The sequence below is a fragment of the Asterias amurensis genome, chromosome 1 (assembly GCF_032118995.1).
Source record: "Asterias amurensis chromosome 1, ASM3211899v1".
In the NCBI taxonomy this organism is placed as follows: Eukaryota; Metazoa; Echinodermata; class Asteroidea; order Forcipulatida; family Asteriidae; genus Asterias; species Asterias amurensis.
Window position 1 is genome coordinate 32374738 of NC_092648.1, and position 229849 is coordinate 32604586.

General features: G+C 38.2%; 16 protein-coding genes and 1 long non-coding RNA gene across 21 annotated transcripts; 6 read left to right on the plus strand and 11 right to left on the minus strand.

Moving 5' to 3' along the window:
- Positions 1-454: 454 nt before the first annotated feature.
- LOC139937120 (serine/threonine/tyrosine-interacting protein-like) lies at positions 455-12226 on the plus strand. Its single transcript, XM_071932128.1, has 10 exons — positions 455-603; positions 1099-1131; positions 1511-1564; positions 3205-3302; positions 5189-5249; positions 5543-5619; positions 7574-7624; positions 7946-8018; positions 8840-8903; positions 11284-12226. Exons 1-10 carry the CDS (start codon positions 541-543, stop codon positions 11334-11336), a joined length of 627 nt encoding a protein of 208 aa, XP_071788229.1. The 5' UTR covers positions 455-540; the 3' UTR covers positions 11337-12226.
- On the minus strand, positions 11715-33419 carry LOC139937131 (DBH-like monooxygenase protein 1). The gene is made up of 14 exons (XM_071932139.1): positions 33012-33419; positions 25382-25528; positions 23571-23750; positions 22249-22335; positions 21273-21449; positions 19839-19941; positions 18995-19161; positions 17969-18026; positions 17671-17756; positions 16836-16874; positions 16391-16450; positions 15675-15805; positions 14498-14651; positions 11715-14213 (listed from the first exon to the last, which is right to left on the minus strand). Exons 1-14 carry the CDS (start codon positions 33342-33344, stop codon positions 14148-14150), a joined length of 1788 nt encoding a protein of 595 aa, XP_071788240.1. The 5' UTR covers positions 33345-33419; the 3' UTR covers positions 11715-14147.
- Positions 33420-37436: 4017 nt separating this feature from the next.
- LOC139943290 (homeobox protein unc-42-like) lies at positions 37437-41790 on the minus strand (the record flags this gene model as incomplete). Its single annotated transcript, XM_071940147.1, has 2 exons — positions 37437-37817; positions 41614-41790. Coding segments are annotated over 2 exons (558 nt in total), but the record flags the coding sequence as incomplete, so codon positions are not given.
- Positions 41791-46323: 4533 nt separating this feature from the next.
- LOC139937149 (multiple coagulation factor deficiency protein 2 homolog) lies at positions 46324-51798 on the plus strand. Its single transcript, XM_071932179.1, has 3 exons — positions 46324-46368; positions 48211-48461; positions 49648-51798. Exons 2-3 carry the CDS (start codon positions 48253-48255, stop codon positions 49937-49939), a joined length of 501 nt encoding a protein of 166 aa, XP_071788280.1. The 5' UTR covers positions 46324-46368; positions 48211-48252; the 3' UTR covers positions 49940-51798.
- Positions 51799-54379: 2581 nt separating this feature from the next.
- Positions 54380-67772, minus strand: LOC139937146 (acyl-coenzyme A amino acid N-acyltransferase 1-like). Its single transcript, XM_071932165.1, has 10 exons — positions 67604-67772; positions 65845-66035; positions 65288-65412; positions 64569-64826; positions 63462-63631; positions 61790-61906; positions 60523-60608; positions 59366-59468; positions 58559-58766; positions 54380-55630 (listed from the first exon to the last, which is right to left on the minus strand). Exons 2-10 carry the CDS (start codon positions 65982-65984, stop codon positions 55512-55514), a joined length of 1326 nt encoding a protein of 441 aa, XP_071788266.1. The 5' UTR covers positions 65985-66035; positions 67604-67772; the 3' UTR covers positions 54380-55511.
- Positions 67773-69966: 2194 nt separating this feature from the next.
- On the minus strand, positions 69967-75413 carry LOC139940981 (uncharacterized). The gene is made up of 5 exons (XR_011786516.1): positions 75022-75413; positions 74424-74503; positions 73354-73769; positions 72289-72487; positions 69967-71696 (listed from the first exon to the last, which is right to left on the minus strand). It is a non-coding gene; the product is annotated as an uncharacterized lncRNA (long non-coding RNA).
- Positions 75414-82104: 6691 nt separating this feature from the next.
- Positions 82105-94999, minus strand: LOC139937138 (acyl-coenzyme A amino acid N-acyltransferase 1-like). The gene is made up of 10 exons (XM_071932150.1): positions 94870-94999; positions 92964-93143; positions 92170-92294; positions 91823-92080; positions 90480-90649; positions 90056-90172; positions 88267-88352; positions 87074-87179; positions 86693-86900; positions 82105-85757 (listed from the first exon to the last, which is right to left on the minus strand). Exons 2-10 carry the CDS (start codon positions 93101-93103, stop codon positions 85639-85641), a joined length of 1329 nt encoding a protein of 442 aa, XP_071788251.1. The 5' UTR covers positions 93104-93143; positions 94870-94999; the 3' UTR covers positions 82105-85638.
- A 1720-nt stretch (positions 95000-96719) lies between these two features.
- On the minus strand, positions 96720-155221 carry LOC139937155 (kinesin-like protein KIF16B). Of its 2 annotated transcripts, XM_071932192.1 has the most exons (31): positions 154949-155221; positions 151784-151853; positions 141420-141542; positions 134666-134782; positions 132464-132496; positions 132220-132281; positions 131425-131528; positions 130733-130802; positions 129614-129686; positions 128526-128593; positions 127786-127886; positions 127451-127594; positions 126535-126632; positions 126140-126211; positions 125510-125560; positions 124148-124207; positions 123311-123430; positions 122608-122659; positions 121710-121847; positions 120866-121025; positions 119532-119585; positions 118007-118568; positions 116488-117573; positions 111692-111793; positions 107386-107531; positions 106197-106373; positions 105316-105388; positions 104555-104668; positions 103957-104046; positions 103370-103453; positions 96720-102763 (listed from the first exon to the last, which is right to left on the minus strand). In XM_071932192.1, the coding sequence occupies exons 1-31, from the start codon at positions 154993-154995 to the stop codon at positions 102608-102610; spliced, it is 4407 nt and encodes a 1468-aa protein (XP_071788293.1). In that variant the 5' UTR covers positions 154996-155221; the 3' UTR covers positions 96720-102607. The 2 variants fall into 2 exon arrangements, with proteins under 2 accessions (XP_071788293.1, XP_071788303.1); XM_071932202.1 differs by lacking the exon at positions 111692-111793 and having other exon boundaries at positions 96721-102763.
- A 4599-nt stretch (positions 155222-159820) lies between these two features.
- LOC139940989 (monocarboxylate transporter 13-like) lies at positions 159821-168574 on the minus strand. The gene is made up of 4 exons (XM_071937397.1): positions 168252-168574; positions 163789-163929; positions 161921-163066; positions 159821-160479 (listed from the first exon to the last, which is right to left on the minus strand). Exons 1-4 carry the CDS (start codon positions 168475-168477, stop codon positions 160355-160357), a joined length of 1638 nt encoding a protein of 545 aa, XP_071793498.1. The 5' UTR covers positions 168478-168574; the 3' UTR covers positions 159821-160354.
- Positions 168575-171025: 2451 nt separating this feature from the next.
- On the minus strand, positions 171026-174216 carry LOC139940998 (dynein light chain LC6, flagellar outer arm-like). Its single transcript, XM_071937409.1, has 2 exons — positions 174101-174216; positions 171026-172620 (listed from the first exon to the last, which is right to left on the minus strand). Exon 2 carries the CDS (start codon positions 172616-172618, stop codon positions 172256-172258), a length of 363 nt encoding a protein of 120 aa, XP_071793510.1. The 5' UTR covers positions 172619-172620; positions 174101-174216; the 3' UTR covers positions 171026-172255.
- A 2027-nt stretch (positions 174217-176243) lies between these two features.
- Positions 176244-179209, plus strand: LOC139941004 (dynein light chain LC6, flagellar outer arm-like). The gene is made up of 2 exons (XM_071937420.1): positions 176244-176371; positions 178124-179209. The coding sequence occupies exon 2, from the start codon at positions 178135-178137 to the stop codon at positions 178408-178410; it is 276 nt and encodes a 91-aa protein (XP_071793521.1). The 5' UTR covers positions 176244-176371; positions 178124-178134; the 3' UTR covers positions 178411-179209.
- Positions 179210-184341: 5132 nt separating this feature from the next.
- LOC139941013 (dynein light chain 1, cytoplasmic-like) lies at positions 184342-187141 on the plus strand. The gene is made up of 2 exons (XM_071937432.1): positions 184342-184482; positions 185994-187141. Exon 2 carries the CDS (start codon positions 186007-186009, stop codon positions 186298-186300), a length of 294 nt encoding a protein of 97 aa, XP_071793533.1. The 5' UTR covers positions 184342-184482; positions 185994-186006; the 3' UTR covers positions 186301-187141.
- Positions 187142-188953: 1812 nt separating this feature from the next.
- Positions 188954-195599, plus strand: LOC139937274 (ergosterol biosynthetic protein 28 homolog). Of its 2 annotated transcripts, none has more exons than XM_071932378.1 (5): positions 188954-189067; positions 190214-190404; positions 191143-191233; positions 192355-192473; positions 193601-195599. In XM_071932378.1, exons 2-5 carry the CDS (start codon positions 190281-190283, stop codon positions 193675-193677), a joined length of 411 nt encoding a protein of 136 aa, XP_071788479.1. In that variant the 5' UTR covers positions 188954-189067; positions 190214-190280; the 3' UTR covers positions 193678-195599. The 2 variants fall into 2 exon arrangements, with proteins under 2 accessions (XP_071788479.1, XP_071788487.1); XM_071932386.1 differs by having other exon boundaries at positions 188992-189067; positions 190244-190404.
- On the minus strand, positions 195112-201814 carry LOC139937266 (peptidyl-prolyl cis-trans isomerase FKBP2-like). Its single transcript, XM_071932368.1, has 5 exons — positions 201677-201814; positions 199640-199835; positions 198149-198261; positions 196570-196652; positions 195112-196063 (listed from the first exon to the last, which is right to left on the minus strand). The coding sequence occupies exons 2-5, from the start codon at positions 199814-199816 to the stop codon at positions 196002-196004; spliced, it is 435 nt and encodes a 144-aa protein (XP_071788469.1). The 5' UTR covers positions 199817-199835; positions 201677-201814; the 3' UTR covers positions 195112-196001.
- A 2233-nt stretch (positions 201815-204047) lies between these two features.
- LOC139937252 (peptidyl-prolyl cis-trans isomerase FKBP2-like) lies at positions 204048-214453 on the minus strand. Of its 2 annotated transcripts, none has more exons than XM_071932358.1 (5): positions 212660-212680; positions 208538-208748; positions 207764-207876; positions 205888-205970; positions 204048-204762 (listed from the first exon to the last, which is right to left on the minus strand). In XM_071932358.1, exons 2-5 carry the CDS (start codon positions 208727-208729, stop codon positions 204692-204694), a joined length of 459 nt encoding a protein of 152 aa, XP_071788459.1. In that variant the 5' UTR covers positions 208730-208748; positions 212660-212680; the 3' UTR covers positions 204048-204691. The 2 variants fall into 2 exon arrangements, with proteins under 2 accessions (XP_071788459.1, XP_071788451.1); XM_071932350.1 differs by lacking the exon at positions 212660-212680 and adding an exon at positions 214376-214453 and having other exon boundaries at positions 204051-204762.
- Positions 214454-214665: 212 nt separating this feature from the next.
- LOC139941024 (small nuclear ribonucleoprotein Sm D2) lies at positions 214666-217517 on the plus strand. Its single transcript, XM_071937442.1, has 3 exons — positions 214666-214793; positions 215272-215448; positions 216408-217517. Exons 1-3 carry the CDS (start codon positions 214789-214791, stop codon positions 216583-216585), a joined length of 360 nt encoding a protein of 119 aa, XP_071793543.1. The 5' UTR covers positions 214666-214788; the 3' UTR covers positions 216586-217517.
- A 1377-nt stretch (positions 217518-218894) lies between these two features.
- LOC139937166 (serine/arginine-rich splicing factor 6-like) lies at positions 218895-228802 on the minus strand. Of its 2 annotated transcripts, XM_071932214.1 has the most exons (9): positions 228694-228802; positions 226831-226954; positions 226179-226249; positions 225921-226040; positions 224566-224604; positions 224109-224178; positions 221629-221702; positions 220937-221047; positions 218895-220360 (listed from the first exon to the last, which is right to left on the minus strand). In XM_071932214.1, exons 2-9 carry the CDS (start codon positions 226948-226950, stop codon positions 220033-220035), a joined length of 933 nt encoding a protein of 310 aa, XP_071788315.1. In that variant the 5' UTR covers positions 226951-226954; positions 228694-228802; the 3' UTR covers positions 218895-220032. The 2 variants fall into 2 exon arrangements, with proteins under 2 accessions (XP_071788315.1, XP_071788325.1); XM_071932224.1 differs by lacking the exon at positions 224566-224604.
- Positions 228803-229849: the final 1047 nt, after the last annotated feature.

The window sequence follows — 229849 nt, forward strand, 5'->3', positions numbered from 1 at the left end:
AAGCCACCGTACGCGCCTTACAGGCAGCTCAGGGCTGTATACTCCCACGGGAGCAGAGAAACATTACAGGGATGTTATTGGCCCCATGACCACGGCACTTATGTAAAGAGCATTGATACGGTTATTGTGAAATGCGCTATATAAGAATTTGTTATTATTATTATTCAGGAGCATGAGGGGTGCCAAGTTTTGGCCCGAAACGGGTAAGGGGTTAGATAGCGAGGGAAGGAGACAAATTTCTCGCCGCGAACATTGTCATGTAAATTGCGCCCTCTCCTGGAAAGTTATTTTTAAATAATAATAGTATTATTTGTTTTCTATTCTTAGCACAAGAGGGCGCCCTTTAAAAATCCAGCTTCTGGACGTCTCAAGCGTAATTGGAAGGGAAAAAAGCAAAGAAAGTAATAGACCCTGGTTATTGTCAAACACACTGAACACAAATAAAAACATTTCCGAGAGAAGGCGTGAGACATGTGAAAAGTGTCCCTGTAAACATTTCAATTTCTTTATAGTTTTTCCACTGCTGTAAAAACTGCGAACATGGAAAGCTATCTAGATTTGAAGTTTCCTGAGATTCCAATGATAAATGCAGAAGAAACGCCGGTAAGGACTTTAGTAAATGTTTTTTTTCCCTTCTTAATCTTATTTCTAAATTTTCTTACAATTATTTAGAAATCATAATGTTATAATAAACTGTGACATGAGCACTGACTTGCAGTTCAAACGATAAATGCAATCGTTTGGATAACTTTCCGTATGGCGCCACTACTTTTTCACTCATTTTTACAAAAAGGGATATCTCATTGAGGTAAATAAGATACTTTATTATTTCATATCGAATGAAAAAGTGGTGGCGCCATACGGAAACTTTTCCGAACTTTTAAGTTTACTTTTAGGGTTTGATAAGATATGAGCGAGAAACTTTTCTGTGTGGGTTTGAATTCCCAATCGGCTGTGACTGTTGACTGGACTTTGATTGTGGCCTTCCTCTTGAGATAGACACTACTATTTATAATTGTTTTAACACTCACACTAACAGTGTTCAACTTGATTCCAATATTTAGTATTAACAACTATTATTATTTGTTTATTACACAGGACTGGGTTTACAGTGCCAGAAGGGAGATGCAGGTTAGTAGTATTAGTAGCCTCCAAAAAACTTTCAAGTTGTTCAGGAAAATGTTTTGTTTTACAGAAGCATAAAGCTGCCACATAAAAATAAACACAAACTTTGGAAGTACGAGATAGGTCGAGAAATGATTGATAGCCACGATAAGTGTAAAATATATGTAAGTTTCTAAAAGATACATGTGATGGCCTATCTAGTATGTAAGACTTTTTTCCGTATTTCATAGCCAATTTGCAGGTCTTGGCTTCTTTCGATTTTAGTTTTGGTTGATTTTTACATCAACTTAAGATTTTCTTTAAACTTTTACAAAATAATTTAAGTGTTTTCTTTAACTTTGAAAAAAAATTGGATCTATTTCTTTGACTCTTTTTTCATTTTCAGGAAATAGTGCCAGGCTTGTTTCTTGGACCATATGCAGCAGCAATGAAATGCAAAGTGAGTTTTTACAGAAGTTTTGCTCTCCCTCAGTTCAAATGGTAATTGAACACAGCCTTTGTTTATTTGAAGCTCTCCTCCTTACTCTAGTCACAGCTAAAATGTAACAACATTATTGTTGTATTTTTCAGTATCATTATCATTGGTCATATTTGCTCTTTTCTTGTAGGTTCCTGCTATTATTGTTTATCCAAATGATTCTGTCTTTTATTTGTGAGTACGGTCGTTCTCTTCTCTACAGTCTTCCTAACAACCAGATCTCCCGACTTCAACGCCTCCAAAATACTGCTGCCCGCATTGTGACACTGTCTAGAAAATCCTGTTCTATCAACCCCATTCTGAAACAATTACACTGGCTCCCTATCTCTCAACGAATCATCTTCAAGCTGATGCTCACTGTCCACAAAGCTCTTAATGGCAAGGCTCCCCACTATTGCTTCAAGTTTACACTTCATTATGGAATCTTCTATCAAGTTCCATGCTTCTCCTCATTGAACCCAAGTCTTGACACTCATGGGGTGACATATCTTTTTCTTCAGCTGCGCCACGCATCTGGAACTCTACTACTCAAGCAAATCTTAGATCTTGTCTTTGTACCACAACATTCAAATCTCTTCTCAAAACTTATCTTATGTCACAAGTTTTCAAGGACTAATTTGGTTGTGTCTGTTTTTCTTTGTTTTGTTTTTGTTTTGTTTTTAGTTTTTACTGTGCTTTGACCACCCAGCAAGGTGGATATGTGCGCATTACACGTATTATTAGTAGTAGTAGTAGTAGATGTTGCATTTTATTTGTAATAAGCTGAACAAAAGCAAACTTCATAAATCAGAGTTGAGTTGGTTTATGGGTAGCTAGCAACTATCTCCACCCCGTGCTTTTCAGACCAACACTTCATCCCATGAGAAACTCAAAAGTAGGGGTATCGATTGATTATGTTCCTGGAAATTTAATGCTGATATTTTTAAAGAAAGAAACACTAAAAGTCCCATTTAAAAGTTTCAGCTGATTTTGTATTTTCCATAGCTTTATTCTTGTACTGTGTCATGTTTTGTTGCTGACACTTTTGTTGTTCTGAATAAATATGACTAAATTCAGATCAAGAAATCATATCTTTTATTGTGGATAATATTTCTTTTTGTTCCTCGAACGCTTTTTTTTTAAAGGCAGTGGACACTATTGGTAATTACTCAAAATAATTATTAGCATAAAACCTTTCTTGGTGACGAGTAATGTGGAGAGGTTGATGGTTTAAAACATTGTGAGAAACGGCTCCCTCTGAAGTGCCATAGTTTTCGAGAAAGAAGAAATTTTCCACGAATTTGATTTCGAGACCTCAGATTTAGAACTTGAGGTCTCGAAATCAACCATCTAAACGCACACAACTTCATGTGACAAGGGTGTTTTTTTGCTTTCGTTATTATCTCGCAAGTTCGATGACCGATTGACCTCAAATTTTCACAGGTTTGTTATTTTATGCATATGTCGAGATACACCAAGTGTGAAGGCTAGTCTTTGACAGTTACTAATAGTGTCCACTGCCTTTAAACCAGCTTTGTTTAATCTCTTGAATGAACAAACCATACCGATCTGGTTACTGATTTTGTACAATCCACATGATTTCTATTGTCTTTTTTCTTTAGCTGCAAGTGTTGTTGGATCACGGTATCACGCACATTGTCTGCATTCGGCAAGATATCGAAGCTCAGTTCATCAAGCCTAACTTTCCAGAGAACTTTGAGTAAGTTTGTGTGAGATATCGGGGTGTGGAGTACCCACTGGACGTCTGTTCAGAGTCCAGTAATGTTAACACTGGGCCAGTAACCCACATGGCTTGAAATACACAGTGGGTCACTAGCCCGACTCCAGTTATGTTAGCACTTACTTGATCATTGGCCAGAGTCCAATAAGGTTAACACAGGGCCAGTAATCCACAGGGCTTGAAATACACAGTGGACCATTGGCCAGAGTCCAATAAGGTTAACACAGGGCCAGTAACCCACAGGGCTTGAAATACACAGTGGACCATTGGCCAGAGTCTGAAGTCCACAGCGCCAAAATTACCAAATGGACCACAGGCCAGAGTCCAGTTATGTGAGCTCTGGGCCAGCAATTCACAGAGCTAAAAATGCCAACTGGACCTCAAGTCTGAGTCCGGTTGTGTTAGCACTGGTCAGTAACCTACAGTGCTTGAAATACCCTCTTGACGATCCAGTTATGTTATTACTCGGCCAGTTATCCACAGGGCTTGAAATACCCACTGGACCATTGGCCAGAGTCCAATAAGGTTAACACGGGGCCAGTAACCCACAGGGTTTGAAATACACAGTGGACCATTGGCCAGAGACCAATAAGGTTAACGCAGGAACAGTAACCCACAGGGCTTGAAATACACAGTCGTCCATTGGCCAGAGTCCAATAAGGTTAACACAGGGCCAGTAACCAATATACAATTGTTGCACGCTATGACGGGGTCCATGGCGTTTTGTACACCCGAGGGTGAAAATGGCACCTCGAGGGCTTGAAATACACAGTGGACCATTGGCCAGAGTCTGAAATCCACAGCGCCAAAATTACAAAATGGACCAGAGGCCAGAGTCCAGTTATGTGAGCTCTGAGCCAGCAATCCACAGAGCTAAAAATGCCAACTGGACCTCAAGCCTGAGTCTGGTTGTGTTAGCACTGGTCAGTAACCTACAGTGCTTGAAATACCCTCTTGACCGTCCAGTTATGTTAGTACTTGGCCAGTAATCCAAAGGGTTTGAACTAACCACTGGACCACTGTCTGAAACGCACAAAGCTAAAAATACCAACTGGACCACTAGCCTCTGTCTAGTTATGTTAGTACTTGGTCAGTAATCCACAGGGTTTGAAATAACCACTGGACCACTGTCTGAAACCTACAAAGCTAAAAATACCAACTGGACCACTAGCCTCTGTCTAGTTATGTTAGTACTTGGTCAGTAATCCACAGGGTTTGAAATAACCACTGGACCACTGTCTGAAACCCACAAAGCTAAAACTACCAACTGGACCACTAGCCTTGGTCCAGTTGTGCCATTTTGGGGTCAGTAATCCAGAGGGTTTGAACTAACCACTGAACCACTGACCAAAGTCAAGTAATTTTAGCACTGGTCAGTCACCTACAGGGCTGGAAATACCAATATCAAGCTACATGTATGTTAGCTCTGGGACAATAAATCACAGGACCTTATATACGCTCTGGACCACTGACAATAAACCTGCCATAGCCCGGTTGGCACAATGACTGAGCTACATGACCAGTGACCTGTAGTCTAGTTGAGTTGACCCTAAAGAAACTTGCTCAATTTGTTCAGAATGAGGATTCCAAGTAAATGAGTCAAATGGCAGGGAGTTCATGCATTGTTGTTCTTCTCCATATTTCTTGTTTAATTTCTGTACATCCATCCATCATTCATGATTTTTTTCCTATGCAGAATGAACAAGCAGTAACTAATGTCACAAGAGATGCTGTTTATTGAGATGCTGACATCTAGTTAATTTGTCAATACTTATAAGTCTTGAGAAACATGTCAATTTGTTTTCCAAATTGAAATAAAGAAAGGCACTCAATGATTGTACAATTCTTACTTTCTTTCTCTACAGGTATTTGGTTTTGAATGTTGCAGACAGCACAAGTGAAAACATAATCGCACATTTTCCAAAGGTACCGTTTAAATTTGCTATTTCTAACTCAGTTGTAACTGCTGCATTTTGTTGTAGGAAGTAACAAGCTTTTCAACTCCCAGTTTACAGTTTGTTTTACTCGTTGTACAGTAAAACATAGGAACTTAGGTTCAAACATAATAATAATATCATAAAATGTATAAGGCGCACAGTATCTGGAATTGTACCATTCAACATGCCCTCACATCAGTGCCTCACATTGTTAGAAATACTGCAGAGCTATCTTTCGTGTTACCAATCATTTTGAAGAGCATTTGTTTGTGTCTACTGAAGGTTAAGGAGTTCATTGATAAGTGTTCTCTCTTTGGAGGGAAAACATTGGTCCATGGAAATGCCGGAATGTCAAGAAGGTAGGTCTCATCAATATTCAGTATTTTATTTTATAATCTTTCCATTGGTAACAATTTATATATATATATGTATTGTTGCCTTTTTGTTAAATGTATTAGTTTTTTTATAGTTTTTTTTTTTAATTTAATGAACATTTTTGTAACTTTGAAATAACTCCCTAAAATGGAGTTAAATTAAACAAAACTGTTGTTTTCTACCTTGTTTTGTTTGTATTCCATTTTTTGCGTTTGTGTAAAAGTTAGTTGTGTGTTTCTTTTAATCATAAACTAATTTAAAGTCACCTGGAAATAGAATTTTTTTTCTTTCAAACATAAGAGTATATATGCTTACGAACAATAAAACAATTTTTTTAGTAATTGTTTGTCACGATTTATATGTTTAAAAAATATATAAAGTTGTTTGGGGGGCTGACTTCGCCTACCCCTTTTGTGACATCATTCAAGGCAGACTTTGCCTGCAATGCGTATAGTAAACACACGTGCAAAGTACATGTACGTCCAAGTCGTGAGTTGGTACATTTCAAAAAGTGTTTTTCTGCATTCAGCAGCAAAACACCTTGTCGGCATTGCCGGAAAAAACATTTTTTTTTTTTTTGAAACGTACAAACTCACGACTTGGTCCGTACATGTACTTTGCAATTGTGTTTACTCTACGCATTACAGGCAAAGTCTGCCTCGATTGACGTCACGAACAGCGCCCTCTCCGGTCGGGGTCTACTCTTAAATTTGTAAATAACATAAGAACTGATTTTTTAAAACCTTAGTTAACTGTTTATTCACATTCAACTCATCAAAACACATATATTAGTGACAAAAGCTTTATTTTGAAAAAATACCACTTCCAGGTGACTTTAATGTCCACTTTTGTAGTTTTTAAATAAGTTCTAAAATTGTACAATACGTTTTAGATTCTACCTTGTCTTTATTCTGCATTTGTCAACAATTGTACTCGCCAATCACATTCCACATTTTATCCTTTCCCATCTACCCATAATATTCCATGTGTGTGATATATTTTCTTATAATCCTCAGTCTCTTTTTCAAGTTTGCCTGTTTTTTATTGATTAAAAAACTGCATTTTCCATGAAAATGTATTTAGCATGAGCCCAATATTTGTGGAACTGCTAAAGCAAAAACTTGCCCTAACCTTCTTTAGTCCTGTATGCCTCATTTTGAAAGGGCAAGGGCACCAAGGCTTTTTCTCCTTGGTTAAGGGCACACTATTTGAAAACTGTAAATATATACTGAGAGCATTTCAAGTGCAAGTTTCAGGCCTGCTTTTTCTGCTATTAAGCAAATACTAGCAGAGAAGATGCGGCCATAGCAAGGTGTTGATTGTTTGTTGTATTGCGTATGATTATTAACAGTCTAAAATAAAATGCATTGGGTTTTTTTGTGGTAGCATTTTTAATAGGCCTAGTACCTAAATGGACCATTTGTATACTCTTAACCCTCCTACTGGTGGTGCTATTAAGCTGTTCAACTACATTTGAAATCACTTAACTAATTTTAATGCATTGTTTCTTTTGTGGTAGCATTTGTAGATAGGCCTATTACCAAAATGGACCATTTGTATACTTTTAACCCTCCTACTCTTGGTGCCATTAAGTTTCCCAACCATTTGAAACCATTCAACTAAATATAATGCCTTGCATATTTTTGTTAAGCATTTGTATATATAGCCATATTGCATAACACACCATTTGTATAACCCTCCTACTCTTGGTACCAGCATGTTGACCAACCAAAACCACAGTGGATGATATTCAATGGTCACATAGTAGGAGGGTTAATCCCATTTTTAAAGTGACATTTTTATGTTATTTTAGGATTTTCAATCAAAGAGCTTATTCATCCCACAATTAATGTCTTGGGTTTTTGTAGGTGAAAATTGTAGCTGTACTATTCAATAATTGTTTACATGCTAATTCGCAATTAATTTATTTTCCCACAGTGCGGCTCTTGTCATTGCTTACATCATGGAAACCTTTGGGTTGTCATTCAAGTAAGTCAAGATCCTTGTGTCAGTGGGTGCATTTGAGTTTACTTGGGTTTGAGTCACACAAATGAGTCAAGGCAAGGGATAAACAAACAACCACTCGCATGATTGTGTGAGGAGCTTGGGACAGTGGAAACTAGTTTCTGGAGATTTATCTTAAATAGTTTAGATGAAAGGTAGTAGTCCCGACTCGACTAAGCAATCAATAGTTGCGATTTTGACACTAGTCGCACTAGTCGCCCAGGCTTAACTATGCCCCTAACACATTCAGCAATGTATGAATTTCTATTTTAATACATCTTGTTCTTCTATGTTTGATTGATTCAGGGATGCTGTTCGATACGTACAGCAGAAGAGGTTTTGTATCAGTCCTAATGAAGGATTTATGAGGCAGCTAGCTGTAAGTTTTGTATATAAGGTGTTTCCGTACAAAAATTTGTCTTTTTAGTATGCCTCCATTTCACCTCTTTATTTTTCATTGTGTCCCCTTTAATTATTATTCTAGCAGTTCTGTACACCTCTTTGTTCAATAGACCATCTTTATAATACTGTGTATGTTCATTTTGCAATTATATGTAAATAAATATTGAGTTTCAATATTTTAATATGCTCCATCCCTTTTCACACTACAGAGCCAATTTCTGGAAATAAATCCCCAGGAAATTCCTGGTGAAATTTAACCCAATTGCCAACCCATACTTAATTCAAACTTTATGCATTTTTTTCTTTTAAAAAGAAATGAACACTCGGTTTGGTAACCCGGAGGTACTCATGCTTAATACTACAACTATGTAGGCCTAGCTATTAACTGCTTAACAAATTTCTCTGCTAAGCAAAAATTGAGTTGGGCACCAGTCACAACATTGTAGACTTAATTTCATTTTGGCTGGTAACTTGTATCTGTAAAGCAAAACTTTTCTGTGCTTAGCAAGTTTTTGTGCTTACAGGCTTTATGAAATTGGGCCCTGGCTGTTGGCGGAGTCAGCAGTTTAATTTTGTTTTGGAATTTCCAAGGAACTGGCAACTCCACATGTATTTTATACTGTGTTCATGAAGCTTGCCTATTCCTAAACCCCTGTTTTAATCAGGAGTTATTTCAAAATCAAACAAAAATACTCCACTCTGTGGGTAACTCAATTGCGGATTCCGATTCTGATAAGACTGGACTGTGCCAAGTAATCGGTTCTTAAACATATCAAATAATTGTGTTTTCCTTTCAAGGAATATGAGCCGATATTTACAGCTAGGTTGCAGATTCCATTACAAGACAGGCCACAAACGTCAGGTGAGCTTTCATCATTCCAAATCCTGACCAGTCTTATTGGATGGAAAAACAATAGTCAAGAGACGAATATTTATTGTTTACCTTTTTGGGGGAGGGGGAGGAGGGCTATCATAAGATGTATATTATTTTGGTTTGATTATGCTGTTTGGCTTTGGGGAGGGAGTGGTATCAAATATAAAGACACTGGACACTATTGGTAATTGTCAAAGACTACTCTTCAAAGTGGGTGTATCTATACATATGCATAAAATAGCAAAGCTGTGAAAATTTGAACTCAATCGGTCATCGAGGTTGCGAGAAAATAATGAAAGAAAAAACACCCTTGTCACACGAAGTTGTGTGCTTTCAGATGCTTGATTTCGAGACCTCAAAATCTAATTGTGAGGTCTCGAAATCAAATTTGTGGAAAATTACTTCTTTCTCGAAAACTACATTGATGGAGCGGTTTCTCACAATGTTTTATACTATCAACCACTCCCCATTACTAGTAATCAAGTAAGGTTTCATGATAATAATTATTATTGAGTAATTACCAATAGTGTCCATTGCCTTTAATGCACATTGACACTAAGACTTTTAATTATTTTATTTTTTGGGGGATGTTTTTATAAATTAACTCTGTAGAACCTCCAAAATATTGAAAACATAGGTAGGATTTGAATCGCCTTGTCACTTGGGCAATTTGTACGGCAACTTTAGGGCATCCAACTGTGCAGCATGACATATGACATTTTTTCCCAACAGTGTCAAATAATCTCCAACATTTTGTGAGAAGTGAAATGTTTTTCACTTCTTGGAGACTGCCTGGAGCTGGTTGCCTATAAATTGCCTCGTGTGGACACGGCCCTTAATTGATGCCAACGTATGAACATTTCTCTAAAACGTTGCCATACGCTGAACTATCGATGGATTTTATAAATTTTTAGCGTATTCAAAGCGTATTCATAACGAGTTGGCAAATGCATACCAAAATTAGTAACTTACATAGAACGTTTACACAGCGAATGCTTAGCGTGTTGACGGCGTTCACAACTTATGTTCTATGATAGTCTAACTGCTGCATAGCGCGGCAGCGTATTGCCAACGATCACATGTAGTAGCCTACAAAGAGGGTGCCTCTCGACGATTGAAATAATAACTGCACTTGACATCGTAGTATCCTCCTGCGAACCCAATTTGTATTATACCGATTCCCATAAATGCTGCCATTAGGCCATTATACGTTAGCTGTAAGTTAGAAACACGTTCAGTAAGTTCTGTGGTCGTCTGGAACATGTCAAATACGTTTGACATTAACTTACAAGTAACGTGTGAACGTGTGTCATCGATCGTATAACTTACCTACAACTTATGCGGATCTTATGAGCCACACGCTGACATACGTCGAGAATTTGTGAGTATGCACAAAAGTTCTCGACGACCTCGCCTTACAAAGACGTATATCAGTGTGTTTCAGCGTGCTCTTAACTTATCCAAATATTACCCATAACTTATTCGACGTACGCCAGGGTATTCGCTAAAATTTGCATACGTCGGCATACAGGGGCCTAAACGTCAAGGTGTGACAGGGCCTTAAGGTTTGTGTAAGCAGTCGAAAGATGAGCTTAAAGGCCATGTCACCGAGGCAATTTATAGGCAACCAGTTTCAGGCAATTTCCAAGAAGGAAATACAGTCACATTTCAATGTTCACATATTTTTCCTATGTATTGTAAGACAATGTTCGAAAAAATAACTTGAAGGCTACCAAAGTGGTCCTGTAGTATGCACTGCAGTTGGTTGCCTCCAAGTTGCCTGCAAAAGTTGCCTCATGTGACAAGGCCCTTAGAGACAAACTCAGGTTAGAGTCAACTCAAACAGTTTTCAGGTTAAACTTGAAATGGTTTTCCTCTTTCATAAGAACTTTACCTCATTAGAAAATGGGTGCACCACAAACTCTTTTGACATTAGGGGTGCCTTTTTAAAGGCAGTGGACACTATTGGTAATTACTCAAAATAATTATCAGCATAAAACCACACTTGGTAACAAGTAATGGGGAGAGGTTGATAGTATAAAACATTGTGAGAAACGGCTCCCTCTGAAGTGATGTAGTTTTCGAGAAAGAAGTAATTTTTTCACAGATTTGATTTAGAGACCTCAAGTTTAGAATTTGAGGTCTCGAAATCGATCATCTTAAAGCACACAACTTCGTGTGACAAGGGTGTTTTTCTTTCATTCTCATCTCGCAACTTCGACGCCCAAGTGAGCTCAAATTTTCACAGGTTTGTTATTTTATGCATATGTTTAGATACACCAAGTGAGAAGACTGGTCTTTGACAATTACCAATAGTGTCTACTGTCTTCAAGGTGAACGTCAGTTTTTATTTTTGGTTTGTCCATAGGAATGAAAAGAACGCATGAAGATGTCGACTGTGAAATGACAGAACAGAGATGATGGAAGAGATTATTGGCTCCAAAAAGATTACCGTATTCAATCCATTTTTTCTCGTTCATATTAATACCTACTAAAGCCAATGAAACTTTGTTGGTTGTCAGGTAGCGCTATTGTCAGGGTTTTAGTCAGTAGTCCATGATGATGAGGTGCCCGAACGTAAGATAAGGCGCTGTATCCAAATGAAGAACAGGGTTTCTTACAAAGCTTAGAGACACCTCTCTCTCTAACATTCATGCTGGTTTCTATGATGAAGGAATTTCAATACTCATTGTTGTCGACCATTTTCAAAATGTTTTTCAGTGTGACATTTTGATGCCTTACATGTGCGACTTCGAGAAATACAAAGTTTTGAAATGTTCAGTCAAAGGTTCGATGTGGAAGCTGACATGAACTAAGCTAAAGATTTCGCCAGTAGTGTACGTGCTCAGACCTACGCATACAAGACTGAGCATGTGTGTGCACGCTCAGAGCCGCAGAGAGGGACCGATACATGTATGTCTCTTGCCGCCAGCGTCTCAAAAGTCTCCCATTGCCATGGCTTCAGTAGTTTTTAGACATGTCATTCTGTTTCAATGTACAATAGACTTTGTAACCTAAAGTGCATTTGGACTTTCTAAATGTGTTTCCACAGGGGCCAAACTATCATTTTGCAATAATCGTTTAAGCTTTACACTACGCTTAAATCATGTACATGTACTTAGGTAAGTTACTTCGATTGTAAATAGATGTAATTGAATTGTATTTATTATTTCGTTTTTAAGTCTGAGAGAGAAATTGAATGTAAATAAATTAATGCAAATTAGCAGTACACAATGAATGTACCTCTCTAGTGAGTGAAATGTTAAAGGAACACGTTGCCTTGGATCGGTCGAGTTAGTCTTTGAAAAGCGTTCCTAACCGTTTGTTATAAAATGCGTATGGTTAGAAAGATGATTAAAAAGTAGAATACAATGATCCACACACATTTGCCTCGAAATTGCGTGATTTTCCTTATACTAACATGGTCGGCCATTTATGGGAGTCAAACATTTGACTTCCATAAATGGCCAACCGTGTTTGTCGAGGAGGTAAAATGAAAACCACGCAACTTTGAGTGATACTTGTGTGGATCATTATATTCTACTATTAAAATATCTTTCTAATCATATGCATTCTATAACAAACGGTTACATACGCTTTTCAAAGACCAACTCGACCGATCCAAGGCAACGTGTTCCTTGAAAAAGAAAACAGAATTAGCTGTTGCAAACTGCTCACCAACCAAAAGGACGAAATGGTATAAATACGAAAAAATAGGTAATGGTGGCCTGATTTTTGGACTCTAGCAGTGTCTTTCTCGAAGACTAACCCTGCTAGAGGGTCATAACGTCAGGCATTTAACTTTTTTTAGACCGCTAAGAATTAACCAGAAATACAGATTTATAAGTTGGAATCGAACCACCAGCCCCTGGAATAAGTTAAGATGCTAGTATTTTACCAACCTTCTTGTTGCCCTTGGCCAAGTTTCTAGAACTGCAGATATTCGGGCTAGGCTGGGCCTAGACTTGACCCAATCCCGTGCCATCCCCAGAAAACTACTGTTTTGTGATGCTCTGCATTCACAAACCTGGTCCGCAAGTGCAGAGTAAGAAACGACCTCGTCAAGTCCCATTCTCTGGACCACATTTTGACGGCGAGTGCGCATTGTACTGTATGCTCTGGGTTGTTTGATAGTAAGTTGGCGTGATATGCTTAGGGGCCTCTCACTCGAGAATGGGACTTGAATCAAGTCTAGGCTCGGCCATAAAGGCTGAGCCAAAACGTGAGACTCGTGAATGCTGATAAAGACAGGGGTCCAGTGTCATAAAGCTGTTGAAGCAGAAAGTACTGCTGTCAGCTGAGCAAGTTCTTTGCTAAGCGAAACAAATGAGTGGTGCACCAGTTGCAACAATGTAAACTTTATGGAACTTTAGCTGGTACTCCAGTTTCTGTTGAGCAAAAACTGTCTGTGCTTAGCAATTTTGTATGCTTACAGGCTTTATGAAATTGGGGTAGGGTATCATGCCAGTCTATTAGGACGAGCCACAGACGGCAGCGGAGGACAAAAGATGACACCTCACCAAAACCTCACGTTTTTGAAGTATCCAATTTGTTGATACAATTTTTAGGGAAGCTATTTTCAAATTACTCTTTGAAAGGCTAGATGATTAAAATATTGATGAATTATTCATGTAACAGAAACATTAATATCCTTTCTTGTCTTTGAATTGAGTAAAATCGTGTGAAACAAATTAACTGAAACATTAACTGATACATTAGCTATTCACGCCCCCCCCCCCCGAACCTGCGTACTCCTCCCTAAAGGAAATTTGTAAAACTACAGAATTCTCAACGTGAAACAGAATGAATATAGGTTCTTAGGTTGTGCTCTTTGTTACATCAAACAAATAAATGATCCCAGATTTACCAACAGCCTATTATTATAAAGGTGGACATTTTTCCTTGCAATGTTTTTGCCTGTACAGTGATTACACGAGTCAAAAATCTGATGATTACAAAAGACAGCGGGTTTTTTTTTCCACAGTTTTCTGGCGACTCAGACTCCCGAGTCGAAACGAGCTTATAACGTTCACATGGTGTTTATTTAATGTGTATGTTGGGTTATACAAACAGCTCTTATAGGCATATACGGGTATTCAGGTACCATTGTTTTCCGCTTTATGTTTTAACCAACAGTGGTAACCAATAAATTAAAAACCTGAGAATTATGAGGAGGATGAGCCAAAAGGCTTGTATAGAAAACGGCAAATGCCCGTTTTTACAAAGTCACTATTAACAAGTAGTGTCTTCGTCGTCGGAGTAGTCATACTGTGGTACCTTCCAGTCGGCAAAAGGATCCTGAAAGATTCAAAGAAAAAACACCACTTTATATTTTTACTTAGTATAAACAGACCGATAGTTGCAGTAAAATGGTTAAGGGTATTTAAGCTTGTCCTCATTGTTTTCGCTTTCAAAGTTGGAGTTGTAACGTAAAGCATAATCAGAGAGATTTACTTGAGATTGTCTGCCAAGGGTATTGAGAAAGTTTGAGGAATGTTCAAAGCACATGCCTTATGAGCAGAGACCGCTCATTGATCTAGCAACGGCCTATTTAGTGTGCCTATAACCAGCATTATACCCACCAATTGTTCTAATCTTGTTTGGTTATCACATCTGAAGTACAAGCTCACGTCATTCAAAGCTTGTGTGTATTCTGAGATGAAGTTTGGATCCTTCCAGTTGAAGGTTTCAAAGGCGTTGACGGTGGTGGCTTGATCCATCTCGAGTGGTAGATCACTGTAATGGGAAGAAATGAAGCAACCGTTTTTGGATGTACTATTGTTTGTTTGTATCAGCAGTCGTGTATGAATGTCGATCGTTTTTGTGAGAAAATATAATTAGCTGTATTTAACTGCTATACCAACCATAAGGACCTGCCGTCGATTTCACCAAACTCTTCCTAAGTTAGGATTAATCTTAGGACTAAGGACGAGTTAAGTTCCCTATCCGAAGACGTAGGACCCAAGTTAATAGGATTAATCCTAGCGTTTCGTGAAATCAGCTGCAGGTGTAATACAACTGAAGTCCACCCTATATCAGAGTCTTTCTTATAGGCTAAAATGGCAACACTCACACATAACACATTAAACTGAGATTCTTCAAAATGGTACCGATGCTGACTACTTTTGTTACACCTATTAGTTAACTTGTTTGTGTTACGGTTGTGCTGTTAAGACTCTCCTGAGGTCGAATCGTCAGGCAATTAGCTATATTTTGCAATCATTTTTTGATTTGGTCTCAGCTTACAACACTTCATGTTGATGATTGTATAATTACCACATAATCACGATCTGTCAATATCGTTTAAAACATAATGTTTTCTTATTTTCTTAAGAAGAAAACAACACACAAACAAAATTATTAGCAATGTCTCTATAGATCCAGAGGCGGTTGACACACAAGTGTCGATCCTCTTGATTTGTACACAAGTGTCGATCTTCTTCATTTGTACACAAGTGTCGATCCTCTTCATTTGTACACAAGTGTCGATCCTCTTCATTTGTACACAAGTGTCGATCCTCTTCATTTGTACACAAGTGTCGATCCTCTTCATTTGTGCAAAAGTGTTTTATTTTGTGTACTCAAACTTATTTCCAATTTGAAAGTCAGAAGTACAATAGTGCCATATGGAAAGGTTTGCGGTAACACCATGTAACGACTATCTCTAATAGAGGTTCTGAAAAGAACCGTTGGTTTCAACTCTAGGTTTCGATCAGTACGCTCTGATCGTCTTCTGAGTGCCCGTAACTTTCTAAGTACCTTGTGTTATATCCAAGACGTTGCAGCATTGCAAGAGGCTGAGCGACGGAAAAACAGTCGCCGAAGTTGTCGATTTTTGGGTAGTAGTAGACGATACTAAAACACATTTCATCTGTTCTCCCGTATCCACCCTTTTGAAAGATAAGACGGGGAAGTACACACAGTAAAGTCAGTGGTTGGTGCAGGCAGTTTTAGGTGGGAGGGAACGGTTTGGGAGGAAGTGGTCTCAGCCAATTGGTCTCGTTCAGTGATGGTGTTTGGTGCTGACAGTTGGGGGGGGGGGAACGGTTTGGGATGGAGTGGTCACAGCCAATTAGTCTCGCAGAAAGAGGATTAATTTTTCTGTCATTATTCTTCCGTAGGTGTTCTGATGGTTCTAAATGTTTGTTGGTTATTATGATGTATATCGCCAAAACATGGAACTTAATATGAAGAACTGGAGTAAACTCCATCCAAGTTTTGTTTTTATAGGCCATCGACACATGCTCTGTCACTAAATATAATAGGCTATTATCTCACATTTTAAATCTGCAAAATGACTTTGAATAAACCATTCTCAACTTACCCTGTTAAATCGTCAAAGAATCATCGTTTTCTAATTTGTGTCATTGTAAAACCAAGGTTATTTAGTGTTTTTTCTAGGAAAGATTCGTCGTCACCGTTTTCAAAATGGCGGTCTTAATTGGAAGTTGTTGTAGAAAGAATATAAGACTTACGTATGTAACATTTTCCCTGTCTGCGGTGTTAAATGTGCATTCCGTGTGAAGAGTGTCACCCTACAAAATGAAAAGAAAACGGCCAATATTTTTATTTCATTTGAGAGGATAAAACCAACGACCGAGGTGGGCGGCACTTATAACAATACAGAGCGTGCACAAAACTTTACTTCAAAATTTATTTTTTAGAACACATAATTTAGAGAGATTTATGTTGATGGTCCCTGCAAACCCAGGATTGTATCTCCATCATGCAAAGTTTCAAATCCCGGGGTTAGGGTTAGGTTTGTTTGATGAGGAAAATAACCTTAAACGGTAGTTTCATTTTGGCCTTTTTCCAAAGTATTCTTATAATTTTCCATAAAATATTCTGAGAAAGTACAAAATAAATGCTTGTGATTTAATATACGCTGCCTAAAGTACCTTTTATTAACCACATACTTACTGGCATGATTGTCTTCTCTGTTTTCAAATGTCGTATTGCCTGTTTGAAAAAAAAGAATTCAACCAAGGGAAAGTGAAGAATTTTCAGTTTATACCCTGTTCTTTAACAAAAGTGAACATTATCCCTCTTAATGTAAAAGAGTGAACAAATTACTCTCTTGTCCGAGTGGTGTCAGTTTCGCTCTTTTGGGAGTGAAAGTCAATCCAAGTAATTCTTTCTGAGTGAAAGTGTAATCGAGTTGAAAGTACCCGTCTTTCACCCAAAAAGAGTTGTCCGCCATTTGTCTCTTAGCAAGAGTGGTATGGCGAACAAAAGAGAGATACGTTCAGTCATTAAGTTGCAATCAATCAAAACTGAGCCTCGGAGAACAAAAAAGTGTCTTGCGTCTCTTCTTGAAAATGTCTTATTTGGGGAAGTTTTGATGTCATTGTGGGAGGTCATTCCATAAACCTGAAAACACGGCAGCCATGTGAATTAAAATTCCATTTTGGAATACTGACCGTAAGTTGCGAGAAGATAACTGAAGTTGTATATGAGATCGGTTATGTATTGTGGAACACTTATAAACAATTTCTGATAATTAATATACCACACTGGACAGGAAACTTGTGCAGGGCTCGATTTTGATTTTCAAAAAGGCAATAAAATCAATCGTTATAGACAAGTCTGTGTCGCCATAATGATTTGTATTTTGACATTACACTTAGTAAGCAACTACGATCGCCGATTTGCAGTTGAGATCAATCTCAGCACTTTGTGAAATGGGCCCCAGACTGCAAAACTGGAGCAAGTGATCGAACGTTTAATTTAAATGTAAACACAACAATTGACTTACTTGGAAATCGCAATCAAAGTGCACATCGTTGATAAAGTTCTCTAAGTGTGTCCCATTCCGGAAATGACGAAATCTAACCGCTTGACCTTGTAGTGACAACGAGAGCCATAACAAAATGCGAAAATATAAGGGATAAAGAGAAAATAACTATTTTTTAACTTCCAGTCTCGGTTTTGGACAGCAATTTTAATGAGAGGAAAAATAATGATTAAGGCTGTATATATGCCCTATACACCATAATGTGCAAACAGTGGCTGTATAACTTTCTTTTCATTGGGGAAACAAACTGTTGTCTTACCACTGGCATGGGTGTGTGCGAAAGTAGAAAACATGTTAATGCCGTCAGATGGAAAATACTGCAAAGATTTAAACAAAACAAAACAACCTTATCAATAATCATTAAAACAATGAATCAACGGCCCATCTCAGAATGATGGACACGCCCACCAAGTCTTGGTGGAGATGCTTTGTCATAAGCCATTTTGTGGCACACCGTTGCTTAAAGGCACTGGACACTATTGGTAATTGTCAAAGACCAGTCTTATCACTTGGTGTATCTCAACATATGCATAAAATAACAAACCTGTGAAAATTTCAACTCAATTAGTCGTCGAACTTGCGAGAGAATAATGGAAGGAAAAAACACCCTTGTTGCACAAGTTGTGTGTTTCAAGATGCTTGAGTTCAAGACCTCCGCTGAGGTCTCTAACTCAATAAATCTAATGAGGAATTACTTCTTTCTCAAAAACTACGTTACTTCAGAGGGAGCCGTTTCTCACAATAGAGCCTTGTTGGTTTTTGTAAATCTGTCTGTATGCATCCAATCCAAACAGTGCACACTTATATCGTCCACCATACCTCAAAACAGGTCAATAGGGAAGGGCTGGGGAAGGACTTGGGAAGCTCAAGTTAAATACAAAAATAATAAAATGCTGATTTACATAACTGCAAATTGTTGATGTTTTTTATCCCAAAAAAAACACGATTATTTGGCAGTTTACGTTTCGTCGGTGGTTCTGTGCACAATCGATACCTCTGTTGCGGCAATCGAATTAAGTTTTGGTAATTTGGCGGGTCATTCATTCTGGGTCGTTTGGTCACTTGGAGTATTTTATGTAGCGTGATCTTGACAATATTTTAAACAAAAGTATTTTGTGTGAAGTATTGGTATTCGTGTCAACTTGAAACCGATGAGCTTATTGACTTAATAAATACTGTTTCCAGCCATATAAATACTGCAGGCCTACAATGATGTTCAAACATATTCTTTTATTAACAATTTACAAAAAAAAGACAAACAAAAAAGGTAGGGACAATAATTTACCAATTGTGTGCATTCCTTGAGACACCATCCTCTAGATTTAAATTTCTCTTGCCGTGGTGGTATGATGTGCCACCACATCGGGAACATGCCCACCGGGAACGCCCCTCCATTATGTTGTCTTAAGTTGGGCGTGTAGTAAAAACGAAACCCAGAGCTGTCCTTGAAGTCTGCCAGTAAAGAGATTAAAGTTTGATGTCAATACAAGTGATGGTAATGATAATAATAACACAGATACTTCACACGAGGCAAAGAAGGCGAATGCCCAATGCCCCCTGGTCATTGCCTTGGTGCCCTTGAAATGCTCATAGAAGAAATCTAGACAGTTTCCTTTATACCAAGGAGAAAATGCCTTGATGCCCGTATACCCTTTCACAAACGAAGCATATACCAGGTAAAAACTAAAAGGTTCTTATACTGCGCATAATAAGAGATCAAGGCGCTTTACAATATTCTTATCCAGGTTCATCAGGCATAATTTAAACCATTCCTCAAACTTGGTCACCCCCCCCCCCCCCCCACATGTGAGCATTCGACCCCAAGCCATCATCGGACTCAAAACTTGAGTCCGATGCACCATAGGCATACACCATTTGGAAAAGTCACGCCTTAAATATTGTTCAATATGGAACACCGCAAGCATGAGCTGGCTCTAACACGTGTATTGCAGTATTTTTCACGATTTTCTGTGCTGTATAATGTTTTGAATCTGTTTAAATAAAATGAACACTTCATGAAAACTAAATTTCACACGTGATACGGATTTAGATAAAATGGAATAGTGAAGAAAAGAAACGGTATGCCGTATCTTATTCAAGACAAAAAAATAAGAACAATTCAAATTTACCAGCCGGTAATCTGGGATTGTCATAATGTACTTCCAGACGTAAGAAGAGTGGATCCCCTTTACCACCGATAGAGTAACCAACATGATCAGGAAAATCAAACGCCTGAAAAATAAAGTTAAAATAAAATAAAATAAAAATGGCAAAATAAATGATTGTTGAAGGGAAGAAAAGTTCTTATTTTGATTTTGTAAAGCTGTTTTGTTTACACACAACAACAATCCCAAACAATGAGAGAAGGCAACGGTCTGCTTGCACTTCAACTGATTAAAACCCACACAAGTTGCAATATTAAAGAACTGCTTAACGAAAATGTCAACTCGTGAACTCTGCTGATCTTACGTCATAGTTAGGAGCTCCAATTTGTATAGCCGCTTTGTTGCAGCTTGGATGTATCAAAGCAAACTCCCAAGCATGACGTCAAAGCATAGACCTTTTCGCAAATACTGGGGCGCGCGCGTAAAGCTTGGAATTAGATGCATTGTGGTCTAGCTGGTAGCAAAATTTGATTCATATATATCCCACAATGCACCTCATTCAACAGTCTGCGCTTGCGCATTGGTATTTGCGATAAGGTCTATTGTCATTTTGACGCGCGCCGTCAACGGTAACTCCCAAGCATGACGTCAAAGCATTGTCATTTTGACGCGCGCCGTCAACAGTAGAAGTGTTTTTAGTTTTTCAAAACCTTGAGGTTGGAGCCTGACTTTTAACAGTTAATTAAGTGTATAAATATCAAAATTATACATTTAAATTGTGAACATACGCATTATAAACAAAATTGTTAAAATAGTGTTTTCGTTAAAAACATTCCGCTCAAGTAGCTGTTTAAGTTTTACAGGCCTGTGATAAAGAGGTACTATTGAATTGAAGATGACCCAATTTCGGATGCAGTTGTTAAAGAAGTACCTTGACATTTAACAATTACTTTAATTGTTTCGTTTTGTTACATAATCTCACCTTTAGAATCCCATAGCCTTTTGAGATAATGGCGAACACCATTCGTTAGGTTCGGTGTGTAGTTAACACAAAATTACCCCAACCATATCAGTGACATTAGATTACGCCACTCACCCATATCTAAATGACTAATTGATTGCAATGGATTGAGAAGGTAATTTTTTGCATACATAATTAAAAAGGCCTAATACGCTGATATCACACAATGAAACACTCTGTAGCTAACTATGCCTCTGACAAAAAAAAACACACCTCATAATGTAGGCCCAGTTTCATAGAGCTGCTAAGCACTTGCAACAACTTTGCTTCAATTTGTGGCATACTGCGCGTTACTGGTATTCAGCAATTGCTTGCTTATCCTGAAAATCACGTGGAAATTTGGTTGGTAATCCTATTTTTATCAAGGAAGACAGTTCATGCTAAGCAAATTGTGGTGCTTAGCAGCTTTATGGAATTGGACCCTGATTGACCTCTACCTCGCCTCCCACTGCCCATGAGAACATGACGGAGAAACAGTTTTGTATATCTTTAGGGAGCTTGAGGCAGATATCTGAGAAACTGTAGAGACTTTCGTCTTGGAGTGGTGAGTAACATCCGAAGAGAAGCATATGGTGGATATGCCCAACGCTGCTTGGTTCAACTGCTGGCTCAAACTGTGGGGGGAAGTAGTGAGGAGAAAACTTGGATTGTGGTATTTAGGGAAAGGTATACAATATTGCTTGGATCGATTGCTGGCTCAAACTTCGAGGGGAAATGGTGAGGAGAACACTTAAGTTGTGGTAGCGTGACCGAAGGAAAGGTACTTCTCTGGTTTTGTTTTACCGTTTGAGTGTTTTAATCTATTACAACTAAAGATATATCATTGTATATAAATTCAATCAATCAATCAATCAATCAATCAATCAATCAATCAATCAATCACTCAATCAATCAATCAACCAATAACATTTACTTCCAAACAATGAAATGGGCCTACATCAAAACAAACAATTCGATTTATAACAGAGACTTAAACTGTATGGAAGCATGCCCCATTAAAAGCATAATCCTGTAGGCTGGAATGCCTTAATACAAAGTATTTATAAAATATAACATTGACATTATAAAACAATGGATATTAACATCATGTCACATTAACCCGTGAACATGTCATTTCAAAATGTGGTTGCCTTTTATGAGATATCGTTGAAAAATTAGAGCGGTTATACACGCAGGAAAAATAATCCGTAATTGGAATATGAAATGCATTCACTAGCGAAAGCTGCTCTTGTAAGTTTGTATTGTCACTTAAGTCAAGATATCATTAAATTCCCTCAGTAGGGTCGGCAGAGGATTAAATGTTACGGCAAATGCCAACAAATTAATAAGCTTTAGAATCCAGATGATATCTTGTGGATGTTCATTGTTTTTATAACAATTTATAACTATCTAGTAAATATTTTTATTTCATACCCGTATTATGTGATGTCTTTTTTGTAGTTTCGGGAACTGGAATAATGTACACCAATATAACGTCTGTTGCTGTCGTTCCGGACGCACCTACAAGAAACAAACACGACACCAACGCAAACAAAAAACATAAATAAAAGCATTTACAAGCAAACATTGAGCGAAGCAGCATTTAATAATTCCGACGATTTTTATGTAACGGTTTCGATTTGTTTTAAAGTTACCTTTGTACGGTAGATCGCCAGATTCAATGAAGAATTCTCGTTAGGGACGATTTCATTTATTTTTAATTATTGTGTATCATGGCCTACAACATGTTCAACATCGTTTGTCACTTCCTGTAGATCATGAGGCCCCATATTATTATTTCTTAGATAAAGACACATCAAATATCCTTATAAAGGCAGTGGACGCTATTGGTAATTGTCAAAGACTAGCCTTCACAGTTGGTGTATCTCAACATATGCATAAAATAACTAACCTGTGAAAATTTGAGCTCAATCGGTGATCGAAGTTGCGAGATAATAATTAAAGAACAAAAAACACCCTTGTATAACACGAAGTTGTGTGCTTTCAGATGCTTGATTTCGAGACCTTTTAAAGTCTCGAAATCAAATTCGTGGAAAATGTCTTTCTCGAAAACTATGGCACCTCAGAGGGAGCCGTTTCTCACAATGATTTACACCATCAACCTCTCCCCATTACTCGTCACCAAGAAAGGTTTTATGCTAATAATTATTTTCAGAATTACCAATAGTGTCCACTGCCTTTAAGTGTCTTGCACTGTAAGCCTGAGCTTGAAGATACCAGACGATTTAGAAATGTAAGCTGTGTTAGGATTTGTGAGTGAAAAACCACATCAGATTACCCTGCAATATTATTATATGAAGACTGACAACCAAGTACATAAGCAGAGCCCAAATGTTTGAAACGGGATCCACAAAGGTGAAACACTATTGCAACCAGACCGCCCGCCCCCCCCCCCCCACCCCACCCACCCCCGTTTGTTTGGGGAGATTGTGGCTCATATAGATGATGCAAGCAAGCATGTATTTGGGCACGCAGTTGATATTATGAGAAAGATATTAATTTGACAGATAAGAATTTTGAACAAACTTCAGTAGAAGTAGAACAACCTTCAATTTTCAAAATGGCTGCCATTGATTGTGATTACTACACATAATTTATTTCCACTGAAAGCCAAATCTGCGCTGACCCCTTTTGCCAATAATCTTTCTCATGACATACATCTTTCTCATGTTTGTATCACCAAACCCATCACTGCTATGTCTTGTTTATGACAATAGAATTAGAAGTTCACTTACATTGTTGTTACAAAATTCATACTTTTTGGCATCAGCGGGAACCTGTGTTTTTGAATGGTCAGAGTCGAGTAATATGATTGATTTGGTGCCTCTATGATCGGGGCCGTGGTATGTTGGTCCCCCGTTGTCGACGTCTGGGTCCTTGTCACTGTATGACCAAATCAGGCGAATGGTCTCGGACTAAAAAGAAATAACGTTAACACATCATTAATCAGAGCTTTACGATTTAAATCGATAATGAAATAAAATCAACCATTGCAAATATTAAAAGATCAGCAATGAACAGAAATCGCAAAATGAGGGAAACATACACTTTTTTTGTTTGGGCGAAGTCGTGACGCCTATACGCGTTTGTGCGTCTGCAGCCTCCTGCAAAAGTAAGTGACCGATTTTCGAATCCACGGCTTCGGCTTTGGATTCGAATCCAGGCTCCGTTCGCTCGTCTGAAGTCATGAGCACGTACGTAAAACACGCGCAAAATGTCAAAACAACCGCGGGCCAAGCTAGCCTGAGCCGAATCTGATCGAAAGGGTCTACCAATAACCTTTACTGTCTGTACGCATGCGTGATTGTAATCAGCATATTTCTTGGGAAGGGTTCATTTATGTTTCAACAGAGAATTCGGTCGCTTCAATCAAACTAGGAAAGCGACTGGAAATTGTCTTGAAAACCTTTTTCTCAACCGTTGAGAAATCAGACGTGAATAATTCTCTGAAGGGGTTGTATCAGTGAGATTTTCAAATTGAAACTTTTTATATTTTACCAAAAACACAATGATACCTTGGTGATAACTATAGTGTAAGCGTCCCTATCTAACAATGGGCTAATTTAATTTTCTATACGGTTGGTTGCCACACAAAGAACCCCATGCATTAGTATTCGCATCAGTGCGACCATTGTTTACTGTACCCATCGTGTCAGTGTGCAATAACTATTGATCATTATTACGTACGTATATCGTGCGTTTTGTTTAGTGTGTGAAAAAAACAAGAAATTTATTGACCAGAGTATGAAAATAATAAAAGTTCCTTCCTGTTCCACGGTATCATTCAATCCAGTACATATTTTTCATCAATAAATACCGGTATTGTTTTTACACCTTAAAGCAATCGCACAATATCGGTAAACAGTATTGTCCAAAGGCCCACACTTCGTGTATCACAACTTATATATAAAATAACAAACCTGTGAAAATTTAGGCTCAATCGGTCATCGTAAAGTCGGGAGAAAATAACAGGAAAACCCACCCTTGTTTCTGCACGTTTCGCCGTGTCATGACAATTGTGTTTAAAGACAGTAGACACTATTTGTAATTGTCAAAGACCAGTCTTCTCACTTGGTGTATCTCAACATATACATAAAATAACCAACCTGTAAAAATTTGAGCTCAATCGGTCGTCGAAGTTGCGAGATAATAATGAAAGAAAAAACACCTTTGTCACACGAAGTTGTGTGCTTTCAGATGCTTGATTTCGAGACCTCAAATTCTGAACTTGAGGTCTCGAAATCAAATTCGTGGAAAATTACTTCTTTCTCGAAAACTACGTCACTTCAGAGGGAGCCGTTTCTCACAATGTTTTACACTATCAACCTCTCCCCATTACTCGTTACCAAGAAAGGTTTTATGCTAATAAATATTTTGAGTAATTACCAATAGTGTCCACTGCCTTTAAAATAAATCCGTTATTCTCGATATCGAGAATTGATAAATGTTTTAATGTTTTCTCAAAAAGTAAAGCATTTCATGGAATAATATTTCAAGGGAAAAAGTCTTTCACCACATTTTTCCTGCATGTTTTTTCTATACTTACATTCAGAACTACATCCTCGCAGTCTGAGGTATTAAGTTTCCTTTGGAACACTAATATTGTTTTATTGTCTTCCTCAACACCGCTGAGAAGTTGGTAATCTTGTTTCGTATCGAGGGCTGGCTGCTGATTACCCACGGCGAAGCGATCCTAGCAAAGTCAAGATACAAAATGTTTTAATGATGCAGACCGTTGTTTCGTCGAAATGCATGCAACATTCCAATTTGTTGCAGAAAGGTTTGCGGTAACACCATGTAATGATAATCTGTAAATAAAATGGAGTGGTTCTTAAAAGAACCGTTGGTTTAAACTCGACGTTTCGATCAGTATGCAGACAGTGTTGTGAAGCCGCCAGTACACTGGGGGCGTTTTCCTAACCTCAGCTTTATGTGTGCACCGGCTCGACTGGGCTTCATCTTGCAGAGCAGACATTTAGGGGAAAAGGGCTGTCATAATCAAACAGTAATTGGAAGAAACAAATTTAAATAAAAAATTGAGGAAAAAATCTATAAAATACATCTTTTAGTAGGCCTACATTTTGTTTTGTGAGGGTAGAGACGACTGTCGTGTATTAAGAGACCTGCGTACACAGAGTTTGCACCACCTTTTCGTACTTGTTGGTCATGCTTTCTATAGCCTATGCTAATTATTAGGTGTTCGGGCCAACAGCCCGGAACACCTCTTATTTTTGTTCGGTTTTTTCTTTTAGGTGTTCGGGCAACAGCCCGAACAACTCTTTGTTCGGGTTTTTTTTAGGTGTTCGTGCAACAGCGCGAACAACTCATTGTTTTTGTTCGGTTTTTTTTTTTTTTCTTTTTTTTTTATAGGTGTTCGTGCAACAGCGCGAACAGTTCATTGTTTTTGTTCGGTTTTTAGAGGTGTTCGTACAACAGCGCGAGCAACTCATTGTTTTTGTTCGGTTTTTTTTTAAGTGTTCGGGCAACAGCCCGAACAACTCTTTGATTTTGTTCGGTTTTTTTTGTAGGTGTTCGGGCAACAGCCCGAACAACTCTTTGATTTTGTTCGGTTTTTTTTTTTAGGTGTTCGGGCAACAGCCCGAACAACTCTTTGATTTTGTTCGGTTTTTGTTTTTTAGGTGTTCGGGCAACAGCCCGAACAACTCATTGATTTTGTTCGGTTTTTTTTTTTAGCTGTTCCGACCGTCCGTCGGAACAGGTATTGTTTTCGTCTAGATTTTTATTGTTTTTATTACTATTCTTTGTTTCTCCCCTAAATCCCGTACACGTTTTTGTGGCAGCCTAATCTCCTAAACCATAATACGAAAGAGTGAGTTTATTATACCAAATTGAAGCTTAGAACATAAGCTTAATTCTTATCGTAAAAAAGTTAATTAATAAGCCGTAATTAAGCTTATGAATATTTAATTAGCAAACCTAATTAACACCATATCTTAAAAAGTAGACCGCCAATCCTGAAACTTTTTTCAGCTATACACTAATCAGGTCCTGTTAATGTGATTTCCGACATAAAATTCTGGACGACGTCACCATGACGTCATGTATTGCACGTTTTGTGTCTGTGCACAAACACATTGGCTCTTGAAGTGTAAACAAACCCAGCTTTCCGAAACATAATTTATTCGATTAAAATTAAATTACATGTTGTACACTTCCTAAAACTGCTCTAGATTAAGATATATTTTATTGATGGTCATTTTAAAAGCATCAGAACTTATAGAAACAGTGTAATTATTTTTAAAAACCTGTATTTCCGGGGAAGTTTTGTCAAAGATCATGGGTACGGCGTAAAACTTGATTTGAATAGTCAAAATTGTAAATTGTTAACTTGACCAAGTCCTTATCCCATTTTCGACCGGTGTTATTGCGGTTTTTTGTTCAATATACAAATATTTCTTACGGTTACCGACTAGCACAAGTCTACACTTGTTCCCAAAATTTGACAAGCCTGAGCATGGTGCGTCGTGGACCGGGTTCATTTCAGGCGACGAGCGTGGACGACGAAAATAGACCGCCCGGGATTTGGAATTATTTACGGGTAAAGGCACCTTGTTCGCGCCGGGGACCAGTTGCCTAAACTAATTCCAGTATTTCGCGTTACGTTCGGAAATTAGACCATGACAAACAAAAACTCTTTGACAGGATTACAAAAGCAGAGATTTTATTATGGTGACGTTTCTCTGGTGGTTGAGTGGCTCAGTTTTATAGAGCTGCTTATAATAAACAGGGAAAACATTTTGCTATACAAAAAGTGCAGAAATTGAGCAGAACATCTGGATTCACAACTCGAACATGAGGCATGGTTAAGCTGCTTTTATGTTTAAAAAGCTATTATGTAGTTTGATCCTAGGCCAATGGCTTTTAAAGGAAAGAATCGCAGCGCTTACGTAATCAGGGAATAGTGCTTACGCTAAGCGTATTTTACAGCTTAGCAGCATATTGTTCTTCACGTCACAATTCGCATCCAAAAATTTGCTACAGTTGACTAATTGTGCTCAACTCCAGCGAAACTTTCACTGCGAAAACAGTGACTTAGAAATTTGATTTGGTTCGCAGGAAAAACCGTGCTTTACTTGAGACAAAAGTAGGCAGGGGCGACTAGTGTGCTATAGTGTTAAAGTCGCGACTACAAATTCTTATTTGAGTCGCGACTACTAATTTTCTCTACTACGTTATAATCGTGTCCACACATCGACTACAAAATTTGTCCCGACTACCTGTTTGGTGAACCAGTTGTGTTGCTTAAATTAATATTGCCCTTGCGGCATAGCGGCACAAATCTTGAGAATCCGTACTATATCACGACAAGTGTCGTAGTCAGGTTTGAGGTGCGACTAGTCGAGTAGTAAAATTCACTAGTCACACCCATTCGCAACATAATTAAAGGAACACGTTGCCTTGGATCGGTCGAGTTGGTTTTTGTAAAGCGTTTGTAACCGTTTTTCATAAAATGCATATGGGTAGAAAGATGTTGTAAAAGTAGAATACAATGATCCACACAAACATGCCTCAAAATTGCGTGGTTTTCCTCTACCTCGTCGACTAACACGTCGGCCATTTATGGGGGTCAAAATTTTGACTCCCATAAATGGCCGACCGTGTTGGTTCGCACAGTAGAAGGAAAACCATGCAATTTCGAGGCAAACTTGTGTGGATCATTGTATTCTACTTTTAAAACGTCTTTCCAACCATATGCATTATATAAAAAACGGTTACAAACGCTTTTGTTTTGACCAACTCGTCCGATCCAAGGCAACGTGTTCCTTTAATATTGCCTTTGCGGCACATAGCGGCACAAATCTTGACAATCCGTATTTTATCTCTACAAGTGTCGTAGTCAGGTTTGAGGTGCGACTAGTCGAGTAGTAAAATTCACTAGTCACACCCATTCGCAACATAATTAATATTGCCTTTGCGGCACATAGCGGCACAAATCTTGAGAATCTGTATTTTATCTCGACAAGTGTCGTAGTTAGGTTTGAGGTGCGACTAGTCGAGTCATGATGGGAACTTGCTTATATGAAAAAGATTCAGTGCTCTGCAGAAGAATTGAATTGAAATAGACTGCTTATAGCAGGGATTTCTTTTGTTTGTGTGCTTTTCTAAGCTCGCATATTTCACAGCTTAGCAGGGATATTTTTTCTTGTGCGTGGGGAAACTTATCGTAAGTAATCTTTGCTTTGAACTAATTGCACAGATATTTCAGCGCCTGCACAGTAAGCGGAGAATGGTGGTTGTATAATATCTGGGCAGAGTTTGGTTGAAGTAGACAGAGCCATAAAACTGGGCCGTGTTCTATAGGGGAAATTATAGCTTGACATTTTATGACAGTTTTGGGCTCTGCGACGTACACATACAAATACAGAGTCAGATAGAGACATTACCGTGCAGAAATCGTGCAATTGAAATGTCTCATAAGAGCGCCCCCTATCGGCAGGAGTAGGAAAATAAAGGAGTATCCTTCAAATTAATTATGTGTTTTTAAACACGTAAAATAATATCAAATGGAAGCTTTAGGATGTTTAGCTTAATTCCTATCATAAAACATATTAAAATTCTTTATTAATTAACCACCAGTGACCCTCATTTGCATACTAACTAGGAAATCTTTGCAGCATCATAGCTCAAGAACTTCACGGCCGACATTTCAACTGTTTGTTCTTAAAGACTGCTTGGGGGTTGGAGATTAATTTGAAAAAACTGTGACCTCAAGTTGGCCTCTACTTCCGCGTCAACCGGAAGTGTCACCATATCTCAAGAACTATACTGCAGATTTTCAAAATATTTTCAGTTATAAACTCCTTAGGCATAAAATATTAACTTTAAAAACCGTGACCTCAAGATGACCCCTACTTTCTGGTCAACCGGAAGTGGGACCATATCTCAAGAACTATACCACAGATTATCAGTTTTTGTTCAGTTATAGACTCCTTGGGTATTCACGATTAGTTTGAAACAACTTTGACCCCATGTTGACCTTTACTTCCAGGTCAACCGGAAGTGAGCCCATATCTAAAAGAGTAAAAAGCTAATGTTCAAACTTCAGTTATAGACTCTAAGGCAATAAATAATAGCTTTGGAAAACTGTGACCCCAAGTTGACATCAACTTCTGGGTCAACCTGAAGTGGGACTATATATCAAGATCTACACAACCGATTTTATAGAATCCTTGGCATTGCAGATTAATCTTTGGTAGCTGTAGGCCCATGTTGACCTTTACTTACGTGCCAACCGGGAAGTAAGACTTTATAACAAGAGCTACACAACTTTTTTTTAAACCTCTTTTTCAGTTATTTATTCCTTGGGCAACGAAGCACATAATCCAAGCAAAACAACACGGAACAGCTTCGTGTTTGTTCACAAACACTTAATGTCTAGTTTTTTTTTTTTTTTTTTTTTTGGGGGGGGGGGGGGTTTCTTATTCTTCTCGCTGTCGATTGTCCGCAAGAAAAAGCATAGTTGCGAAGCTTGCATTAAGTTGAAATTTTGCACACAAGTAGACAATAACCAGTAGATGATACAAAAGTTGTTACGTCACGATGATGTCATCAGTTGACGAGATACACTAATTCAAAATTTTGATCTACATGAGGGATTTTTACAATCAATACATCATCGGAAAGGGCATTAGAAACTCCGTAAATACCTCACAGACATGACCCCATTTTGATTTTGTCTTCCGGCTCAAAAGAGAGGTTGAAAATTTCAAAATTCATGTATAAAGAACTACAAAATTCCCCCATTGATTGCGCGTAAAGATTTTACGATTACATGTACATGTACTTTGTCACCACGTGTAAATATGCGGTGCATTGCGGTCACCACGTGTAAGTATGCGGTGCATTGAGGAGCATAGTCACGCTGTGCACCACGTGTTGATCGTGTTTTAGTCTGCGTTCGAGGCGTTCTCAACATAATGTCAGTTTTCTTCAAAAGTAATTAATTAGTTTTATCTACGACCATACTGCGTTGATAGCACTGGTTCTCGTCCGGTCACTGAGGTTAAGCAACATCGGGCCCAGTCAGTATTTCGATTGGAGACCACGTGGCGACCAAAATTTGTACTATTTATTTTTGTATTTAATTTTTTTTTCTCCTATAAATAGCCTCGTTTTTAGTCTGTTTTCAAGGCGTTTTCAACAAACATTTCCTTTCCGGTTAGTTAGTCTCTTCTCCAGTCGTCATTATGCATAGTTCCTATGTCCTAAACCACAAAAGCTATTTTGACAATCTGTACATGATATGAAAGGGCTCTACGTACGTAGTCTGTTTTCAAGGCTTTTCAACAAACATTTCCCTTCCGGTTAGTTAGTCTCTTCTCAGTCGTCATTATTCATCAGTTCAGATTTTCTCAACCACAAAAGCTATTTTGACAATCTATACATCATATGAAAAGGCTTTACGTACGTAGTCTGTTTTCAAGGCGTTTTCAACAAACATTTCCCTTCTGGTTAGTTAGTCTCTTCTTTAGTCGTCATTATTCATCAGTTTACGTTTCCTCAAACACAAAAGCTATTTTGACAATCTATACATCATATATGAAAGGGCCTCACGTATTCCACAAAAATGGGTATGTTGGTGACCTTCTGTTGACTTTTTGACCTTTTTAAACAGGAAGAGCCTGTAAAATGCTTTGAAAAGGCATTATTTAAAGGCTTTTAGGTTGAAATGTACACTTTTTGATGCTTTTCCATAAAATTATTACACATCAAGAAAACTGTTTGGTTTTGATTTCTTTGTAATTTGACGGGATACTTACAATACTCGTTTCATTTATTCAAACACTGACCCAACAATAGCCGAACACCTAGTGTTTGTTTTTACAAACACTATATCTAGTTTTTATTGATACTTCTTCTTCTTCTTCTTCTTCTTCTGTACGTCCCTTGTCCCCTAACAGAAACATCTTTTCAAACATCGTATGAACTTAAAACTTCACACATAGTTAGATATTTATTAGGAGAAGAACCCGTGTGAGTTACGTTATGATGACGTCATCAATTCTTGAGTTATGAATATTCAAAGTTTGTTAATTAAAAAATCATAACTTTTGATCTACATGAGGGATTCTTACAATCGAAACATCATCGAAATCGTCATTGAAAACTCCGTAAACGCCCCACAGACATGACCCCATTTCGATGTTGTCTTCCGGCTCAAAAAAGAGGTTGAAAATTTAAAAATTCACCTCTAAAGAACAACGAAATCCCCATTGGTATGTGCATAAACATTGCACGTAGGCATACACACAACGTGTAGTGTATTAGCGGTGCAGCAGAGTCACGCTCCAGTGATCATCCATAGAGCGCGAAAAAGCTTAATGGAGAATAGTCTTCGTTCAAGGCGGTTAAAACATACATGCCCCTAACAGTCTTTTCTACAGTCGTCAATATTTCCCAAGTTCATGTTTCCTAAACTACATAAGCTATTTTGACAATCTATACATCATATGAAAGGGCTTTACGTACTTTACAGAAATGGTTATGTTGGTGAGCTTTCGTTGACATTTTGACCTGTTTAAACCGGAAGTGACTGTGAAATGATTTGAAAGGGCGTTGTTTATTGCCTTTTAGGTTGAAATATACATCCTTTGATGCTATTACCATCACAGCATACAAGTCTGGCAAGGGTCTGGTTTAAAACAAATAGTACATATGACGTCACCAAACATACACTTTTACTAGATGACGTAATCATGTTGTTTTGACAGTTTTTGCAATTTGAATCTTTTATTACAAATCTTGAGAACAAAGCAAGGTGTAATATTTGTTTTTTAATCCAGGCTTTTACTCCCGGAAACCGAACAGCTTGAGTTTGTTCACAAACTCTCAATCTCTAGTTGTTCATTCAACTTTACGTTGATGATTGAACTTGTTATAAAATGTCATGTAAGAAGTCGTGAATGCCTAGCCTATACTAGGCCTACCATATTATTTTAATACCCATCAGATATTGTGAGCATGTTGCCATTTTTAGCTAGTTGTACCATCATCATCTTACAATAGTTTGTAATTGACTAGAATGGTTATTTGATTAGTTTTGACCCACAAAACAGTGATGAATGGAAATAAAACGAACAAACGAACGAACGAACGAACGAACAAACAAACAAACAAACAAACATACAAACATACAAACAAACAAACATACTTACTGTCAAGAAAGCCTTTCCGTTGTCCACCCATCCAATCACAACATCTGCTCCCTCCATACCTCCTCTAGGAGAGAAACCAAGCCCCACCCATCCTGAAGTCTCCACGCTTACTCGAAACACAACATCGTCGTCGGTGTACCGCCACTCTACCGTGTACTCGCCGTTCTTCCCCAGTAACAGACGGCGTGGATACGTCTCTGGTTCCCGCTCTTTCTTCACGTCCCCGGACTTTGTGCTGCTTTCAGCTCCATTTGGAGTCCCACAGTGGCACAACAACGTGCCCAATAGCAACAAAATGGCTAGGTTTTGAACAAGCTTCTGATGAGCACACATTACTGGTTTCTGAATGATAGTACGGACAGTCCAAGTAAAATTGAATGGTATCTTTTACATGTAACTGAACAACAAAATCACGGCTCCCGCCTCACGGTTTGTCTAATTGACCAAATAAAACAAAATAACGGATATCATAACCTGAACCTCGACACGTTTTGCCTGAATAGAATATCGATTACAATTGAAGTTGTATAGCTCAATAAATCAGTGTGATTGTTATGCAAATGACGCCATTATGCAATGACGCCATGATGCAGTTCTTGTTCTCATAAGCTTCACGGGGGGGGGGGGGGGGGATAGGACTCAACGTTGGTGCTTTTTATTAAAACGTGCCACATTACCTTAATATGATCTAATATGAGAGAGTTCATGTTGCGAACAAAATACATTTGGTCAATATGTAATAATTGTGCGCCTTGAACCTGTTGTGTCACTATTTGATACTTATTGGCAATTTCTGAAACAATACAATTTGCAAAAAATAGTTAATGGCCTGATGTTTCGACCCTAGCAGAGTCTTTCTCGAAGGCTAAATGACAACACAACCAACATGAACAGGTAACTAAGTGAAACAAAAGCAGTGAAGTGGAAATACATGAATGGGGTTAGAAAGCATGCATGAAGAAGCAGGGGATAAACAATTTGGTAACAGGGCCCAATTTCATGGCTCTGCTTACCGACGAAGCGTAGAATGCCTAGTAACGTGAAGTACGCACGCGGAGAAGCCCAAATTCGCCGCCAACCCGTGAAATACGCTTGCCGTAAGCACAGAGTTCCCTGCTTCCGTAAGCCCCGATTTTGTGCTACGGTAAGCAGAGCCATGAAATTGGGCCCTGTCTTCTCACATGGTGTATCTCAATATATGCATAACATAACAAACCTGTCACTTTGAGCTCGATTGGTCGGCGAAGTTGCGAGATAACTAACTATGAAAGAAAAATACCCCTGTCACACGAAGTTGTGTGCTCTCAGATGGTTGATCTCGAGACCTCAAATTCTAAATCTGAGGTCTCGAAATCAATTCGTTGAAGATTACTTCTTTCTCGAAAACTACTTCACTTCAGAGGGAGCCGTTTCTCACAATGTTTTATACTAACAACCTCTCCCCATTACTCGTTACCAAGTGAGGTTTTATGCTAATAAATATTTTGAGTAATAACCAATAGTGTCCACTGCCTTTAATAAACCATTTTGTAATTGAATACGTGTAATTAATATTTGGAGTAGTTACCAATCTATGACCCTACCGTTAACAGGAGGAATAGAGATTCGCAAATCAATAAAACTTCTATTCGTTGGAAAATTATTACAAAACTTAATTACACCTGAGTCCCTCTTTAATGACCTGCATAAAAAGACCTTCCTGTGATGGGATTATTTTAAGTTTGATGTAATTCGTTAATCTATGTTGTTCTAAAGATCAGGTTCAATATTAAAGCGACAATGGTGAAACATTTCCAATGGAATGACACGATAACAAATACACCTTTACTAATTGTGTTGTACATTGAACTTGACAGTATTTTATTTCATCGAATGTGCTTTATGTTTTGCAGCTATCTGCTTAACCTTATTCACTCTTCATTTTCATACATTATAAAACAGGTTGTGAGAATCTCGTTATAAAGTGTAACATTTTAGAAGGGAAAACCCACTAGTTAAAATAACAGTGCATATATTAATGATCAAGTTATAAAACACAAGGAAAACTGACTATTTAAGTATAATATTAAATCTATTTTGAGTAGAGAACAAAAAAAAAAACAGAACATGATTTGAAACCGGCTTGATTTTACCATGGAGGAAGCAAATTGTCTTCCTCCGTGATTTTACTATGCCATAAGACTCATCTTAAATGCGAGTCAATCTTAATTTCTAAGCAAAGTGTTACTCATCTTAATGGGTGTTAAATTTGCACTGGGGATAAAGACTATTGTTTTACCTTTAGAACGATGTGTGTTAGCACTGAAATACTCACTATACTCGGGTCAGATTCGAACCCACGACCTTTGTAATTCTGGAGCAGATGTCTTACCAACAACTAGACCACCGAGTTGCTCGGTAGCCATCTAGTAGCTATCTATGTAGATATACCGGGTAATCTCGGTCTATTTGGTAAGACATCTGCTCTAGATATGCAAAGGGCGTGGGTTCGAATAATACGCCTGTGCACAGCTGTGGGTTTTTTTCACATAACTCGGCAACATTAACATACATCGGGGTAAGGTTAAAACCTAAATTAAAACTCATCTTTAGATGAAATTTGTGCATTCTGAAATCGGCTCGTAGGTCCTACTCCGGCTTGTACATGCTGTAGTGTTTGTCAAATGGTGATACCATATATGTATTTCATGTGGTAGAGGTCGCAGATTAAAATCCCGTTTTAGTCAAGTTCCCTGAAGGAAACATGCGTCTAAGGCCAAATATAAAGGCCCATATACACACGAGTTTATCTCTCGTGTGTCCCAGTTTTTTTTCCTGAATCAAGATAACTAAGATTGGCCGCTTGTGTTTGTTCCATACAGGTCTATAATGCTTGAAATTTGTTTCAAAATTTTAGTTTTTTGTTTTGTCATATACAGTCATATACATACAAGAATTCTTAACATACAAAGTGAAAGTCAAACATTACAAAATGGCGCGGGCTTAGTGGAGCGTGACGGGCCAACTGTGTGAACACAAATCAACGTGTTCTATGAATGAACGAAGTGCAACAAGAGTAAATTCTATTAAATAAATCTTATTATGATTCTCAATATTAGCTGAGCTACTCTTGTAAAACAATACGATACAACATGAGACATAGTCCGTTAAAATGTTCATTTTTGACTCAAAAAGATTTGTCAACGCCGGAACTATAGTCAACAATAATTGTTTGGATTTGGTGTGTTATCATTTTTTTTCTAAAACGAGTAAAACTTTAGATATCAACAATCACTTCATGCTCATTACAAAATGTTTGCAACGATCGAAGGTTTGTTGATTGCCTATAAGCAAAGTGTGCTGCGCATGTTCGAACGTTTCCCAAACGTTAAATAATGGAGATCGATCATATCGCTGGACCATTTGCAAAGACGTCATCAACCCGCCGTAATAAAACAATGGAAAACGCACAAAACTGTAGTGCGCGCGGCGTGCAGGATAGGCCAGAGCAACCTTCTTCTATCCGAGGGCGCCCCACTCAAATAACACACCAGACTTGCTTGCTGGGTGGGTGAAGCTTCAGGCGGTATTTCAAACGAAACAAGATTATAAAATTGTGAACCATGGTGGCTTTATGAAAAACATACTTATAAGTATTTTTGTTCACCATCATTCAAAACCAATCGTATCCCATAATTTTAAAACAATAACCATAATAGGTCTATGTTGTTTAACTGTACTTTTACAGTATTGGACAACCCCTTTATATCACATACCATGCAATGAGTGATGGGTTATTTGACATTTGGGTTATTTGAGTAATAAATTATTTATATTTTTGCTTTCATTTTTTTTTAACTTGGAACATTTAGAATTAAAGGCCTAAGGGTAAACACAAGTCTGCCATCATTTATCATAAGAGATAATGAGAGAAGTCGGGGCCGTGCGGGTTAAAAACATTGTCCATAAACAGTCGTTGTAGTAGACGGGATTCGAACCTTCAATACCGAAACGTATTCGTACAATAATGTTTTCCGTAAAGGCAGTGGACACTATCGGTTATTGTCAAAGACTAGCCTTCACAGTTGGTGTATCTCAACATGTGCATACAATAACAAGCCTGTGAAAATTTGAGCTCAATCGGTCATCGAAGTTGCGAGATAACAATGAAAGAAAAATAACCCTTGTCACACGAAGATGGTTGATTTCGAGACCTCAAGTTCTAAATCTGAGGTCTCGAAATCAAATTCGTGGAAAATTACTTCTTTCTCGAAAACTACGTTACTTAAGAGGGAGCTGTTTCTCACAATGTTTTATACCATTAACCTCTCCCCATTACTCGTCACCAAGAAAGGTTTTATGCCAATAATTATTTTGAGTAATTACCAATAGTGTCCACTGCCTTTAACGGATATAGGAATGGCAATTGACATGATGAGTATTCTTTTACGCTTGGTACAATCGTGACATCGCACTGTGACTGTGCGTGTGAGAGTTGTGCAAGAAAGACTGACTTCCGAACCAGTCGTCATCTCTCGAAGCAACTACCGCCGTTGATCGCTCCCGATCCCCGGCGTCCGGAGCAGCCAAACACGCGCTCGGTGAATACTGCCGGACTGCTTGGTGGTGTGGATCATATCCCGCTGCTGAGTGGGGATAGTACCGTGGTCCTACGGTGTGGTAAGGATACCCAGAATGTGTTGGTGGGTAGACTAGCCCACCGTACGTGGATGAGCCGGGTAGCAGGCTGATGGCCGATGAGGGGGTCCTCTTTGTGAGTTGACGCTCTTGCTTGCGAAACTTTGCCCGTCGGTTTTGAAACCACACCTATATAACGACAAATCAATCTCGGTTATCATCGGGTAGAAAGAGTATAGGATAACAAGAGGAAAAGATAAAGATATAATCAAAGCCGAGTAATTCCAATCTTACCAAGGGAGCAGGAGTCAACTGCCCTCCTGATTGGGTGAAGAGCGGGGTTGGGGAGAATTTAGAGAAAAAACGAAGGAAACAAAAAACTGACAAAAGAGGAAAAATTTATTTGTTTCCCCGGTGTTTCAAAATAATGTCCGGCAACTCAGCCCTTCTGCCCCTCACTTATCCAATAGCCCCCCCCCCCCAAAAAAAAAAAAAAAAATAATAATAATAATAATAAAATAATAATAATACGTCCTTGCTTTCTCTCGAGTGCCAATCCATTATTACTATAATGTTCATTTGTGTAGTTTTTGTTTTGTTTTTTTGTTAAACAAGGGGACTTGAATGACTTTACATTTCGGACAATGTACCATCCCTTAAAGGCATTTCTCAGTGTACGGTTTGTCAAACCTTACTGTTCCTTAATCGGTGCAACAAAATGAAAAAGAAACAAAACTTGCGTTCAGCAATGTATAAAAGCTCGATTAAAAAAAACAAGTCTTCAGCCGGAAGCAGACCAATACCAATAAGCTCTGAGATTTAAACCACCAATTAAAAAAAATAGTAAAAACATGAGGAAAAAAACAAGAAAGGAGGCAAACTGCCACGTCGTTAATCTCAAATCAGATCCTTCTTCGATGATGGCCACAGATGAGCAAAGAGGCGGTGGAAATGCAAAAGAATAAAAGATTCCCCTTCTAATCCTATTTGTAGCTCGTTAGTGACAATCGAGATGTCATTGCTTCTGGACGTTCGCGGTCCCCCCGGGATCGCTCGATTTACCCCGGCTTGGTTAATTAAGAGACCGGTCGCTCTGACAGCAGACGGGAACTGACCATCGAGATGGAGGGAGAAGAGCTGAACTCAGCTGCTTGGGTTTGGTGATACAATTAGGACATTAGTGTCCTCGGTTCGTTAGGAGATCAACCGCTGAGGTACATAAAGGGCGGGAAAATCTCTGTCAAGTTGTCCGACCGCCCACAAGATTAGTACACAATGTCAGTCACATGTGTGTGTGTGTTTACAGCTTATGTCCATGGTAATAATATTTGGGAACTTTTTAAGTCTTGATTTTATTTCAGTTAAAGTTTTTGAAAGCAAATGCAAGTGGTATTCTGGTACAAATGCTGTTGAAAAACAAGTCCCATCTAAAGATCTGGATTTGTTTTGTTTCAAGGTACGCTTGTTAGTAATAAAGTACCCGATATATTTTTGAATGGGTCTAGGTTTCTTTGAGATTTATTTTATATAGGCCCGTATGTATTTATTGCATTTCACATAATTGTTCAGCAAAGACTCAAGTTTATGTAAAGAATTGTTATATTTTTGACGTAAGATTGACTTTAAACAACGAAATATTGCTTTTTGAAAATATACATGCAAACCCAGACGTCTCTTGCAAACTTTGGATTCAGAGTAAAAGTAGTGAACTTCTTGAGTACAGCCCATAACACATTATGGAGTTGTCTGTTTCTTTTTTTGGAATGTATGTATTTATTGGTCATGACAGCTAAAGCGTTGCCATTAGATAATATTTTGTTAAAGACACTACTTTTAACAAAAGGGTTTCTAGATTGAAGCTCATAGATGACTCGGTGAATAATAGTGTACAATATCTTTCTATCTATTTCAAAATAAGCAACACAATAAAAATTATGTGAAATTTGAAAGATGTTTATTTATTTTATGGGTTAATTTCGAACCGATTTTAAATTTCAAAATTTAATTTTGCGCCCTTGCTTCTTCGAACCATGCTCGCGGTGTCAGTAGATGCTGTCCTAACTCTTTATGAAATCGACCCCAGGAACTTAAGGTTAAAAAGGCAGTGGACACTATTGGTAATTACTCAAAATAACTAGTAGCATAAAAACTTTCTTGGTGACGAGTAAGAGAAACGGCTCACTCTGAAGTGGCATAGTTTTCGAGAAAGAAGTAATTATTCACGAATTTGATTTCGAGACTTCAGATTTACTACATGAGGTCTCGAAATCAACCATCTAAATGTACACAACTTCGTGTGACAAGGGTGTTTTTTTTCTTTCATTATTTTCTCGCAAGTTCGATGACCGATTGAGCTCAAGTTTTTTCCAGGTTTGTTATTTTATGCATATATTGAGATGAAGGCTAGTCTTTGACAATTGCCAATAGTGTCCACTGCCTTTAGACAGCCATTATGTCTCATTCTTTTTGGTCGCTCATTATCTACTGTGTGTTTAAACCGTTTAACCTTTTAGCTCTTTTTACATAAATTTGTATACTGTACACGTTCTAGTGCAAAACAACCATATCGGTTGTCATACTGTTCATTTCTTTGCCATGTTTTGTATGAAATAAACCATTAAATATAATATGCAGGTACGAGTAGCGATAAAAGCCATTGGACACTTTCGGTAAACAGTATTACCCAAGGCCCGCATTTCGTGTATCACAACTTATATATAAAAATAACAAACCTGTGAAAATGTAGGCTCAATCGGTCATCGGATTCGGGAGAAACGGGAAAACCCACCCTTGTTTCCGCACGTTTCACCGTGTCAGAATAAATCCGTAATTCTCGATATCGAGAATTGATATTGTTTTAATGTTTTCTCAAAAAGTAAAGCATTTCATGGAATAATATTTCAAGACAAGTCTTTCACCATCACCTTCTGTAAACCCTGTAAGTTATTTGTAAATCTGTGACTTTTTTTGTCTGTTCCGATAGTGTCCAATGGCTTTAAAATGGGGTACTCGAGTAGTACTCGGGTATATGCAAGTACCAAGGACAAGTGCGTTATCATTCTGCATTCGTCGTTTAGTGGTAATTCATTCCGTCCCCGGGCTAACTCTTCCCGCCCGTATAGGCACCCCCCTGTCCCACCAACCCCGCCCATAATAATTTTAACCCCACTCCCTATAAACACCACCAACCGTACCTGTAATCTTGCTTTTTTTCCAGTCCCGTCTCTCTAGTTAATACCTCCTCCGACATGTAGACAACCCTCTGGGATTCCCCCGACCCCACCCATTTGTTTAGCCCCCCATTCCCGTAATAAATACCACCAACATGTATCATTCTTCGTGTAGTCCCGTGTCTCTGTGAGCTCCTCTCATCTGTCCACACAACCCCCGTCCCAACAACCCTACCATAATTTAGCCCCACTCCCATGCAGTTAGTAACAGAGCACCAACCTGCATGCTTGCTCCGTTCAGTCCCTATACTCTCTGGCTAGCTACTCACGTCATTAGACAACCCCCTGCAACAAACCCACCCATATTTTAGTTAGTAAACACTTCCACAGTGCACCAACCTGTTTTCTTGCTTCGTTTAAATAGTCATTGTCTCCGTGGACATCCCCCTGTCCCACCAGCCCAACCCAGCCCATTAGCCCCACTTCCTATGAACACTAAACCTGTATTTAGCCCTATAGACAACCCCGTGACCCATATTTTAGCTCCCACCCCAGTAAACACCACCACAGTCCATCGGTTCCTTCTCTATGTCTTACTCCTTCTATTATTACACTCCCCCTGCCCCATCATAGAGTACGGTCCCACCAACCGCATCCACATTTTTAGCCCGACTCCTGTAAACACCACTAACCTTACCTGTATTCTTGCTTCGTTCAGTCCCGTCTCTCTGGCTAACTTCTCCCGCCCGTAGGTAACCCCCTGTCCCACCAACCCCACCCATATTTTAGCCCCCTGTAAACACTACCAACCTTACCTGTATTCTTGCTTCGTTCAGTCCCGTCTCTCTGGCTAGCTCCTCCCGTCCGTAAATATCCGGGTAGTGATTCTTGGCAAACGAATCCTCGAGAGCAAGGAGTTGCTCCTGTGTGAACGTGGTGCGATGCCGTCGACGCGGTCCGGTTGGCGGCGGTCCGTGGTCGCTGCTGATGTGGTGGGAGTAGTGTGTCTTCCTGCTTTCTTCTGGGGATGTTTTGGTATCTTGTTGCTGATGGCTGCAATCTTCGGCGGGAGTTCCCAACTTCGAACAGTCTTCAATTCCACGTGGACTTACTGAAAGTGGAAACAATTTTGTAACTTTGTGTACTTTTGTGATACGTTTTGTACAATTTTGATCGATATAGTGCAAAAAAAGCTTTTCGTCTGCATGGCAACTAATTTTCACTTTACACAGCTCGACAATAGCTCGGCAACTCATTCACGTGTCACATTCCACCCCGAAGTTTCCTTAAGTCTGGCCATAATGTCTTATGGATCATCAGAATGTTCGACCCATCTTGAATACCAAATATTATATTTAGATATAGAGCCCCATGTTAAAGTTGTGCAAAATGCCGTTTTATGTGACAATCTTTTGGAGCGAAACTTGAAACATGACGTCATCGGACGCCAAAAACGAATGGGGTAGTATTCCAAAGATGAGTCTTTGCAACAGTCAAACATTTTAAAGCGAATTCACACCGTTTTGTATGGATATCGTTAAAATTATAGGAATGAAATGAAAATGTACAGACCAATATTTGAATCATGAAGTCAACAAACACAAGTACTATTTTAAACCAATTTAACGTGAGGTTATACTTGTAATTTATCCCCCTTTTCACAAGGACTCTGTTGATGGAGAAAGAATGGATCACAAAACTTCATTGGACCCATGGAGCCTCTCTATATAAACTGCCGTAGAATCTTTGTTTGGTTTTAAAGACCCTGAACACTATTGGTAATTGTCAAAGACCAGTCTTCTCACTTGGTGTATCTCAACATATTCATAAAATAACAAACCTGTGAAAATTGAGCTCAATTGGTCCTCAAAGTTGCGAGATAATAATGAAAGAAAAACACCCTTGTCGCACGAAGTTGTGTGCTTTCAGATGCTTGATTTCGAGACCTCAGATTCTAAATCTGAGGTCTCGAAATCAAATTCGCGGAAAATTATTTCTTTCTCGAAAACTACGTCACTTCAGAGGGAGCTGTTTCTCACAATGTTTTATACTATCAACCTCTCCACATTACTTGTTACCAAGTAAGGATTTATGCCAATAATTATTTTGAGCAATTACCAAAAGTGTCCACTGCAGTCTCCACTGCCTTTAAGAGCATAATATTAGTTCATGGTTTAGAGGCATAATAGTATCGAACCCACAGACCAATACAATAATATTGTAAACTGTGAAATTTTGTTACGTTGTTAGTGAAAAGGCAGCAACAAGATGTTATGATATATATATTTTTTTTTTTTGCTTTTCACACACTCGTGTATTTGGCTAATGTTTCTAATGCAGCAGAAGTTGTGGTGTTGGATGTTTTCAAAAGCGATTTTGTCCATTTCGACAGTATTGCAGACACACATTTCTCTGGAGAATTGTTTAGAACTTTATAAATAGAGATGTGTTATAACACAGATTGAAAACATAATTCTGTACTCATGTCTGAATTTGTTTGCAGAACTCTTCACATGGTTCAAACTTATGCATTTTATTTCGTCATGTACCCTCGCCGTGATAGCACACCACCTTTGTAGTGTTCAAAATACGTATCAGAACCCAGAGTGCATGCCTTACCTACGTGGTGTTTTTCTTCCTCTGAGGAACTCGGACATTACCGATCAAATATTGTTTTTTTTCTTCTTTTCCACATATCACAATAATTAATCATAAAACATACAAGACAAAAAGAACAAAGGATGATAAGAGGAGGGCACCAGGAAAAAACCTAGGCTTGTACAGAGCCTGCAGCCGATTTCACGAAGCGCTAAGAATTTATCCTAACTCGAGTTAGGACAAGTGACCCGTCCTAACTTAGGATGGGTTCAATGCGTCCTACGTATTTGGATACGGAACTGAACCCGTCCTATAATCCTAAGATGAATCCTAAGTTAGCAAGAGTTTGGTGAAATCGACGGCCTGGACCCTTTGAAATAACTCACATTGATGATGGCTAACTTACTGGGTTTTCTCATAGTGACTGCAAGTGATAAAAAGAACAAACTGACTTACCTTCATTGCTTAGAACACTGCCCAGACACAAGTTGGGGTTCGGCGAGTGATAGAAGGAAGAAAATGCTTTGCAGTTCATTGTCTCATTTATCTCAGCGGAAGCGCCAAAAACATCCGTCATTTTGGATTTTATTTATATAATATCTTTGTTTTTAAATAACTATTGATTTCTCTTATCGTATCAAAATTATGTCTGTGCTAGCAAGAAAAAAGTTGCGTTAGAATGGTCAATTTCCGATAAATAAATACATCGGGCAACTGCTTTTCTGTCATGTACAACTCAGTCCTCTCTTCAATGGAAACTCAATTGAGAGATGTGCAGTTCCTTTTATAGGTCAGTTGCTTCGATCTGGTTTTCTTTTGACCAATGAGAAGACGTCGTCAGTCTTCGTGAAAGATGGACGCGTCCAGTTGTGGCATTGTAACTCAATCTACTAATTCCATTAAAATCGTAAAGAGCAGACTCCCGTTGGAAAGTGACGGGCGGTGTTTTGTAAGTGAGGATGTCTCCTTGGCTACTCTTGCAAGGCACGGATGCAGGGGCCCTGTTGTTGTCTCCGCCCTCCTCAAGGCACTCAAGGTACCGCCTTGGTCCCAGGCTCTTCCTTCCTCCATGGTCCCAGTAACAAGGTGTCTAAACAACAACAATGGAATTAATGTATATGGCATAACCAGCTGATACAAATAACTGATAACATTTGGGCCTATTGAATAAAATAAATTTCATTTTTTAGTGCATTATTCACATAACTTTCTTGAAAAGGACTTCTGTATGATTGTAAAACAACGGAATAAAATCAGCAAACGCAATATACTTGTTTCAATGACTTATACATGGCAATTAGAATGATCAAAGTTTTACGCTCAGTTGAATAAAAACTTGCGCATAAGAAAATGCTTACGAGCATCTATTAAAGATGGAGCATGCTATAAAGCTGAACGCAAAGCTTTTTACGGCCTGATGGGGTCCGGCCCGGCCCGGAATATTTTGCATTCTAGATGCTCTGTTGTGCAATCTAATTCCAATAAGAGGAATCGAATGGAACATAACATACATTTTAAAATGTGAGCAGCAGTTTTGAACCTTTTGGGTTAACAACATCTTCAGTTGCGCATCTATGACACAAGTTTTAGTAGGGGCACATCTGTCTCCTCAAAGAGGAAGAGCGAGCACGCGCGCAAGTGTGAAACCTTTACGGCATGGGTCCGGGCCCGCTTAAAGGCCCGGCAATTTTTTTGCACTCTAGATGCTCTGTGGTGCAATCTTAGGCCATTTAGAGGCCCAATGGCAAACGAAACAGAGCAATAGCCTTCAAAATTTGATCAGTAGAATTTGGGCTCTTTTGGATTTTGGAAATACACTGACATAGGGCATAATAAGTTCAAAAGAACTAAAAATGCACGTACGTGCCCTTAAGACACACGGAAAAAAAATGGGGACCAATGCCCCCCCCCCCCCCCACCCCCCCCCCCCCCCCCCCCCCCAGGATTGATGCCAATAACGGGCAGCACTGATAACGGGACACATGGTTTGGGGGGACATATTTTGATACCGTGTGTCCCCCACCCTCCCTAAAGACTGGAGACATCTCCCCCCCCCCCCCCCCCCCCACCCTGATTGGCGCCCATGCTTGAGTTAACTAATAACACAAACATTTTAATTCACGCACGAAAACCATGGAGGTAGAATTAAGCAAGCCGGGGTGCGGAGTTTTGTATTATTTTACCATTCGCGTGCATCCGTCCTCCATGTGCAAACCGCCCATCCCCATTGAATTCGAACGTACCCCAAACCATGCCAACCTCCTCCATGCGACACCTGTCAGATGCACTTGTGTTCGCCATGCAATACTGTCCGCCCGGACACTTTTGCATATTAAGCAATTGTGTCCGGGGCTATGCAAAAACCGTCCGCTGGACATGTACATCGACTGTACTTGTGCGCGCGTAAGCGGGCGTGCATCCATGCACTGAACCTACGTATGCAGCATGAATACTCACACGTATTTATGATTGCAGCGAATACCCAACAGCCGAACATTTCCCATGTCATTCATGACATGCAGGTAGCTTGTATGAAAAAATGGAGAACGTGTTCCGTCGACCCATGGTCGACCAAGGGCGTTTAATTTACTGCAATGACGGTTTTGCATGGGGCGGACACAACTGCATATGCAAATGTGTCCGGGCGGACATAATTGCATTATGCAGCAGCGTCCGGGCGGACACGATTGCATATGCAAAACTGTCCGGCGGACATTATTGCATATGCAATAATGTGCTCCGGACAGTATTGCATAGAGGACATAATTGCATGCGACACCCCCAACAGATAGAGCAAGGAACAGACTTGGTCAAGTTTAAAGTCTGGTTCTAGAGCCTGTAACAAAATGCAGTACATATTAGTCTGGAACCCTGCCGTGCCACTTTTGTTAATGCAACGTGTTACAAACACAACAATCATTTCTTGCAGACAGCGCTAGCAGCAGCTGGTCAGTCAACTGTGGCGGAAACAGGTAAGTCGAGTTTTATTTTGTGAGGTGGTCCTCCGAAAAAAGGCATTGTTTTAATGAGAGTGTGAACTAGCTTCTTCTGCTGGTTATTAATGCTCTGTTTATGCAATTGCGTTGTTTTAACTAAATTGCGTGTGGGTCGGTATTCGCTCATAAAATGTACTGAATTGTGTGTGCGGATCGGATACTCGTGAGCTGTGCAGGCTGTGGTTGGATGGATGGGGATCTAAACAAAAGAGCACAATATGGTCCCAGGTCCGGTCCGGTTGGGTTAAAGGGAAAGGTTTCCGTATGGTGCCACCACTTTTTCATTCGATATGAAATAATATAATAATACCTTATTTACCTCAATGAGATATCCACATAAAAATGAATGAACAAGTGGTGGCGCCATACGGAAAGTTATCCAATTCGAAGATTGAAAGGAGGGTCACAGATGTTTACTTACACACTTGGGTTAGGGAGGTCGTTGGAAAGGCCTCAATCGTGATTTGTATCTGTTTGTACACGAAAAGTGCTTGTGAAAACTCACCCAAAAGACATCACTTAAGTGCGAAGTTTGATGACATTTCCTTTCACAATTAAGCAGTTTTTTCTCGATTGATTGGAATTTTAAATGAAAAACGCAGAGTTGAAAATAAGAAAGTTAGCGCGTAACAGAGAGCCCATTTTTGGTCGCGGGAAAACTCAGTCGATTTTGTGTCGAAAATGTTTTATTTTAAGTGAGCCCTCTTGTGGACTCGATAGCCTAAGGTCACGTGGGATATGTTTATATTTGTGTAGAGGAAGGTCTGAGGAATTGAGGTACCAAGTTTGATAGAATTTGATTGATATTTTAAACTGTTTGTTATCGTTCATTTTGTTTTGTTATCAAAAGTTGAGGTTTTACACATAAATTTACATCAAAAATCTTCAATTTCTCACATATGGAAACTGTAAAACCTATACAAAACTCATATTTTCTGAAAGCTTATACCTTCGTGATCATGTGCATATCTTTGTTTCTTTGCTAGGTGGCTGCGCATAGCTGCGCATTTAAGATTTAGAGGAGGGGGTCCTGACAGATTTTTTTTGCAGCCATACGTGTATTGAAGCTGTCCACACGGGGACATTTGTTTGACAATTTACATGGTTTTTTTCGTAAACAAATTGGAAAACCCGTCGACCTCCCTACTTGGGTTACTTGTGTGACTGTGTATTATTGCTCTATATATTGTGTGAGTGAGTGTAATTTTGATGTTAAATATAATCATTTTCATTGATTGTAGTTGTAATTGTATTGACTATAATTAATATTAGGACTTTTATTGTTACATTGTTGGATGAAAAAAAAAATATTAAGCTTAAAACTTATCCTATGCTAAAATTTTGGTGGCGAGGTGCAGAAAATTTGCCATCATGGATAATGCTTTAGATGATCTATATATATATTATAATGCAAAGTGCAGTGAAAAGAAAACCAGAAACCATGCAACCTTTACTGCTGTGTACATGAGTTATTACATGTACATTATGTAGCCAGGGAACACAACCTTATTTGTAGTGGTTGATATTACTATTAAGATAGTGGTATTAGAAAAAATCTTGAAATCAATAAACTGCCTCTAGCTACAGACAATCTGCTCGGTGGTCTAGTTCTCAAGACACTGCTCTAGAATAGCAAAGGTCGTTGGTTCGCATCCCACCCAACTATTAATATGCCTGTGATTAATTTGTTCACTGAGCTCGGTTAAGTTCAGAGTATTTATTGCTAACACACTTTGGTGTATATGGGTAAAACCAAAAATTAATATTGTTTATCCTCGAGCAATATTCCATCTATTAAATTTCTTTGTTGTATTACAGACATTCTACAATTTGTGTGAATCCATTGAGAGCTGATCGAAGATGAAGGCAAGCCTTTGTAGTAGTATCCTTCTCCTTCTTCACTTATTCCTCGTTGTCAGAAGTCAACAAGGAAGTGAAAATGCAGCAGGGGGTCATCAACAGCAGCAACTTCCTCCTCTAAATGGTCAGCCCTCGGCTGGTCAGCCAGGCCAAGTCAACCGTATGAATCAGGGCGGTAACCCAAGCATTATTAAAACGCAGGACAGAGAGTAAGTTAGAATAAAATTAATGACATCGATTTACAAATTTGTGTGTGTAAACCAGCTTATTGTATTCTCAAGGAGCATTCGATTGATTTCACCTAGGAACTATTGAAACTTTAGGCTAGTCCTAAGTTAGGACGAGTAACTCGTCCAAATCGAGATAAGACTTGTCTTAACTCTTTGTGAAACCCACCCCAGATCAATTTGTGTCATTGAGACAGGCCTGATACTTCTCTTGTTATTGCCTTGGTGCCCTTGAAATGCTAGAGTAGAAATTTACAATTTCCTCATAAGGTGCCCTTTGCCAAAGAGAAATTGCCTTGGTGCCCTTGCCCTTTCAAAAACGAAGCATTGAATAACCTCAAAAAAGCTGTGATTTCTTGCTCTGTAGTTTGCTATTCATTTGATAGTTTTAAGTTGATGAAAACTTGTGATTATGCCCCCTGAATTTTTTTTTAATAATGTACAATGAATTAGAGTAAAGTGTGCACATTGTAGCAGTAAAAATTAACAATGTGTGATGGATACACCATGGTAAAATGTCAGAGGCTCGGAGGTTGTCCTGATATTTCCTGATATCATGATCAAAGATCTTCTGCTGCCCTGAACATTTTCTGTAGGTGCGGAGTTGTGTCTAAGCGTCCAATTCATATTGACATATTGACAAGAGTATGTAACTCCGTCACTGGAAAAACCTGCGAATGCAAAGCAAGTTTTGATGTCACATGGCTATTTTTGCATCAAATATTTCGCAGTAGTTATGAGCACAAGTCAACCGATGCAAATTATTCGTTGCGCATTTGTAGCGTAAAATTTCGTATCGCATTCAATTTTGCAGGAAGTATTCAGCAGGATTTGTCACCAGACCAAACTGAGACTGTGACTCATTATAAAATATGTTAATTATTTTTTAGAGGCACACTGATACATGTATGTGTAAAAGCATAAACCTTTATCAATGTGTAAATAAGGTTCAAATTGATGTTTGTTCCTTTAGTTTAACAGGATTCATTTTTGGTTTTTAGTGAGCCATTAAAAATTAGAAAAACATTACAAAATCTTGTTGTCCTGGCACTGTCCTTTTTTCTTTTTTTTTTTTTTAGCTGCATGCTTGAGTCACCTTAATTACATAATTCATTTTTAATCAAAGTTTTCAGGATTGCAATTTTAACTTTAATCATCTTTTTCGCAGACATATCATGCACCATCTTGAAGAAGAAATTGAGAAATCCGAAACTGAAATGACCCAAGAGGAATTGACGTTACACTACTTCAGAATGCACGACTACGATAAAAACAACAAGCTGGACGGCAATGAACTGGTGCAAGCGATGACGCATTACCATGACGACCACGGAAACGACGAGAAGACGATCACCGAGAAGGAACTTGAAGAGATGATTGACCCCATCTTGCAAAATGAGGACAAAAACTCAGATGGATACATTGATTTTCTAGAATATGCAAAAGGACAACAAGTTTAGTGTTGATTTTAACTTGGGTTTTACCCACAACACCGATGTGTAGCACCATACAGTGCTAACACACATCGGTGGTTATGGGTACAACATAAATTAATATTCTTCATCCCCGGTGCAAATATCTATCTTTACAAAAAGTTAAAGGAACACGTTGCCTTTGATCGGTCGAGTTGGTCTGAAATTGTTATGAAATCGATATGGTTAGAAAGAAGTTGTAAAAGTAGAATACAATGATCTATACGAATATGCCTTGAAATTGCGTGGTTTTCTTTTTACCTAGTCGACTAACACGGTCGGCCATTTATGGGAGTCAAATCTTTGACTCCCATAAATGGCCGACGGTGTTAGTTCGCAACTTAAAATGAAAACCGTGCAATTTTGAGTGATACTTGTGTGGATCATTAAATTCTACATGTAAAACATCTTTCTAATCAGATGCATTTCATAACAAACGGTTTCAAACGCTTTTTAAAGACCAACTCGTCCGATCCAAGGCAACATGTTCCTTTAAGTAGTGATTTTAATTTCATTTGCTGAAATGGTGCGTCTCATTGTTTTAGTATCATGCATTTAAAAACAAATTATTACTTGGGTTGGTTGGGAAAGGGTGGGTTGTCGGTGCTGAAGGAAGCAGAGACTGGCAGAGCTATGTAATGAGTAATGAAGGAGTTGTTTCAAGCCAGTTTTATTTGGTCATGTGTTTGCTGGATGCCATTTTTTGGTCCAAATGCTTGGTATCCCAATTTCAAGTGTGGCCACATGCATTATATGGATAAAAATTGCTTCTAATCGCAAGTTGTTGCAACTCTGTAAAATACACAGCTCACGAAGGGGGCACACATTTGGTAAACTCAAATGTATCCAGAGTATGCGACACAGTGTACAATTTACAAAACATATTGCCTTATTGTATCTGGTTCCTGCGATTTGGACTCTGTTTATTTGATGTTCAGTTTTCCGATTGGAAATTTAGGTGCTCTTTTTTTTTTGTCCTGGAAATAGAAATCTAGGTTTGAGTATGGTGGATATGTAGACTTCTCTTGTGCGGTATGCGTATAGAGATCAGGTTATCTACTGTCAGCTGGAAGATGGATTTATTGTATTGTTTTTCTTTTCTTTGGTGATTTTGGGGTTCTTGGGGCATATTTATTTTTGTTCATCCTCCGAAAAATGATACAGGTAATATCTTAGTATTTACTGGTTGGAAGCTGTTATGGTAAAATCAGCACACAAAAAACCTGTGTCATTTACGGGTTGGATATTTTTCCTTTTTGCTTCGGGACGTGTGTTTATGAGTGTAGAAGTGAAGTTTAAAAAATGTTCCTTTTTGAAGTGTTGGACAACTCCTTACCCTGGTTCGTGGTTTTGAATGAGATGTGCACTATGCCAGCACATGAAATTCTTTCGGGTGAATGGATCTAACATTCACAATTTTTACCGGTACACAGATGTGTATGAAAAGCCCTGTATACTCGGCACTTTCTGTGGGATTCGAACTCATGACCTAGAGCTGTGCCAAATTTCATAAAGCAAATTTTTGTGCTGACAGGCTTTATGAAATTGGGCCCTGGTGTTTTACCACTAGACTGGTTCCAAATGATTGGTACTCAACTCTTTGGTAATGTTATCCAAACTAGGAAGGTGATGGTATTGTTAATGTACAGTTCAGTTCGGTGTCATGGGAGTTAAGTATATTTATATTTATTTTTAAGTTTTAAATTTGATAACGGAAGTCAAGCTTTGCAAAGGTGCCAAATGATTGAACTGTTGAACTTCATCTAAAGATCAATAATCGATAAACTTTGAACCAGTCAAACTTTGCTATCCTTGTGTAAATTTACATTGACAAATATAGCTCCATTGTTAACTCTCTCCTGATTGGAAACTATTGTACAATTGGTATCAAGCCTTATGTGCATATATATGAGGATACTACATCTTGGAACTGAATTATGACAAAAAAACACAATCAGTACAAAGTCACATTAAAAGTTTTTCAAATGGTTGTTTTTCCCATGAGCTGAAAGCATTCAAAAGTGTTTCAACATGTAAATGGACATACATGCGTTGACTGAAAATAATTTATATCTGATTGGTATTTTTCTTAATTAATATCAAATGTCAATCACAAAATTGATGGAAAGGCCAGCCCCCGATTTCACGAAGCACTGTGACGCGTCGCAAGTGCAAGTTGCGACCGGTTACTTGTCGTAAGTTGCGAACTCGTCGCAGCTGCGATGTGTCTTATAGGTCTGCGATGCATCACAAACCCTACGATGCGTCGCTACTTGCGATGAGCTTCGTGAAATCGGGGGCAGGTAACATAAATAGTTTGAGGGTTTAATTCATAGAAAAATGTGGAGAATTTTTGTTTTTAAGCCAACAAGTGAATCAGCTTAATTGTATTATTATTAGCCTGCATGCCCACTCTAATGATGAAACACTTTTAGGGTAGGGTTGTTTTAGGTACTTAAATCTCCTTTCCGGCCTCATGTCGACCTACGATTTTCTTGCGCCCGCAACAAACCGTCGGCAATGCGCAGATAAAATATGCTCAGGTCACAACAACTGAGAAATCATGCGCCTGCGATTGGTTCCCAACCGTCAGGATCACTCTGTACAAGTTGAAATGTTGTACTCTTGCGACTGTTAATTTTTTTGAGCGGCGACTGTTTCAGATTGTCTTAAAAAATCATCGCAGTTACGCTCAGGTCGTAAATAATAGCCGACTGAAAAGTTCCCAATGGTCTTAGCTCAGGCGCAGTGTGATCCTGAAAAGTCGGTCGCCGATTTTGTTGTTGTTGACGCAAGGTCGACCTGAGGCCAGTGTAATTATTTGATGAATACAAAGTTCGCTTTGTTGTCTTCATGCAAGTTCTGAATGATGGTGTCATTACTACAATTTGATTACAGAGTACTGCTGTTATCACTATTACACACATACATGTTTTTCAAAAGAAAGAAAACAAACAACACTTACAAGACAAACAAATAAACAAACAAGCAGTATTACAAATGAAAGAATTTTTATATTGGTACAAAACTGCTGCATAAATGTATCATCCTGAACATTTTAATCCCATTAGGATGTACACATATTAATTAATGTTTATTGCTATATTTATCTACATTGCTATCTTCAAGCAAACTTGAGTCCTCAATTTTTGATCGATCATTCCATGAAAATATTGTGATATTGCACGGTCTATGTCACGTGTAGGCTGCATCAGCCATGTACCCCCTCCCCACACACATTCGATAGATTGGCTATCACACAAGATGTTAATCCACAAGCATGACAAGAGGGTGCAATTTCAGGCAATGCTGTATGGCCATCATCTGGTCAGTCTCTAGATGGCTGGGGTGGATTTCACAAAGAGTTAAGACAAGTCTTATATCAAGTTAGGACGAGTTACTCTTCCTAACTTAGGACTGTACATACGTTTTTAATATCTCCTAGGACTTGTCCTACGTTAGGACTAGTTCTAACTCTTTGTGAAATCGACCCCAGGAGCCCTAGCCAAATCTGTACTTTTGAATTGTGCTGTTCTATAACTCTATCTGACCTGGGCCCAAATTCATGGCTCTGCTTACCGTAAGCATAGAATCGGCGCTTACGGAAGCAAAAATTCTGTGCTTAAGGCAAGCGTTTTTCACGTGTTAGCGGCGAATTTTGGCTTCTGCCCGTGCATTCTCTGCGTGCGTTCTCCGCTTTACTTGGCATTCTACGCTTACAAGGCTAGCGGGGAATCGTGATCGTAAGCGCAGAATTCGGCGGATGCAGAGCCATGAAATTGGGCCCAGGTGGTCACCATTTGGGAGTCAAAATTGACACAAGTGAATTGACCATTGATCTTCATTAGTAATGGAGATCAAATTGACCCCTAAAAAGGGAGGAAATGGTTGACCCACGGTGTGTTCCGCATCTGAAATAGATCAGTTGGGCTTTTTTAAGGAACGCGAAGGTCTTCGATCTCAATACAATCTGGTGGTACCTCGATCCTCAAGGAAGTTTGGAGACCGTGCATTCTCCATCGCTGGTCCCCGCAACTGGAACTCACTCCCAACAAACATCCGGAACGCTTCTTCTGTAGAACAGTTTAAAGGACTTTTAAAAACACATCTGTTTAATCGTTCCATCTAATGTGTTTTTGATTCTAGTCATTCTCTCTTTTGGGTTTTGGTTGCATTATCCCTAGCGCTTTGCATCCTTTGGAAAAGGCGCTTTATAAATTCGGTTATTATTATTAGTTGGCTTGAAGATAAATTTGTTATCAAACTTGCGCTCTTGGAAAACGGAAAAATGTTGTGCATCTGTGTAGAGTATCCAGCTTGGTATTTGATTTAATGGGATGTAGAAGTCATATTTGTCCTGTATTCCACTTGCGCTTGTTTGATAACTAATGTATCTGTTTTATGTTTTTTCCTCAATATGCATTCTACTTGTCTTCTTTTCTCATTCTTTCCGATTGCCATATTTAGTTCTGAAGAAGTTTAATGAACTTCCCCATTTTAAAGCTTTTTTTAGGGGGGGGGGCTGCTCATTGAAAATTAATACTCTTAACTTTAACAAAAATTATGCTGGCGTCTTTTTTTAATTCAAGAACAAGACAGTTAGTGCACCAGAACTTTTGGGGAGCGAGCAATTAGTTTGCAAAACCAATGGAGACGTTGCTAAGAAACTGAAGTCCAACAAATGGGTGAACAACGAGGAATCTTTGATTTATAGGGCCGGGTTCAATGATTATTGATTTTGTTTGTGTTACATCTTGTGCCATAATCACAGTTGGGTATACCGGCTTGATACCTCATGGAGGTAATGGACTCAAATTGGCTCCATGACGCCCCCCCCCCTTCCAACTGATGTCATCGTTGCATCAATTACATTATATTTTATTGTATATTTTCCTTTGCGATTTTCATTCCTATGTGAAAACTATAGAGAGACAGTATTTTCATTAAAGTTCACAATTGAATATATTGATTCAAACTTGCTTTATTTGTCTTTGGTTCATTTCCTGCTTGCTCCATATTCTGATGCTTTAAACTACTTGGCCATGACACTCTACAATGTTCTGAAAAAGCTAAAAATACAATGATCAAGTCATTACAGAAAAATACAATGATCGAGTCATTACAGAACATTTCGTTTAATCAATTTTAAACCGTAGTAAAAAATTCTAAATTTTGAAATAGGAAATTGATTAGTACAATTTATTTTTACAAACAATACGAAAATAGGGGTTCAAAATATACAAGAGAAGAGTCAAACATTACATGAAAACTATTGTGAATACAAACTTCTCGTTGTTTTTCCAAATGCATCATCTGAAAATAACACTATCAATAATTTTGAGCAATAAATATTTGACCAAATGTAGTTTGTCAAAGAACAAAATTTGGGGAAATTAGTTTAAGTCGGAGAATAGACTCTTAAGTGTAGATTTGTTCTTTGGCTTGAACATTCTATCCACAAATCTACACTTTCTCGATCATTCTCCTTAACTTAGCTTTGGTTTTACCCTTACACCGTGTTGGCACTGTTTATTTTCTCCCCTGATCTATTAAATAGGTTTTATAACTTTGAATTGCCAAGACCAATATGTCTCCGTAAGAATCTTATCATCTTTGGCCAGCTGTCCTCCATTGCTCTGGTGTTTCCAACAGGTGTTCCTCCATGTTCAACTACACCATCTGTATAAACAGTGAATAACAAAATAAACCAGAAATAGGCGTGTGAGTACAGCTCAAAATACAGTGAAAAAAAGAAACTTGAAATGTGTTTGAACCAGGTTCTCTTGAACAACTTTCATGGCTTTTGCGTTTCATGGCTGAGTTGACAAGAGCACCAAACTCAAGCTCTGGTGTTTCTGTTCAGCAGGTGGTGGGTTCGAGTCCCAGTCATGACACATAACTATAATTGCTTCTCTCCACCCAGGGGTGAATAGGCACCTGTGAGGGCAGAGATGGTTCTTGTGATTGATTTTGCTTAGTAGCGCATATTTGTTGCGCAGTCTATATAAGAGGGAGCTGAGATGGTTTAAGGAATGAATTAAATGGTCCAGTGACCAGGGGTAATAATGTTGGGACACCCTTCGGTTGTGTAAAGCGCTTAACAAAAACTGATTGTTATTATTTCTAAAAAACAGTGAACAAGAGCTTGAAATGGGTTTGAACCAGGCTCTCCTAACACGGGGGTTGCTCTTAATCCCTACCAAGTCCGAGAGGCATACATAGTTTGTTTTTTTCCTGCAGGACTCTTTAGGTGTTCGGGCCAACAGCCCAGAACACCTCTTAATTTTTATTTTTTTTAAGGTGTTCGGGCCAACAGCCCGGAACACCTCTTAATTTTTATTTTTTTTAAGGTGTTCGGGCCAACAGCCCGGAACACCTCTTATTTTTGTTCGTTTTTTAGGTGTTCGGGCCAACAGCCCGGAACACCTCTGATTTTGTTCGTATTTTTTCCCTTCTTTTTCTTCATACTTCTTCTGTTCGTCCCTTGTCCGCTAACAAAATAACCTTTCCGAAACTCGTATGAACTTGAAACTTCACACATAGTTATATATTCATTAGAAGAAAAATGTGTAAGTTACGTCATGATGACGTCATTAATTCTTGAGTTATGAAAGTTCAAAGTTTATTATTTCAAAAAATCATAACTTTTGATCTACATGATGGATTCATACAATCGATACATCATCGGAAAGGTCGTTAAAAACTCTGTAAACGCTTTGCAGACATGACCCCATTTTGATCTTGTCTTCGGGTTCAAAATCGAGGATTAAAATTCAAAAATTCACGCATAAAGAACTACGAAATTCCCCCATTGATTGCGCGTAAAGATTTCACACGTAGGCGTTTCACATGTAAATTGTACACCACGTGTAAGTACGCGGTGCATTGCGGTGCATAGTCACGCTCTGCGCCACGTGTTGTTCGCTTTAGTCTGTGTTCGAGGCGTTTTCAACATACATGTATATATGTACATTGGTTAAGTTCATATTTCCTCAACCACATCAGCCATTTTAACAATCTTTACATCATATAAAATGGCTTTACGTACTTTACAAAAATAGACATGTTGAGGAACTTTTCTTGACCTTTTGACATGTTTAAACCGGAAGTTACTGTAAAATGATTTGAAAAGGCCAAAGCGATTGCTTGCTTGCTTGATTGGTACTTGTTTTATTGTGACTAGTAAAGTGTACACACTTGTCAAACAACCCCTTTCACACATCCGTTCCCCAACACCTAGAGTTTGTTTTACAAACTCTTAATTTCTAGTTATAACTACTGTTATTATTATATAGGATTTGAGGCATTGCATGTCTTTCTTTATTCTACTACCGCGATGTTCAGGAGACTTCTCAGTTTAAAAAAAAACTGTACTGCTTTTTAAGAACTACACGGGAGGAAGGTATAGAAAATTGGCTGGGACTACTACTTTAGCTTAAAGGATCGTACTTAACTGCACTACCGCGGAGTCAGTTCTTGAATTAGCTTCGACTAGCTTGCTCTATAGTCATCGTCAGGAGACTTATTATTATTAAGGGAATCAATGTGTGGTGAAGAGGTTTTCAACTAGTGGTTTAATCCCAACGAGGCCTGGTTCTTGATAATTTTACCAAGACGAAGACGAGGTAAATTATAAAGAACCAGGCCTCGGCGGGTCTAAACCACTAGTTGAAAACCGATTCAACACACTTTGATTCCCATTCATAAATACCTTTTCGGTCAAAAACATCATCACTTTTTGGTCAAAAAGTAAAATAAATGCAAAAACTATAATTGTTAAATGATTTCTTTCAACACAACGCCCCTCCAGCTATGAAATGGTAAAGCCCTCCGCCGCCCTCGGGTAAACAACTCCTTATAAGGGAATGTGTGCGCGTATAGCGTGATGTGGCACAACTGTTTCAGCTGTTGCTCTCGACCAATAGGAATGAAGAAACTGTCTTATAAGAACAGGTGCAAGGTCGCGTGTCACGCCCATGAATTAACACTTTTTACTGGTCATAGACAAAGGTTTATACACACCCACGTGATGCGCTCTCCACCAATAGGAATAGCGAAACTGTCTGAGGTATTTATGAATATAAATTTTCTGATGGTGAAACCAAAGGACCCCAAAAAGTGACTAGCACCGTAGGCCAGAAGAAACATGTGTAGAGACTATGAAGAAGAAATCTCAGGGACGAAAAACACAAATGGGGAAAAGCCACGCGGTCAGGTTGGGACTGAATATCGGACTCGCATCCTTTGTCTTGGATTAGAACTGGGGTCACAGATTTGAAAGGCAGGGAATAAAGCACTGAACCAATTGAATGCCCCTCTCAGTAGCACAGTGCTTTTCATATAGCGGTAGTTGTAAGTGTATGGCGGAAACTGAATACCATTGTTTATTTCATCAGTTAATGTTTACTTATGGAGCAACAAAAATGGTGCCGAGAGGAGACTTTTGAGACGCTGGCGGCAGCAGACATAACGGTCTGTTTTTGCGGCTCTGAGCGTGCGCGCCGCGTAGGTCTGAGCACATGCACTACTGTGAAAAAGGACCATCTTAAAAGTCTCTCATTAGACCTTTAAAGAGATGACCAGAATTTCGGCTTTAAATTTTCTTACTTATTGCCGGTGACCAACATCTGCTGCCAGCAGGTGCCCATGGTATCTCTAGAAGATGACCAGCTCCGGGGTAGCTCAGAAGCTGATAGTTACTGCATCCGTATCGTTTCAGTCGCTCAATGCTCTTCTTGGCATAGAAGCAGCTGTCCCAATTTCGCTCAGCCTCACCCGTGACAAAGAGGTACTTGCACTTTGGGTTGTTCTCCACCTGTGTGGAAACAAGAATAAATCAGAATCAAAAAAAGTTGTCGAATGATTTAAGATGGAGTACATGTATTGATATAACCTACAAACCTTTTCCAATTATAAATTTGGTGGAGTTTGCTCGGCGACATCTTACTACGAGGCATACCCTATTCTTACAACAGAGATAGTTCTCGAGAGAACTTTTCTCCCGCCCAAACCCACACCAAGGTTCTTGTTTTTGTTTGTGAAATTCAACTAATCACACATAAATGTTCACAAAATCACAGACAAAACGTAAATCACTTGTTGTGTATGAAAAAGGACTACACATATATAATGGATGACGTAGATATTAAATTTGTTATGCTGAAAATCACCTAAAAGACATGTTTCCGTATTTCCAAGCCTAATTTAACCTTCCATAATGAACTACGAATGACAGAAAACTTTAACCAACATTCATTCTAAATTTTTCCTAAAATAACACAATTTTGACAATTCAATTGCTTATTGTACAATTCTATGTTTTCTACCTCTAATATTAGCTTGTTAAATGAGGTCTTGCATATAATTAGACTAGAGGACGGATAACTATACTCTTTCAAAAACCTTAAATTTTACCTTTATAAATGCACTATCTTCGTCGTGCAGGTCATACAAGTTTTTCCCGGTGTCGAATATATCATACACGCCTGACACTGGTTCTGGTATCACACCATCGAAGCTGAAAGGAACCACACAGGACAATTAGTTTACTTTAAGCTGGAATGGAATGGTAAGGCACGGTTGATATGGAGGAGTGTGTTCTTGAATGTTCTTGATTTGTGTGTCAGTCGAGCTGGAATGTAGGGTAGGATGAGGTTGATATGGAGGAGTGTGTTCTTGAATGTTCTTCATTTGTGTGTCAGTCGAGCTGGAATGTAGGGTGGGATGAGGTTGATATGGAGGAGTGTGTTCTTGAATGGGGTGTGGAATGGAATGGTTGAATGATTTGTGTGTCAGTCGGGCTGGAACGGAGGATAGGATGAGGTGGATGAAGGTGTTCTTTGAGATAGTAAGGTGTGGAATTCCTTGAGGCAGTGGGGTGGGGAAAGATTGACGCATTTCTTTATCAGTAGAACTGGAATGGAATGAAGAATATGAAGAGGTTCATGTAGATTAGGCCTTGGCGACACGACTGCTTTGTCGAGTTGCGACTACCATTTTTCAACTACTCGGCTAATTGTGCTGCCACGACTACACTACAAAAATAGTCATGACTTCCTGCTTGGTGAACCAATTGTGTCGCTTACGACTGTTCATGACAATATAATTTACTTACGAAACACACTCGGACGTCAGTGACACAATCCTGCAAGCCTTTCAGCACAAGTTTTACTATAGCGCCTGCAGGACACAATTTGCCGGAATGCATCTTGAGAATTAAAAAATTAGTCACGACTAGTGTCAAAGTCGCAACAATTTTAGGCCCGACTAGTCCAGTAGTAAATTTCGCTAGTCGATGAAGTTATTCTTTGAGATAGTGATGTGTAGAATGGTTGAGAGTTTCGTGTGTCAGTAAGTTTTTCACTTATGCAATTGGAGACATCGGGTAAATAATAAGATTGATGTAAGATGCATTTAATCAGATTTTGGACTGATGGAGGAAGGCTCCAAATCTTCTTCTACAAATAGGATCTTTATAACAACACATCACATTGATCATAGGAGTGTTTTGAGCGTGGGGGCGCAACACCATGAGATCAAATTGACGAGACTGGTCAGTCGGGAATACTTACGGAACATATGGCAACTCCTCTCCATTCAGAGTCATTGGGTGAACAGGGAAAACATGACTTCCATTAATACTGATCACTGCACTGACCTACAAGAAAATAAGATGAAGAAAATAATAAAGGTATATGATGTGCTGGTAAACAATAGGAAATCTAAGCCTTCATCAAAGGGCAAGAGCAACACTGGTAAGGTTGACCGATATTTGAAGCATTGTATGAAGTAAGTATTACTTGTTAAAGGCAGTGGACACTATTGGTAACTACTCAAAATAATTGTTAGCATAAAAACTTACTTGGTAACAAGCAATGGAGAGCTGATGATGATAGTATGAAACATTGTGAGAAACGGCGCCCTCTGAAGTAACGTACGTTTTGAGAAAGAGGTAATTTTCCACAAATTTGATTTTGAGACCTCAGAATTAGATTTTGTGGTCCTAAAATCAAGCATCTGCAAAGCACACAACTTCGTGTGACAAGGGTGTTTTTCTTTCATTATTATCTTGATCCATACTTGGTAACGAGTAATGGGGAGAGGTTGTTAGTATAAAACATTGTGAGAAACAGCTCCCTCTGAAGTGACGTAGTTTTCGAGAAAGAAATAATTTTCCGCGAATTTGATTTCGAGACCTCAGATTTAGAATCTGAGGTCTCAAAATCAAGCATCTGAAAGCACACAACTTCGTGTGACAAGGATGTTTTTTCTTCCATTACTATCTTGCAACTTCGACTATTGACTGAGTTCAAATTTTCACAGCTAGGTTTGTTATTTTGTGCATATGTTGGGATACATCAAGTGAGAAAACTGGTCATTGACAATTACCAATAGTGTCCAGTACCTTAAATTTGCAGGTCCAACCATGTATAAATATCTTTTGGGAGGACTGTTGGCTATGAGAAGAGCTACTGTGGTCTAGCTTCATAATAGTGTAGAACAGTTTAACTCCGCTCAACTTGAAGGGTCAGACTCAAAGTTAAGGCCCAATCCCGTTAGAACTAGGTTGTTTCGTTTAATTTTTCCCCCTTAAAGAACAAAAGAGTTAAAAGTCTATGCTTGACCTAAGAAAGATAGAGCAAAGAGAGAAGGACACTTAGAAACGAGATAACAAAAACATAATGATCTTAAAATAGGTGTGGAAGAATGTGAAAAGACTATGAAAATCAGTCGTATATTATTAACATCCCTTTTTTCATTAATTTTGTTCTGAAGAAACAAAAAGAGTTATGAATTGTGTAGAAGAATGTACAGTGCCATAAAATCTTTAACTTTTACCTTTTCTGGAAAAAGTGCAGAGGTCTGTAGCGCTAGAGTTGCCCCAAAAGACACGCCCACTATTCCTACTCCTCCTGGTTTCACATATGGCTGGTCACATAACCAGTCTACTGTATCCTGAAGAAGAAAAAAAATGTTTAAGCGTTTTACAACCCAGCGTACTACACTATGCACCATTGATCACTGTCATCTTGGGCTAAGACTAGTAAAGATGCTGTCTATCCAACATCAATACCATGGGCAGCGGTGTGTCAATACTAATCTCCATCTCAGTGGTGTAGGATCTTGCTGAGCCATTTTACCACAAGGGCCTTGCTTGATTGACCCCGGGAAAGGGGACCTTCAAATATCCAAATATATTGGAAAACTTAATTAGTCCTGTGGTTGATCTACTCTGGATGTGCGCTCAAAATGGTAGCCCACAATTCCCCACAATTCCCAACAAAAGAGGCATACAGTATTATTTCGAGATCTGGTGCTTGATCAAGTGTTCGAGTCTCAGTTGTGGCACTTGGTTCTTAAGCAAGACACTTAACCATGATTGCTTTGGCAAGTTGGGGAGGTACTGCTTTCTGCTGTACCAGCCAGATGGATGAAACCCCAAGCCTAGATAAGTATGAACTGTAAAGGGGGTAACCCTGTTTCAGCCCCGGGGCAACAACCCCTGGAAAAAATTGTTTATTTTAGCCCACACCTTGCCTAAAAAAAAAGTGGTTTTTTTTAAGTCAGAGCAACTGGACCTGTCTCAATGTGGTACCATCTTGTGACATGTCCACTTCAAATGAAAATAAACAGTTTTTACACAGTCACACTATAAACTGCATACAATTAGCCGGTCACAAGATCAAAGAATGAAAGGGGACGAGTTTCTCTACTGCAACAGTTTTTGTTTACTTTTTAAAGTTTACATTTTGTTTAGCACCATGGGATCGATTCTGCATAAAGATGTTTTATAAATAAAATAATTGCACAATGTTTATGTGAAGGCCTACACCAGATAAATTTTACTGTGTTTTGTAGAAATTATTTAGTTGACAATATACACTGTTTAATTACACAGAGTCAAATGATACAGTTGCGCTTCCACCGATGAAACCTCAGTCGGAATCATAGCCTCATGAAACTTTCGAACGCTATGGCAACAATACCAAAACCAATTAACAAATTCCATTGGTGTATATAATTATTAAAGGTTGTTAAATAAACGCCCAAAACGGGGAAAATGGCTGTCTGAACCCTCCAATTATGCCATTGCAGCAAAACAGCCACCATAAAATAGTGCCAAATAACCGGTGGAGTAAGTGGGATGGTGGTGGGAAAATTAAAAACATCTATTCCAAACGAATGACTGTGACAAAGTGAGTAGATAAAGTTAACAAGCCCGCCAAAACAAAACTTCTGGCGCTTTGATTGGTTGAAACAAAAACAATGTAATACATCGATTTGCTACCTAAATGTAATACAGCATGACCCAGAAACACAGCAATGAGTTTGGAACTCTGCACTATGCAGCACAGGGGAAACAACAACTTAATGCTTGCAATATATATATATATATATGCCCTGTGTGTAAAGCTGGGAACATGCCAAGTACGATGAAGGTTGCGCTGAGTATAAGGCCTTTTATCCTTTATGGTGATAAAAGGAAATGTTTATGTCATTGCCTCCATACCCTAAAATATTCAGCTTCTAAGTTCTGCAGACCTTTTGGCAGATCCTTGTAGGCAAAATAGGGTAGAGCATAGGAGGCGAATTCATGAGATGCCAAAGCAGCAGCACGAATCTCAATCAATCCACCAGCAGTACCAAACATATCAATCACACCAGGAAAAGGTCCAGGTCCTGAGGAAACAAGAAAAAAAGAAAGATATTCTTTATCCCTGATGCAAATCTAACATCTATTATGTCATTGCGGTACCCGCTGCCAACACATAGCATTCGAACTGCCTCTAGCTACTTGGCACTCTCAGTAGTCTAGTTGGTAAGACACTGCTCTAAAGTTGCAAAGGTCGTGGGTTCGAATCCCACCCAAGTAATACGCCTGTGAAGTTTTTTCACAGGACTCAGGAAAAGTATACAGGAAAGTATACCATGCTAACAAACATCGGGGCAAGGGTTATGCCAGCTGATCTTTTGTCTGCAGTTCTCAGGAAAGCCCCCAAATATACAATGGCCTCTGTTTACCATGAATGCTTGGAGGTGACCTGTCATGTTGACATGCAAAAAAAACATGCATTCATGCAATTCTTCCAGAACTTCTTCCAGAACTTATACAGTAGTGTTCCATCAAGTTTGGCTCACTAATTATTAAAAGGTTGTTTCGGCTAGCCAGTGTCAGGCTGTTTATCAATCATGTTGCCCACAGGTGGGATCCCCGGCGGCATCTCCAAAAACTCTGTTGTGCTCTCTCCTCAAGACACCAACTTAGCTCATATGTATCAGTCTCTATCTTCCCCTCAGCTTCAGCCTGTGAGAGTCGGTTCCAGTAGGCAGCTCAGGGTGCGTGCAGCATCGCCTACCATCGCCTGCAGTCCTTCTGATTTGAAAATCACAGGCGTGTGGAAAAAAACCCACCTGGATTTTCCCGAGGGGTGTGATTTTAGTTGCGCCAAAACAGATTACGCCAAAACTGAATGCCAAGGCGTGTATTTTAGAGGGATCAGGCGTGTGATTATTCACACTCCTGGGTAAGCTTTTAGGCGTGCGATGGCGTGCGGGTGCGATCGCACACCTCAAATCAGAAGGACTGCGCCTGTATGCTATCTTTTATAGTACATACCTTTGGGTTTAAATAAAGCTCCCCTCAGCCGTCCATGTTCCACTTCAATCCTCTCTACGTCCTTGCCCATGTACCATCTCTCTGCAACAGCAGTAGCTTCTGGTTCCTTGGTCTGTAGTGCCGCTGTATCCAGTAGGCCCTCGTACAATGAAAGCTGAACTACCATAGGCTTTGTTGCATCCCTTAGGGCAAACCGAGCTCCGAGCCGCTCCCCTGGTGATGGCACCATGCTCCAGAACAGACCCATGGGTTCAATCCCTGAGATAAATTAAAGACAGTGGACACTATTGGTAATTACTATAAAAAAAATTACTAGCATACAATCTTTCTTGGTAACGAGTAATGGGGAAAGATTGATAGTATAAAACATTGTGAGAAACGGCTCCCTCTGAAGTAGTGTAGTTTTCGAGAATAAGGTAATTTTCCACGATTTTGATTTCGAGACCTCAGATTTAGAATTTGAGGTCTCGAAATCAAGCATGTGAAAGCACACAACTTCGTGTGACAAGGGTGTTTATTTCTTTCATTATTATCTTGCAACTTCGACGACCGATTGAAATCAAATTTTCACAGGTTTGTTATTTTATGCAAGTGAGAAGACTTGTCTTTGACAGTTACCAAAAGCGTACAGTGTCTTTAAACCACATAAGAAGTTGAAAAGTAAGTCAACTTAAAATCAGAATAAATAATGCTTTCTAAATTTTTCCCTTTTTTCTTACCAGTATATAATCCACCCAAAGCAGCCTGATCAGGCACAGAAACTTCTCCATTGTCTCCAGCTTTGTAATGAGCGTGACTCTCAAATCTTTCTATAATTTCATCTGTTTTCTTCTCGGCAACAGACCTTGGAGTTAAGAATAATCGATTTCTCTTTAGATTGGGTGTTAACATATAAAATTTTAAAAAGCTGCTGGCCTGTAGATATTTTCAGAACAGGACTAGGGAAAATACTCAGAAAGAGTAGGCCTACTCACTTTTAACACACATTGGTGAATGGGAAAAACACAAATCATTTAGAAAAACAATTTTCATTGCAAAACACATCCCACCTTTGTATCTGCAAGCCATGAAAATGAGTATGGAATGTCTAAATTACAACCAATTGCAAAATATGGTTTGTATAAAATGACATGCTTCTAGACTATAAAATCAGTCATCAACTTTCTCTTTATTACATGAACACACCAATAATGCCCCTCGCCGACATGATTTTAAAATAGAAGATACAATGTGTAGAGCAATAGTTCTGAACATAAGTTTTGATCTGTATATGTACCTGATAGTGACATGGCTGTTAGCCTTCATTCCAGTCGCTTTTATTGCTACTTGTTGATCAATCATAGAAGTGGAAGGTGTAACTGAAAGAAGCCATTTTTTAGCCAACTTGCTCAGGTTGCGTACATGTTGGTTAGTCATCGTTTCTGTGGACTTGGCTGTTGCGTGACCATTTACCTTGTAACCTTGAGGCTGTCAACGAAAAAGTTATATGAAAGTTACACAAACCATTTTGGATATCAATATAAACCACAAGGGAAACTGACTGGGTAAATTTTTAAATGATTTTTGGGGTTCGAACAAAGAATTGACTAAAGCGGGATTCGAACCAACGACCTCCGGATTAACGTGACGGCGCTCTTCCCTTGTGGGTTAAATTGATATCTGAAACAAAAAGGCGCATCCCCTTAAGGTGATCCCCTGGCTGCCGCTTCCCAGGTTGTATCGTAATTTGGGTGTGATCCCTGGCTACACGGCAGTTAACGATTGTATGGCTTAACTGGCATCCCCGAACAAAGATATTGACACAATAGGGACACCGCCAATATAGGGCTAGATAGCTCAGTTGGTAGAGCGCCGGCACGTTAATCCGGAGGTCGTTGGTTAGAATCCCACTCTAGTCAATTCTTTGTTCAACCCCCAAAATCACACACCATTTTGCTTACAACGTACACTTCAGGCCTGGATTTAATCTTTGTGAGAGAAGGTCCAGTGAAGTAGTAATTGACATCTTTGCGCGAATACCCCCGAACCGCTATACAATCAAAGATGCTCAACATAAATTTGCCTGATTAGATTTCTAGCCGAAGACACAATATTTCTTACCATCTCACAAATTTGACTTGTTCGTACAATTAGTCATATTTCTATTATAATCATAATAGTTTTTCACTATTTTCTTGTGACCCAGATGGCCGATCGATCTCAAACTTCTATTTAGTTGCGATCACGTAACCCTCCTCCCGTCGACAAAGCCGGAGGGTTACGTTCTCGGAACTAACTTCTATTATACGCGGTAACCCTTCTTCTCAGGTAAGAAACAAACTCAGTGGAATTGGAGTTAATTAAGGGCGGATAAATTGATGGGCGACGTGCAGAAAATTATCCCTGCCAGCAACTGATTTGTAATTAAACAACAAATCTGCAATGTAAACTAGACACACGTTCAATACATAGGCTGCCTTGCTCTACATATTATGATCTATGTTGAAATCTTTGAAATTTGAAAGAGTTTCGGTTCGCTTGCACCTTATTAAAAAAAATGTCAATAAAGAGTTAATTATGCACTTGACGCAGTTAGTTGCACACTGAAATGCAGGCTTCTCGTATACTCTGCTGCAATAATTCGTCTAAAGTAAAAAGATGTAGTGTTGTCATAGACCCAGCAACTGGGGCGCTAGATTCCTTTTTTCGAATTTTGACATAATATCGGTCATCTATGATCTAGTCGAATCATGGTGGTAGATTTCTACCTCCATGGTCGAATTTTGACATTAACGGTCATCGATCTAGACAGCTAGATGACCGATAATGTCAAAATTCGAAAATAGGAATCTAGCTAGCGCCCCAGTCATTGCACTGGGTCTACGTCATGAGTTACAAAGAGCCTTGGGTTGGGGCCGGCGCTTAGTAGATGACCGATAATGTCAAAATTTCGAAAAAAGGAATCTAGCGCCCCAGTTATTGGGTCTAGATCTATGGTCTAATGTTGTCAGCACTGTCGCTGGTGGTAAGTGGGACCATAGATTTCTTTAACGTACCTAAGCCTCTAATGCCGGACTCTCTCACAGTCACACTGCGTGCAGTACACAGATTAATAACAGTGTATCGATCCTCCCAGCTGCTCTACTGCGCCCACAGCTGTGAGATATAGGTCGGGTCAAGGGTCAAGGTTGTGTTTGTTTTGGGACGTTTGTACACCTGTTCGTTCGTTTGTTTGTTTGTTTGAAGTTGAATTATCTCCTCCAATTAAGTTGTCGGTGCCCAAAATGCACAAAATCGATGGTCTATTAATTATGGTTTCATGCCAAGTTCATGCATCAAGCGAACAATCAAAATAAAGTGTTAAAATAATAAAACTACCTGTAGTTACCTGTTTTCGTTCACGGGCTCTAAGAAGACGACCGTTTTTATGCAACTTAGCCCCGCCCCCTACTACCCCTTGTGATTTTCGGCTCAACTCAAGTTTGATAAAAACTTTTTGACTTTTCCCCTTGTGATTTTTTAGCTTTGCCAAATTTTGCCAAAATTTGATTAAATTGCTGGAGTTAACCCTTGTGTTTTTTGGGTTTTTTTTCAATGTTTTGCCCAAAATGGGTAAAACCGCATGCTGGACTTAGGCTACCCCTTGTGATTTTTAAATTTTGCCAAAATTTTATTAAATTGCTGGAGTTAACCCCTTGTTTTTGTTTTTTACTTTTTGCCCAACATGGGTAAAACTGCTGATTTTTAAGTTTTGCAAAAATTTGATTAAATTGCTATAGTTACCCCCTTGTGATTTATTACATTTAAGACAACTGCTGGAGTTAGACCACCCCTTGTGATTTTTCAATTTGTTGACCAAAACAGGATAAAACTTAATATGATTTTTTCAATTTTTTGCCCAAAATTGATAAAACTGCTGGACTTACCTATTGTGATTCTTAATGCTGGAGTTATCCCCTCTGATTTGTTTAATTTTTTAACCCTTGTAATTTTCATTTTAGGCCCAAATTTGATAAAAATGTTATAAAAAATGTTATTTGCCCAAAATGGATCAAACTGCTTGACTTACCCCTTGTGTGATATTTTCAAATTTGTGCCCAAATTTGATAAAAAAATGCTGGTGAAAACACTTGGCCCAAAAGGGATAGAACTGCTGGACTTCTACCCCCTTGTGATTTTTTACATTTTCGGCTCAAAATGGATAAAACTGCTGGACTTACCCCTTATAATATTTATAACTGTTGGTTCAAAAAGGGAAAAAAATGCTGGACTTACCCCCTTGTGATTTATTTTTAAAAAGTGTCCTTGTGATATTTTCATTTTTTTGCCCCAAAAGGATAAATCGGCTGGACCTTGACGCTACCCCTTGTGAATTTCCAATTTGTTGGCCAAAAAAAGAAAAAACTTATTATTTCTTCAATTTTTTGCCAAAAATTGATAAAACTGCAGGACTTACCCCTAGAGATAATTTTAATTTTTAGACCAAAAACTCATTGAAATGCTGGACTTACCCCTTGTGATTTTTATCAATTTTATACCCAAATTTGATGAAAATGCTGGACTACCCCTTGTGTGATTTCTTCAACTTGAGGCCCAAATTTGCTTTAAAAAAAAATGTCGGACTTACCCCTTGTGATTTTTTTCAATTTGTTTGGTCAAATATGATAAAACTCAAGGACTTGCCCCATGTGAATTTTTTTAATTCTTGGCCCAAAAAGGATAAACTTTTGGACTTTTCCCTTTTGATATTTTCAGTTTTTGGTCAAAAGCTAATAAAACTGCTGGACCTTGTGATTTTCAGGCCTAAATTTGAAGAAAAAAAAAAACCTGTGATTTTTATCAATTTTAGGCCCAAATTTGATGAAAATGCTGGACTACCCCTTGTGTGATTTCTTCAACTTGAGGCCCAAATTTGATTTAAAAAAATGCTAGTTACCCCTTGTGATATTTTCAACTTTTGGCCCAAAAAGGTTTAAAACTGCTGGACTTACCAGTTATGTTTATTTTTAATTTGTTTGTATAATAAGATAAAACCTATGGACTTACCCCTTGTGATTTTTATCAATTTTAGGCTCACATTTGATGAAAACGCTGGACTACCCCCTGTGTGATTTCTTCAACTTGAGACCCAAAATTGATTAAAAAAAATGCTGGACTTGCCCCCCTATGATATTTTCTGTTTTTGGAAAAAAACTGATAAAACTGCCGGACTTACCCCTTGCGAGTTTTTTAATTCTAGGCCCAAATTTGATAAAAATGCTGGACTTACCCCTTGTGATTTTTTTCAATTACGTGACTCAAATTTGATGACCCCCCCCCCCCCCACACACATTCTTTCCATTATTACGGGGTGATATTTTAATTAATATTAAAACAAAAACTCACACATAACAGCAAACAAACACTTGGGTTGGCCAATTCCCATGAACACGTGGGTATTGTGCACGCTAACCATTTTATTACTCTATTCTGTTCGACTTTATTGTCATTTATTTATTATTCTCATAGTTATAAAGAACTCATAATTGAAATTAAATTATTTCAAGCAATACCTCAAGCAATAGGCCTAAGTTTATGCATTTTTAGTAAAGACTTAATAATTTGAAGCAAGAATATTCCACTGGCAAAATTATTACATTTATTTTCAGATTGCCTAAATTAAGTCTTGAGATGTTATGCGCAGGGTAATATGCAATTAGAATACACAATCCGAGAAGCGTTACAGCTGTTACGCTTCTCATATTTTGTGTGAAACCCAGCCCTGGTGTTGTGATTGTTGCCATGATTTGTGATCACATTGCAACAGAGTCCTGCTCGTATTTACTATACAACATGCATTTGGTCTACTTTGCGCTCACTTACACTTTGAAATTTCCCACCCATCTTTGAATCTAATCAGACAATGTATCAAGTTTACACACTAGTATAGATAAAGGATCTATATACATACAGAAATTAAATTGAACAGATTTAATCTAACAAAATAAATTTATTACCTCAAAATACTGGTACAAAATAACCTTGCAATTTTGTCCGTTTTTCTACCTTCACCAAATAAATTATTTTCAAAGCAGTGTACCATAAGGACAACGGCTAAACCCAAGCTTGTCTTTGAAAGATGTCCAACATATCAAATAAATTTGTGACTTTAGTTTGGAAATTTGTTCAAATATTCCCTGTAACCCTATTTTAATTGTTCCTGGCATTTCCACTCGTTTGTAGTTAAAAGGTTTTGGCTAACAAGTTTAAATGCAGGGCTCATATAGTTGAGTTGCTTGCTTTCTGACATTTGTGGCAATCGCATTTGATTGTTTGTTTCTTAACTGCATCAATCTTTAGACTTGCATTTCTAACTTCTTTGACTCCATCAAAATCCAAAGCAAATTGTAGGCCTGCTTGGTTTAAATATTTTAATTTGATTTCCCATTATGGTTCAACAATGCTCGTCACGAGGCCAGGCGTGCCAGTGTTATCAAATCAACTCATGCGAGTAACTGAGCTACATGTACAATATGGGATTTTGATGGATTCAAAAAAGACCTATGAATGAGTAAACATCAATAAGGCTGTATCTTAATGAATGGCTGTGGATGTGGCTTGATCATCACATGAACATGTTTTAAGTATGCGTCCCTTAGCAACAGCTGCAGCCATAGCCGCAGCCAACATTCAGAAACACCCAAAGCTCCCACCGAGTGTCATCATACATGGCGCCATCATCATGGTCCAGCTTATTTCAGTTCATGTGGGTATATCATCTGGCTAAACTCGACAGTCTTTCTTCAGTCGGTGACAGTCCAAAAAGCATTGAAGCTTTGCATGGTGTGGAAAATAAGAAATAATAGTCAACTTGCAGGAACAACTATGTGTAAAATCACCTTTGGAAGGATCGAGAGTTGGCTCTGAAAAGTGTTATCATGTCTTGTCCCTTTGACCCTTGAACTATGCCCCGGATCTTCAGCTGTCCAGTCCAAATCATTGTGGTTATAACCTCACATCGTCGCTTCATTGATTGAACTTGTAGCAGAGACTCATCGAGCTTGAAATGGTGCTGACTGGTACAGTCCTTCAGCTGGTGGCATTCAGAACAAAAAGTGTTGATTAGCCTCAATGTTGGGTGTATGTCATCTCCAAGACCATAAACTCAATCTGCGGTAGAAAATGAATGATTTTCTAAGGTTAATTTTGATAAACTATTTCATTACAAGTATCACTTGTTTTAATGAAAAGTTATGGCTTGCTAAGAAAATTCTCCTCCAGCTCCAATTAAAGCCCTATTTCATTAGGCTGTTTAGCAGAAAAATACTGCTCAGCAAATTTCTTTGCAAAGAAAAGAAGGAGTGGGACACCAAATAAATATTGAATTGTGACTGGTAACCAGTTTCTGTTAAGCAAGAATTTTCAGTGCTTAATAAGGTTTTACCGTTGCAGACTTTATGAAGTTGAGCACATGTTCTTCATCTCATTGAACGTGAACGCACAACATGTCTCAACATTATAGGTTCTGTTGAACTTTTTGCATTTTTTGAAAATCTTTTTCTGACAAACTTGCCCTCCAATTAAAAAAAAAAAAAAAAAAGTTTTCCACCTGTTAGTTGAATTGTGTGTTTATTGCAAATAAAATGATTCGAATTAGTGTATACTTTCCAATCGAATTGAAACCTTTAATTTATTTGAATTTTTTGTGGGATGCACCTTTTCTTCAAAAAGAATGCTTTAGAAAGAGTTTTTTTAAACTTACAAAGTTGTCTGTTGTTTACTTTTTACTCCTGTCCAAAAAGTGTTGGTTAGCATTAGCACTGGATACATCACTTGAACAGTTGAACGTGTAGTGGAGTCATCTATTCTGGCCAGACTTGTCACAGTCCTTCAGCTAGTGGTCAGCCCAAAAAATGTAAATTAGCATCCGTAGAGGTCATCTTCAAGGTCATCATCTCAACCTGTGGTTGAAAGTTTCAAAGATTATTTTGATAAACTCTTTGAAATTAAGTATCAGTTGTTCCGAGGACTATAGACAAGTCTAAATGCTTATAACTCTTCTCAAGCTCCAATCACTTCTTAAAGGCAGTGGACACTATTGGTAATTACTCAAAATAATTATTAGCATAAAACCTTAGTTTGTAACAAGTAATGGGGAGAGGTTGATGGTACAAAACATTGTGAGAAACAGCTCCCTCTGAAGTGGAGTAGTTTTCGAGAAAGAAGTAATTTTCCACGAATTTGATTTCGAGACCAAGTTTAGAATTTGAGGTCTCGAAATCAAGCATATGAAAGCACACAACTTCGTGTGACAAGGGTGATTTTTTTCTTTCATAGTTATCTCGCAACTCCGACGACCAATCGAGCTCAAATTTTCACAGGTTTGTTATTTTATGCATATGTTGAGATACAGAAAGTAAGAAGGCTGGTCTTTGACAATTACCAACAGTGTCCACTGACTTTAAACTCAATGAAGATGCAAACAGTAGGGCTATAATGACACAACTTTCCAGATTTTTTATTAATTTGGGTTTTTACCCTAACACTGATGTACGTTGTGACTATATAATCAGTAGTTAAGCAAAACACTCGCATATAACTAGGGTTGGGATTCGAACCCATAACCTTTCCAGATTTTGTTGAACTTCATGTGTTAAAAAAAAAAAACTGGCAAACTTGACCTCGGATTAATGAAGTTTTTCCACCAGTTTGTTTGTGAATTAATGTATTCTTATAAATCAATGATTTTAAACATTCAAAGCTTTTTGTTCTGAAACACTAGTTCCTTTACCCAAGTTATGCACCTTTGATTCATTAAAAAACTTACCTATGTTGTTGTCTTTTTGTACCAACAAGTGTTGGTTAGCCTCAGCATCGCTACGTCACTTGAATAGTTGAATGTGTAGTGGAGTCATCAGGGCCCAATTTCATAGAGCTGCTAAGCACAAAAATGTGCTAAGCATGAAATTTCTTCCTAGATAAAAACAGGATAACCAGCCAAATTTCTACGTGATTTTCAGGATAAGCAAACAACAGCTGAATACCAGTAACAAGCAATATGCAACAAATGGAAATTTAGTCGATAATCCTGTTTTTATGAAGGAAGAAATTTCATGCTAAGCAAATTTTGGTGCTTAGCAGCTCTATGAAATTGGGCCCTGGCTAGAGTTGACACAGTCCTTCAGCTGGTGGTACACAGTCCAAACAGTGTCGAGAGGTCATCTTCAAGGTCATCATCTCAACCTGTGATGGTTGAAAGTTTCAAAGATTAAAGCAAGATCAATTATTATTATGAGGACAAGTCAAGTCCGAATGTAGGATCTTTGAAGAATCTCAAATAAAACAAGTATTTTGACTGCTGGTTACAAATAATTATTGGAGAGGTTCAAAATATTTTTTTTTTTTTTTTGCATGTTTCGATTTTTCTTCAAAAGTTATCTATATGAAGATTTGTTTGTGATCTTCTAAATTTCTTGGTTGAGTTGTCCCACATTTATACGGGAATGCTCCAATAAAGAAAGAGGCTAAAAAGACACATCCTTTTTGTCTGGCAACTAACATCTGTTATCTCCATGTAATTGTTCGTGATCTTCCAAATTTGTTGGTTTGATTGTCCCACTGGTTCTTCTGCATGACTCCAGTCTCTGATGAGAGCAGATCATGTTTTCATTTTTAAGTTGATGAAGTAGTTTGTGTGCTGAAATTGTCACTGTGAAGCCTATATAGGCATCACTTCCAGAACATTGACAATTTCAGCACACAAATTACTTTAAAATCTTCAAAATAAAAACATGATATGCTCTTGAAAGGATTTTTCCCCAGAAGGTTACCACATGTCACTTCAATTAGCCAAAGTCAGGTTTACCATCCACACCTGAGATAACCCACATACTTTACCAAACCGATATCATCTACGGTGTCCCAGGGCTGACATGTTGCTTGCCAAAACTTCCTCTTAAGCAATAACAGGTTTCAGGCTGTGGAAATCAAAAACAAGATATATGGGATTATAGGCATTACATGGTGAGGTATCAAGGTAGATTATGTTCTGTAGAGAACTTGTCTTGCTTTTCTACTACCACGAAGCAGTTTTTCGTAATTCTGACGACTTCTCTCCTACCGCAGAGTAGATTTTTGAAATTCGGGAGACTTCTCAGTTCTGAAAAGAACTGTCTGGGTGGACCATACTTTCGCCTCTTTTTTTTTCTTTTTTTTTTTTTTTCTTCTTCTTTCTTTAAAGTGCTGCTTCAAAAAATTTACATTACCGCACTGCAGCTGGGCGCACGCGTGAAACCATGAAACCGTAAGCCAATCAGGTGCAAAATATACATGGTGCAAGCAAAAACTGAATTAAATTGACTTCACTTGATGTTATAATATTGGTAACAGCTAGCCTGTTGAGGGAAACGCTCAGAGAAAATAAAAGTAAGAAACTAAGTGGAGAGAATGGTACTTTACTTTTTCACAATTACTTTCATCTTACTTAATACTTCACCCGATACTTATATCCTTTTGCAGGATTGTTTTGTCTGCTCAATTTGCGAGTTTCAAAGCACATCATCTGCCACAACACCGACTTCAAGAGGAACATGTTCAGACTGTGGAAAACAAGCAAAAAAGAAGTAAACGTTACATACAAAATCTGTGAAAATAAAGGTTAGATCCCAAATCTGTGGAGAAAAGCATTTAACCCCAAATCAGTGGACAAAAGGTTAGGCTGTGGAGGAAACTTTGGTTATTTTTCCTCCCCACTTACCCAATACTTATACCTGATAATTTGCTCCAACCTCGGCTCAAATTTGTCGACCTCAACGACCTTTAGTCACTGAGGGACACCACTTGGAGAGTCTTCATCTTCTACTCGAGTACTGCGTTTACTGTGACAGCGTAGTTCTTAGTTTTGGTTCAAGACATTATCTTGTATTTTGTTTAGGATCTTGTTTCTGGTGTCTTTGTGTGAGTTGCATCACCGCAATCAAAAATGATATTGGGCTTCTTTGAAACAAGACTAAGTACTACGCCAGTCACACATTATACTTAACCTTTCTCCACAGTAAACCTGATGAAAGAGTAGAGAGTTAGTCTTATCTCTAGGCCAACACTGATACTCTAGGCCTTACTATCTTACCATTCATACTTACCTAGGCACCACTGACGTCTTATACACATGGCTGCGTTTTTCACCCACCCTTTCTTCTCTTGATCTTGCCAACCTCTGGGTTTGTATTCGTTGAAGCTTTAAAGGAGCTCAGTGTTTGTGCAGCGCTTAATTCCGGTGCTTTGAAGTATTTTTTGCAGAAGAGCCAATTCAATTTTAAGATTTGCTATAATAGATTTCTCCATACCCCCCCCCCCAATCTGTTAAATTATTTTGAAAACTATTTTATGAGCAAGTGTTACAGCTTTGTTATTTTTTTTTATTTTGTACTTTACTTTAACTAGTTGAAAATGTCTACATTTAGGAATGATGTAATGCTGATATTAGAAATAAGTAAATATTCATTTAGCAGGGCTAAATTCTCTATTTACAACTAACTCCTAAATCAGACATTAATCATCAATTGTGCTTTGTTGTTTATCTATTTTAATTATTTTAACAACGTTTTAAAGATTTTTTTTATTTGGAAATCTCTATACATTCAGAATTGATCTCATGCTGATATTAGGAATATGACAATTTTAATTTAGCTAGACTAAATTATCTATTTACTACTCTCAAATCAAACATTAATCATAAAATGAATGTTGATTTAGAACAGAGTACTTGGAATGCATAATGATTACATTGAAATAACTTTTGACTTAGCACTTAGTAGTCAACAATTATTTTGAAATGGGTAAATTTGGATTTTGTTACATATTGTTTGAAACCTTATATCATGACAATTGTAAATAAACATGACAACTGACGACTTGAAGTATCAACCCTGACAGAAATTTCCAGTAAGACTAGTCTCCTAATTAAAAAGCATCATTGGCTTCGACCAATATGCACATCAAGAAATGCCAAGAAACTCTAAAGTCACCATGGAAAGCTACACAAGCAAGGACAACATCAACAAGGTCGCCAAATATCATTGGGGGAGGGGTGGTACGAGGGGTGGGACTCTGTAAGAGAACGGGTTAGATCTCTCTTACACTTCGAAGTCTTCGCCTTGTCTTGATCTTGATTTAGGTTAACTTGCGTTATCCGACCTCCACTATTGCGCTTAGGTGATGCATTTTTTAGAGAACTTTATTTTCTTTTCTTTTGAGAACCATCAGAACTCATAAGAGAAAGTTTTATGCACATTCAATTCAATTGTTTATTAATAATGTGAACAACTCATTAATGTTGTTTTTCGATGCACAAGTCTATCAACTTAAACATTGAAAAATAAAATTGGCAATGCGTCTCCATTATTCTTACTAGACTGTGTTTGCTGCCATTTGAGAGACAAAAAGCAATGAAGGCTTTTAGAAGGACAAAGGGCAGCATTTATGTTCAAAAGTGAACTTAAAAAGTGGAGGTCGGATGGTGCCAAGTTTTTCTCACCTGAATCCGGCGATGACTCCGGCGACGACTCCAATGTACGTCCACAAACCACACATCCATAGATCTTCAACTCCATCTGGCACATTCTCTTGAGAGTTGTTGGCACAAAGATGGGAGCACCTGAAAACGAAAATAAAGTAACAAATTATCAGAATTATTTTATTAGTTAGCAAAACCCTGACTGGTCTAGAATTGCAAGGTAAGGTATTATTTGCAACCACATACGGTTAGATTCGTTATTACAAAAACTAAAACTTACAAAATACATCATTAAAAAAAAATTAAAATTATTAATCTATACATGTATTTAGAAGATGAAGGTTCAAAAAGTAAATGTTAAGTATGAAAGAATGGCCATTAAAAAAATATTACAATATATAGAAAGAGAAATAAACAATAACATTATTTAACAATATTGGTATTAACATTAGATAACTTTCCGTCTGGCGCCACCACTTTTTCATTCGATATGAAATAATATAGTATCTAATTTACCTCAATGAGATATCACCTTTTGTAAAAATTGGTGAAAAAGTGGTGGCGCCATACGGAAACTTTTCCGTCGTGGGTTCTAATCCCAACCACTCGAGTAATGTGCCTGAGATTTTGACATCAATGTCAATGGGTAAGAAAAATACTTAGTATTTCAATTCAATTCGGACACATTGTTTCCCATTTCTATTTCACTGGTTTACAACAAAAAGGTGTACAAATAAATAATAAATCAAGTAATAAAAGTAGGGAAATGGAGGTGCTTGGGTTGTGTCAGGGGAGCCTCTTTAAAACAAGAGATTGTAAAACAAACGGACATGACAAAAATGGACAAGAAACAAAAACACGGATAAAAACAATAATAAAAGTCAAAAACGAAAGAGTAGAATCAGACTCATTTTCAGTTTGTTATATTACCTGTCCCAGCATCAAACAGTGCCATTGATGCCTCTTGAAGCTTGGCTGGCCGGTAGCTTGCTGCAGGGGCTGGGTGTTGGTAGCTCGCAGCTGGCTGCTGGCTGCTGGCTGCTGGGTCGGCCCGTCTTGCTCCACCTCTCACAGCTGCCAGGCCCTCAGTAGTATTCTCTGTCTCAATCAATGCTACATTTCAAGTAAAAAAGTGGAAAATTAATCGAACACCTAAAAAACAACGAATACCTAATTGTTTTTGGTACTGTTTGATTGTTTTAATCCTATATAAATGCAGATGTGTTTAACCAACATGTGGACACTGAACCGAACAAAATAAATGAAATTAAAATGAATAAATACAATTCTCAATAATAAAAAAAAAACATTTTGAAATCCATCCGATACATCCTTAAAAATAAACAAGTAGACAGGGACAGCAACAAGGACTTTTAAAGTTGAATTAGAAATGTGTGGCCTTATTTTCTGTATTAAAAAAAACAAAAAATAAAATCTCACGATAATGAAGAAGACAACAAAAAGAAGACAAGGAAAACAAAAACAACTATTTATGGAGTAATAGAAATTGGATGGCCTTCTTTTTTTAATTAACTTACTTAATTAACTTAAATACATTTAACCAAAGAGACCCATCCACATGTGGTATATCGTCATTTCACTTGTTCATGAACTAAGGCATTTCTTATGTACGAAACACTCAAAATTGATGGTAAGTGTCCCAAAGCCTTACCTTATTTTGTATGGCTCGATGTGTTTCTGCTTCGGCCATGAAGTTGTATTTGTACACCTCAAACTACGCAACTCAGGGGAGCTCTTTCAAACCACCCAAGCTCAACACCGAAGTTTATTTTGGTTTAAAAAAGTCTGTAGTCAGAGCAAGAGAACTTCGTGGATTACTGATAATAATGTAGAAGGGCCCAACAATGAATTATGTGTTGAGACACTGCAGTTTTTGGTAAAACTTTTCAGCCATATGACAACAGCAAACACACACCATGCATACTTCGTCCTGTGTACAGTTGTAGGCCTCGACTTCAAAAAGTCTTTTAGAAAATCACCATTTGAAACGTGCAAATAGTTTTGACAAAATAGTCACCCCTGGTGAGAATTTCGACAAATTTACAATTAAAGTTCGTCAGAAATTTTGACAATTTCGACAAATTTATGACTAAAGTTCATCAGTAAACGCGACGTCCAAGACCCTAAGTTGAGCCGAGAGATACGGCTATCCTCCAGCGCGACACATCCAGTAATGGCCGTGCTGTCGTCGGCCTCATAACGAAGGCTTCGAAACCCGTGCCAAGATCTCCTTATTTGCATAACAAGAAGTCTTTCATGAAGTGGCATACCACAATCTCCACCTGTTCTCAGTTTCTTTTTCTTTTCTTATTAAGTGAATGTCTACCCATTAGCGTTATATAATAGAGTTCTTCAAAACCAGAAACTGCATAATACACACACGTAGCGGGATAGGTTAGAATCCCCATTGGTCCGCTTACAAATTTCCCCTATGAAAAAATATAGGCTAATTGGTGCGGATGACCTGTGTTTATGATGGGTCAGCGTCATTTTCCCAATGGTTAACAATTACTCCTTGTCAAGCCATCTAAAATGGTTCTGTTATTTTATGATACAGGGTTATATAACTTTGTTTGTAATGGGTCGATTTGATTGGTAACGGAGTGTTTTCCTCAATCAAAGAAAATAAGTTGACTTAAAAAATAGTCAAATTTTGAAACAATGAAATGGAGTAAGCTTGAAAGAGAAAACACTTATACTTTCCTACACGTACATTGGGAGTTATTTTGTTCAAGGGCGGATCCCGCTCTAAAAAATATATTAGTCAAAACATTTGTCATGTGAGGCATGATTTGACTAATTTTACATCAAAATCATGTCTCATATATGACAAGCATAGTGTTGTTTTGACTAATATATTTTTGGCATATTTCTTGAACTGATTCTGATTTATGTCATGTAATGGCAATTCATAAATACCGCTGGGTATAAATACGGATGATATAACACCAGTAAAAAGTGTTGAAACATAGACCTTATCGCAAATACCAATGCGCAAGCGCAGACTGTTGAATGAGGTGCTTTGTGGGATAGATATGAATCAAGTTTTGCTACCAGCTAGACCACAATGCATCTAATTCCAAGCTTTACGCGCGCGCCCCAGTATTTGCGAAAAGGTCTATGGGCGTGACACGCGAGCTTGCACCTGTGCTTATAAGACAGTTTCTTCATTCCTATTGGTCGAGAGCAATGGCTGGAACAGTTGTGCCACATCACGCGATACGCGCGACGCGCACAGCAATCTCCCTTTAAGGAGTTGTTCCCGGGGGCCTTACCATTTTATAGCTGGAGGGGTGTTGTGTTGAAAGAAATCATTGAACAATTGTATTTTTTGCATTTATTTTACTTTTTGACCAAAAAAGTTTGAGGTTTTTTGACCAAAAAGGTATTTATGAATGGGAATCAAAGTGTGTTAAATCGGTTTTCAACTAGTGGTTCTTGATAATTTATTATCAAGAACCAGGCCTCGGCGGGTTTAAACCACTAGTTGAAAACCTCTTCACCACACATTGATTTCATTATTAATTGCCAAAAGCCAAAAGCCCCACATTCTACAGCTCAAATAACTGTAGCTTTGTGTTCTGTTTCCTTCATCAACAATATGCCAACTTGGATTGCATCAAGCATCTTTAATTTGCCTGGACAAATTTATAGTGTCCCCCCCCCCCCCCCCTAAAAATAGTTTAGGACTAATAAAATATTGACAGGGTTAGCGGTAAAAATGTGCACAACGCTTGAAGTTTCGTGTATTACAAGTCTACAGAAGCGTAGTGAATGGGCCGCGGGAATTTCGTCTGCCAACATGACATGCTTGACACTATTATTTTGGAAGCCTGTTCCAGCGAGTCACCATGACCATATAAGGACATTTATTATGTCAGTATGCAGATGAGCGAACGACTAACCAATCAAAAGCGTTGCCAACGCTTGACCGATGGATGGTGTGACCAACATTGTTTTCCTTAATTTTGTAAAAGTGTCCCCATTAAATGACCGACACTACTGCATAGTACATCAAAATAGTCCGCAAAGTATCTTCATTTAAAACTTTGTTAGATAATTAACACTGGTTGGATTGTTTTGATATTACTTAAACTAACAACTTATTATCTCGTATTTCGGTGAATGTCATCGCTCCAAGTTACCGCAGAAGACAATTTGAAGCGCGGCGGAACAATACGTTAAGAAGTACTTGTAATAAACCGCATCACCCAGTTTAATGCTCTTTGCACTTTATAATGCATAACGGGTGGTGTATGGGAACAATTATCGCTGCCCGGTCGTAAGTTCGACTGCTATGTTTCAGCAGCGGGCACCACAACGACATAAAACATGTTTAATTTACTCGTAGATACGACTTTTGTTTGGTTTTACCCTTACACCGATGTGTGTAAGCACTGTATGCTCGGTTCGTTTACCGATTTCTGTGAAAGACAAACGGGTATTTTTAAAGTGAACACTATTAGTAAATACTCAAAATATTTATTAGCATACACTTACTTGGTAAAAAGCAATGGAGAGCTGATGTTAGTATAAAACATTTTGAGAAACGGCTCCCTCTATCTGAAGTAACGTAGTTTTTGAGAAGGAAGTAATTTTCCACAAATTTGATTTCGTGACCTCAGAATTAGATTTTGAGCTCAAATTTTCACAGATTTGTTATTTTATGCATATGTTGAGATACACCAAGTGAGAGACTGGCCTTTGACAATTACCAATAGTGTCAATTGTCTTTATTGTGTACGGGTGGAATGACCAAGTTACTTGCTGTTACTTGCTCTCTGTTCTGCCATTGGATAGAACAACCGCGTATACTTACAAGTGCGACAACGCACTAGTTTGCAAGTGAGAAAGTTTTAAACTTATTAAACGTCGTATATAAAAACGTCAGATTTCAATTTGCTTGAGTGGAAAGTTTCAAGCATTGTCTACAAAATGAAGAATACCAAACAGGTCAAAATATAAATTTTCTATTTTTTATTATAATTTATTCTTTACAAAGTTCAAACTTTATAAACCAATGAAAAATATATTTAGGGTTCTTTAAAAAATGTGTACACTATTTGCCAAAACAATGCATAGCCTGAAAATTACATTATTAGTCATTGTGAGGTATAAAACAAGTTTTGCAGAAAAAATTCATTACATAATTGTTGTAAAGTTTCTTATTAAACAAAGATAAATATATATCTATATAAAAATCATGTGTCACAGCCAATAATTCACTGATAGTTTAAGCTACAAATGTCTATAAAAAGAAAATAATACCTAAACCAAAATAGACAGCTTGCATAGAGTAGTTTTAAATACTGGTTTTGTGTTATTTACAATTACTCTTATTGTACTTCTTGTTTTCTCATAAATGAAGTAACTTGATATGTAAACTGTTTAGTACAGATATCCGAGCATTGCCTTAGTATGGGTCTTAACTACATGTTGTTGTCACCTCCATCATGACTGAACATAGGCCTGAACATCTCCAACGACCTGTGAAGAATAAGAGTCTGAAGTCTGTCCCCTGGCCAATACGGCTCATCTTCAGGCCGTTTTTTTTTTATATCGGGTTTCCTTGGCATTGAATTACGAATGAGAATATTCCTATTCCACCTGGGACCAATTTCATAAAGTCCGCAAGCACAAAAACCTGGTAAGCCCATGAAAATCTTGCTTAGCGCAAACAGGTTACCAGCCAACATTCCAAAAATGTTTATACTCATTTTGTGCTTAGCAGCTACATTTGTCAAGCATTTTTTTCTGATAATCAGCTTTATATATAGAAACTAGGCCCAGGACAGGATGTCAGTCCATCGCAGGTTACTCCCCATCCCTTTACCGTTACCCATTTGTAACTGGGTGGAGAGAAGCAATTATCATAAAGTGCCTTGCTCAAGAAGACAAGTGTTGCGGCTGAACGGGCCAGGATTCGAACCCACATTCTGTAAATTACAGAACTTGAGTCCATCGCCCTTGGCCACTCGGCCATGACACCCCTTGAGAGTAGGCTGCCTGTAACTGAGATTGTCAAGGCAAATAAAAATAGAATATATTTTTAGATCTAAAATATAATTAAATTCTTACGCCATAATTGATGGGGTCACCAGATACTAGTTTCATCTTCGCAGGAAGACACAGTCTGAGTTTCTAAAAATAATTTGTTTTTGAACCCATCTCTCTAAAACCTCATTCCTCTGAAGGGAATTGTTTCTCAACATGTTATAAATACATTATCAACAGCTGCATTGCTTTGTACCACTTAAGTTAGATGGTAAATCATTTGTGCGGTAATTATCAAAGGTATACCCTTCTTAAAAAGTATTTGTTCAAAGACACCCAAGTTGCATTAGTTGCGACTGAAGGTAACTGAATATCCGTTCCGAATAAAACTTTGAATATATTAGATTTAATTAAACTTAAAAACTCACATGTTTCTCAAAAAAGGTTAATGGTAAATAATTGTTCAGGTATTTACCCAAGGTATACCCTTTCTTTAAGTACTGTAAATAGTATTGATTCATGTAATTGAATAATCATTCCAAAAATAATTTTGAATTTAGTAGATTTAATTAAACTTCACAAACCCACATGTTTCTCAGAAGAGGTTACTTCTCTTAATTAGTTATGACTGAAACAATGATTGAAGTTTCTGGTTCGTTGTAACCATTATTAAGGCAGTGTACACTATTGGTAATTACTCAAAACAATTATCAGCATAGAACCTTACTTGGTAACGAGTAATGGAGGGAGGTTGCTAGTATAAAACATTGTGAGAAACGGCTCCTTCTGAAGTGACAGAGTTTTCGAGAAAGAAGTAATTTTCCATGAATTTGATTTCGAGACCTCAAGTTTAGAATTTGAGGTCTCACAATCAAGCATCTGAAAGCACACAACATCGTGTGACAAGGTTGTTGTTTTTTTCTCGACCAATCGAGCTCAAATGTTCACAGGTTTGTTATTTTATGCATATGTTGAGATACACCAAGTGAGAAAACTGGTCTTTGACAATTACCAATAGTGTCCAGTGTCTTTAAGCACTGATTTTATAAAGAACAGTTAGAGACGGTGAAGGGTTTGACCTCACTTCAATTTGTTCTGATGATAAAATGAATAATACTAATAAATAAAACAAAAATGTCTAAGGCAGTGTCGGTATTAGCAGCTCCAGCTAAGGCTATGGCTGGATTGCAGCGTGATCATGCATTGAAGTACAGGACATCCTTAGCAATGCCCTTAACAACAGTCGTAGCCGAAGTCAATTACGCCAAATAGGAGAGGCCTAAGAAATTGGAAAAGTCTTTGGTATTGTTTATATATTTAAAATCATGAATCCTTTTTATTAAATTCAGAACCCACTAATGCAGCAGTTCAAGTATACAGTGCCTTCAAGACAACTTATCTATTAAAGGCAGTGGACACTATTGGTAGTTACTCAAAATAATTATTGGCATAAACCTTTACTAGGTGACGAGTAATGGGTAGAGGTTGATGGTATAAAACATTGTGAGAAACGGCTCCCTCTGAAGTGCCATAGTCTTCGAGAAAGAAGTAATTTTCCATGAATTTGATTTCGAGACCTCAAGTTTAGAATTTGAGGTCTCACAATCAAGCATCTGAAAGCACACAACATCGTGTGACAAGGTTGTTGTTTTTTTCTCGACCAATCGAGCTCAAATGTTCACAGGTTTGTTATTTTATGCATATGTTGAGATACACCAAGTGAGAAAACTGGTCTTTGACAATTACCAATAGTGTCCAGTGTCTTTAAGCACTGATTTTATAAAGAACAGTTAGAGACGGTGAAGGGTTTGACCTCACTTCAATTTGTTCTGATGATAAAATGAATAATACTAATAAATAAAACAAAAATGTCTAAGGCAGTGTCGGTATTAGCAGCTCCAGCTAAGGCTATGGCTGGATTGCAGCGTGATCATGCATTGAAGTACAGGACATCATTAGCAATGCCCTTAACAACAGTCGTAGCCGAAGTCAAATACGCCAAATAGGAGAGGCCTAAGAAATTGGAAAAGTCTTTGGTATTGTTTATATATTTAAAATCATGAATCCTTTTTATTAAATTCAGAACCCACTAATGCAGCAGTTCAAGTATACAGTGCCTTCACGACAACTTATCTATTAAAGGCAGTGGACACTATTGGTAGTTACTCAAAATAATTATTGGCATAAACCTTTACTAGGTGACGAGTAATGGGGAGAGGTTGATGGTATAAAACATTGTGAGAAACGGCTCCCTCTGAAGTGCCATAGTCTTCGAGAAAGAAGTAAGTTTTCCACAAATTTGATTTTGAGACCTCAGAATTAGATTTTGAGGTCTCGAATTCAACCGTTCTAAACGCACACAACTTTGTGCGACAAGGGTGTTTCTTCTTTCATTACTTTCTTGCAACTTTGACGTCCAATTGAGCTAAAATTTTCACAGGTTTGTTATTTTATTCTTATGTTGAGATACACCAAGTGAGAAGACTAGTTTTTGACAATTACCAATAGTGTCCAGTGTCTTTAAACAAACAACAAGCAACCCCAACATAGAAACATCGTACAATGTCACACAGGTCACAGGTTTTATAACTTTGAATTGCAATGACCACAATGTCTCCGTAAGAATCTTATCATCTTTGGCCAGCTGTCCTCCATTGCTCTGATATTTCCAACAGGTGTTCCTCCATGTTCAACTACACCATCTGTATAAAGAGTGGATTCAAAAACACCATGTCATTTATTTTAGTGGTCAAAAAACAAAAGGCTTCTAGTGGATAACCCATGACATGAAAAAAACAAGCTTTGAGTTGACATGCCAAGTCCTTCTTGAGTTTTCACTTTGACAATGATTGCACACAGGCACCACACACCAACTCTTACCGATCTGGAATGTAGGGTCCTGCTGTTCTTGTTCTAATATTCCCTTATCTGATTTATCTGATTTTCTGTGGGGTACCACTATAACAAAGAAAACCTTGTGGGGATAGCTGTAAAAGCAACCCCTTAAGCAGCTTGTGTCAGGGCACATACAAGCAGACACACCCAGACTCGCAAACACCTACACGCCCCTTTGGCTTTGCCAGCGGGGCATAAAAGGCTGGAAATATTTTTGAACCAGGCTCTCATCATAAACATACAGAATATCCTTTTTGTTGGTATTATATATTTCTGGTCATAAAACCTATGCACCCTCAAAAGTGACTACCACTTTGATCTATAGGTCAAAAGATGTCTGAAGAAGATGAAGAAATCATCTCAGTTTTAGATGTGGGTTGAAAAACCAAAAATAATGGTGAAAACTCTCGCAGGGCCTGAAAACCAAATCCACATGCAAGGTTTTGGTCTGAGATTCGAACTGGGGTCACCGAGGTGAAAGGCAAGGAACAAACCACTAAACCAACCTGAATGCCCCTCTTAGTAGCTTATCATACAGTGGAAATTGTAAGTGTAGGGCAGAAACCAAATTTTGTTTATACCAAAATGCAGTAATTTTATCAATTCTTATGGCAAAAACAAAAATGTTGCCTTTTGGATCTTTAAAGATGTGACCAGAATTTTTGAAGAAAAAATTAACCCCCATCTGTGCCATTCTCCCAAAAGAAACTTCACCAATCAATATGACAATAAATTCTCTTACTTATTGCCGGTGACCAAAATCTGCTGCCAACGGGTGCCCATGGTATCTCTAGAAGATGACCAGCTTCAGGGTAGCTCAGGAGCTGATAGTTACTGCATCCATGTCGTTTCAGTCGCTTCATGCTGATCTTGGCATTCTGGACGCTGTCCCATTGTCTTTCAGCCTCACCTGCCAGAAAGAGGTACTGGCACTTCGGATTTTTCTCCAGCTGTGTGGACATAAGATTAAATCAGCATCAGCCGGTTCTTTTATTACATCGAACATGTTATTATAACATCAATAATTATGTATTCATAAATAGCTCAGACAGTTTCAGAAAAAACAAAATAAAAAAATCAGAGTGCATGAGGTTTTTATTAATAACTTTTACATATATTTTACCTTTATAATGGCACCATCTTCATCTTGTAATTCATACAATTTATGCCAACAGTCATAAATATCGTATACGTCTTTCACTGGTTCTTTTAGTAGCACACCTTCAAAGCTGAAAGGAACCACACAGGACATCAAGGTTACTAAATATTAACTGGGAAAGACATGGTTGATATAGAGGAGCGTGTAGGATTTGAAACTTTGCATGGTGGAAATACAATATGAAAAGGTTTTCGGTAACACCATGTAATGACTATCTCTAAATGAGATGGGGTGATTCAGAAAAGAACCGTTGGTTTCAACTTGACATTTCGATCAGTATGCTCTGATCGTCTTCTGGAGCGACAAAACAAAAACGAAAAAAAAACAAAAAAAAACGCTCAGAGCATACTGATTGAAATGTCAAGTTGAAACCAACAGTTCTTTTCAGAACCACCCCAACTCATTTAGAGATAGTCATTACATGGTGTTACCGGAAACCTTTTCATATAGAGGGGTGTGTTCTTGTATGGGTGTGGTCGGGTGGTATGGAATGGTTGAATGATTTGTATGTCAGTCGAGCTGGAATGGAGGGTACAAAGAGGTTAGTATGATCATGGAGGAAGGAAGAGAAGGAGCTCGAACGACCCGCAAAACCGCAGAGTAACAAAAGAATACCCTGACAGATAGGAGACCTCCAGCTGGACGAGCAGGATTAGATCTCTTTGTACAGAACGTACCGTACAGCCGCTCTGCACCGTTGCCTTCGTGTAAAGTTGAATCTTTGGAGACAAGAATGAAAGAGTTCTTTGAGGTAGTGAGCTTGTCACACGCAGCGACTGTGCCATGCTCACCATTTTGGTGGTCAATAGGTTTACGTGTAAACGCTGCATCGCCTTAAATGCGCACTTCACTGAATATCGCAGTGGCTTTGCCCACCAAAATGGTGCATCCAAGATTATTCTGATGACGTCAGGTGAATTGGGTCAACCCAGGGGTTCAGATTGATGCCCTTTAAACTAAAGCGTTTTATAAATGTTGAACGGAAGTAAATATTGATAAAAGATGGACTAAGAAAAGTTAAGCCCAGGAAAACCGTATGTGACAACAACAAAAAGCACAAATGGAATGTTTAAGACAGCACATTGCATTGATACCATAGGAAAGCGGGGCACCACACCTTGAAATAACTAGCCAAGGCGGGTCAGTGGAATACTTACGTAACATATGGCAACTCCTCTCCATTCAGGTTCAATGGGTACGAAGCAAAAGCATGGGATCCATTAATACTAATCACTGCACTGACCTAAAAGAATATCAAATGAAAAACATGGTTTAAGACATGTGCTCCTGTGTTTAACTGTTTACTGCGCCGACTGGGTTTAAATCTCTTCAAAAAAAGAGTTGTAAAACGAAAAGTAAAGTTCGCATGACCACACAGTTTTTATACTGGAAAAGAGGACTGCTATGTGTGCAATGTGTTTTGGGTGTGGCCATTTGAAAAAAACATAGGTCAACAATTAAAGTGTCCATGTGATTGTTAGGTTGTCACGGTCAAGTGGTTTGGAGTTTGGAGCATCAAATTAAAGTTCTGGTGGTTATGTAATCAGAGTGTGGGTTTGAATCCCGGTCATGACACTTGTGTCCTTGAGCAAGATGCTTTACTACATGTATAATTGCTTCTCTTCACCCAGGGGTATAAATGGGAACCTGAGAGGGTAGAGGTTGATATTGTGTTTGTTTAATTCAAAGGCCAAAAGAGGTTTATTATCCCATGGAGGAATAAATTCCTCCATGATTATCCCTACAACAAATTGAACTGTGATCTCCCTTCACCATTAAACCCCAGCAAACACAAACATTTTGGAACATGTTTAACATGGGATGCCACTGTGTAATTGCTTCTCTTCACCCAGGGGGTATAAATGGGAACCTGAGAGGGTAGAGGTTGGTATTGTGTTTGTTTAATTCAAAGGCCAAAAGAGGTTTATTATCCCATGGAGGAATAAATTCCTCCATGATTATCCCTACAACAAATTGAACTGTGATCTCCCTACACCATTAAACCCCAGCAAACACAAACATTTTGGAACATGTTAAACATGGGATGCCACTGTGAACTGTGCAAAGGGACAATTAGATGTAGGTCAACCTTGGGTTATGTGTTAAACAATCCTAAACATTTCATTGTGTAACATTTACTTTAACCTGTTAAGCTGTATTTGCCCAGTGAATAGAGGAACAAAGGCTACAAATCGCTCTTTTGCATAATCTCTAATTCAAGACCTTTGATCTTTTGTTATACAAATTAGGATTAAGATATCAATAAGTGGCCACACTTGTTCACCATTGTATACTCTATGATAAAAGCATGGGTCAATTACTGGCTGCTTTTGTGGCCAAGGAGTTCCACTGATTCACAGTAAATCAGAACCACATTTTTACATCTACAAAATCTTCATTTTGGGTTGGACAAAAAAAATATGACTGGGTGGGACTTAAACCTGTGACCTCCAGGTTGACATGTAGGTGCTCTACCCACGGTTCATACCGGGTTTTAAATTTAAGCCCCATATATCAGAATACTGAGGACTTAGAAAATGACAAGCTAACTGGACCCGCAAGGACAAACCAAAATATTGGTCAAGTGTCTCGCTAAAGGTAAAAGAAATATGACTCCTCAACAGCAGGGCCAATGAGGACTCACAGTCCAATCCTGTTAGAATTTACAACACACTGCTTTATTTTATGTTTTTCTAAAGAAACAAAACCGTGAAAATGGTTAAGAAAAGTGTAGAAGATTGTACAATGCTATTGACTCTTTTAAGCCTGGTTCATACTTCCAGCGATTGCAATACAAATATTAACATCAGAGGGCAGTTTTCGCAGCGAATGTTTCACAGGAGTTGAGCATAAGTCATCTGATGGGAATTATTCGTTGCAAGCTTGTGATGGCAAAATTTGTATTGCATTCGCAGGAAGTATGTACCCGGCTTAAATTTCAAATACCTTTTCAGGAAACAGTGCAGATATTTGTAGGGCAAGAGTTGCCCCAGCAGACACGCCCACTATTCCTACTCCGCCAGGTTGCACATATGGCTGGTCACATAACCAGTCAATTGCATCCTGAAAGGTAAATAGCGAAAAAAGATTAATATGGACTGTTGTATATTGCAATCTTTTGTACTCAATTATTGAAAACTAATTTTAATTCATTATTGGTGTGTAAAAGGAAATATTTACTAGGATGGAAAATTTTGACAAAGAAAGGAGAACTATTTATTATGGAATGACGCTGCAAACGTCCCATCATTATCCACTAGTGTCGCGGCAGTACACATTAATATTTTCCCTGGGGAGAATGGAGGGTTAATGGGAGAGGAAGGTTATAACTATCACAACTCTACATTAATATGTTATATTGCCTTCATACCCTAAAATATTCAGCGTCTCTGTTCCAAAGAAAAGTAGGCAGATCCTTGTAGGCAAAGTAGGGTAGAGCATAGGAGGCGAATCCATGAGATGCCAAAGCAGCAGCACGAATCTCAATCAATCCACCAGCAGTACCAAACATATCAATCACACCAGGAAAAGGTCCAGGTCCTGAGGAAACAAGAACAAACAAAGATCAAGAAAAATCACATGTAAATGTTGAACATATTCACCTTGGTTTGGGGGTCTCCATTCCATCCAAGTATCCGGTGACAAGTGTAGTATAAGCTTGTAGATTCTTCTTTCAAAAGTACACACAGCAGTTGAAGGATTTGGGTACTTTTTATAACACAAAACACAATGTCCACAGATTTACATTAAACTTACACCGTTTGAAGATAATGATAGTAGAAAGCGTACCTTAAAATATTAGTTGCTGAGGTGCTGTAGTTTTTGAGAAATGAGTAAAACAATGTCATGAAAATACAATGTTACATGCTAAAATAATTTCCGTCTCATGATTACCGAGACGAAAATTATTGTCATGACATTGTTTTACTCATTTCTCAAAAACTACAGCACCTCAGTAAGTAATATTTTCAGGGAAGCTTTCTACTATCATAATCTTCAAACTGTGTGAGTTTAGTGTAAATCTGTGGACATTGTGTTTTTTGTCCTACAAAAGTAACATAGACCCTTTAAGAGTAATACCAATATAATATTCTGTATCCCCAGATGCAGTTATTACATCACTTCTTTGGAGCAGAAATGGTGAACAAACGTAGCTTACTATTGCTGTTAGGCTCAATGACATACATGGCAAAACTATTTTCAATATGCCTTAGGGCTTATACTTATTAGAAGAGTATTGATATAGGAAGGTGACATCACTTAAAGGCAGTGGACACTATTGGTCATGTTGGTAATTACTCAAAATAAATATTTGCATAAAACTTAAAGGCAGTGCTCTTAAAGGCAGTGGACACTATTGGTATAAAACCTTACTTGGTAACGAGTAATGGAGAGCTGTTGATAGTATAAAACATTGTGAGAAACGGCTCCCTGTGAAGTAACATAGTTTTTGAGAAAGAAGAAATTTTACACAAATTTGATTTTGAGACCTCAGATCTCGAAATCAAGCATCTGAAAGCACACAACTTGGTGTGACAAGGGTGTTTTTTTTCTTTCATTATTATCTCGCAACTTCGATGACCAATTGAGCTTAAATTTTCACAGGTTTGTTATTTTATGCATATGTTGAGATACACCAAGTGGGAAGACTGGTCTTTGACAATTACCAATTGTGTCCAGTGTCTTTAATGAGGCTGTTTTTATAGTACGTACCTTTGGGTTTAAATAAAGCTCCCCTCAGCCGTCCATGTTCCACTTCAATCCTCTCTACGTCCTTGCCCATGTACCATCTCTCCGCAACAGCAGTAGCTTTTGGTTCCGTGGTCTGTAGTGCCGCTGTATCCAGTTGGCCCTCGTACAATGAAAGCTGAACTACCATAGGCTTTGCTGCATCCCTTAGGATAAACCGAGCTCCGAGCCGCTCCCCTGGTGATGGCACCATGCTCCAGAACAGACCCATGGGTTCAATCCCTAAAATAATTATCACCACATTTGATTCATTATGAAGTTAAGAATTTAACCTTAAAATCAATTTACATTTAATTTGATTTTGGTCTTACCAGTATATGATCCACCGAAACAAGCCTGATCAGCCACAGAAACTTCTCCGTTTTCATCCGCTTTGTAATGAGCATAACTCTCAAATCTTTCAATCAGTTTCCCGGTTTTCTTCTTGGCAACAGCCCTGGGAGAAAAAAAAACAATACATTCCGTGAATTATTAACTATCATGGTATTTTCATTAGTTAAGTAGTCCTCAAATGTCAAGAACACACTGAATTTTAAGAAAAGCACTTTGCGTAAACTTTGTAGAACTGCAAGTCAAGCAGTGTATGGAAAAACTAAGTTATAGCCTTATTTACTACCTCGACTTTGTCTCGGTAAAATTATCAAGAACCAGGCCTCGGCGCAGGTTTAAACCACTAGTTAAAATCCTCTTCACCACACATTGATTCCATTAGTGTAAAATAAGCCATCAACTTAGGGTACTCTGTAGTTAATACCAATTTTGCCTGAAGCTGATGTAACGTCACTGTGGTCAAGTGGTTAGACTGCAGAACCTTCAATCACAAGGCTGAGGGTTCTAATTCTACTACCAAGCTACCCGCTGATTTCACAATGACTAAAATAAATATGGTTGTCTAGTTACTGAGTCACAATTTCTTGTGTTGTGCAATTCATATTATCATAGATGTTTGTATGAGAGAGAACGGCTGTTTCCAGCTTGGCATGACTGTTTGTCCCCTTGTGTGGGAGTTTGCAGAGTTCCCTTGACAAGTTGACATTCTGGTAAAATAGACAAAATACGTATACAACAATACAATGTGAACAGTTCTGAATCCAAGTCTGTATACCTTATAGTAACATAGCTGTTAGCCTTCATTCCAGTCGCTTTTATTGCTACTTGTTGATCAATCATAGAAGTGGAAGGTGTAACTGAAAGAAGCAATGTTTGAGCCAACTTGCTCGGGTGTCTTTCCTGTAGGTTAGCCATCGTTTCTGTGGGCTGGATTGTGTGACCGTTGAGCTCTAGGCTGACAACATGAAAAATAAATTTAATGTAAAAGTTATGAAGAACCAATGCTTACTGTAAACTTTGCCTGCATTTTCCTTTTTGAGAAGGTAAGGCCATGTGAATGTGGTGTGTCTTTAGCTGAATTCCGAAGATTGCTCTAAGAAAACATATCAAAAATACTCTCTGTCCTTACTCTATTCTCAAACTTGACTTGATTTCTACTTGTAGGTGCTTGGGAGAATACATTTAATAAAATGAATACAAACTTGGCAATTAGTGGTTTAGCAGCATTATGAAAAGGTTATATTTATTAGTAAACATTGAAAGATTTACACAGTGCTATTTAAAATTAAAACAATTATTCATAAATACCCCAGACAGTTTCTCTACTCCTATTGGTGGAGAGCGCCTCACGTGGGGGTGTTTAAACGGTTGATAATGACCAGTGTTTATAACCGGCTGGCTTTCTGCGTGTTAGGCGTGCAAGATTATCACGCACAACAGACTCTTCAACAAAGTTTTTGAAAAAATACTTCAAACCTCAAATTTTCAACTGTCAAAGTGTCTGTAATTGTATTTTCTTTACATTTCGAAACAAAAGGGCATTTATGAATGGGAATAAAAGAGTAGTGACTCGTTCTTAAACGTCCGTTTAAAACCTTGCAGGGTCGTTGCCATGCGCTAAAGGCCCTCGCCCGAGCCTCGGGCCTTCGTCGGCTCGGGTCTCTATCACACGGCAATTTGACCCTGCCGGCTTTAAACGACCGTGTAAGAACTCGTCGCTACCCTTTTATTCCCTTATTAAAAAACATCATTAAATGAAGAAATAAATATATTAACAGGAAATGGGTCAGCATAAAAAGCGATCCATAAATAACATTTTAGTTAACCAAAATGAAGAACATTTATAAACCAACCATGGAGGTAGAAATAGACCTACCTCCATGTTCCCACCCAGCCGAGTTATCATCAATACTACCTATCAATACGTGAGCTCACCTCATCACAACGGGGGCTGGTCATCTCGCCACCTAGCAAGCTCGCCACCAACAAAGTCACCCCCTGCAAAGTCGCCCCCTAACCGGCTCGCCCCGAGTTGTTACAAAGTCGCCCCCTGACAATGTCGCCCCCAAACAATGTCACCCCCTAGCAAAGTCGCCCCCTGACAATGTCGCCCCCAGCCAATGTCGCCCCCTAGCAAAGTCGCCCCCAGAAAGTAGTTAAGGGTTTATAATAGGGTTAGGGTTAGGGTTAGGGTTAGACCTTCCACAAGCACATTACTTCATACGGATTTTTTTCTGAAAATGTTTTAACTATATTTGTTTACCATAATTGCTGTAGCCTTAATTATTTTCCGAACAACATCTGGGGGCGACATTGGCTGGGGGCGACATTGTCAGAGGGGGCAACTTTGCTAGGAGGCGACATTGTTTGGGGGCGACATTGCCAGGGGGCCACCTTGTTTCAACCCGGGGCGAGCCAGGTAGGGGGCGACTTTGCAGGGGGCGACTTTGTTGAGGGCGAGCTTGTCAGGTGGCGAGATGACCAGCATTCATCACAACTAACAGTAACACTAACAGTCAACATGTAACAACTGCAAATACTTTAGCTTGGGCTTGGCACTAATTTTAACACCGTCATTATCACAAAAGTTGTCTTCATGTAAAGATAGAGACAGCATCAATCTTATTTAAATATCAAAACAATGCTGAGTAGAGTGTAAGAAAAGAGACAAACCTACATACCCAGATTTCCCACCCTGCCAGTCGGTGTCTGCTCGGAGCGTCTGCTTCTTGGTCTGCAGCTAAAACAGCTATCTTGCAAGCAAGCTCATTGATTTGAATGGCCAACCATTCTGCGCTTGTGTGTGATGATGTAATCGGTTAGTCGGGAGTCGTCGGGGTGACGCGGTACAAGACCAACTCATTGATCATCGATTGCACCACGTGTGCGTTTGTTTACACACGGTTCCGCACACGTGTTTCCTTGATCATGAGACCATGATCAGACCATAGAGTAAGGATCAGACAATGGCTAGACCTCCAAGGTTCAAGGGCAAAATGAGAAAGGGATATAGTTATAGTTAGACCTCACAAATCCCTTCATCTGTGCCAGAAATCAGCTCCCGTCTCCTATGTCTTCCAGTAAAATTAAACACATCCGTTTAAGTATTTTGTTTTTTGCGCCTTAAAACACAGTTTTTACCGATGAGATTAGCCTTGCTCAAGGCAGTCGAATTATTCACTCCGAAAAAAGACCGCCGCTGTATAAACCCCACCCGTATTCACTGTGCGTAACATCACACGCCACGATGCCCCCGTACACTATTATATGGGTGCAGGGACGGTCTACCAGTTCTACCGACCATCACCGGTGGTCCATCAACACTGCCCTAGACCTGCCGCCCAGGTGTACCGGTGGTTAAAAAGCAGGACAATTCTTTCTTGAACAGTTCTTTCTTAAACTGAGAAGATTCATGAATTCCAGAAATCTACGCGGAAGTAGAACATAAAGCAACAAGTTCTCAAAAAGAACCTGACTTGCCTAGCAAGTAGATACAAACATGATTGATACCTCACCGTGCAATGCCTCATCTCCCCCCCCCCCAAAAAAAAAAAACCCAACCCACAAATCAATGGACTTGTCCTCAGTGCTTTTTGAATGGCGACTTGGAATGAAGGCAGGGTGTATACCTATTTAGAAAAGATACTGGAGAGCTATTGATTGACACCAAGTGCGGATAACCAAAATTACACCCTGCCCTTTAGAACCAGATATTGAATTGGTAATGACATTCAAATGGCAAAACAAGATCAGTTTTATTATGTGCCTAAAAGAAAAACATCTTCACAAAATAAAATATGACCCAAAACACATTTTTTTTTATTTGATAGGTCAGGAAAAAAAGGTCTGTCACATTTTATTTCAGTATAACTTTAAAATGAGCATTTTTGAAAAATTCATTTAGCAACATTGCTCTTCCCAATAGACTACAAAAATTAATAGTCTGTGGCCTATTTCTTAAAGCCATTAAAGCATAAAGAAATACTGCATAGAGGAAATAGGTAACCAGGCAAAACTATCAAAATACAGGTAGTCATTGGGACTAGCTGGGCCTAATTTCATAAAGCATTTAAGCACACAAACTTGCTAGGCTCACAAAAGTATTGCTTAACAGATACAGGTTACTAGCCATAATAATATTAAGTTTACAGTGTTGTGGCTGGTGCCCCACTCAACTACTGCTAAGCAAAGAAATTTGTCAAGCAGTATTTTCTGCTTAAAGGAACACGTTGCCTTGGATCGGACGAGTTGGTCTATAAAAAGCGTTTGAAACCGTTTGTTATGAAATGCATATGGTTAGAAAGATGTTATAAAAGTAGAATACAATGATCTACACAAGTATCACTCAAAATTGCACGGTTTTCCTTTTACGTCGCGAACTATCACGGTCGGCCATTTATGGGAGTCAAAATTTTGACACCCATAAAAGGCCGCCGTGTTAGTGTACAAGGTAAAAAGAAAACCACGCAATTTGGAGGCATATTTGTGTAGATCATTGTATTCTACTTTTACAACATCTTTCTACCCATGTGCATTTTATAACAAACGGTTACAGAACGCTTTTCAAAGACCAACTCGACCGATCCAAGGCAACGTGTTCCTTTAAGCAGATCTAAGAAATTTGTCCTATTATTCTGTGTTATACATGTTTAAAAAAAAAGTAACTTTGTATCTGCTTTCACCTAGTGTTTCCAAATGGTCCTGGCTTGCACCCTCAAACAGGCAGAAAGTTTTTGCATATTAAACTAAGAAATCTGCACAACTCCCTTCATGCCCAAATCATAGTCAATCTTATTATGAAATAGTCATATTATTTCCCCGCAATTGTTTACCAGTAAGCAAATGTCTCAATGAGTAAGCAAAAGAAAAGACAAATGAAGTTTAAGTTTTTAAAAGCATGCATGAGTGTTGAACTTGAGCAGTGTTGATGTGCAACTCAAATTTTGCTCACAGTAAATTAGAAATTGAACGTAACATAATGATTATCACAGACATTGACAGAAATTCTGCATTTCAATTTATCATTGATTTTTTAATAAACTTTAATTTTTCACATGTTCAATGTACAATTTGTTCTGTTAAACTGACGACATGTTAATACTCAGCAGAAATAAAGCAGTAAACAATAAATAACTTTTTTGAAAATTTAAAAGTTAGTCAAGAGCTTCTTTAAAACATTAATTTCTAGTTTGTTAATTGTTCATGCATCAATCCCCAGTCACTTTGACTATTTTTCTGTATTTTCAAAGAAAGTCGACAAGAAAAATGGAAAAGAAAAAAATCTATCTAAATGCAAGTCACCACTTCTTGATAAGATACAGCACAGATCTTCTTAAAAAATGTAGTCAACTTTCATTTACCTCATAACGATTCAAAGAAAAGAAGCAAACAAGATGGAAAAAGTAGAAAAAAGCAAACAAGATGGAGAAGTATTTCAAACCTAAACCAACGATGTACCTTATCCTGGTTCAAAGAGTGTAATCAAAGCAGAAATTCTTCCCCAACTAAATGTTGTACCTTGTTTGATTTGGACAAATCAAGCCAACCAGTGGCAGCAACTGCGACCAACAATTCCTGACATTGTGCCTTAATTTAGGTTTTCCCAACGGTTAACCAATTTCAGCAAAATCAAGTCAATTTCACTTAAACCCATGCATCCACATTCATGCATTTTCCCAAATTCAGTTGAACTAAGGTTTCTTTTTAGCAACTACATGTACTGCGACGCGATTTTGTTTGATTTCATTTTAGTCATTCTCACTTTATGGGCATTCAAGACTACATTTTGATCACTTCTCAGTGGATTATCAAATGCACAGGTGACTGCTCTATATTCAGACACCCCATGTTTGACAACCCTGTGTTAAAGACACCGCACACTATTGGTAATTGTCAAAGACTAGCCTTCACAGTTGATGTTTCTCAACATATGCATAAAATAACTAACCTGTGAAAATTTGAGCTCAATCGGTCATCGAAGTTGCAAGATAATAATGAAAGAAAAAACGCCCTTGTCACACGAAGTTGTGTGCGTTATAGATGGTTGATTTCGAGACCTCAAGTTCTAAATCTGAGGTCTGGAAATCAAACTCGTGGAAAATTACTTCTTTCTCAAAAACTATGCCACTTCAGAGGGAGCCGTTTCTCACAATGTTTTATACCATCAACCTCTCCCCATTGCTCGTCACCAAGTAAGGTTTTATGCTAATAATTATTTTGAGTAATTACCAATAGTGTCCACTGCCTTTCAAAAAAACTATTGATTTACACACTAGAGTTAGGGTTATGGTTAGTGTAAGAGCTATACGGAAATACAAGAGGGGACGGAACTTGGGTGTCGAAACATAGGGATGTTGGAACATAGGGGGTGTAATCATTGCATGTACATGTACCTATTTAGAGTTGATAAAACTGAATGGTTGAGCAGCCTCTTGCTGCTAAATTGTCTGTAACTTATTGAACTACCAGAGAAAGCTAACACATTTTATGAAGTAAGCTTACTAGTAGAAGCAATTTTGCAAACACAAAACCAGTGCTAAATCTTGTCTATAATTACACCTGAATAAAAATGATGCTACTTTAACAAAAGAACATTGCACACAAAAAAAACAAATAAAATGCTATTGGTTAATCAAAAGGCAAGAGTAACGATACATTAAAGATACGCACAATGTAATAAAAAACAACTTACAATAAATATCAGAATTTGTTTTCAAAATTCATACACGTGGTTGGTTTTGATTCACAATTTAAATTAGTTTTTTAAAGTCGCTTAAGTTAGCAGCCTAATCTGTCAAAATCAGAGTAAAATTAAATTTCACCGCAACGGTTTAAATGTATTTCTGAATTCAGCATATGATATTAAGCCACGGCCAAATTTCGTAGAGCTCCATTTAAAAACAAAAATGAGCCAAGTACAACACAATAGTGCCCACTGTAAAGAGGTTATCAGTTACATTAGTACATGATCTTAGCCAGGGTTTCAAAATGGGCTCAAGGCTCATAAAGAAATATAGTCTGGTCCCGTCCTGTTTCATACAAAATTTGATGTGCTGAATAGCAGGAACAAAATTACAGTCTGTATGCTTTTCCTTGCCTTGTACAAAAGCCAGTCTTCAAATATTCAACAAGGCACTTCTTATAATAAGCCACATGTTATATTTCAAGTTGTTTAATTAGTTTACCCTGATTAAAAACAAATTAGTGATGTTATTTTTTTCCGCTTTAAAATAAATTAAAATAAACATTAATAATTTTAAGCATTCATTTGCATGCTTTTACAATATTATTGATAAGTAAAATGGACAAATTAATTTAGTCACAGTACCCTAGATTGAGTTGTTGATATATTTGGAATAAAAAAACATTTAACAGGTATTATTACACAAGAAACGCTGAGACGTTTTTTTTCTTCAAATTTCTACATGACAACAAAAAATAGTTTTACAGTGTACTATTCTAAGATAAAAGTCAAAGGGCTTCTCAACCACATTTAGTCAAGTTTTCTTTGTTCAACCCAGAAGTACTTTAAAACAAACATAATATGGAAGTTGTTTTCACTTGAACTATAGACAAAATTATTCTGTCTGAGTGAGCAAAGCATGAAACCTCCAACTACACACACACAACATTTTGACACAATTTACAAAAATTCCCTTAAAGTACCTTTTCATTAAAAATTTTGAATTTCTGACCAAAACAAACGGGTCAATAAATTGCAGCATACCACTTTAAACCTAGACTTATATTGTGTTCATAATTGTTTGATTTTAATGTTTGACTCAAAAATTTGAGATAAAAATAAATATTAAAAAAAACAGGAAAATATGTCACAAAATGATGGGTGATTTTCACAAAGTTGCCATTTTGTCAAAACGGAAGCATCCAAAACAAACTGGGCACAATTTCATGGCACTGCTCACCCCCAAAACAATGCTCTTATAAAGATTAAAGTAAGATGGAAAAAAACAAACTGATGCTTTCCATTAAATGGAAAAATTGTCATCCCTTATCATCCCCAAAACAAACATTAATGACAAAAACAGTAATTAATATAATAATAATAATATTATTAAACAAGTAAACAACAAAATTATAACAATAATTATTTGTAGTAGGACCTCCCAAGCGACTACCAACATTTCACAATACCTGGAATAGTGACAGAATTGTCAACTGGGCAACACCAACACTTTTTGCTGAGGAATGCCCATTTGCAAATTATGTCCTCATAATTGCGGAGTCTTCGATCCAACTTTCAAGCCATACTTATATGATTGGAACCAATAATAAAAATTAAAAAACTTTTCTCTTGAAATTTGACCACCAAAATGAAGAACACGGAAGGTAACACTCATTCTCAAATGAAGGACGGTCTACCAGCCTTGACACTTGTGACCTTAAGCAAGACACTTAACCATTCCTTCGCCCTTCAGATGGGATGTAAAGCCGTTGGTCCCACAAGTTGTGTAGCGCATGTAAAAGAACCCAGTGCATGCACTTATCGAAAAGAGAAGGGGTTCGCCCTGGTGTTCCTGACTGTGGCTGCTGTATGCGCCGTAGCATCTTGTAAACCATTACATGGTGTGGTAAGGATTAGATCTCATTATTTCAAAACTTTGTCCCACTTGATCCCCTTGCAGTAAAAATCATTGGCGCTTTGTATCCTTTGAAAAAGGCGCCAATTATATATAAATATAAATACAAAGTTTATTACTATTATTATTGTTATTATTATTATTATTATTATTATTATTATTATTATTATTATTATTATTATTATTATTGTTATTACCAAGTCAACCAGGTTCCCTTAAATGAAAAACCTAAACCAATTATAGTTCTAATTATCACACACCATAGATTAAGAAACACATGTGGTAAAATATCATTAACTTGTTGTTCAGTGTATGCGCCACACTGCAGTTGCAATCTACCTAAATGTCATTATGTAAAACAATCATTTTATCTTTGATCCGTTCCCTCTCCAAGTCTTTTGGCTGTCGGTTAAAAAGATCATTAACCACAGCACATGCTTCGTCAAACTTAATAATAAGTTTGTTACTAATTTAATGGAAGACATTTTTATTTCTTCCACTGAAACTTGCAATAAAAATATCAATCAAATTCTCAAACTCAATCTCTTAATTTGCAGTTTAATCCTTAAACAAAATTAGTTAGTGGCCTGACGTTTTGACTCAACCAGAGTCTGTCCCGATATTAGTTTCCGAGACAAACTCTGCTAGGGTCAAATCGTCAGGCCAGCAACTTTTTCTTTGCATTTATACCATAGGTCCTTTTGGTTGTTTAGCAATTTGCAACAGCTAGTTATATTTTTCCTTTAAAAAAACTCAAACAATGGACCAAATGAAGACTTAGACATGGAAGATCTTTAATTTCATTACCACTTTACTGCCCTAAAATAAAGTACTGTAACTGACTTTAAAAAAAAACATTTTGATGATCACACCTGATCTTTCATTTCAATAAGGGACAGATATCTGTCTCAAAATTTGGGGCGGGGGGACACCTCAAATTCAAGATAATTCTTACTTTCTTTCTTTGTTCACTTTTCCAGAAAATAGTAAAAATGACCGCAGTTTAATTTACAATACCATGATTTCGTTCATCATGATATAATTTCATTGGTACCAACCCCTTAAGTTTGTGATTAACTTGTTTATATTGCACTCAATTATTCCATAAATGACCTTTTTAAACATGAAGGGTCTGTAAAGGAGGTTCATGTACTCTTTATCTACACATGCAAGACTGAGTCTCACTTCTTGATCCATGCTCAAGGATAGATAAAACGCGTTAGTGCAGATAGATACAGTATCCCTGAGCATGGCCTTATAGCTATACATGTATGTATATTTCACAGGATTAAAATGCGACAGTCCTTGTAAACCTAATGTGACAATAGTTTGGCAGTCTGCAAATGGAGTCTTGACCAAGGGTAGAAGGCCTCTTTGTTTGTGAATGTCATCAACGAAAGCACATCCAACCAAAGACGACATACTCTAAGACTGCCAATGGTGATGAACCGTATCTTATCCTGTAGTACACACCCTGGTATGAGATTCTCGGCACAGCAGCAGCCTGCTTTATCACTGTCTTCACTTCACATGTATGGAAAGCTTGACAAAGAATGGAACACCTGTTTTTACCAAACGATTTTACCAAACTCTTCCCAACTTAGGATTAATCTTTAGGACTAAGGATGAGTTAAATCTGTATCCGAAGACGTTGGGACGCATTGAATCCACCCTAAGTTGGGACGGGTGAGTCATCCAAACTCGAGACAGGATTAATCCTAGCGTTTTGTGAAATCGGCTGCTGGCCTTTGGGAAACCTTTGGCCTGAAAGCTAACCAAAGAAGTTAACTACTTTCTTTCACTACACATTAACAATGTACGATCATCCAGTGCCGTATTTAGTAGTCTCAAAGGCCCCTTTGCGGAAGAATGTAGCGAAGTCACACAATGTTTGTTTTGATAAGACTCTATCTGGACCAGGAGAGATTGGACAACTAGGCACCTGTAAGCATACCCTGATGAAATTCCTCAGGTACACCTGAAATAGAGAACAAGAGAAGTTAAACGTTTGATGAATTTCACGATGAAACCTTTCCATTAATATTTCTATGCCCTTTTTAGAATGATCACAAGTCCTAAAGAGATGAATCCGAGGTGGTGATGCCATAATCTAAAGATCAGTTTTTTTCCTAGCCCCCAACCTATTAAAAAAAAAAAAATGATTTGGGTGGGTGGTGGGATGTGGGTGGTGCGAGGCAAGTGAGCAGCAAAGTGATTGTTTTTGAGAATCTTATTTATTTATTTATTTTTTATTTAGTTATTTATTTATCTATCTATTTATATAAAAAAAAAAATTGGGGGGGGGGGGGCAAATGAATATCTGTTATTTCAAATGTTGCTGCAAGAGTAGTTAAAAAACACATCATTTGTAGCATGGAGAGCATTTTGTTGTATTTCAAAACAAGACAATGATACATTGGGATAACTGTGAGCACAGAGCCAATGTTCAGCCCCTTTAAACCAATTGGGGGGGGGGGGGGGGGGGAAGGTGTCAAATACAAATTTGCCCTTTGTCCCCCTTCCCCAATTTCACCCCTCCTGTAGGTCACCACTGCTTAACACACTCTATAGAGCCACTTCTTACCTCTAGATCTGCACGTCGTTTTGCAATGACTCTTTCTGACCAGTTAGTGAAGAGTTTCTTAGGGGGAAAACTCAGAAGACCAATCTGAAACAAAGCAAGTTGGATATTAAACATGATACTAAAAAAATGATGGTATAAGTCCAACAAAAGGCACATTTGTCTTGTAAAGCTAGGCAGGAACAATGAGATAAAATAGCACATTATACACTGGACTGCATTGCCAAAGGCCAGTGTCTTTATCCCCGCGCCAGTAAACTCAAGACCGGACAAGTCCGCAATCTTGTGTTTGTTTTAAACGTTGACTTTCAGTCTGGTATATTGATTCTGTTGACTATTAGAGAATACTTACCCACAAAATAATTAGATCAATTTTAGGCATTTTTTCTTCTCATTTCAATTCTGTTCTTGCACACAAAATTCTAGTCCAGTAAACATTTTGAGCTAAAAGCCCTGCGTTCTTGTGTATTTCACCCATATTCGAGCGCTAGATATAGAACCCAAGGTTATAGACTTTTAAAATCAACACATATTCTATAGTGCTACATTACATGTTATAATGGCACTGTTCACATCAGCTCTTCTCTTACCTGGGGGTATTTTTTCCTCATGTACTCATGTAGCTCTCTGAATTTAGAATAGCGTCGATATATCTGCCATCTGTCATCAAGAACCTCGATCTGTTGACGAAATAGAAGGAAAATTATATAATCAAATTTTGACTGGGAATCTTTGAACCTTTGTTATGGTCGCACAAATGTAAGCCTGATTCTTACATCCTATGAATGTGAATGCGATAAGAATTTTGACGTCACAAATTCGCAACGATTATTTCGCATCAGCTGATTTGTGCTCAACTCCTGCAAAAAACATTCTCTGAGAAAACAGCCCTGTGACATCAAAATTTGATCGCATTCGCATTCGCAGGAAGTATGAACCAAGCTTCATAGGACATGATCAATAAACAGGGTTTCTAAATATGGGAATCCTTGTCCAAGGTTCAATGAATTTTTATTCAATGTTGATTTTAACAAGTTATTCGTATTTTATAAAATTGCTACATGTATTTTTTGTTATCAAGAACATTGCCTAAGCTTGAGTTCCTTTTTTTTTTTAATACACATGAGACTTGCACACTCTATGGTGGGACATTATTTATACATCATGACACAGACTATGAGCTGGTACCTGTACTTCAAACACGTAGTGTGCATCCCAGCCGTGACCTCGTAGCATATATCTAGGAATAACAACACTGATGGGATCGTCCAAGGTGTCTGTATGTGGCGTGATGGCTGACGACTACAACACAAAGGAAACAGAAAAAACGATGACACACAAGCAACGATCTTTTAAGAAAAGATCTTTTTTTAAAAACCTAGTTCCTTGTGACTGTGAAAATGAGGTAAAAATAGTTTTGAATTTGTAACCTTTGCTGTGTTCCAGGCCAATTAAACCAGTGTAATTATCAGACTATGTTTCCGTAGGGATTTTTATATGGTATATGTACTGGTTATAACACACTGAATAGTCTTACAAATAACTTTTGTAAAAGTTTAAGTTGTGGTCAAAATAAAGTTTTGGATCTAAGACTTGGAACTAAGAACCATATGCCTTCACTGCATTCATAGTTTAAAAAAAAATAAAAAATAGTTTTGAAAGTTGTGATGTACAGCTTTAAAACATAAAATTTACAACTTTATGACGGATGACATGTGTTTCTACAAATTTCGTGGACAGGCTATTACGGTGAATGGTTTATACAGAGGAATATGTGAAATGATCACGTATTAGTTGATCAAAGTGAAGCGGTAAGCCGTTTGGGAATTAGCGCCTGTTACTAGTTCCCAGAATTAATATGCAATGAAGCACAGGATGCCCTCAGCAACAACCTTAGCAACAGCCACAGCCATTAATTCGGACACAGCCAGACTAAAAGTTTCACTCACGGAGTAGGTCCTTCTCAGAGGCGTCTTCAACTGACCATTCCCCTGCAGTGACGTCCCACCAAAAGAGTCTCGCCTGAAAAAAAAAAAAAACATTCACACAATTGATTACAAAAAGAGGAAAACAATGGAAACATAGTCACGTAGTAGTGTAACCCACTCCAGATGGCATGGATATAATATCGAAGTCTTATATAGCACACGTGTCTACCAAACAAGGTACTCAAGGCGCTGAATATATACAAACTTTCAGAAAGATAGGTTTTTGCAGTGATGGATTCTGAGACCCAATTATGTAGCACTAATAAGGGTTCACAAGGTACTACCTGATATAAAGAAGCTTTCTCCTTCATCCCTCTAGTATGTCTTCATCCCGTATCTCCATCACTGCACTGTTTCATGAGGCCAACATGACAACTTGCCCCTTCCCAAAATTCCCTCAACCCCAAATTCTTCCACATCCATTTTCCAAAGAATTTGTTCCTTACCAAGGCTCTTTCTTCCCTCCCCACAAAACCCCTCCTCCGTGTTCTCTCTTCCTGTTCTGTGTGTCTTATTCATTACCCTCTTTCTTATTCATCTCTCCAACATCTTCTCCCTCCGGCATTCCTCATACCGATTTCCCCCTACAAAAACTTTCCCCGTTCCTATTCTTCTACATCCCCCATCTCCGTCTTATGAACCACCTCATTCATATCGTCAAGTTTACTATTTCCACTCTGACTTCCTCTTTGATTTCCTCTTTCCTCCTCTCTTTGGCCCTTTTCGAATCCACAGCTTTGGCTTTGGATTCAGCTTCAGGCTCCGTTCACTGGTCTGAATCCCGTAAAGTTTTTAAAAAAATGATGGGCCTAGCTAGCCTGAGCCAAATCTGAGTCTCTTACCGTCTCATCTGTATCCTGAGACTCTCCAGCTCTTCAATATGAGCCTTCTTGAGTTCTTCCAACTGGAGATCTCGTTCTAGCCTCTCCTTCTCCTGGTCTTCGTGGAACTGTTTGTCTCTCTCGTTGATCTCCTCCTGTAAGCGCTCTTTCACCGTTTCCTCAACCAGTTTACTGATCCTGTAAAAACAAATTGAAGAAAATTCCCAGACCAGGAGACAAAACACAATGTCCCAAGATTTACAATAAACTCACAGTTTGAAGATAATGATGGTAGAAAGCTTCCCTTAAAATATTACTTGCTGAGGTGCTGTAGTTTTTGAGAAATGAGTAAAACAATGTCAAGACAATCTGTTTTACATGCTTAAATAATTTTGTGACTTGGTTTACTCGAAAACTACAGCACCTCAGCAAGTAATATTTTAAGGGAAGCTTTCCACTATCATTATCCTGAAACCATGTAAGTTTAATGTAAATCTGTGAACACTGTGTTTTGTGTCCTACAAAAAGTACCCCGACCCTTTAAGCAGAAAATACTAAGCAAAGTGTCTTTGCTAAGCAAACAGTTAAATATAGAACTTGTCCCAAGTGCACAATTATCTCACAACACGATGTTTCAGTCCTAAAATCACAGGAAAACCTCCTTGCAGTGATGATTTACAGAACCTGAGCAGTGTCATATATTGCTAAAAACCATTCATCTTAATACCATCCTAATTTTCTGCATGGTTGTGAACAATTAAAGGCAGTGGACACTATTGGTAATTACTCAAAATAATCATTGCCATAAAACCTTTCTTGGTGACGAGTAATGGGGAGAGGTTGATGGTATAAAACATTGTGAGAAACGGCTCCCTCTGAAGTGCCATAGTTTTCGAGAAAGAAGTAATTTTCCACGAATTTGATTTTGAGACCTCAGATTTAGAACTTGAGGTCTCGAAATCAACCATCTAACCGCACACAACTTCGTGTTACAAGGGTTATTTTTCTTTCATTATTATCTCGCAACTTCGATGACCGATTGAGCTCAAATTTTCACAGGTTTGTTATTTTATGCATATGTTGAGATACACCAACTGTGAAGGCTAGTCTTTGACAATTACCAATAGTGTCCACTGCCTTTAACTTTCCATTATTAGTCAAGAAAAAGTCAACGTTTTTTCATTTGTGGAAGCAAAGCGTCCGAACCTACCTCTCTTTGTTCTCAAGTTCTTGAAGTTTTGACCTCTCGGCTTCGATCAACTCTCGCTCAGCAAGTCTCTCGGTCTCAAACTCCTCTCTTTGTCTGGTTAGATCTAACTCCTTCTTCCTAGTCTCCTCCTCAAGGTGCTTCAGATTCTACAACAAGAAGCAACCAGGCAAACATGAAAGACGCTGAAATTTTCTTCAAGAAAGTAAAAACTACTTGATTCAAATACAGCATTATGAACGAGGCCAACCTATTAGGTTATGTGTGAGTCATTTAATGTCTTCAAAAAAACATCTGATCAGATTCCAGGCATGTAACTGCCGTTTGTCAGAGAAAAAAAAGGGGAAAGTGCCTGGGGCAAAAATACATGTTGTACTGTGTTTTTCAATTTTCAATGGCACAGCTGGGAAACGCAAAAAAAAATGAAATCACCTGACCAACTTAAATTGCTATGCCTAAGATTCAGAGGGCAACAATCTAAAATCAAATTAAAAATCAAATTGAGCCAGGTAATCTGACTTTTGTTCACAAATCATACAAGAATTCCAGTAACAATCGTTTTGAAGTTATCAGCAAAATTGCTTTTTGGCATTTCAAGCATGATTTGTAGCTTTCGGTTTAGAAGAGACTCACAGCAGACCATGATGAATACCTTGTTAGATTCTTTAATGGATGGACCACACTTTTTTTGCATTTAGCGTCAATTTCATAGCATTAATTTGTATGGTTGGGGGAAAAGAATGTGTGATGGTCTTCACTTTAAAGCTGGTTCAACTTTCCAAAGACTGGTACCTTTAACCAAACATACAGTTCTTGTCAAACTTAACTGCTTAACATTTCTTTTAACCTTAGCAGTTTCCCAGACTGATTTTTCTAGGCCCAATTTTCGGACTGCATATTGGAGGGGCGGATTAAATCAGCTTTAATGGTTGGAACATATCACCTGACCTTAAAATGAACTTATGAAAGTTTATGCTTTGACCAAAGTAAGTTTTGGGAACTCGTCTTTAAACTTGTGTATGCCTTGAACTTGAAATTACTGCAGTCAGTGTGTTTATGCTATTTGCAATTTCTGAAAAAAATTGCAACTTCTGAAAAAATTGCAATTTATAGAGGCACTGCTAGGGTTATGGCAGATTGTAAATTGACAACTTTCATGGGGAAGAAAATGCAGTGAAATATGTAACGAACAAAGGACAAATTAGTGTCCAGAATGGTTATAAAGCCTTCAACATGTATATTAGGGGACTGTTAGAAGTTAGTTTAGCCCTGATGAACCAAGTTGCTGATGTTAACTGGCTGTTAGTTCAGGATGTGCATGTATATGCTTCAAAACAAAGTATACCTCTAGTTTTTGGAATCCGTTGATTGTTTTTTTTTCTTTTCTTTTTCTATATAAATGTAGATAATATATCAAACGAAACTGTGAAAATTTCATTTCAAAAGGTGGTAGCGTTTGTGAGATATTATCAACAAAAATCTGGAGCAGTTTTGTCCACCCAGTCTGTAATTGGAAGACACAATCTGAGAAAAGTTTTATGCAAAAAAGTTTCTCTGAAAGGATTGTTTGTTAATCACTCTCTCACAAACCACATTCATTTGAAGGGTATTGTATTGTTATACATTTACAACAGCTGCAGTGCTTCTTGGCAAGTTTTTTTTATCATTATTTTTTACAGTCATTGATTTTGGGTTAATTACCAAAGGTATACTTTCCCTTTATCGTCATCCTAAGTTAATTCATGAGTGATTCAGCCGTCAGCTGCGATTCATGCTGCGTTAATAAACCATTATGAAATGAAATGAAATCTTTCTGAGAAAACAGGCAATTGGTTTGTAATACAAGATGGCTACCCTCAGAGACAATGAGGAGCAAATCGTATGATGGGTTTTCAAAATATGCATGCAAAATGTACATGTAAGTTTGATGAAAATGTGAAGGTTAAAATCACAGGTCTTTATTAACTGAAGGGACCACTACATCTAGTTTGTTATTAACCAAGATTTACAGGCTCTAACATAGGCAGTGAACATACAAATTCCTGTATTGTACATGCACAACTGTCTGCATATTAACTCAAAAGGATGTATGCAGTAATGATTGAAATTGGGTTTATGATTAATGATTGCAGACATGCTCAACAGTGAAAAATGAAACCTGCAAATAAAAACAAACCAGTAACTCCTGTAAGACAAAGTAACAGGTTAATATCAACATTTAACTAAAAACAGGCGGGGAGGGGGGGGGACATTTGAAAAACTCTTTTTAGGTTGGCTACTTTCTACTCTTAAAGTACGCTAATTGAAGTAATATAATTCTTTCAGCTGTGACTAACAGCACTACTGTAAAAAAATGTATTTTTGAAAACATCTGCCTTTTCTGAGGGAAGATATAACATTGAAGAAAAACTTATAAACATTATTGTGAAGAAAAGAGTAAACCGGTAGGACAAGCATAACTGTGCATGCAAATTGTGAATGCTGTGCTATGTGGTAAAAAAAAAACATTTAGTTAGAGGGGGGTGAGATAAAGAGATGCATTATGTCAAGAACAATCAGTGATTGAAGCTGTAAGCATGGAGTGTGGTACAAAGGCAAGACCGAAGGCAACAATGAAAGCATCACTGATTAGACACAGACAGACACACAGACAGGCAGATAACTGACAAACAAACAGAATAATCAACAAACTGCAGTGTAAGAACTCCATAATAAACGGTATCTTTTGAGACCCAAAGCTTTTATGCAGAAAATGGTGCTTAGTAAATTCAATTTTAAAATAAAGCTGGGCACCAGCTGCCAAGATTATCATTGCATTTTGCCATGTGACACGTTTCTTCTAAGTAATATACTTCTTTTGCTTACCAGCTTTAAGAAAATTTGTCTGCAGCTGATTTCATAAAACTTAAAGGAACACGTTGCCTTGGATTGGTCGAGTTGGTCTTTTATGGGAGTCAAAAATTTGACTCCCATAAATGGCCGACCGTGTTAGTTCCAGACGTAAAATATGAAACCGCGCAATTTTGAGTGATACTTATGTGGATCATTATATTCTACTTTTTAAACATCTTTCTAACTATATCGATTTCATAAAAAAACAGTTTCAAACGCTTTTTGTAGACCAACTCAACTCGTCCGATCAAAGGCAACGTGTTCCTTCAACACATTTGCACAAGTCCACTTGCATAAATTTATTTTAATGTATTTAATTTAATCACATCCAACACAAAACAGAGCAGGCGCCAATTAAAAGACTGATACAAGGTTTAACCATATGAAAATACAAATAATAAAAATACATAAAAAGCACACACACTGGTACAATGCAAAGAGACAAACTAAAACCGGACAAAGTAACTGTTTATACTTGGTTCGTGAAATCTGCAGCTAGTGCATCAATGCTGGTGCAAACAGTGACCTCTGACAACATGAGGTCAGATTGGGTGAGAAAAGTGTTAGTGGCCCGTCACCTCCACAAATAAGCTACAATGTTAAATGTAACGTTGCAAATGGGTGGCCCAAGCATTTAGGCCGGGATTGTGTTAGCTGTTAATGATATCGAAACCAATGGTCCAGCAGAAGTAGACCCCAAAAATGAATCACAGCCAGTATCTTCTCATCCATCTTAAATCAACTGATATCTCCCCACGTCGGTCCCAAAATAATCGCCAATGTTGTTCATATAAAAGATTAGTTCTTCTCAAAAAATTGGTTGTACCATCAAAGAACAACATGTCTTAAAGGATTTTGGTACTTTTTGTAACACAAAACACAATGTCCACAAATTTACATTAAACTTACACCATTTGAAGATAATGATAGTAGAAAGCGTTCCTTAAAATATGAGTTGCTGAGTTGCTGTAGTTTTTGAGAAATGAGTAAAACAATGTCATGAAAATACGTTTTAAATAATTTTCATCTCATCATCACTGAGACGAAAATTATTTTCATAACATTGTTTTACTCATTTCTCAAAATCTACAGCACCTCAGCAAGTAATATTTCCAGGGAAGCTTTCTAACTATCGTTATCTTCAAACTGTGCAAATTTAGTGTTAACCTGTAGACATTGTGTTTTTTGTCCTTCAAAAAATACATAGACCCTTTCACCAAACAAGTTCACAATCATCTTTTACAAACATGTACCGTTTTCATTCCTTCTTCTTGACATTATTTTCAAAGATTTCTTGCAGTTGATAAAGATGAATTTAAGATAAAATGAAAGTGCAAGACCTTGCTCTGTGGCAACAACAAACAAAGAACAAGAAAAAGTTGATAAAAATGTGTGTTTTTCATTTTACAAGTCTTACATCCAAGATACAACGGAGTAGAGAAAATCCTAAGATAAGGGCTACACTTGCAAGCGTGTTCATACCCGAGACAAATACACACCATAGGGTCCACGACAAAATCTGCATAGTGGTGCAAGAAAACATGGGTGAAAGCATCCAAAATACACACAATGTAAAAGGACAGGTTAGAATTATTACCTCTTCACACAAAATGAGAGTAATGATTAAAGGGTGGCTGCAGTGTTTTTTTTTATTCATTTAAACGATTAAACATGACTTTTTAAACCTGCAATATTTTTTTTAATTTTTTTTTTAAATGCGCAAGTATTTTAAAAATGGTTTTCAAGAGATTAAACGTTTACATAAACGTGACGTCATGTCAATAACCCGAGCCGTCGGGCCCCCTGGCTGTGTGCATATAGAGACGTGTGCACTGTGTGGCCTGGTACCTAGGCGCGTGTAGTTAGGGACCAGACTCTTTTTGCCGACGATATGTAGGGGCGGTAACAATCCACAAAAGGGTCATTACGCAAGTCAGATATGTCGGGAATAAACAAAACACTTAATTGATGTTCAATACATTTATCAGAAATAAATGACAGCAAAATTAACTGTTTTATTTTAATTCACTGCAACATCCCTTTAATAATAATTAGCTGTGACCGTACACCGATGTGGTAGAAGCACTGAATACAGGGCTCTCCCCCAGGTTTGTTTCAAAACTATGGGGCATTCTGGTCTTAAACTTGGGAAGTTTGGCCAAAGCATGCTGAGTTGAAACAAGGTCTTTGGAGTTTTTTCAACTTGGTGTTTATCTTGGTTTTTAAAGCCCCACTGTGCAATTATGAGCTTTCTATTTTCATGATATTTTTCTTTTTTGAAATAACAAATATTGTTGGCGCGTATTGGCACTCAAATCACCCAGTTCAGCCTGTTCAGCTAAGTTGTGCGTTGGGAGAACCCTAGTGTATTCAGCACTTTCCCCAAAGTCCTACGGGGAAAAACCACGGGTATAACTCAGATGGGATATGAACCCCCCCCCCCCCGCTGCATTCTAGAGGCGATATTTGAACCACTAGACCACAAAGTATCCCTTGTGATTGAGAGGCAAGTTCGGATTCTGTAAAACAGCTGTATACAACTTGAGTGGGATTCTTTAGAACTTTGTCTTTAAATCAACATTACGTTGACAAAAAAAAGTCTATACCCCTACTTTTAAGTCGGGCACTTTTCGTTCTGAACTCAAATATTATAAAACTTCACAAAAATGACATCTCATTGCGGGAAAAGATCAAATGGTTTGGAAATGATGCTTGACTGGTAATTTTAAAGAGTTCAAGTGTAATGCAAATGCCTTCCTGTGGGTGGAAACATGTTCTTTCTGCCTCTGTAACTTTCTAAGACGGGGTCCAATTTAAAAGATGCTTGAAAAGGCAAATGTTGCTTAGCAGAAACAGTTTATAAGAATAACCACATAATGTCTATCTTTTTTGACTGGTTCCTTGCAACTTTTGCTTAGCAGGAAAGTCTGCTGAGCACCACTTATTGCTGAACAGCTTTCTGAAACTTAGCCCAGTTCATATTAGCCTGGTCCCCTGTCCTTATCCGCAATGATGTGAAAAATAAGAGCAAAGCAAATATGATATCTGATGCTTGCAGGAAAGGATGTGCCACAGCTCAACATTTTGATTGGTATTTTTGTGCAGTGTAGAAAACATAGTAAAAATTTGCTTCAAAGTCACGTTTTGTTTGTGTATGCTTTTTATTGTGCTAATCAAAGCAGTGTGTGATTCAGAAATTACATCCAGAACCTTGGGGAAACTCTACCAAGGGAACAATAGACCTTTATGGGGGGCATCCATCTTGAATTTCTCCCGTTTGTATCAGTGTAACCAAAACGAGGTTGGCAGGTGAAATATTCTGGGCCATTTCTGGTGTCGATTTAAATCAGTAAACTTTATTAACATTGTGTTCTGGTGACTTGACAATGATGTTGTCAGTATGATAAAGGTCTACTGACCAATACAGGGTTTTTTCTTTGAAAGTACTATCTTACAAATTCTTTCAGTAGAAGTATCTGAAACTGAAAGTTGTAAGTTACTAGAGTTGCCTGTGGAAATTGCCTCACAACAAAACTCAAATGAATTAAAGTGTATCATGTAGCATTTTTATGAACGATAAAACCAAATGTTATCAAATGAAGATTGATTTGATGAGTTATGGGGAAGTTTGGTTTGTGGGTGTTATTTCTTATTAGGGCTTGAATTTAAATGTTAGGTGATTCAAATGTGAGTGACCAGAATGTCCAGTTGCCAATGCTGTTTTTGTTGTTATGTCCAGACCTGGGCCCAATTTCATAGAGCTACTTAGCGGCAGATTTTGTACTTACTTAGCGCTGCCTACTGCATGCACAAGAAAAGGCGTTCTAACCTTCCTGTGCTTACTGCACGAGAATAAACGATGTCACAATGCAAATCCATGGTGAACGCGCAATATGGCCGCCTAATTTTTCTGCTAACCTGTGAAATACACTTGCACCATAACAAAGTTTTCTGCTACAGCAAGCACAAAAATGTGCTTACCGTTAGCGCTATGAAATTGGGCGCTGATACTTTGTTCTTGGGGGAAAGGTAATTGTTCCTTAGTAGAGGTCACCTCAGCCAGGAAGTTGGAACATTACTGTTGGAACATTACAAGGTCCACCAAGAAATTGGCATGAAAATGATCTCAGAATTTCATTTCTATCCTTGTTATTAAAAGAGGAAGTTATAACCAAAAACTGGCAGCTAAATCTTTAAGACCAAAGAAGAGTCTTTCTGTTTAGCATTTTAGATAAATAAGTGAGGGTCAGAAATATAAGTCAAAAACTGCTAAAAGGTATTTTAAGTCAATAAAATTCATTAAAAAAAACTGAATAAAATGTATAGAGTACTGATGAAATTGATCCGATGTAATCCAGAAAATGAATTTCAGAAAATGAAATGCTGACTGTTTGATAACCCTTTTCAGTGGCATGTCGTACTGTCACTGTCAGGGCAAAGCAGTTAAGCGCACTGGACTAAAGCTCTAGTGATTCTTGGCAGAGTGTGGGCTTGGGTCCAGGGCCCAATTTCATAGAGCTGCTCTAACCACACAAATTTGCTTAGCATGAAATTTCTTCCGTGATAAAAACATGATTAACAACCAAATTTCAATGTGATTTTAGGATAAGCAAACAACAGCTGAATATCATTAACAAGGAATATGCAACAAATTGAAATTTGGTAGGTAATCCTGTTTTTACCAAGGAAGAAATGTTATGCTTAGCAAGTTTGTGTGCTTAGCAGCTCTATGAAATTGGGCCCTGGTCTTGACACTTGTGTCCTTAACCATTATTGCCTCACACCTCAGATGGGACATCAAGCTGTAGGTCCCGTGTGTTGTACAAATATGATCGTAAAAATAACCCAGACTTATCATTTAGAGAAGGGGTTCCCCCCCCCCCAGTGTTGACTGGTATGGTTGGCTGCAGATTGCAACACATGGTGTTATATAAATAATTGGAACATAGCTCTGCATACCTTTCAGAAAAAATAATGAGCGCTTTGAGATGCCCTTTATTGTGATAAAGTGCTATAAGAACTGAGTATTATTTTTATTTTTAAAAATGAAAGCAGGGTGCAGTGTGTGTAAGAGAGCCTGCCAAGTCACGACGGCGCATGGATGCTGATCACTTGGATTTGTCTATAGGATTGCTTTGAGTTAGGATCAACAAAAACTAATATCATGCCCCATCATTTATGACCAGAGGGCCTAACTTCATGATGCTGCGTACTACAGAAATTTGTTTTATACAACACGCTCTAAAGTGCTTGATTCTAATGGCCATAAAAGGGACACGTTGCCTTGGATCGGTTGACTTGGTCTATAAAAAGCATTTGTGACCAGTTGTTATAAAATGCACATGGTTAGAAAGATGTTTGAAAGCAGAGTATAATGATCCGCACAAATATGCCACGAAATTACACGGTTATCCTTTTACTTTGCAAACTAACAAGGTCAGCCATTTCATGGAGTCAAAAACTTGACTCCATAAAATGGCATTTTGTGTTAGTTCACGCGATGTATAAGGAAAACCATGCAATTTTGGGGCATATTTGTGTGAAACATTATATTCTACTTTTTAAAAATCTTTCTAACCTTCATATCAAACGCTTTTCATGGAGCAACTCGACTGATCCAAGGCAATGTGTCCCTTTAAGTGCGCATTTCTACCCAAAAGTAAATTGGATCACAATACAAGTTTAAATGCCAATGTTTGACAGCTGTATGAACACTTTTTTCTTTCTACCATAAACAAGCAATGCACAGAGATACATGAATAATGGATGCTTTTTAGTCGTCAATATAATACAACGAGCAGTTACTGTACAAAAATCTAGCTGCAAAATGCATTTTGAAATCTTGCTATATTTACATGCAAATAGGGCGAGTTGGTCAGTACACACATCTAAGATTCCCTTTTTCCATAATGTAAAAACTAAAACATAGACTACATTGCATTCTACTAAATAAATGCACAGCCTAAATATATCACACTAAAACTTCTGTTTGTCTATAAACCTTATGCTCATGACGCCCTCAGCAAGAGGCCAAAAGAAGGAACAGTAGATCATTGGCTGATGCTGTGCTCCGTGCGGACAAAGATGTGCACCCAAACCTCTAAGATGACAGGGCCCGATAACGTCAATGCATAAGTTCCATTCAAGACCAATCACACCGATGCAAAGATGTATTTCAAACTGTTTTTTCAATTAGACTAACTTGATACATACCTTCATCTTCTCATTCAGTTTCCTTTGCTCGTCTTTGAATCTACACTCGCTGAAGCTCTCTGTCTGCAAGAGTTCCTCCATTCGCCGGTTCTCCTGGAGAATCTCCTCCAAAAGTTTATTTAGTCTCTCTGTCTCCAACTTCAGCTCCTCCTCAGACTGTTCTAAAATAGTCTTTGATGCCTCCGCATCTTCCACTTTCTTTCTCTGTCTTTGCACTTCTTCACTCTTCTGAGTCGTATCCGTCAACTCTGCCCGTCTCTCCTCCAGCTTACACAGCTTCTCCTGGATGCCGCACTCCTTTATCTGGAGCTGTTCTTGAAGCCCTTTCTTCTCATCTGGGATGTTATCACACTTCTCTTTGAGTGACGTCAGGGTGTTACTTCGTTTGAGGTTAAACAGACTAAGATGTTCATCATTGATGGCTAACTTCTTCTTCTGGTTATCGATAGCTGTTTTCCGATTTGAGAGCTCCTCTTCCACATAGTGTAAGTTTGCGGCCTCGATCTGTAAGAGTTTTGTCCACTCCGCTTCCAAGTTGTCCTCATCTCGCCGTTTCTGTTTCTCCAGTTCAACAAACTCAGCTTCAATGTCCTTTTCAACGTTGGCCTCTCGAGCTTCAAGTGAAGCCTCTTCCTCAGATATCCTAGTCTCATCTGCCTCAATCCTGATTGCCTCTTGCCTTAACTCCATCCTCTCCTCCTCACTCTTGGCAATCTCAATGGACTTCTGATTCTCAATTTTCCTAATCTTGAGCTCCTCCTTCTCACTGTCTAGCCTCGTCCTGCTCTGCCACATCTCCGCCACAAGATTCTCAGCTTTTGATTGAATGCTCTTTTCGGCTTCCTCGATCTTGTCCAGTTGTCCCTGTTTCAACTTATCAAAGTCCTCCCACACTTTGGCCACTTCTTTGTCCTCCATGGCCAGTTGCTCTTTTAACGACGGGTCCATTGTTTTGGCAAGTTTACGGGCCACTTCATGCTTGGCTTTAAGAGCTTCCAGTTTTTCTCGCTCAATTTCCAAAAAGTGATGCTCTTCATCCCTTTCATGTTGAACTTTCGCTTGCTTTTTCAGAAGATCCTGTTTAGCCTGCGATAAATGGTAAATAATTATTTTCAAAAAAGGTAAACAAAAACTGATATGAACCATACACCTTCCATTGAGCAAAACATTATACTGAAAATACTTCAACATTCCCATGTACATGTATGATGTCACTTCCACATCCCCATCAGTACATCCAGTTGAAAGCACTTTGAGTTTACCTGTTTTTGTCTCCCAAGTTCCTTTCAAGCACAAAATGAAAATAAAGATTTTAATTCATGCAATTTACAAAAACTATCACTAATTTTAGTCAATGATAACAATGAGGGTTTTTCAGGTTTGGGGTTAAAAAATGTGGTATTATGTGAAAGCAAAGAAAAGCCAACTCTTCTCTAGTTATTGGCTCATCACTTATACTGAAAGAACAACAACTCAAGCTCTACTCTAGCTATATCTAATTTTCTTATGTTTGGAGTACCTGCTTCAAGGCTTCATTCATCTTCCCTTCTTTCTCCTCGAGTTCCCTCAATCCAACCTGGAACTTCTCTCTCTCCTCCCTAAGTAAGTCTTCAAGCCTGACTCTCTCCTCTGCAATCTCTTCCTCTTTCTCCGACCTCTGTTTCTTTAGTTTCATCTCTGTCTCCTCGAGATGCTTCCTCTCCTCTTGGACTCGTTCCTCAACCTGGTTCCTCTCTAGTTCCAAGGAGGCAGCCATCTGTTGACACTTCTCCTCGCTGTCCTCCCGTTGCCTTTCAAGAAGCTCCAATCTCTGTTGAAGCTCCTTGCATTTGTGCTCTTTCTCTCTGTTGTAGTCCTCCAGTTGCTTCAAGACCTCTCGGCTCTTGCGGCGACGCTTCTTCTTCTCTTCCTCCACAGCGTGCTGTGCCTCCGTTGTAAGATGCTGGGCTTGCTTCTGCTGCTGTCTCAGCATCTCAACCTGCTGCTGCTTGGATTCCAGATCACATTCGCCCTTCCTTTGGTTTTTCTGTCGCTGAATTTCAGCTAACTTAAACTTCTCTTCAAGATTATGAACCTCGATTCTGGGTGAAAAAAAGGAGGAACAACATAAAATAATATTAATAATAATAATAAACACTTGGTATGCACTCATCAAAAAACAAAAACCCAAAACAGACACAACTAAACAATTGGCAGAGTGAAAATGACCGAAATCCTACAATAGACCCTTACATATGACATTACATGCCCAAACAGTGCACTCAGTGAGGTCAATGTAGACATTTCATTGGTTGAGAGTTGTGCTCAGCGCATACACGTTTCTATTGTTCTGCTTCAGCTATGGCGATAAATGCAAGGGGTCTCATACTCGGAGTTTGAGTTGTTTTGTTTCTATAAAAATATTTAGTAACAGTCCATTATAATATTCTCTCCTGAAAAAGGTTATTCTTAGAAAACGCGAAAAATAGTTAATGGCCTGACGTTTCGACCCTAGCAGAGTCTTTCTCGAAGGCTAAATGACAACACAACAAACATGAACAGGTAACTAAGTGAAACATAAGCAGTGAAGTGAAAATACATGAACGGGGTTAGAAAGCATGCCTAAAAAAGCAAGGGGTAAACAACTAATAGGGGGACAAAAGGGGCATTACAAACGTCAAAGCCCAACATAAACAATTGTTAGCTAATAATGCTGGAACTAAATTTGAAACTAGCAAAAGTTGTTTGCCTGGTCATCACATTGACCCGTGTGTTATGTATTGCATGTTAAAGAATCCAGTACACTTATCATTAAGAAAAGGGGTTCGCCCAGTTTTTTTTTTATGGTTAGTTAGAGATTGCTCCACAGCACCTACATGGTGCTTCGTAATTAATTAGTCTCATCTTTCCAACTTAGTCTACATACTTTTGATGAAAAATAAAGAGCGCTTTGAGACGCCTACAAGTGTGAAAAAATGTTATACATACAAACTGCGTACTATAATTGCATATTGTTCTTCATTTGAAGACAAGATAAGCAGCCAAGCAGCCAAAGCCACGCCTACCTTTTTTCTTCAAGCTCTTTCCATTCGTCTCTGTGTTTCTTTTCTATTCCCATCCTACACACAGAACAGATCAAAGCAGCATATATAAAGCACATCAATCCAGATGAATGGGCGTCTCCCGAGCCCAATTTCATATAGCTGACAAAAGCTACTGAGCAGTTTTGTTTTCTGCACAAATTTGCACAAAACCAGTCACAAACAGTATTTAGTACATTGTATTTTGGCTAGGAACCTGTTTCTGCTGAGCGAGATTTGTCTTTTCTGAGTAACTTTTTGTACTTAACAGCTTTATGAAAATTTGCCCTGGATGTATGCCTTCCTTGAAGATAATACAACCCCCCCCCCCATACAAAGATTCGGAACCCAGAAAAGCATAAATCTAATGGGGCAGCAAAAAAGACATCTATAAGAAACTATATCGTGTACAACAGCATGGCAACAGAATGAAAGCTAACATTTTCTTTTGTGGCCATTCTAGAGCTGAGCACCAGTCACTTTGAAAAAGTTGGAAGTCGACCAGTAAATCTGTCCACAGTAAAAGTTAAGTGTTTTCCCACCCTCTTGAAATTGCGGTCTTGCCAAAAGAAAAAAACATCATTACGGTTCAAGCAGTCACTTTTTAAAAATCTCTTTAAAAAAATGACAAGAACAAAACATTTCTAAGTTTACAAGTTGATGGCACACACTGAGAAAAGATAGATCATCTACAAGGTGTAATTGCATCTACTGTACATCTGGTCCCAATTTCATAGCGCAGCTTACTGTAGCAGAACATTTTGCTAAGGTGTAAGCGTATTTCACAGGTTAGCAAGAAAGTTAGGCGGCCATCTTGCGTGTTCACCACAGATTTGTGCATGCGTCATTTATTCATTTCAGGTAAGCAATGGAATGTTAGGATGCCTTTTTGTGTGCTTACGATAAGCAGCGTGATGAAATGGAAATCACTCAGTAAACACAAATCAGCCGTTAAAGGGTCTATGTAACTTTTGTAGGACAAAAAACACAATGTCCACAGATTTACACTAAACTTACACAGTTTGAAGATAATGATAGTTGAAAGCTTCCCTGAAAATATTACGTGCTGAGGTGCTGTAGTTTTTGGGAAATGAGTAAAACAATGTCATGAAGACATGAAGAGAATGTCATGAAAATAATTTGCGTCTCATGAGACGAAAAATTATTTTAATCATTTACAAACATGTTTTCATGCCAAGGACATTTTGAAAAAGAACCCAAATACTTCAAGCAGCGCTATGAAATTGGGGGGCCCTGTTGATCTAAGAAAACTTTGCAAAGATGTGCGTCAACTTGCATGAGGCTGTGCAGCATCTTACCCACTGGAATGACGTAGTGTGGCTGCTAGTAGATTTTCTGTCGACCGATACATACTCAGATCATTGCAGGATTTTGATTTTAGTTCGTGGCGCAGCCGCTTTGCCTCCTCAGGATGGTTGAAACGTAGGAGGTTGGTCTCTCCGATGCCAACAACACAACCTGCGAGAAACAAAACAAGTGTTGGGTATTTATCAAAGGCACTGGACACCCTGGGTAAATTGTAAATGATCAGTATTCTCACTTGGTGTGTTGAAGTTGAACCGAAAAGTAATTGAAGTGTATGAGCAAATATTTCTAGCGAAACTGTACAACAGTTGAAGTTGGCAAATAAACCGTGCTTTATCGGTAACACTCATGATTGATTTTCTTATGTAAATAAACTTAATTGTTGTTGTGCTGTAAAACTGTGTCACGTTTGCAAATCATTTTGTCATGTTTGTTTTGGGAATCTTAGTCACCACATAGTTTTGACAGCCGCATTAAAAGGGGGGTGATACCAACATATGATATGCATTAAATAACGAATCTGTGAAAATTTGGACTCAGTTGGTCATCGAACATGCAAGAGAATAATGGAAGAAAATCACCCTCAAAAACGGCTTCAGGTCCGAGGTATTTTTCATCATATTCAAATACTTTATTTGAGTGAGAAATTACTTCTTTCCCAAAAACTATGTTACTTCAGAGGGAGCTGTTTCTCACTCTGTTTTATACTATTAACAGCTCTCCGTTGCTCAACATTACCAATTATTTTGAGCAACTACAAATAGTGTCCAGTGCCACTTTGTTTGTAAAAAAAAACTAAATAGAAAGAAAGGACTGTGAATCCTGTTTATGAACTACCTTGAGTGAGTTGAACCGGTTCACTGACTTGGTTACCATTGACGAAGCATACAGCATCTTTCATTGGATGAAGCATAACAATGCCTCCTTTGTTCCTCAGCCAACAATGCTCATCAAGGACATCTGCACCAATGAGAACTATGCAAAAATTCAGGAGAAAAAAAATCACAGAAGATTCAAAATTTCAGCATCGAAATTCCTTTTATTTATTAGTGGTTAGATATTATCTTTAGGCAGTTCTAATGAACGTCCTTTGACTAGGACGTAGTAGCTAGATCAAGGCGCTTACAACATCCTTATCTAATAGAGTTTAAATTTGCATCAGGGATAAAGGATATTAATTTTGGTTTTACCCCTACACAGATGTGTCAGGGTAAAACCAAACTTAATATTCTTTAAAATATCCCCGATGTAAATCGTTGCAGAACATGCTACTAAAACACAGGATTCAAACTGCATCCAGCTAGTAGGCAATCTCATCAGTGGTAATGATTCATTGACGGAGTGTTAACTTGAAGTAACAATTATAATAATAACCCGTTTTTATATAGCGCTTTTCACACCCGGAGGGCGTCCCAAAGCGCTTCACATTATTACCCCTGGTCACTGGGCCTTAATTCACTCCTTAAACCATCTCAGCTTTCTGGTGGGGAGTATACAGCCTTATGCAACATTAATATGCGCTTCTCGGCTAACTCAATCACAAGAACCATCTCTGCCCTCATAGGTACCCATTTACCCCTGGGTGGAGAGAAGCAATTATAGTTAAGTGTCTTGCTCAGGGACACAAGTGTTACCGCCCGGAAGTAGTTCTGAGATACACTTGTTAGTACATTTTGCATTATTGAAATAAGAGTGGAGATGAATTAGATTGTATTCAAATTGAATTTGTACTCACCTAGATCACAAGGCTCCTCAGCATCCTGATTCCCAATAAAGGTGTCTCCTTCCTACAAAACACAAACATGTCCAAATAGTCAAACATGTCCAAAAGTCGCACTTGTGTGATAATTTATAATAGACCTCACCATACTTGTCATGGCTTGGCAGATACTGGGGCGTAAACAGGAAGTACTCATAATATTTCTTTAATTATTATTATTTCTGAATCTATGGGGGAAAATCTACAGCTTTACACCACTGAAATAACATCATTCAAAGTAATTTAACTGGTTCATACTGTCGCATCAGTGGAAAGATGTTGTATCTCACTTTTGTACATATCTCAAATGAAAAATGCTCAAAGCACAAAATTGCATCTCAGCACATACTTGTTTTGTGTCTACATCTGGGTTATTTTAAGGAGCCAATCACAATTATCAACATTTCAACAAGCGTACAAACCGTATGCTGGGAGGGGGGTTAATGGCCGCTATGCGCTTATTTTCTGAAAAAAATGTTGACCAACAAAAACATTTTTTTTGCACCGTCACAAAACTGTTTGACCTTTTGAAAGTCAGATAAGCTTGTGAAAAGTTGATAGTTGTAAACGACCCCTAAGGGAGATACAACGTTTTGACAATTTCAAACAGACACAATGATATAAAAAGGCTGAAGCATGCTGCAGAGGTACAAATAGTGACAAAGGGTGAATATCTTACCACAATATGATAGAGTTTCAGTCCTGTGCTAAGCAGATCGTCATCCACGCCTATCAAATGAGGCAGGGCAGAGTCCAGGACCACACCCATCCCATCTGACCTTAGGGCTAGCGTACGATCCTGTGGAAACAACCAGAGTTGGACTTACTTATTTATTGAAAACAATTGCCACATTAACGACCAGCTTTAAAAGATTTCAATATGTAGATGTGTAGATCGGGTGATTGCATTTTAAACTAAAAACACAGGATCAGACACATAGCTCTGTGATTACCATGGGGATATTCTTCTTCGTTATGTGCACTTAAAAAACTAAAATGTGTTCTTCAGCATAGGTGAAAACACTATGTGGACATGCTTTAGTCCACATATAGTGTTTCAAGCCCCAGTGCGGACATGCTTTAGTCCACATAGTGCTTCAAACCCCAGTGTGGACATGCTTTAGTCCACATAGTGTTTCAAACCCCAGTGTGGACATGCTTTAGTCCACATAGTGTTTCAAGCCCCAGTGTGGACATGCTTTAGTCCACATAGTGCTTCAAACCCCAGTGTGGACATGCTTTAGTCCACATAGTGTTTCAAGCCCCAACAGTGTGAGTGGATATCTTATTCTCATGTCCATAGCTTTATTCTCCGCATAATACCAACCTGTCACAGACTAGCGTTAAAAAGCAAGTCAAAGCAAAGTCTCAGTCTCTCACTTTGACTGTATACTGTGAAAATTCATTAACCAAATATTGCAGGATGGTATTATATAACTATCTTTCAAAACCATAGTCGATGGTATTGAATGATCAGTTAGTAGAGACTTAAATATAAAATCCACTTTTCACCTACCTTCATTATTTTCTGAGTTTCCTTCCACTTGGTGGCCCACTCCTCAGTCAGTTTTTGTACCTGAAACAAATCATAAAATAAATAAAGCCGTTGTAAAAGACAAAAAAATTTAGACTCTTGTATGTATGGTGGCAGCAGACATACCATGACAATAAACACATGCATGAAACAACACATGGGACCAATGGCTTTACGTCCCATCCGAAGGACGAAGCAATAGTTTAAGTGTCTTGCTTAAGAACACAAGTGTCACGGCTTGGGATTCGAACCCACACTCTGCTGACCAGAAACACCAGAGTTTGAATTTGGTGCTCTTAACCACTCGGCCACAACAATACACCGATCCATTAAGCTAGGCCCAATTATCATTGACCAATCACAACCACGAAATCTGATCACCATTTGAACCGTTTGGTGATCTTTGCACTAATGGTGATCGATTTCGCCGCTGTGATTGGTCAACTGGTAAGGAGGCGGGGCGTAATGTATCGGTCTATTCCTACAATGATAACATCCGAGTCTTAATAAGCCAGTGAACGATTTCCCTTGCATAGCAGAGCAAAATCCTACACAAAATATTACAATTGCTACTAAAAAATCAGTATTTGCTACTTACATGTAGTATCAACATTCAGTGTGCACAAAATAAGTCAGTCTAATTTCTTTCTATGCAAACTTCCAAAGAATGATTGGTGTGCTTCAAACATTATTAACTCTAATCACTAGGACATCTATTTCATTTCTTGAACTATATCTATGCTACCTCAGAAGTATAAAGCCCTCTGCTGCCAAGTATGTAGCACACTATTAAGCTAAATCAGTCACAAGAACCATCTTTGCCCTCACAGGTACCCATTTACCCCCTGGGTCAAGAGAAGCATTATAAGTGTCGCGCTCAAGGACACAAGTTTCAAACCCACACCCCGATGACTCAGCAACCAGAACTTGTCCGCCATGACACGCCAGGCAGTTTTCCCATAGTAGTGTAGTTTATGAGCACATTGCTGGGAACAGGGGATTATCCTGAAAGGTCAACTCCTATGTTGTGTCTCTAAATATCGCCCATAAAAGACACTTCCTCAGTTTACATACAGGATAACATAGTCCTAATAGCATTCCGCACTACGCAAAAAATAGAAGCTCCGTACCTAGATCTTGGACAAGAGTGTCAAATTTCACTATCATGCGCATATGTCCAAATTGAATGTTTAATTGCAACTAACTACACTACTAGTGCAGCTTGGCACGCCGATGACGCAGTGACCGTGTAAATGGTGTGGCATGTTTGTCTGACAGCTGACTATTTCAACAACAGTGCCGTCATTAGTGCGAGTTGCTATTAAATCATGTACGAGTACTTACCATAGCTTCACTTTCATGCAGTTTGTCCACCGTTGGGAGATCAGTGACATCCTACATAGGGAAATTACAAAAAAAGCAACTGATATATATGTATAGGATTGTTTGTTTGTTTGTTTGTTTGTTTGTTTGTTTGTTTGTTGTAGTAAGAAGACACTCAAGTTGAACGGTTGTTAAAGGCTGGATTTCATTCAAGCAAATGATGATTGCAAGATATCATGAGTGCGTTTTGGCGACCCAACCAGAAACATTGATTATCGGTTGAGCGTTTTCGCGTGTTCGGTTGAGCGCGGTGACGATGCTGTTCAGACCAACCAGTAACCGACTTGTTGAGTTGGTTGGGCTTTTGTTGGGGTCGCCAAAATGCACTCCATATATACAAGTCTCCTTGCTATGGCCATTAGAGTTACACTCTATGCTTAACCATGCACTTCCTGCCAGAACTCAAAACCGAGGCTATTTAGTCATCAAACAGATGAGATCAATAGCAATCAAATAACCAATAAATCAGTAAATCAGAATGATGTGGCATTTTGGCCTGTAGCCTGCTTGTGCTGAGCAAGATTATTGTAAGCTATGTAAAAAAAAATTGTTTTGTGTCCTTCATTAGTCATGTTAGTCCCTGGTTCTTACCATTCCAGTCAGGCAAGCCTTTAACCTCGCAATCTCAGCCCTCAGCTGTCTTATCAGCCTGACGTTTGGATCCTGAAACAAAGTATTCACAAAAGAATCCTGGGTGAGCATCCTAACGTTGTGATTGTTGTTATTTGTCTATTATTGTTACTCAATAAATGTGTTTACCATACATACTAAAAAAATAACCTCATTGTACACCAAACTGTAAGGAAAAGTGGCTGGTCATTGTCTGACCTTCCAAACATGATGAGGGATAAACACCTCTGGTGTGAGGTTGTGCATGGAATCTCGGTAAATGATGATGATGGTGTTGTACTTAACCTATATATTACCCCTCCCCCATTACTTCTAAAAGGGAGTATTAGTCCCTCAAAGGAAAACGACAGAGTTACCTCATTAATAGTTGGCTTGTTGATGATATTCTTGGCTCTGTTGGCGTATCTCAAGGTGCTTAGAGTCTCCCCGTAATTCACATCAGCAGGAGAAATGGCTGAGGGGAAGGAAGGGAAAAAGTACTCATTATTAAATCAAGTAGCAGGGTTTAATGTGCGCACAGACACTTGCTATGCACAGAATAATCTTGCTAAGTAGATATAGGTTACCAGCCAAAATACAATACAGTTTACATTGTTGCGACTGGTACCCTACACAATTCTTGCTTAGAAAAGAAATTTGTTAAGCAGAATTTTTTCGGCTTGGAACAATTTTAAGAAATTGGGCCCAGACGAAGACAGGAAGGCTGTGTGCAAAAGCGTGTCTGCCAGTGTTAAAGAATAGGCAAACACGAGAGATATAGCAGTAGCTGTAGCCAGAGTCACTGTTTCGAAATGAACTATGTCTCTGTTCATTGATCTGGCCGTAGCCAACTCAAAGCCATCAATTCGGACCTGGTCTAAAAACCAACTCAGTTTTTTTTTCGGAAAATATCATGTGTACTTTTCGTTTTCAAGTTTAGCTGGAAGACAGGGCATATTTACTTCTGATTTTTCTGTTTCATTTTCAAAGATGAAAACTGCTCAGACAGTGGTGAGGGTAACGCTTTTTGCAACCACGGCTTGTAACACAAACAAGGCACACTATAATGACGTGATACAGAACCGAAGAGTAAAGAGTTGAGGACTTCAGTGATGTTTGAAGCTTGAATGGTTTAGAACGGTATACTCTGCATGTCTTCGGGAGAAGACGAGCAAAGTATACCGTCCCAACCGTCAAGACTAAACTCTCAAATTATCACATGGTTGTACCCGCAAGTTTACAATTATCAATGGTTCATTCTTAGTTATAAGGACCTACTGTCCCAATACTTACTAGCAACCATGATGGTCTTGGAGTTTCCACCAAGACTGTCTTTAAGGAGCCATGTTAACACAGAGTCCCTGTATGGTATGAAGACGATGGATTTACGCTTGTTGGCTGTGGTCATAGGACTCCCTACCATGGACGACATATCAGCTGGAAAAAAAAGAAAAATTAATTCTGTGCTAAAAACAGTCTGTACTTTATGGCCAAAACAAAGATTCTAAGTTGACATGGGAAACAATGTAAAATACGAATTCAGTCAAACTGTAGTACAAATCCAATCCTTTTTTTTACCCCATTGTTTGAGTGAAAGTTGAAATGGGCCCAGTTTAGAGAATTCCTACCTAGTGCTGAGATGACATTGCCAAGGGTAACCAGTGATTTGTTGATGTTTGCTCCTTCTTTTAATCGGTCCCCTGTGGCCCCAGTGGCATCTGCTCTCTCACTGTCAAAAAAAAAAAGAGGACAGATTTTTCATTCAGCTTTGATGATTGGTCAAGTACTTTTTTGGTTTCAGTTGAGTATAACTCAACTAATTTTGGATATTAGTTCTTCAAAAATGATTTATAATTGAACGTAAAATCCAATGATTCATATTGAGGCATTTCACGATGTGCAGCCCACAATGCATGACCTGACCACCACTTAGGGAGTCAAAATATCCACTGAAGAATATTTGTTGTCTGTCGTGGTCAAGCACTGAACTCAAGCTCTGGTGTTTACGATTGGCAGAGTGTGGGCTTGAGTCCCCGTCTTGAAACAAGTGTCAACTAGTATGTAGTTTATGATATAAACGATGTCGAGGAAGATGTTCTCCACAGTTTAACAAAGTTATTAGGGTTGAGGTAGTTGGTGCCTAAGGTTACTCCGTCGATGACTCAAAAGTCCGATCGGTGAGCCACATACTGTCAAGCAGATGTCACAGGTTGTAGTTAAAGGTAGGGTTGGACCAAGGAGAAGTCTTTCTCGTTTCCTCTCCTTTCTCAGCTATTGCTTAATGGTTGCCTGAGCTAGACAATTTGTTTCGAAGATAAGTCATCTATGGAGAGGCTAGAAGGCAAAATGAATTGAAGATCTGACATACCTTCCAGCGAGATCCACAAGGTTGATTTTACTCACAGTCTCAATCGGCATATCATCATTAAATTTAGCCTGATAAAAGAGAAATAAACATGAATGAATGTACTGCAAACCCATCATTGAGGTGCTACTCTACACACACAACTGTAGATATTTCTACTGATAATAATAATACACTTTTACAGTGCTTAATGGTTATACGAGGGCTTCTCAAATCGGTCATAATTTGCGGACAAAATTTTGTGTCTAAAGGCCGAGTCACACTGCAGCGAATAACGAGAACGATAGCGATCACGACACACAGAGAACGCATTGTATTGGTTGAACTGCTCCACGCAGAATACGCACTGCTCATTCAACCAATAGAATGCGTTCTCTTTGCGCCGTTATCGTTATCGTTCTCGTTATCGCTGCAATGGGACCGGGCCTTAAGAGAAGATGTTTTATGTGGTTATAAGCGTGCAGTTAATGATAACTGTAAGTGCTATACAGATATGAGTAATTGCCTGTTACATGTATTGCTTAGCTCTGCCTTCTGCCAAATTCTGTGGTTGTGATCATTATTCTTTCCCTACAGGGCAAGCAACAAATTTCAGCGATAGTGTGTATAGCGGCAAATGCCCAGTAATGTGGAGTACAGAGGCGCACAACCAAAATTCCCTGCTAAGCTGTGTAATAAGCTTTACGTAAGTACAGAATACCCTGCTTCATAAGCGCCGATTCTTTGCTTACGGAAGCAGAGCCATGAAATTGGGCCCCAGTTTGGTAGACTTTGGAAGCCATCAACTACCAGGGCCAAATTTCATAGAGCTGCTTAACGATATTTTTGTGCTTACTGTAGCAGAAAAATTTGCTAAGGTGCAAGCATATTTCACAGGTTAGCAGAAAAATTGGGCGCCTTATATTGGCGTTTACCATGGATTTGCATTGTGACATCTCTCATTTTTCATGCGGTAAGCACCGGAAGGTTAGCATGCCTTTTTGTGTGCTTACGGTTAGCAGCGCTATGAAATTTGGCCCTGGCTCCGTGATGTCCGGCTATCCAAATTGTGAACCATTCTGTACATTGTCTCATTAATACTTTGAGCTTACCTGAGTAAATGTAATGGTGAAGATTGCATGTGACCTGCTACTAGTGTCATTCATATTGGTGGATGCAGTCGTCCTGTATTAGTAAGAGAAAATAGATCAATGAAAGTACGAAAAGAAATTATTTTCAATTTTGATTCCAACACACTAATATATATAATTTTTAATATAAGGACATGGCACACTAGAGGATTGACCATATTTTCAACCGCATTAACGCACTTTCAATGGCAAACTTTCTTCCATCACAACACAGTATACTTTATTTTGGCTGCTTGGATGTAGACTCGTTTTCTTAAAACCGCCGAGGCCTGGTCCTTAAATAATTTTACAGAGACGTAGTCGAGGTCAATTGTCAAGAACCAGGCCTCGGCGGGTTTAAACCACTAGTTGAAAACCGATTCAACACACTTTGATTCCCATTCTATAAATACCTTTTCGTTCAAAAAACATCAACACTTTTTGGTCAATAAGTAAAATAAATGCAAAAATTGTAATTGTTCAATGATTTCTTTCAACGCAACACCTCTCCAGCTAAGAAATGGTTAGGCCCTCGGGTAAACCACTCCTTATAAGGGGATTGCTGTGCGCGTCGCACAACTGTTCCAGCCGTTGCTTTAGACCAATAGGAATGAAGAAACTGTCTTATAAGCACAGGTGCAAGCTCGCGTGTCACGCCCATGTTTCAACACTTTTTACTGGTGTTATATCATCCATTCAAACAACCCCTCCTGATGCCCTCTCGACCAATCAGAAACTGTCTTAGGTATTTACGAATGAAAGTTCCAGCTCGTTTTACTTGTTTTGCTTCATTTTGCACTTTACTAAACTTTGATCATCTCCAAGTTGCCTGCAGAAATTGCTTCCAGTTCCCAGCAAAGTTCAAATTCAAATATCTGACCTACAAGATGGCGTCTGTGCGCGCATGCATGTGCCGTAGAAATCAAACTGGTAATGTTGCGTGCTGCGAGCTTCGATGATGTACGCGTTTGGACGCGCATACAGTTTGGCCTACAAGATGGCGACTTTTCTTAGCAAAAAGTGGTTATTCAATACGGTCTATACCCACGACTAACAATGAACTCAATTGAGAGACATCTCTCAGAAAGTATAATGTAGTACCTTTGAATGTTTCCCCTGTCCATGAGTGTTTTGACATCCTGGTAGTCAGATACAAGATGTTTGGATAAATCTGCAAAGAAAAGATCAAATCAGCCGTGCATTATGTGTGAGTGCTGATAAGCAGTCCTGTTTCATTTGTTATACACCACAAGGGAAACTGCCTGGGTAAACTTTTAAGGATTTAGATTTAAACAAAGAACTTACTGGAGCGGGATTTGAACCAACAAGCTCTGGTTTAATATGGCCGCGCTACCAACTGAGCTATCTAGCCCTACATGGAAAAGGCTAACGTACTAGTGAAACCATAAGCTAACTGGTCCTGCTGGGGGCAAACCCCCAAATTGCCTGACCTCTGTTCCCTTCTCTGCTAGCATATTTTGTTTAGGACAAATGCTTTGGCAAACTTTTAACAAAAACATTTGCTTGCGGTAACACGATGTATGTGTCTACTTGCTAGGTAGATTTTGTTTTAAAGAGAACTTTTATGCAATTTACTCTACTTTCGCAGAGTATATTTTTGGATTTTGAGAGACTTCTCAGTTCTGAAAAGAATTGCCCTGCTTTTAAGCTACTACCTGGGCAGAAGGTAGAAAATTGGCTGGGACTAATACTTAAGCTCATAGCGCATCAGTATTAACTTCACTTCACTGGAGAGATTTCTTAATTGAAACATTACTGAATGCAACACTGACCTTCCACATAAGGTCCATCCCTCGGATGTTCCCGTACTCTTAGTGTATGCTGTGTGCTCGGTCGCAGTAGGTCTCGTACTCTTTCACAATAAATCTCAAGATAGCTGGAAGGGAAACAAAAAACGAAGTGAAACATTGGCATTACTCTTTTTAACATGTTATGAAACAAGCTGAAGAAATGTATCACAATACTGCGATTGGGCAGATTATAATCTTATAGATATAGGATTTGAGGCATTGCATGGTGGGGTATCAATATATATTTGGTTTGCGGTAACACCATGTGTTTATCTACTTGCCAGGTAGAGTTGTTCTTAGGGAACTGTCTTGCTTTATTCTACTGCCGTGGAGTAGATAATCGGAGGTTCGAGAGACTTCTCAGTTCTGAAAAGAACTGTCCTGCTTTTATAACTATTACCAGGGCGGATGGTATAGAAATTAGACTGGACTACTACTTTAGCTTATAGGATCGTAATAACTGTACTGCCGCGGAGTCAGTTCTGAATTGGTCTCAACGTTTCGACTAGCTTGCTCTAGTCATCGTCATCTTATAGATGTTAGTTTTGCATCAAGGATAAAGTATATTATAAGTTATCACACAAGCGCGAGTGGAATACGGAAAAATATAGCGCTTTTGTGTCCCATATCCAACAAGGCTGAAGGACAAAGCAAAGTTTGGTTTTTATTGAATGGTCTTAGAAGGGATTCTGAAACTCTAAAACTCTGCAATTTCTCCTAAGTTTTCCTAATTTTTAGAATGTTGAATTAGTATCGTTTCTATTCCTGTACATTTACCTGACTTCAGTTCGGAAGGAAGCACCATAATCATCATCTTTCTTGATCCTACTGAAGAGCCCCTGAAGAAAAGAGAAAAAAACACAAATAAAAAAATGTTTTATTTTTTTCAACCCACAACAATCTGAGAATGTGTCGTTTTGCACTATTACAAACAAAAATTCTAGTTAAATGCAGTTAAAAATTTATTTAAACTATTGAATTTTCTGTGGAGATATTGACTGTTCTTGTAATATTTACTTACTTCACAAATCCTTGGTATTAGCCCTGGGGAATCCTTCAAAAAGAAAAAGAAAAGAAAATTGTAACAAAAGTGAGAAACACAAAAAGGGTACCGCTTCAATAATGGACAAGAAAGTTACCTAAATTTGTCTTTTATTGAAATTTGAGGGTTTTAAAATACTAAATACTACTAATCAACTCAAACTGTTGTCGGTAATAAACTATTTGTCTGTTCACAGATTGGAAACAAATACACAACCATTTGGACAAACTGCTAACATGATAGATGCTGAGTGGTTCTTGGCTTAAAGTAAAACATTGATTTAACAAAGATCATATAACACCCAAGCAGATCCTTGCCATTTGATTGGAGGATTGTCTGTCATGTGATAGCAAACAAAAGTGCTCTTGCACGCTTCGTCACTCACCATGCATTTTTCGTTCAATTCACCGTGCATTTTTTGTTCCATCCGAAAAGTACTATTGCACGCTGAGTAAAAACATCACTACGCAGCAGTGTTACTGCAAGGCACACATACTACATTTGGCGTTTGCGTGTCTCAAAATAGCTGTACAGAACGCACATTGTCATTGATGAAACCAACAGGCCGAACCAAAAGAAACGGGTGTAATTTCACAATTGGAAATTGTAGGGGTCTGCTTTGTTTGTTTTGAAAGTTGTATCTCCAACCAAAATGACAAAGATCCACTTGAATGTTATATAAAACAAATAATGAATATTTATGAGTGCAATGGTGCGAATATGTTCATGAGTTGAAAGATGGAATGTTCTATTTCAAGGAGGCGGCATTCTATCTTTCAACTCATGAACATATTCGCACCATTGCACTCATAAACATTCATTATTTGTATAATAATGGTGTTAGCACTGTTTTAGACAAGTTGTTTATAAACTCATTTATTGGGTTATTCTATATGCACAGATTTCCTAATCCTACACAAAGAAGCCTCGTTATTAGTCTAAAAATAAATATGGTAAATCAATGACCACAGACCAATTGGATAGTTCAAGGTTTCTTTGATCTGTTTAACATTAGAAAACCATTATCGGGGAAAAAACAACAACTGCTGTCTGGGGTATGCAATCTGTGGAAGCTATCATGAAAACCAAGTGATTTTCCTACAGTCACATTTTTTTAGACTAATAACAGGGGTTTCTTTGTGTAGGATTAGGAAATCTGTGCATATAGAATAACAAAATAAATGAATAAACAACTTATCTAAAACATTGCTTATACCAATAGTATTTGCTTTTGTTTGTTATGATTGTTTTTAAATGTCAAGAAACACAACTTTGCATACATCATGTGGGCAGTTTTTCCAATGGTTGTATATTTTGTTTTACCCACCAAAAAGTGGATTTTTTTCAGTAGGCCTAGAAAATTCAAACCCACAAACATCTATGTCTATATAGCCCAGCTGGTAATATACTCTTTATCAACCAAGTCAGGGGTTGTTAATTTTTTTCAGAGGAGGGGGGAGGTGAAATTCAATCACATCAGGCTGGTTCATGGAAGCATGTAATAAATAATACCCTCCCCTAAGAAAAGTCACATGCTTTTAAAATGATTTACTCTTTTTTTTCAGCTGGAGTGACAGTTCTTAAAATCGAGAAAATAGACCTATTTACATTATAAAACTGTGTGTTTTTTTTCAGTAGACCTAGAAGATTCAAACCCACAAACATCTATGTCAATTTAGCCCAGCTGGTAATACACTCTATATCAACCAAGTCAGGGGTTGTTAATTTTTACGGAGGGGGGGGGGGGATGTGAAATTCAATCACATCAGGCTGGTTCATGGAACCATGTAAAAAATAATACCCTCCCCAAAGACAAGTCACATGCTTTATGGTTTACTTTTTTTTTCCAGCTGGAGTGGCAGTTCTTTTATCGAGAAAATAGACCTGTTTATATTCTAAAATTGTGTGGGGGGTACATATTGTGGCCACATAGCATTTCAGTTTGTACGCATTTTCATACCTTTGGCCGGTCAATATTTACTATCAACAGTGTGAGAAACCATCTTCATCTGTTAATTTGTGTGAATAAGTGTTAACATCCAATATGAAACCACAAGGTAAATTGACAGGGTAAATTTTAAATGATTTCAGGTTGAACTATTTGCTACAGAGGCTGTGCGGCTAAAAAGCATCTGACTTTGACCAATCATCGAGGGATTCACTTCAGACAGTTTGCTTTACCTGTGCCCCCATCATTGTGTAGGACTTTCCTGATCCTGTCTGGCCGTAGGCAAAGATACAAGCATTGTAACCCTCAAAGGCCGACTTGAGAACATCTTCACCAAGATCATTGAAAACCTGTGGAGATTAATACAACAAATTCAGATATATATATATATATATATATATGTACATGACGCCCAATGCCCAAATCAGACACTAATTATCAGGAAATAGTGACATTTCATTTTTAATATCGAACCAATACACCAGTCAAGATAACTGTGTGATGTCTCAAACATTGTGCTTTATTTAATGTCCTGGGTTCGAAATCCATCCGAGTGATTTCCTTGCATGGTATTTCTTTTTCCCAAAAAAACCTATAATTATTATATTCTATAAGCATTTCTATGCCAGAATTACATCGTTATTTTCATTGTGCAAATTAAGTTCTAGAACCAAATGACTACAGTTAAGGCATACACAAGGTCAAAATTTGGCTTCCAAAACTTTATTTTGATCACAATTGAAACTTTCACAAAGATAATAATAGGGTCACTGTGATGTGTTGTGACCTATTTTTATTGTAAAAAAAAAAAAACAGTCCAAGAACTGCGCGAACACAACCAGTTCAAAACAGTTTTTAATTTATAACCCTTTTTTCAGTAAGTATGCAGGACTGTCCTTTCCAGAACTACTTCTTCCTGAATTACTACTTTTCCATGTTTAAAGGCAGTGGACACTAATGGTAATTACTCAAAATAATTGTTAGCATAAAACCACACTTGGTGACGAGTAATGGGGAGAGGTTGATAGTATAAAACATTGTGAGAAACGGCTCCCTCTGAAGTAACATAGTTTTCGAGAAAGAACTAATTTTCCACGAGTTGGATTTCGAGACCTCAGATTTAGAGATTGAGGTCTCAAATCAACCATCTAAAAGCACACAACTTCGTGTTACAAAGGTGTTTATTCTTTCATTATTATCTCGCAACTTCAACGACCAATTGAGCTCAAATTTGCACAGGTTTGTTATTTTATGCATGTTGAGATACACCAAGTGAGAGGACTGGTCTTTGATATTTACTATTAGTGTCCAGTGTCTTTAAAGTTGCATGTCTCTGCATTACATGCAAATGTTGTACACAGTTTATTAAAGGGAAGGTACACGTTTGGTAATTGTCAAAGACCAGCGTCCGCACTTGGTGTATCCCACTATAAGCATAAAATAACAAGCCTGTGAAAGTTTGAGCTCAGTTGGTCATTGGAGTTGCAAGAAAATGATGAAAGAAAAAACACCCTTCTTGGACGAATTTGTGTGCTTTCAGATAGGAACAAAAGACTTCTAGCTAGAAGTCTTTTATTATTTTAGTGAGAAATAACCTCTTTCTCAAAAACTACGTTACTTCAGAGGGAGCCGTTTCTCACAATGTTTTATACTACCAACAGCTCCCCAATGCTCGTTACCAGGTCATTTTTTAAGTTAATATTTGTTTTGAGTAATTACCAAACGTGTACCTTCCCTTTAACAGGGTAAAAATCATTCAAGCACACTTTTCAATAAGGTACTGTACTACAGTTAAGGTATTGTACTGCAACATTATGTTGACAATTCCCTCAAATGCCCATGATGGCCATTCTGATTTTGTAGAACTCATTAAATTGATTTCTTTCTGTTTTCAACATTAATAATGGAGCCTAAAGCCAGAGCCTATTATGTAAATAGGACCCAAGGGTCTCCATACCATCTCCTGTGGTATTCATGGAAAGAGCCAGTTGAGCGTGAGAGTACCAACGACTGTTGTTTTTTGTGTATGTGTTCATGTTCTGATTAATGTAACATGTATCTGATATAGAACTAGTGTAGCAGCAAGGTATGAATAAATTATCCTGCGAACGCCCTCATTAACACATTCTTTGCCAAATTCCAGGTTGATCAAATTACACGCGTCGTCGGTAACTAATTACAACAATCTCAGACACGACACTAGAATGTATTTAGAAGAAATGCCTGTAATTACATCTCATCGCGGAGGTGGATATATCTGTGTGATCTGATCATAGAAAATTTTGAGGTCAATACATGCACATTGTTGGGTTTTTTTTTTTAAGGAGTAATGTCCTTTCCATTTTCTAGGTTTCAAAAAATGTAATAAACAAACCATCCGACTGGCCTACATGTAGGATGGAAGATCGAATTAAAGAGTGATTTTGGGGGTTGAACAAAGAAAAATTGACTAGAGTGGTGTTCGAACCAACGACCTCAGGATTAATGTGCTGGCGCTCTACCAACTGAGCTTTCTAGCCCTATGTTGGCAGTCTCCCTATTTTGTTGATATCTTTGTTCGGGGGTGCCAGTCAGAAGCCATACAACCGTTAACTGTCGTGTAGCCAGGGATCACACCCAAATTACGATACAACCTGGGAAGCGGCAGCCAGGGGATTATCTTTAGGGGATGTGGTTTTTTTTCTTCAGATATCAATATAAACCACAAGGGAAACTTTCCGAGATATGGTGCACACGACTCAAAATGGCTTATTGCATTCTGTTTGTCTCATTTACAAATTACATGTAGAAGGTGTACTAAGCAATATTTTACACATTAAACGTTAAATGTTTAGCTCAAAATGGGTCTCTGACATGTCTGATACTGCATTATGGAAAACAGTTATACAAAGAAATCGGCCATAATCAAGTTTGAAAATAGGATGTCTTCAAAACAACAAACAAGATCACAACTACTACTAGACAGATAACCAAGATATGTTATTTGGTTCATGGAAAACAAGTGGGACAATTTTATCAAATGTATGGTGTGGACTATACTCAGATTTGTCAGGCTATTTAATCCCAATTTTTCAGAAATCAGAAGGATATGATTGCCAGATAACTTCAGGGAGACAACAATTTTAATATTATGTAACTTGCAATTATTGCAAGGCCATTTGATCTGGAGGGGCGTCTGATGTTTGTTGTCAGAGTCCTCAACCTTCCACTTAGGGCTACTCCTACTAACTTCATGTATTGTCCCATCAGCAAGCACGCTAAGCAATATTCAAGGTCTGTCTTCACACAATGTGAGTTACAATCCAAGCCTGGGAAGTTGTGATACTTGGATCCTTGAGCAAGACACTTTGCTCTGTCCTTTTGTTTTTCAGGAACTCTTTAAAAGTATTGCGCAGCCCAGAACATCTGCCAATGCATAGGAGAAGTTTACCTTTGCAGTGTTTCTGGTTCAATGCAAGCTTTCTTAAATCATTAAGAAGTTTCCCTCAAGTTTTTGATCTGCATTTTAAAACATTGCATTTGAGGCATCCTCAGTGGGTATGTTCAGACATGGGGTTAAACTAATCCTTAATCCGAGCACCGCGGGTGTCCAAAAGATAAACATGACTTAGTCCAAAATTGGCTTGCGTTCACACAGTGAGTTTATTCTGGTCAAACTAGCCCCCGATGTTGATTATTGGATCATGCATCGGCGAACCTTACCATTGCTGGTTCCGGTTTGTTACATTGTCCATGCGTTTTCCACAGGGTTTCGATCCGCTATCGTCTCTACAAACCTCATGGTCATCATGTATTCCATCTTTAAAGACGGCAAAATCACTTGCTTGGCCCCAGCACAAACGCAATTCTATTGTGCCCGCTGAAGTTTCCGTTCCGCACTGCCCTCGATGAACGAAACATTTACACGTTGTTGTTGAAAGCTTCAAAATATTTTTGAGTGTGAACTTTTGTAAATGGGTCATTCCGTGTCAAATCACCCAATGGGTTAAACCCTACCCTCTTCAAATTTGCTCAAATTTGGTTTATGGGGTAATCGTGGCTCACATGATCCACAAGGTCAAATTCAAGGTCAAAGTAGAGGTCAAAAGGTTATCATACCTAAACATGTCCCTACAAAAGAAATAAAGACATTTTTGGAAAGCTTACACAATTTCCTTTCCAAAGACACCAATTTCAACCAATTTGACCCAAAGGTTACCGATTTATGGTCAGTTGAATGTCAGAGGTCAGACGCATTTTGACCGAAATCAACAAAAAAGAGCATGCCGTAGCGCGAAAACCGTTTATCGGATGGAGCTGAAATTTAAAATTTGAGCTTGTTGAGCCACGATTACCCCATAAACCAAATATGAGCAAATTTGAAGAGGGTAGGGTTTAAAATTGCCTTTTTTTGGGGGGTGATTTGACACGGAATGACCCAAATATATCACAACTTAGTCATTGAGAAGTCGTAGCCTACACCCATTCTCATGTTACATTAAAAATTGTTTTTCAATTCAACATTAGTCTGGTACTCGTATAACTGTTACGTAAAGTTGTTGAGGGCAGGAACCAGATACAACCTAGTTTTCGAACCCAAACTTTGGTCTTAATTGTCGGTCCCGTGTGTGTAGCTTAGCTGTGATTAGATGCCACTTTCTTCAAAGCAAAACCGGTTCGTTATCATAAAGTAGAGTTGCGCACAGAAGAAGTGAATTTAAAAACTAAATAGTGCTACTAAAAATGAGATCTTGTTTTCGTGCGACGTCCATTTCAAACATTTTCGGCGAAGGGGAATACCGGGGCCCCAACACTTAATGGTAACATAAAGGGAAGGCAGCGGAGAGACGCAAGGAGATATTATAGTATAGCTCCATGGATTCATTTAGACACCACCCAATACTCGCTGCCGATCCATCCATACACATGGAATGACGTCACCTTTGTTGCCGCGGTCATTTGGGTTAAAATAGACCGGAAGTAGCAGGTCAGTTGCGTTCCAACGATGGTTTACTGGGCCTCGCAGCGGGGGGTTGGTCGTAAAACCTGGGGCTAAGTTAGGCTAGTCCACCAATTTTTTTGGTTTAGTTTAGCCCAGCTCAGTGGGTCAAATTAACCCTCGCGGACCAGAATATTGCGTTCCCACGCAGGGTTAGTTTAGCACTTTTGGATTAAGGACTTGTTTAACCCCACGTCTGAACGTACCCAGTATTCCCAGAAATAGATAAAGATATAAATCGTTATGCCAGATAACAAAGCAAGTGGCCAATAAGGACTGGCTAGGAACATATCCACCAATCAAAACGACTGAAACTACATGAATACATGTATTCATTAGACCCCATGTGGCAACCCCACCTATCTGCAGTGATTACATCTAAATTATTACGTATAAATGATCCAATCATGTTTGAATTGTCCCAAAGGCTAGACATAGCATTAATTAGCTTTAATATCAGAACAACCTTTGTACTTTGATGCTTCTGAAACTGTTATCGAGCCATTTATTTTGTACTACTGTTTGCACTAAGTACACAAACCAATTCAAATATTCAATACATCTGATAATTCCAAAACTGTACACTCCAAAACCTTGTTTTTTGAAAATGTGTTGAGTGATTAGTACTGAAGAGTGAAAATATTTGCATATTTGTCCAAGCTCCAAGCTTCAAACCCCTTATTTAAAACCTCCAAGAGCTAATTCCAAATTCCAAAATGTGTTTTGTTTTGTTTTGTTTTCAGCTTAGCCTGTAATATTACATGACTTAGGCTTTCGCTTTAATTTTTGTTATTGTATATATTTTTAATGTTATTGTTTGTATTTAAGTGCCATGAGCACTTTTATGGATTTGTGCGCTTTATAAGTTTTCATTGTTATTTATTTTATTATTATGACTGAAGAAAAAAGAAATTAAATAAGGGAATAAGAGTAAGCGCCAAGGTCTTTTAAACTGCCATTAAAGGAACACGTTGCCTTGGATCGGACGAGTTGGTCTATGAAAAGCGTTTAAAACCGTTTGTTATGAAATGCATATGGATAGAAAGGTGTTTTAAATGTAGATGATAATGATCCACACAAGTATCACTCAAAATTGCACGGTTTTCATTTTACGTCGCAAACTTACACTGCCGGCCATTTATGGGGGTCAAATTTTTGACCCCCATAAATGGCCGACCGTGTTTGTCGACAGGGTAAAACGAAAACCACGCAATTTTGAGGCATATTTGTGTAGATCATTGTATTCTACTTTTACAACATCTTTCTAACCATAACGATTTTATAACAAACGGTTACATAGCGCTTTTCAAAGACCAACTCGACCGATCCAAGGCAACGTGTTCCTTTAATAACCTGCAGAGTTGTGGCCATGCGATAAAGGACCTTGCCTTCGGCTCCGTCCTTTATCGCATTGCCACTTTGTTTTTGTAAAAGGTAAGCACAACATTGGTATGATTGAACAAATAAGTATTCATAGAGTTGCACTTCACTTACATCGTTTAAAGATTGTCATGGTGGAAAACTTCTCATGAAATATTTAAGCATGAACTGCTGTTGTTTTTGATAACTGAGCCAAACAATTGGTTTCAAAGAACAGTGAAAATATAAGATGTTATTTCCTTCAGTATTTTCTCATGACTCAAATTACAGACTGGGCTTAAACTTCCTTATAGTTTAGTTATTTCATGTGTTATTGGGTTATATCATACGTTTTCAAGAAAAATTAAAATATGTTTGCAAAGTCAAAAATCAATTGCACAAAGTGTAAACTGTGAAATTTGTGTAAGCAATTGTGAACTTATCTTCTGTAGAGTAAGCATAATTCTACTGTAAAAAAAAAAATTCTAACCACCATCAATCAACATACCAGCAATCAAATAAGCTGAATGCAAAAGTTTGTAGCTAGTAGACCTACACTGTTCAATTTATGAGTAAGGAGGGAAAATGGTATGAGCGACTATGCCTAAAACCCTTTACACTGTTTGTAACTTCTCAAACTGGTTACTCACTCTTTCTTGAGATGCAAATTGTGGCTCTGACGGGTTAACGGACCAATAGGAGTAATCGTAGGTGAAGGTTTTCACTCGCTCTCTTCCTAAAACAGTCTCTCCCTCAGCTGCATGCGCTGGAATCTATGGAACATGAAGGCATAAAATGTCAATATTTTCAATATCACTGGGGAGGGGGAGGAGGCTACCTCCCCCTCCCACACCTGGGGCCAATTTCATATAGATGCTTAAGCAGAAGACAATGCTTCGTTTTTTCTGCTAAGCAGAAATGAGCATGATATATGAGCATTGATATGAGCATGATATATGAGCATGAGTGTGTGCGCAACACCTTAAATGACAGCTTGTCATTAAAGTTTCTCAACTCAATATTACTAGCTATTCATACTTTATAGGAACATTACAGAATTGGTTTTGCTAACAAAACAGTTGCTGGTAGTGTATGCACTATATAAAACACCATATACATTAACTGACAAACCGGGTCACGAGAAAATAGTGAAAAACACCATATACATTAACTGACAAACCGGGTCACAAGAAAATAGTGAAAAACCGTTAACACATTTTGCATTGCTTCGATGACAAAACAAAAATGAATAAAACGCTCACTGAGTGATAAACTCCAAACGCGAAATTTCAGACAGAAACATTTCAAGGGATGTTTTCTGCTATCATCATCATTAGACCGTGTAAGTTTGAAGTAAATCTGTGATCTTCATGATTTTTGTTTCTTACCAATTCTGAAACGTTTTTTGAAAGGTACATTTTGGGGTCAAATCTGCCTGTCAAAAACCAGACCTAACAACTAGCAACTGGCAAACTAGGAATTGTTTCCCACAATCCCAAATCAAATTACAATTTTTTGGTGTAGTTTTACGATATATTACAGAGGTTGTTGGTTCAAATCCCGCTCTAGTAATTTTTTCTTTGTCAAACCTGAATCATTTTAAAATTAAGCCACTCTCAGCTCCCAATAAAATATAACAGTGTTATGTAGCTGATGGGGGGGGAGTCCAGATTAAGAAACAAGTTTATATTTCTGAACCACTTCCTGCTTTCACATTAAAAGGAAAGTCTTTGAAATGCTATGAACACAAGTCTTCAACTTCCTGACATAAATTCATTGTCAACAAGGAACTGTTTATTTCCCCTCTGACTTTTAGTCTTACTTACAGAACATTGGAAATCTCACACAGAGACAATGTCCATGTACTTTGTTGATGTACATGACTGTACAATTTTTTACACACCTATGTCTCGGCAACTCTATGTTCCGACACCAATATGTTCTGACACCCCCAGAGTATTTTCCTAAACATTCCTAACCCTCACCCTAGCAATATGTCAATTCTGAGGTTTCTTTCGGAATGAGTCGGAACATTGGGGTTTTATAATATAGAGCAGTCAATGTCTGGATACAGGCATGACACTTCACTAAGGCATCAGAGGCAAATTGCCTCCATGCCCCCTGGGTATTGCCTTGGTGTCCCTTGGAATGTTTCAGCCAAAAATTGCATTTAAATACCCAAAATAATTCCTTTCATTCCTTTCATGGAAGAAAAATGCCATGCCCTTCCGAGAACAAAGTACCCTGCCTGCAAAATGTATGTACACTGGCTGTACCAGTTTTTTTATTCACATAAATATAAGCAATGGAGAAATGGATGTCCTCTTATCTCTTATCAACCATTACTTTTCACTTCAAACCCAGCGATGAACTGCCACACAAATTGAATATTTCAAGAATGCATCCCGAACTTTCGCCTGAATGAGTGAATGCTGTTAAATCTTGTCTAGTTTTAACTGTCAATATGCACAGTGCTTTGTGCAAGAATGGAGGTCGAAAGTAAAGAACTCTCACTTGTTGTAGTAGAGATCTACAGACTGTCTGGCCAACAAATAACAAAGAAAATGGGCGAGTTTTTGCAATGGGATTTTAAAGCCCAGTCAGGAAGATTAAATGCTTGGAAAGTAAACTCAGCTAGTTTGAAGTACTTCTATTGAAAACTCTCAATATACAAGGAGTTCACTGGCTGATTCGACAGCCTGCAGTCTACCATGGATAGAATATCGTGTTTATGTGTTGTACCCAGGTTCACAATAATAATACTATGTACAGTCAACAACACATGACGCAAGTTTGACATAAAGACTTTATCGCAGACAGATTAGAATTTAACATAACCTTATCACCCTCAAACCCACACTAATCCACTGCCTGATCTATCCACCTAGATTATAGCTTTTGGCACTGTTGAGTTTATATACCATTTATTAAATGATTTTGATTGATCTATAAAGCAGTTTCTGTCCATTTCAAAAAGTGAACAAAAATGGAGCCAAAATAAAATGTCCCCCCCCCCCCCCCCCCCGAAAGAAAACCCAGAGAAATTTTGTTAGGGGTTCACTACATAATGGAACAATGGTTCTTTGAAAAAGAAAGTGACTGCTTTTAGTTTTGGAAAGCACAAAAACGTGTCACACAAGGTAATTTACAGGGAATAAGTTCTCTCGCTGTAATTAAAAGCTCAGGGTTCACACCAAACTACTTCTTGAAATGTCTGAACCCGTCCTAAAAAAAAATCGTAAAAAAGCTTTGGCTGGAAAAAGTATGTAAGGTCTCCAAGTCCCTTAAATTCTGGTAATGAAACGCATGTCTGTGAACGAGATGAACGTGCTACAAATGGACCAAATATGTGTGCATGAGTATATATCCAAAAGACGCCCGACACCCGACCCACCGTACCACATCTACATGTAGCACATCCATAGTACGATCTAAGTAAAGCAGTTCAGTTTGTAGTCCTTCTCAATTGATCAGGTTGGCTAAGTGATTTTTCCCCAGCTTTTCACCCCTGTGTAGATCCTGGTTCAAATCCTGTCTCAGACATGAGCCTTGCATAATCCCTATAATGCTGTGGTGTTTTACCCCTTTGTAATTTCCTCCCACATCTTGTTATCTCATGGTGATCCTGTTTATTGGTGTTCGTGTTATTAAATGGATAGTGTAAAAAAAAATAACGTTTATTCTCAGAATCAGCCAGCCAGCTCAGTACATGTTGACCTACTTAGTGTTTTTGACCTACTTAGTGTTTTTGTTTACCTTTGTACAGTTGTTCACCCTTTAAAGCCATTATACACTTTCGGTAAACAGTATTGTCCAAGTTCCACACTTCGTACGTATCACAACTTATATATAAAATAATAAACCTGCTCAATCGGTCATCGAAGTCGGGAGAAAATAACGGGAAACCCACTCTTCTTTCCGCACGTTTCGCCGTGTCATGACATGTGTTTAAAATAAACCCATAATTCTAGCTACGAGAATTGAATTGTTTTAATGTTTTCTCAAAAAGCAAAGCATTTAATGGACTAATAATATTTCAGGAGAAGTCTTTCACCATTACCTTCTGTAAACCCTGTAAATCTTTTGTAAATCTGTGAACTTTTTTATCTTTTTTCTGTACCGAAAGTGTACAAGGGCTTTAAAAGTTGTTTCAATGGGTGTCCTTTCTTATTGTTTAATTTTATTGTGTGCCTCTACTCTCTGCCTATGCCGGGACAAATGGGAGACCAGTTGAAACAAGATTTTTTTTTTTTTTTTTATCAATAAATTAATTCATTCATTAATTAGCAAATCTAATGTAGTTTCTTTATAAGGTTTCCTCCTACAATCAAAACTGACATTTTTTCTTCATCATCTCCTCAGAGAATCTTCGCCAGAACTACATGTCACAAAGCTAGTTGCCTTTGAAAATCCCCCGCTTTCATCAAGATCATCAATTTATTCATGATGAAACTACAAAGTAAAAGCTGTTGGTTTAAAGGCAGTGGACACTATTGGTAGTTACTCAAAATAATTATTAGCATAAAACCTTTCTTGGTGACTAGTAATCGGGAGAGGTTGATGGTATAAAACATTGTGAGAAACGGCTCCCTCTGAAGTGCCATAGTTTTCGAGAAAGAAGTAATTTTCCACGAATTTGATTTCAAGACCTCAAGTTTAGAACTTGAGGTCTCGAAATCAAGCATCTAAACGCACACAACTTCGTGTGACAAGGGTGTTTTTTTCTTTCATTATTATCTCACAAGTTCGATGACCCATTGAGCTCAAATTTTCACAGGGTTGTTATTATACATGCATGTGTTGAGATACACCAACTCTGAAGGCTAGTCTTTGACAATTACCAATAGTGTCCACTGCCTTTAAAAGCCAGGCAAAGCCATTGAAAAGTACTGATGTTAGTGAGGCATTGATCTAAACTATTTTGAGGCATTTGAGGCATTACTTTGTTCTTCAATGAATATTTGTGAAGGTAATGTATTAAAATTTCAATTTGGGGTGGTGGGTGGGTCAAAACAATTCACAGCCAAGAAATTTGTTCAAAAAATAAACAATGGGTACGTTTAGATGTGGGGTTAAACTAGTCCTTAATCCAAAAGTGCTAAACTAACCCTGCATAGGAACGCAATATTCTGGTCCGCGAGGGTTAATTTGACCCACTGAGCTGGGCTAAACTAAACCCCAAAAATTGGTGGACTAGCCTAACTTAGCCCAGGTTTTACAACCAACCCCCCGCTGGGAACCGCTGCGAGGCCCAGTAAACCATCGTTGGAACGCAACTGGCCTGCTACTTCCAGTCTATTTTAGCCCAAATGACCGCGGCAACAAAGGTGACGCCATTCCACGTGTATGGATGGATCGGCAGCGAGTATTGGGTGGTGTCTGCATGAATCCATGGAGCTATACTATAATATCTCCTTGCGTCTCTCCGCTGCCTTCCCTTTATGTTACCATTAAGTGTTTGGGGCCCCGGTATTCCCCTTCGCCGAAAATGTTTGAAATGGACGTCGCACGAAAACAAGTTCTCATTTTTAGTAGCACTATTTAGTTTTTAAATTCACTTCTTCTGTGCGCAACGCTACTTTATGCTTTGAAGAAAGTGGCATCTAATCACAGCTAAGCTACACACACGGGATCGACAATTAAGACCAAAGTTTGGGTTCGAAAACTAGGTTGTATCTGGTTCCTGTCCTCAACAACTTTACGTAACAGTTATACGAGTACCAGACTAATGTTGAATTGAAAAACAATTTTTAACGTAACATGAGAATGTGTGTAGGCTACGACTTCTCAATGACTAAGTTGTGATATACACTCGAAAATAATTTGAAGCTTTCAACAACAACGTGTAAATGTTTCGTTCATCGAGGAACGGAAACTTCAGCGGGCACAATAGAATTGCGTTTGTGCTGGGGCCAAGCAAGGATATGAAGTGATTTTGCCATCTTTAAAGATGGAATACATGATGACCATGAGGTTTGTAGAGACGATAGCGGATCGAAACCCTGTGGAAAACGCATGGACAATGTAACAAACCGGAACCAGCAATGGTAAGGTTCGCCGATGCATGATCCAATAATCAACATCGTGGGCTAGTTTAGTCCGCTTGACCAGAATAAACTCACTGTGTGGACGCAAGCCAATTTTGGACTAAGTCATGTTTATCTTTTGGACACCCGCGGTCCGCGGATTAAGGACTAGTTTAACCCCACGTCTGAACATACCCAATGACTAAAGGGATTAACACTTGTAGGCCTACAAAGTTTGTGGTATGCCCATCCTGCTTGTCAATGTCATGAACATTTCTATGCGGTGATGAGTAGACAATACAAAAGATTGTTTATTATAACAACAATCAAATAATTGTGCTAGGTGGATTCTAAGTTCAACTTCAACCCGCCCTTTCTCCATGGTTCAATCATATGGTCCAACCACAAAACACGGGAGAAAATGGAGAATATTAAACAGAGAGAGTCCAGCCATTACTTGTGGCTTCTAGCACCTTCAAGATCATTCAACAATGAACAAACAAAACACTTCCTGTATTTCCTTCAGAAGTGTCTCTGTTGTATTTAGTGGGGGGAGGGCCTTGGCCAGGACTGACCTCCTAACTACACTACTTCTTCTAGAGACTACAAATTTTCACACTATGCAGTGCACAAAGAATGTCATTGATTCAGCCTTGTAGGATTTCAAAGCATACAAGGACACATGTGACTATTATTAAATTCAGTCTGAAACATAATGGAAAATAATTTTCAGAATGTATCTCAACCTCACATGATTTCTTATAAGTTAACAATAATCACTGGGCATCATTAAGTTTACAAATTATCTATTTCTTCCTCCATGATAAAAAAAAACACTCTTCACGCATAGAGAACATTTTACATTTTCAAAAAGTTTTTTTTTTTGCGGTTTGTGTCTTTTGGAAAAAATCGTTAACAAATAATCATCTTTTTTTTACAAAAAATCCTTATCAGATTTATTATGCAAGTTTGCCTGCAACGACTGAAATCACACATCTTTAAAATTCTCCATTTTTTTTAAAAACAGTGTGTTTGTTTACTTAAAACTCTCCTAAACTCTGCTAAAAAAAGCAATCAAAATTAATAATAAAAGACAACAACCAGTTGACATCATCACAAAACCATCCTCAAAACCGTCCATCAAAAATGATTTGTATCCACTGACCATAGCATCATTATGAAGGTAAAAAGGGCATTGAAAGTTTCCAATTTCACTAACAAGCCTTCCTGAAATAATAACCCAGACTCAAATCAGACAACAGATATAATATAACACCAACACTGGAATATTTGTAACACCAGAAAGTGCAAGTCCAGATGGTCCGGTAGTCTTCTACAGAATGTACAATGTATGCACGTTGTGCTTGATACTACCGACAGTATTACGATTCAGTGTTCACCATGCCATAATGTACAGTTCGCTTGGGTTCAATTGTTGACACGACAGACAAAAAAAAAGACTGTTTGGTTTTCTATTTGCGCCTTGCGTTACAATACAATCCCAGGTACATTGTATTGTGGTAACCCGGTATATATTTCTAAGGGCCCGGTAAATCAAGTGTACTTGTATCCAGAAACACTCCCTTTTTGAGCTGTTATTTCCCATGTTGTTGTGTGGGCAGTAAACATGGAAAAGGATTATCCAAAATCAACATTAGGTTTAAAAATAACAATCCCTGGAAAGCAAACCACGTCGCAGGCAAATCGTCCTGGGAAAAGTTGGGTCGCAAAACAGATGTCACATGAACACACCACTAAAAAATAATCATGGAGGCAAAGTATCACCACAGCTTTATGGATGTTAACTGGGAAGCATGCAAACAGACTGTTGTGTGATAGCCACTGACGTACACATGTACGCTATGTTCATGTTTAATCATCATGCATGTGTGATGTGTGATGTGTTTTACATTTCTGAAATTTTTCGACAAACCTTGTTTTACAGTACACTCAGTTTTCTAATCCAACTTTCCTTATTGATCTGTTTTTAACTATGTTCACCTTTTACTGTTTGTTTAATTGTTTGTTAGTTTTTTTGTATAAATGGCACTTATTAGTTGGGGATATTTTGTAACAAGGAATATTTTGTAACAAGTAAGGCTACATGTATCCCATCTAAATATATTAATTAATTAATTTACTTCTTTGTAAGGTTCAGCTGTAACCTACATGAAATACTTATTATACGCTAAATTTTGATTTTTTGTTTTGTTTTGTTACCAATTATATTTCGCACATTAGGCCTAATGCAAAAGTGCCTGAGTGTATTAGTGTTATTAATGTAGCTTTCCAAGCCTTTGTCTCCATACCTACATGTACATGCTACATGCTGAGGTCCAGGGTCCTGAAAGGAAGTGTTTTTTTTTTAGGCTTACAAGAAGATTACAGCGTGGGGCAAAGTTCATCAACACAACAGTGAAAACATGATATTAGCACAAAAGCAGATTTGTGTGTGCAGAATCAGTCAGTAGCCCCGGAAAATGCAACTGTTTGCTGACATTGTGAAAAGTTCCCTTCCCTGACAATTTTAGCCAACTTAAGAAAAAAAAAGGGAAAAAATAAAACATTTGTTTATTAAATACTTTCAGCTTTGAATCTCTTTACAATTGGATTGTCATGGTTTGCGAAGGATGTTGCTCCATATAAATGTACAGTTCATTTCAAACATACCAGTTGCTAATGGTTGAATAAATGTAGGTCTATGATTTAAATGTACCAGTAGGTCTAAATTGTCTTTATTGTGTTCAAATTGTGAGTAAGTTTGCCAGTTGCTGAAACTGTAACATCATAGAATAGCACGCTGCAGTCTGCACCGATGTTAAAACTACCTAGGTAGGTACCCAGATCTCAGACAGCATTTCAATTAAGCTTAATTTCAATCACAATTGTTTTTCTCGCATGACTGTACTAAAACACTTGGTAAAAAAAAAGGAACAAGCTCCATGCTCAATCCCAACCTGGTTTCCTATGCAGGGCTCTACATGTACATATTCTTTAAACACCAAGTGTTTTTTCCCACGCAAACTACATGTTTTTAGGCAGTCACTGACAGCAGCCAGATTTGTTTTAATGTTTATAAATGGTTTAAAGTTCAACGAGAATAATTTTTTAATTTAGCAAATGAATTTGGTTTCTAAAGCACAAGAAAACAATTGAACCTTGTACTTTACACTAAACAAACAAAAACAAAAATTTTGAAAACAACTGTAATTACCAAACCCAAGTTCACTTTGACCTGCAATGTGTAGTGTACGTGTTAAAATTAAAATAAAAACAAACAAAAGCAGGCTAGGTCCGGGTTTAGGTTTAGGCACTGTATTCGATGCTGAAAAAATACAATTCTTTACAGAGAAGGCTTCAACAGATCTATGCAGACCTTTCATGTAAACTTACTTCTGGCCATATCTCGTTGGGCCCCAAAATATTTATTTTAGCATCTTTCTCTCTCCAAGACCATGTTTAACTTTTCAGGTTTGTTTGTATTTTGTTTTTTTTGTTTGTTTTTTTAAATCAAATATTAAATAAACAGCAGAGAAGTGACATCTGTATACATTGTATTGTTACTGGCAATTGGTTACTGGTGGTGGTACGATTGTCTAAATTGATGAGTAGGTAGCAGTAGTTTGTAAGACGTGTCACCGTGTTTGAAAGAAAACTCTTATATAAATTCTGATTCTGGATTTAAATGCACAGCCTAATCATTGTGTGTCATGTTATGCTTGCGTAGTTCATACCAGGCCTAGTTCATGCATAAACAAGCACCCAATTTTATTACTTTGTTTACAATATGTTCACGCAAGAGTGGCCAGTCACAATTTGATTAATTATTTTCTATAAAAAAAGGACTACTGAGTAAAACTTGAAGCTTTGTATGATGTTAAAAGTGTGAAACTCACCCAACAGTGGTCAGTCCCAATTTATTTATTATTTTGTTTGAAATAAAGGAAAACTGAGTAAAACTTGAAGCTTTGTGTGATGTTAAAAGTGTATTCTTCTTGGGTGGAAGCATGGTTTAAGAAGAAATAGTTTTACTTAAAAATGACATCAACACATGACAGTTCACTTTGCTCTACCTTTTTAAAACAAACAGTTTACTCAATAACATTCAGGCCTTGAATTTCATCTTTGTGAGGGCAAGACCATGTTCACCTTGCAAGGCAATTCCATTGCATGCATTGGAATTTATCTCAAAGCATATGGTAAGCAATTAGGTTAGCAAGGGCAATAGCCTGCAGTTCATCACAGAATACAGTCAATAGTCTCTCCTGAGGGGTCTTGTAACAAATTCCTTTTAGTGAAATACATCAACAATGAGCCACAATAATCTTTAACCCATCCCATTAGCAGGCCTGTTTGCTTCGTTTTTGAAAGGGCAAAGGCACCAAGGCATTTTCTCCTTGGGAAAATTGCATCTAATGAGGAAATAAGGTACACCAAGCCTGGATTGACACGGAAGCCACGGCCTCCGTTGTCTTGCCCCTTCAAAAAATCCCTTAGACTTAAATATTCCCTCATGGAAGTGCCTTAGACCCTATAAAAGACCAGGCAAGGACACCAACAAGGCAATTACTAGGGGGCATGGAGGCAATCCCCTTCTTTGCCTCCATGAAGTATCTGCATGTGTTAGAGTACTGGGCAGTAAGTGGACACTCTCATACTGCTCACAACCGGACTTTCTCATTTGTTGCTCCGCGGATATGGAACAACCTCCCAGTATGCATCAGAAATTTAAACTCTTTGACATTGTTAAAATCTATCATCACTCACTTGTATCAGATGTAAAGTTTGACCATTGTATTTACAGTTCCATTGGTTTTGCTCTTTTCAGCGCTTTGATCTTGACGTAAATAGGCGCTTTACAAATATTTAGTTGTACGTATTGTATGTGGGGCATGGGGGAGGAGCTGGAATAATTATGGTTGGGACACTTGTCTTGAGTTGTTGGGAGAAGTTCTGACACACTTTTGAAAAAAAGACAACCAACTTACTTTTAGGTTTGTGATGCTCGTCTTTCTACCTTCTGTTGATATAATACAAGTGGAACCCAAGCTGATTTCCCTGAAAGAATCAAAATAATGACATTTAAAGAGCAGACATAAATTTAAAAAGTTTGAGAAAAGTAAACAAAAACACAACCAATAGGCCTATCTCTGAAATTTGTTAACAGACTAGGCTAGGCCTAGACCTTGATGAGGCAGTTTGGCTAGAGTGGAGTGGGCCCAAGTCCTTCCGTGTTCCTCTTCTCCTATGTTACTCCACACCTTTGGATGAGAGTGGAGTGCCTAACCCTGTGGTAAGCATTGGTACATGCATGGACTGCCTGCCACCCTTATTGCTCAATTCTAAATCCATCACCTGGGTAGTTGGACGGACTGAGGCAGAATTAGGGGCGGTTATAAATAATGCATGCACTCAAAGAACTTCATTGAGTGTTTATATTAGCTGAAGCAAGAGTCATGGCTGATAAAAAGGTCTGAAATTGGGATTACGGAAAAATTTAAACTTTTTTTGTACATAGAGTTGAAACTTTAATGCACTGTAAGCCTGAGATTTCTGCAAAAAAAATTATGTTTAAACCTTCCTTACCTACAAATGTTAATATGATGGCGATGTGATTGTAAAATAAATGTTGAATTCACCTTATTTATTTAAAATGTAGCTTTACAATGTAATACGCAATGTGCTTACATTATGCAAAAATGTCATATATACAAATTTTTGGGAATGTGTAAAAAGAATTACGCATTGTAAGTTATAAAATACTTTCCCGAATATGTGTGATGTCGTGAAATTACTTACAAACATTTTTTGCATGATGGAATGCAAATTTTGTTGCATGGTTTGTCCCATACTTTCTGAGATGTAGTAGTTACGACAACTTTGTTAGTGACCTACGGACCTAGCGTGCCATGCTACATGGCATGTGCACTATAGCTACTTGTAGTTAGTTGCAATGATCATAACCGGCCCTCCATCCTCCTGTTGGTCGGGAGGATGGAGGAATACAATCTGTCTTCACAGAAGAACCATGCTCCAACATCCCTAACAGAGGACAATCACCATATCCATCCATACCACAGCTCACCATAGGCATTGCAGGAGTGGAGAAACAACTAGCATCTCTGAATCCAGCTAAAGCTTGTGGTTCTGATGAGTTGCCACCCAAGCTCCTGAAGACAGTCGCACATGAACTGGCACCTGCACTTGCATTTCTTTTTCATCAATCCTACACATCGGGAACTGTACCAACTCAGTCGAAGCAAGCTCTTGTAACCAGCATTTATAAAAAAGGTCCTAAATCTGACCCAGCAAACTATCGTCCAATTTCCCTCACCTGCGTCTGCTGTAAAGTGATAGAACATATTGTGCTTAGCCACGTTGCCAAACATCTGAGTGCACACAACATACTTCTAGACTCCCAACATGGGTTCAGGGAAAAGCTCTCAACTGTAACTCAACTAATATCATCATGCCAAGACTGGGCGCATACTCTCCAAACTCGTGGACAAGTTGACGTAGTACTTCTAGACTACAGCACACTACGACAAAGTGCCCCACCAACGACTATCCGCCAAGCTAGGTTACTACGGCATTCAAGGTCCAACCCTGGATTGGATTAACTCTTTCTTGCATAGCAGAGTACAGGCAGTTTCTGTCAATGGTTCACACTCCTCGTGGGAAAATGTCTCATCGGGTGTTCCTCAGGGCTCGGTCCTCGGCCCCGCCTTATTCCTACTATACATAAATGACATCCAAGATAACATCCAGTCAAGCATGCGGTTGTTCGCCGACGATAGTATTGTTTACAGGGAGATAGAGAACCAAAATGATCACCTTATCCTTCAGAGAGATCTTGAAGCCCTCGCAGATTGGTCCTCAACCTGGTTGATGCACTTCAACGTTAAAAAGTGTGCCATCCTTTCTATAACGAAGAAGCGCAACCCAAGTACCTTCCATTACAACATCTTTGGACAGACGCTCGAGCGAGTTGACCAACACGAGTATCTCGGAGTCACCATATCTCACGATCTTCGATGGGACGACCACTGTAACAAAATCACACAGAAGGCCAGTTGCACCCTTGGATTACTCCGTCGTACTCTGTCTCCCTGTACCAAGGAAGTCAAGGCAAGAGCATACCAGGCCCCATTAGAATATGCTTCGGAAGCCTGGAACCCGTACACAATCAACACAGTAAACCGCCTTGAACAAGTCCAACAAGTTCAGTTAAAGTTCACCATACCAGTCACATCCATAGATCCGTACAAATGCTCCTTCTACCCTCGATCCATCCGACTATGGAACCAGCTCCCAGCAGCCTGTGTAATGTCTCCTTCAATAGCAGCCTTCAAGGAAACTGCCCTACCAGCTATTAGAGGGATGAGGCTACCAGTGGGCTCACATCTCCTCTAAATCATCCGTCAGTTTTTACGCACCCTAAGTTATCGTCTTTTGTTATCAGTCTTTTTGTCTTGTCGACACATTAACTTCACCTTATTTCTTATGCACTTTGCCTGTGACGTCACTTCTGCACCATCCTAGTATAGCTATAGATAGCTGAATAAGGATTCCACCATTGAAGATTGAAGATCGCATCTAGCCTATGTGGATGAGTTTGAAGTTTGGGATCTCGACTGGACGGAAACTCCTCAGACCTAGATTCTAGAAATCTTTTTCAAAGGTACCATGACCCCAGTATGCCAAAACATTCATAGTAGTATTGCATCATCAAATACATTAATATATGCAAATATTTGCAAAATAATTTGTATGTGATTATACACCGTATACAATGTGCACACATTCATGAAACAAAACAGTTGCGATGATGATCAGAACCCTCCACATCATCCATGGAGAGTTCTGAACATCGCAACTAGAAACATTACGTTCCAACTCATTCATAAAGAAGATATGTCCCTTCAACTCCATGCTTCAACCATGGAGGTAGAAATAGCCTCCGTCCATGGTCAGATGAAATTGTCTCTCGTCGATGATTTGGATCATGATAAATTAAATAGTGTTGGTCGAAACGTTCCATGCATTGATCGATGTACTCTGTATGACATGTATGATGAGATGAAAACATCACCATCATTTGAGTTTTGACGTTAAAATCGTATAGTTATTATAGAGAGCAATGGTGTACATACCTCTCGTTGATCGGACGAACACGAACGGCAACTTTGACAGAAGCCATGATGATGTTTTTTGTCGGCACTGAATAATTATCAAACTTAATCACAATATAATATGGTGCTAATAATATCCTTTCCTCCTATCCTGGCCACATTTTTTCTCAGATTCAGACGTTTTTTGACACAATCTGTCAAAAATAATCACAATCTTGGACAAACCCCACACACACAGCATCATCGTCCACTGTGCACTGTACGTTAAGGATCACACGTTGTTTTGTTCATGTGATCGTGATTTGTCATCAGCAGCAGTGTTGACCTTGTGATTTCAAGGCTAAAGAGGGCGCTGTTCGTAATTTAGAAACAGAACCCGTTCTATTTCTGTGTTAAAAACACATCCCATGTTTAATATTAATTTCACTGAGGAGTGTACTGCCGAGCAGTGTTGGCGATGTCAGCTAATGCTCTCTCTTAGCTAGTTCTGGGTGCACAACACACTCAATAAACTTCCATAGTGAAAAACTTCCCTATCCATGGATCTGTTAGCTTGCATTACAATAAGTAAACCCCTATATGAGTAAAGATTACAAATCTCAATTTTTTTTTCCTGAGCCCATGGGCGTCAATCCGTCTTAAAAGATGGGGGGGGGCTGATTTGTTTCGGCCGTAGATGCTCTCTGGTGCAATCTAGGGAGTCTGAGGGGTGACGTACCCTCTCAGATGTTGGAATTAGTGCTTATTTCAGGCTATGATGCACATATTTTTGCAATCATGGTTATTGTACCCCCCCCCCCCCCCCCCCCTAAAAAAAAAAAAAAAAAGAAATAATCAAAATAATTTATAGCTTCGTAATATCCATAATTATTGTTTCTGAATTTAAATGCTCTGACGGCGTTTCATCCCTATCGTCACCAGCATCGTCAAGGGTGGATCAAGACAAGAAATGTCAGGGGAGGGCAGGAGTGGTCGGTGTGGCACATCTATTGAAGATGGGGCCTACCATAAAGCGGAAGGCGAAGCCCTTTACGGCCGGTCCGGGCCCGCCTAAGGGCCTGGGAAAATCGCTTGGTCGGCATTGGTCTTGCGTCAGTAATCGGAGTGACAGCGAGTCAGAAGCATTTTTTTTACGTAGAAGCAGTATTTAAAGTTGGGCGGAGTCTTCAATTTGCCAAATTGCTGTATTTAGACGGCGATCATACCCCGAGACTTGAGATCGGGATGATTTATGTTATACTCTCACACTGAGGCGAATATGAATATTTGAAATTCGCGATGAATTCGCCAAAAAAGTGCGATTGGATAGTGAATAATGTTCTCGGTCGTCCTTAAACGCAGTGGACACTATTGGTAATTACTCAAAATAATTATTAGCATAAAACCTCACTTGGTAACGAGTAATGGGGAGGGGTTGGTAGCATACAACATTGTGAGAAACGGCTCCCTCTGAAGCAATGTAGCTTTTTTTAAGAAATAGTTTTCCGCGAATTTGATTTTGTGACCTCAGATTTAGAATTTGAGGTCTCAAAATCAAGCGTCTGAAAGCACACAACTTCGTGTGACAAGGATGTTTTTTCTTTCATTATTATCTTGCAACTTCGACGACCAATTGAGCTCAAATTTTCACAGGTTTGTTATTTTATGCATATTTTATGTTGATATACAACAAGTGAGAAGACTGGTCTTTGACAATTACCAATAGTGTCCAGTGTCTTTAAAGCCATCATACACTTTCGGTAAACAGTATTGTCCAAGTCCCACACTTCGTGTATCACAACTTATACATAAAACAACAAACCTGTGAAAATTTAGGCTCAATCGGTCATCGGAGTTGGGAGAAAATAACGGGAAAACCCACTCTTGTTTCCGCGCGTTTCGCCGTGTGAGCGGCACAATAATGTAGCCCGAGCCCTAAATGTAGCCCCAAACATGAACCTAAATGTAGCCCGGACCTAAATGTAGCCTCAAACATGAACCTAAATGTAGCCCCAAACATGTACCTAAATGTAGCCCGGACCTAAATGTAGCCCCAAACATGTACCTAAATGTAGCCCAGACCTAAATGTAGCCCCAAACATGTATCTAAATGTAGCCCGGACCTAAATGTAGCCTCAAACATGTACCTTAAAGGAACACGTTGCCTTGGATCGGTCGAGTTGGTCTTTGAAAAGCGTTTGTAACCGTTGTTTATAAAATGCATATGGGTAGAAAGATGTTGTAAAAGTAGAATACAATGATCCACACAAACATGCCTCGAAATTGCGTGGTTTTCCTTTTACCTTGTCGACTAACACGTCGGCCATTTATGGGGGTCAAAATTTTGACTCCCATAAATGGCCGACCGTGTTAGTTCGCACAGTAGAAGGAAAACCACGCAATTTGGAGGCAAACTTGTGTGGATCATTGTATTCTACTTTAAAAACATCTTTCCAACCATATGCATTTTATAAAAAACGGTTACAAACGCTTTTGTTTTGACCAACTCGTCCGATCCAAGGCAACGTGTTCCTTTAATGTAGCCCGGAACGACATGAACATTTAATTAGCCGATCTTTAGACAATCTTTGCAGCACCATATCTCAAGAAGTATAAGGCCGATTTTTAGACTGTTTGTAGTTACAGACTCCTTGGAGATGGAGGTTAATTTTGAAAAACAGCAACTACAAATCTCTAAACTCACGTTAAAATGGTTTGAATAAGGTCAACATCCTTCCAGTTTTTAATACCCGAGAAAAAAAGGGCACATACACAATGTACATTGGGTGTTTTGGGTGTTGACATTTTGTTAAGTGGCCCGGAATAATTATTATTATTATTATTATTGTTATTATTATTATTATTATTATTATTATTATTATTATTATTATTATTATTATTATTATTATTATTATTATTATTATTATTATTATTATTATTATTATTATTATTATTATTATTATTATTATTATTATTATTATTATTATTATTATTATTATTATTATTATTATTATTATTATTATTATTATTATTATTATTATTATTATTATTATTATTATTATTATTATTATTATTATTATTAGTATTATTAGTATTATTAGTATTATTAGTATTATTAGTATTATTAGTATTATTATTATTATTATTATTATTATTATTATTATTATTATTATTATTATTATTATTATTATTATTATTATTATTATTATTATTATTATTATTATTATTATTATTATTATTATTATTATTATTATTATTATTATTATTATTATTATTATTATTATTATTATTATTATTATTATTATTATTATTATTATTATTATTATTATTATTATTATTATTATTATTATTATTATTATTATTATTATTATTATTATTATTATTATTGTTGTTGTTGTTGTTGTTGTTGTTGTTGTTGTTGTTGTTGTTGTTGTTGTTGTTGTTATTATTATTATTATTATTATTATTATTATTATTATTATTATTATTATTATTATTATTATTATTATTATTATTATTATTATTATTATTATTATTATTATTATTATTATTATTATTATTATTATTATTATTATTATTATTATTATTATTATTATTATTATTATTATTATTATTATTATTATTATTATTATTATTATTATTATTATTATTATTATTATTATTATTATTATTATTATTATTATTATTATTATTATTTATTCGGCATAAAAACACAAACAAAGTACAAACATACACAGTACAAAACAAAAGCCAGGGACATACGCCTGGAATTAAAAAAGTTTACCTAAAAACTGTAGCCCGAAGGCCTTCAATTCCAATATCCCTGGCCATGTATTAAAAATCTATAATTATTTACAAAAAACTATAAAGACATGAAGAACATTAAGACAAAAGCAGAAAGATAATTAAAAGCAAGAACGCAGAGAGAGTAAAATTGCAAAATAGCCCCACCCCCTCCCATCAGGCCAAAAATAAACTTAACCAGCAAAAAAAAAAAAAAATTGTAAAATTGGCAAGAGACACAAAGGTTTAAAAACGAATCCTCGCTCAGTTTAAAAAGAGTTATATACAACTAGAAAAATAAATGAAACAAATAAAAAGAATGTCGACAAAAAAGATAATAACTAAACAATAAATAAATAGATAAATAAAAGCTGGTGTGTTTCTCGCCATGTAAGTTCTTTTTGAAATTAGTTTAGAGAAATAACCAAGCGTATATAAGGCCTACGACCCGTTAATGCTTTATTTTATTATGCTCAGCAATACTATTCAAGATCATTGTTTTTCGAATCTTCCATTAAAAAGAAAGGTCGAATGTCAGAATAGGAATTGAAAAGTGGTCTAGTTTTTGCTTCGTTTTTGTGGGCGCAGCTAGTTACTGAAGTTGTTTGCCCGAAACCAACCATATTATATTGTTTAACAGTTGTTTAACAACCTTCTTTGCTTGTAAATAGAGTTGCTTCACTGCAGAAATAAAAATTTTGAAGGAAAGTTATAACTTTTAACTGTATCAATACTCAATGTGGTGTTTGTTCCCTTACCTCTCAACCTGCGTTAACAAAAACATTTGTGTGAAAGCAATGACACTACACGTTCCAATAGCATGACATCTAAACTGCTCACAAAAAGTAAGGAAACTTTTTTCAATCCGGTATATTTGTTATTATTTAATACTCTTTTTGTTTATGGTATGTATCATTGCAAAGCTGAACTCTTCCTCTTTAAAATGATACCACAATTGCAATGATTTCATGTTGCTGGACTTGACCAAATGTGGTATCATTTTAAAATGTGGTATCATTTTAAAGAGGAACAGTTCAGCTTTGCATTGATATATACCATATACAAAGAGAGTATTAAATAATAACAAATATACTGGATTGAAAAAAGTTTCCTTATTTTTTGTGAGCAGTTTTTAACAGTTAGCCTTTATATTTCTGCACCTAAACAACACAACAACTGACGGGGTGCAAGTCTCCCATCACTTGCAGTGGCTGCGCCCATCGCCTTGTTTTGGGTTAGCATTGTGACATACCTCATGCATAAAATAATGTTAAGAGAGGGGCGCGTTCCACGACCGTCAAGCACATGGTAAATGCGCATGACAAGTAGACTAATGCCCGGGCTGCCCGGTAGGCACTTTTTTCTGTAGGCCTACATTAGAATTGCCATCCTCAAAAATGTCCATGAGTTTTTATTTCTACAAGGTTTCCCTCTTTAATCCATTTAGAAAACAAATATACCCCATTGAAAAGCACTACGACGATGTAGGTGTAGGGCCGACAGAAAAAAAAGTTGTGCGCGGGAGTCATGTGCATTTACCATGTGAAATTAATACTCGCGTGCGCGATGAATGGACCAGTGAGAACTCTACTCTCGGTCATGAATATGTATGAGTAAAGTAAAAGTGCATTGTCTGTTCGTGACTGACTGGAAGAAGGACGTTTTTCATTCAATCTGCCGCCTTTTCTTGCAGACTGCTACAATGACAGGTAGTATAGACGCTGCAAAAAACGTGGCACCAGCAGTAAGGAAAGTAGCGACGTAATTTCCTGTAACATCAAAAATCTTTCCTGGAAGACAAAGAAAAGGAGATGAGTATTTTTATGTTTTTAACTTCTTTCAATGCAAAACAGTGGTACGTCATTATAGTCAAATAAGAAGATTTAGTAGACATAGAGTTAGTAGTTCCTTGGATTTCGATCCCTCGGATATTAACGGAACACTGTTTTGAAATATGAAATTATTTCGAGACCACGACATGATTTTGAGGGGCCGGGTTAAAGTAATGTTTCAATGTGGAAAGAAATTAGTACTTTGATGTTATGACAAGAATTCGAAGGAACAATCTTTGTTTGAGTGGGAATAAACCACCTTTATCCCCTTACTTGTCTCTTTTTCAAGATATATAATGAATAGGGTAGATGGCCTTAGCTTTCGATCCAATCCGGACCTTCTTCAGAGGCATAAAACAAGTACAAACAAATACATATCCATTTATAGAAAAAGAGAGGGGAAAGGGATTAAGGAAAGGATCCAGAAAGAAGCGGGAAAATAACAGCCAATCAAAGTTTCTATTTCAGAGACAATATTGGTGGCTATGAACCAATAGGAGTGAAGTGGCGAGGACAAAGGATGTTTAGAATGAAAGGATGGGTTACTGGACCAAAAAAGTGGTAAATGTATTGTTCGACAACAATGCAGGGAGACATGAAAGGGTAGGATTAGAGAGCAAGTTGCACCATGATGCAACTAACAATGGTCAATTAATACGAATAGCAAGATCAAAGGTATGATGATTTTAAAAATAGGTATGAGGGACCTGTGGAAAAAAAGGGGGGGGGGTTACTTACATCAGATAGTTACAGTGATGAATTTATAAAAACAACTTTAAACAAGATTAATTTATACTTTATGTACAGAATATATACAACATATAAGTTCTTAGGCCGAAGTGAAGTGGAGGGTAATGAGAAGTTATTTGATACCAGTGTTTATGTTAAGTCCAAAGGGTTTGACTGTCTTAAGTTGGTGAATCCAGTGTGATTCTCTACTCTTGCGGTGTGTGTCATCACCATTGCAAGCTTCAATCACCAGAACTTCAACATCACTGACACTATGATTGGGGCTGTTGAAGTGGATAGAGACTGGGTACGGTTTCTTAGTCTTTATGGAAGAGACATGATTCGCAAAGCGAAGACTAAGTTTGGTCTTAGTCTCTCCCACATATTGTAGCCCACATCTCTTACATGATATGACATAGACTACATTAGACGTGCTACATTCAGAGTCGGTCTTGATGTTGTATGAAGAGCCTGTGGTATGACTCTTCACCTTAAGTGAGGGCTTAATGTGCAGACACGTTCTGCATTTGAAACGGGTACATTTGTGACAGCCCAGTATATCTGTCGGGGGTTGTGTTTGGACTGTACCTGGGGGAAGTTTTTTCAAGATATATACATATATATATATATATATATATATATTATATATATTATATATATTTTTTTTTACCTGCAATGACTGATCCGGTACCGCTGAACAGGAACAGAGCGCATAAAACCAAGCCCATAGCACTCGGTGCTTGTGACGGACGGGCAACACTCCTCGCAGTGAATATTGTCAGAGGCGCTGCGATACCCACAAATCCACCCAGAATTACACCGTATCCAATCAAGAATATATAACTATCAGAGACTGAATTCATGCAACTGACAACTGCACATCCGAACAAGACAATCGCCAGCAGCTTGAGGGCACCGATGTAGTTCTTATCCACGAACCAACCATGAGTTGCACGGGTTACTATAGAAACTATAGCATATATTGTTAGAACCAACGCACCCTGGTCTTCTGACCAGCCTGCCTCTTTGACTCTAGCTGGAAGATGTGTCGCATTTGTACTCAACCCAATGGCAAAGAAACAACTTTCCAAAACAATCAACATAACCAGGGAATTGGAGAAGACGTCCAAAAATCCAAAATAGTCTCGGAATGTTCTTCTTCCACTGTTTTCCTTGGGACCATGGTCAAGATTGTTTATGTTGACATCTTGGCGAGAAACATCGCAAATCGGCTCTTCGTTTTCAGGACTAATGTGTTTTTCTCGTTGTGTCTGAACGGATCCCTGTGAGTGAAGCTTTACATTTAACTGTTGATCTGAGACAACTGCTTTGATCGGAATACTGTCTAAAGATTTCGTGTAATCTAATTCCTTCGTTTCTGACTTTCTTTCTGATAGTTCGTTGAGGTTGTCTTTTTCTGTGTTCGTTGTTTTTCTTTTTTGATCAGGAGTCTGCGTTTCCTGTGAAGTATTCCGTGACGTGCCACTGGGAGTAGTTCCCATGTCCATGTCGATCGCCCCTTTATTATCCAATCCCTCCAATCGTCTTCCTACACGCTTAACTTTGTCCGAACTTGATGACCTGAGTGGTCGAAAGAGGGCGCAAGCTGCCACACTATTCATCTGGATAGCTCCTCCAATCATCATGGCTCCCCTCCAGCCGTAGTTTACAATCAAGAGACGAAACAAAAGTGGGAAGACAGACTGACCTGTGCTGATTCCCACAACGACTAGCCCGATGGCCAGAGCGAATCTTTTCCTGAAGTATTGAGACAGTATTACCAATGATGGAGAAACTATCAACATAAGTCCTATGCCTGGATAAAAAGAAAACAGAGATTTGGCTCGGGCTTTGCGGTTATAGCTCACACAATGAAGTAGTTGTTAAAATATTCCCCTTTTCCAAAGGGTTCTCTTGTGTGGACCAAGTAAAAGACCTGGAACGAAAGATCTTTGCTAAAATTCATTTCAAATGTTTTCAATCAATAAGGAAACTGAATTCACTTGGGATTACACAGACTAATTTTGATTGTGTCAAAAACAATCGTTTTGGAGACCCTTCCCCGGTACTTTTCAGAAAGATTCGCGAAAAGCCCTAGTGTTCCGTCATCACTCATGATAATACGTTATTGGGAGCTCCGTTTTGCATTGCAGCATGGAGGATTTAAAACGAAGCAAACTCCCGCGCGTGACGCCCAAGTATTTTCATTTTGACGCACGCCGTCAAAGGTAAGTTTTAACTGTTCCCAGTTTTTCCCAAACCTTGAGCTAGGGATGTAAGAGACACGTTTCCCTGGATCGGGCAAGTTGGTCTAAGAGTTTGAAACCGTTTCTTATGAATGTATGGTTAGAACGAAGTTTTAAAAGTAGAATATAATGATCCACACAAATATACCACGTAATGGCGCGGTTTGTCTTTTATTTTGCGTAACACGGTCGTCCATTTTGTGGAGTCAAAAATGGCGTGCCATAATAGTACATGACGTATACAGGTGTATAGGGAAATCGTGCAATTTCTCAGGATTGTATTAACGCTTACCTGACATTGCACCGCTGAGGTAGAGTTGCCAGACATTGATAGAAAATGATGCCAGTATGCTGGCGAGTCCACTCACAACAGATCCTAACATCGAGACACGACGTATACCGAGCCTCAGAGCTACGTCACCCATGAACAAACCTGTCATTACACACAATGTTGACGCAAGTCCATAAAACGATTGACTCGGTATTTGTACATATAAACTTAAAATATATTTATTGTCTATAAGTGTGTCACTTCAACCACATTCAGCATTATTGTATGATTGATTAAAATGCACGTGTCATGCGTTTGGACGATTCACTCAAAGGGTATATTCTATGCATCTATCAATGACCCTTTTCAAAAGGGCTTTGGCTTTGGATTCGGCTTCAGGCTCCGTCCTCTGTTCCGAAGCCACGAGAGCACGTACACAATGCACGTACGCAAAGCACGCGCAAAATAGAAAAGTTTAGCTGCAAGTTACGCCAGCTAATACGTGAACGTGAACGTCAGAAAATTTTAGCGCGTGAAGTTACCATGTTCGTATACCCGACTAGCCCTGGCGGCCTTACACTTTCGGATTATACTACAGTGGCATCATACGAAAGTGTAGTGCCGCCAGGGTTAGTCGGGTACATGCGTGCAGACGTCGGGTACATGCGTGCAGACGTCATACGTGAGCATCCCAAAATGGTGCACCGCTACAAAACCAGCATTGGCCCATTAAAGGTTCATCATTTTGCCGAAATGGTGTGCCGCACAAAACCAATATTGGCCAAGACAGGCAAACCTCCGACTTGGTCGACCTTTCCCATGTGCAGCAGTATAGCCATTTCTCTCTTGCAAAAAGCCAGCACCGATCCCTAAAGTTGACCGATTGCAAAAAGCCATCACCGATCCCTGAAGTTGACTGATTGCAAAAAGCCATCACCGATCCCTGAAGTTGACCGATTGCAAAAAGCCACCACCGATCACTAAAGTTGAACGATTGCAAAAAGCCACCATCGATCACTAAAGTTGACCACCGATTGCAAAAAGCCATCAACGGTCGTGAATATGCATGACCGTTCGCTATATACCATCACCGATCATGAATATGCATGACCGATCGCTAAAATGGACCACCGATTGTGTTTTATCACCGCTCGCTAAAGTTGATCACCGATTGCATAGGACCACCACCGGTGACAAATTTGATCACCGGTTGCAAAAGACCATCACCGATGATTAAATGCCTCTTTGGCGTTCCATAGTAATAAGCCCAAAAAGTGGTGAGGTCTCCCCGACACAACATAATTTTCTGACGTTCACTTTTACGTTTTTGCTCGCGTAGCGTACGTGCAGCTATTACCTCCAAACAACCGCAGGGCCAAGCTAGCCTGAGCCGAATCTTGGGCCGAAGCCGTGGTTTCATAAAAGGGAAAGGGACTATGATGACCAGGGTCGGTTTCCCTCCTGTGTGAAATCGACCCCTGATGACAATATTCTTTTATTTATTGCTCAACCGTACACAAGTACGACAATCAGCTAAGTTAGAAGGGATACAACGTAGGGCAAGCAGAATGTGTTTGAAGCAACGGCGAGGTGACATGCCTTATGAGGAACGGTTAAAATCATTCAACTGGATGAGCCTTCATTACAGGAGACAGCAGCACATCATTGTTTTCATCATTAAGTCTTTGTTTTGACTTATTGACTGTGATGCCATAAAGTGTAACACTAAAATCAACACCCGCCATTTAGACTTGACCACATTTCACCATCCCTATGCCAGAACTCAAGCTCTTAAGTACACGCCAATTCATTCATTTCCTCGGTTATGGAGCAACTTGCCTTCATATTTAAAAGACTCACTTATCCTGGATACTTTGAATGTTTTTTGTAACAAATTATCTGCTTACTATCATGACCTTCAATCCCAACAAACCTACTAGTTTTTGTTTCTTTTTGTTTTGTTTTTGTTTTGTCTTTAGATCCGTTTATTTTCCTTTCATCTTGTTTATATATATTTTGTTTTATTTGTTTATTTATTTATTTAATTATTACTTTATTTATTAATTGATTGTTTGATATATTTATCTATTTGTATTTATTTGATTATATTTATTAATCCATTATTTTTTTTTTGATATATTTATGTTGGAATGGAGCTTTTTTCTTTAACATTTCCGTTGCGTGTGTTGTTATTTTATTTATTGTTATTTACTCATTTACTGATTTACCTATTTGTTTAGCCATATACTGAATTTCGTTGTTTTTGTTGTTGTTGTTGGTTGGATTTCTTTTTTCATATTTAGTCATCTGTTTATTAATGTAAGAGTTTAAATGGAAAAGGTGATTGCTTGATTAACGTTTTCGTTGATTGACCTATTTTTTGTTAAATCCATCCCTTTATTGAACTATTCTAATTATTTATTCATACATTTGTTAATAATTTTTATTTATTTGTTTGAATTAACTATTTATTTGTTTATTTATTTATTTGCTATTTGCTTTTCTAATTTCTGGTTTTGGTTTTGTTATTTTAAATTGTGCTTTGTGTATACAGATTATTTATATTGATATTTATTTCAAATTATTATTTTCCAAAGAGAGTATTTTTATAGTGTGTTTGCTTCCCTATGTGACTGGATTAACATGCTTTCGAGCTACAGTGTTTAATTATACTTTTGTTGATCCTGGCCATCACATTAGGGTTGTTTTATAATTTCCTGTGCCCTTACTGTTTTTCTTGCTTTGTATTTACTTTTGTACATGTACTTATATGTACTTATCTATTTGACATACTGTCTGCTTGTATTTGTAATTGTTTATTGGCCAAATAAAGAATAAGAATAAGAATGTCCTGAGTATACCTTCTTTTATCGTTGGTGGCGTACTCTGTCCATAGTCATTCAAAGTTTTAACGGAGACGGAGAAGCACAATTAATTACATTTTCGTCCGTCTTCTTAATGTATTTTCAGTTTCAGAACTAAACAATACATGTTCTTACTTCAAAACCATTGCGTCAACTTTTCTAATTATTTTAAGCTATTACTCTTTTCCTAAAAAAATTAATGTAGTTATTTGATGAGAAAAATGTGTATAGATGTACTAATCGAATCACTTGTGTGCCATTCCACTCACGATATTTTCAAGCGTGAGATTTAGACGAAGTTCTTTGGGTTGTTTACCTTCAAGTAACCCACCAACCAAAATGAACCTTTATTGTGCCACATAAAAATGGAATCCGATAAACCAAGGACTCGTTCGTGTTGAAATGGTCTTTAGAATAATTTGGCATCAAGGTCAGTATTTGTTCAGTGAGACTCAATAAAGACCACATTGAAAAGCCTCTGCAGGTAAATGTTAAAATGGGCTAAGTATTGTTCATACAGGCACACTCAGGGTTTTAGCCTTTATGCATCATTGATTTAGTTTTTTTTCTCTCACTTTGAAGAATGGTTACATATAGAGAGTAATCACCATTTTGATTTGATAAAAAGCAACATGAAATGGTAACTGCCGCGACAGTGTGAAGCGATTGACACTCTTGACTATACCCTGTTTCCTTATTGCTTCGTTGTTGAATCACTTATTACTCGTTAACAGTGCACACATCTCCCTCAAAACTTGAAAGTGGTTGTGTGTTTCCTTTAACTGGTGTATTTATTTATATGTTGCTCAACGGTTTCATGGGAAAATGTTCTTCCAAAATAAACAAGATTTTCGGTAATTTCTTCGTTCTAAATAACTCGAAAGCGGACTATGGGGTTATGTCAAGTCCATTCGTAATATAGAGTGCGACCGGCAAATAACTCTCAGAAAGAATGGTAGACCTACTATATAGTCCTGGTAACTTTCACGGCAATTTCACCATTCAACAGGTATTTATAATTGTCCGTATAAAATAAACCATGTTTATCTGATTTTATACCATTTCTTTTCTGTAAAAAAAATTCGGCTCTTAAATGGATTGGCTTGGGCCTGAGTGTAGGAAATGCGGAGTAAAACATTCAATTCTAATTCTAAATTTAACGACGGTGAAAATAAAAAACAGAGAGAGAGATGGAGTAATCTGTAAAGACTCAAAGGCAGTGGACACTATTGGTAATTACTCAAAATAATTATTAGCATAACACCTTACTTGGTAACGAGTAATGGGGATAGGTTGATGGTATAAAACATTGTTAGAAACGGCTCCCTCTGAAGTGCCATAGTTTTTGAGAAAGAAGTAATTTTCCACGAATTTGATTTCGAGACCTCAGATTTAGAACTTGAGGTCTCGAAATCAACCATCTAAACGCACACAACTTCGTGTGACAAGGGTGGTTTTTTCTTTCATTATTATCTCGCAAGTTCGATGACCGATTGAGCACAAATTTTCACAGGTTTGTTATTTTATGCATATGTTGAGATATACCAACTGTGAAGGCTAGTCTTTGACAATTACCAATAGTGTCCACTGTCTTTAAATCAACTGTTGCACTATACTCACTTCCGAAACTTCCAACCAATAGCGGCATACCAACCACCCAACTTGAAGATGTAGCAGACAATTCAAACTGTTCTTTCCATTCGATAAAGAAGACACCAAGTGACGTAGCATACCCGATGGTTAATGCGGTACAGAAATGGCCTGCAAAGCAAACCACCCAGGCCCAACCTCTGTCCACTTGTGCAGACGATTTGCGTGAAATTTCTGCCTCCATTATTTTTGTCATGTACTCGATCGAAGAGCTTTCAGAATATAAATGATGAAATAAGCCCCAATCAAGGCAAAGATTTAGTTACAACCTCCACACACACATGCACAACGCTCACTGCTTTGACCCACGCACTGTTTATCACGTATGAACAGAAAATAGTGTTAGCGACAACTCGATCGTCCTGACGAACTCTACACGCGGGCCACGTTCGGCGTAGATCTAGTTCGTGGCTTGGACAGCTTCACAGAGCCGCTATCCCCTAGTCGCTTTGGATCACGGCTCCACAAAGGCCTTGACAAAAGGCTACACGTATGCGTAAGCTCGCGTGTTGGAATGTGGATAACATTAGTTTCAGTTGTGGCAGAGAGACTATTATACGGAGCACCTGAAGGGACATTTAAAAAACAATATTTTAACTATCTTGTGCGCACGACTTGTATTTTCTCGTGCGCACGACATAAGTATCTCGTGCGCACAACATATTATCTCGTGCGCCCGACATAATCGGGATCTAGAAGCAGCCCTTCTCATCGCAGCGCCGCCATTATTGTTACACGCCGTGAAATATACTGTTAAAATGCATCGTTTAAAAGCCATTGGACACTTTCGGTAAACAGTATTGTCCAAGGCCCACACTTCATGTATCACAACTTTTATATAACATAATAAACCTGTGAAAATTTAGGCTCAATCGGTCATCGGAGGAGTCGGAAGAAAATAACGGGAAAACCCATCCTTGTTTCCGCACGGTTCGCCGTGTCATGACATGTGTTTTGAAATTCTCGATATCGAGAATTGATATTGTTTTAATGTTTTCTCAAAAAGTAATGCAAATGGTGTCCGCCCAGACACATTTGCATATGCAGTTATGTCCGCCCCGTGAAAAACCGTCCTTGCAGTAAAATAAACGCCCTTGGTCGACGGAACACGTTCGCCATTTTGTTTACAAGCTAAGTGCATTTCATGAATGACATGGGAAATGTTCGGCCGTTGGGTATTCGCTGCATAAAATACGTGAATATTCATGATGCATACTACGTATGTTTAGTGCATGCACGTTCGCTTACGCGCGCACATACATGTACAGTCATGTACGTACATGTCCACCGGACGGTTTTTGCATAGCCCCAGGCAGGATAGAATATGCAAAAGTGTCCAGAGCAGACAGTATTGCATGGCGGACACAATTGCACCTGACACCGGTATCCCAGGGAATACTGTACCCCGGAGATTCGGTCCCCCATATGGCAAACTGTGTACAAACTTCTGATAGTAGCGCCCTCTTTTGAACCATCCTCCTCCAGCCCATGTCAAATTTCTCATAAGGGGAACAGAATCTCCGACGGACATAACTCCATATGGGACAAACCGACACCGGCAAAAACGAAGGTCTCTATCTAAACAAAGCAACATCACGACACTTCAATCCCATCAACATGCAGTTCCCATCAGGAAGAAATGCCCACAGAAAGCCGAGTTGCCCCTAGCGGCCCGTCACGCTCTCGATTGTCGCCACCACGTAAGAACTGTCCAAAGTTGCCGGAAACACAGCTTCATAAGCACGAAACTTTGGAACACCATGGAAACTCTGATAAATTTAGTGACATTATCAAGGTTTCTTGTAATTATTATCAGCATTAGTCTTTAAGAGGAGGTTAATATCGCAAATTGAATTTTTGCGCCGAATTGGGGCACAGGGCATGCTCTTTCCCATTAAATCAATGAAGGTTACAACATTTGGTTTATCCATTATCCACCGCCTATGTTCTTCCATAGTAATGTTTCTGCCTTTGAGTCAAATCTTGTTAATCAACAATGGATTCTATTTTTTTTTTGAAGAGTCGACAGAGGGCGCAGTTCAACACTAAAAGCCGGGGCTATACTTTGTTTTGATGGATGAACGATGAAGCAGAGTGCTATTAATCAAAAACACTTTTAACATGCTTAGAAGTCTCACAGCTTATAACAATTAAGAGAAAATTATCATTGACTCTAGTAAACTTTATTCTCCGCTGAATTTGATATGGGAAGTCCCAATGCAGGTCGAGTTGTTCCCCCTCCAAATACAAACACACCCACCCCCGTTTTAAATTTCCTATTATAGAAGTGTTATTTTTCAAACGTCCGAGAATCAATCTTTAAAAGTCAAATAACACCATTTTGCCAGGGCCCATGTCATCCCAAATACCTCAAGTTGGAAGTCAACAACCCAGGTCACAATTTGGGCACTGCACCCCCACAAGTTGTCTTTGGCGACGAGGTTGCCCATCGCCATTTTTCGTCCAAACTGTGGGAGGGGGGGGGTAATGAAAATTGCCTCTAATCGCAAGTTGTGGGTCACTCTCTCAATACGTGACATCTCTGCAAAAAAGACGACTTCTAAAAGAACGAACATTAACATAAACCCACACGAAAATTAATCTCAACGCACTGGATTTGTCCAGTGTAAAAGTCAAAATGCTTGTGAGTGTAGATCGAATGCATCAGCTGTAAAACCTTACTATTATAAACAGCCTAAGTCAATCTCTCAACCACAATTCAGGAGTTAAACCGAGCATGCGCTTAATTTTTTATTTCAATCTTTGAGATTCACTTTTTTAGCTCCTTCATTATACACTTTGAAAATAAATAAGAACCTTATTCTGTTAGTCAATTGAAAATTTTAAAAGATTATTTTAATATTAAAGAGGGCAACTGCTTTAAACTTTCAAGTGTACCGTGGACCAATGAGAGCCTTGGGTTGGTAACACGTGGCTATACCAAAAGAAAAGTGAAAGTTACGGGCAAAATATGTGGTAAACGGGGTCCTTGACACAGAAACGGGGGAAGCAAGTGGAATAGGAATATAATTGTTGTAAATCTAAATAATACAAAATAATTAAAAAAAACAAGAACAATATGTTTAAGGATGTTTTACAAATATACAAATTGAATTCGTTGTGATTTTTGAAGATGTTTGCTCTTATCCTGCATCAAATATTGTTTCTTTGCGAAGGCCTATCGACGTGGCAATGTTTGCATGCTTAAATGTAGGGTCATAATTATTTTTGTATTTAATTTTTTTTTTAACATAATGCTGGGTCGTGGGTTCGAATCCCACCCGAGTAACATGCCTGTGATATTTATTTACTGAACTCGGGAAAGTACTGAGTATGCAATGCTAACACACATCGGTGTATGGGTAAAAACCAAAATTTAATATTCTTTATCCCCGATGCAAATTTAACATCTATTATAACATAATGCTGATTTATAGGCTATAAAAAAATGTTAAATAATTCAATACAGATCACCTTTGAAAGTTTCAGCTGAAAGGAGAGCAATCAAAACAATGTCACCAAGTTTTCATCAAGAATGTACTAACAAGTTTAGCGAGGTGGCAGCAGGCATAGTACCAACCGAAAATCTGGCAGCAGCATTCACAAACGGCCGCCACTGAAATTTGCAAACTCGAATACTCGCCTTGCTCATTTAAAAGGTGCCTATATATATCAACGGGGAGCAGTTCAAACGAAATCATAAAACTGTGCGTGATTACCACCATTCAAATATTTCAAAGAAGCTAGCTTTAAGATCGATATTATACCAGGGTTTTTTTCTGGGTCATTACAAAAGTATGACCCTACTTTTAAGAGTTTGAAATACTGGTTGAAATATTTGAACGGTCCATAAAAAAAATCAAAAGAATTACTTTTCGATCATTGTTGCTTGTCTGTTCTCCTCTGACATCGAGGCTTTCAATTCTGCCTACATTTATATTGTTAAAGTCAGACCAACGCTAATGTCCAGAGTTTTAACCAGATTTGAAGAGCAGAAATGCCGTCTGGCCAATGTAAAAATAAATGAAGCTCTTGGTTTCATGCGTGACGTAGCTTCCAAAATTCTTGCCCACGATGCAGTGCCAAGTCGGGTTGTAGGCCTTGTCGAACTCCTTCTTGATGTAGGCTGCAATGTCCTTCTCGACGTTGAACTTCTCAAGTGACGCCCTTGCGATGTCCGTGGCGTAGTCTTGAATCTCTTGATCCATGTCTACATTCTTGATGACTACCTCTTTCTGGGAGCTGTCGCCGCCGGCGCCTCCCGAGAACATTCGGCTGGACGTACTCGTCGTCGTGCGGTTCATCGAACTGCGGTTCGAGCTGCGGTTCGTCGACATGTCTGTTGAGGATGAAGAAAAAAACAAAAGTTGGTAAGACACTGCTCTGGAATTGCAAAGGTCGTGGGTTCGAACCCCAACCCGACTAACATGCATGTTATTTTTTTTTTCACAGAGCTCGGGAAAGTAATCGGTGCTAACACACATCGGTGTATAAAATGGGTAAAAAGTATTCTTTATCCCCGATGCAAATTTCTATCTTAAAGTACATTGTTTTAAATCAAACAAATTACTCTATAAATCAAAGATATCGTTTATTAAAATGTTTCGCTAAAACGTTTTACAAAGGGCTCCCGCGGTACTTTGATGAAAGTGTTCCGAGGTTTTTTATTGGTAATCAATGTCCTATATTATTACAACAAAATTAATTAAATAATCAACTAATCATTTAATTAACACTTCTATTGTCTCGGTGATGGATGAATCAAAGATAATTTCAGTTTTATCAACAAATCTTTTGTGTGCAATCGGTTTATAAATTAAACCATGCCTTAAATAAACTATTCAATGTAGGTAAATTTAATTGATATCAGAATAAAGTCACCTGGAAATTGATTTTTTTTTCTTTCAAACATAAGAGTATATGCTTACGAACAATAAAACATTTTTTTTAGTAATTGTTTGTCACGATTTATATGTTTAAAAAATATGTAAAGTTGTTTGGGGGCTGACTCCGCCTACCCCTTTTGTGACGTCAATCGAGGCAGACTTTGCCTGCAATGCGTACAGTAAACACACGTGCAAAGTACATGTACGTCCAAGTCGTGAGTTGGTACATTTCAAAAAGTGTTTTTCTGCATTCAGCAGCAATACACCTCAGCAATGTTTTTGAAACGTACAAACTCACGACTTGGTCCGTACATGTACTTTGCAATTGTGTTTACTCTACGCATTACAGGCAAAGTCTGCCTCGATTGACGTCACGAACAGCGCCCTCTCGGGTCGGGGTCTACTCTTAAATCTTGTAAATAACATAAGAACTGGTTTTTTTTTAACCTTAGTTAACTGTTTATTCACATTCCACTCATCAAAACACATATATTAGTGACAAAAGCTTTATTTTGAAAAAATACCACTTCCAGGTGACTTTAAGATCATTGCATTTGGAAAAGGGGGTAGCTTTTAAGTTTTAAAGCGGCTACACTGAATGACTTGCCAATTGCAAACTTTTGTTGCTAAGTACACTACAGTGTTAGTTAGTATCTAAATCGCATTCATCTAACCTTTTTACAGTGTAAGACGGGTACTTTCAACTCGATTTTGAGGGAAGTTTGTTCCAATTTCACAACAGAGTGACACAGAATGACTTTCACTCTCAAAAGAGTGAAACTGACACCACTCGGACAAGAGAGTGAATTTTTCACTACATTAACAGAGCAAACTATACCTTATCAACAACTTGTCGTTTTAATTGACTTAAAATTAAAGTTAGTTTGTAGGAAATATAGATTATAAAATTATTCACAATAGGGGTGTGTCTACCTGTATTCTGTAATATCCCTCACTCGGCTGTTTGACGCTCCTCTCGTTCCCCTTGGTCTCTCGGAAGATGTAGAACAAGATCGATTTATCTGGACAGACTTTCTTGAGAAGCTTTAATATTTGTGTTCAACCTACTCAACTATTCTGCCATTAAATACCCACGCTGAAGGATAAAGGGGCGTGAATCAAGTCGAAAGCATCACCTTCGTACAACGTGAGTTTCCGTGAAAACAGACACAATCTAATTGGTCAAAAGCTTGTTTATAGTTCAGTCATACCGTTGCCATTGTTCTCAGAGCAAACTGGCTGGGTGCAATGTGCCGTTCCAGTCTTCGGTAGCTTGTTCGCATTCGCGGAGTGAATTCTTGTTCAACACCTCTCATCTAAAAGACAAAGGAATCAAGTGAAGCACTGTTGTCAGTTGAGCCCAACGCGGGCGTGGGAAACTTTGTGAAGTAGGGAGTTCCACAAACCAGGGCAAAATGTACCAGAGGTTACGAAGATACGGGTGGGGGCTGGGGCTACCAAAAAGCATCGAGTCCCCAGGGGTGGGGATTCCTGCCGCACGGTTAATTCACCATCCCAATCACTCCAAAACAAAACAGGATTTTGCTTCATACTTCCAATGTTGTCAGAGAACAGCAGCCGATTTCACGAAACTCTAGGATTAATCCTAACTAATTAATAACCCGTCCTAACTTAGGATGGGTTCAATGCGTCCTACGTATTTGGATACGGAACTCAACTCGGGCCCAAGTCCTAAGATTAATCCTAAGTTAGAAAGAGTTTGGTGAAATCGACGGCAGATATATTACGAAGTCATGGTGCAATGGTTGAAGGGTGTGGTCACGGAAAGGTGACACTCCATCAATCCACAAAAATCACCCAAATCATCAAACTCTGTCATAAACGCCAAAACGCATCCCCCATGAAAATATCTATAACATCCCGGGAACTTGAGTGAGTCGCAGTCGATCCAACCGTCCCCCTTGTGCTATTCATGATCAAGGCCGCGTTTTGTTTTTTTTAAGTTTTAACCTGTCAATAGCACAAGTGAATTTATTTGCGTAGATTTGATTTGATTTGTTCGAAAGAGACGCAGTGCTGGATGTGGGATAACAGCCAGTCTTGGTAAGGGGTTACACGAGGAAACATTTTAGATAAAAATAAACCATAGGAACTGAAGGTGGGAATTTATATTCCTCTTAAAAACTGTCTAGATTAAAGGGGATTGAACACCTCGAAGGAGTTGGAAAGAGACGTTGTGCTGATATGTGGAATGCTATACTGTTGGAGTGGCAATTTGTTCTACACATCACAAAAAACCAAGAGTATGTGGTTGACATTTGACAAAACGACATGAAGAAACATTTTATATGAAAATAATCTCAAATGAGCTGAGGGTGGTAGTTTCTTGAAAAGTCTAATTAAAGGGGGATGAAACATGCATCTTGACGCAGTGATGGATGTGGGATATAACAGCCATTCTTAGTAAGGGGTTACAAGAGGAAACATTTAAGATGAAAATAACTCATAGGGCCCTATAGGTAGACGAAACATGCACCTTGCAAGAAGTTCAAAAGAGACGCGATGCCGTTGTGTGGAATACAAAGCTGTTATCGCAGGAAGGAAAACGTATGATGTTGACAAAACGAAGAGAAAACAAACCCGATATAGCGATACAAAAAAATTAACACTGAATTCATTTGTCACTCCTTGACTGTTGTTTTTAAACTACCGTTCTCAAGAGAGTTGTTTTTACAAAGCTAAGGTTTACGGCCTTGGCGCGAACGAAACAAGCTACCGGGTTCAGGATTTATACGTTCCCAGCCAATCAAAAGTCATTCTTCTCCATGGTGACCAATCACAGTCACTAACCGTCCCATTGGAATGTAGGCGTTATTGTAGTCGCTTCGTAGGATGACACTTCAGTCATCTGAGCACACCTCTGGAAATCGAACGAAAGAGAGATGTTTTTTCTAGGGATAGTCCTGAAGCCAGCGTCCTTCAGACGTAGGCTACCGCATCAATTCTGAGTCAGCAACCAATCAACAGACAGAGTCGAACTTTTTAAGCCAATCACGGCTGAGGAAAAGTTTTCTGATACCAATGGCGATCACACTGCAGCCTTCGATTCAGAGTACTTAAGGGGATAATTTTACTCCCGGTTGTCCAAAACTTCTCTACTCGAATCTTCAGCGGCAAGACTATTTTGCTGTATCGTGTGGTGTTGTCCAGATAAAGAGTGGTAACCCAACAAAGGGATCAAAGGTAGGAGCATAGATTGTCTTTTTGTCTTTTTGATTTATTGGCAAAGTTATCAAAAAGATACTTATTCGAAGTTACTATTTTTTTAAAGTTATACAAAATATATTTTTAAGGTCACAAGTAAAATTTCGAGCTGAATACAGTGTCTGTTTTTCTAAAGTTGACTTATTTTCGAAAAGCTATCTTTTTACCTTTTTATATTTTTTTGTACACAAATAAAGTTAAAAATATACACGATAATCAAAGTGAAGAAACTTTTTTCATGAGCACTAGAAATCTTAGTGTTCGGGGGTTTCGGTTCCCCTTAAAGATACTGGACAAAGTTGTCTGGTAAATTGTCAAAGACCAGTCTTCTCACTTGGTGTATCTCAACATATGCATAAAACAACAAACCTGTAAAACTCAGAGCTCAATTGGTCGTCAAAGTTGCGAGATAACTATTTTGTGTTGTTCTGGTCGAATAAATAACAATAATAATAATTTTAAAAAGAAAAAAAATACCCTTGTCACACGAAGTTGTGTGCTTTCAGATGCTTGATTTCGGGACCTCAAATCTATTCTGAGGTCTCGAAATCAAATTCAAATATTTAGTGTAAAATTACTTCTTTCACGAAAACTACGTTACTTCAGAGGGAGCTGTTTCACAGCTTCCCATTGCTTGTTACCAAGTAAGTTTTTATGCTATCAATTATTTTGAGTAATTACCAATAGTGTCCCCTGCCTTTAATTAACTAAACTCAGTTGTGGAGGATTGTAAGAGTATACTCTATTAGGCCGTTGGAGTTCTTTCTCAAGACACGGGGTTGTATACCTTATTTTGTTTGGCAAAACAGTATTTGCCAAAAGATTTGAATGATATCTCTTTTTTAGACAATAGTTATAAGCACTGGACACTATTGGTAATTGTCAAAGACCATTCTTCTCACTTGGTGTATCTCAACATATGCATAAAATAACAAACCTGTGACAATTTGAGCTCAATTTGGTCATCGAACTGTGCGAGATAATAATGAAAGAAAAAACCCCCTTGTCATACGAAGTTGTGTGCTTCCAGATGCTTGATTTCGAGACCTCAAATTCTCAACTTGAGGTCTCTAAATCAAATTCGTGGAAAATTACTTCTTTCTCGAAAACTACACTACTTAACTTTATATTATCAACCCCCCTCCCCATCACTCGTTACCAAGTGAGGTTTTATGCTAATAATTATTTCGAGTAAATACCAAAAGTGTCCACTGCCTTTAAGGCAGTGTACCTTTTGGTAGCTCCACTAATTAATGACCATAGACAATCACTTGGTAAGAAGCACTGCAGTTGTTGATATTTAGAAATGTGGTTTTAGAGAAGGATTCAAAAAATATTTCAATCTGAGAAACGTTTCTGTGCATGAAATAATGATCATAGACTGTGTGTTCTAATGATGGATTGTTCCTCCTTCGTGGATAAATAAATTGTCTGCAATATTATCTCAAAAACGTTACCACATTTTGAAATATAATAATTTCACAATTAAGTTTGTTGTATGTGTTGTCGGTTTGAGTCCCGCTTCAGTCCATTTATCTTTCGTTCGAAGCCAAACTATTTAAAATAGTACCCAGTCAGTTTCCCTTGTGGTTTATTACTTGAAGTGTAGTATACTACATTCAAATAGGATTAAAACAACTGTACGTATCAACAAAACAAATCAAAGGTTACATTTGCCTATTTGGAGAGAAGTTGAAATAATATAAATGAACGTCTTATTTTATTTTGTAGGTCAGGTCAAGATGAGTCAAACGGATCCCAAGGCGGTGATCAAGAACACTGACATGGACGAGGACATGCAAGACTACTCCATCAGCCAGGCCAACAAAGCCTTAGAAAAATTCTCCGTTGAGAAAGACATCGCTGCGTACCTGAAGAAAGAATTCGACAAAACCTACTCGCCATCGTGGCACTGCATTGTGGGGAAGAACTTTGGCAGCTACGTCACCCACGAGACCAAAAGTTTCATCTATTTCTATTTGGGACAACTTGCAGTCTTGCTGTATAAATCAGGATAGGCGACAGAGGGCAGTCTTCCCGAGAGCTGATAGACTAATAGCAGGCTTAAAGGCCGATGTTGTTTTTGTTACTCATCAGATGGTGTTAAAACTGTATTTCACCAAGTCAACGATCTTTTAATGTGAACGGTACAAAAATGGACAGGTTAATATAAACTTTAGCAAGCCTAAAGTATCTCAATATTTAAGTGAAAGAAATTGAGGCTTTTTCTACATACCCCAATCGACAATCTACGATTTGCTATAGGGACCAGACCAGCAAATGTACATTCATTGTCTCTCTGTGTATTGTCTGTCGATGCGAAATCTAGCCAAGTAACTCATAGGTACGGGACACGGGGGGTGGGGCATTCCACCCCCACCCCCAATCGAAATCTGCCTCTCTTGAATTCTGAAGTTTTTATGTTATTACCAGAATGTATAGCGGTCATGTAGTAATTTTATTGTGTTAAAATATTTTCTATTTACACGCAGATAATATAATCTGCTTTTACCACGTAAGATTATCTAGTATAACAATTAGTGAACAGCATCACAAGAGCCTGAAAAGCCCGGTCATGTTTTAAGGAAAGATGCAAAGGGACAGTTGCATTTTTAATTGACCAGAAGTATGGCATTGAACAGTTACACTGCCATGTTTTTGCGTCGATTTTCTTTTTGAAACGCGGCGACTTTTTTTCGTGGGAGTTTGTTGTTGGCGGCGACTATTTTTTATTTGGAGGCACCTTTTTTTACTCGGAAACTTTTAGGCGATGCCTTTTTTTTTTGGCAGTGACTTTTTTTTGGCAGCGACTTTTTTTTTGGCAGCGGCATTTATTTTTGGCGGCGCCTTTTTTTAACGCGTCGCCTTTTTTGGTTGTATTTGTGTTGGGGAATTCCCATCCCCTTCCCCCTTCCCCCTTCCCCCTTCCCGTCCCCCTTCCCGTCCCCTTCCCGTACCCCTTCCCGTCCCCCTCCCCCACCCCTTTCCAATCCCCATACACACAAACATAACCCGGAGGGTGACACGTACAAAAAAACGCAGCCCGAAAAGAAAGTCGCCGCCAAAACGAAAGTTGCCGCCAAAAAAAAGTCGTCGCTAAAAGGAGAGGTATCGCTTAAAAAAAAGTGGCCGCGTTCCATTGAAGGCGCCACCAAAAAGAAATAGTGGCCTACCAAAAATAAAGTTTCCACTAAAAATGGCGCCGCGTTAAAAAATAATGACAGGTTAAAAAAGTAACCGTGTTAATATCCATTATAAAAAATAAGCGGCCCCTAGAAACTAATGGTGCACACCTTGTGGCCCCCACCCCCTACAATGTTGGCATAGTTTTGCCTCTGGCGAAACCCAGTATTTATTTAGTCCTGATAAAGGATGTTTCCAAAAGTTTGAAAGTGTTAACCAAAACAAGATTTGAAACATTGCATTTGTTATCACCTTTATTCTTTGTAACATGATATTGTGTACCATATACACACACCACACTAAACCCTTGTCGATGACTCTCTACTAAAAGTTTGGTGCTTTGAAATAAATACTTTTATGTAAAGTTGTCAATATTCATGTTATGTTTATAATACTATGATTGAAAATGCGTTTATTCTTGAATCCTTGAATTGTCTGTACAGTTTTTTTAAGAGTATATATAGGATCTGGATGAGATAAATGCTTCTTGGCAAGAATGTGATCTCAACCCCCCCCCCTCCCCCACTCCTCCACCCCCCCCTCCACCACCCCCGCACACAGATGTACTGAACTTTGTCTCCTGTTGTTTTACTGCACCCCCCCCCCCCTGAACTTTCCGATGAACAGGCTCGTCTGGGATGAAAAGGCGGGGCGCCCCCCAAAAAAAAAGAAAAAGAAAAAAGAAAGTTCCCCACACTCCCCTTCCACCCAACTTCTCTATCATATCCCCCATCACCTCCCCACCCCTACTTGTAAATAACAATTCGGCATAGATTGGTAGACTTGCCCAGTCCCTCCGAGCCAGTCGATGTTGCGTCCTCTTCCGCAAAGCGTCGCTAACCAAGACTACACCGCCCGCCCCCACCTTGCCCCGCCCTGCCACACCCACCATCCAAGTTGAGGTCATGTTATACGACGAACGCCTATTGAATACGATGGTAAAAGAAAACAATTGGGAACGTATGGACAAGTTTTTAGAGACAAGTGCCCGATGTAGTCTAGTCAATCTAAGCTAAACTATGGCTTCACCTAGACAAAATTGCAACAGAAATGATGTTTTTGTAAGTGTCTCCTGAAACCCTCTAAAACAACATCCAAATAGTAGAAACATGTAAGCAGGGGAAAAATGCATAGGCAGTGGACACTATTGGTAATTACTCAAAATAATTGTTATCAAAAAACCTTTCTAGATTACGAGTAATGGGGAGAGGTTGATAGTTTACAACATTATGAGAAACAGCTCCCTCTGAAGTGACGTAGTTTTTCGAGAAAGAAGTAATTTTCCACGAATTTGATTTCGAGACCTCACATTAATTTAGAATTAGAGGTCTCGAAATCAAGCGACTGAAAGCACACAACTTCGTGTGGTCATCGTGCGACAAGTGTTTTTTTTTCCCCATTAATATATTGCAACTTCGACGACCGATTGAGGTCAAATTTTCACCGGTTTGTTGTTTTATGCATATGTTGATAAATTATACACCAACTGTGAAGACTAGTCTTTGACAATTACCAATAGTGTCCAGTGTCTTTTATATGTATAAATTAAAAATTGCCGTTTCCCCTTAAAATACGCATACGTATACGTATGATTATTGTGAGTGCCGGTATTTTTTTCTCAATAATTATGCCAAAGACCCCCATGGTTATGTGCTGAGATACAGCTTTGTTGGTTGGTGCCTGAATAATTTCTAGTTAGTGCTTTTTACTGTGTGTAAACCGGATGCTCTCAACAATTGGTCCTTTTATGGTCGCTAGGTTTTTTAAATTTTATATGATAGGGCAACTTTTCCTAAATAAAAAAATGAGCGCATTTATGGAGGGGTGCTATGGACAACTGCCATACAAATTGATTGTTAAGCTTTGAAGTCACTTAAAGTCACCTGGAAGTGGTATTTTTTCAAAATAAAGCTTTTGTCACTAATATATGTGTTTTGATGAGTGGAATGTGAATGAACAGTTAACTAAGGTTTTAAAAAATGAGTTCCTGTGTTATTTACAAATTTAAGAGTAGACCCCGACCCGAGAGGGCGCTGTTCGTGACGTCAATCGAGGCAGACTTTGCCTGTAATGCGTAGAGTAAACACAATTGCAAAGTACATGTACGGACCAAGTCGTGAGTTTGAACGTTTCCAAAAAAGATTTTTTGTTTTTTTTTCCGGCAATGCCGACCAGGTGTATTGCTGCTGAATTCAGAAAAACACTTTTTGAAACGTACCAACTCACGACTTGGACGTACATGTCCTTTGCACGTGTGTTTACTATACGCATCGCAGGCAAAGTCTGCCTCGATTGACGTCACAAAAGGGGTAGGCGGAGTCAGCCCCAAACAACTTTATATATTTTTTAAACATATAAATCGTGGCAAACAATTACTAAAAAAATTGTTTTATTGTTCGTAAGCATATACTCTTATGTTTGAAATTTTTTTTTATTTTATTTCCAGGTGACTTTAAGTTATAACGATACTGAATTGAGCCGGGTGCACTCTCGTCTTAAAAAAGGTCTGGCACAGCGCCCCCCCCCCCCCCCCCCCCACCCCCACCCCCAACAGTCTGGCTGATTCAACAAAGTAATTTCGTATTTTATTTTAATGTTTTCTACTTTTCATCCTAACATCTTTATCCTGCATGCTGTCCGCATAATTATAACAAAGAATGCTTTCCTTTGAAATTAACCCAAGAAGCCCAATGGCTACCAAGTGACTTCCAACGGTCTATATATGTATTCATAAAGAAACATCTAAGAGTACATTAATTTATATCGTATAGCATTCAAGAAACAGGGGCCAATTTCATAGAGCTGCTTAAGCAAAAAATTTGCTTAAGCACGAAAATAGCTCGCTTATTTTTCACATGTTACCGAAAAGAATTTCATGCCATATACATTGCTTGTGACTGGTATTTAGCTGTGGTTTACTTAGCATAACAATTGAGTGGACCCTTGGCCGGTAATCTGATTTTACTAAGCAAGGATTTTTTTGCTTAAGCAAAGTTTTGTGCTTAAGCAGCTCTATGAAATTGGGCCCAGATCACAACTTGTGAAAGTTGCAGTATTCGGACGGTCACATTTTTCGTGAAAACAGTGACGGGCATCAGGTGGGTATTTTCAGTTATTGTTTGCTTAGAATGCTTCAACATCGAATCATTTGAGAGACAATCTGCCTTTAGTGAGCAGTGAGTAGTGACAACATTTTAGTTTTCGTCGATTTACACTGGTATATAGGGCCTGTTGTAGAAGTTTGATTTAAAATTTGATTGATTAAAATTTCCCATCACTTTATTTTAAAAGGAATACTTGCCCTTATCTTTCATCTCGAGTATTCCCCTTTGAGTGAAACCCTTTCATGGTTTTGTTTTCTTGTTAAGTTTCTCCCACTGATTACGTGGGATTTTCCAATCAGATTTTCGCTCCCATCTTAAGCTGAATATGAACACGTCTTCCCAATGGTACATTCAGGCATCTGGGTTTACAGGGCATCAATGATACAGTTACAACTTTTGTTTAGATGCATGACGTCATAATTTTTACCCAAAATGAGGCTATAGGCGCACGTTCCCCGTCACTTGCAGTGGCTGCGCCCATCGCCTCGTTTTGAGTTCGCATTGTGACGAACCTCATGCATAAATATTAAGAGAGGCGTATACAAAAGCTTTCGATAACATTTCACTAGGAGGCAGAGGCGCAGTTAAAAGGAAGTCAGTTTTTATGACACCAAATTTGAATCTGATGAGCGCTATCGTCAGTAATGGCTCGCAGATTGTCTGTTCCTAGTAGGAATAATTCGGCAATATCTAACAATGCGACCACCATTTGAAAAATAAATCACGGGTTAGTTTTATTGTATTATACAGGACTGAAATAATCGCACGGTTAAAAAAAAAATGTACACCGTGAGGATCACACAGCATTTGATTGTATTGTACAACAGAATGATTTAAAGGCAGTGGACACTATTGGTAATTACTCAAAATAATTATTAACATAAAAACCTACTTGGTTACGAGGAATGGAGAGCTGTTGATGGTATAAAACATTGTGAGAAATGGCTCCCTCTGAAGTGACGTAGTTTGCGAGAAATAAAGAATTTTCATTGAATTTGATTTCGAGACCTCAGATTTAGAATTTGTGTCTTTAAGATAAAATTCATCATTATTAGATAGAATACTGTCAGCCCTTCCGATGTCAATGTTAGTTAGGTTTTGTTTTTTTGGTTGACTAAAAGTAAAACCCTGGGCCAGAATATTGACGGTATTAAAAAAAAAAAAAAAATAAACTAAAAAAAAAAAATAAACTGAAAGCGATTGAACCCCGAAAAGGGAAATATTTTCGTTTAGTAAAAGTTGCCTTCTCTACCGGGGGCAGCAACTGTCATGTGTCACACATCCCCCCCCCCCCCTTATACAATCCTCGGCAGTTTGAGCAACAACCTTGAGACTTATGCTTACTCAACCACACCACACCATACAGCAAACATGGTCATTGTCATGGTAAACTCTGCCGACGACTTAAAAATATTCCCAGCAACTCCAAGGGCAACACTCGGAATGTTTTCAGGGACCAGATATTGTTCCCTACGCAGCGACAAGAGGTGTTAAAGAAATCAGTCTGATTGAAAGCGAGCAAGTTGCCGGAGAGAGGGTGCCGAGTGTAGCCACCGAAACACCGTGGGAACTTGGACCCAAAGAGATGTGACTGTTTCTCGTGGAATTTCATGTTATGTTTATAAAAGGTTGGAAGAGATTTCAGGCCCAGTCAGCGTTTCTGAAGTTCGACACAAACTTCACAGGTCTTTACAGAAGTCAGTCACGTTCCGGTACCTCCTCTTCCTCCGTCAGATAAAGAGGGAGATAATACTATACCAGTCGAGTGTTCATTTTCTGGTCCTGTCACCTACAACCAACCCGGTGAGTAGGACAGTCAATTTTGTGAACTTGTTATGTTAATTGTTTTAGAACAACAACATAATATAAGGACAACAACACAATTCTATTAGCCATATGCTAAGGTGTTCCAGTGTTTGTTTTCGATTTAACTGCTCGCACTATTTGTAATTACTCAAAATAATTATTAGTATAAAACCTTACTTGGTAACGAGTAATGGGGAGAGGTTGATGGTGTAAAACATTGTGAGAAACGGCTCCCTCTGAAGTGCCATAGTTTTCGAGAAAGAAGTATATTTCCACGAATTTGATTTCGAGACCTCAGATTTAAGAACTTGAGGTCTCGAAATCAACCATAAAACGCACACAACTTCGTGTGACAAGGGTGTTTTTTCTTTCATTATTATCTCGCGAGTTCGATGACCGTTTGAGCTCAAATTTTCACAGGTTTGTTATTGTATGCCTATGTTGAGAAACACCAACTGTGAAAGTTATAGTCTTTGACAAATACCAATCGTGTCCACGGTCTTTAACTTGTCAAAATATTAAAATTAAAGGAAAGGTATACGTTTGGTAATGACTCCTATTGCAACAGAAATTTTTGGCTGGATGAGGAAGGTTACAGCAGCTTTTGATATAGTATAAGGCATTTAGAGAAACATTTCACTTCGAAGTAATGCATGGTTATGTAAAAGGATAACAGATTGTATGCCCACAAATTTGAATGCGAGAAGCCCATCAACCGTGTAACCCTGGGTATTACTGGTCAAAAGAATAAGCTCAGGACATACCGTAGTTTCAAAACCCAGTTTGAATTTGAGTTATATTTACAATGTGTTAACAAGCCTTCTTATCGCCATTCTTTGGCCCGTTTCAGATGCTCTTTCACACAAGCTACTTATTGAAATGGGAAGGCATATCAGGTTAGAGTCAAGCCACTGAATTTGCCTGCATTGTCACCTTGATGTTGAAACAGAAATTCATTTTCTTCTTGATTGCCCCTTATACAACGACCTTAGGAATATTATGTTGGTTTATACTATTGATCATTACAAAGGCTTTGAAACTCTTGGCAGGGAAGACAGGTTTAAGTTTTTGATGGACACTCCCGATGAAGCTATTATTATTTGCGTTGCCAAGTACATCTTTTTATTTACTGTTTTAAAAGAAAATCAAACTGTGTGATTATTTGTTTTTGTTCTAAGTTAAATTCCTTTCCGTATGACTTATTCCATCACTGTATTTTGTTTTTATAATATTGTTACCCTCCCCAGGGTTATGGGGTGTGTTCCAGTTTGGAATAAAACATAATTCAATACAATACAATACAACTATTCTTCCCGCTGCACTGTTCGATCCGGATTTTAGGCGATATCTAAAAATTGCGACCACTCTTTAGAAATGAAATAATTCAAGATGTTAGTTTTGAAGAGTAACCTACAGCTACGATGAAGATTGGAAATAAGTTCAAAAATATTTTACTTTTATTTATTTACTTTTATTTGAATGTTTACTTGTTATTTATTTCTCGATAGATCTTCAATCAAGATGAACCGCTCCAGGGGAATCAGCGATGATAAACAACCCGCTGTCATAAAAAATGTGGACATGGACCAGGAGCTACAAGATCACGCCACCGAACTCGCGGATCGTGCTCTTGAAAAGTTCAACGTCGAGAAGGACATCGCAGCCTACATCAAGAAAGAGTTTGATAAAGATCACAGCCCGACTTGGCACTGTATCGTAGGCAAGAGTTTCGGAAGCTACGTTACGCATGAAACCAAGAACTTCATCTATTTTTACATCCGCCAGTATGCATTTCTGCTCTTCAAATCTGGTTAAAAAGTTCATCAATGTTGTGTGACGCATGACTCTAAAAAGAAATGTAGGGGCCTACCGTGAAGACACTCACAGCGGACTGATCGAAACGTCGTTGTTTTAAACCTTAAACCACCCCTTGTCCTGAACTGAGAAGGTTCCCGAATTCCGAAAATCTACTCCGCGGTAGTAGAATATAAAGCAGGACAACTTTCTCTACCTGGCAAAGAATACACAATGGTGTGACCGCAATCTGCAAATCAAATAATGTGTATTGATTAGTATTACTCGCCATGTAATGCCTCAAATCTCATAAGATAAACTGTCTACGTCTTACTCAATAATTGTTTGGTGTTTTCTTCTCTAGGGAGGAGTTATACTTCTCCCATATATGACTTTTTTTCACCCTTACTATTACATTTGTTTTATATTTATTTTGTTGTATATGAAATCACATTTTCAATGTTCACATAAATTTCTTTGGGGCAGTATAGTACACTTTTTGAAAAGAATGTCTCTTGTGTTCCTGCTGCTATACTCACACACACACGCAAACCCATACTGGGATCGAGGATGGGTGTACCGTCCCCGTGACCACACCGCGCTTTTAAGCAAATTATCGACTTGATTTCAAGACTATCCTGATGCATGCAGTGCATGAATAAAGTTTGCGTGTAAAATACACTGCAAAACTATCAGCAGAATTTCAGGATGAGTGCCATCATTCCGTATAACTATTATTGCTATCACACTCTCAAAATGATTTACTGTTTTTTCGTATTGTTTGTTACTGTTTATTTGTATTTGTCTGTCGCATGGTACATTATTTTTTCCATTATATGTAGTAACTGTTTTTAAAAATATTTGTGGGTAGATAGTATTTTGTTATGTTTTTTTTTTTTTTTTTTTGTTTGTTTGTTTGTTTGTTTGTTTGTTTGTTTGCTTGTTTGTTTGTTTGTTTGTTTGTTTGTTTGTTTGTTTGTTTGTTTGTTTGTTTGTTTGTTTGTTTGTTTGTTTGTTTATTTGTTTGTTTGTTTGTTTGTTTGTTTGTTTGTTTGTTTGTTTGTTTGTTTGTTTGTTTGGGTGGGTGTTTGTTGGAGTGTAGGGATGTTTGTTGGTTTTGTGGGGGGGGGGGGGGTGGGGGTAGCAGACGTTGCTTCATTTGTGTCTTGTGCACATTACTATTCTTGACTGTGTTTATAGCTATCCTGATGATCTAAATGACTCGATGTACGCCATGATGCAATTCAGCACAAGGCTGCCATATTATTGGTAATGAATAAACGAACCTGTAATGAATCGATAAATGAACGAATGACCGTCTCTGTTAAACCCCATAAATTAGTATGTATGTTGATTGCAAACCATTTTAGTAGGCCCAATAGGTAATATTGAGTACGTAGTGTACTCTCCTTTGCTCTCAGCCCCCCCCCCCCCTCCTCGCTGGTCTGACCAGATTGCGCAGATTAATGCAGTCACAAATTAATTCGTGAATAACTATTTTTAAGACTAAAAAATACACTTCGAGAGGAATTATAGCAACTATTAAAGACACTGGACACTATTGGTAATTGTCAAAGACCAGTCTTCTCACTTGGTGTGTCTCAACCTGGGGCCTATGCATACAAAAACAAACCTGTGAAAATTTGAGCTCATTTGTAGTCGAAGTTGCGAGATAATAATGAAAGAAAAAACAGCCTTGTCACACAAAGTAAGTGTGCTTTTAGATGGTTGATTTCGAGACCTCAAATTCTAAGTCTGAGGTCTCGAAATCAAATTCGTGGAAAATTACTTCTTTCTCGAAAACTATGTCACTTCCGAGGGAGCCGTTCTTCACAATGTTTTATACTGTCAACCTCTCCCCATTACTCGTTACCAAGTGAGGTTTTACGCTAATTGATATTTTGAGTAATTACCAATAGTGTCCACTGCCTATAAACGATGGAAAGAGCAAAATGGATTTTTGTTTACAACATGATGGACTTTTGTTTCCCCGTTCCAATGGAGTAACAGACTTTGTTAAGGTTTTGGGTGTCCGGGGAATTATGTCCTCCAGAGATTCTGCCCCCCCCCCTATATTGTGAAATTATTATGGGCTGGATGAGGATGGTTCAACAGAAGTAGTTTGTACACAGTACGCCTTATGGGGATGGGGGCAGAAAATCCGGGCAGGTGGGGGGGGGGCGGACTCAAAATCTCCTGCCACATGCAAGATCTGAAAGAAAGTAAGTTTGGGTTAAAATGAATATCTGACTTCAAAGTACATACACGTGTATTTGTATTGGGGTGTGGTTGGGCGCGTGTCAATCGGTACGGTGTTTTAAAAAATAATATTAAATCTGAGGGCGGAGCCGTTTCCAAGTGCAAGCCAACCAACCAAATACCTTATCCCGTCGTTGGTGGCGCCAGCCATGCAACTCAACTCAGACTCTGCGCACGTGTGAGAGGGAGCATGTAAACAAGAGCCCGACTAGGCTTGGTTCAAGACGCTATTGTTTTTTATTATCTTAACTCCTGCGGTTAAGTTCCATCGCTGTTGTTTTTTGTGATATAGCATCACTTATATTTTTGAAAATTATGTGTATAAGTTATGTTTATATACGGCTCTGAGCGGTCTGTTCAGAGCCGTGTTACAGTGAGAGCGCCCTCAAATAGTGGCAATAATAGACCGGGTATAAATAATGGGAGGGTGTTGAACCAAGACTAAAGCCGGCTCCGGACACACCCCCAAATTTACAGGCGCACTAGACGATTGAAGTACCCTGGGACAGGACCACCAGCCACCGAAAAAGTAAGTAGGCCAACACTTTGTCAGTTGTCAGCCCTGTTTTGGGGAGTTTTGGGGTCGGTATGTTGGGTAGTACACGCAGCTTGGACCCTACATTGAGAAACTTGCCCCATGCCATGCATAGACCTTTAATTATTATAGACGATGAACATGCAATGCATTGCATCGTGTTCACCTCAGCCCAAAGTCAGAATCAAATGGTATTTAATTACCAAGTAACCATGGAGAGCTCCATGGTATTAATTACAGTGCAAGGATTCCCAGTAAAATATAACTTGAGTAGGGTGTGGTGGATGGACCGTGCCAAATCAGAATATTGTCACCCTGTTCACAGTTATTGTTACCACCAATCAAACCATGGAGGTAGGATTTCTACCTTAAGTTGGCTTGATGATAATTTATTAAATCTTGCTTGTTTGTGTACAGTACTTTTGATGCTTATGAGTCAACTCGGTCCCAGTCAACTCGGTCCCAAGTCAGCTCAGTCCCAAGTCAACTCGGTCCCAAGTCAACTCGGTCCCAAGTCAACTCGGTCCCAAGTTAACTCGGTCCCAAGTTAACTCGGTCCCAAGTCAACTTGGTCCCAAGTCAACTCGGTCCCAAGTCAACTCGGTCCCAAGTCAACTCGGTCCCAAGTCAACTCGGTCCCAAGTCAACTCGGTCCCAGTCAACTTGGTGCAAGCTTCCCTGTCTTGGGACCGAGTTGACTTGGGACCGAGTTGACTTGGGACCGAGTTGACCGGTACCCCTTTTGATATGTTACCAAATAACAATGCTGGCACCAATGCAATATACTAATTATTGAGACTCAAACTTGTATAGACTTGCTTGCTCTTCTAGTTCTACCTCCATGCTCTCTAACGGGCTATGATAGATGCTAAATAGTTTGATATGATTTGTGTTACAAAAAACACAGCCCAATCATGCTGGTACCTAGCCAGAGGTTCGCCGTCGGGAGGAGGGTTAAGTTAGCGCAACTAGCTGGTACCATGGAGGTGCTGTATCGCTTTATCCAACCACCAGCAACTTTAAACTAGTAAATGGGCGACAGTGTGCATGATATGTAGTTTCAATTTATTGGGCATTTTGATTTACTAGTTTAGTACTGAGCTAATTGTTACTAGAAATATTAATCTTACTCTAAAACAGGTTTTGTGCTTGAAAAACCTTCTACTGTAGTGTTAGTCTAAACTTTGACTCCTCGCCATTGTTGAAGATGAAGAGCCTTGTTCGTGTTTGGGTCGGCATTGTGGGTCTCACAGCCATAGTCACATCATTGCAAAGCTTCATTGATAGCTCCTTCCTAGCAGAAAGAATTTACACTTTGGACAAGGACTCAGGTAAAAACAATGGACGGTTAAGGCCACTTGCTAACAAAAATGCTTAATCTGCTGTGTAATGACTCTTCCTTCACTGGGTTGCTGGCTGGCCGCTGTTAATGGACTGAGTTGAAAATGAGGTACATTAACAGCGGTCAGTCACCACAGGGCTGGTGGCTGGCCGCTGTTATTGGACCGATCCGAAAATGAGGTCCATTATTCAGCGGCCTGTCATCAATGAGCCGGTCTTCAATGAGTGGTAATGACAGGGCTGGTGGCTGGCCGCTGTTATCGGACCGATCCAAAATGAGGTCCATTATTCAGCGGCCTGTCATCAATGAGCCGGTCTTCAATGAGTGGTAATGACAGGGCTGGTGGCTGGCCGCTGTTATCGGACCGATCCAAAATGAGGTCCATTATTCAGTGACCAGCAATGACCTGGTCTTCACTGAGTGGTAATGATGCCTAACAGGTTGGTGGCTGGCAGCTGTTAATGGACCGGGCCCAACCAGCCACAAGCAAGATCATTACCACACAGTGAAGACCAGGTTACACTCTTGTCGTCATTAAATAAAACAACGTCAAATAACGAAAAAAAATCACTATTTCATAGAGCCGTCTTTCTTTCTAACCCAATAGAATATCTTCTTACAAGGGGTCACAATACTAGAGAATTTAATAGAGAACTAAATGTACAAAATTTAGAAAATATTTTTTGGTATTTAATTGTAATGTTATTTTTGAAATGTGTTAATCCAGTGACTCCAGCCCTTGGTAGACTGTTTGGAACTTGGACTTGTCTGGCCGGTGTAGTGAGGATTCTCTGTGCTGTGTTTATCACCAGTAAACCGTAAGTTTAATATAGTGTGTTATGTTGCAAAAAAATGGGCTTGACGATTTCGACTCTAGCAGAGGATCTCTGGAACAGGTGTAAGCAGAAACAGTCAAAGTGGAAATACATATAGAGAGGGAAGGAGGGAGGAAAGTACACAGAAAAACAAGGGGTAGACAATGAATAGGGAGACAAAGGGGGTGGAGCTGGTTATTGTTATGCTATGTTAATACAGAAAACTCTTTGTTACTTTGGTGTAATTCTTTTTACATTTTTAAGTTAACAGACTTTTGCACGACTAAAGGTGTCGACTCAAAAGGTTTGAAACGGCCTATAACTGCTTCCTTGACTAGCTACTGTAGGCCTAGCCTTGTCCAAGGCTCTTTACGCAAGCACCAGCCACTGCTCTCTCTGAATTCACGAACTGCATAGAAACTATACTACACGGTACATAACAGTACTTGATACCATGGGGTCAAAGCATAGTTTTTCGAGGTTGTTGTACCTCGTATAACGAGTTTGCTTAGACCTCGTTGTAACCTCGTTGATACCTCAGAAAGCCATGCTTCGACCCCACCGTATCAAGTGCTGTTGTGTTCCGTGCAGTATAGTATCTATGCAGTTTGTGAATTCAGAGCAGGCCGGTGCTTGTGTAAAGAGCCTTGGACAAGGCTATTGTAGGCCAGGATATTCACCAATTTGAGCTCTGTGGTGTCGCACATGACTTTTGTAACTTGTCAACCAAAACACTGAAGTATTCTGTTCCGTGGTTGTTGCAAAATGATTGTTAGGGTCATATGTCACATGAGGCAATTTACAGGCAACCGGTTCCAGGCAATTTTCAAGAAGAAAGAAAGGCCATTCACATTTCATTGTTCACCTATTTTTCTTGTGGATGAAAAGACAATGTGCAAAAAGGACTCATTTGCTACCAAAGTAGTTTTGTATCATGCACTGTAGTTGGTTGCCTCCAAGTTGCCTGCAAAAGTTGCCTCCTTTGACAAGGAGTGTCATTGTATCTTTTGATCCCTCTAATTCTGAATTTGGACAAACTATTTTTTATCTGCCTTTTTCATTTCTTATACATTTACATGTACTTTAGATTAATACTGTATGATCTCCTACCATCCTACTCACAGGTTGTACATTGCCACAACGTATTCCTTCGTGCTAGCCTTCGCTTATTTTGCTTCAGAGTTATTGATATTCAAAACAGTAGAACTTTCAGCTGGAGTCATATCCCCACTTATTGTGGCAGGTATGTAATTTTGAGTTTCAGGAAACAGCTCGTCATCAAGTATTCAATCAATCTTTGTTTGGTGAAGCCCTTCTCTAGCAGTTTTCATTCTCTTCTTTCTCTTGTCAATCTATGTTGAGGCACTGGGAAGAGGCCGGCCCTTTGAAAAGGTTGAACATTCACTAAAATGTTACAGCTAAGCCCATACAATGATATCTTAAGTATTAAATTGATCTCCCGCACCGTGCGTGGGCCAGTGGTTAGACTGCAGGATTTGCAGCCGCAAGGCTGTGTGTTCGAATCCTACCAAGCTAATCACTGTGACTGAAACAAGTTTTGTTGTCTAGTTACTGAATCACAATTTCTTGATTTGTACCAATTGGTACAAATCAAGAAATTGTTTTCCGGCCACCATCAAGGACTGGAATGCTTGACCCGGTGTGGCGGTTTCAACTTTCCGCCGTGTTCAGTTTTCCGAATGACAAAATACGGTAACATTACGTCATGCGACGCCTGCGCACAGCAAGCGAAAGCAGTCAATTGTTATATGCTGTACTGAGTCCCGGAACACTGAACACGGCGGAAGACTGAAACCGCCACACCGGTAGTATGATTACTAGCAACTCATTAGATATCTTCAAGGACACTCTCACAAAGCACTTCAAAAATTAAACCATCCCATCCACACAATGCGCAAAGCTGGTGTGATGTGTCTTTAGAAATTTTTTTGCCGGCTCAACTATACAGATACAGATAATCATAGATGGTTAACCAATGTTTATATTAGAGAGACTGGCTGTTGCCAGCTTGGTGTTTAGGCATGTATCCGTTGTGGGAGTTTGCGGAGTTTCATTGATGGGAGATCATAAGACAAAGGCAGACAGACAGACAGACAGACAGACAGACAGAATTGATTTAATAGCACTCATGACAAATAGCACAACACAGTTAGGCTGTGTTCAAATTGGTAGCTACAGATATCGCTTCAGACTAAAGACACCGCTGAATTTTAAATTTCTCCCCACACTTTCCCCCCAAAACATTGAATACCCCATATGGAAGTTTGAGATCAGATTTTGTAATTTCATTCTCAAAGAGTGACAATTAATGAACTTCTCTGCCTTTGCTCCCATGATGTTTTTTCTCAGGGGGTTCGACAGTTCTGATGCTCATAGCGTATCGAGGGATAATGGCTCAACAAAATCTGCAAACGAAGAAACATTAGGAGAAGCAGTTTGTTATTGGCTGATGAATTGAGAAAAGTGACAACAAAAGGATGATTGACTGGAGTGGGACTCAACCAAGGAGAGAATAAATGAACTAAATTGCCAGCACTGGAGTGCAGCTGTGCACTCAGCCGGTATGTGTCACATGCCAGTGTGTGCCGAGTTCATCTGCACATCCAAGTTTTCTGCTCTCTTTTTTTACACGTCATCATGTACATTATGTACATTAAGTTTAATGTGAAAAGATTGCTATTCATGAACTCAAAGTAAACTTTTTTCAAGGAAACACCAAAAAAACAAATTTATGTTGCGAAAAGGATTTTTTTTCATTCATGTACCTGCATCGACAGTCATAATGAACAACGGTGATTTGGGGGCACTTCAATCCACTGCCGTTACTCGACTTTGACAGTGGTTCAAATGGAAATTGTGTGTGGGATTGGTAATCAAAGGGGGCCTTCAGTATGAAACCAACAATTTGTTTCTGGTTAATTGCCAGACCTTTTATGTTGTAGGGTTTACATAGCGCGTTAGCGCAGAGATTAAAAACCTGTTTGTTTGAACCTTTTTATTTTGGGTTTATAGAGATTAAATCCCATAGAAATTACCCCTACCCAGCCTAAAACATTTGTGCGAGAGTATATATAATGAATAGGGTAGATGGCCTTAGCTTTCGATCCAATCCGGACCTTCTTCAGAGGCATAAAACAAGTACAAACAAATACGTATCCATTTATAGAAAAAAAGAGGGGGAAAGGGATTAAGGAAAGGATCCAGAAAGAAGCGGGAAAATAACAGCCAATCAAAGTTTCTATTTCAGAGACAATATTGGTGGCTATGAACCAATAGGAGTGAAGTGGCGAGGACAAAGGATGTTTAGAATGAATGTTTAGAATGAAAGGATGGGTTACTGGACCAATAGTAAAGAGTATATATATATATATTTTGTGGTTTTTATAATTACATAAAAACAATGAAGGTTTCAGATGATCAAAATAAATATTTTACACAATCGGAAACTGTTATCCATGTTTTAGAGGCAGTGACATTTTCAAGTTTTTGTCGACCTATTCCTTAGAATTGGACAGCAGCGTAGCTAGGGTAACAGGGGCACACAAGGGGTGCACCATTTTTGTCTAGTGGGCACTTCTGGCAAGGTTTGTGCTTAACCTTTTCTTCAAAATAAGCCAACGACCTAATCGGGGTGCCCCCTAAAAAAAAATCAATCAGAAGGGAATTAATTTGAGAAAATCTGGAATCCAACAGGCCTTTTACCATTCTGGTTTCTTTCTATTGGCCTTCATTTTTTTTTACGAAAAAAGGTAGTAGTTTTAATACTCTTTTATCAAACTTGAGAATCGTTGATGAATATAAATCAATAATATTAAAAGTGAGACAATACAAACAATTCGCATCGTAGAGAAAGACAGAACTCAAGTCTAAAGATCTAAGACCAAATCAATTTAGTCTCTTCCAATATTTATTCAATACAAAGACTGATCTCATAATAATATTATTGCTACAATTGGACAATATCCTTGATGCATTACCAATAATGAATGCAGAATGTAAACCGTTGTTGAGCTGTAACTGCTTCCAATCGAGATAAGGTGACAAAAATAATGTAAAACAGAACCCTTTTGTTTCTTCTCTCCTTATAAAGAACTCCATCTAATATCAATGTCTTTGTTTATCTCTTAATGAAACTGCCTCATTGTGAGACTGTTGGAGTCACAAATAGAACCTAATTTACTAAACAATTCCATTATTCCAAAAAATAGTGTGCAAAATGAATTTGTACCTCTGCTATATAGCATCTGAAAGTCATTGACTGAGCATCAGTGCTTTCCCTTCACCCCTTGCATCAACATTACACTCTGCTTCTGTCTGCCATGCTCACCATTTTGGGAGTTAAATTGCATGTCAAAATATAGCGTGTGAGTTAAGAGTTGTATCGCCTAAAATGTACACTACACCATTATAACACACGGTTACAATGACTCTCAAATAAGGCACAACCAAGTTTTGAGTTGATGTTGAGAGTATGAGAACAAATCCGTGTCTGTCGGCTTACTTCAGACATGCAACTTTCTAATTGCAAAAAAAAAGAGAGAGGAAATGGTCGATCACAATTAACCTTTTTAGTGTTTTCTATGGCACTTTTTTTGAATGAAAAGGTGCATGCCTGTTACTTGCAGATGATACAGGAAGCAAGAGGAATCAAATAGAAAAACCCTTTCGAATCATTACACTAATGCTATCAATGCTTCTAGTTTTGAGTATTAAGAAATAAGGCCTGATTTTAAGCTCAGCTGGGGACTGGTTATAGCTCCTTCTTCCTGTCAATTTTCATCAGCTCTACTTCGAAGACAAGAGTAGCACCCCCTTGAAAAAATAATACAGGATAGTATTTTTATTAACTTTACACAAAGTAAACATTCATGTGAAAGGCACTGGACACGTTTGGTAATTACTCAAAATAAGTATAAGCCTAAAAACTTACTATCGAGCAACTGAGAGCTGTTGGCAGTATAATACATTGTGAGAAAAGGCTCCTTCTGAAGTATCATAGTTTTTGAGAGAAAGGTAATTTCTCACTAAAATATTTGAATCTGAGGAAAACTTCAGGCCTGAAGCTTTTTAAGGCATCTGAAAGCACAAAAACTTGGGCAACAAGAGTATTTTTTCTTTTTAATACTCTCTTGTAACTTTGATGACCAATTGGGCCCAATTTTCACAGCTTACTTAATGCATATGTTGGGATACACCACGTGAGAATGCTGGTCTTTGACAATTACCAAACATGTCCAGTGCCTTTAAAAGAAAATCATAAATATGTTTGTCTAGTTAACCTCAAAACAGATTAAGGGGGGGGGGGGAGGGGCACTCACCTGGGATTTTGGGAGGTGATCCCCGGTCTCCATATCCTAGATCAGATGGGATAACTAGTTTTCTCTTTTCTCCAACACACATGCTGAAAATTATGTAATGAACAAGTATAATAGTCATAGTGTGAATACAATGAATACAGTGAATTCCTTAGCCTTGCTCAAGGCAGTCGCATTATTCGCTCCGAAAAGACGCCGCTGTAAACCCACCCGTATACCCTGTGCGTGCGATCACACCGCATGACCCACCCGTATACACACTGTCACATCGTACGACTACTGTGCACATAAGTCATCCGCTCTCGTACCACTAACCGCACGCGGAGGCCGTCAGGCCGACAGCCTTGTCGGGTCTGTATTTTCCGGGTTTAATGTGTTGGATTGAAAAGTTTCCACAAGTGGAAAAAAATGGGGGGGCTCTCGGATATGCTAGTATGCAGCCATGAATATGTATATCTTTCGTCAGACCTATCAGACAACACAGGATGTGAGGCAAATGAATTATTCATTTTGACGTCCAATCACGCACTTCCCTTATCACGACCTTTGGACCCTATCATGCGTCCGTGGTGGTGGTGTGTGATGTAAACATGTCTCATCTTTCGCAGGCATTATGGTAATGAGCTGACCGTGGGAACTCTTCGCTTATTATAGTAATGAGGTCAGTGGCTTCAACACAGACCCTACAAGGCTGTCGGCCTGACGGCCGACGCATGCGGATAGTGTACGGGGGCATCGTGTCGTGCGATGTTAAGCACAGTGAATACGGGTGGGTTTTTATACAGCGGCGGTCTTTTGAATTCTATAGGCTATGAATTCCTATGATGCTGTGATAAACAAACGTTCTCAAAAGGTTTCACAAACCAGGAGACCCTTTTCAAATTGATCAAATCTTTGACCACCCACACGTGGGTGCTTTCATTGGCTAAGTTTCTTGCATACCCAATTATAATAACAGTTTGATGTTATTTTTACTGCATGTTGTTCTTTTGTTTCACTGGCCAAATACATAATAATAATTTTAAAAAACAATGGAAGAACCACAACATCCTGATTTAAAATACTGTGAGTTGCGGCGAACGTTTATATACAACTGTGAGAGGGCTGATTCTGTGCTGATGTTAAGCAACACTGTGAATAGAAGTACAGTACCTTTTACAAATAAGACACTGATGCACTTTCTTATTACCAAGGAAAATAAATTGAAGTACCTTGCCAACAGGTGTCACCGTGTCACCAAACCAATTAACCATTTAGAGACCACTCATTTCTGTATAATCATCACCATATGCCCAGCCCAGACATTGCTAATCTTGTTAATATTTTGCACCGTTACTTTCAGGAAAAATGTCAAGAAAATTCAAAAGAATCAGAAATACATGGTTTTGTTTTAGCATTGTAGATTATGTGTTTACACAGGAAACAATGGAAACTGTCAATTCGGTCCAATACCTTTTTGTTGACCCTCTTATTTGTGCAAAATTTCTTCAAATTTTGCGGCTGTTTGCAGCCTCTCTGGGCATTTTGGTTGAAGCCGCTTGCAGCCACTATGGTCTAAGACCTAAAGCTACTGAATACTCACTTGAGTAGGCCCTGGTCCCAGCCTTTGATCACCTGGCCTGCGCCAAGAGTAAAAACAAATGGACTTCCCCTTGGAATGCTGCTGTCAAACTCGGTACCATCTTGTAGTGTGCCCTGGAATGAAACAAAGAACAATATATTTGAAACCCCGCAAAACAAAGAAAGTCAAGATCAATTAGAAAACAAAGTAGGGCTGATGGCTTCGTAATTACTCAAAATAAACCTCAAACATCAGAACCTGAAAAACTTCCAACTGGATTTTACAAGTTCAGCTGAGAAACACCAACGAGTCCAAATCTCTACAGCACCCATATGATGTCAACGCAAAATACAAAACAAGCCACCGGTGCTGTAGCTAGACCAGTTTTAATGGTGGGCTCTAAATCAACTTAAGTCCACCAAGGGTGAATGGTTCAGCTCATAATAGTCAAAACCTCAGATGCATATGTATCAATGTGGTGTATCAGCAGGACCTTTCTATAAAACAATGTTTTGAATTTATATTGTACTCTCTCCAGCAACAGTCTGTTCAAGGGCACATTACAGTAACTAAAAATGGCATATTAGAAATTACAAAAGAAAAGTATAAGAAAAGTACACCAGTTATAGACACTGGACACTATCGGTAATTGTCAAAGACTAGCCTTCACAGTTGGTGTATCTCAACATATGCATAAAATAACAAACCTGTGAAAATTTGAGCTCAATCGGTCGTCAAAGTTGCGAGATAATAATGAAAGAAAAAACACACTTGTCACACGAATATGTGTGCTTTTAGATGCTTGATTTCGAGACCTCAAATTCTCAACTTGAGGTCTCAAAATCAAGTTTGTGGAAAATTACTTTTCTCGAAAACTACGTCACTTCAGAGGGAGCCGTTTCTCACAATGTTTTATACTAACAACCTCTCCATAGTACTCATAATCAAGTAAGGTTTTATGATAATAATTATTTTGAGTAATTACCAATAGTGTCCACTACTAGGGCTATCCACTACCTTTAAATTTAAAAAGCAAAATTGAAATAAAAACCTTATATAGACAAAAAAGGTGCATGATTACCATAAGTGGGATATTCATCCACAAGTTAAAGGAACACGTTGCCTTGGATCGGTCGAGTTGGTCTTTGAAAAGCGTTTGTTATAATATGCATATGGGTAGAAAGATGCTGTAAAAGTAGAATACAGTGATCCACACAAACATGCCTCGAAATTGCACGGTTTTCCTTTTACCTCGTCGACTAACACGGTCGGCCATTTATGGGAGTCAAATTTTGACTCCCATAAATTGCCGACCGTGTTTGTTCGCACAGTAAAAGGAAAACCATTTCGAGGCAAACTTGTGTGGATCATTGTATTCTACTTTTAAATTATCTTTCTACCCATATGCATTTCATAACAAACGGTTACAAATGCTTTTTTATAGACCAACTCGTCCGATGCAAGGCAACGTGTTCCTTTAAGATCTAGATGATGATTTTGTTTCTTTCTTACTGTGTAATGCATATGCAAGGAATCACCAGCTTTGGATCTCCGGTCACAGTTCTCCACCTTCTTCTTGACGCCGATCTGGAGCTTCTTGGGCTTGTCACCAGCCTCAACAACAACAAGGCAGGAGATGAGGATGAACGAAAGCATCCCAGCACTCAGCACCATTTTTAAAGATGCCATCTTTGAAATTGCTCTTCAACTAAAAAAAAACCAGATAATTTTATTGTATTTAGAAATGTCAAAATGAATGATCCTAAGACCTAATAATAAATTTGGACCTTTACTTGGTGTGATAATCATTAGTTTTACCCTCAAGATTAAAAGGAACGTGACCAAGAGCTATTATTCCAGATTCCCAGTATAGACATTTACCAGGGCCCAATTTCATAGAGCTGCTTGATCAGTGGTCGATTTCGTGATTACTGTGCGATTTCCATTTTATAGCGATGCTAATTATAAGCACACAAAAGGGCTTACTGCATAAAAATAAATGACGCCACAATGCAAATCCATAGAGAATCCATTGTAAACACGCAATATGGCCGCCTAGTTTTTCTGCTAACCTGTGAATAATATTAATAGTAAATAATAGATCGTTTTTATTTAGCACTTTTCACGCCCGAGGGGTGTCTCAAAGCACTTCCGCCATTATTACCACTGGGCCTTAAATCATTCCTTAAACCATCTCTGCTCCCTGGGGAGTATACAGCCTGTGCGCAATATATGTGCTACTCGGCTAAACCAATCACAAGAACCATCTCTGCCCTCACAGGTACCCATTTACCCCTTGGTGGAGAAAATGCTTGCACCTTAGCAAATTTTTCTGCTACAGTAAAAGTGTTTATAAAACACATTTGCAGTACTTTAATTATTTTATTAGGTTAGGGCCCTATATGATATGAATAATAAATACTATTAGTTTAAATTATTATGCGCCAATTTCAGACAACGCTGTTCAAAGGTGCATGACACTGACAATAAAAAAGTAAACCATGAAAATTAAAAAACCACATTACAAATTATTATGACCGATAATGTCAAAATTATGAAAAAAGGAAGGATATCTACTACACTAAATAGTACTACTACTACTAGCGCCCCGTAACTGGGTCTTATTTAAATTAGGGCATAATTACACACAGAACACTAAATACTAAAGCAAACCTATCATGCTATGAATTATGAAGTAACAATAACAAAATACAACACAATGGTCAATGTTTAAAATTATATAAGAACATTCAAGAAATAGACAACCTGCTGAACATGCTGAGGGGAGATGAGAAAGGAGAATTAAGTTCAAGTGGCAATAAAAAATAACTTAAAGGAACACGTTGCCTTGGATCGGTCGAGTTGGTCTTTGAAAAGCGTTTTGTGACCGTTTTAATTGTTATAAAATGCATATGGTTGGAAAGATGTTTAAAAAGTAGAGTACAATAATCTACACACATTTGCCTCGAAATTGCGTGGTTTTCTTTTTACCTCGTCCAATAACACGGTCATCCATTTATGGGAGTCAAAATGTTGACTCCCATAAAATAATTTTTTTATAAATGGCCGACCGTGATAGTTCGCAACGTAAAAAGAAAACCGTGCAATTTTGAGTGATACTTGTGTGGATCATTATATTCTACTTTTAAAACATCTTTCTAACCACATACATTTCATAACAAACGGTTTCAAACGCTTTTTATAGACCAACTCGTCCGATCCAAGGCAACGTGTTCCTTTAAACATAATAAACAATGCTTATTAAAAATTCTGAGAACCACCACTACCACTAGACCCAGTAACTGGGGCGCTGTACTCCTTTTCAACAATTTTTGACTTTATCTGTCGTACGACAGATAAAGTCAAAAATTGTTGAAAAGGAGTACAGCGCCCCAGTTACTGGGTCTACACTACCACCAAGAACATTAGAAAAAGAGACGACCTAAATAAAAAGCAGTTAGGCAACAAACATAGGAACAAAGGGGGAAATGCTAATGTTTTTTAACTTGATAAATTGCCTCAAAATAATATAACCATGGAGGCCCTTACCTTCCGCAGTTTTGAGTTAGTTCTCCCGGCGGCCGGCTCAGCACAAAAACAAAAGAGCTCCAAGTAAAATTACACGTAGCGGTACGGTTTTGGGCCCGAAATTGCCAGCCGCGTATTCCCGGAAAAACCAGCCGCGTATTCGGGAAATAGAACACATACAGTACAGGGAGGTGACAAAAGATTTCGCATTTTGCTCGATTCAAAATTGGAATCCGTTATTTTAATCGAACGAATTTTGCAATATAAGCAATAACACACAATTTTTTAATAGATAATATATTTATTTATTAACTATTTATTATTTTTAAGCAAAACATTATATTGAACTAATGAAAATAAAAATAAAAAAATGGGCCGCAAATACCGAGCCAAATCCGAGTCAGTCATGTAATAAAATACAGTGTTTTGTACAAAATCATATTGAAAAGAATTTGTACCCTTCGTTATGATAAAAAACAATTTTTGGGGGTAACAGGGGCACACAAGGGGTGCACCATTTTTGTCTGGTGGGCACTTCTGGCAAGGTTTGTGCTTGACCTTTTCTTTAAAACAAGCCCATGACCTCAACAGGGGTGCCCCCTAAAAAAGAAAAACATATCAATCAAAAGGGAATTTTAAGAAAATCTGGAATCCAACACGCTTTTTACCATTCTGGTTATTATTCATGGTTTCTTTTTTATTGACTTCAATTGTTTTTATGAAAAAAGGTAGTAGTTTTGCTGATTACAAAATACTCGTTTATCAAACTTGACAATTGTTGCTGAATATAAATCAATAATATTACAAGTGAGACAATACAAACAATCTGCATAGTAGTAGTGAATATAAATATATATGAATAGGGTCATTCCGTGTCAAATCACCCAATGGGTTAAACCCTACCCTCTTCAAATTTGCTCAAATTTGGTTTATGGGGTAATCGTGGCTCAACAAGCTCAAATTTCAAATTTCAGCTCCATCCGATACACGGTTTTCGCGTTACGGCATGCTCTTTCTTGTTGATTTTGGTCAAAATGCGCCTGACCTCTGACATTCAAACGACCATAAATCGGTAACCTTTGGGTCAAATTGGTTAAAATTGGTGTCTTTGGAAAGGAAATTGTGTAAGCTTTCCAAATATGTCTTCTTCTTTTTTGTAGGAACATGTTTAGGTATGATAACCTTTTGACCTCTACTTTGACCTTGACCCGGTTACAATGACCATTACTCTATGCAATGACTCTCAACATGGCACAACCAAGTTTTACGCTGATGATGTTAGATAGATTAGATTAGATTTTTTTATTCGTCATGCCCAGCATGAAAATCACTTCCCCGAGTTTGCACATTAAAATACAGTCATTAAAAATAGCACAGAACACTAATAAAAATTTCATATTGCACATAAAAATAATTTAAAATACAACGGAATTAATATACATAAAAAAAACAGAAACTAAACTAAGGATGACTTGGAAAGGAAAGGGGGATGGGAAAAGGAGAGAAGAAAGGGTGTGGGAGGGGTGGGAAGACAATACATGGGAACAAGGGAGAGGCCGTAGGAGACATGGATTGGGAAGTACATAGTAAGTTATCTAATAAAATTGTTGTTAAAATAGAAAATTGCACTGGGTAAGAAGGATAGACGATGACGATTAGAGTTGGATTTGAGTTGACGCAATCTCCCAGACTTATTAAGAACAAAAGGTGTATGAAGTGGGTGGGTATCATCAAGTTGTATACTTTCGAGTTTTGACAATATAGCTGCCTTGTAGATGGAACCTAAGTCTTTTACAGGAATACCAATGAGCTTACTAGCAGATCTAGTGATTCTGTTGATTTTATTTTGATTACCCACAGACAGACCATTCGCCCATGCAATGCAAGAGAACGCAATGACAGACTGAATTACACTTTCGTAAAAAAACATTATAATATCCCGGTCAATGTTAAAAATCTTAAGTTTCCTTAAAAAATACAAACGTTGATTAGCCTTAGAGCATAATTTCTGTGTATTAAAGTCACCTGGAAGTATAATTTTTTTTTCTTTCAAACATAAGAGTATATGCTTACGAACAATAAAAATTTTTTTTTAATAATTGTTTGTCACGATTTATATGTTTAAAAAATATATAAAGTTGTTTGGGGGGCTGACTCCGCCTACCCCTTTTGTGACGTCCATCGAGGCAGACTTTGCCTGCAATGCGTATAGTAAACACACGTGCAAAGTACATGTACGTCCAAGTCATGAGTTGGTACATTTCAAAAAGTGTTTTTCTGCATTCAGCAGCAATACACCTGGTCGGCATTGCCGGAAAAAAACAATTTTTAATTTTTTTTTTGAAACGTACAAACTCACGACTTGGTCCGTACATGTACTTTGCAATTGTGTTTACTCTACGCATTACAGGCAAAGTCTGCCTCGATTGACGTCACGAACAGCGCCCTCTCGGGTCGGGGTCTACTCTTAAACTTGTAAATAACATAAGAACTGATTTTTTAAAACCTTAGTTAACTGTTTATTCACATTCCACTCATCAAAACACATATATTAGTGACAAAAGCTTTATTTTGAAAAAATACCACTTCCAGGTGACCTTAACATTCCAATTTAAATGGCTATCAATGTGAGTCCCAAGGTATTTATGTTCAGGGGTGGATTTCACAAAGAGTTAGGACTAGTCTTATCTCGAGTTAGGACCAGTTACTCGTCCTAACTTAGGACTATCCATGCAATTTGTATATCTCCTAGGACTAGTCCTAAGTTAGGACTAGTCCTAACTCTTTGTGAAATCGACCCCAGTAACCATTTCAATATCAACACCATTTATGTTTACAGGCTAAGAGTATGAACACAAGTATTCTCTGTCGGCTTAATTCAGACATGCAACTTTCTAATTTCAGACATGCAACTCTCTAAAAAAAAAATGGCTGATACAGTGTTTTCAGTTTTCTAAGGCACTTTTTTGAAAAGAAAAAGAGGAAATCAGCTGATCAGTTGAAAAGTGGCATGCCTGTTATAGGAAGCAAGAGGATTCAATTAGAAAAACCCTCCTTCCTTTGGTCAATTTTCATCAGCTCTACTTCAAAGACAAGAGTAGCACCCCCTGGAAAAAACAAAGCAGGATAGTATTTTCATTATTAATTTTACACAAAATAAACATTCATATTAAAGGCACTGGGGTCGATTTCACAAAGAGTTAGGACTACTCCTAAGTTAGGACTAGTCCTAGGAGATATACAAATTGCATGGATAGTCCTAAGTTAGGACGAGTAACTTGTCCTAACTCGAGATAAGACTAGTCCTAACTCTTTGTGAAATCCTCCCCTGGAAACGTTTGGTTATGACTCAAAATAAATATTAGCCTAAAAATTTACTTGGTATCAAGAAACAGAGAGCTGTTAAGCCATAGTGAGAAACGACTCCCTTTGAAGTAACTTAATTTTTGATAAGGAGGTATTTTCTCACTCAAATATTTGAATCTGAGAAAGACTCCAGGCCTGAAGTTTTTTTTTAGGGCATTCTGAAAGCCAAAGCAACTTTGACAACAAGGGTATTTTTTTCTTTTTTTAGAGAGGTTTCGCAAGCATCAGATACACATACAGATACCGATACATCGACACTTTGTGTGTTCACGTGACGCGTATCCGAGACTATCGTATTTTGAATACACGTTAGCAACGGATATGGGAGCTCAAACCTGTCGTACAAAAACGGATACTGTTTTGCAGACTTTTAGCTGTCTTTTTGTCCCAGATCAAAAACATTTCCCACGGAATTGCTTTCACTGGTATTGTGCTTGATATATAGACAATTGTTAGTCATTTGCAAGCAAAACGATGAGAAAGTTCAGTGTATAAAATGCGGCGTCTCTCGGTCATGTTTGTCAGAAAAACACTCATTATGAATGCGAGCGCACTCAAGTGAAACATGCCTATAGTTTGCAAAACAAAATCCAATACGCGATTGACGTGAACGAATACGGTTATCATATCCGTATCTGTATCTGTATCCATACGCTTGCGAAACCTCTCCATTACTTTCTTTTAACTTTGATGGGACCAGTTGAGCCCAATTTTCACAGCTTAGTTTATGCATATGTTGGGATACACCACGTGAGAATGCTGGTCTTTGACATATATCAAACGTGTCCAGTGCCTTTAAAAGAAAATCAATAATCTGTTTGTTTAGTATACCTCAAAACAGATAAAAGGGGGGGGGGCCCACTCACCTGGGATTTTGGGAGGTGATCCTCGGTCTCCATATCCTAGATCAGATGGGATAAGTAGTTTTCTCTTCTCTCCAACACACATGCTGAAAATTATGTAATGAACAAGTACAATCATTGCATGCATCATGATCAACAATATTATACACATAATGAATGTTTATGAGTGCAATGGTGCGAAAATGTTCATGAGTTGAAAGATGGAATGTTCTATTTAACGAGGCGGAGCCGAGTTGAATGGAACGCTCCAGCTTTCAACGAATGAAAATATTTGCACTATTGCGCGAATGAAAAACATTCATTATCTGTTTTTTATATAACATCCAAGTAGATCTTTGTCATTTTGATTGGAAGATACAACTTTTAAAACAAACAAACAAAGCGTAGGCCTACAATTTTTAATTGTGAAATTACACCCGTTTCTCTTTTGGGTCTGCCTGTTGGATTCAACAGTCACAATGTGCGTTCTGTACAGCTATTTTGAAACACGCAGAAGCCGAATGCTAGTAATGTGCCTTGCAGTAACACTGCTGCGTTACCAAAGACACGCGCACGCAGTGATGTTTTTGACTCAGATTTTTCGTTCCATCCGAAAAGTACTATTGAACGCTGCAGCGTGCAATAGTACTTTTCGGATGGAACAAAAAAGCACGGTGAGTGACTCAGCGTGCAATGGTACTTTTATTTGCTATCGTGTGACGGACAATCCACCAATCAAATTGCAAGGATCTGCTTGGGTGTTATATAAACAGTTATATTATCAGCCATAATAGTGATAGTGTTTAGATACAACGAATCAGTAAAATGGCAAAAGTAGTATTTATAGTATGTGCTTTTTAACCATGAATTCTTATGACTACTGTGTATGAGCTGTGTTAAACAAACATTCTCAAAAGGTTTCCCAAACAAGGAGATCCTTTTCAAATTGATCAAATCTTTGACCACCCATACGTGGTGCTTTCATTGGCTAAGTTTCTTGCATACCCAATAATAGTTTGATGTTATTTTTACTGCCTGCATATTGCAAAAGGTATTTATATAGTGCATTATGCTAAGTCCCAAAGCGCTTAACACAAAATAAAAAACACAGTTACGTAAAAAGAAACACGTTAAATACAGAAAGTACAGTTAAAATCCACATGGAAGAAAAATGATTAATATCACTAGCCAAATACATAATAAAATTAAAAACACTGGAAGAACCAGTGGAAGAACCAGTTCATCACATTCTAAAATACTGTGAATTGCAGCGAAGGTTTACTGTGAGGGCTTCATCTGTGCAGATGTTAAGCAACATTGTGAATAGAAGGAAAATTTTACAAATAATAATAATAATAATAACACCATTTATAAAGCACCTTTTCCTATGGGTTGCAAAGCACTCAGAGAATAACAAGAAAAACACAACAACAATCTGAATGAAATCAAAAACCAAGAGGGAAAACATGAGACCAGGGGCCAATTTCATAGAGCTGCTTAAGCAAAAAATCTGCTTAAGCACGAAAATAGCTGGCTTATTTTACACATGTTACTGGCCAAAATTTCATGCCATGTACATTGCTTGAGACTGGTATTTAGCTGTTGTTTACTTAGCATAACAATTGAGTGGGGTCTTGGCCGATAATCTGACTTTACTAAGCAAGGAATTTTTTGCTTAAGCAAACAATTTTGCTTAAGCAGCTCTATGAAATTGGGCCCAGGCAAAGCCTGCAGCATTGAGGCAAAGAAAGTCCTGCAAAAGCCGGTCTCTCTTTGACGAGAACGTGCAAATAAGGTACAGATGCACTTGCAACTTGCTTGTTACCAAGGAAAATAAATTGAACACCTTGCCAACAGGTGTCACCAAACCAATTAAGCCCTAAAGCTACTGAATACTCACTCGAGTAGTCCTTCGTCCCAGCCTTTGATCACCTGGCCTGCGCCAAGTGTAAAAACAAACGGCTTCCCCCTTGGAATGCTGCTGTCAAACTTGGTTCCATCTTCTAGTGTGCCCTGGATTAAAACAAATACAATAAATTAAAAGACCACAAAAACAAAGAAAGTCAAGGGATCAAATTGGAAAAAATCTAAGGTTAGAAACATTTATTGGCTGATGGCTTAGTAATTAATTGGACTTAAAATAAACCTCAAGATCAGAACCTGAAAAACTTCCAACTGGATTTTACACGTTCAGCTGAGAAACACCAACGAGTCTAAATCTCTGCAGCTCCCATATGATGTCAATACAAAACATACCACCAGTGCTGTAGCTAGACCAATTTTAATGGTGGGCTCTAAATAAAGTTAAGTCCACCAAGGGTGAATGGTTCAGCTGTAATAGTCAAAACCCCAGTTGCTGTAAAGATGGTGTGTATCACGACCTTTCTAAATATAATAATTAAAATAATTTTTTGAATTTCTATTGCTCTCTCTCCAGAACCAGCCTATTCTTCTTCCAAGTAAAGTGCAGACTTATGGCATGAATATAACGCACAGCGGCAGTGTGATATTGGGGCACATTACAGTAAAAATGGCCTAAGAAAAAATTACACCGAAACAAAATAAGCAAAATAGGAATCAAAGCCTTATAGACAAAACAGGTGCATGAACACCATAGGTAGGATAATTCATTGGCAAGTCATGATCTAGAAAATAATGGTTTTCTCTTCCTTACTGTGTAATGCATATGCAAGGAATCACCAACTTTGGATCTCCGGTCACAGTTTTCCACCTTCTTCGTGACGTCGATCTGGAGCTTCTGAGGCTTGTCACCAGCCTCAACCACAACAACAACAACAACAACAACACAGGCGATGAGGATGAATGTAACAATCCCAGCAGTCAGCGCCACCTTTAAAGATGCCATCTTTGAAATTGCTCTTCAACTAAAAAAACAGATGATTTATTATATCAGTAATGTCAAAATGAATGATCAATAACAAATTTTGACTTTACTTGGTGTGATAATCATTACCCTCGAGATTAAAGGAACGTGACTAAGAGCTATGATATATTATTCCAGATTCCCAGTATAGACCTTTACCCGTGCCCAATTTCATAGAGCTGCTTCATCAGCGGTCCATTTGTGCTTACTGTGCGATTTCCATTTCATAGCGATGCTAATTATTAGCACACAAAAGAGCGATCTAATTATCTGATGCTTACTGCATAAAAATAAATGACGCCACAATGGCAATGCTAATCCATGGACCATGGTGAATCAATTGTAAACACGCAATAAGAACGCCTAATTTGTCTGCTAACCTGTGAAATAAATATGCTTGCACCGTAGCACTTTTTTCTGCTACAGTAAGCTAGAAATTGTGCTTACTGTTAACCAGCACTAACCCTGGACAATATCCTAAATTTTGACTGGCGATATATAGTCGGGTAAATATTGCCGAGGTATGACGATATATCGCCAAATTGTTCAAGTTCAAAACAGCCTTATAAATGGTTAGATAGTGTTACAACTTAAAACAAAACCTCAGCACTATGAAATTGGGCCCTGCCTGATGATCTTGTTGATTTTTTATTTGTAAGCTTTATGGACAATTAAGACTTAGCCTTTAGGAGGCTAATTTAAATTTGCAGTAGTTTAATTATTTTGTTATAAAAATATATGAATAATAAATAAATAGTATTATAATACACTTCTTGCTCGTTCTGTATTCTGGTTGGCTGAAACACGGTCACGTGGGATGAACTAATATAGGCTAGTGATCGTGCGCGCATGTTTTGCCGGAATAGTACCAGAGCGGGGAATAGTCTTTAAATATAGTGCCCGCGGTAACAGCACCCTCTCTTGACTTGAACCGTGAACAACAACTACAAAACTCATTTTCAATCAATCAATCAATCAATCAATCAACTTTTATTTCCATACAAACACAATATACAAATACAAACAATAGGATGTTACAATACTGAAAACTGTATGGAGGCATGGCCCATTAAAGCAAAGCTTGTAAGCTGGAATGCCTTTACAAAACAAAGGAAGGTAATAAGATCATTTAAATTATAAAACAATGCGTATAGTAACAACAATAACATCAAAACGAGACGGATAAACGAAACGCAAAAACAAAACACCCAACAAGACAAACAAACACCTCAAACTAACACCTCAAACAAAACCAAACAAACAAACAAACAAACAAACAATACAATTACCATAAGACGGCCACGACGATAGAACTAAACCAAAATAATGACAGAATCACAACTATGTTACATAATGGGAGACAATGTGTTTTTTGAAGGATGCTTTGAATCGGCCAACAGAGGACTGCGAGCGAATTCGTCTATCAATTGAATTCCAGAGGCGGGGCCCATGATAGCGAAGAGTGTTCATTGTGTAAGAAGTATGTGAAAAAGGGATATAGAGATTGTTACAGGAGCGTGTGTTATAAAGGTGCGTGTTGCTGACAAAAGGAAAGTAATTGGAGAAAGTGTGGGGCAGAAGATTTTTTGTGTATTTGAACATGAAAATGGCTGTTTGAAGTTTGTTGATATCCGTGAGTGTGAGTGTGTTCAAGTTAGCAAACAAGGGCGCGGTATGGTCACGACGATGAGACATAGAAGCGATACGGATAGCCCTATTTTGGATTAAGAACAGAGAATGAAGTTTGCTAGTGCTTGAATGAGCCCAAACAATATTACAATAGTTAAGATAGGGAAGAATAAGAGTGTTGTAGAGAGAAAGTAATGTGTGTGTGGGAAGAAAGGAACGAAGCTTAGACAAAACGCCTGTGTCGCGAGAAATAATTTTCGAAACAGAGGATATGTGATCTTTCCAGGTCAGCTTATCATCAATTGAAACTCCTAAAAACTTTGTCGAGTGAACCTGTTCGATTGGAGTATCATTAATACTGATGGTGAAGTTGTCGTTAGCGTTGCGAGTCCTGCTGAAAAACATGTATTTGGTCTTGCTCGAATTGAGTGACAGCTTATTAGATCTAAACCAAGACGAGGCCAGACTTAGTTCCCTGTTGATGATATTGCTTAGAGAAGATATATTAGAGTGAGAAAAAAGGATAGTGGTATCATCAGCAAATAGAATAAAAGACAAGACGGATGAGCAATGATAAAGATCATTTACATACAAAAGGAACAGCAACGATCCAAGAATGGAGCCTTGTGGAACACCGCAGTCAATTGTCTTTAGAGGGGAATCACAGTTTTTGAAAACTGTATATTGTTTCCTGTCAGACAGATAATTAGCGAACCATTGGTTAGCCACACCACGCACTCCATAGTGATCTAATTTGTAGAGAAGAATGCTATGGTCAATGGTGTCAAAAGCTTTGGAAAGGTCTATAAAGACACCAATAGTAGACATTTTCTCAGTGAAAGAGTTGTTAAGATGATCAACAAGTTTAATTAGCGCCATATTTTCTGTTACTATTTGACATTTATGACCGAGCTGTGTTATAAAACACATTTGACTTGCATAATTCGATAACTAGTGTACGTCTATTCCCCTCGGGCCTGTGAGTGACCAGAAGAGGGGCCTATTTCCCTCGGCGGAATTCTTGTCACTCAAAGTCCCTCGTGGGAATAGACGTATACTAGTTACCTCGTTGCCAGTCAATATGTGTATAATAATAATTTAATTTATAATGCGCCAATTACAGACAACGCTGTTCAAAAGGTGCACGACACTGACAATAAAAAAGTAAAAACCATTAAAACAGGCAGTTTTCTCTGACAAGATGTGGTCTGTTAAAGTGTATTCTAAGGAGTAAAAATCAATTTTGAAATTGGATGTTTGGTTGCAGAGATATACCGTTTTTAATGAGCCTGGATAGTGCAAAAAAACTCGCCTGTGTTCAAGTTCAATTGTTATGTTTTTCTTCATATCGGTTACGTTTAATACACAGCCTATAGACCTTTTCGCAAATACTGGGGCGCGCGCGTAAAGCTTGGAATTAGGTGCATTGTGGTCTAGCTGGTAGCAAAACTTGATGCGTATCTATCCCACAATGCACCTCATTCAACAGTCTGCGCTTGCGCATTGGTATTTGCGATAAGGTCTATAGACCTTTTCGCAAATACTGGGGCGCGCGCGTAAAGCTTGGAATTAGGTGCATTGTGGTCTAGCTGATTACAAATTTGATTCATATATATCCCACAATGCACCTCATTCAACAGTCTGCGCTTGCGCATTGGTATTTGCGATAAGGTCTATGGCAACTATATGGCGACTGGCGAGCGCCCTCTACTGATGGGGAGGTTTACAAACTGCGCTACGCGACACAAGTATTATTTTTATGAACGGCAAAAAGACAAAGTGATATTTTTGTGAATCAAAACTGAGGAGCGGCAACGTGAGGGAAAATGTTAACTGTAAAAATTAAAAATGTGTTAAGTTTGGCAGGTGTTTGTGTGAATATTCTTTACTAATTATGTCAACAAATGAATCAGAATTGAATAAAATTTAAGAGTTTATGACTGGAATGTTTTCTTTCATTTAAGATTAATTGATCCTTTGATTTAAAATTGCAGTATTAATACAGTAAAAATATCATTAAAAAACTTGAGGATGAAGGCATTGGTACGCATCGATTATTGTTGTTATAATGTATTTACAAATTCTAAAAACTAGTGGGAAACTTTCCGTACGGCGTCACAACTTTTTCACTAATTTGTACAAAAAAGGATATTTCATTGAGGTAAATTAGGTACTAATTTATTTCATATCGAATGAAAAAGTAGTAGCGCCATACGGAAACTTTTCCTTCTTTTGACTCAAGATGAGCAGTCTGTTATTTTCAAGTCAGAACGAGGAAATTACCAAAAACAAGACCGGGCAGCTTCCCCCCAACCAAGACGAAACATAATTAGAGCCCAGGTGTCATGACAAAAACTGTCCGCTGGCAATAAGTGTCCGCTGAGCATGCGCAGTAGACCCTGGACACTATTTGGCACGGATTACGTGACAAATAGTGTCCGCCTAACAAATAGTGTCCGGGCACCATGCATGCTGCGCCGTGCTGATTATTTATAAACAAGCCAAATTAAACAAAATAGACGAACAGAACACTTTTACTCTCAAAAGTATGCAAGATTAGTATTTTAATATGGTAAATGTTACAAGTTATTTGCAATAAAATACAACCAAGAATGCTCTTAAAGCCATTGGACCCTTTTGGTAAACAGTGTTGTCCAAGGCCCACGCTTTGTGTACCACAACTTCTATATCAAATAACAAACCTGTGAAAATTTAGGCTCAATCGGTCATCGGAGTCGGGAGAAAACAACGGAAAAACCCACCCCTGTTTCCGCGCGTTTCGCCGTGTCATGACATGTGTTTAAAATAAATCTGTAATTCTCGTTAACGAGAATTGATATTGTTTTGCTGTTTTCTCAAAAAGTAAAGCATTTCATGGAATAATATTTCAAGAGAAGTCATTCACCATTGCCTTCTGTAAACCCTGTAAGTTATTTGTAAGTCTGTGAACTTTTTTTTTTTTTTCTGAACCGAAAGGGTCCAATGGCTTTAAGCATATAACTTCAAGTCAAGTTACAAAATAGACGAACACTTAATCTCAAAAGTATGTCAAGATTAGTATTTTACTTAAGTAATTAAAATGTGCAGGTTAAAAAATATGAATGAAAGTGCTAAAATTATAAATAGTACGAATACTTATAATCAAATACAAGCAGGAAAGCCCTTAAAAAAAAAACTTAACTATAAAATGTTAAAAAAGAAGCGAGGCACACAATGATGATGCTTGCTAACCGCGGACACTATTTAACAAGCTTCCGTAAACAATGTGACGTCATAGACGCTTGGCCAATCAGAACGCAATATGCTAACGAGCGGACAGTTTTTGTCATGACACCTGTCGGCCTATCAAACTTATTGTAACACACGCCCTCTTGTGGTGGAACATTACGGAAACACGTGTCTGTCGTTGCTCTCTATTTTTTGTTTTACAATACCTCCGAAACTATTCATCCGATTTCAAAAATAATTAAAATGTAAGCAAGAGGAGAAAATGCTCCTGCCTGCTTTAAAGTGTCATAGTTGTGAGTTGTACAAAATGTGAGTTATGATTTAATATATTTTATATTTCGTTCTTTTTTTTCGGGGCTGTGTACGTGCACGTGAAATCAACTTGACGGAACTGCCTAATTAAAAACCACATTACACATAGAACACTACATAAAGAGAGAGTATTAGAGTATTATATTACCAAAGCAAAGCTATAATAATATGAAGTAACAATAAAACAATACAATACAATGGCCAATGTTTAAAATTATAAGAACAATCAAGAATATTTGAAAAGGAGACAATTACCTGAAACCATAGAGCAAGGAAGGAATGAAGTGGCAATAAAAATAAATGTTTAAAAATTCAGAGAACCACGAAGAAAAATAGACTACCTAAATAAAAATGTCAACAGTTAGGCAACAAACATAGGGAAAAAGGGAAATGCTTATGTTTTTTACTTCATAAATTGCCCCCAAATAATAATATAACCATGATCATGGAGGTCCTTACCTTCCGCAGTTTAGAAGTTCCCCCGGCGCGGCCAGCACAAAAACAAGTGCACCAACAAAAAATACACGTAGCGGTCGGTACGGTTGTTTTTGGTACTTACCAAAACCTGAGAAGGAGTATTTCAATTATGAAACATACCCAGACGTCTATTATACAAAACATACGTGCCGATGAAAGAACACAAACGTAGCCAGACGGTGTAATGTTGTATCAACCTCGTTCTTTCGATACTTCGCTCGGGCAATAACACAAAACAAGGACCAGCGATCGGCGCGGCATGCAGTGTGTTTGTGTGCCAGGGGTTTGCGCGTCGTTCGTTTCGATGATCGTTTAAGTGCGTTACTCAAACGTTACATTCATCGTTCGCAGACGACTTAATCATCTTTAAAATCCACTGCATCTGACCCTTCAACATGTCGTAAGTTGTATTTTTTTGTCAACAATGTGTAATGATGGTATATGGCTTTATTGTGGCATATTTATTTATTTGATGTAAGCTAAATATAGACCAAAAATATGGGGGTTTCTGAAGAAAAACAATGGCAGATTAATAAAAAAAAGGTGTACATGTTTATATACGCTCTGCTCTTTTTATTACACATGGCGGTGAAGCATTTAATGCATCTAAAACCCTATTTATTTGGGATAAAGGTAAAACATGAGTGAAGGTAGTTCTCTATAACAAACTTGGCCACACTAGTGGGGCTATTACTTGGGTGAATCATGCAACATTACCAACATGAACAAGAACATTTTACAACCTACGTGAACGCCAGTTGCACATTTTGGTTCAACAAATGGAAGTTCAGTTGATTGATTGGCCCTTAAATTAAATCATAAATGGGGCTATATGGCAATGACCACATTTTTTGTCCTGCTCTTCTCCCTCCCTTTAGGTTATTAACGAAACCAAAGAGTGAGATGACATCAGAGGAGCTCGCTAAGCGAGAAGAAGAAGAGTTCAATACAGGACCATTGTCTGTCCTTACACAGTCCGTCAAGAACAACACACAAGTTTTAATCAATTGTCGAAACAACAAGAAACTACTTGGAAGAGTCAAGGCATTTGACAGGTAAATTAACAGCTAGCCACCACCACCAATAGCCTACTTTGTTTGGATTACTTCGTGTTATGGCTCGTTTTGAACATCAGTCTTATCATTCAATGGCGACTGTGATACTGATGATAGACCATGGAGGATGGATAGACCATTGTTATTAAAGAAAGCCATAAGCTCATAACAATCTATATAAATATCTGGGGTTTTCCCTCCCACACCTTAACGTGAAACTTCTTCTTTGTCTTTTCTCTAAGCTAAGGGGTTCTTTAGTTTAGAAAAGACCACTTTTCTGAGAACCCTTTGCTTCACAAGTTCACAACCAGAATCATGAAATGAAATTAAATGAATTGATGTGCACTCAATTTCTGTATGATTGACAGGTATGCAGATCCATGTAGCATGTAGTAAATTTTACAAGGTGCTGTCTGTGGTGCAATCTGTATTTGGTATTTTTTATTTACTGTTTAATAATAATAATAATAATAATAATAATAATAATAATAATAATAATAATAATAATAATAAACAACGCTTATAAAGCGCCTTACATCCATGACTGGACCCCAAGGCGCTGTACACATTAAAAATAGCTGCAAACAAGAGCAAAAAAAAAACCAAGAGCATAAAAGATTTCTAAAAATTTAAACCACAAAATGGACCAGCCAATAGTTAAAACCACAAACCGCGAAATTTAAAAAGTTAAGGAAAAGCACTACTATAAAAAGATTAGTTAAACTTACAATACATTAAAAAGGTGTCCATATAGGAAATACACTGACAATTATATCATATCAGGGGTCGATCCCGTAAAGAGTCAGGACCAGTCCCTTTAAGACTAGTCCAAAGAAATATTAAAATATATGGCCAGTCTCAAAATTAAGACGAGTAACTGTTCCCTTTACTCATTATATTTCTTGATTTCTGTGGTGTGTTTACAGCATTTTCATCAAACCTTTCCAATTTACTTTCAGACATTGCAACATGGTACTGGAGAATGTGAAGGAGATGTGGACAGAAACGCCAAAAGCCGGTAAAGGGAAGAAAAAGTCCAAACCTGTCAACAAGGATCGTTATATTTCCAAGATGTTCCTGCGAGGGGATAGCGTTATCCTGGTGTTGAGGAATCCTCTGGCAACAGCGAAGCAGTGATGCACAAAGGGATGAGAAACTGTTGTTAGACAAATGAACAATCACGAAAGACTTTATGGCAACCATGGCTCATGTTTCTGACTTGAATGGAGTATGCAAGTGGGATTTGTGACCTAGTGAAGCATTGTGTTCTGTGAATTTGCCAGTCGGCTATAATTCACCGGTTTTGCCATTTTCTATTTCAATTCCAACAGTTCTACAGTTATCTGTATACTCACTTGTTCAAAAGAAGGAAATGAACTGCTTTTGCAAAATAAACAACAGAAAGCTCAGAACTTTTGAGGTCATGGGATGTAAGCTGAAAAAGAAGTCTTGCTTTTGTAAATACATGTACATTGGATTTGTACTAGTGTTTATGTAAATAATTGTGTTACTGCTTATGTTTATTGTTAGTGAGTGTGTCTTAACTCAACTCGTGGTAGACTTAAAGAAAAGGGATAATGTATTTTGTCAGGTCAAGGTTTTCAATTTGATATTGTGTACAAAAGCAATGGGGATGTCAGTCACTAAATAGAGAACCAAAAAATACATGAATTGTAGAAGGTACAATGCGCTAGCCTAAGCCTTGGACTTTTTTAAGTACAGCAGTTTTCTTGCAAAGAAGTCTGCTTGCATAGGAAATGCAAGGGGTGCCAAATGCTAGTAGAATCATTCAGAACCTGAGTCACTAGGTGAGTTATAGTTATTCTTCCAGCTGTATGTCACACCTAGGTGCAGTTGGTTTTCCAGATGGTGTAGGATTTGACATGGAAGAAATAATGGCTTTATTTTGTTTATCTTGCATCAGGCTTATATTTTAGTGTTTCATACGGTAGTATTCGATTGGGTACAACTCCCATTACTGTACATGTAGTGAATTATTTTATTCAATAACTTTTGTTTCAAACTGAAAATAATGACCTGATGATTGATATTAAACTAAATAAATTCAAGCTCTGTATGCTTTGTGTGTTATTTTGTATAAAGCCAGACTGGTACAAAAATCACTTTAATTACTCCCCCCCCCCCCCCAAAAAAAAAAAAAAAAAAAAAAAATCAAAACAAATAAGTAAATAAATAAACAAATTATAGTTTTCTGGTTTTTCAACTTTAAAAAAACCTTTAACACTTTGTCAGTGTGGGTGCAAGTATTCTTGTCAAAAGAATGACTGAAAACCAGGATCCAATTATTGCAAGTGGCAACTTGAAAAGTATTTTCCACCCAACTTATACATGTAATTATCCCCCCCCCCTGTAAATCTTTTTTAAAAATCTCCCATCTTCCCTCACTGTATCACAGTATGGAAGGTGTCGTGGCAACTGTGGTAACTTCTTTCCCCAGACACTTTGATATTTCCATCCACCCATTATTTCATGACTTCTATTTGGGAACCTACCCAAGCTCTCAGCAAAGAAGAATGTGTGTTGCTGGCCACTGCTACAGGAGCAAATCAGTGTCCAATATTGTTCTGAGGGCCCCTAAGCATGGGAGGAGGAAATCTGGTAGACAGGTGTCAGATGCAATATTGTCCACTCCTGACACTTTTGCATATGCAATCGTGTCCGTACATGTATGTGCGCGTGTAAGCGAGCGTGCATGCACTGAACCTACATAATATTTGCAGCATGAATATTCCACATTTTATGATTGCAGCGAATACCCAACGGCCCAACATTTCCCATGTCAATCATCACATTCAATTAAGCTTGTAAAAAATGGCGAACGTGTTCTGTCGACCAAGGGCGTTTATTTACTGCAAGGAAGGTTTTGCACAGGGGCGGACACAACTGCATATGCAAATGTCACATGTGTCCGGGCGGACACAATTGCATTATGGAACAGCGTCCGAGCGGACACGATTACATATGCAAAATCGTCTGGCGGACATTATTGCATATGCAATAATGTCCTCCGGATAGTATTGCATAGACATAATTGCATGCGACACCAGCACCGACTTTCTCAAAAAACCAACACGGGACTTGAATCAGCCGATTTCAAGTCAGCAATGGGGACAGAAAGACTTGGGGAACAATCGTGATTCGAGGACACCACTCGACTTAAGCAAGCATTATTTCATTAATGTAAGGTGCAATCTTTAATTCGTAAAACATCTCCCATCCTCACCGTCACAGTATGGAACTTATATGTATGGGACCTGTGATGACTTCTTCCCCCAGACACTTTGACTAGTTCGTCCACTCATCATTATTATTTCGAATAAAAATGAAAGGTGTAACTTTGAATCCTTCCTGAAGTTGCTAACTTACAGAAGATTGAATCGGACACATCTAACAAAAAGAAGTTAATTTCCTAAAATCACAACAAATTCCAAATACATTTTAAGTTTATTTTCACATACACAAACAATATCAGTCACAATGAGACAGTTAAATTCGATGAAAAATTGAATAGAATTAACCAACTGAAAATAGTATTTATTGACAAGTACAACCTAAAGGAATCCACTGTAGTTTTTCCTATTTCACCATTGATTGAGATTTTAGAACTTATCGACCGAAAGCCCGTTTGATTTCAGATGCAATCCATGCATTTTGTTATAATAAAAACACATCCATACAGAAATCATTCAAATAAAAAAATGTACCAAACATGTTCCAAATCATTAAGAAATTTGCCTTTCAAGTTTGGTATACGTCAAAAGAAGAGATGAAGGAAAATGGCTACCAAGCAGGTTTTTAACGCGATTTCTTCTTTTAAGAGAAAATAAATTGGCACAAATTCGACTGTTGCGCCGATTCCCTTAAAAAGTTTTGTTGCCTGTTACTTATGTACTGATAATATTCCTGCATCTTTCACACATTGTAATGAATGAAACAAAACATAAAACTGATACTTAACAGAAAGGAGACAAAATCACTAAATGTACAGCTTTAAAAAGTGCATGAACACCACCATCACACCCCCCCCCCAAGAAAAAAGAATTAATTGGTTTGCTTTATACCATACTTTCCTTGCTTTATAGTTGGATAAAATAATCATGAAATCATTTTATGAAAAGAAACTCTACAAAAAATGCCATAATTTTCTTTGCAATTACATGTATGTTGTAGAGACGAATCTATTCATTCCCCCTATATACTTTTTGATGTTATAGGAATACATGAAATTGAAAACGAGCATTATCAATGCCTTCCTCTTGAACCAAACTACCAAGTTAATCCTTTTCATTTTAAAAATATTATTTCTACACCAAAATTGACATTACCACCAGGTCGTCCGTTCACCTTGACCCTTTAATCATGGGGGCAGTAATGTCATCAACAAAAACTTGGATATAATACACAAATAACATGGAAATGGTCCAATATTTTGACCCTAGTCTTTAATATTAACATTGAACATTAAGGATCTTGGTACAACTATTTGTTTGCACACCCTTCTTGAATGTACCATTTGCATATCTGTACTGAACCATTACAATGTACTCAAGCTATCCGACTTCCTTAGTCGCAGGGGCTGTGTGATCTTGACTTTGAGTGGGAACGGGATCGAGAACGGGATCGTGGGGAACGGGATCTGGATCTAGATCTGGATTTTGATTTGCGCGGTGAGACACTACACCTTGGTGACTTAGACTGGCTACGTCTTGCACTCTTGCTTCGGCTACGACTCTTGCTGTTGCTCTTGCGGTCCCTTGAGCGAGATCTGCTTCTGGAGCGGCTTCCAGATCGTGAGCGTCTGGAGCGAGAATGACGGGGTGAGCGAGAACGAGATCGACGAGGTGAGCGGGAACGAGATCTAGATCGAGAGCGACTACGAGTATAACTTCTCCTGTGGATAAAATACATTAAACAAATAAGAAAAGAGAACAAACCTTTGGGTGTTTTTGTATTTGGATTGGTTAACGACTGGTCATATGGGGGTGTATTAACATCTGATATAAAGACTGGCTCTATGAACTGGCGACTAAATGACCCAAGCATTTTGTTGTCTAAAAGCTTTTATGCACATGCATGTTTTCTTTGTATTTATCAATTTTAAGGGAGCTGTTACACACACGCACCCCACATTATAATGCTAAGCATGAAGCTAAACACAAAAACCGTATTCACATATTTGGAATCTTAATTTCTTCAGAATTCACAGTTCATAGTCAGGTTCTTGAAAAAATATGCAAAAAAAAAAGTCAATAATGTGACAGCTATAAGACACGCAAAAATTTAACACCCTTGAACATTATAATAAAATTTCTAAAATAAATCAGCAAACGAAAAAACATTATTAAATGAGACTAAGTTCGTGTTTTGGACAGCCACTGGTCTGCAGACTGTTGTTCACTATTAACAAACATACAATTCTCTCTGGATTTGTGAAACCTTTGGAGAGATGTTCTAGAAAACAACTTACTTCTTCCGTGGAGTATCTTCCATTATCTTGATGTGTCTTCCACTCAACTCGGTTCCGTTTAGCTTTTTGATAGCATTATTCATGTCGTTCAAGTTGTTAAATTCGACAATGCTGCATGAGAAACAAGATACAAAATTAACAACTACAACACATAAGGATCAAACAAATGAATAATGGTTTACATTAAAATTCCATTCTTTTTGGCTGAACAAAAGTCAAGTTTTTAAGACTGGACATGCCACCTCAATATTACCACGCCAGTGTTCTACAAACTGAGCTTTTGAGACCGTTGGTGGTGTTGGCAGTCTCCCTATTTTGTAAATATTTTCATTTAGGGTACCAATTAGAAGCCAATTAGAAGCCATTTAAACCGTTCCTGAATGCCAGGGATCAAACCTAAATTTATGCTACAACCTGGGAAGCGGTAGCAGAGGGTTACTTGATAGTTTAAAAAGAAATTCATAATTGAAACAGCTAGAACATTTTTAAACAATGACGGCTTCATCTACTTGAGTCAAGTGTCATTAAACACTGCTTTATGCAGTGTCCCAATTCTCATTGAATAGGTTTTTCTCATTTAAAATGAAATTCCAGACTGGGCCGACTTTGGTCCATGCAGTTGTTACATAACGACAATTTTGGCAATCAAAATCAGTGAGCAAAATTAACCTCATTGTGGACATATAACATACCCTTCATTTTTGCGCTGTTTGTGGGCATCTGCAAAGGTCACTTCACCAGCCTGACGCATGTAATCTTTCAGATCCTACAGCAAGGAAACATATGGGTACAAATACCAATCAAAAAAAGTACATCCAAGACATTTTTGAAAGTTTACATCTAGAGATTATGCAACTATTTCTTCTTTTTTTTTGGGGGGGGGGAGGGAGGGTGGCAACATAAAAGGGTTTGAGAGATCTTATTCGAGCCAAGGAGATGGTGTCATGCTGGTAAGCGATCACTTTTGGTTGCATGCTATAGGTGACAATATTTGGAATAAGGGCAAACTTGGTTTATTTTACAGGAGCACGCCAGGTACATATCTAGGGAAGGAATACGATACAAATGAATAACGCACAACAAAATAAATAAAAATCAAACAATCTCACAGTAACATGGTTTTTTGGGTCTTTAGAAGACTTATCATGAAAATCAATTCTATTTCATGAACACAACTGATAACAAAAATAATATCCTTTTTTATTTTCATAAAAAGGTTCATGTTACCATGGGATTGTAATAATTTGGTAAAGGAACAAAAATCAGGGTTTTTAATGTAAAGAACACCAGGAAATGTTTGTCCGCACAGTAGAATAGAATAGAATAATGTATTAATGTCACTTGTAACGAGAGCATGCAAAACGGTGTCGCCATACAACGGCGCCATCTTTTGAAGTCGGTAAACAATGTAAACACAGTAAACAATGTTATGTCTTCACTAATTGCAAGTATTTTTTAAAGTTCTAGATTATGTAGTTCATGGTGTTCATTACAATAACTGATCACATTAGTAATAAATATGCCTGAAACAAATGAAAATGTTGGCTGGAGCTATCCTTGGAGCAATCTAGAACATCGTTGATGATCTCGGATGGCGTAGTCCAGCAGTGTCCTTCAGCAACAAGATTGCCTACCCCTTAATTCAACTGATTAAAACACAAGCTCATTGATCACCAAGAGAGAAAGAACACATGAACATGTAGTAAGGAAGTACTGTCAGTCAGGCAAAGAAACTTTGGTAACAAAAAATAAAAAGTTTGCAATTAAATTCTTGCATATTTCATCCTTACCCTGAACACCCATCAAGATTCAAACTATTTATTAAAAATGTTTACTTTCCCAAACCTAAGCCGTCTCCCTTATGATTGTTCATGTGCTCTATCTTAAAAGTGACTGTGGACTCCCTGATGGTTTAACATTACTATACCTTCCACAGATAGTAAGGCCAAGCTCTCATCAGCCATCGATATTTACTTGAGAGGGGCAGCTACAAGACCCATGAGAGAACAGCCAGACAGAGAGGCACCCCTCGGGGGTGGGTCACACTTTATGCAAAACAGCCAGCCAGCCAGCCCAGCTTCAGCTCAGATTGGCCCAGGTGGTGGTAACCATCAGTAGAATTTCAACCCAATAGAAATTGGGATTGATGAGCAGTTGGAGAAGGACACACAACTTTTTTTGCATTCCTCCACATAAATGCCAAGGAGGTTTTTCCCCGATTGTTTTTGCACCTTCATGGTTTCATTTCAAATTTCTAGAGAAGGTGATCAATGCCAAAATGTATATTTCTATTTTTCAAATGAAGGTTACCAAAATTTTGAGATGTCGTTTGAAACAGTTGACATGTTTTGAATTGCAATCGACTTAGTACAATTGACCAATTTCTCAGGAAAAAAGTTGTAACGGTTCTACTGTTCTAATTTTGTTTACTGTTCTTTTCTTTCACTTCAAAGTTTTCACATCATACTTTTTTTTTCTTCAGTTCTGATCTTTTGGCTAAAAAATTGAATTCTTCGTGTGTGAAAAAATAACGTTTTGTTTACTTGGATATTTTAGGGGGCCACAGTTTCGGCCGAAAAAACTTTGCATAGAACATCCCTCAGGGGAAGATGTACAGCCAGCCCAGGGCGGTCGTCCAACCAGAACTGCCAAAAGGATTAAGCCATCTGCCTGCTCGTTTCTCTCTACACACAATGGGGGGATGGTTAAGGAGCATGAGGCGGAGGACGCTTCAGCAGCCACAGCCCTGTTTATTCTCGGCCCTCAGAGAGCGATAGAACATCATCTGCCATGACCTAGACCTTTTAAGCCCTTCGTTAGTGGTACAAGGGGGGTACCTTCCCTCAGATAGAGAGACAACCCTCAGTGCCTTACATGGACATCTCAGTCGCTAAAATAGTGCTGAAGAAAGGACAACATTGCATTGGTCAGTTGGCCACTTGTTTTACCATACAATATCAATATAGTCTTTTGAGGGCTTTAAGAAAATAAGGCAATGACTGTTTTTTTAGCCATTCCCAGAAGTCAGGGTTAAAGTTAAGGAAGAAAGGTCTAAAAATCAATCGGGTAAGTTGGACAAACGATTGCAAATGATGAAGTTCATTATAACCACTGGATGGTATGTATTGTAATGTGTGCCAATTATGAACAGAACAACAAACTGAAATCATACCTGCCAACTGACACGACTGGAGAGATTATCAACGATGACACGGAAATCAGTGCGTACAGGTGGACCGTATCTGAAAATATGCCACAAAAATTCAAATAATGTTATCGTGATCATGTTCTTGCAAAATACATCTTACAGGGAGGACAACAGAATGCTCTTATGGTAATACACATAATCATCATGTGTGTGTGTGAGTGTGTATATATCCCCTTGTGGACCTACACCAGGGTGGCGCATTTCATGAATTGGATGGATTTAAGCTTAGATGGATTAGTAAATCAGGGTAACTAATCTTTTTAAGAAAATTGGTGGCGACATTCTTCATGTTACAAGGATTGGTCAGGTTTTCAAAACCACAATAGATTCAATCATGTCAAACCTTTAAAAGCACCCTAAATTATAATGCAATGTTTATTTCTTACTTATTTTGAGAAGAATAATTTTTGAGTTGTCTCACCTAGAAGATCGACCAGAATAAGACGCTGAGCCGTTATGACTGAAGGAACAAAGGGAAAATATACATTATGTTTGCATTTCAGGGGTAGTCGGCTTTATCTGCCAAATTCACATGCTGCTTCACAGGTTGAAATCTCAAATAAGCAAAAGGACAATTTTTTTCTTCAATCATCTGTAACAACATTTTTTTTTTTAGCTGAAGAACCCCAAAGTGCATATCACTGATCTTCAAAAGTTGTGGAAGAAATGGCCCACTTTCTCAAAAGAGAAACGTTTTCAATATCAATTTAACAGAATGATGAAAAGCATAACATCAGAGGTTCTGTTTCAGTAACCCAACTTTGAGAAGAAACATCACAATCAGTTAGGGGTAATTTACATCAGCATTTTCCCTTCGTTCTGTTCAGCCATCCCCAGGTCATCTAGGGATATATACACACCACACACTCCTAGTTTGAAACTCCTTTTAAACTGTTGCTTTTAAAAGAGTATTTCATAAAGTGGCTGCCCATTGACAATGATTCATGGTGTGGCCCAGATAGTCCACACAATCAGGAACAGTTTTCCTTCATACAGAAATGCTTACAAAACACATCACCAGTGAGCAGTTTAGCAATGCCATGTCTGTTGAAAGATGCCATGTTTTTCTTGGCTGATAAAGCCTTTCACCTAAAGCGTTACACATTTTAGGCCAACTTATAATTTCATGGTTAGCATAGAAATATGTAGATGAATATGTCACAGCAAGATAGTTAGTTACTTCTTCATTTATTGCTTGAACACGTCTAAAGCTTCAAATCTTTATTTTTGTAAGCTTGAGTGATACTGGGTTTTTAACATCCACGATAAGTCATCAAATTTTCTTTGTGGTGTAAATGGTTTATTGCTCCAAATGGAGAGTAACTACACTCATCAGCTGTGTATTAAAAGTAAACAGTTACACAATGGATTTACTTTAAGGTATTATACAAGGTTGGTAGAGATGACTAAGTAGTCACAGAGTTCATGTTTTATTATGTAAATACCAAAGCATGAAATAACAAACCTGTGAAAATATTGGCTTTATCCATTGTGAGTCGGGAGCAAATAGTGAAAAGCCATGCACAATTGTCAGCATGTAGTAAACACACTGTCCTTAATTCTGTTTTTTCAGCCGTTACTTTTTTCCTTATTTTAAGATCCTGTTTTTTTCTCCTGATTTTAACTTCATAATGTAGGGAAATTTTTCCATAATTCGCTAAGCTTTCAGAGCTTTTTTTTTAACAATTACGTTTTTTATCCCTACCAACCTGTAGTATACCTTTCAAAGTAAATGCAACAATAAAGATCAACAAAGAAGATGACTGTATTCCTTACTTGTCGATCCAGCCTGGTCTTCTGTCACTGCCACCTCTATCCCTACCCCCTCTATCATTAGAACCTCCGTAGCGATCATCTCTTCCTCTGGCTGGTCCACGTGCATGCTCAATAATCACCCTGTACAAAAAGATAACAATAGTATCATTACATACAAATTACGTTGGCAGTTATCCAATGGCTTGTTTTGAAATACCTTTTTTATAAATAAGTTAATGAATAAGTTTGCATAAAAAAGTGATTTCCTTGAATGCTCACCGTTCACCGCAAAGTTCTCTATTATTCAAGTCATAAACTGCATCCTCAGCATCTCTGCGATCGTCAAATTCCTGGGGGAAAAGGAAACTTATTTAGTAATGTTTTCCTTGCAGATTGACTTTATAAAGCCATTCAGCCTCAGCCTGGTAAGTTTCACCTATGTTTAGTTACAAGCTGGTTGTGTAAGTAACTAAAGCTAAGATCATGCACCTGAAATTGCAAATATCTCACTTTTAGCCTCGACAGTGTAGTTTTTTGAGAGCATCGGAAATGAGAAAACAACTCTATCAAGGAAAGGAATCAAGGACTACTTTTTTTCTTCAGAAACTTCACTAAATTGCCAATCATGCCCAATTTTGTGCGACTGTCTCAAGCAAGGAAGGGGCACAGCCAGGGCACAGCAATTTCCTCTAGTAAGGAGCACTTTTATGGTGGAAAATGAAAGCAGAGGGCACTGCAGAAAAAACACAGGCCACCACTGCAATTGCTGTGGATGTCGAGTGCTATTTTGAGTCCTTGTTGTTTAACCATTTGCATGATGGCCAGTTTGAAAAATTCCTTCATTGTTTTCAAGTAACCAAAAATGGGGTCAATCTCTTTATGTCAATTTAAAGTTAATAAACAAATGATTACTGGACTGTACAGTACTTACCACAAAGCCGAAACCATTCTTGAGATTGATCTCTCTGATGTGGCCGTAGTTCTTGAAAAATCTTTCAATGTCTTTTTCCCTCGCCTGATAGCTCAGACGGCCAATATATACTCGGCTCATTTTGCTGTGTGCAGAAATAAAATCATACAAATAAAAACCTTTTACAAAATTAATTAATTTGGATAGTACGGTTCTCCTGTATATTTTTATCATGCTTATGCAATAATTTTTTGCCATTTTTAAATTGTAGTTTCTCCATATTCTTTGTGATTTTGTTTACTTTAATAGTATTTCTTTGTTTTCTTCGGTTGTTTGCCTGTAGTTGTGCTTGTCCCTTGTCTTTTGGTTTTTGATGTGAGAACAAGGGTCCCCAATGAAAATGGCTTTGCTCTCTCAATTCAAAGATGAAATTCCATTGAATGTTTGATAACAAATCCAAACTCTCTGTTGCCATGGTCTTGGACCTAGTGCCCCTTCAAAAAGTGCCCCATCATAGACTTTCCCAATGGAAGTGCCCTTTATAACTCTAATGATTAAAGGATTTGTAACTTTTTGTAATACAAAACATTATGTCCACAGATGAGAAAAAAACAAGTCACAAGTGAATTTGGGTCTCAGTGAGACAAAATTTATTTTTAGCATGTAAAAACGTATTAAAAAAACCAGTAACGACCTTCAACTGTGCACTGTCATGACAGTGTAACGAAGGTCTTCACACGACACCCGCCCTCTGTTGTTAGTAAGTGAGTAATCTACCCGTACCATAATGACGCGTCGAAACATGGTTTTTAAGCCAAGATGGCAACTGATCGCCGTGTTACTTTGCCATGTTACTTTGCCGTGTTACTTCGCTTTTTCTGAATAAAATTTCAGACTTTTTGTGAAGATGTGCATTTACATTTCTGTATTTTAAAGCTTTGGTTTGCGGTTTTGGAGATTTTTAAACTTGTTGTCAGCGTGTCGACGGCACTCTGGACTTGTTGTCGGCTTGTTGTCAGCTTTTAATAAGGACCCATTTCACCCTGTACAATTCAAACCTGGTTTGTAACACACCAGCTTCGCGGTCAGGAGTAGGGCAACGCTTTCGCAACTAGTATGCGCTGGCAACTTAAAATCATGCAGGATTGGATTAGCATGACTAGCGCCCGGACAAAATTTAACAGCGCAGAGCACCGGCAAAGGGAACCCTGCCCCCCCTCCCCTCTCCCAAAAGAAATCATAATTTTTGGGCCTCATCTCTTCCCTCATTCCAATCCCCCCCCCCCCCCCCCGAAAAAAAAAACTTTCCATACAAAACCACCACTTTTTCACTCCTTTTTTTAACAATAGGGATATCTCATGTAGGTAAATTAGAATAATACTATTTTATCTCATATTCAAATGAAAAAGTCGTGGGCCCCATATGGAAACTTTTCACAAAAAATTAATTTAAATGTGAGGCCCCCCCCCCCCCCCCGGCTCATCATGCCCTTTTTTTTTAACCCTTCTTATTTTCATAACAGATATCATCTAGCAAGAACAAAAGTAGCATTTTTATTTATTCAACAGATACATACTAAATAAGGTCCCTAGGAACATGGACGTAAACCGTGGATATATATAGGACGCGTCACGCTACGCGAGCCGACCAACCAAGGACTGGTCGGCGCGGCCACGGCGCTTGCATTCTCTGGAACCTTCCATCCACTCCAACAACAAACAGCAGAGCAACCTGCTGAAAAATAATGACTTAAAAGATAGCTTAATAACAACAAATTGGAACAACAATAAAAACATTCGAAGGCAATAAACATATATAAATACAGTGTTGTTTAAAGAAATACATAAAATAAGACAAACATATAAAAAACAACGTTTCCTTACACAATTCAATTTGTAGCAAACGGTACCTCCAGCTTCTCTCACGCTTCGCAAAAATGGCGTCTAATGATTTCCCTCGGTACGGTGCGCAAGCGCAGATAGTGCAACAAAATCTGCCGGGTTTCACAAATACTACATCAGGGACAGTCAGTCAGCGCAGCCAAACCTATGGTGGCCCTGAAACAACATCAGTCGCAAATAATTTTGCGCATTGCAACTGGCCCGGTTTTTTCCCACCTGTTTTCTTCACATCTCCAATATTTATTCTCCAGGCAGGCAAAAAAATATATATATATATATATAATATAGATCTAAACATGGAGGTCTAAATAACCAGTTGGGTCTTTGTTGAGAGTGCCAATAGTTTCCGAACAGTCGCCATTATTCAACAAGTTAGTATCAAGTAGGCCTAATAAACCACTAAAGCGGGTACTACCGTGAGAGCAAGAGTATTACTTATCAGGCCCTTTCTCTAAACTTTTAAATTTGAGTTGAAAAGAGAAAATTATACAGTTTGACCGTGAGCCTGCCTCGCGAAGGGGCTACACCATCTGACCTATTTTGTTTTTTACCTATGGGAGGCGTCCCCCGCCCCCCTCTCTCTCTCTCCGCGGCCACGCAGTTTTTTTTTTTGAGAGAGGGGTAATTGTTCACTATTATTTTGTTTAGTCTGAGAACACTTTAGGCCTGCATGACTTTCTCAAGATTGAATGAGATCCCGTGCTCAATAATTGCTTGCAAAGAATCATTGTGGACATCCTCGGCCCGGATTACAATATTATTCAAAAATACCACAAAACAACTGCGCTTATCAAAAAAGGTTATACCAGCCGAACTCTTAATGATTTAAAAATGGTCTTTTGCTTACTAGCTTAGCAGGAATGCTTTAAGGCAGTGGACACTTCGGGGAATTACTCAAAATAATTATCATCAACAAACCTTTCTTGATAACGAGTATAATGGGGAGAGGTTGATAGTATAAAACTTTGTATAAAACATTGTGAGAAACAGCACCCTCTGAAGTGAAGTTATAGTTTTTTCGAGAAAGAAGTAATTTTCCATGAATTTGATTTCGAGACCTCAAGTTTAGAGTTTGAGGTCTTGAAATCAACCATCAGAAAGCACAAAACTTCGTATGACAAGGGTGCATTTCATTATT

Excerpts from the sequence above, each read along its gene's own strand:
- LOC139937120 (XM_071932128.1), top strand. The coding sequence starts at position 541 with ATGGAAAGCTATCTAGATTTGAAGTTTCCTGAGATTCCAATGATAAAT. Across the intron at positions 1,565-3,204 it reads CAGCAGCAATGAAATGCAAA|CTGCAAGTGTTGTTGGATCA; the intron begins GTGAGTTTTTAC and ends TTTTTTCTTTAG. Across the intron at positions 5,250-5,542 it reads TAATCGCACATTTTCCAAAG|GTTAAGGAGTTCATTGATAA; the intron begins GTACCGTTTAAA and ends TGTCTACTGAAG.
- LOC139937131 (XM_071932139.1), bottom strand. The coding sequence starts at position 33,344 with ATGTGTGCTCATCAGAAGCTTGTTCAAAACCTAGCCATTTTGTTGCTA. Across the intron at positions 19,942-21,272 it reads CATGGGCAGTGGGAGGCGAG|GCGTTTGATTTTCCTGATCA; the intron begins GTAGAGGTCAAT and ends TTTATTTTTCAG. Across the intron at positions 16,875-17,670 it reads ACTTTGATTGCGATTTCCAA|GCAATACGACATTTGAAAAC; the intron begins GTAAGTCAATTG and ends TTTTTCAAACAG.
- LOC139937149 (XM_071932179.1), top strand. The coding sequence starts at position 48,253 with ATGAAGGCAAGCCTTTGTAGTAGTATCCTTCTCCTTCTTCACTTATTC. Across the intron at positions 48,462-49,647 it reads ATTAAAACGCAGGACAGAGA|ACATATCATGCACCATCTTG; the intron begins GTAAGTTAGAAT and ends TCTTTTTCGCAG.
- LOC139937146 (XM_071932165.1), bottom strand. The coding sequence starts at position 65,984 with ATGACTAACCAACATGTACGCAACCTGAGCAAGTTGGCTAAAAAATGG. Across the intron at positions 61,907-63,461 it reads TAGAAGCTGAATATTTTAGG|GATACAGTAGACTGGTTATG; the intron begins GTATGGAGGCAA and ends TTTCTTCTTCAG. Across the intron at positions 55,631-58,558 it reads ATGTTGGTCACCGGCAATAA|ATGGTGTAGTTGAACATGGA; the intron begins GTAAGAAAATTT and ends CTGTTTATACAG.
- LOC139937138 (XM_071932150.1), bottom strand. The coding sequence starts at position 93,103 with ATGGCTAACCTACAGGAAAGACACCCGAGCAAGTTGGCTCAAACATTG. Across the intron at positions 90,650-91,822 it reads AGCTTTATTTAAACCCAAAG|GACCTGGACCTTTTCCTGGT; the intron begins GTACGTACTATA and ends TTGTTTCCTCAG. Across the intron at positions 88,353-90,055 it reads CTGCACTGTTTCCTGAAAAG|GTCAGTGCAGTGATTAGTAT; the intron begins GTATTTGAAATT and ends ATATTCTTTTAG.
- LOC139937155 (XM_071932192.1), bottom strand. The coding sequence starts at position 154,995 with ATGGCTTCTGTCAAAGTTGCCGTTCGTGTTCGTCCGATCAACGAGAG. Across the intron at positions 125,561-126,139 it reads AGGCTTGCCTGACTGGAATG|GATGTCACTGATCTCCCAAC; the intron begins GTAAGAACCAGG and ends TTCCCTATGTAG. Across the intron at positions 124,208-125,509 it reads TGCATGAAAGTGAAGCTATG|GTACAAAAACTGACTGAGGA; the intron begins GTAAGTACTCGT and ends GATTTGTTTCAG.
- LOC139940989 (XM_071937397.1), bottom strand. The coding sequence starts at position 168,477 with ATGACAAAAATAATGGAGGCAGAAATTTCACGCAAATCGTCTGCACAA. Across the intron at positions 163,930-168,251 it reads ATTGGTTGGAAGTTTCGGAA|GTTTGTTCATGGGTGACGTA; the intron begins GTGAGTATAGTG and ends GTGTAATGACAG. Across the intron at positions 163,067-163,788 it reads CCTCAGCGGTGCAATGTCAG|GCATAGGACTTATGTTGATA; the intron begins GTAAGCGTTAAT and ends CTTTTTATCCAG.
- LOC139940998 (XM_071937409.1), bottom strand. The coding sequence starts at position 172,618 with ATGTCGACGAACCGCAGCTCGAACCGCAGTTCGATGAACCGCACGACG.
- LOC139941004 (XM_071937420.1), top strand. The coding sequence starts at position 178,135 with ATGAGTCAAACGGATCCCAAGGCGGTGATCAAGAACACTGACATGGAC.
- LOC139941013 (XM_071937432.1), top strand. The coding sequence starts at position 186,007 with ATGAACCGCTCCAGGGGAATCAGCGATGATAAACAACCCGCTGTCATA.
- LOC139937274 (XM_071932378.1), top strand. The coding sequence starts at position 190,281 with ATGAAGAGCCTTGTTCGTGTTTGGGTCGGCATTGTGGGTCTCACAGCC. Across the intron at positions 190,405-191,142 it reads CACTTTGGACAAGGACTCAG|TGACTCCAGCCCTTGGTAGA; the intron begins GTAAAAACAATG and ends GTGTTAATCCAG. Across the intron at positions 191,234-192,354 it reads GTGTTTATCACCAGTAAACC|GTTGTACATTGCCACAACGT; the intron begins GTAAGTTTAATA and ends TCCTACTCACAG.
- LOC139937266 (XM_071932368.1), bottom strand. The coding sequence starts at position 199,816 with ATGGCATCTTTAAAAATGGTGCTGAGTGCTGGGATGCTTTCGTTCATC. Across the intron at positions 196,653-198,148 it reads TGGGACCAGGGCCTACTCAA|CATGTGTGTTGGAGAAAAGA; the intron begins GTGAGTATTCAG and ends CATAATTTTCAG. Across the intron at positions 196,064-196,569 it reads ATCACCTCCCAAAATCCCAG|GGGGTGCTACTCTTGTCTTC; the intron begins GTGAGTGCCCCT and ends TATTTTTTCAAG.
- LOC139937252 (XM_071932358.1), bottom strand. The coding sequence starts at position 208,729 with ATGGCATCTTTAAAGGTGGCGCTGACTGCTGGGATTGTTACATTCATC. Across the intron at positions 207,877-208,537 it reads CCTTGCATATGCATTACACA|GGCACACTAGAAGATGGAAC; the intron begins GTAAGGAAGAGA and ends GTTTTAATCCAG. Across the intron at positions 205,971-207,763 it reads TGGGACGAAGGACTACTCGA|CATGTGTGTTGGAGAGAAGA; the intron begins GTGAGTATTCAG and ends CATAATTTTCAG.
- LOC139941024 (XM_071937442.1), top strand. Across the intron at positions 215,449-216,407 it reads AGAGTCAAGGCATTTGACAG|ACATTGCAACATGGTACTGG; the intron begins GTAAATTAACAG and ends ATTTACTTTCAG.
- LOC139937166 (XM_071932214.1), bottom strand. The coding sequence starts at position 226,950 with ATGAGCCGAGTATATATTGGCCGTCTGAGCTATCAGGCGAGGGAAAAA. Across the intron at positions 224,605-225,920 it reads AGACCAGGCTGGATCGACAA|TCATAACGGCTCAGCGTCTT; the intron begins GTAAGGAATACA and ends TTGTTCCTTCAG. Across the intron at positions 220,361-220,936 it reads GAAGATACTCCACGGAAGAA|GAGAAGTTATACTCGTAGTC; the intron begins GTAAGTTGTTTT and ends TTTTATCCACAG.